This window comes from Siphateles boraxobius, unplaced genomic scaffold, assembly GCF_051911475.1.
Source record: "Siphateles boraxobius isolate OS27281-9 unplaced genomic scaffold, OSU_SipBor_1 77, whole genome shotgun sequence".
In the NCBI taxonomy this organism is placed as follows: domain Eukaryota; kingdom Metazoa; phylum Chordata; class Actinopteri; order Cypriniformes; family Leuciscidae; genus Siphateles; species Siphateles boraxobius.
In genome coordinates this window covers 9,551,403-9,764,278 of record NW_027509205.1, presented here as the reverse complement: position 1 = coordinate 9,764,278, position 212,876 = coordinate 9,551,403, and the positions used below count along the sequence as shown (strand labels likewise).

The 212,876-nt window shown below is 37.7% G+C and overlaps 6 protein-coding genes across 8 annotated transcripts; 4 read left to right on the top strand and 2 right to left on the bottom strand.

Annotated features, from left to right (window-relative positions):
• Window positions 1-22,569: 22,569 nt before the first annotated feature.
• fitm2 (fat storage inducing transmembrane protein 2) lies at window positions 22,570-23,718 on the top strand. The gene is made up of 2 exons (XM_077218842.1): window positions 22,570-22,764; window positions 22,996-23,718. The coding sequence occupies exons 1-2, from the start codon at window positions 22,592-22,594 to the stop codon at window positions 23,573-23,575; spliced, it is 753 nt and encodes a 250-aa protein (XP_077074957.1). The 5' UTR covers window positions 22,570-22,591; the 3' UTR covers window positions 23,576-23,718.
• Window positions 23,091-29,955, top strand: LOC143725944 (protein lifeguard 2-like). Of its 2 annotated transcripts, none has more exons than XM_077218822.1 (12): window positions 23,091-23,590; window positions 26,313-26,397; window positions 26,615-26,715; window positions 26,795-26,859; window positions 26,942-26,995; window positions 27,164-27,214; window positions 27,345-27,384; window positions 27,555-27,592; window positions 27,805-27,892; window positions 28,003-28,098; window positions 28,190-28,243; window positions 28,448-29,955. In XM_077218822.1, exons 1-12 carry the CDS (start codon window positions 23,588-23,590, stop codon window positions 28,598-28,600), a joined length of 828 nt encoding a protein of 275 aa, XP_077074937.1. In that variant the 5' UTR covers window positions 23,091-23,587; the 3' UTR covers window positions 28,601-29,955. The 2 variants fall into 2 exon arrangements, with proteins under 2 accessions (XP_077074937.1, XP_077074936.1); XM_077218821.1 differs by lacking the exon at window positions 23,091-23,590 and adding an exon at window positions 25,230-25,430.
• Window positions 29,956-30,365: 410 nt separating this feature from the next.
• On the top strand, window positions 30,366-41,036 carry senp1 (SUMO specific peptidase 1). The gene is made up of 18 exons (XM_077218789.1): window positions 30,366-30,947; window positions 31,449-31,507; window positions 31,598-31,797; window positions 31,945-32,041; window positions 32,143-32,329; window positions 32,536-32,683; window positions 32,886-33,004; window positions 33,751-34,034; window positions 34,119-34,182; window positions 34,259-34,297; window positions 34,402-34,486; window positions 34,561-34,704; window positions 37,634-37,765; window positions 37,943-38,146; window positions 39,254-39,333; window positions 39,481-39,565; window positions 39,668-39,763; window positions 39,861-41,036. Exons 1-18 carry the CDS (start codon window positions 30,811-30,813, stop codon window positions 39,921-39,923), a joined length of 2,223 nt encoding a protein of 740 aa, XP_077074904.1. The 5' UTR covers window positions 30,366-30,810; the 3' UTR covers window positions 39,924-41,036.
• A 16,004-nt stretch (window positions 41,037-57,040) lies between these two features.
• Window positions 57,041-84,501, bottom strand: rbms2b (RNA binding motif, single stranded interacting protein 2b). Of its 2 annotated transcripts, none has more exons than XM_077218813.1 (14): window positions 81,373-84,501; window positions 72,625-72,791; window positions 67,482-67,540; window positions 66,661-66,752; window positions 61,320-61,477; window positions 61,155-61,234; window positions 60,967-61,076; window positions 60,831-60,865; window positions 60,621-60,714; window positions 60,151-60,201; window positions 59,959-60,069; window positions 58,484-58,564; window positions 58,302-58,389; window positions 57,041-58,074 (listed from the first exon to the last, which is right to left on the bottom strand). In XM_077218813.1, the coding sequence occupies exons 1-13, from the start codon at window positions 81,523-81,525 to the stop codon at window positions 58,309-58,311; spliced, it is 1,272 nt and encodes a 423-aa protein (XP_077074928.1). In that variant the 5' UTR covers window positions 81,526-84,501; the 3' UTR covers window positions 57,041-58,074; window positions 58,302-58,308. The 2 variants fall into 2 exon arrangements, with proteins under 2 accessions (XP_077074928.1, XP_077074929.1); XM_077218814.1 differs by having other exon boundaries at window positions 60,967-61,067; window positions 81,373-81,561.
• A 4,752-nt stretch (window positions 84,502-89,253) lies between these two features.
• Window positions 89,254-212,659, top strand: lrp1ab (low density lipoprotein receptor-related protein 1Ab). Its single transcript, XM_077218756.1, has 89 exons — window positions 89,254-89,826; window positions 114,899-115,021; window positions 127,553-127,690; window positions 139,568-139,687; window positions 139,817-139,945; window positions 140,067-140,321; window positions 150,526-150,688; window positions 151,433-151,655; window positions 152,558-152,747; window positions 152,934-153,077; window positions 153,204-153,440; window positions 153,562-153,742; window positions 154,036-154,258; window positions 155,007-155,196; window positions 155,420-155,548; window positions 155,691-155,831; window positions 156,586-156,711; window positions 156,831-156,947; window positions 157,047-157,127; window positions 157,217-157,384; window positions 159,495-159,677; window positions 161,887-162,084; window positions 162,707-162,952; window positions 163,644-163,841; window positions 165,922-166,126; window positions 166,231-166,395; window positions 166,481-166,725; window positions 167,089-167,220; window positions 170,569-170,796; window positions 171,559-171,733; window positions 172,739-172,833; window positions 172,933-173,082; window positions 173,211-173,351; window positions 174,249-174,374; window positions 174,470-174,601; window positions 174,696-174,830; window positions 174,912-175,041; window positions 175,156-175,282; window positions 175,474-175,625; window positions 175,778-175,902; window positions 176,552-176,926; window positions 182,335-182,524; window positions 183,255-183,459; window positions 183,707-183,896; window positions 184,785-184,910; window positions 185,021-185,149; window positions 185,261-185,380; window positions 185,511-185,624; window positions 186,827-186,976; window positions 187,098-187,220; window positions 187,699-187,815; window positions 188,328-188,456; window positions 188,553-188,675; window positions 188,778-188,918; window positions 189,422-189,609; window positions 189,703-189,886; window positions 191,410-191,495; window positions 191,592-191,711; window positions 191,869-192,056; window positions 192,472-192,677; window positions 194,366-194,554; window positions 194,650-194,798; window positions 195,595-195,688; window positions 195,782-195,898; window positions 195,994-196,113; window positions 196,210-196,332; window positions 197,078-197,203; window positions 197,342-197,458; window positions 198,423-198,529; window positions 199,991-200,123; window positions 200,230-200,352; window positions 200,699-200,821; window positions 200,917-201,048; window positions 201,586-201,723; window positions 201,835-201,954; window positions 202,584-202,861; window positions 202,943-203,121; window positions 203,216-203,322; window positions 203,424-203,543; window positions 204,481-204,657; window positions 204,763-204,903; window positions 205,156-205,320; window positions 205,413-205,574; window positions 205,726-205,894; window positions 206,057-206,158; window positions 206,535-206,605; window positions 206,713-206,806; window positions 208,186-208,330; window positions 211,013-212,659. The coding sequence occupies exons 1-89, from the start codon at window positions 89,730-89,732 to the stop codon at window positions 211,148-211,150; spliced, it is 13,626 nt and encodes a 4,541-aa protein (XP_077074871.1). The 5' UTR covers window positions 89,254-89,729; the 3' UTR covers window positions 211,151-212,659.
• On the bottom strand, window positions 179,303-180,380 carry LOC143725941 (somatostatin receptor type 4). Its single transcript, XM_077218819.1, has one exon. It carries the CDS (start codon window positions 180,378-180,380, stop codon window positions 179,382-179,384), a length of 999 nt encoding a protein of 332 aa, XP_077074934.1. The 3' UTR covers window positions 179,303-179,381.
• Window positions 212,660-212,876: the final 217 nt, after the last annotated feature.

The following is a 212,876-nucleotide window of genomic DNA, read 5'->3' as shown; positions in this document are numbered from 1 at the left end:
AGATCAGCTGAAAAGATCTCTTCAACTCTGGCCTTTGCAAACAACGTCTTTGACATGTGTGGCAGCGAACTTTAACTGGGCCAACTCTCTAAGGCCATTTGACGTAAAAGAAAAGCCCTTGTCTCTTTTTCTTCCCCCACAGGGATGTTCCCAAAGTTCAGGAAACAATTTAATGGAAGTCTTTGCTTTTTCAGCACACACTTCCAAACAGCCATGCTCTCCAACAGGATTTTAAGATTCATGACTTTTCAACAGTCATAGCTCTTCTTTCCATTATACCTTTGTGATTTTCACAAAAAAAATTACAGCTTTTTGGGCAACTTTCACCTCTGATTTCACATCCTGTCTTACCAGTATAGCATCCTTTGATTTGCAAATACTATAGGTTATATAGTAACTACAAAATAGCATACAGCACATGGACACTAATATTCAAAGACAAATGGGTTTTTACAATGCTTGGCTACATTGTTCCTTTAAATCATCTGTTTCTGTTCCTCGCTTATATCGGACATGCGTGATTTTTTGTGAGCTTTGTTTGGAGCTGCACTCAGCCGTCTTGGCAAAATGTTTCAATAAAATAAGTTGAATAAGCACATAGGCAATGACTTTATAAAAGTCGTTCTATGAATTAAAGTCCAACTTTTAAAGTCATAGCCAAGTCAGCACATTGTTCCAGCTGTCTATTCAAGAAGGACATGCCATATAATATTTCTGGCCAGTGCCAATATACACTGCACAACTTTGACTGTCGCAACTGAACAGGGTCATCTAGCATCAAGTAGATTCTGACTTATTAATACTATGTGGCAATTACTCTATGCAGAATATTCACCATACTGAGCAGAAACTAAATGTCAATGCAATATCAATAATATGGATACTATAGGATAATTGTTTAATTACAGTATGTGTCCACTGGTCCTATCATTTGCACTTATCTGCTTTTTGGGATTTTCAATCCATCCCAATCCATTGTGTGCATGTGGTTGACATTCTTCAAAAGTCATAAGTAAAAGACATTAATACTTTAAATTACTAGACTTCCAGTTTGTTTTTTGGGGCTAACCACTAATGTAAGTATTGAATTCAATTTAGTACAGCATTATAAAAAAAATATATAGTGAAAATCGAAATATAATAAAGAAATAAAGCCTTTTTATTCAGCATGTATAGTTAAGGCTTAGAGACTTCAAAGGAAACTTTTAAAGTTAGCAGTCATCCTCAAACTGCCATGGTCGGCAAGGTTCAACTTGAGGCCTATTTTTGAAGACTTTCTGTTGGCTTACTATATAGGCAAGAGAGCTGTAACTTGTTCTCTAGACAAACATATTATATCACTATACTTAACATTCACAATGTTGCAACCTTATAGTTTTGACTTTGTAGACAAAATGCACAAGTTTAGTCATTCCATAGACGAGATGCATAAACGTTCTTCCCCGGGTCAAATGTTTGACAGCTTTATGTGCCAATATGATGTAAACATAACTCTAAGCTACAATGAGCCCTTGTTGAGTGTAACGTTTAAAAATAGCCACAGACATGTCTCTGTCAATTCTCTCACATACTTAATAGTGTTGTCATCACACATCAAAGAAGGTGATAAATGTTGAGCAGAAATATAAAATGAATCACTCAGTGCATGTACAAGGTGTAGCTATAGCTTTTATTAAAGGTCCCATATTGTACACCTTTCTGAAGTTTTATTTTAGGTGTTGATGTCCTTAAGAATATATATTTGCAGTATAAGTACCAAAAATCATCTCAATATATTTTTACAGCTCCTTTCTCAGGAGCTCTGCTAAGAACAGGTCGATTTTAACACCAATTAATATTCGTGAGTCTTTCTTCTGATTGGCCTGCTGTTTTCTGAGTGACGCACGGCCAGGCCAACCACAGGTCCGTTTACAAACTATAATTTCAAATTAAGCTGGCTCCATAATCAATGTAGGGACTGCAGCATCTTTGAGGAGTAGCTTTTTTGAAAAAGATTGAACTGTGCCTGATTGACGAAGCAGTCACTTGTGACATGTGCAGAAAAGACGGTTAAGGTCGAACTAAATTGCTGTGGTATTTCAGAATAAATAAACATTAGCCACTGGTCTCTTATATTAATGTTGTTGCCTGCAATGATGTAGTTTCCTGACATCCATCGACTGAACAGCGTTTTCTTGACATGTGTCCGTGTTGTTGTTGCTCAGCAACGATGTTGTTTGTTGAGTAAAGGGAGGGAGGGACGGTAGGCTGAGCTCGGCGTTGTGACTGAGTAGTTCTGACGTCACATTTATCCGGAAGTCACAACAGCTTGTGAAAAGGCACAGCTGCTTTATGCAGGTCTGTGGATCGACTGTTTTGAAACGTATATGGTAGTTCCATGGCCCCTAGTGAGACATCTGTTATCATGAAAAACCCCAGGAAATGTCAGTTTTGACAATACGGGACCTTTAAGCTTAATTCATTCGGATAATGTTACCTTGACTGCACCTCATTCATGCTTCCGATCTTCTTAATGCTGAAGGATCCTTGTGCATTGTGGGAAGGAAAGAGAGAGAATGGTGACTTTAAAAGGTGCACAGCTGTGCCATTATCTCCTCCACAGCAATGAAAAGGACAGTCGAGTCTTTCTGTCTGAATCACGTCATTTAGCATAAATCCAGGACTTCCCATTCCCTGCTGCTGCTCCATTTGTCATTTCAGCAGTCTAAACTTTGTTTTGGCAGCCCTGAAAACAAATTTGCTAAGTGATGTAGCTGTTCATGGTGATGGATAGTTTTTAAGGGAACAGGGACAATGGGTCTGTTCTGACCACCGGTTACTGGAATTAAAGGAATCACACACATATTCTCATTACACATTGATTTAGCAGTTACACTTATACAGCATTGGAACTAACTATTCATAAGTAGATACAAAGTTATAATTGATACAATTTGGCTGACACTTTTATCCAAAAGTAGATTGAAATCTTATTTTTTCAGTATTCCCATACAAAGCCTGCATTTAATTAAAAATGTATTAACAATCATAGCAGAAAAATATTACCAATGTAATATCTGTGAACAAATAACATTGATAAAAGGAAAATATAATCACTACATTAACACCGATAAGCAAATTATTCAACTGATTGAATATTACCAAGAACTGTAATTTTGTTAATCAATCAAGTTATTTTGTCCTCAAATCATTAAAAAAAGATAGTTCACCTAAACATAAGAATTCTGTCATCATTCACTTTTAGTTCTTCTATGGAACACAAATGAAAATATTTTGAAGAATGTTTTGAAGAAAAAAACAAGACCCTGGTGCTATAGCACAATTTGCTGCAGTTTAGCTGGAAAGTCTGCATTTAATTAATAAAATCATAGAAGTAAAATATTATAACGTGGGCCTACAACATGTGGAATAACATTGATAAAATTTAATCTCAAAATGAACATGAATAATTCATTTTAACTGAATATTACCAAAAAACATTTTTCAGTTTGTTATAGATCGAATCATTTTGTCCTCAAATAAAAGTCACAAAAATGAAAATTCTGTCATCATTTTCTTTATTTCTTTGTGGAACACAAAAGAAGTTATTGTGAAGAATTTCTTTCCATACAATGAAAATCAAAGGGGTCCAAAACAACATCACTGACGTCACTGATTTCCATTGTATGGACACACACACACACACACACACACACACACACACACACACACACACACACACACACACACACACACACACACACACACACACACACACACACACACACACACACACACACACACACACACACACACACAAGAAGCACTCATAATGTACTCATGATGTCAAGCTTTAACATTTCAGATTTACTGTCAGGAATGCTCTGAGGAAGACAGAAAGTCATAACTCATTGAGGCCCTCTTCTGTGAGACAGTATGAAGTGGTTCAAGCTTGGGTGAAACACCTATAGACAATCAGGCCAAAAACAATCCCACTTCCACTAATTTGACATCCTCTTGTCTAGACACTTACAAAAGTGTGGTGTATAAAGGGTTTTATCGGTGGCCATGGGTAACACATATAAAAAATTATGAAATGTAGGCTACTGTATGTGATGTAAATAAATTAAATCTAGTGAAAATATTTGTATTACTTCTAATTTAGAGTATTTACATTTTTTTATGTTTAAATCAGAGCTATTCAGCAGGCTGGTTTGTTATGTTTATGTAAAAATACACCTAAAATGAATAAAAAAACAAAGCGAATTTGGTGTCGATTCGATGTCAGTTTTGGATGTTAAACGTTTTAGGTCCATTCAGCTAACAGATGTTTCTAAGATGACCTCATTCTTTTGATGATTCATGACTGCATCCAGGTAGTGTACAAACTGGATTTAGTTATTCAAATAAGGGTCCAAATGGACTTGTACAACTTCCAATTGTAACTGTTGTAATAGAGATTTACAGATGATTTTTAAATCCATGGAAATCACTTTTAAAACACCAGTATTTAACATCCTGTCAGACTGTTCTGCCTGGCACAATGTGTGGAGGGAGGCAGAATGGAGAGACAACGTAGCAAAATGGCACAGATGCTTGGAAACTCTGCCCCTGAATAAATACAGTCTTGCCAATAAAAAAGGCAAGCCTGTGGAACTTTCCACGGTGCCTAAATGTATAAATCATACCAAAAATCATGTTTAAATTATTAATATTTTAGCTAATTAATAAGTGCACATTGAACCGTATTGGTTAATGCAGTGGTTCTCAAACTTTTTCGGTCATTCCCCACTTTGGACAAGGGGGAATTTTCAAGCCCACAATGCTAATGAAATACGCAACAAGCTTAAAATGTTCCAATTTATTGAAGTAACAAGTAGAATCAGTATAGTAACAAGTTGTCTAAATACAAACTAACAATCTACATCAAATAACAGCAAGTTCAAAAATAAAGAAAATAAAAGTGCAGCTGTGTCATTCATAACTTGCATGAAATTCAAAAATAGAGAAAATAAAACTGCAGTTGTGTCAAAATTTGTATCAAGTTCAAAAATAGAAAATAAATAAAAGTTCCACTCGTCATAGCATCAGCACCCCCTGGTTGGGGGCTATGGACTAACATAATCCCACACAACAACATAGTGTCGGCCCAGATCCGGCCCACATCTGGTACACGTGAATTCCACACGTACCAGATGTGGGCCGGATCTGGGCCGACACTATGTTGCTGTCTGGGATATTATAGGCTACTTAAAAACGTGAAATAAAAAAAAAAATATAGGCCTATTACACATATTAAAATAGACATAACATACTGTGTTTGATAAGGGATTAAAATGATGGGCAGTGTATAAGATATATATTGATTCATTATTTTAATATTCCTTTGTTCCGATCAGAGCATGAGCGGAGAGTGCATTTCTGAATATTCCTCCACTCTCTCATTCCGCTCAGGCGCGCTCAACCCAGAATGGCCTGCTGGTTCGAAAATATGTGGAATAAGGGCTGTCTCCGACTAAAGTTTTTTTCTAGTCGACTAGTAGTTAGCCATTAGTGGACAAATCGCCTCTTTATATTGATTTAATTACTTAGGCTATACAGGATAATGAGCGTTATATTGCCGCACTCAAGCGCACGAGCGCACACATAAAGCTTGCCACAAAGAACCGGCAAAAGTAATTGTTATGAATGTGTAAAAAATACCAAGGAGACATTTAATTGTTTATTAATAAACTGGTGTTTTCTGTGTCAGATAATTATTTAAAAAAAATATTAAACATTTTTTTTTGTCTAAACGGCCCATAACACTCGTACTTCGGCGGCCCATTCGTTTAGTTTTGCTTACATGTGGTGTTCAAAACCCTATAACACCTGTGGTCTTCCCGGGTCAAAATGACCGGCCTATAAAAAATAGCTTATAAATCACTCATTATACCATATTTTCACCCAATCTTGGATTCAATCTTTTTGTCAACATGTTCTCTTTCAATTAGGACTGGTTTTGTATTTAATTTTCAAACGGTTTAATTGATAATTTTGGCAATATTGAGTAAAATATGAAAAAAATTTGCACTGTTGATCACACTTGTCTACTTTAATATTTAATGACACCGTTTGTTTTGAAATGTGTGGGGTTTTTTTGCACAAAATGACACAGAGTCACACTTATGGTGTTCCCGGTCATTGAAAGTGAATGGGGGAGACTAAAAATTAGAGAAAAATGTAGATGTCAGGAGCATGTTCATGTTCACATATGTACATGTGTGCTTGAAGACATAGAGCCCTGGGACATGTGCATGCGTGGATACACACACACACACACACGCACGCACGCACGCACGCACGCACGCACGCACGCACGCACGCACGCACGCACGCACACACACACACACACACACACACACACACACACACACACACACACACACACACACAAACTGGCTGTGACTGCAGTGACCCTGCTTCAAAAGAATCTTTCTTTCATGTTCTTGTTTCATCACAGCTTCCAGACAAAATATTATGACATTTTGTTTTGGGACTGTGATGTTCTCACACAGAACCAAACGATATTTACAAATATACATGTGATAGCACAGGCATATATAAATGCCTCACAGCACCTTGCTTGTCATTCATTTGTGGCAGCACAATGGCAAAGCGACTCTGCACTTGATTTTATTCATCAGATTTTTGATTCAGAAAGTAGTGAGGAGGAGGCAACGAAGGATGCATCTTGCAGTGAAGATGTTTTAGAAGAAGATGTTTCAGAAGAGGGAGGCACAACTGAATCGGCTACGGAGCTTGAACAAACTGATGAGGAGCAGTCTTCCGGTGATGGGGGCCCAGCTGAGGTTACCGTTTCATTCTTGTCAAAAGATGGAACTTTGTCCTGGGCTTCGTCCCCACCAATGAGGCAAGGCAGGTTTTCTTCTGAAAATGTCATGAAGATGACGCCAGGGCTAACAAAATATGCTATATCGAATTGATGACATAAAATCATGCTTCAACTTGTTTGTGACGGAGCCAATTGAAAACATAGTCATATCCATGAATAATTTGGAGGGGAGAAGAGTCTTCAAAGACAACTGGAAGACGGTTGATTCAACAGAAATCCAGGCATATATGGGTCTCTTGATTCTGGCTGGGGTCTACAGATCCCGAATTGAATCCACCGACAGTTTATGGGAGGCAGACACAGGTCGGGCAGTTTTCCGTGCCACAATGTAACAAAAGACATTACACATGTTGTCACGGGTGATCCGATTTGACAACAGAGAGACAAGATCTCAACGTCAAAACGACAAGCTTGCTCCAATTCGAGAGCTCTGGGACAAGTGGGTGGAGAGGCTGCCACTCATCTACAACCCTGGTCCAGTAGTCACAGTTGGTGAGCGCTTAGTTGCTTTCAGAGGCAGATGCGGATTCAAACAATATATTCCCGACAAACCTGCCAAATACGGGATAAAGCTCTGGACAGCGTGTGACTCCAAATGCAGCTACGCATGGAATATGCAGGTCTATGTAGGGAAACCGTCAAGTGGTGTTCCAGAAAAGAACCAGGGCCAGAGAGTTTTCCTTGAAATGACAGAAGGTCTGCAAGGACATAAAGTGGTATGTGATAATTTTTTCACTTCCTATAATTTCGGCAAAGAGCTACTGAAAAAGAAAAAAACCATGGTGGGGACAATCAGAAGGAATAAGACTGAGCTTCCTCCTGCACTAGTGACCAACATGAACAGGGATCTTTTTTCCACCAAGTTCGCCTTCACTGACACACATGCACTTGTGTCATACTGCCCGAAGAAAAAGAAAAATGTCCTACTGATGTCAACTCTGCACAAAGATGCCCTTGTGAGTACCAGGGAGGACAAGAAACCAGAAGTCATCCTGTACTACAACGAAAACAAAGGGAGAGTTAATAACCTTGATAAGGTATGCTATTTTTTTATTTATTATAGCAAACAAGATTGGGGGAAAATATGGTATAATGGTTTATTTATAAGTATTTTTTATAGGCCGGTCATTTTGACCCGGGAAGACCACAAGTGTGACTATGTACCATTTTTTACAAAATGAAGGTTTTTCAAAACAAAATCCCCAAGTGAAACATTAAAGTAGACTAGTGTGATGAACAGTACTAATTTTCTAAAAATAAAAATAAAAAAATTCCAAAATTATTGAAAAAAAAATTCACAAGATTGGGTGAAAATATGGTATAATGAGTGATTTATAAGCTATTTTTTATAGGCCGGTCAATTTGACCCGGGAAGACCACAAGTGTAACAAGGTAACAAACCCCCCCTAAAAAAGTACGAAAATTTTCAAAAAACATTTGAGAAGTAGTTATACCCTTTGGGAATAAAGTCACTAAGTTTCAGTCCAATGCGGTAACATTAACTAGTATTTTTGGGAAAAAGAAAATCTTCTCCGGGTCAAAATGACCCGAAGACAACATTTAATTGGCGGCGGTGGATCTTTGTGAAAAAAAGTCAGCGTGGGATTTTTTTTTTTACTGACTGGTCCATGAAACACGTAGATCAGCGGCCCATTGGTTATTTTCGTGATTGGCACTGGGCTGGTCCAATCACATCTTTAAACTCCTCCCCTTTTGGGCTCTGAGCGAGCGTGCAGTGTCAGTGTGTATCTGTCAAAATAGTCAGAGATGGAGAAGAAACGAATGTAGGAATGTGCAGAGAAATAGCGTTAAAAAGAATAAACGGGCCCTTCAAGTGTCTGATGAGGATATTCCCCGAACCCCCCTAAAGGGACAGAGGTCCATCCACCAGAGATTTACCAAAAATCCTGTGTCAAACACTGCTATTGCTATGCCAATGCATCTTATAGCTTGTTTTAGGATTCATCATTGTGGAGTAGTTCGATTGTATTTTACAATTAGTAGTTATTTCATCTTTTAACTCTTACTCATTCCTACTCACTCATTCGGCTACATGGCATAGTGGTTTTAATAGGAGTTAGTATACATATTCAGGGGCGGGAAAAGATCAGTTGTGTTTATGATTATATGTAGTGGGCCAGTCTGGGCCAAAATGCCCGGGCCGATTTTTAGTCCCAGTCCAGCCCTGTGTATATGTATACCTTCAGGTTTGGGTCTCATTCAGGTAACAGTGGTCTTCAACAAATGCGTACCAACTCTACAAAGTTTGATACAAATGAAGCAGATAGGATGAGTTGATTCTTTGGTGATGACCATTTTTAAGAGTCTCGAGGTTTTTCGTCTCTTTATTATAGTGCCACCTATTGGCCAATGTTGAAAAAAACCCTGCAAAACTCCTCTTGAAAGATACATTATATTAAAAAGGTGAAACAACTAGTGATAAAGATTTTAGAATTATGTAATAGGCCTATATTTTGTCATGCTTTACAATTTATATTAGTTTAAACTTTTGAACTCACATTTAAACTGTTGTTGTGGTGTTGTCTCATATGATAAAAAAATACACTCCCCTAAATGATTATTAGGAACACCTGTTCAATTTCTTATTAATGCAATTATCTAATCAACCAATCACATGGCAGTTGCTTTAATGCATTTAGGGGTGTGGTCCTGGTCAAGACAATCTCCTGAATGCGATGGATTAACCGCATCTGCTGGACTGGAGTTGATTGTGGGAAGTGGTGGATGGATGAATCATGGGTTTGGAGAGGAAGGTAGGCCAAAACGCAAGAAAAAGAATTTTAATAATAAACCAGATGATGAGGATATGGATATGTCTGTAAGGAAGGAAACATATAAGGTATTTATTTCCATAGTAAAGAAGGGAGCATCTTTTTCTGATTGGGGTCCTATCCAGCTAACGAAATGTGTACATAAGGAGATAGGGGAAGTAATGAGTTTGAAAAAATTGAGGAATGGGTTACTGTTGGTAGAATGAATTGATGAGGAACAACAGAAGAAAGCAGTTAAGATAAGAAAGATGAATGGACAGGGAGTGAGAGGTGTAATAACTTGTGACAAGGAAGTGATCAGGGAGTTATAACTGGGATCCCAGTTAAAGATTCAATTGAAGAGCTGATGGGAAACATAAAAAATTTGAAAATAAAAGAAGCCAAGCGTCTGAAAATGAAAAGAGATGGTGTTTTGAGTGAAAGTTTGTCAATATTGCTAACGTTTGATGAAAACCGACTCCCTGAGAAGGTATTTATTGGATTGATGAGCTATAATGTCAGGGTATACATTCCTCCTCCATTGAGGTGTTTCAATTGCCAAAGGTATGGGCATGTGGCTGCTGTGTGCAAAGGGAAGATTAGGTGTAGTAAGTGCAGAGGAGAACATAAGTATGGTGAATGCGAAGAATAACTCAATGTTGCAATTGTGGTGGCGACCACAGTGCTGCATATGGAGGATGTGAGGTTTATAAACGCATGAGAGAAGTTCAGAAGATGAAACCGAGCAAGGAATGTCCTATGCAGAAGCAATGAAGCAAATCCCTAAACTAATCCCTGAGGCAAAGAAGGTTAAAAGCAAAAATGGAAGGAGAGTGTACAGTATGTAAAAAAATTCAAGAAGACACACTGATTGTAAAGAAACCGGATTTTGTGCTTTTTATGGCAGATGTTATTAATGGAGCTGCACAAATAAAAAGTAGAACAGATAGGATCAGGATCATAGTTAAACCAGCCTAAAAGTTATTGAATGTGCAAGGGTTGGAATGGGGGAATGTTGTAGATTATCTTAATGAATCACAAGATAATACTGTCGAGGAGTCATCTCAAGATCAGTCATGTTAAGGATAATTTTAATGGTTTTAAATATCATCCAATGGAATGCAATGAGTTTGATTTCTAATGGACAAGAATTTAAGAAATATGTTGAAGATCTTGAGGTAAAACCAAATGTTATATGTATTCAAGAATCTTGGCTGATCCCAAGGTTAGACTTTGGTATAAAGGGATATATGGCAGTAAGAAGGGACAGGGAATCTGGTAAAGGTGGAGGGGTAGTTACATTCATTCAGAGGGGGCTCCAGTTCAGGGAAGTAAGGAAAGGAGATGATTTGGATTATATTATTGTTGAAGTTTGGTCTAAAAATGGTAAAATATTGATTATTAATATGTATAATATTATAGTAAATGGTTATGGTAAAGATAAAGCAGAAGTGATTGCAAAAACATTAGCTAGAGTGCATAGTTCTGATAACCTAAGTCTGGAGGAAAAGAAAGGAAGGGAAGAGACAATTTTAAGATATTCTAATTCAGATGAGAGTGTGAATGAGGAAGGAGGCAGGATTAATGATTTTTTTACTAGATCAGAACTAAACATTGCGCTAAAGAAGTTAAGAAAATCCGCTCCAGGGAGGGATTATATTTTTTATGATATGTTTGATAACTTGAGTGATAGGGAAAGATAAGTTGTTGCTGCTATTTAATAAGATATGGATGGAGGGAATGGTTCCCAAGGAATGGAAAGAATCCATAATTGTTCCAATTAGCAAGCCTGGTATAGATCCTCACAATCTAAGTAGCTATAGGCCAATAGCCTTAACTTCTCATGTGGGAAAGACTATGGAGAAAATGGTAAATGATAGGTTGAATTACTAGGTGGAGTCTAAGGGACTTGTGATGGCCACAGCCATGGCCTCACAACCGGTCTAAAAGCAGTAACCTCATGCACTTATATTTTTCCTGAGTTTATGCTGTTTTATTTAGGTTATATACTTTTTTTCATACACATTATACATTTGTTGCAAATATTTATTTAGTTACAAATAACTCACAGAACACTTCATTTCACTTTATTTGTTCCTTAGATATTTTGGGGTTTAGATTTATATTATAATATTTTTTGTTGTTGAGTTAAGGTTAAGTAAAAGTACATTTCATTTTGGAACAAGTTTTTATGTAGGTTTTGCTGTTATTTCAACGCATTCTCACCCCAAGGCGTCACTAAAATGACAATTTTGACCATGCTTCAATATTCGACGCTTTAGGCACCCTTTAGCGTCAGTTACATGACGCGATCCTAGGGCGTCATCTTACTGACGCTTTACCTAAGCGTCAGTTAGATGACGCGGGTAGGTTTAGGTCTGGGGTAGGGTTAGGATTAGATAGCGTCATCTAACTGACGTTAAAGGTAAAGCGTCAGTAAGATGACGCCCTAGGATCGCGTCATGTAACTGACGCTAAAGGGTGCCTAAAGCGTCGAATATTGAAGCATGGTCAAAATGATTCCTAAGGCGTCAGTTTCATGACGCCTAGGGATGAGAATGGGCTGGTTATTTGTAGTTTATGTAGTAGTGTTGTTGTTAGTCTTCCCTTGTGTGTCAAAATCGGTTTGATCAGCCAATATATAAGTCCCCTTTGTTTCTTTTGTTGGAGGTCAGTTGTATTTTTGAGTTTCTTATGTTCAGAGCTTTAGTCACTGTCTGTTTATTTTGACCTCTTTTATGGGCCCAAAACTTTATTTTTATTTTGTTGTAATACTTTTTTGGAAATAAAAGCCCTTACTTTTGAACTTCCCTTGTGACTCCTCTTGCTTAACTGCTTGGTCCCTCACATATGGTGGCAGCGGTGTGACTAGCCAGTTGAGGAGTACAAGGTTTTTTTCTTTTTTTCCCTCTCCGCCATCTTAGTTTTTTTTTCTTTTCCTCCATTTTGGGGAAGTATGCGAGGAGGGAGAGCGACAAGAGGCGGCCGGACAGAGAATAAGCAGACTGAATCAACCCATATAAAGAGAGGGCACCGGGCGGAAGGTGAGGACGCAATGGAAGGTGAAGCACTAAATGGAGCACCAAGTGGGGAGGATGATGGCAGAGAGCCAACGCTGAGTGACCTGGCTGGGATCATGCGGTCATTTATGGGTCAACAGGAGACAAGGGAGGCAAAATTGAGAGAGGAAGCTAACTGCCTAGAGTATCAGTTCAAAGCACTACAGCATCAGTTTCGCCTTCTGCAGCAGGAGGTGGAGGTTCGCACATCTCCAGTACCAGAGCCTGCTTCCACAGTGCCAGATCCCTCTGAGGACTATGATTTGAATGTGAATCATCCAAAGGCCCAAGCCTCACCCTCTATAGAGTCGATCCACTCCACCATGTCTGCACCAGGTCAGTCTCGATCTCGATCAGTCTCTTTTCATGAGCCTAGACTAGAAAAATTAACAGAAAATGATGATGTGGAACATTTTCTAATAACCTTTGACAGAATTGCAGTAGCATGTCGGTGGCCAAAGGTGGACTGGGTTTTTCGTCTACCCCCATTGCTGACGGGTAAGGCCAGAGGAGCCTATGTGCATATGGATAGAGACGATGCTCATGAATATGATAAAGTGAAAACAACAATTCGGAAAAAATATGATATTAACCTTGAGACCTACAGGCAGAGGTTCAGATCCCTCTATGTGGAACCTGAGGAAAGCCTCAAGGAGCTGTATGTGAGGCTTAAAGAGCTGTATGTAAAGTGGATCCAACCGCAAGGTAAAACACTTCATGAAATTAGTGAAATCCTGATCATGGAACAATACTTGAGAATGCTGTCCCCTGAGCTTCAGGTTTGGGTAAAGGAGCATGGGCCGAAATCTGCTACTGAAGCTGCCACACTTGCTGATGTGTTTGTTGCTGCCCGGAAAAAAGGCCAGCCGTGGAGTAGTATGGGTGGGAAGGCTGGTAAGGATGGCCAACGGCTCATACCCCTCTCAGTACCAACAGAGGGCGGCGCCAGGAGTGGGTAAGCCTCCAATGAGGGAGAACCAATATGCACCACCTAGAGCTCCTAACAGAACACCCATTTGCTACTTGTGTGGACAGGAAGATCATGTTAAACCAATGTGCCCGAAGAATCCAGCCAGGCTGACCCAGATGTGTTTTGCTCCACGCCAGAGTGCTAATCCTGAACCCAAAGGTAACCACACCATGAAAATGGATTGGGTTAAAATCAATGGAGAAAACCACAGAGCCCTGATTGACACTGGCAGCACTCAGACCCTTGTACAGAGAGAATATGTACCAGCTAATGCTATCTGTACCTTTGAGACGGTCCCTATTTTCTGTGTACATGGCGATGAACCATAGCCCTCAGTGCCTTGCCCTTTTATAATGAAGAGTTTGAGTCATGTCCTCTCCCACAGACCAGGGAGCAGCTAAGATCTTTCCTGGGGATGGCTGGCTTCTACCACCGGTTCATCCCCAACTTCTCAGCCAGGGCTGCTCTACTAACGGATAAGACGGGCTCAAGATGTCCCAAACAGGTCCAGTGAACGGGGGAGGCAGTGGCAGCTTACAAGGACATTCAAAAATCTCTGAGTAAAAGCCCTGTTTTACATAGTCCGAACTTTGAAAAACTGTTCATATTAAAGACTGATGCCTCTGAGAGGGGTGTGGGGGCGGTGCTTCTACAGGGACCTAATGAGGAACGACATCCCTGGCATATATCAGTCGGAAACCTCTACCCAGGGAGGTCCGCTATTCAACAGTGGAAAAGGAGGCCTTGGCAATTACAGTTTTTTTCAGTCGCTAACAAGCGTTTGTCCAACCAGCTGTCACATTTTCAAAACTCTAAACACAATTAGCACAGCATCGGTCTTTTGTGGCCATACCATTCACACATTTCATGTCGTTTTCACACAATATGCAGTCAGTGAACACATTTCCACAATGCTTACATTTTCTTAACAGACAAGCTATACCTCCCAACAAAATTATGGATTGTTTTTGTAGTATTTACAAATGTTAACACACACCATCCCACAATAGCAAAAACAATATTCCAAACCTTAGATACAGTATAAAAACATCTGCTTCTGCAATTATATCAGTTCAAAAACAATATATCTCAGCTGATTATAAACATACAATTAAATAATTGACACACTGTAGCTGATTTATGTTGGGTAAATTGGGCCAACCATAGCTGATTCCAGTCTGGCTTAGACTCAGTAGCAGGGGTTATTTTTTTCTATTACATTGACACGTATACAGTAAACGGAGGACTTTGAGGAGTTATGTTTTTGGACACAGAAACAGAAAAAGACAAACACTGTAATGTCTGGACGAGAAAGAGTAAGAGCAAGGGGCCCAGGGAGAAGAGCAGGCCCAGTGAGAGATGCAGTGAGAGGTGCAGGTGCAGTAAAAAGTGCAGGTGCAGTGAGAAGTGCAGGTGCAGTGAGAGGTGCAGTGAGAGGTGCAGGTGCAGTGAGAGATGCAGTGAGAGGTGCAGGTGCAGTGAGAGGTGCAGGTGCAGTGAGAGGTGCAGTGAGAGGTGCAGGTGCAGTGAGAGGTGCAGTGAGAGGTGCAGTGCAGTGAGAGGTGCAGTGAGAGGTGCAGTGAGAGGTGCAGTGAGAGGTGCAGTGAGAGGTGCAGTGAGAGGTGCAGTGAGAGGTGCAGGTGCAGTGAGAGGTGCAGTGAGAGGTGCAGTCAGAGGTCCAGTGAGAGATATGCAGTGAGAGGTGCAGTGAGAGGTGCAGTGACTGTTACAAAAGAAGCCGTGCACACAGCCAAGCGAAATGGGGTCTTGCCGGTCTTGCGCACCCAACGCGTCATTTTTGCTGCGCGCACCTTCGCGCTCGTGAGGACGCGTCGAGTTTAAACAAGGCGCGTCCGCTGACACGGAGTACTTGACTTACTCCGTGTCAGCACGCGCTCAGATCGGTAAAGGGGCACACATACAGACCATTCCTGAATCATCTCCAACAGTAGCAGCCTCCGAAGCAGGGGCGTTTCTAGGTTTTAAAAACATCAGGGGCTGAGCCCGAAACATCAGGGGCTGGGGTGGATAATAAGATAACATGATTCGATACAGAGAATAATGTATATTGTAGGCCTATTTGCAGGGGGCAGATTGGTAAAAAAAATTCAGCCCTGGCACTGTAGCCACAACAGCTCACATTACACATGCACATTCAAATGTGAGGTAGCTAGGGTGGTTAGGGCGGTGAATTGATTCCCATTGATTCAAACGGTGAAAAGGCTGATACTGGTGAAATATTCGAACACATTCGAGGAGGACCATACAAATAAATATATATATTTATACTTATACATTTTATAAATATATATATATATATATATATATATATATATACTTATAAATTTTATAAATAAATCTATTTATACTTATGAATTTTGCTTATAGTTTCTATAATTAGCCAAGCACATCTGTGTTAAATAGGAATACATTGTAGGAATAATGTTAATCAAAATGACTAAATCACACGACTGCGCAGCCTTCACACTCACAATAAAAAAATACAATATAATTTATAACAAAGACCACCTCATTATACACAGGAAATAATATTACAGATCTAGACAAATTGGGTTGCTATAGTTAAAAGAATGCCATGAACGATAATTTAGGCTAGATGTATTTTTCAAATTTTTGGTCACAAAATATATATTTTTTAATGACCCAAGTCAGTTTTGATGATTTTCCAATATTGATAAAATGTTAAAATAATAATAATGAAAAATTAGTAGGGCTACGCCAAAATGTGTAACATTTATGTAGCCTACAAAGGAATACAAAAGGGGGGGGGGGGGGGGGGAGCTTTATTTGTTCCTTAGATATTTGGGGATTTAGAATTATATTATAATATTAGTTAAGGTTAAGTAAAAGTACATTTCTTTTTGGAATAAGTTTTTAGGTAGGTTTTGCTGTTATTTGTAGTTTATGTAGTAGTGTTGTTGTTAGTCTTCCCTTGTGTGTCAAAATCGGTTTGATCAGCCAATATATAAGTCCCCTTTGTTTCTTTTGTTGGAGGTCAGTTGTATTTTTGAGTTTCTTATGTTCAGAGCTTTAGTCACTGTCTGTTTATTTTGACCTCTTTTATGGGCCCAAAACTTTATTTTTATTTTGTTGTAATACTTTTTTGGAAATAAAAGCCCTTACTTTTGAACTTCCCTTGTGACTCCTCTTGCTTAACTGCTTGGTCCCTTACAGGGCTTCTAAATAGCTACCAGAGTGGTTTTAGAAGAGGTAGAGGTACAATGGACCCTCTAGTATGCTTGGAAAATGTTTTTTTCAAGTAAAACAGAGCTCAAGTAAACAAGTAAACAGAGAATCAGTGGTGGTAGTATTATTTGATGTTGAAAAAGCGTACGATATAATGTGGACAAATGGCCTGTTAATCAGGATGCAGCAAATGGGGATTGGGGGCAGAATGCTCCAGTGGATAAAAGCCTTTTTGTCTGAAAGAAGTTTAAGGGTTAAAATAAATAGGGAATTAAGTGCTGAATATATAACTGAGAATGGTACTCCTCAGGGGAGTATTGTTAGCCCTATATTTTTTGCTATAATGATAGATCAGATATTTAAAAATGTGCAGGGGCATGAAGGAGTAGCTTTGTTTGAGATGCTTGTGCTTGTGTGGGGTTGAGTGGGGTGCATCTGGTTCAGCATTGAGAACAATTTATGTTTTAAACTTTCCTTTTTATGGGTTCCAGCCCATATAGCGGTGGAGGGGAATGAGCTGGCTGATATATATATGCCAAGAAAGCAGCAGGGAAAGACAACATTGATGTTGACATAAAATACAGCAAAGCAGAGGTTAAGAGTATTATTAAAACAAGAACTTGTGAAAAATGGCAATTCTGTTGGGATAATGAATCCTTTGGGAGACATCTTTTTAGTATACAGCCTAAAGTAAAAAAGTTTGCAGATTCGATCAGAACTAGACATGAGGAAGTGGTATTGTCCAGGCTGAGAATTGGGCATACCAGACTTAATAGTACCTTATTTCTAATGAAAAAGCATGTTGATGGTAATTGTGGGTATTGTATCAGGCGTAGCCCTGAAACAGTAGAGCATATTGATTCATTGTCAAAAATATTATCAAGATAGGCAGAGGCTTATTGCTCAAGTAGAAGCCAATGAAATTATCTTTGAATACAAGAATATTTTACAAAGAAATGCTGGAAAGATTTTTCATTTTTGTTTTTAAAGAATACAGGGCTTTTAAAAAGAATTTAATTTTATAGAAAATATGTAACAACTTTTATACACTCCAGTCCAGCGGTGGCGGTAATGCAACAAATAGTTGTCACCAAGTTGTCAAGAAGAAGAAGACAACAAAGCCCGCTGAAGACAATATCCTGAACTCCAAACTGAATGTCAGAATGGGAAAGAAAGGTGATTTAAGCAATTTTGAGCGTGGCATGGTTGTTGGTGCCAGACGGGCCGGTCTGAGTATTTCACAATCTGCTCAGTTACTGGGATTTTCACGCACAACCATTTCTAGGGTTTACAAAGAATGGTGTGAAAAGGGAAAAACATCCAGTATGCGGCAGTCCTGTGGGCGAAAATGCCTTGTTGATGCTAGAGGTCAGAGGAGAATGGACCGACTGATTCAAGCTGATAGAAGAGCAACTTTGACTCAAATAACCACTCGTTACAACCGATGTATGCAGCAAAGCATTTGTGAAGCCACAACACGCACAACCTTGAGGCGGATGGGCTACAACAGCAGAAGACCCCACTTACGGTAACTTACCACTCATCTCCACTACAAATAGGAAAAAGAGGCTACAATTTGCAAGAGCTCACCAAAATTGGATAGTTGAAGACTGGAAAATGTTCGGTTTTGTTGACACGGGGGGGGGGGGGGGGGGGGGGGGGGGGATTTGTTGTTGGGGGGGGGGGGGGGGGATTTGTTGTTGGGGGGGGGGGGGGGGGATTTGTTGTTGGGGGGATTTGCATGCGCTTCATGAGGCCGGTCACATACCGACACACCCAAGGTCTCTCGCTCTCTCAGTGTCTGCCGAGCGCGCACTACACGGTTTGGAGCTCGCGAGCTCGAGATTCCGGGAGATTTGAACTAATTTGCGGGCATCAGGGAGGCGCTATCAATATGCGAGAGACTCCGGCAACTTCCGGGAGACTTGGGATGTCTGCAGATAATAGTACTAGAGATTTACAGATGATTTTTAAATCCATGGCAATCACTTCTAAAACACCAGTATTTAACATCCTGTCAGACTGTTCTGCCTGGCACAATGTGTGGAGGGAGGCAGAATGGAGAGACAACATAGCCAAATGGCACACATGCTTGGAAACTCTGCCCCTGAATAAATACAGTCTTGCCAATAAAAAGGGCAAGCATGTGGAACTTTCCACGGGTCCTAAATTTATAAATCATACCAAAAATATTATTTTAATTATTATTTTAGCTAATTACAGTTTTTTTCGATTGCTAAACGACAGTGAGCACAACTGGAGCTACATGTGCAAAACTCTAACTACACTCTGCACAGCAGCAGTTCATGTGGAACATACTCTAGTTCGTTTTTCATTGCTTGAACACAGTTTTCAAAACTCTACACACTTATCCCATGACTTTAACCACAACCTGCACAACACTGTTGATTTACAGCACCTTGTTCAAATGCTAACACACTGCTGTCAAAACTGTGAACCACTTATTCAAAACAGAATAGATTTCAGCCTAGTGCCTTTCAAACACTGCTGATTGCCATTTCAGCTGAAAGGCTAAGCTGGTGTCTTGTTTGTTATTTGTTCGACTTACAGTAGGCCTATGTACTTTTAGTTTCTACCTTTTTTTTCTCATTACTGTAATTCCGTAAATTACTACAGACTATTGAAGCAAACTGCCAATTTTCATTTACCTTAAAGAATTATGTTCTAAAAATTTTAATAAATCATGTGAAACAATGTCACTCTTTTCTTTGAAGTAAATATTATTTTGTATGAGAGTCAATGAAATTGTTCAAACTGTAAAGATGAAAAGTTTGTATTTTCTGTATTGGTGTTTGATGCTAGTGTTGTTACTCTCAGTGTGTTCTTAGTGACAGTGTGTGTTATCTCAGTGAGGGTTGTGCATGTGTTTGGCTGCACTGAGCCTGTTTTGAGCCATGTGTTAAAAGTTGTGTTGCTTGGAATGAGTTTTGCAGGTGATGTGAACTGTTTAGCTCAGATGACTGTTGATAGTGCAGACTGTAGTTACAGTTTTGCACATGTAGCTCCAGTTGTGCTCACTGTCATTTAGCAATCGAAAAAAACTGTAATAAGTGCACATTGAACAGTATTGGTTAATTTATCTGTATACCTTCAGGTTTGGGTCTCATTCAGGTGAAAACAGTGGTCTTCAACAAATGCTCTACAATGTTTGATAAAAATGAAGCAGATGAGTTGATTCTTTGGTGGTGACCATTTTTAAGAGTCTCGAGGTTTTTCCAGGGTTTTTCGTCACTTTATTATAGTGCCACCTATTGGACAGTAAAAGCCAATGTTGAAAAAAACCCTGCAAAACTCCTCTTGAAAGATACATTATATTAAAAAGGTGAAACAACTATGCAAGGTGATAGAGATTTTAGAATTATGTAATAGGCCTATCATTTGTCATGCTTTAAAATATATATTAGTTTAAACAACAGGTTTTATCATAGTTTTTGGAAGAATGTCCGGTTGTGAGGCGTTGGAAAAATAGGTCCACAGTTTTACAACGAATGGTAAAACACCTGTTGGAAAGCATCTTTTGCAGCGATTTCTGCGTGAGCATATCAGTGAACACCCCAGACCACTCGGTGAGTTTCACGTCTTTGTAAACTAAAGTTTAATGCGTTTATATGAATGATTGTTCCAATGCACCTATGAAACCATTGTGTAGGTGGGGGGGTGCTAACACAAAAAACTAAAATTCTCGGGACAGCAGCATTTGTCCAAATTTTAATCTTAACCGTTTGATTTCATCAGAAACGATCTTAAAACAGTACTTTACTTGTAAAACGCCGAACTTATCCTTTAACCAAATAAATATTTGCGTTCCCTGCTTAATGCATGTGCCAGAAAAACTCAGTGTTCTCTGACTAACAAATTACCCAGTAGTTATTTTTTGATCGTGGGTGTAATTGAAAGACAATTACTGATGGAACTAAGGGATACAATTACAGATTGAACTATCTTCTGAAAAATATTATGTGATATTATATTGCAACAATGTTTTTTTTTATTCAAATTCCAATTTTTCTTTCAGTTCAACCTATAATGGTCTAATTAACATTATACCATGCTAACATTACAGAACCTGTTTTTTGATATTTTGAATGCGAAGCAAAACTCAAATAAGAATAGACAAAACATCAATAATAAACAATTCTGTACTTTATTTAACGATCATAAACCTCTAAACATCATCTTGCTGTAAACAGGACAAAGCCAAGAAAAAAGGAAGAAAGAATTGTGTTAGTATCTTTACTTTTCGTCTTCAATTGCATTAAAAAAATCCTAATTTATATGTCGCTTTGGATAAAAGTGTCTGCTAAATGAATAAATGTAAAATGTAATGTAAATGCATAAGGTAAAATAATTACTTTCTGTTAGGCGAATGTTCCTTCTTTTTGCATTCTTTTTGCATTCGCTCTGTCAAATTCTTTGACTTCACTGAATGCCATTGTCAAAATATTGTGTAATAATAAATAATGATTTTTTTTTTGTTGTAAATGCAAATTACAAGCATACATATGACACATTCTAGCTCACATGTTAATACCATAGACTGGTTAATACATAGTGAAGGCATAGTAAATTTGATTATTAGGCAATTGTATGAGTTGTAAATGGCTGGCAACAACTTCATATCACTGTTAAATTAATATTGATTCATTTTAATACTTACGTTTTATAAGAACTAATTTAAGTAGGCTACTCTACATAAATTATAAAAAAGTAAAACAATTACTCCAGCATTAACTAATTCAATTTATAGTTTTAGGAGAAAAGGTCCGGTAATTAAAAAAAGGTCAAACTGTAACTCTGATTAAATAATTAATGATGACATTCTTTGATATTAACACACTTAATGTATTTAATTGGTCTACTTTAATGTCAACTAATTTTAATCAAATTTTTACAATGGCTTGTCTACAAAAAGTCATAGGTTAAAGGCTAACGTTAGCTATCAAAATATTTTCGGGGAAAAAAGGCGAAAAAACATACAATAACGGCTCAAATTTTGTTACAAACTATCTTTACAAATATTAAATGGACTGTTCATATGTTGGTGTATCAATGAGCTATAAAGTAAGTTAGCTTGATTTAAAAAAGAAATCGAATGAGTATGATTCGCTAAATAAAATTGAGATACTCACGTTTTGGTCTGAGTTCTTCACGTTTATCCGATCCAATTTGATAGGAGGCGCTGTCTCGAAGAATGCGGGACTCTGGGTGGGGGACTGTAACTGCAGGCTCCGAGACGGTAGGCTTGTTCGACTTGAACCGGCGCTGCGCAGACCGATCGGTTGATGACATCAAAGTACCGCGAGAGCGATTCAAAAGCATAAGGAGCCGTCTGCTCTCTAATCGCTCTCGCGGTACTTTGATGTCATCAACCGATCGGTCTGTGCAGCGCCGGTTCAAGTCGAACAAGCCTTGCATCTTCATACTACTCGCAACTACTTGAACGACCGTTTCACTAATGTATATTAATCAATAACGCTGAAGTGTTTGGTAACCTTCCAATGGCGGACCTCTGATACTTGAATAATAATTAAGTTATGGTGACGTTGCTTAGTAGTTCTCCAATGGTGAACGCTTGCTCATGAATTTTAATCAGCCACCGTAACCATAGTAGGATTCGTAGAAGTGTGGTTTCTGTTTCCGCATTCAAACCTATGATTCAAACACACGCACACACAGCACATAGAACAACATGGCTGCAGTAGGCAGCTTAGTGAACAGTTTGGCTTGTTTCTGGAGACAGCCATGTACCCGTGCTTATTTACCGCACTTGTTCTTTTGTATCTCGTTTACAGGATCAGTTTTGAAAATGATGGACCTCGTGCCGGAGAGCTACTTCAGTAGCAGTAGGAATGTTTTAAATCTGTGAGTACAAGTCTACGGTACTAGCTCCCTTACCCAGCTAGAACTCATTGAAACATTGTAAAAAGAAATAATTTTATTAGAAACGTGTTCGTTTTTTGAAAATATTACTAATATGCCATATAAAGCAATATGCAATAATAAAAGCAACGCATGTCATTGAGCCAAACATCAATGTCATATTAAGTTGTCAAAGTCATTTAATATTTTTTACTTAATTTTTTTTACTTTCAGATATTTTGTGAAAGTTTCTTGGGGTTGGACCATTGTTTTGCTTCTGCCATTCATCCTTTACTCCAACTCTTACAACAAAAGCCACAGATTTGTTTTGAGGCGGCTTACATCACTACTAGTAGCAACTCTCATTTGGTACACCTGCACTGAGACATTTTTCTACATTGAAGACGTTACAGGTTCATGTTATGATGAGTCAGACAACATGCAAGTCATCCTTGGTGACATTACCACAAAGGCGGCATGCAGGAAGGCTGGATTCATCTGGGATGGATTTGACATATCTGGACACTCCTTCATCTTGACTTACTCTTCTCTTGTGATTGTGGAGGAAATGGTGCCCATGTTACACATAAGTGATAGCAGAAACGCTCCTCTTGATTGTCTTTATATAGCACTTAATGCTATTGTAGCCATCTGGATATGGATGTTCGGATGCACTTCTGTGTATTTCCATGATATTATCGACAAGATACTAGGGACCTCGTGTGGGATATTAGGATGGTACGTGACCTATGTTGTTTGGTACCCATTTCTCTTTTCTCCAGGTCTCCCTCCACAGCAGAAACAACATGCTTAGTGTGAGAAATAAATGGTAAGGGCACTACAACAAGCTTCACATATCTGCTCTGTTTATGTTATGTGAGATCTATGATGGGTTAGCCATCCATGTGGAGCAGAAGGCAGCTGGTGTTCCTAAAATGACAATCTGTAATCTGAGAAGTCACATCTGAACCTTATTGTTGCCTTCAAAAGTTGTGTGGCTTTATACAGAGCTGGAATGGAACACCAGACAGTAAATTTAGCTTATACATTAGTCTGCTGCTAACATTACCTCCTGTAAGCAACCTGCAATCTTCAGCTGAGCTGCCTTTTTAATAGTAAATATTTAGACTTTGTCCCTTGAAACTAATATTTAAAAAAAAAAATAGTTTTGTTCATTGATTTTTTTTTGGTTTCGTTTTTGGAAGTCGGAGAATTGCAGCAGAATGCATTTGTTATATACTTGCCTTGTGTTTTCATAGGACCATTTTATGTGTTCAAACTGTTCATTCGTGTGCCACTGTTAGATTCGTTATTCGCAATTGTCATTCATCAAAACAAGTCTGATCAGTTTATTACAGGATGACAGACCTGTTATACGTTATACGAGTGGGTAGCTCGGGATTTGCCACGAGCTTTACCAGTTGGGGGCGTGTCAGTGAGAAACGTGGTTAAATACCATGTTTGTTTTTTTAGTTATATTGTCAGGCGTATATATTTACAACAAAATAAGCTAACCGTCTGCACAAAATATAATCGCATTGTAATATAACAATAATGCCTGATAACGAGTTACAGTGGCTTCATAAATTAATTAAAAACATTGAAAAGCAAAACACACATGATGCACATTCTTAGTTTTTATTTTATTTTAGAAGAAGAGTTTAAAAACCTTGCTGAATTTTGTGTAGGCCTATTTAATTAAAAGAATGCACACTGCCATCTTGCTCCAACGAAAGTGACTTTAACACCACGTCATCAACACGACTTCCCTACTCGTAAAAATAGGCCTACGAAAAAAAAAAAATACGCCTACGAACTTCCCAGGAAGACTTGAACGCACTAATATTTATCTGGTTAGAATGATCTTTTGCAGGTTTGAGGAACAATGAAAATTAAATGTTAATTAATTCTAACATACAAATGATGGAACATGCTGGTTATTATGGGCACGTCCATTTGTCATTTCACATGTCAATTAAAATATTTTGGTGATTATCATTGTAATAATGTTTGTTGTAATAGGCTACATCAGTATTTCAAAGAAAGCAAGCACAGACATCTCATTGAACTGTACCCATTTCAACTGATGTGATGACATGGAAATCATATTAGTTTAACAACACATCACTGAGGTGTATTTTTATTTAATTCATATGCTGTTTGAATGAATAAATATCTTTGAGTTGAGGACTTGGTAAACGTTTTGGTTTTGTCGTGCATTTTATTTCTTATTGTCTCAAGGTAAGACTCTGTAAACTCACTGAAATATCTTGTTCATGGTCCTACATTCCTCTTACACTTCTCTCTGTTTTGGGTGGTGAGGAAAAATTCTAGATTTCTCTTGACAAATGTTGCGGGATTGATGCGCACACAGTTTAGTGCCCGTCATGGGGGAAATGATGCCCCCTTTTCTGCCTGCATGATTGGTACAGTCCAAGTCTCAGGCAATGGTGCTTTATAACCTGGATAGTGCTAGAATGTGCCTTTTAGAGAGAGGGAGGGGGGTTGTGCTCATAGAAATGCGGTTTATTAGTTACAGCATCGTCACTATCTGCGTGCAGCATCCCAGACAGGTGCAGAGAATACAGGCTAAAGCTCTAAAGAGACACTAAGACTTTTTTTAAGTAAGTCAAATTAGATTCAAAGCTGTGACCATGACCCAGGGAAAGGTAAGCATTTTATTCTTCACCATTTTTAAAGATTTTATCATTATATATGTATGTTATTGCTGGCCATTAACCAAAAGCAAGGAATTCAATTTTTTCTTTTTTTGTGGTCTGCGAATTCGCAGTGGTCTCGATGACTGACATTTCTTTCATGTGCTAGTTTTTCTGCCCTGTTCTGGTTTTGTCTCAGTTTAAATGATGGTCCAGTGACGCTGAAAGAAGCTTTGTCATGTTTTGGATTTGTGCCTTATACTTTTAAACTGATTTATGCCCATCAATTGTGCTACATTTTTATGTTTGCTTCAGGAACGCTTTTTAATTTCTTTAAACCTGCTGTTTTATCATCTATCACAGTGTTTTACAACTGCGCATGAGCAAGATACAAAGGTAGAATTAGAAAATAATGTTTGCAAGACATTTATTTTCATGTCGTCTTTTCCTGATTGAACAGATGTAACTGATTATGATTGAATTTCTATAGTTTGAACTATCTTTTTATTTTCTGTGAACAAGGTTTTTCCTCAGTTTCCATTGAGGAAAGCGTCTTTTTAAGGTGGCTTGTGATGTCATTTATCAGTAGTAAACTCTCCTATTACAGTGAATCAGTCATTGAAAAGTAATGGCTGAATACATTTCTCAGTCTCTCCATTCTCAGTTACTATAGCGCATACTATTGGATGGCATTATGTACAATGATTTACCAATGTATGCAGTGTAGCCATATGATTAAAATATTGTCCTGACTGATGAGTAATTTAATACATGGATGAATACCAAGTTCTGTAACAATACCTACTTACCTATCTATAATGTTTTAATGGAAAACTAATGTATTGCCGTTGAATGCATATACAGAATAACAAATAAAGTTTAATATGTTTACAGCTTTCGGTAACAAACAAGTCAGACAATGGCGCTGATGCTCAGCCGATGGCCTCCGCTCCTCCAAGTTACCATGAGGCAACTACTGGTAATATTACTTTTCTTCCTTTAGTAAATTTCTTGTTTAAACTGATCTGCACTGATAATTATATAAATTCAGTCAATGCAATTGCATTTTTGTAACTATACACTACTATACTTTGGGGACATGGGTACCACTTCAACACCCTTGACAGTCTTTGTGGATGTTTTCAAGAATACCTGTGAGAAACAAGATGTTTAATATATCCTCTTGTTGTTGAAAGGTGGCAGTCCTTGTTATAGTGGAGCTTATCCTGAAGATGGTGAGATGCTCACAGAATTCAGCTGGGATGACCGAAAGATCAGGAGGATATTTATCCGCAAGGTAACATTGTCTTCCGTTTAGTGATTCAGATCAGCTGTGGATGATATGAAGTGAATTAATGTAACAATATTTCCTGTAGGTGTACACCATCCTGATGCTCCAGCTTTCTGTCACATTTTCCTTTGTGGCTCTTTTTGTTTTCTGGTGAGTGTGTGTGCTAAAACTTTCATTATGCATTGTTCTTTTTTCAAGCTTGATTCACAAATATGTCTTGTCTATCTTGTAGTAAACCCGTGAAAGATTACATTCAGACCAACCCTGGCTGGTACTGGGCATCATAGTAAGTCAAAATCATTACTTTTAAAGTTGATGTTTTAAAATGTAAATATTAAAATTCTGTTGGAATTTAGCCTTAATTACAGTAATTCAGTGCTAGTGTAAGTTACTATTTAAATGTGCGCTTTGTGTTGACATGTATAATGGCTTAATTGTCTTTTTTTCTCAATAGTGCAGTGTTTTTTGTCACATATCTGACTCTGTCCTGCTGCCGTGGACCTAGGTGAGTGTATTTGTAGTATATAGATAGATGGATATCAAGAATGCAAAATATAATATAATTTCATATTTAATAATTAATGTCCATTCAACATTCTCATGTATTTCTACTCTTATCTTTTTTTCATTTACAGGAGGCAGTTCCCATGGAATCTGATTCTGCTCATGATCTTTGTGAGTATTAAAACAAGTCTTTGGTCATCTAAGAAACATCAAACTATCACGTATCTACTAGTCAGCGCTGGTGCTGGACTAGAAGTCCTTGTATTGCTCAAGAACAAGCCTGTTGTCACATTTAAAAGAAAGTCTTCCTCTATTTAAACATCTCTTCTCTCCTACTCTAGACTCTGTCTCTTTCTTACATGACAGGAATGCTGTCCAGGTACAGTCTCAAGTTATATCTATATCATGTCTTTTTTTTTGTGGCCTGCATTCATGGTTGCATATTCATATTTCCCTTCATCCTACTTGTACAATATGTGGTTACTGCATGTATGTCATAAGAGTAATGAAGGTGAACTCTTTTTGCATGCATCATATCTTTTATAGGTCTATTTATGATTGAAATCTTCCCCTCTCGCTCTCTCACTCTAGCTACTACAATACTAAATCTGTCATCATCTGCCTGGGTATTACTATCTTGGTCTGTCTTGCTATTACCATCTTTAGCTTCCAAACCAAGGTTAGTATTTTTGAAGCATCTAATATTTCCATTTTTCTTGACCGCAATAATTTTCAAATGTAATCTGCAATATATTTATTTAGATCATACAAATGTTTGTCATTTTACAGATTGATATTACTTCATACCAAGGTGTGCTGGTAGTCTTCTGTACAGTTGTGTTTATTTGTGGAATTGTCCTGGCATTCATCCTGCCCTTTGGATATGTAAGTACCGATGATTGATTAATTGATTGGTAGACTTTTAATATTCACAGAAACGAGAATGTACTTTGACAAAGCCTTCTCTCTCCTTCAGGTTCCATGGTTGCACGCTGTGTATGCTGTCTTGGGAGCAATACTGTTTTGCATGGTACATAATTATAAAATTATTTCAACTCCGATCAATATTAAATGTTAATGCATTTATTTATTGGTGAGTAGCCATGCAAGAAGCACGATAATGTACAAGTCAGCATAACATTATTGCAAAATAAACCAGACTGCATGCAGCATTATCTCTATTGTTTGTTGCTAATTATTGTCATTTAATCATTTTCATCCTTTTGTCTTTTAGTTCCTGGCATTTGACACACAGATGCTGATGGGAAGCAAGCGATACACCATAAGTCCTGAGGAATACATCTTTGCCACCCTCAGCATATACCTGGACATTGTTTACATCTTCTCTTTCTTTCTCCAGTTGTTTGGTACTCCTGAACGCCATTGAAAGTGCTCTTATGGCTCTGAGTGTCTTTTGTCCCTCTGGCCTGAGTGATCCTGTCCTCTCAAGCATGATGTGGATCTTCAGTGCACGCTGTTGTGTTTCCGGTAACACTTTACAATAAGGTTCATTAGGTAAAATTTGATAACTACCTTATTTAACATGAACTAAGAATGAACAATACTTCTACAGCATTTATTAATCTAACTTAATATTCATTTCAACATTTACTAATACATTATTAAAATCAAAGGTTGTATGTGTTAACACTAGTTAATGCACTGTGAACACTGTGTGTATTTTTATTAACTAACATTAACAAAGATTAACAAATACTGTAACAAATGTATTGCTCATTGTTAGTTCATGTTAGTTAATAAATTAATTAATGTTAACTAATGAACCTTTTTGTAGTGTTGCCGTGTGTCCTCTACTCAGCTTTTACAATGCGCCATGTGTTTATCCTGTAGCAGAAAGGATATACATAACATATGTACACTGGTGAAACTTTAACAACATCCATTTAGTTTTACACATGGTGCCATAGAAAACAAAACACAACATATTAAATCCATTGGTGTCAACATTTGTGAAACCTATATGACGTCATTAGCAGTGAAAGTGCATGAAATATTCAGATATGAGCACAAGCAACATCACTTTGAGGTTAAACTGTGTATTTATCCATCTATTCCCTCTTTGTGTCTGAATCAAAAATTTCATAATGTGATATCACAGCATGAGAACATTTCAACAAATCATTCTGAGAAACTATATGGAGGTGAATATTTAACAAGGTTTTTGAATGGCCGGCTGGATCCCCGTACACGTGAACGTACGAATCGAATGAATATTTCTGATTTTGTAAAAAATAAATAATCAGTGTTTCTATTTAAATTCACTATCATATTTTCATATGTCTGGGATTTTCCATTGGGAAATTTTCACTGCCATTTTAAAGTCAATGACTTGACTCAGATATGCTTTGTTGAGCATTATTTATTTAGTTTAGACCTATATGTATTAATTATTAATGCATGTATTATTAATTCATCATTAAACAGAATTTTAATGTATTATCATAGTAAAGATCTATTTTTGAAGAAAATGTGTTATTTTGGATGTGTACATAGCTTCACAGTGTTCACAAAAAGAGTGCAAAATCACTGTTGCTGGGTTCAACAGAATGCAGTTCTACATATTATTTTTCCTGTTTGTGGTCTTTACAGTAGAGACAGTGACTTATAGATTTTTATCAAATAATTTGAATATGAAGCCAATAAATGACAATGTGTGTTTCAGTTGCAAATTGCAAAAAGAAAAGGTTTATCAGAGTGAATAAAAATTCCAAAGCCCTCCTATTTGTGTGTTGTTATTAGTAATATTATAGATAAACACAATGTTCTCTTGTTATAAAAATGAACAAGCTTTAATATCTTATATTGGGGTCTTGAAATCTCATTCACATCACATTTTAATTTTAATATAAAAATACTCAGCTCAGTGAATGATTCAATGACCCGCTCATAAAACATAAAAAACGACTCATTTATCGCCACCTATTGTTATAACGATGTAACCTGAAGAAAGAGTCACTGAATGAATAATTAAATAACTCAAAAGATTCGAGTCACTGAGAAAAAAATAACACTACAAAAGGTATTTGAAGTAAAAGTGTGTGTGAGACACTTTGCACTTGATCCAACCATTCCTCTTTCAAAACACTGCGCACTGATGACGCTCTTCCGCTCCGCTGATCCAATGGGAAAGCGCGGTTTTAACATGTGAGCTTCGGCCATGTTCTTCTTTTAAATAAGGAAGAAGCGGGAGGCGTTAATGCAAGTTTGTGTACTCAATATCTCATTCACAGTATCTCTTACGGTTTCTGAGAAATTCGAGTCAGTTAGGAAAAAATACCCACAGCAGATACTAACACGCGGGCAACTCGTTGGAGCTCGTTTAACCATTGATATAATTATTGCTGGGCTGGAGTCTCACGCGTTAGCAGTTGGTTAGCTGGTTTGGCTAACGATCAGCGGTGTGGGTTTATCTGGGCTGGTTCAGTCGTGTTCAAGTGAAGGATTCAGCTACTTTTAATCTAACAAAGCTGGTTAGCAGTGGCATACGGATGAAGGGCAGGGGGACCCCGCGTTTGGGACTGCGCTGACAGCCCCGAGGTTTTATTCCGCTAAAATAAAGGCTTTCACACTTTCATTATGTTTAATAAGTTCTACGAATGGATCGGAACCGGAATCGCAAGTCTGCGAAACGAAGCTCCAGCTGGTGCTGTTCATGCCGGTCCCGTGGGATTGGATCAGGATGGGACATTACGGAGAAAAAGACCCATAGACAGGTAAATGGTGTTCGAAGAATAGTAAGATATTTGCTTACGTGTGCAAGAAGAATTGTGCTTTTAATTATCTTTTGGTCTTACACTAAAAGTATAGGTTTTAAATGTTTGTTTTTTAGTCATAAGTTAGATTGTTTTGATTCGGTCATTAAAGCGCCAACTGTTCTGAAAGAATGACGTCAGAAACGCGTGCGCTTCTCGAGCACCTGATAAACTATTTGTTTTCTTTTTTCCTTCCTCTTTTGTAATGTACAGATTTTCGATATGTAAGTTATTCATATACTCAAACAAACGACGTTTGCTACTTCAATAAAATTCGCAACTTTATAATGAAGTTAATATTACGAGTAGAATTTTGTAGGCTATTTTTATTTTATTAAATTATTAACGTTTATAATTTATTTTTGTATAAATATTTATAATTACATATATGTTTAATATGCATTACATATTTATTATATTAAAAAACATTCAGTTACTTGTGTCTCAATTATTTCTATATAGTTTGGATGATGGAGATGCAGTTGATCAGGAGGAGAGGGTGGTGAAGAAATTCAAAATGGGTAACTAAAGTAACACTATTCTGAGTACATGATAAAAACTGAGTTATGTCAATTCCAATAACTTTTTTTAATTTTTTGTTTTGTTTTTAGGAGACTTCATGGATACGGTGAAAAATGCAGCCGAAGGAGTGAAGACCCATGGTTCGAGTGTTGCGATTTGGGTGAAGAACAGTGTCAGACCTAACCCTAGGAACATGCTGCCGGCATCACCGGGTCCACCTCAAACAGGAATACCATCAGGATCAGCAGCCAATTCTGCTGCATCAGCATCTTTGTGGGTGGAAAACAAGGTACTCGTTTGCTCAAGATCGGTTTTGTTTGCATTTGCGATTATCCTTGAGAACAGGTATAACAGAAAAGCAACAGCAGTTGTGCTGTCTAATGTATTTTATCTATACTATATATTTTAATGTTTTTACTTCTGTTTTTCCTTAAAGTTTGGGGATCGCTCATGTGATATACTTGAGGCTCCATCATCCAACACATTTGTGGCTCCATCTAGTTCAGTTGAGTGGAAGACTGTCACAAAATCTGGTGAGAATTAAACATTTTCTCTTTGTTTCTGCATTTAGGTAGTTATTTTTCTTTCTGCATATTACATATACTGATGTATACAATCTTTTTTGTTTTGACAGACTCCTTAAGGACGGAACAGTCAGTAACCATATCAAAAATAAGCAGAAGACCATCCATTTGTATGGACCATCCACCCCACGAGACACACAAAGCTAACGGTCACTCGGTTAATTTACCTGCTGCCTCCTTGCCAAAACCATCCCCCTCTCCCCGCTTGGGCAGGTCCCTGTACCATCGACCACACAGGTCACCTTAAATAAAAAATCGATATAAAATGTTTGGGTTAAAAATAGTCACCTGAAATAAATAATACATTTTTGTTAGAAATTATCATAATTAAATAACACTGTTGTTTGTTTAATGTTTTGTTGTGATAAAATATTATTGTTCTGTTTTGAAAGTGTAATAAATGCAAGGTTATGAAGCTGAAAGAAAGTTTGTTTTTGTTGTAGCTTGCTGTCATCTACGGAGAGCAGTTCAGGAAAAGCCACTTATACCAGCCTGTATGAGAAGACCTTTCCCATTCGTGTGGTTCAGAGTCCTTCACATGGCAGCTCAAACCGTCTCCTCCGGACCAGAGTCCGCTGTACAGCACAGGAGGTTAGAAAATCATTGTACTGGTTTGTTTAATAAATTAAATATTTCATAAGCATAAAATATTGCTAGAATTACTTCATTAGCCTTAGGGCTGCACAGTTGATCAGAATAAAACAAAAATTGTGATATGATTTTTTTTTATTTGCGGTTTTTCCTTCCAAATTGGCTGCCATATTAATTAGACTTTGCTTTCACTGTTTTTTAGTCTGTGCGTGAGGAGGAAAAGGAAGTTTACAGGCAGCTCTTAGCCATGGTGTCCAGTGGCCAGTCGACCTTCCTTCACGATGGAAGTTCTCACTCCAGCATTCGCTCGCATCGAGATTTGTAAGTATCTGTGTCAAATTACTGTACAAAGTGTTTTCTTTGTCAGTGTCTAAACCTCATCTGCTTAAAGGGTTAGTTCACCCAAAAATACAAATTCTACTCGCCTTTAGAACACAAATGAAGATTTTTAATTTCCTCTCATTCTTTTTGTCCATCCATTGAAAGTCCATTCAACTGAATCTATCACTCATTAAAAAGTTTGACAGCGTAAACGAAATCCAAATGAATAGAGCTAATCCTTAAGTCTTTTGAGGAGTCGTTTTATATCATAAACAGATTTAATTTAGGCTTTTTTTACATATAAACATTGCTCAATGCACAAAGAAAGAGCTCATCAAATTTGGTAAACACTGAAGTTCAATCGTGCGTGCTTGCTTGATGTTTAAGAACAAACCTCAATGGTTCTTTTGGAAGCTCAAACATGCTTGCTTAATGTGAGAATAAAACCTAATTAGTTGTCACTCATCAAGCAAGCATGTTTGATCTTCCGTTTTACCATATAAACTGCACGATTCATGTGGATAAAGTTTACAGTGTCTTTATGAACATTTTAAAGCTTCAAAGTTTTGGTGGATTTTAAATGGAGGGACAGATATTTTCAAAGATAAATGAAACCCTTACGGGTTTGGAATGACATGAGGGTGAGTAATTGATGACAGGATTTTCATTTTTGGATGAACTATTCCTTCAATATTAGTTTTAAATGGGTTCTCTCGCTTATTGTGAAACAATTGGTGTTGTTTCAGCTCAAGCTTCCTGTCGTCCAGTCGAAGTTTTCTTCAATGTGCCTCTCCAGCAGGCTCCGGCACTGGTGTTTCGTCCTACGGGTTATCCAGTCTGCCTCCCAGCCCCCAGCCTGGGTCCAGTCAGGCTTCCAGTGCGCTGCCCAGTCCGGGTGCAGCCTCCAGCATTCCAGAGCCTCAGCTATGGGCCCATGACCTTGAGCCCAGCACAAAAAGACCAGCTGTTCCCTCAGCTCCATCACCAACTGCCCTTCAGGATACCTCCTCTCAGGACACACAGTCATCAGGTGAGTCCCATTTCATTCTTTTACAGGTTTGTAATGTAATCCTGGCTTAAAGGTTAGCTTAATGTGTTGTTTCACTTTCTTTAGCTCACGATGGAGATTCAGTCATTTTTGTAAAGGAGCAACAGGGCAAGAAGCCTGAGAGCTCGTAGTAAGAGAACATTTTGAGTTTACCTTTGATCTCCATTTCTTGTTTTCTTTACATAACCCCTTCTTACTCTTTCTAGTGTGCCATGCTTTCAGGCTGAACTGTGGATCAAAGAACTGTGAGTACTTGTTATCTTTTATCTAATATGTACAAGTCTCTTTGCTTTAGATTGTGAAAGTAAATTAGCTTCTGATATTTGCCATCTTTGTGTTTTATTTTCAGGACTAGCCTCTATGACTCTCGAGCTCGGGAGCGAAGGAGGTTGATTGAAGAGCAAGAGGCTCTGGCCTCTCAGCTCCTGCGCCAGGTGAGTCCGTTTCCCCTCATTTTACACCTGCATTTTATATGACAAGCCCACTCATGCTTTATTTGTATAATCAGCGTCTCTCTGGAGAGGGTCGAGCCATCCCAGCGAGTATTGAGTTGAAGGTTCGAGTTCCTCTAGAGAAGGAGGTTCCTGTTGCAGCAGTTATCAAAGAGCCTCAGCCTATTAAAGAGGAGCGAGAATTCCCAGAGTTAACAGAGGTAAGTGCTCCTAAAGCGATAGTTGAAAATTTACTCATCCTCATATCATTTAAAACCTGTATAATAGGGCTGCACGATTTGGGGAAAAAGTCAAAAAGGTCAAGGTCAATATTGCGATTGCAATATAATAAACAAATGGTTTCATGAGTCAACTTGCTTGGTTCTCAAGGAAAATGCACACACAGCTTAGTGATAATTCTGAAATGTGTATTTCTCAACTCAAACTAGCAACAACAACAACTAAATGATTGATAACACCTATAATGATCAGTAAGCCAATGATGTCTGGAAAAAATACCCCCCCCCACAATTTTGAACATTATTTATAGCCATCCAACATTACAGTGATTTCGTCATTACAATTGAAAGCTATCAATATTTTTCAAAAACATTTTTTAGGCTTCAAAAAATATTACTTCCTGTCTAACAGGTAGGACATATACAGAAATTGAATAAAGTTGTCAAACAGTCTGCGCTGCATACATTTTAAATTATATATAGACTAATCCTTATTAAAGTTACAAAAGTTCTTTAGTCAAGGGCAGTGAGTGTTTTCTCTGTTCCCTTTGTTCTTTGATTAACTTAAACGACAGAAATAATTAGTGGCTACTGTGTACGGTCCCTTTAAGACCAGCTGCTGCTGACAGAGATCTCACACGTGCCTCATTTCCTCACGAGTCACAATTCTTCACTTTCATAAGACTGCTCTTATGTTATGAAGATACTCGACAAAAAGACATTTTTGCATAATTGTGTTATTGTTCGTTCAAGCGCGAAAGAGAACCGTATTCTGGCGTGCTGTCTTGTGCGCATGCATGATACTGCCGCGCGTTTTGCTGTGAGTCACAGTCAGGACAATTCACAGGCAGCGCGCTCGTTTTTGTCTTGTCGCGCATGAATGGTTTAAAAGCATTTGCATGAATAAGAGTGGTATCATGTAACACTAGCCAAATGATAACATATGCTGCGTTAATTGCATTAATAGCCCTAATTTGTTTAGGCTATTTCATATAAAATCGCAGCATTTTACGTCATACAATCGCATAGGTTTGACATCGCGATTGCGATATGATATCAATCGTGCAACACTACTGTATAACTTAGGGGGTTTTCACACTGGCCACTCAAATACATGCGTCATTGATAATCTATCAGCGTTATTTTTCTAGTCATATTTCCATATTTTGAATTCCATATGAAGACATTTGCATGTAATATTTTTATTTGTTTTTGAGATCTATCAGTACTCGAAATGAATCCCTACCCATCCCTACTTTATTCTATTGAACTATTTCTATTTGTGATTTTACGTAATCACTAACATGCATGGTGCATGATAGGAAACCAATCTCGGGTCAATATATATTGTGACTTTTTTAGTAATTTGGTGCTATTATACGCAGCAGTGTGAACGACATTTGCATCTAATGTATGTGCATCACATGAAGGTGGCTTTCTGCTGTTTGCAAACTGGCTCTTTTGAGGAGAAAGCTGACTGTGAACCATTCATTTGCTGCTCTGATTGCACTCACTCACTCTGCACGATTACATTGCATGCTCACTCGCTCGTATCCCAGGTTAATCATCACCATTGTCGTCTCCTACATGTTTTGTTGATGAGTTCGGCGGCGGCTAAATTATGTTTTACTTCCTGAAAATGTGCTCACTCGAGTCAGTTGCTTTCACGTGAATCGCGCCATAGTTCCAGTGCAACCAAACTCACACCACCTACTACAGGTAGTCTCGGGTTCGGTACCATGGTGCACGCCCATGTCCGCATGACCGCTTCCACATTAGCAATTTTTCATGCAAACCATGCTCTGGTTTGAACTAAACTGCCAGTGTGAAAGGCCCTTACTATATACTGCAGAACACAAAAGTAGATATTGTGAAGAATGTCTGTAACCAAACCGTTTTGGTTATCATTGACTTCCATTGTATGGGCAAAAAACAAATTTTGCATTTTTCAGAATCTCTTTCATGTTCTACAGAAGTCCTACAGGTTTTAAATGACAGCATTATCAATGTTTGGGGGAACTTTCCCTTCAAGTTTATCAAAATGTTTGGTTTTTGTCATTTGTCTTTCTCCAAAATATTATTTAGCATGATTTAAATGTTCCAAAGATAAACTTGTTTTGTTATTTGAGCACGGTCTTGATCTTGTGCACAATGTTCACATTGTCAGCATTACAACATTTGCATGCAATTTAGTTAGTGCTGTTGAAATATTACAAAGAGTTTAAATATGGCTTTATTTTATCTCAATTTTTTTTTAAAACTGGCTATCTATAGTTATAGGAACTTTATAATCTCAATAACGTTTTTTGAGTCTAAACTTATTTTTTCTTTATTATTGTGTTATTTGTCATTATGCAATAATAATAGGAATATAAAATTTTTCATAATTCTAAAACTTTGTCAAAATGAGTGGGGGAAAAAATTGACTCTTGGTGTGATTAATCTCAGATGACAATTTATTGTCAAGTTTTATAACTGACTAATAATCATCATAAAGTTTGAGGCTGTAATGTGATGTAAATTTTTATCTGACTTGAAATCCATTAGAGCAGAGATTCCCAAACTTTTTTATTTACAAAAATATTTAGTACGGTACTCAATGAGATTGATATTTAATAGTTAATATTTCAATGATTTAACATCACATTCTCATGATTACAGTTCTCTGATGTCAGGTAATGGTCAAATGAAATTAAACAAATAAAATGGTTCATCTTTCTTATGTGTATTTGGTTTGATTTTTTTTAGTATGTTCTATTCATATTTATTTTTATTTTAAAAATGTAAAATTTTTACTTTCAACTCACAACTCAACTTACTGCTTTTCATCAACTCACAAACCCTAGTTTGGGAAAGTGTGCAGTGCAGGAATGTTCTTGAGAGGTGTGTTTCCTGTTTGTGATGTTCACAGGACATGGAGGAGGAGGTGAGCAGAGCTCTGAGAGGCGGCAGTCAAGATGAGGTTCTCAGCGACGGCTTCCGCCTCACCATCACCAGGAAGGACCTGCAGACCCTCAACCACCTTAACTGGCTCAATGATGAGGTCAGAGCTTTTCTACATCATTCAGGTTTCTGTACAAGCCTGTCAGTAAATTCCAGTAGTATTTTAAAATGGATTCTGAAAAGTTATTTTACGTAATTATCAAAACCTATGAGTTTTCCAGTGGCTGAAGATGTCTCAAGATTTGAGTGCCTAACTGATATATTTTCTCCATTTCAGGTTATTAATTTCTACATGAACCTGCTTGTGGAGCGCAGTAAACAGCCCAACCTGCCCTCTGCTTACACCTTCAACACCTTTTTTTATCCCAAGCTGCGTAGCTCCGGTTACTCTGCTGTCCGCCGCTGGACTAAGAAAGTGGACATCTTTTCTGTAGACATCATTCTGGTGCCTGTCCACCTGGGGGTGCACTGGTGCTTGTCTGTAAGTAGCTAACCAGCACCAAGGTCACACTGAGGACTTGTGCATGGAAGATGCATTGCATTTGGACTGCTTTCTTTCCTGGCATTGCATTTGGACTGCTTTCTTTCCTGACATTGACAAGTTATTCAGAATAGTTTCAATTAGTTTAAAGCGGTCCTATTATGCCCTTTTATGTCTTGATTTTGTTTGTGGGGTGTACTAGAATATGCTTTCATGCTTGATTGTTCAACAAACACATTATTTTTCACATCTTTTACATTATTATAGCACCTCTGTCCCCAGTCTGGGCCGAACGTAACATTTATTTCCGGTTTCGTAAACAGCCTTACAACAGCGAGATATTTCAAAAGTTACAGTAAACACAACATGTTTGCTAGCAGGCGAGCGGAGGCAAAGCTTTGCCTTTTGTTTACATCGTAGCAACAACATAAAACTTATAATTGGAATGGTTAACAGAAAACGCAACTACAAATAATAAGACATACTTATAATTTATGCTACACAAACAACAGATTGTCCCGATAAAGTGGGCACTGCTCCATTTCTGGAGAAGCTTTTGTGCGTAGCCTGCATTGCACTCTTAGGTTCTGGAAGCTGTTCTCCGTAAAATGTGCCGCACACAGATAAATGTTGGGATTATAATGTTCAGAAACAGTGTTTAAAATAAATTCAAACCACTAAGTTCGTCAGCCTCAAGAAGGTCAAACAAATGAGTTTTGCAAACAAGGTGTAAAAACATTGTCTCTGACATATTCTTCTCTAATGCAGCTCAGCCAGGCCTCGTCCTCTTTTGCCTATTCTGTGGGTGGAGATTATTTAAATGAGTAACATTGTGACTTCATAAAATCCGGAAAAAAACACATTGTTGTCCAAACGAGTCGTTCGTTGTAGTTCTTGGAAAGTGGATTCTGTTAAATAATATATCTCCCTTTGGAGTGGACTTGAGCTTTGTAACCATACAGATCTTTTTTATGCTCAGACAGCAACATTACACAATAACTAAAGTTGATAAAGCATAGTAGGACCCCTTTATAATGCATGAACTGACTTTACTGTGAAGTCTTTTGGGATTGTTTTTAATTGTTCTCATTGCTTCCTTTTTGATAGGTGGTGGATTTTCGTAAGAAGAGCATCACTTACTTTGATTCCATGGGAGGAAACAATGACGAAGCCTGCAGGATTTTATTGTGAGTGCTGCCTGAGGATTAGATGATGAAACGGGACTGCAAGAAGTGCCATTTCTAAATAAATTCCATGACAACCCTTTAAGAAATAAACAAATTATACATGACTAAACATTTTCAAAAGTGTCTAACTGTGCCTCTGTATTTCAGAAAATATCTCAAACAAGAAAGTGAAGACAAGAAAGGGCAGAACTTGGATACCTCAGAATGGACTCTAAAGAGTAAAAGGCGCAATGTGAGTTTCTGAACATAAACATCATTTAAAGGCTCGTATTGTTTCAAATTGACACAAAAAACTCTAGGATCATCTGAAAGATTTATTTCCCTGAATGCTCAGGAGATCCCTCAGCAAATGAATGGAAGTGACTGCGGAATGTTCACATGCAAATACGCTGAATACATCACCAAAGACCGACCAATCACATTCACACAGGTGAGCATAATTTGCATAGAGTTCTAAATATGTTATTGGTCACACTTGTGTATGGACATTTAATTGACATTTCATTCTTTTCTTTTTTTTTAAACAGAAGCACATGCCCTATTTCAGAAGACGAATGGTATGGGAGATCCTGAAACAGAAACTCTTGTGATTGGACACTATTTGTGTGTGTATACAGAACATTATTTTTATGTGTCGTATGGATATGAGGGCTCCTGTGCACTTCAGGAACCCCGAGACAAATATGGGATGCCCTCAATCACTGCTCATTTCTATGCTGTTTAAATGAAACAAGGGAAATCCTCATACACCTAAAGGACACAGTCTCAGCCTTTAAGAGTCAGGGCAGTGGATATTTGCCCTTTTATAGTTCCCTATAACTTGACATACTTTTGCTTAGCCAGCTAATGTTGTTTGACTAATGGAAGGGTGTTATTTTCATATTTTCTTGTGCTACTATTCATATGCAGTTACTGTCAATAATAAGGCCTGTCTTTAGATGAATTCAAATGATTCGTTTAAGTTATTTGGCAGAGTGTTCTTGATCTCAAATCATCTGAAGTCATAAATGTTATAGTAATATGATTGAGTTGTAAGCTGATATATTTTCACTCTATTACTAGTAAAACAGCTGGAAATGACAATCACAGACTCACTCAGTGGTTTTGTAATAATGAAAAACAGCAGTTTACTTAAAATTTGTGACATTTGATACCTGTTTTATACAGAAACTTGAGGTATTTAACTGGTTCATTTTCTTTATGGAACTAAGACTCAATTAGAGCTCTTAAGGTTGTCTGTTTTTGGAAAGACACATTTTTTTAAAGATTTAAGTCGGATTTGTGGTTCTTTTTTCTAGGGGTGATGAAATGCTCTTGTGCCGCAATGCTTCTGACTTTAGTATGGTTTGAGATGGAGTTCTGTCGTCACAGGCATAAGTTTATTTGTATCAGTATTTGCTTTTGATTATTTGAGGAGTCTTGACATTTTTTGGTCATCTCATAGACAGACTGCGCTTAACCCAGCAGTGTCTTCTTTTTTCTGTTCTTTCTTGACATTACTCTGTTCTTTTGTGTAAGAGAAAACTATTTTTTGCAACTTTCTAAAAAAAATTCTGCAGGATATTGACAAATATTGTATATACAGTGACTATACGGTAAATTTGAAGACATATTTAATACTCATTTTGTACCTTTATTATCTTTTTTTGTACGTGGAACAGATCTTAAGAGAAATAAATTCCTGAGGTTATGTGTGTATCAAATGACAATTGAAATTATTTCAAATGAATTCTTGATTTTGTGAATCATCTAAGAAACTCCTGTTTTATGTGCTTTAGACATGAAATTTTACTTGACTACCAAAAAAGCAAAAAATATTAAAGATGTCAAGACAGGGTTGGGTATCTACAAATGTCCTGTTTAGTTTCTGATTCATTCGCTGGTGTATTTCAGTTATTTTTTCCTCAATGTATGGCTCTGGACTGACCCGGGTGAGGAGTGAAACAAACAAAAAAAACACAACATACAAATCCAAGGCGACACGCGATTGACGATTTGATCATTCAGATTTAAGGGAAAACTTGCACATTTTAAACTTTTTGTCCACCGTTGAATATCTATGAATTGTGTTTTACATTTGCGAAATGTATTTTAGGAATATATAATTTTATTTTTAGCACATGAATTGCTTTTTGTTAAAATGCTTTTTGTTCTGTTTTTTCGCGCACGGCTACGCATGTGTGGCAGCTGGCAGCGTCATATTTTTATTGCGTGAAATATTGAGACTGATCTGGCTCCATAGAAAAACGAGTAGGAAACACCATAAGCTTGTTACTTGGCCTATATTGTAAAAATATCAAAAAACATGGCTGAGTTGGGGGACCTTCGCATATCATTAAATGCTGAAAAGCAGGGAAGTCGCAAGAGAGCCAGGTTATCCTGGTATATTTTTTTTCTGCTGATATAATCTTGTATAATCGTGTAGCTACATTTAACAATATACCGGGTGAGTTATGTACATGATTTGATATGAAAACTATAATTTGCATATTCATGGATCCACTTATACTAAATGAAGTAAGGGTATAGTTAAATAAGCTATTTTAAAGTCACCATGAAATCAAAATGTACAAATCTTACTTTTTTATTTAATATTGTGTTTATTATAAATTATTTATCTGTGCACTTCATTCTTTTTTTCAAATTCACGTGTTCTCAAAATCATTTATCGAAAAAATTAAAGTTCCCTCCCCCCCTCAAAACGACGACTTCTCTTCCTGTCATTTGCTATGGCGTGGCTATCGTTTCTGCCCTTCCTCTCCAGAAACCTGTCAGTGAATCGGCAATATGGTGGTTGCATTTTTGGCTGCGCTCCTCTGCAAGTCCTTTTCCCTATCCCCAAATAACCCAGCCTGCGTGCTCGCTGGCTCGAATTCCTAAATAATATATAATTAATACATTTATATAATAAATTACCGTGGAATAACGGTGATCTCGCGTCTGTGTGCAAGATACTTTACGAAAGTAGGCTGTGTTTGGGGGAAAAAATGCATGCAGTCTTATTAATATATCTCAGTACTATATAGCTCCTCAAAAATAAATAATTAAAATGAATGAAATGGTACAAATCAAGTCTTGGAATCATTTATTTAAAAACAAATAAAAAATTTGATCACTATATTATTAAGCATGTAGGTGAGGCAGTTGGAATCCTTTGTATTGTTCAGAAGGAAACAGTGTGAAGGTATCGTCTGAAAGTGGAAACTTGTCAACCAGTTATGATTATCAAAAGGATTTTAAAAACAATAAAATTGAGATGTGAAGCCTACTTTACAGCATAGAACACTGACTTATGCAGGATAATAGTTGTAGCTCAGGTATTTATATTACTTACTCTGTAAATTCATCTTGGCCATAATCATCATAATGCATGGATGCACACTCGACTTAACATGGATTGAGACACACTGCTTCAAACCCAGGCTGTTGAGTCATGCATTCAGGTTGGGGGTGAGATTCAGAACATTTGTCCATAACCTTTAAAAAGGTGTGTGTGTGTGTGTGTCTGTGTGTGTGTGTGTGTGTGTGTGTGTGTGTGTGTGTGTGTGTGTGTGTGTGTGTGTGTGTGTGTGTGTGTGTGTGTGTGTGTGCATTATACAGGTCCTTCTAAAAAAATTAGCATATTGTGATAAAGTTCATTATTTTCCATAATGTAATGATAAAAATTAAACTTTCATATATTTTTGATTCATTGCACACCAACTGAAATATTTCAGGTCTTTTATTGTTTTAAATAATACTGATGATTTTGGCATACAGCTCATGAAAACCCAAAATTCCTATCTCAAAACATTAGCAGATCATGAAAAGGGTCTCTAAACGAGCTATTAACATAATCATCTGAATCAACTAATTAACTCTAAATACCTGCAAAAGATTCCTGAGGCTTTTAAAAACTCCCAGCCTGTTTCATTACTCAAAACCGCAATCATGGGTAAGACTGCCGACCTGACTGCTGTCCAGAAGGCCATCATTGACACCCTCAAGCAAGAGGGTAAGACACAGAAAGAAATTTCTCAAGAAATAGGCTGTTCCCAGAGTGCTGTATCAAGGCACCTCAGTGGGAAGTCTGTGGGAAGGAAAAAGTGTGGCAAAAAACGCTGCACAACGAGAAGAGGTGACCGGACCCTGAGGAAGATTGTGGAGAAGGACCGATTCCAGACCTTGGGGGACCTGCGGAAGCAGTGGACTGAGTCTGGAGTAGAAACATCCAGAGCCACCGTGCACAGGCGTGTGCAGGAAATGGGCTACAGGTGCCACATTCCCCAGGTCAAGCCTCCTTTGAACCAGAAACAGCGGCAGAAGCGCCTGACCTGGGCTACAGAGAAGCAGCACTGGACTGTTGCTCAGTGGTCCAAAGTACTTTTTTCGGATGAAAGCAAATTTTGCATGTCACTCGGAAATCAATGTGCCAGAGTCTGGAGGAAGACTGGGGAGAAGGAAATGCCAAAATGCCTGAAGTCCAGTGTCAAGTACCCACAGTCAGTGATGGTCTGGGGTGGCATGTCAGCTGCTGGTGATATGTCCACTGTGTTTTATCAAGGGCAGCAATGCAGCTAGCTATCAGGAGATTTTGGAGCACTTCATGCTTCCATCTGAAGAAAAGCTTTATGGAGATGAAGATTTCATTTTTGAGCACGACCTGGCACCTGCTTACAGTGCCAAAACCACTGGTAAATGGTTTACTGACCATGGTATTACTGTGCTCAATTGGCCTGCCAACTCTCCTGACCTGAACCCCATAGAGAATCTGTAGGATATTGTGAAGGGAAAGTTGAGAGACGCAAGACCCAACACTCTGGATGAGCTTAAGGCCGCTATCGAAGCATCCTGGGCCTCCATAACACCTCAGCAGTGCCACAGGCTGATTGCCTCCATGCCACGCCGCATGGAAGCAGTCATTTCTGCAAAAGGATTCCCGACCAAGTATTGAGTGCATAACTGAACATAATTATTTGAAGGTTGACTTTTTTTTGTGTTAAAAATACTTCTTTTATTTGTCGGATGAAATATGCTAATTTTTGAGATAGGAATTTTGGTTTTTCATGAGCTGTATACCAAAATCATCAGTATTAAAACAATAAAAGAACTGAAATATTTCAGTTGGTGTGCAATGAATCTAAAATATATGAAAGTTTAATTTTTATCATTACATTATGGAAAATAATTAACTTTATCGCAATATGCTAATTTTTTGAGAAGGACCTGTATATATATAACTTCTATAACAAATATGGATAACCTCCCTACAACACCGTTTTTCTGGACCAGTGGCCATATTCTTGCAGAAACCACAGGAACACCTGAAGGACAGGTATTAAAACTGTCATTCAACAATATTGCGAACAAATTAGAATAGTAAATTTTGTGGTGACGATGAATGCCGGTTATTGTCATGACAGTTTTCGGCAGGTCAACAACATTTAGAAAATTTGTTTTACCAATCCGACACGTCTACCCCTTTTCCACCAAAGCATTTTGAGAGCCGGTTCGGAGCCGGTGCCTGCTCGCGAACCAGTTCTTTGTGTTTCGACAGCCAAAGAACCGGTTCTCGGCCAGGAAAACTGGTCCCAAAGCGGCACCAACTCTTTACTGGACTAGAACCGTTCTTTTACCAAGTCATGCTTACGTCGGGGGCTGGGGGCGGGTTTAGATGTGTTCTAAACATCTTTTCTGACCATAATATTGGATCGCAAAGCCAGGAGAAACATTTGCAGAAACACAATGTAGTACGAGTTGGCGCAAGCGTTTCTAGTTTTTTTAATTTATTTTTTTATTGAAAACATTATGTAAGCAAAGAAGAAAACAGTCACAATATAGAACAAATAAATGGAAAGAAAAAAAAGACACAAGACGGGGTACATAACCAATCAGAAGAGATTACATATCAAAGGAAAAGATTAAAAGACTTACATATTTCAATTGTTTTTAAAGCCTTATTGGTACACGAGTTAGAGATAATCCCAAAGTAATGTTGTACTTGCAAGCGTTTCTAGCTAAGACGTATGGTGACGTAAACAGTGACGTAACGACGTCGTTCGCTAGGCGCTCTAGTCAGTGGAAAAACAAACAGGTTCTGAGAAGGTTCGCAAGTTGAACCAACTCCGAACCAACTTTGAACCAGCACCAGTTCCGAACGAGTTTTTTTTTGGTGGAAAAGGGGTAGTCGAGATGCTCTCGAGGGTGAACTTGACCATTAGCCACCTCGTCTTTGGTCCCTCTCTCGGCTCACAGGAAGCAGTGGTTTGAATAAATATGGGCTGATTGATTCCGTCCGTAAGATTAAACTGCAGTTGATTGTCCTCGTTGTCGTCGGGCTCCTTTAAAAAATCCTACATGGGAGGGTGCAGGCGGTGAGTCGGGTGGAGTGTAATCATCCACAACTGAGTGCAAACTGTTATGCATAGTTCCTACATGACGTCACAACATACGGGCATTTGCAGACCCGGCGCCATTTCTGTGGGCAAGCTGTGGGCAGAACATTAGAAGAAGAAGCTGAAACGAGTTAATTTCGTTTTAAAAAGTGAAAATGGTCATCTCCTGCTGGGTCAATGGATGTTCAAATGATCCAAGATGATCCAAGATGGTGCCACAGACGGCTGCCTCGGTGTGGGGCTCTCCAGCTATTGTGTTGTTTTTGTTCGTTTGTTCTGCGTTTAGTCATTCTTTTCCTATCATTTTCACCAAAGAATAACTACTGGACATTAGGAAACGCACACCAGATAACTTTTCTACAGTTTTTGATTATTCGGACGTCTCGCATGACATTCTCGTCGGAGGGGCAGCGTTGTTGTTCAAACGCGTGGTCAGACGCAAACGCGGGAAGCGAACCGGGGCATTGGTTAAACTCCGCGAGCGCGGCCTGCGCACTGCACTCCCCAGTATTCATCTCGCGAATCTCCGATCCCTTCCTAACAAAACGGACAAACTTCTTCTCCTAACCCGCACTAACAAGGATTTTTTAAACTCTGCTGCTCTGTGCTTCACTGAAACCTGGCCGCATCGCGGAGCTAACGGGGAAAACAAGAGGTGGTGGATTGTGTTTCTACATTAACGGAAGTTGGTGTTCAGATGTAACAACACTGAAGAAGATGTGCTCTCCTAATTTAGAGGCACATTTCATAAACTGTAAACCTTTCTACTCGCCTCGGGAGTTTTCCTCTTTCATTCTCGTGAATGTATACATCCCTCCAGACGCGTGCGTGAGCGTGGTGCTACAACAGCTGGCTGAACAAATAGCTGAAACAGAACAAAGGTATCCTGACTCTCTTTTAATCATTCTTGGAGATTTTAACAAAGCAAATCTTTCCCGTGAACTACCAAAATACAGACAGCACGTTACATGTCCGACCAGAGACAGTAATATGCTGGACCACTGTTACACTACAATAAAAAATGCGTATCACTCCGTCTCACGAGCAGCTTTGGCGCTCTCTGATCACTGTTTGGTTCATCTCATACCGACCTACAGGCAGAAACTGAAATCAGCTAAACCTGTAATAAGGACTGTAAAAAGATGGACTAATGAATCAGAGCAGAATGTACAGGCCTGCTTTGATTGCACTGATTGGACTGTTTTTGAAGCTGCTACCAACGATCTGGATGAGCTCACAGATACTGTTACATCATATATAAGTTTCTGTGAGGATACATGCATTCCTACCAGGACATTCTTATCATTTACTAATGATAAACCATGGTTTACTGGGAAACTCAAACACCTTCGTCATGCCAAAGAGGATGCCTACAGAAGTGGGGATAAAATCTTGTATAACCAGCCCAGAAACAGACTGACAAAGGAGATCAGAGTTGCTTAAAGAAGCTACTCTGATAAACTGAAAAAACAGTTTTCATCCAACGACCCATCATCAGTCTGGAATGGCCTGAGGAACATCACCAACTACAAGTCACCATCCCCCCGATCTGTGGACAATCAACACCTGGCTGATGATTTAAACTCATTTTATGGCAGGTTTGAAAAGCCCTCACTCACACCACACACCGGCTATGACCTGCACTTCACACATTCACCATCACCTCCTGCACTCCCATTACTCCCCCCTCCTGCCATCCAACCTGAGCTTAAGGTCTGTGTGGAGGACGTGAGCAGAGTCTTCAAAAAACAGAAGACTAGGAAAGCCTCAGGCCCAGACGGCATCTCATCTGCTTGTTTAAAAGCCTTCGCTGACCAACTGGCCCCGGTCTTCACGCAGATCTTCAATAGATCATTGGAGCAGTGTGAAGTTCCCTGCTGCTTCAAACGCTCCACTATCATTCCTGTCCCCAAAAACCCAAATTCACTGGATGGATCCTTATGCAAGGATCCTCTTTGTGGACTTCAGTTCGGCCTTCAATACCATCATGCCTGGTCTTCTCACAGCCAAACTGACCCAGCTCTCCATACCATCCTCGATCTGTCAGTGGATCACCAGCTTCCTGACGGACCGGCAGCAGCGAGTGAGACTGGGGAAACTCACATCCAGGACTCTCACCACCAGCACTGGTGCCCCCCAAGGGTGCGTTCTCTCCCCACTGCTCTTCTCCCTGTACACTAATGCCTGCACTTCTAAAGACCCCACTGTGAAGCTCCTGAAATTTGCCGACGACACCACTGTCATCGGTCTCATCCGAAACGGTGACGAGTCTGCTTACAGACTGGAGGTTGAACAGCTGGCTGTCTGGTGCAGTTATAACAACCTTGAACTGAACAAGCTCAAAACAGTGGAGATGATCGTGGACTTCAGGAGGAACAGCCCAGCACTCCCCCCACTCACCATCATGAACAGCACTGTGGAAGCAGTGGAGTCATTCAGGTTCCTGGGCACTTCCATCTCTCAGGACCTGAAGTGAGACAATCACATTGACTCCATTGTGAAAAAGGCCCAGCAGAGACTGTACTTCCTTCGCCAGCTGAGGAAGTTCAAATTGCTACAGGAGCGGCTGATTCAGTTCTACTCAGCCGTCATTGAGTCTGTCTTATGCACTTCCATCACTGTCTGGTTTGGTTCAGCTACCAAATCAGACATCAGGAGACTACAACGGACAGTCCGGACTGCGGAGAGGACTATTGGTGCCCCCCTGCCAAACCTCCAGGACCTGTACTCTTCCAGAGTGAGGAAGAGAGCAGGTTAAATCATCACAGACTCCACTCACCCTGGACACCACCTGTTTGAACTGTTACCGTCAAGACGGCGACTTAGATCACTGGCCACAAGAACATCTCGGCACAGGAACAGTTTCTTCCCACAGGCCATTTCCCTCCTGAACAGTTAACACTCCTCCCAAGGCAAATGCCTTAAGTGCAATACTCCCACTGTTTAGTCCAATACCCTACAACTCAGGTGATACTTATATGTAGATTTATTTATTTATAATATTCAAAACACTGTAAATATGTTCATAATCTGTAAATCTGAAAATGTCTATTCTGACTAAACCCAACTGTGATACTTTTATTCTCATATATTTTTATTTTTATTTTTTATTCTTATAATTTGTAGTATTATGTTTCTTGTTGTATTTGTATTTGTATATGTCCACTGGAAGCCTCAGTACCAAAACAAATTCCTTGTGTGTGCAAGCACACTTGCCAATAAAGCTCTTTCTGATTCTGATTCAAATCATGCCGGAGGTTCAGTTAAATTTGGATTTTACAGTATACCCGTCATTAGACTTCATGAATGTGAGAAGACTAAGCTTTTGTCAGAACAATGACGGAGGTTATGGCTGGCGAGGATAAACAGGAAAGAAACTCCCTCAAAACAAATATAAGTTAACACTTTGCAATTTGAATGATGTCCTGTATGAACAAAATGACGAGGTATTAAAAACATACAAAAACAACATTGTTTCCACTGTTCGATCGCGTCCGCACCTCTCACTCACTCACTCACACACACACACACACACACATTCGAGCATTGCAATCTCAGATTATGTCCCTAAGAACCCGCGTATAAAGTAGTTCCGCATTACATTAATTAATTTGCACGCGAGTTTTATTTATTTTTATATTCATGCACCGAACCATGACGCCCGTACCGTTTCGGCTCAATACGAATACATGTACCGTTCCACCCCTATTCTTCAGTGTAAAAATAAGTAACGTTACATGCAAGTTACAGAAAGCACAGATGACTATTTTAAGGGGAACATGGGAATTAAGTTGAGGAGGCTATGGCTTTTTAATAGACAGATAGTCTAGCATCATGCTACATTTGCTATGATGACTAATTTTCCATTGATTGCACTTGAGCAAACGTCACCAACCCAACCCACGGCAAACTGATTGTACGCCTCCAGTGATCTCCAGGCTCGGAATTGCCCACATGTGTCAAAACTCCTAGCCAATACCAGATAATGGTACACATGAAAATACTGTATCTGAGGCAAAGCTGCATAATCAGTGCTCAGTGGTTCCTTCGTTAGCGCATACGGATCCACACCATTTATGACTGAAATTTTCGCATTGTACCTCTCTCTGTCTTGTGTTAATAGAGTCTCTGTATAATCTCTGTCATTTTGTCTCTTCATGATTTGCGTAACATTATAAACAGAAAGAAATATTCAAAATTTGCTTGTAAAACTTTGTACACAACCCCAGCTTATGCCATCAAAGATGGCTTCTCCGGGGAGGTCACGTGACATTAATTGGCCTGTTGGAACTAGATCTGCCTCCATTTTGTTAGCAACGCCTAACTTCCAACGATCCAATCAATTACCGATGGACGAAATCAAGCCCCGCCCTACATACATTTTGGAGGAACTAATTTAGCTCCATTACTGTCTACGTATAATAGTTCTATCTAATAACATATTAGACAGGACTGACAGATCGTAAACTAATGACCACGAAGAATGCGAGCACTGTGAGTTCAGTCTCTGGCCTTCTCTGTGCCATATAAAGGTCCGCCGAGCCGTCAAAATAAAAGTCACAACAACAAGCTTGGCTTACGTCACTTCAGAGTTCCTTCTGGTGTTGCGAATGCAACCAGAAAACGTTCCTAGGGGAACCATTAGTTCTCGGGGCATGAAAGGGATATTTTCTGCCATATTGAGACGTCTATCCGCACATTCAAGATACAAAATGTTCACACCCGCACTTACGTTAAAAAATATGCCTTTTCTTTTATGCTAATATATTCTGATTTATAGTATTATATTTGATTTCATACATCACTGAACTATTGCCATGGTCAGCAAATTTAAATATACATTTCAGTATCTTGGATTTATGTATTCACACAGAGCAAAACGTACTCGGTTACTAACGTAACCTCGGTTCTCTCTAGAGAGGGAACGGGTACTGCGTAATATCTTACGTTATGGGGAAAACCCCTTTTCCACGAGATATTGAAGCCAAAAATTATCCTTAATTTTGAATTAATGTTAAACGCTGTGCAGCAGCATGCAGACATAGGCAAGACGGCTCGCGCGCCTATTGGCTGCCCCGCGGCAACAGCAGCAGCCTATCGAGAGAGGCCCTGCGTGACGTGACACCCAATGGGGGCGCTTCGCGCCCATTTTGTCATGTCCCGCCAGAATAGGCGTGGCCTTGGCCTATAAATACGCTCGACAGGGTGATACAAACTGGTTTTCATCACTGAAGCGAACCAGCGCTGTTGTATGCACGGCAAGATACGCAGTACTCGTTCCCTCTCTAGAGAGAACCGAGGTTACGTTAGTAACCGAGTACGTTCTCTTACGTGAGTATCTCTCGTACTGCGTAATATCTTACGCTATGGGGAACACAATGCAACACGCCGTGCGTACTGGGATCCGACACCGAAGTCCCAAGGGCAGTAGCCCGGGGCTCATATAGTGCATAATCACCGTAGACTCACAGAGAGTCGGAGAAGGGAGGCTACAAGCATCATTCCCCATGAAATAGCATCCCACAGGAGCTAGTTATGTTAACAGTGTTTCACGCAGACAGGGTGAACGTGTTCAGCCTGAACGGGGTATAAGTACTGGTTATTCAACACCCATGGAGCTGTTCTATCGATCAGTGAGCGATGCACAAGCAAAACTCAGCATTCTGCGCCGGCGCAGGGGGGCAGATAGTACTGAATTCTAGACCGACAGCAGCTTGGCCTGTAAGGCGGGAACCTCTAGGTTATAGAACCTTATAGAACCCAGCCCGCCGCCATACAGATATCATGCAAGGAAATCCCGCTAGACCACGCCCACGACGAGGCCACGCCTCTCGTGGAGTGCGCTTTGACACCCAAAGGACACTGCAGGCCCTTAGAAGTGTAAGCCATCTTGATAGGCTCTGTTTTGATGCGGCCAGTCCCTTGGAGCGTCCGCTAAACAAAACAAAGAGCTGCTTAGTCTGTCTGAAGACCGACGAGCGGGACACATAAGCTCTTAGCACCCTGACGGGCAAAGGAGATTAGCATCCGCCTCCTCATTATTCACCGGGAGGGCTCACAGGGAAATAAACTGGGCCCTGAACGGTGTGTTGAGGGATTTGGGCACGTACCCGTGCCTTGGTTTGAGTATGAGTTTTGAGTCATTAGACCCAAACTCCATACATGACGCGCTTACTGAAAGCGCTTGTAAGTCCCCTACGCGCTTCATTGAAGCAAGGGCCACAAGAAATACCGTTTTGAAAGACAGGTGTTTCATGTCTGACAAATGGATTGGCTCGAATGGGGCACCTTTCATGGCTTCCAGAACCGTAGAAAGGTCCCACACAGGGACTGAGGGGGGTCTGGGAGAATTAAGCCTCCGAGCTCCCATGAGGAATCGCATGACCAGGTCGTTTTTCCCCAGTGACTGGCCAGACGTCGGTTTTGCAAACGCCGCTAGGGCCGTCACGTATACTTTGAGTGTGGACGGGGTTCTACCCTTATCCAGCAGCTCCTGAATTAAGGAGAGCACTTCCGTAACCCCGCAGGGGTTCCGTAACAGTCTACGGGTGAAAAGCCCTGAGCTTGACACCAGGTAGAGAACACTGACATTTTCGAGGAGTAGAGCCGTCTAGTAGACGGCGCCCTAGCCTGCGTGATCGTGTTTAACTCTCCCTCCGGGAGGTTAGCGGGTACCCGTTGATGGCCCATGCATGTAGGGACCATAAATCTGGGCGAGGATGCCAAATCGAGCCCTTTGCCTGAGAGAGGAGGTCTCTCCTCACCGGTATAGGCCACAGGGCACTGCTGGTCATTCGCATCAGGACTGGGAACCAAATCTGGTTTGTCCAGAGCGGAGCCACGAGCAGCACTGGGCATCCGTTTTCCCTGATTCGTTCCAGAACTTGAGCCAGGAGCGAGACGGGGGGAAAAGCATAGAGGGGGGAGCAGGGCCATACGTGGGCCAGCACATCCCTGCTCTTGGGGAAAAAGTTCGGACAGTGAGCGTTTTCCTGGGACGCGAACAGGTCCACCTGCGCTCTGCCGAATGTCTTCCACAGCAGTTGGATCGTCTGCGGGTGCAGCGACCATTCCCCTGCTGGGACATTGTCTCTGGACAGTCTGTCTGGTCCCAGATTCAGGTGACCAGGCACATGCGCTGCTTTCAGTGAAAGTAGGTTGTGCTGAGCCCAGACAAGGAGGCGTTCCATCAGCCTGTAAAGGTTTCGGTACCTGACGCCACCCTGGCGATTTATGTATGCCACAACTGACATGTTGTGCGACTGGACTAGGACGTGGTGGCCTTTTATCTGGGAACAAAAACGCCGTAGCGCGTTGTCGACTGCCAGCATTTCCAAGCAGTTTATGTGCAGTAAATAAGTTTATGTGCAGAGTTTTTCCCGTTCCGACCACTAGCCAAAGAACGGTCTGCGCTCGAGCAGCGCTCCCCATCCCGAGGTGGAGGCGTTCGTGGACACCACCATCACACTCGAGAGAGTCCCCAGACTCACGCCTGACTGATACCAGTCAGCTATTTTCCAAGGTTCCAGGGCCGAAAAGCATTTCAAGTCGACCCTGAGGCGAAACAGACCAGAGGTCCATGCCCGGGGCGGGACTCGCGCTTTCAGCCATAACTGCAGTGGGCGCATGCGATGCAGGCCCAGCTGAAGTACCGAAGATGCTGAGGCCATGAGACCCAGCATTTTCTGAAACCTTTTGAGCGGGACTATAGAGCCGCGGCGGGAGGATTTCGCGGCGCGCTGAATGTCCAGTCCGCGCTCCGGCAACAGACGTGCTGTCATAGAGACAGCGAGTCCAGCATTGTTCCCAGAAAATACATTTTCTGGCTGGGAAACAGCGAACTCTTCGCCCAATTGACTGTAAGACCCAGATTCTCGAGATGCTTGAATAATGTGGCCCTGTGTTCTATGAGCTCTGAGTGTGATCGAGCTAGAATCAGCCAATCGTCCAAGTAGTTCAAAACTTGCATGCCCTGAAGTCTCAGGGGTGCGAGAGCCGCGTCCATGCACTTCGTAAATGTACGGGGTGCTAGGGACAGGCCGAATGGTAGGACTGTGTATTGATGTGCCTGGCCCTCGAAGGCGAATCTCAAGAATCGCCTGTGACGTGACGCAATCTGTATTTGGAAATAGGCATCTTTCAGATCTATTGACATGAACCAGTCTCCCTGGCAAACTTGCGCGAGGATTTTCCTGGTTGTCAGCATTTTGAACTGGCGCTTCAAAAGCGCTTTGTTCAGCTGCCGTAGATCTAGAATGGGTCTGAGACCCCCGTCTTTTTTCGGTACCAGAAAATATCTGCTGTATAGCCCCCCTTCGCTCAGAGCCTGAGATAAAGTTTCTATGGCCCCTTTGCTGAGTAGTTTCGCTATTTCGGCTCGAAGTAGATGAGATACTTCGTTGTTTACCGTAGTTTCGACACGCGCCGTGTAACGGCGGGGACATCGAGCGAACTGTAGCGAATAGCCTCTTTTTATAGTGTTCAACACCCATTCTGATACCCCGGGAAGCTTTGCCCACGCATTTGGGTGAATAGCTAGAGGTAGAATGAGATCCGGGCTCTGGCCGCGGCACAGCGGCAGCTGCAGAGCTTCGGTGTGCTGAGACATAAACACTTTGTTTAAAGTGTGCGAGGCGGGGGGCGCGCCGATCACGGCGGGCAGCCTGGTCGCGCTCGATTTCTCTATGACAGATTGTGGAGAGAGAGAGAGCGGGACAAACCCCGAAGGGTTCATTGTGTCTGTGAGAGAATGTGGGCGCGGGACAGCGGGCACATTCACTGCACTAGAAAACACCTTCGGCTTGCGCTGACTGAATGTGTGTTGGTTTCGTTTCTACAGAAACCGTGGGACACGCATCGTGTAGTGTTTGTGGGCACTGTGTCGTGGGCACATTCACTACGTTTGCACAATCGACATGAGTCGATTTTATGTGTGCTAGCCCTGAACTGTGACGGGCTGTGTATGTGTGTGGGAATGGGCACTGAGACGTGGGCATTCTTACAACACTAATAACACCATCGGCCTTGGCCGGGACACAAGAAAATACACTTTTTATTGGATTTATCTGGGTAGCCGTAAAAATGGCTTTTTTTTTCTTTTTTCTTTTTTGAAAACCGGCTTGTTGACTGCTAAATACTCTGGAACAGTCACATCGCATGGAACTGGACGAGCGAAATGTTTCGGTGAAAATCCGGTCGCAGCGAGATTTGAACACCGTCGCTTTCCTAGGATGGCTAGGAAGGCTTTGAGACCTCGGGCTTGATCTCGATCCTCGGCCGGGGCCCTCGCTGAGGGGGGCGGCGTCCAGCAGAGCGAGAACGTGGTCTTTGTTCTCGGGCCTGGCGGCGTTGAGAAGAGGCGGTGGGTGGTGCAGGCTGTGGCTGTGAGCTCCGGGCAGAAGGCTGTTTCGAGCAACCTGCTGCGGAGCTAGAGCGCTTCGGGAGGAAGTGCTTCATACCCTGCAATGTCTTTTGAATCTCCTGGAATCTGTCCGCGAAATCTTTGACGGCAGATCCGAAGAGGCCTGCTGACGAAATGGGCGCGTCGAGAAACACAGAGCGCTCCGTATCCGTCATCTCAGACAGCGTTAACCACAGGTGTCTCTCAGCCACGGTGAGAGGGGCCATGTTCCGCCCAATGGCTTGTGCAGCAGATTTAGCGGCGCGTAGAGCCAGGTCTGTAGCGCTCCCTAAATCCGCAAAGCTGATCGATCCCGCGCCTTCCTCGTCCATTTTTCGGAGAAGGTCGGCCTGGAAGATCTGCAGGATGGCCATTGTGTGTAGCGCTGACACAGTTTGCCCGGCGGTGGTGTAAGCGCGACCGTGCATGGCTGACGTCACTCGGCAGGCTTTAGATGTCAACGCGGTCTGTGCTCGCCGTCCAGCAGAGGGCGGGCAGAGATGTGATGCTACCGCTGCTTCCACAAGAGGAAGAGAGAGGTACCCTCTATCTTTCCCACCGTCCACAGTGGAGAATGCAGCAGAGACAGAGGTACGCATCCTGGCCGAGAAGGGGGCGTTCCAAGACCTCGCGACTTCTTCGTGAAGCTCAGGAAGAAAAGGCGCGGGTCTGGACTGTGATGGGGCGTGGTCCTTCTTGAGGAAGCATCCATCCAGCCGGTTGCGCGGGGGCTGCGTGGGCGCCTCCCAGTCGAGGCCGAGGTTGTTCGACGGCTTGAGAGAGCAGACGCATCAACTCTGACTCAATGCCAGCTCTTCTCCCGGAAGGCTCGCGAACAGCTAGGGTGAGGTCCACAGAGCTCGCCCAATCCTCACTGTCCGACGCCAGGATAGAAAAGGCCTCGGCTGTTTCGTCGATCTAAACGGCGGAAGCGGTGGCAGACGGCGGCCGCTGTCCGTCGGTGAGCGACTCGAGCGATGCCGGCGAATCTGGCGGTCGAACCAGCGAGCTTTGGCGGGCAGGAGAAGGCTCGGGAGCGCGCTGAGCAAGGCGCTTTTTACGGTGCGGCGCTACAGCGGCGCTGAAGTGCAGGCTCTGAGAAGGATGCCAGGCAAGTCCTCAGAGTCACCATAGGCATCAGCTCACAGTGAGGGCATCCGCCGTCGACGAGAGCGAGAGCCGCATGATCCTCACCCAGGCAGGAAACGCAGATGACATGACGGTCCCCGTCAATGAGTGTGGCTCGGCACGAGCCGAAGGATCTTTGCATCTTTAAAAAGACGCTAGCTCTTTTAGAATACAGAGACAGAGAGAGAGTGTGAGTCGCAGCGGCGAACAAACACTCTTAGCAGTGAAAAAGGATATTAATGCCGGAAAGCGTAGCAGGTACGGCGGCTGAAGGCGGCGAGGTGAAGGCCAGCGGCTTCAGGCTGGAAGGCTCGTCCCGCAGAAGGCTTACTATCAGACGGCGCGGCTTTTCACTCCGGATCTAGCGATGCAGTAGTGCTTCGCTGAAGAGATGAAAATCAGTTTGTATCAGCCTGTCGAGCGTATTTATAGGCCAAGACCACGCCTATTATGGCGGGACGTGACGAAATGGGCGCGAAGCGCCCCCATTGGGTGTCACGTCACGCAGGGCCTCTCTCGAGAGGCTGCTGCTGTTGCCGCAGGGCAGCCTATAGGCGCGCGAGCCGTCTTGCCTATGTCTGCATGCTGCTGCACAGCGTTTAACATTAATTCAAAATTAAGGATAATTTTTGGCTTCAATATCTCGTGGAAAAGAGGTTTTCCCCATAGCGTAAGATATTACGCAGTACGAGAGATACTCTCGTAAGAGAACACAACCACTATTCCAGTCTCAGAATCTTGTACGTTACTTCATAAGGAAACAAACTGAGGGTGTTATCCACTAATAAGGGAAGAACTCTCTTGGTTTTCATTGTATTGCCATTTTATAGCTCAGGGGACACAGCCCACAGAACACACTCCTCAATCACCAAGGCAAGAAAAACTAATTTACAGGCCTACATTACAGAGTTGGTGGAGCACTCTTTACAATGCGTAAAAGAACAGACATAACCAATATGTATGAAGAGGCAAGACAGAACCATTGACATGAAAACAAAGCCATAAAAAGTTTATCATCCAAATAGCTTCTCTTTTGAAATTTTCTTTAAAAAATGTTTCTTCAAATACAAAAATAAATTTCAACATTTAAACAGAGCATAACCTAACTTACAAGATAAAGCAGCATTTTGGAAGGAAAAAAGGACATAGTTTTTCGTGAGGGGATATGAGGTCTTGGTTTCAGAATTCAGTTTAGTCTCACTGGATGCAAACTTGCTTGAAACAGTGAGTGCATTTACAACACTCTTCGATACAGCACATTTATCTGTAAATCTATTCAAACAACTTAGCTGCTGTTCCTCTGGATTTCCTTAAATCGATATTCAAGAAAAATGCAGCAAGATCTTTGCAAAAAAATGTTTTTTATATATATGTATGTACAAAATCCCCCCTTTTGCAGCAGACAGTTCAATAGCAGTCAACAAAATCTTTGAATAATTTTACAAAAACATAAAAACAAATTAAAATGACACATGGTGCTGTAACATCGTAGTTGTTTCATTCTGGCTTTGCAGAATGTTTTAGAAAATAAAATTGCAGAAAAATATTTCTCAAAGTGTGTTGTAGTGTGTGTGCATTTATGTGAGTCTTTGTGTTAAAAAAAGCTTACTTTGCTTTTATGACATCTTGTGGTCATAGCTTTCTCCACCCAAGTCTTTCACTTACTAAAATAGGTTTAGCTTCATTATCGGTTGGCCTTCTCCAAGAAAAAAAAAATAGTCGAAAAAAATGTCAGCTTTCTTCAATTGGAAAGAGACACGGTTCTCAGTTCCATTTCACAATATCCATTTCTTTTCATGTCAAGAGAGGTGGTTCCGTATCCAAAGTTCTCCATCATTCCTATGAATGTATTAAAAGGAGAGAAAGAAAGATCATACAGTCCGAATAGAAACTTATAAAAAGACAAAACATCTACTCATTACTCATCCATCTAGTCCAGAAGAATTGATTTTATAATTTGTTTGGATACGCCAATATTATTAACAAATTATCTTGTGGATAAACATTGTTTTACTCTCTTTTCATTACAGACAACAGCATTTCCAAAGCAACAGGAAGTAGCCCACCTCCTCTTCACTTGCCATGCTGGTAGGAGTATGTTGTGTGGTCTGTGGGTGTCTCTATGGCAACCTGCTGCTGTTGGACGCTGTTTTCCTGCAGTGGCATAAGGTCAACATTACTGACAATCCATCGCAGTGATTCAAACTTTCAAACACTTAGAATAATTCAGCATGCAAGGGTTTCGTACCTCAGCTGTAATGCTTGAAGGAGGCACTTGGGCGTATTGTGGTATGTAGGTCCCTTGCATAGCTGTGTTTGCAGGCATATACTGAGGACAGATGGACACACATTGACAAATGTGTGATAACCACAGACAGCACACATAAGAGGAATATTTTAAGTAGATGAAAAAGTGGTTCATATGGTTTTGCATAATTCCTGTGATTCTTTATTCTTGGGGTTTACTAGATTTAGATGGTCATGACAGGAGTTGAAAGACTCGATTGTAATATTTTAAATACAATGGGTATTAGAGTAGTGTAAGTGTTACTATTGTTTAGGACAACTAAAATTAACTAAACGAAAAAAAAATTGTTAACAAATAAAAAAGAATTAGGGCTGCACGATACTGGGGGGAAATAAGGTTTGAGTGAGGAAAAGAACTACAATAGCATGAAGCATTGCAAACAGCATAATTAAAAATAAAAGAGAAATAATTAACTACCCGCTCTCTATCTTGATTGTGTACCACTCAAACGCACACATTCAGTACAGACACGCACTCGCACAGAAATGTGTTGTCAGCGCTGCTCTGACAATTTAATCAGTTAAATAGTTTGACAACTTAAAAGCAACGTGAATTTCTCACTAGTGAGGTAATAACGGCGCTGTTCTTGGAGCAGATACACTTACAGTTATTAGTATTAGTGCTATTAGTATTAGTGCTGCTGAACACTGTTGAGAGACACACAGACTCAGGTAATTCACATATGCTTAATTTCTCTCTCTTTCTCTCTCTCTAATAACTGTGTTAATAACTGAATTATTATGCTATCAGTGGCTCAAACCTCCCTTATAAACTCTAAAATTAACTCTGGAATTAACAGCGGAGGCTTGGGATTAGATGGGTAAGAAATTAGTCCTACACACAAAAGCGTACAAGGACAAAAACCTGACAAACGTCTTGAAATACATCATATGAACAATGTTTTGAGGTGTGGTAACCGTAGTATAAGCAGAATAATTGACTCAGGGCTGTTGAATTATTAAAAAACAATGCACACTCCACTTAGCGCCGTGGCCGCATCACCACCACGGGTATTTTTCTAATAATTCAACGGTATTTTTCTAATTATTCAACGGCCATCATCAATTATACCTTACGAAGACAATATATTTTCAGTTCATTGCAAAATATGCATATAGATATATATGTAGAAACATTTCAGTATTATCAAGGGAGTGGGCGGAGCTAACATTATGGGCTAACATTATACTGTCAAACTTTTTTGGGTGAATTGCAGCCAAATTTATATATGCACTTTGTATTTTGCAATATCGATTTTTTAAATTTATAGTTATATATATATATATATAGAGAGAGAGAGAGAGAGAGAGAGTAGCTCTAAAACTAACAAACTATGACTACTTAACTTAAAATAAAATTTAAATACATTTTTTTTACATCAGCAATATCTCTGTGTGCATCTGTGGGGGACGTACCGTGCCTGTGCTGCCCAGGGTTAGATGGCTGAGCTGCTGTGTGAGAGGCCCTAATATGGCAGTTGGCTGGATGGTCATGGTGTGGTCCACTGAAGGCGTGAGGACGGTGCCCTGTGCACAGGAGAGAAAAGAAGTTAGACAGGTACGGAAAGGTGCTTTAGGAAATGGATCAGCAGTTTAACTGCAACTTACTGTGGGCTGCATGAGGTAAGACTGGTGATGTATCCAGGAGGGATTGTGTACCTGCAATTAAAAGAATATAATTTAGATTAGGGTTCTTATTCTATATAATTCAGATCTTTAATGATTTATACCTAATAAGCTAGGGTTGATATCAAGATTTTCAGTTAATAACAACTTAAATGTCTTAAATCAATTATTTTTCGTATCGGCAAAAGACCTTGAATAGAGCATGAGTTGTATGCACTATTTTTCTGGTGTGGTTTTTTTTTACTTTACAGCTGTTTTATTTAGTAACTGTTCTTTCAAAAATGTCTATTTTTGCACTTGATTGAATAAAAAAAAATACGGGTTTGGAATTACATGAATGTGAGAAAATGATGACAGAGGTTTCATTTTTGGTTGAACTATTCCTTTAAACAATACTACAAATATACATATTAAGCGAATCAGTAATTTAGCTCCTGCAAACGAAACAGTACCTGGTAGGTGGACAGAGGTGAGTGCATGTAGGGAGAGATAGAAGTCTGAGCAATAATTCTGTTAGGAGCGATGCTGTAGGAAGGGGAATAAAACCTGCAGGGGGCGACAAACACATTTTTTTCTTTTTCTAAAGAAAGAGCTTTTACTTAGGTGTGTCATAATGAAAGCACAAAGTACAACATTTCTTGAGTAATAGTTTCAGAACCCACCCAGGAGTAGGATCATATGTTAGCGTCATCCCGCCCTGTATGTGTGAAAGAACAAGAGAGAGACAGTCGATTTAAGACTTGGACTACAGAATGATTAATATCAACATGAAAAAGCCGAGAAAATCATCTCTCTCACAGTCTCGCCCTCTCTTGGCCACTGCCGCCCATTTAGGTGATATTTCCCTTGATTCTGACGTTTCTTCTGTCCCCCGTCCGCAAATTTACACAGCAAGGGTTCTACAGGCACTTAGTCAAAACATGAATCATTATTTATCTGTCGTAACCATACAATCCTCAATATGAAAACTACAAGTAACGCAGTACCTGCTACTCCAGGAGGAGTCTTGATGTATTTGCCATTAAAATGTTGAATAATGGCCTCACATTTTTCAGTCGATTCCATCCTAACAGAGTAATTGCAAATGTATTATTAATGGAATATTAATGATGATTATGTTGGGTATATGCGTGAGAACTGGTCAGGTGTACCTGGCGAAACCCACTCCTCGGCTGGTGCCGTTTGCATCTCGTAAGATGCGTGTGGAGATGACCTGGCTGAAGGGCTTGAGCATGCTCTCTAACTCTTGCTCATCCATAGACAGAGGCAGATTGGAGATGTACAGGTTGGTGGGGTCCTGCTCCTGTTGCTGCAGAGGTAATGAAGAAGAGAGAAACAAATGTGGGCATGACTAGGTTAAATGAATATTCTGGGTTGTTTTCAACTTAAAGAAAAAGTTTGTCCAAAAAAGGAAATTATGTCCGTATTTCTGTGAAATAATGTAGTTCACCCAGAAATGAAAATTCTCTTATTATTTAAATCACCTTCATGTTTTTCCAAACCCATAAGATTTTCGTTCATCTCCGGAACACAAATCAAGATTTTTTAATGAAATCTAGGAGCTTTCTGTCCCTAAATTGACAGTCTATGCACCTTTTTGATGCTTCAAAAAGTTCATAAAGAGATCATAAAGTTGTTTAGTTTGAGCTAAACTGGTTTGAACACGTTTGAGCTTCCGCAAGAACCTGTGAGGTTTTTTCTTGCGTGTCAAAGCAAGTACGGTTGAGCTTCTGTTTATGTTCGGTGATCAAAGTTTATAAATGAATAAAAGCCTAAATTCAATCTGTTCATCTTATAAAGAGATTGTGTCTCTTCAGAAAATTTGGACTAAACCACTCAATTCAAATGGATTAATTTTAAAATCCCCCATGAACTTTTCGAAGCGTCAAAGTGGTAATTGCGTGGACTGTCAATGGAGGGACAGAAACATCTCAGATTTCATTAAAAATATCTTAATTTGTGTTTCGAAGATGAACGAAAATCTTACGGGTTCGGAACGACATGAGGTTGAGTAAATGATGACAGAATTTAAATTTTTGGGGTGAACTAACCCTTTAAATTTCAGCCTATTTTTTTCACTTACGATAAATACAGTGGTCAATAAAGCACTTGGAATATAGCGCATTGGTCATCTTGACTACTTTTAGGAGCCAGTCTCACAGGGCACTGTCTCACTTTAATTACTAGATGAATAACTAACTTGAGCGTCATATTTTAGAATGCCGTGTTATGTGCGAGCCCTTCTCCGTCTGGCTCATGTTTATAATGGAAAACGGAATAGCAGTGCTGAGGAACGCAAAAACGTGCTTTGTGTGAACGACCCCTTATGGTGCTTTTTTCTTTTTGGAACTTGATCCTCATCACTTTTTCTAGGTCTAGAAACTTCTGGTTATGTGTTACTGACGTAATTCCTGTAGGTGGATGTACGCAAAGTGCCCTACTTTGTTCCTGAAGGACTGATCAGTCTTACAGGCTCAGTAAGGTTAGGATTAAGGGTAAGTGAGGTAAGGACCTCATCAGCCTGTCAGACACAAAGCAGAGCACCATCAAACACTGGGCCTTTTTTTTAGGATAGTTATGTCACATCCTTTCCATGTCCCTTCCCAGTATGCTCACATAGATAACTAACTGGGTAAACTTTCCAGAGACAAATCTATTGTTATTATTTGTTGTGATATTCAACAACAACTTAAGCACTTCATACAGACATTAAGTTGGGAATGACCTGAATATTCCAATAATGACTTATTTGTCCTTTAAAATGTATTGGAAATCAAAGAAGGAAGGTAGTAAAGACTGTGAAAGAGTTTAGAAGTTTACAGGTACTGACCTCATAACTTCTTCACAGTCTTTCCTATCTTTCTTTTGATTTCTGTTGACTCGGCAGCCTTGTGCATTGATGTAGTGTGTGTGTGTGTGTGTGTGTGTGTGTGTGTGTGTGTGTGTGTGTGTGTGTGTGTGTGTGTGTGTGTGTGTGTGTGTGTGTGTGTGTGTGTGTGTGTGTGTGTGTGTGTGTGTGTGTGTGTGTGTGTGTGTGTGTGTATGTGTGATTGGATGGCGCTTATTTTGTTGAAAGTCAACTATACATATCACTTTAGCCTTGGATGTTTACCAAAAAAATAGAACAAATTCATAGAAAAATATAAATGAAATAGAAAGAGTGTATTTCACATAGCTATTTTGTGCCATATTTGTCCTTTATCTTTGCATAATTATATGCAGGAGTTTTAGACATCAATATGTTTTTGGGAAAAAGTGTCAAAATGACCGTTTTCAAGGCCAGTACTGAGTCAGCTCATTACCATATTAACACCTAATTAGCTTCATTTGAAGCTGCGGGCATGACAGCAAATATGCATACAATACAAAGTGACACCTTTCTAACCTCAAATTAAGAGATACACAAAACTGGTGCTTGCATGTCTTCTACAGATTACCCAGTTCCTGCATGAGGCGCGAGTAGGAGGTTTTACTTTAGGATCTCAAAACTCCTCAATCATATTATGCGTCTCAAATAAATTTTCTTCATTATCATTGAAGCATGATCTGTGTGTTACTTGTCTAAACAAATCAGAAAAACAGTATAGATAGCTGCAAGACAGCAAACCTCCAAATCACCCCGCTGCTGATTTGCATATTCATTGCTTTGGTGTGCAGATGAGATTAAAATGTGAGCTGTAAATGTATTACCAGATCATCTCGCCACCATGAATAATGAATATCTAATTGCAGTGACCTGTGATGAAGGTGATTTTTGCACTGATCTAATCACGCCGCGAGACAGTGGCTTTTTGCACAGAGTGAATGGGAGGACGAAAATCCACGGAAATTGCCTCAACAGACTCTTAAATAGGTCAGGTCATTAAAAGACTCTAAAATGGCTGTAATTAAGACGGGTGCTTAGCGATGTTCTTGTGTGAAGAGGTTGCACTTTCACGCTAATCTACAGATTAAATGGGTGAATCTCACAAATCTTTCTAGAATATGTTCAGTTCACATTTTACCCCAAAACTGATTGCTTAAAGAAAATCAACCTTGTTTTTTTGTTGCATTTATGTATTGACACATATTTTCCAGCACAATTATGCACATCCCTCCCACATCTCTACATTGCAGAAACGAAAAAGAAGAAAAAGAAAACAATGTTTTTACTGTAATTCAAAGATAAATAAAGTAACATACTCACATATGTTGTACTCCCTTTAATTTGATGATTTACATTAAAAAAATATGGTAACACTTTAGTTCAGCGTTCAATTCTCCCTATTAACTAGTTGCTTATTATAATGCATATTACTAGGATATTGGCTGTTTATTAGTACTTATAAAGCTCATATTAATGCCTTATTCTGCATGACCATAATCAACATCCCTTAATCCTACCCAATACTTAAACTTAACTACCACGTTACTAACTATTAATAAGCCGTAATTTATTAATTGAATAAGTCATAGTTAATATTAGTTAATAGTGAGATTTTGGACCCTAATCTAAATTGTGACCAAAAATACTAGTAAAAATACTGAATGGCAGTAATGACAAATGTGTAGTGACTGTGACATACATAATTCACCTTTGTGTTAAATGTAGTTCTAAACAAAAGTTACTGCAATTTCCACAAATTAATGATAATTACCATTTAGAAAAAAAAAGTGCAACCGTGATTCTGGATGTAAAGTTTTAGTTAATCATTATATTTTGCATTACAGTAATGACTTTTTTTTATTTTGATAATGATAGTCATTTTAATAATATAATAAAATCTATAAATATTAATTGTCATTAAAATAATATTACAATAAAAAAATCTTAATAAAAATAATTATACAGTGAACTTTTGGGAAGTGGAAGAAAATGTCATAGAAAAGATCTTAGAATTATTTGTTCATCAACAATTATTGCATTAAAATATTTCCCCAAATATCTTAACAATATTAAAATGGTCTTCTATTATATTCTTTATGGAAAATGTAATGTAACTTTTTTTTTTTGCTGTCAAAAATGATCTGGAAATGTTTTTGTGAGATTTACCTTGAACCTCATTAAAAGGGTGTGAAATCAGTAGGAGGGTCTGCGTGAGTGGTTGGCCAGGGCAGGAGCAGTGCTGGCCTGCAGGGCCACAGTCCTCTACGGAGGGCGTGCAGAACTACCAGCCAAGCTGCTCAGACAGTGACTCAGCCATGGGTGAAAGCGAGAACACACAAACTCTTTGTAGAGCTGGAGCACCACGCAGGAGCAGAAACGGGACATATACTCCTCAGGCACTTACTTTGAACTGCTCTCAATGGCGGACCTGCATGAGCCTAATGGGGACACCAGCTCTGTTTTCATGGCTCAACACCCACAGACAAGCCAAGTGTGGTAAAATAATCAGCCGTCCTACACTAAAGTGATTGCTGCCATTTACTTTCAACATTAATAATTAGCTTTCCCTTGAATCAGATATGCAATATTTTGTTACAGGCGATAACTTAACCAAGAAATGTATTAAAGCTATACATGTGAGTGTGCCTGTCAGTAGGGCTTGATACTTCATGATTATGACAAAAATCATAATTGTTATGATTGATAAAGCTGTCTACCATTCAAAAGTTTGGGGTCAGTAAGATTTTTTTTGGACTTTTATTCAGCAAGGATGCATTAAGGATTTCTGAAGGATCATGTGACACTGAAGACTTGACTTGAGTAATGATGCTGAAAATTCAGTTTTGCATCACAGGACTAAATTACATTTTAAAATATATTAAAATAGAAGTTATATCAAATTGCAATAATATATTTCACAATTCAATGTTTTACTCTTTTTTTTTACTGTATTTCTGCATGTTTAAATGTATTTGTTTTATTTCTTTCAAAAACATAAAATCTTACCGACCCCAAGCGTTTGATCAGCAGTTTATATCGTTTTTGCATCTTATTGGTTATAATCAGACTATATGTTTGAGTGCAGAACTCAGTAAATTCAGGCAAAACAAAACAAAACAAAAACGTTTTTAGCGTTCCTGAGTAGATTTTTTTTTTTACGCCAGTTACTTATTTAAATGCTTCTGACCTGTCATTGTATTCATGTGCTCAACAGACCAGTCTGTGATTGGTAACAGTGCTCAACGCTGCAAAAATATGTCCTAAAATAAAAATCTTTGATGCAACAGGATCTCCTCCAAGTCCCTCCTTCAGTGTAAATCCATGAAATGTTTCACCCATTTTATCATCTACCATCCAAAAATCTTGAGTTTGTTAAGAAAAGAAATAGCACGTTTCCTCATCAATCCGCATGATTTGAAGCATCATTCATGTCCATAGCACAAATATGCGCCAAAGTTGAATACTTTGGCTTAGCGTATTGTTCAAATCCCAAACCTGAGTATGAGCAATAATAATACTGATGCTTGTGTTTGGAATTCGTTTGAAGCTGTTTCAAAGTGCCTCAGAAGGTTTACAGCAAGTATGAGCAGTTAAGGAACAGGGCGTTCAGTGTCACTGACTCTTACCTTTGCCATCTGAGCCTGAACTCCACTGGCCTTTAGCGCTGTAACCGCTTTCTGTGCAGAGGCCGGGCTGTCGAAATCCACAAAGCCATAGCCTGAACACACACACACACATAGAGGATCAGTGATCACTACTTAAAGTTTAGTTAAGCCAATAGCGTTCCCTATCACTCCTCTACACCTTAGTTCACACTGGTAATCTCTCTGTGAGAAAAGAGCTATCAGACCAAGTTAACCATACACACTCTCTTTCTCACACACTCACACACACACTCACACTAACACTCACACTCATATGTAATAGCATTGGTCCACTTGACAGATGTAGAGTTATGCAATACTAATCTCATAGCTGTTACATCAGCACACATTTGCTAGAGATAAAATAGATGATGAAGTATATTTAAAGAGCACTCACGAGTTAAAAGGAACAGTTTATCCAAAAATGAACATTCATTTTCAAAACCTGTATAACATTCTTTCTTCTGTGGAACACAAAAGGGTGTTTAGAAGAATGTCCAAGCTGCTCTTTTCCGTGCAATAAAGGTGAATGGTGGCCACAGCTTTCAAGCAAGTTTTTATGTGAATATCAACTTAAGTTTTAGCCTGTTTCTCAGACAAAACTAGCAAATGGCTTCAGAAGACTTTGAATATAGACTATAAATCATATCGACCACTTTTATTGTGTTTGTTGTCCTTTTTTGAGTTTGATGGCTTTCACAGTAAGCAACATTATGTGACTTTTTTTGTGAAAGAATGTTTTTTTGTGTGTCAGAGTAGTTCTACTTATCCCTTGAAATATGACATTTTGCTACACATCTTACCTTTACACTTGTTGGTGGTCTTGTCAAGGATGGCCTTAGTAGACACTATTTTTCCATAGCTGTGCATTACAAAACAAGAACAAAAAGTAACATTTGGTTTAGATGAACAGATAAACAGCTTAAACAGATTTTTAAGAGCTTAAAAATTATAAATAAAACCAAACTCATAAGACTTACTGATATGTATCGGATATTTAATAAGGTCAAACGCAATTTGGAAAAGCCAGAGTAATGTAAGCCGAAAACAGCCAAGCAGCGGGGGCACAAAAACTCATAAACTGAGGGCACCAGCACCACTCCATGCACAATGCGCCGCTCAACGGGCCCCCATATTCAGAAATCATGTACATGAAATCTTCATGAGGGTGCCGGTGCCGTGGAGAAACCCTGATCTAATGGAAATGCTATTTGAATAATGGATACCATACCATGTTCATGCTGCTTTGCATTTCTGAGGCATTGCCGCAGCATGATACAGGTATATAGCTGTAGGATAGCATATGCTTCCATGGATTACTGGAGGCATGCGGGTGTTTGAGGGACGGGGAGGGGGGTAGGATGTTCTCTCTCCAGGCATGTGCTTGCAGTGTAACCTGAGAGTTCTCCTTGTCTGCCCTGCACAGCTCTGGCTGGGATCCACAACAATCAACTAACAATGCCCTCCGCCAGGCTCCTCATGGGTCCTACTGCCAGCGCACAGCACCTCTCACACTGATGTTCATGACTGAACTAAATCTATATAGTGTAACTGTAGTATAGATGGAAGCAATATACTAACCCTGTGGTGAAAATCAAGCTTTTAATGTTGTTTAATGTGTCTATGTGATGTTTTTAATATGCTTTAAGAAAAACCATGTACAAATTCATGTCAACACCATTGCAGAGTATTTTCTCCTTTAAAACTGCAGTGATCCAAAGATCTCAAAAACACGGTTTGAAATCGCTGGTGTTTCTGACGTCACAAACTACATTGTAACCAATCAGGTGTTTTAAGGGATACAATTATTGAATACAGGGAGACTATAAGGGTCGTTCATGCAGGACATAGAATAGAAAAAATGCAAGTGTTCCGAGACAGTTTTGAATTTCCCAAGACATCTTCAATTATCAAATCAAATACGTCTGTCTAGCGTATGTTTTAATTGAAAATAAAAGATGAAAAACAGCACAGATGCATGCAAGTGTCAACCAAATGCACTGCCACTTTTTTATTGTACAAATGTTAGAAATGTGTAAAATGATCAACATGACATAGATGAGGAGGAATCTGCAATTTAATAATTTAGTGCTGCACAGAAATCAGCAACTAAAATCATTTGGGCAAGACAGTCATTGACTGAAACAGTTAGCGGTTCGCCAATGACTGTTTTGATTATGTCAGTGTCTATTGCATGCACACAACAGGTAATCATGCCAACAGTATGAATGCACTTCAACTGTGACCAAAAATTATGCTAGAGTAGCAATATGTAGCATTATTTTTCAAAAGAAATATTAAGAGGCGGCTTGTTACCGAAGAATGTTTCTATTACTGGTTTATTGTAAACACGACATAAAACAGTCTAAATTAAAACTTTAATTTGGGGTTTGATGTATTTAGGGACATAACTATTAATAAACCAGTCTAAAACATGGAACAAACACTTGTTAGCCACATACAAGTGACAAATGAAATACTGTTTACAAAACAAGGTTTAGTTTGATTGGACACCCTGCCATTGACATAAAAAAATATAGGGAAGCTTTTTCTCCTCCACTTCAAAAGCTAATAAGCCTATTTATTTTGCGATCTTAAATATGAATGACTGTACGGTTAGCTGCATTTTATTTTGTGCATTTACTATTGTTTTTCCCTGATTTCCATATGCTGGAGGGATAGTTAGTCATGTGTGAGATGATCCAACCAAGAGTCATGGTCAAGCAAACACTATGTGAGATGACTACCAGAGCACATATTGACAATGTTGCAGCATTGTTGAGGCAATTAGCAAGAAGTTTTTTTTACTTCTGTTATACTTTGGTGACTCTAATTAATTTAAATGAACAACGAATCATTTACTCTACTTATTCATTCAAAACACTGATTCATTCAGAAATAAAACAAGTGACTCTTTATGAGTGAGTCAACAAGTCATTCACTCAACTGATTTGGTCAAAAATCACTAATCATTAAAGGGGCTATGTGTAGGTTTTTACTTAAGAAAATCTTTAAGATAGAGTTTTCAAGTGTAAATTCATGAGCCAACCATAATGTAATAAAAAGAATGACACCTTGACTGTCCACCACGGTTGCCTCTATCAGCCTGTAGGCTCAATTGTGTTTGGAGGAGTCGGGTCCGAATTGTCGCGAAAATTCACGAAATGTGACGTCATGCGCGTTCTCATCTACTCAGGCTTACATCCGTACGGCAGCCATTAGTAAACAGTGGCAATCGCTAGCAGTAGTTTTTCAAATGGACTCTGCGGACGGAAAGAAGCGACCAGCTTCCAGCACAATCCAGACACCCACGGAAACTCCTCGTAAGTAAAAAAAAAAAAAAAAGCCTCATCTAGTGTGGCCAACGAGCGTGTGCACCAAGAACGAGCATGAGACTGGCTGCAGTTTCTCTAACGGCCACTTGTGTCAGTAACGGTTAGAAATTTCAGAACTTCCGCAATGCTCCTTTAAAAGGCAACATTTAATTAGCCTTTGTTCCATTTGGAACTAATTTTGTTTGTAGATGAAAAATAGACATTTTTAGACAGATAGGTATTGTGTTTAAAATGTAAGTGAAGCCATATCTCATGGAATTGTGCTGTTGGTCTGAACCACTGATATTCAGAAAAACGGCACTCTTGCACTTGTGATATTGATTATGTGAGATAAATACACGTGGTTGTCCTTCTGCCATTCTTCTTGCATGTGATATCCATAGCATTTGCTTCTGAAACCATTCGGCTTGTGTTTTGCTCTTTCGCATTCTATAAAGGTAACAGGAATTACTTGACCAAACATCCCCCTCCGCCAACAGCTTCTTTGCTAAGAAACACCTGATATATTTGACTAGCCTAACTCTCTCACTCTCTCTCACTCTCACTCTCACTCTCTCTCTCTCTCTCTCTCTCTCTCTCTCTCTCTCTCTCTCTCTCTCACTCTCACTCTCACTCTCACTCTCACTCTCACTCTCACTCTCACTCTCACTCTCACTCTCTCTCTCTCTCTCACTCTCACTCTCACTCTCACAAATCTCTCTTTCAGCTCCTCCCCACCCCCATCACTAACAACTTTTGGTGTCCTCTCCCTCCCAGCTGTTGCCCTTGTTTGTCTTTCCCTTTCCCCCTGGGCTCAGAGTTTCCTGTAGGGCTGGGCAGCCTCATCTCAGCTGTTTCTTAGAATCTCCAGCACTACTTATCAAATCTGTGCACTTTCTTTCTACGCCAACTTAAATATATGAGCACTTTGTTCTAAAATGGAATATATACTTCAATAAAGCTTAAGAAGTTGCATCATATTTGTATTGTCCAATAGAAATCACATCAAATTGGGCATCAAAGATACTGAGTTGCTTACTTTTGCTCTGGCAATAGGATACAAAAAAAAAGAGGGATTAATATTATATATAAAAAATTATATTAATATTTTTGAATGACTTATTACATTTTAAGTTTTTATTTCAATTTTAGTTTCAGTAATTTTGTTATTGACTTTTGTCATTTTTAGATGTTTTATATATTTCTATTAAGCTTCATTTCACTTAAGTTTTAGTCATTTCAGTTTAAACATATTTCAGTTAGTTTCCAAGCCAACAATTCAAATTTTAAAGTTTGATCATATTTATATTTATCAATATTTATATTTTATTTTACCAAAAATCCTTTTTCAATAGTTTTAGTTAACAATTATTACACTGCATTGCACTTTACACCATACAGTATGAGCTGTAATGCACCAACATATTTACAAATACATTATACAAATATAACAAAAAAGCCTTTTTTTAATTGCTGTCTTAACTTTATAAGTAAAAACAAACCATTTTAATTGTACTTACTGATTGATTATGAAAATCAAACCCCTAAAACACAAAATTAGTAGTAATGACAGAAAGTACTGTGTTATTAAATGGATGAAAACAATTTTTTTTATTAATTCATTTTCACAGGCAATGATCTCTCTTCAAAGCCTTCCTTACTTGTATCAACCCTAATAGGAAGTGAGGCGCAGGCAGGGAAAGAGGCGAGGGAACCGTCATGCCTAGCTGTTGGAAACACTGCAGTCGGTCAACAGAAAAAGAGCTTTGTTTGAAACCCCAACCTCTTTTGAGTTTGTGTCATTACATTCCACCAAAATGACTTCTAACATGAAAGCATGGATCTAATGTGAAAAAAGTGACATGAGATTTATTTCAAAAGATTAATTCCCTATCAAAACACATGGAATGAGAACCAATCCCAAGATGAAAAACGAGCACCCCTCAGGCGTTGCACCAAATTGTTATAAAAATATCAAAAACGTTTCATGAATAGAAATGTGTGATTTACACATTATCTACTAAATCAAGATGCTGCATAAGGCTATCCAAAAACACTTTAAGTAATTCGAATTCATTTCAACATGATCTGCCAGCATTGCATTTCTAACCTTCTCGTGAAGGGTCAAATCAGGACACTCAAACTCTCCCACACACCCTGTTTTTCAATGCATTTTCTGGACTTATTATACACACTGAGCTCCTCTTCAACTGCTGATTATGAACCTGACCTTACTTGCCTTCACCATACCTAATCCTGAATTAATTTCCACATGAAACAAGGGTTTCACTTTAGTTTGATGGTCCCTTTAACACATTCTGTTGAATATAAGTAAAGTTGCACCCACATGTCTACTAACTCTCATTAGAGTGTTAGTTGAGTATTAGTAGACTGGTAGGGTTAGGATTAGAATAAGATGACATGTAGTTGCAAGATTACTTATAGTCAGTAGAGTGTTTGTTGGAGGACCATCCCAATAAAGTGTTATCAGATATTAAGCAGAAAGTCTACTTATACTCTAATGAGAGTTAGTTAACATACAGTTGCAAAGTTACTTATAGTCAACAGCACGTTCAAAAGGGACCATCAAAATAAAGTGTTACCGAAACAAGGATCGCTAAAGGACACTCACGGTTGACAGAGTTTGACCAAGTCCTGGTCTGTGGTTCCTGGATGGAGACCACGGATGTACAGGTTGGTTTTACTCAGCTGGTCTCCAGCACTGCTGCTTCCATTACTGCTGGTGGTGGTGTTGGGACTGGGTGGTGCCATCTGCTGGGTGGAGGATGCATACGCCTGCTGTGAAAACAGAGATAAGATACAATACAACGCTATTAGATTACAATTCCAAAGAGCTTTCCTTTAGTTTTAAAATTAAAGTGTTATAATTTCCCCTGGGACTTTTAAGGAAGTAGTGAATCATTTTCATATTCTTCTTCTAATCATTAGTGACTCAGTCTTGCCATGCAAAGCAAAACACTGCAATATCAAAATGGCGCTATAGATTAACAGGAATATTCCCCACATACTTGACCTTTAAAGAATTAAAAGAAAAATTCTGTCATTATTACTCACCCGGGTGTCATTTCAAATCCATATGCTTTCTATGCAACACAAAATTAAAGATCTAATGCTTTTCCATGCAACAAAATTGTGGTTAACAAAAATACATAGTAACAAAAAGGATCCATAAAAATAGTCCATTCGATATATGGGCCTTCTTGAAGCTTTGTGTGAAAAACTGACCAAAATTTAATTCATTATCTGTTAATTCCCCTCCAGTGAACTTAAAAAATCATTTTATCTGGAGCATTGAATCAGTGAGCTAAACTAGACCGGATCAGTCTGATTCACAAAGTGATTCAATTAGTTCTTTAAAGTTAACCGACTGTATCCGAAATCACATACTTCCCTACTATAAGTAGGTGAAAAACATTCTGTGACCAATTAAGTATGTCTGAATTCAGGGTCCTCATAAAAGAGTAGGCAAAAAGTACCCCGATGAGCTACTACTTCCTGAGAGATTCTGAAGTGTGCATACTATGGACATTTTACTATCTAATGAGGCCGTGGGAGAGGATTTGTGAATGGCAGTGAAGCGACGCAACTGATGCTGACAGATCACATGATCATGACAAAATGGCGAATGTAGTATGTCCAGATTACATTCATACTAGAACATACTTTTTTGGCAGTTCAAAATTCAAAATAAATACTTACTTTAGAGAGTATGCGATTTCGGCCGCAGCCAAGTCAATGATTCGGTTCTCAAGTTAAAGCTATCGTAAGGCTCCAGAAGACTAGGAATGGTGTACAGGTTTGTAACGACATGAGGATGAGTAAATAATGACAGGATGTTCCTTTTTAGGTGCACTATCCCTTTAAAAATTTAATTATGTTTACAAAAACAAGCAGATTCTGAAAAAGAACATGCCTCCGATTGTTGTTGTGTCCAAAGCCCGGGGCTTTCCCTTTCCTGAGAGGTTCTGTTAGTTTTCTAATTAACTCCTCATCAGTCAGAGGGGCAGGCAAGGATGAAGTATTTCATTAGTCAAGCCTGTGAAATCAAATCTCAGGCAGGGAACAATGGCCCAGTTTAACAAGTTCACTGGTTTGGCTGAGATTGTTGGAAAAAAGGGAGAGGGGCACATTCAGAAGTGCCCGCACAAACACTATGTCGTATATAGGACTCTTGTCTTTTGCTCTCCTCTTGAGCCGGTTGAACTTAGTTATAGAAGCCTGTCTAATTGAGATCTGAGCTTGTTAGCGTTGAGCGCTAATCCCTCTCATGTGCTGTGTGCAGTCAGAAAGCACTGTCTCATTAGGACCGCTCTACTCAGCTAACTCTGCCTCTGCCTGGGAAAACAGATGACTGAACCACGGCCCCCCACTAAGCCCATCTGCCCTGCAACGGTGGTCAAGGTTGAGCAGTGCCGCACACCTAACAACACCCGTCTTCCCCACACAAACACTAAACTACATGCTAAAAATAACATGCCTCCCCCCCACTAAATCCAGCTAGTGGTTCAAATCAAGCCATATTACTTCGAATTTTCAGATTTTCGCTTTTCTTACCTAATATATATATATATATATATATATATATATAATTTATATATAATAACCCTACCCCTCAAAGGAAACTTTAATAGTTTTTTTTCCGTTTTAGCATTTTTAGATGTAAAAATCACTCTCACACACACATGCTGAAGATTCAGATTTGCCCTCATAGGAATAAATTCTATTTTAAAGTATATTCAAATAGCAAATAGTTATTTTAAATTGTAATAATATTTTGTAATAATGTTTTTACTGTAAATGCAGAATAAGATACTTCTTTCAAAAACATTAAAAAATTAGATCCCAAACTGGTAGTGTTTATAATACTGAGCTCGAACTATAGCCCATTAAAATGTACTTTCATTGACAACAATTAATAAGTAACGTTACAAAAATATGTGTAATTGTATCATGGGTCATTTTATGCTTGCATTCCGAGAAGGAAAGCAAGCTATGCATTTTAAAAGGGCTTGTTTAACTCTATTTGCATGCCTTGTATACCTCTTAAGACTTCTCATGACCCATATGGACTCTACAAAAACAGCTCCCATTCAACTACATCTGTTAAACCTACATCTTTAATTCTTGTTCATGCAAAGCATGTGATATATTAGGTGAATACATTCCTCCGAGTCAACAACCGTGCTGACAGTGATTCATGCATCACGACCATCCTCACATGCTCCATCTGCTGCGACTGCTCCGTTTGCTTCAGATTGTACCTGAATGCAGAACAAATCCTTGTCAACAACTAATCAATACCAGCAAACCTGCCCTTGAACATCTCAGTTGCACTATAATGAAACCCGAGAGTTTTTCCTTATTTGCACTTGAAGACAGCACTGCAGTGGAAGCACCTCTTCATTTCCATAGATATGCGCAGTGTGGAAATGAGAGCGTGGCGGGGTTTGCACCTCTCTTGATTACTCCATTGCAGTGCCACTAGGGCAGACTCTTGGGAAGGCTTGCAGAAATAGAGGTCACAGGAGGCAGTGAGCAGCTCGGAAGGGTTAGCAGGGGATCTGGCTCTAAAGGGCTGGTACCAGGTGTGACTGTGAATGGAAATAAATGGTCTGTCTACCACTCCAACCTGTATAGCTTACAGTATTGTGATGTGGTTTTGCTAGTGAATATGGACATTTAAAGACCTACCAACACACTTTGCAGCATAATGCCGTCTGCAGTAGCATGAGTAAATAATTTTATTTTATATGCGGTTATTGTTTGAAATGAGGTGATACAATGGCAGTCTAATGATTGTACTTTTTCTTAATACTTTTGAGATTAATAAAACAAAATAAAAGATACATTTATTTTTTTTGGTTTTCAATTAAAAAAAATTGCAATTAATAATATTATATATACAGTTAGTGGTCAAAAGTGTTAAAAAAAAAAGTAAAAAATTTTGTAAACATATTGCTGTTGTTCTTGAAGTCAATTGTTTTATTTATGATAAAGCTGTGAAACAAAGAAATAATGAATACATGTAATGGCAAGAGAGAACCAAAAAAGCCTCTTCTTCTTTTTTTTTTTTTTTTTTTGCATGGTAAAACAAAACCTGTAGCTTACCCATTTTTTTGCCAAATAATTTAACAAGTTTAGTGTTTTTTTGTTCTTCCCTCAAATTTAAAATATTTAAAAATGTAATATAATTTCCTTATAATATAATAACTTTTGGACACTACTGTAGATATTAGTGTAGTGCAAAATGTCATTTTTTATTTTTGGTGTATAGTAAATCAAACTACTCTGTAGTCAGGGAAATTACATATTAGAGTCTGGATTATGATTGAATAGAAATATTCAAAAGTGTGTTGGCCTAATGATACAGTACATAATGTTTTTAAAAAACTAAACTAAAAATAAAAGTAATTAAAAATACTATCTAATACAAATATTATTGATCTATTGATTATTGGCATAAGAATATTGATACAGTATTGTGAGGTAAAATATACTTTGAAATACATTTTTGTCCTTCAATCCCATTTCCATAGAGATATGAAGAGAGACATGGTTTCCAAATATATTTTGATTTGTGTAAAATATGGAATTCTTCACCCAAACATGCTTCAAAAATCCCTCAGTTCTCCACCCTTTTCAAGCTACACTCACAAATCAGGATTACATCTTGTATATACAATTTTCTCACCCTCTCTGTCTGCATATCTTTTTCGCTGATCAAAAATGTCAGAATATCACCTTTGGTAAGAAAGAAATGTAACAGATAACTTGGAGATGGGAATTCTAGGTCATTTATCTGAGCAATCTGCATCCCTGCCAAGAGTGTGGGAAGGAGGGGAATGACTCTCTGTCTAGGCTGCTTGGTTTTCAAAACTGTGTCTTTCAGCAGCGATCCATCCCGTGAAGGAGAATTTCTAAGTGCGTGTGTGAACACACATTTCTGAGGCGTTACCAAGAGAAACAGACTCTGTCCCAGGGAATCTACATGTACTACTGAGTGATTCAAATATCTTTGTAGAATCACACCAAAATTTTTACAATTTATAACTTTACTAAGGTTAAAATTCAGTTCCCAATTTAGTATTTATTATTAGTACTTTAAATTACTCTTGATATAGTTTTGCAATGTGTGCCTTAATTTCCCAGCGTAAAGTGTTGACATTTTTTCATAAATCATTACTATTGGTCATCTTTTACATCTGTCTTTTGGTTTTGCTAATATTTACCCAATAAAAAGTATATAAAAGGGCTAGTGACTAAAACTTGTAATTCCATTGGACCCTCAAACTGTCTGTAAAACCTCATAACTCCGCCCCTCGCCTCTATCGTGAATGCAGTGCTGCACGAATATTGGACCGTCTCTGCTTGTTTGCAATGCAAGGGTAAATTAAGAACTGGTTCTTTGAACAAGTGCAGCTTTTTCTCTACTCAAGAAACAATATGTATAAGAAGCCGAGTGCCCAAGTCTTGCACTTGTCATCAATTTATATACAGAACTGTCTTAAATAGCCTGTAGCACTTTATATTTAATAACATGAGATTTTGGCCAAATGGCAGAAAAAACTGAGTGCCCAGCTAACCACAGTAAACTTAACAACCTGTAAGTTGTTGAAAACGTAATGCGATGCACTTATTGCCCCAAATACGGCCGTTCTAATGACGGACAAATCATGCATGTCTGACATTTGCTTGTCAAAAACCTACATTTGAGCTTGATTCAGGTAAAATGATAATAATATAATGAGTGTCTGACCATATATGAAGCCACAATATCAACTTTGACAACACAGTGTTTCATCTTTATTTAAAAAAATACAGTGTTTTTTTCCATTTCCTGAAAAGTAGCGTTTTTGGATATACAAGGTTTCCACCCAACAGCAAAGAAAAGAAGTTCTTTATGCATCCAGAATCTGTTCTCATTGTTCCTCACTAGATGTTCAATAAAAATCTCAAAGCTCTTAACTTAACATTCAAAACTGAGTGGTTCGCCTAAAAGCCTTTGTCATTACCTGAAAGGTCACAGAGTATTCGGAAGACTCTAATGAGCTTCATATATTCATATTGTATAAAATTATTTTTTGCAACATTTTGCCGTCCCACAGAGTGTCATTTTCCGGTGGATTTTCTTCCACCAGAGCTGACAGCAATTCTTTGAGTCAGTGCAGCAGTACTTAGCAGACCTTCAGGGCTTAGGAAGCCTATCTAAGTTTGGGGCACTTAAGGAGGAAATTAGAGACCAGTGGCTGCACACTCGCACTATCCAAAAATTCTGGAAAAATGAATGTCCCTTGATAACTCATAGGGACTCAGACTGTAGAAACAGTGATTTTTTGTAGAGCTTATTGACACCAAGCACAAAAATTCCCATTGAACACGAGTGAAGTTTGTATTATTAAATATGTATCTTGTATTAAAGTAGGTGAAGTTGCATTGCCAAAATTATTAACTTGCACTTAACTCTTGCATTAGGTTTAAAATCCAGGTACAATTGTTATACTCAGGGTCAAACTGACCCTAATTGAATTCACCAAAAATCACACTATATCAAAAAATGTAAAAAAATATCCATAAACTGTGAATATTATTAATAGTATTGTAACTGTTTTTTGTAACATTTTAAACAGAAGAAGTGTGGCAAAGCGCTTCTTCTACTTTCCTGAAGATCAAACAGAGCATGGCACTAGATTAGATAGACGTTTGATTAGCTTTTTCGTTCCGTTCGTGATATGAACAGACCTCTCAATGACCACACTGCAGTATCACTGCAGAGATCCTGTTTGGTAGTTTTACCCACACATGACATTCTCCCTCTGCTTTTTTACATAGCTACAGCAAAAATCAATATAGAGGGCTCCCTCAGCTTCACAATACATTATGGCCAGGACTCTTCCAACACATTTCAAGTGGGACCTCACAGGTCTGAAATTGTTGTCCAAACTGAACTTGTCTTCCTCCTTTTTGGCTCACATTGGCAGCAACAACAGCCTTCCGAAGTCAACTGATAGGGCTGCCTCTAGGCTTTTGGCCAATAGCCCCAACTCAAACCCAATACTGTTTCATCCAGTCCGTTCCAGCACGTGAAGAGGAATCTGATTCTGACATCACCAGGTTATTTTTCCATAGCAAGCCCTGAATTAAATTCTGCCTAAAACTGCTTCCAAAAACACTGTCTACCATCTTCACCAGCATTCCTGGGGTGATACATGGCATAATATCTATATGTTCGATGCCAACATATAACCTTTCAGTGATGCCTCTTTATGGCCGAGGGACATGGAGCTCACCTGCCCAACACAGCTTCTTTCTTTCTAGCTACTACCTACACTTCCTCCCCCAGCACTGTGTAACCACGACCTGCTGTGCGAGTTATTGAGAAGAGATGTACCATGGGCTCGGACACCTGCCTGCTCAGCGGCTGGGCTGGTGGCAGTCAGTCAGTTCATGGTTTTCTAAAGCAACATTTATGAGTGTTTATTTTGAAAAAATGAGTCCACGGTTAGCTCTAATAACAAAATGACAATGGGGTCAAAGTCTTTGGTTAAATATGTACAGTGAATCTCCATTGTTGTGGTCTTCTATTTCTTCATAAACTGCAAGGTAATATAAAATCAGTGAGCCGGGTCGGACAACTGCTTGCATCTATGCGTTGCGTTGTTCTTGGAATCTGTCGTGATCACGGGCGTGAAGCTGAAATAACATTTAGAGAGCCAAGCTGGATCAGATCACAGGGTGTATGCTTATGAAACTGTTAATGAGTAGATAGACCATCATACTCAATATCACCTTCAAAAGAACTGCTTCATCTACTCTCCCCGGTAAAAAGTTATCAGGCAATAATAATTCATAAAATTATCAACACGTTAATAGTCTTTCTTTCTTTTGTGCTGTCCTTTTATTGCAATGTTAATTTTCTATCATAATGACCTTGTAAAAGCATTAAATATTGCAGAAGATAAAGATGGAGTCCTTTGAATAAAGCTGAAAGCAAGCACACTTGATTTACTCATTATGTTAGAAATATATGGTAGTCATAGACAACTATAAATGCATATCTATACATTAACTGGCTTGCAGAGAATCATCGCCATGTGTCGGGTAGAGATTGACTGGTTTAACCAAAATTTCTTACAGATACAGTTATGTATCAGTTATCAGTTCTTCAGAATCAGTCTTATAACACGCCAAGTGTCACAATTTGGTGGGTCTTAAAAGAATAGTAGTAGTGTACACAATGGCATTGCTTCACTGTGGGTTCAGCAGAAAAAACAACAGTGTTCAAAGGTAAAGTAACTTACTTTGTGTATATTTGCATAAATATGCATACTCAAGCTCAACTGCAATTCATTCTTAAGTGATACATACGTAGCATTTTGAGCTTAAGAAAAAACATGTTTTACTAAAATAGATTAAAAACTTAAGTACAATAGTATTTAAAAATATTATTATTAATAAATATATTCATAATGCATGTTGTTTTTATTGATTAGAAGAATTATTTGTGTCTGAAATAAAATTATAGGCTAATTAAAAATTGTTTCTGAATTTGACAATCATAAAACACTTAACACTTAATAATAAAAACAATCAATAGGCCTATCATATCGGTCATAACATTTTTTTATCTGTGGTTAATAATATTCGTTTTACTAATAATTCACTGCACGTAACGTAAGTTAACCACTATCAAAGCCCACCTTATGTCTAACATGCGTTCATTTTGACAAACAAACTGCGTCATTAACATGTTAAAAAAGCTTTTCTTCCCCTCCTTATTCTAACCTTTGTCTCTCCGAAAATAAATAGCCGATAATTCAAAGGCATCCTATGTCGGGTTCATTGACTTTGTGTCTCTGCACAGTCAATCCGAAACCTAAATGTTTCCCGTCATAGTAGTGGGATTTATAGGGGTGGGGCGAATGACTCAACGTAAAACTTAAGTTAAACTAATGTTCTTTCCCCACCGTCAAACCATTTTCCTCGAGAATCCCAAATAATTGTCCTCTATAGGCTACTGAACGAATCCACAATCATCGTGTCCCTATAAATAAGTAGCTATCCGTGAACATTTCGGACCGCAAGTTCAGTCTGTGACTTCTCAGCCAGCCAATAGAGTAGATCAATCTACATTAAGATGCCCGCTTTTAATACACGCTCACTTTAGTATCTTGCTCAACAGCGGTATATTATCTGGCACGATCGCGCGATGATACACTTCAATATTTCCACGGTTCCACTTTCAAGGACACTGCAGTTCACACTCATGCAATTACACACACAACATAGAGATAAGCGACATAAATGAGCGTTTTCCACCGGCCTGAACGTCTGACGCCAACGAATTTGAACGAGGATTTACCTTTTTACTGGTTCTGCTTGTATAGCCGTTATATGGGTTGATTCCTGTCCTTGGCGGCACAGAGAGCAGCATTTTTACAGCAGCAGCAGCAGCAGCGCTGTGTCCGGAGCGCCTAGTGCAGCCAAAACACTCCGCTGACGTCACCGGGGACATTCAGCCTGCTGGAGTCTGTGGAAGAGATCGAGTCACACAAGCGCGCGCACACACACACACACACGCACACACACACACACACACAAAGGAAGAAAAAACAGCAATACGCTTTTCAGTTTTAAATGGTATTGAAAGCTAGGCTACTCCCTTATGATTAATTAGAGTTCTGGTTTCATATTAACTTTTTTTTTATACAAGGATCTAATGGGGGAAATCAACTGAATTACCTCTTCTTAAAATTGCTTGGGAATCTATCCTGAATTTTCCCAGCTGCACAAATAGCATTAAATATATTTACTGGTTATATAGCCTACAGGTAATGTAAATTCACATGTATTCTTGTGACTCTCTCAGTAAAGGCAATAGTAAGTGTAAGCGACTGGTGCCTCACATCTAGGGGGCAGTACACTAAAAATTAAAAATTAACCTACATTATAGGCTTAATGGAATAATATATAATTTTCATATAATACTGTAAAAAATATAATTTGTGGAAGGTTAAATCCCATGGCAAAACTATTTTACGTTTTGGCAAATTGGTGACTAATTCATATTAATTTGTAAAATCTCTTTCATGTTTTCGTATGGTCTGCTTACGCACCAGTGATGGAGATGTTTAGGAGTGGACCTTCATGCATAGTTTTTTCTATTAATCATTCATTATGTATGATTCACCATGTACAAATTGGTGTACGAATTGTCATATCTAGTTAGTTTATCTGTGAGAACAGGGCAGTTAAATTATGTTTAAAATAATTATCTTTTAATTTCGTGAAAACAGTACAAGGGTGTTCCCAGAAGTCTGCATAAATCTCATAATTAATTATGTTTTTTTTAATCACTTGTGCATTATTATGGTTAGGTTTGTACATAAGCATATTTATTTATGATATAAGTTATGAGTTTGATCAAATGCATCGAAATGCATCCTATAATCCCTGTAATACTGTCATTTTTGGGGGGAATATTTTACAACCACATCTGCCATTTAACCACTTTACAGTGTAGGCAGAGGAACACCATGTTGCCAGCAAAGCCCAAAAGACACTTAGGATCACGAATCAGCCCACAGCAGAACCCAGTCATACACCGCCAAGTCATCTCCTCCAGCATCACAGAACAGCAGAGCAGCCGACAGTGTTTATCTGAAGTCAGATGAGTGGCTAATGTGGGAGGATAGTTGTTTAAAAGTCTGATTTCTTTGTTTGGCCACTGCAGATGAAATCTCTTTGCTTGTAATCTTCTGTACCGGTCTCTGTCATGTTGCTTGTTTATGTTTAGATAAGAGCTACATGCAGCATTCTTACGGTGTTACTGTGTTTAATATGTAGAGACATATTTATACGTTCTGAATGTAATGATTAGAGCCTTGTTGGGCATTCTCAAAGAATTTCTAGAATCAAAACAGGACTGGGAATGTACATATCCATATTCGGAAATGATTTATGGCTTGCCAAGTTTTCGGTTTAGTCTTGCAATTAATTTCAGCGTGGGTAATATCAGAAAATACGATTTTAAACATAAGAGTTTGTTTCCAAGCCTGTAAGCTTTCCTGGACAAATGAAGGTCACTGAGTTATTGACTGGTATATACATGTATGTACACAAGAAGATAAACAGTTTGGCCTTCCACAGAGCAAATCTAACATCAGAGATACTTACAAACACCTTATGAAAAAATTATGGCTATATTTGTTAAAATGTAATTTAGTCTAGTCATGGCACCAGTCTTACTCCAGTTTAATGATCCTTTAAAAATCAATATGCTCAATTTGGTGCTCAAGAAACATTATTATCAATGTAAGATATTATTATCAATGTTGAAAACATTATTTTTGTGGAAAACGTGATTCTTTTTTCTGGATTCCTTGTTAAATAGAAAGCTTTCATATGAAATACAAATCTTTTGTAACATTATAAATTTCTTTTCTGTCTTGTACTGAGATCAACATTTGAACTGCATATGTATTAATTTAATATTTTCTCAGGTTGCCTCATACATATTTTTCCGGGCAGCACATATTCACTGTTTCTGACATATATTTAAAATAAAAAAGATAACAACGTAATTAATGATGGCGAAGTAATATATCAAGTAATCGACATCTTTTTCTCAAGTCTGAAGCAAAATCTTGTTCATATACCGAGAGAGGGACTGTGGCTTGCAGCAGGAGGTGGAGGATGAAGTCTTGATGGGGGTTGTGAATATCTTTGGTGTTTGCGCATACCTTGAATTCTTCAGGTGCTGTCAGCATGGCCTTTACCGTAATTATCCCCCTGTGGAAGCCTGGCTCACTTCCTTACCTGCTATTTAGGACGTCTTCCTTTGAAGGAAATGGACAAAAAGATCATGCATTGTTTTTCAGGTCGCATTCGTTCAAGCGTTTTAGGATTTCCATATTTTGTTGCAAATATTTAGTTTACCACAAACAGGACACCGCAGCGATATCTTTCCAGTGTCACCATTGGCAAATGCAATCACATTCTGAGTGAGGTGACATCTGCAGTTCAGGGCTGGGAGATTCACAGGCCTGATTTATGCAACTATGTCTCTTCACTCGAGGCTGTGGGCCAGAGAAGTAATGTTGGCCTAGCAGACATCCCACAGTCCAAGATGTGTGATGTAATTTACCCAATGTTCACACGCATACACAAACACGAAGGCACACTAGAGAAAAGGTCTCAATTGCTGCCAATTATTCATAGCGCTCTCACACATTTGGGCGACGCTCAAAGGTAACGGAAAGCAAGGCTCACAGCCATGCAATATGAGCTATTACTGAGCCGTAACGTTTTCAGGTCCATTTTCTAGCTAGAAACTCATTTCATATACACAAAGATGCATGCACGCAAAAAACACCAGAACCAAATCATCAGGGACTGAGTGATTCAAATCAATAAATCATTACTTTTGTAATTTCGTCTCTCGCACTCCCGACTGTCTGCAGCAGGTTGGTGGAGTCTGGGAACGCAGTGCATTCCCCCAACCAACTCCACCCACCCACACCCAATGTAACCAGCTCAGTCTCCAGCACTGTAGATGGTGAAGGCAAGGGATTGTGTGCAGATGTGCTTGGAGAGTGGCCAAGCGCTTTGCCCTGAGAGAACATGTGGTCTGGGACTGTTTACGCTGGCACTGTCTCAAATCAACCCCCACAGAACATGCTAGGCCTCACAGTACACCACACACACACACACACACACAGATCTCTTTCCCCCACTGCTAGTTAGGAGCGGTTCTGCTAACTGATCCGCATCAATCTTCATGTCAATTGTTGAGTGTGAGGTGCATCCATTGCCTGAAATAAAGCAAATGTATTTTAAGTAGGCTAATGACTTAATTTAGTTGAAGTTGGCAAGAAATTATAATTCACCCTATTTTCTAAATGCATGTTATAGATTTTATTGTGAATGATTCATCCATGCACGTGTTTTATTGTTTTAAATTGCTTTTGAGCTGGTAATTTTTAATCAAAATGTCCTAACTGGATCTTCCCAGGGAAAACGATAGACTTCTCTCTGGTGATGTATACAGGACTCCTCCAATCATTTAGTCCGCTGAAAACCCGCCCCTACAAGCTGGCATCATTTTTGCACAACGCCCACATCTCACAATCTAGTCAACAACCGATGGATAGGAACAAGTCCCAGCCCTACACATTTTGCTATTTGATGGGATGTCCGTTAAAAAAAGATCAGTCGCTACTTCCATTTCATCCTGAAATGCCATATTTGAAGTTTGACGTTTGATTGACGTTATTGATTCATGACTCTCTTTGTTTTCTGCATTTTGCTCATAAATCTGATTCATGGTTTTCAAATACAGCATGTCAAAATGTGTTATACCAGATTTGACATCAGAGATACCATATATTTTATTGATTCTAGCATAATTTAATTACACTATGCCACATTTTAATATGTGTATATTCAAATCTCACAAATAAGATTTCAGAGCTATAACGGAGAGAAAGGTTTTCTGTGCATAATGACTTCAATATCTGTCATGAGAAGAATATGAAGCTGTATTACGATATTTTGTGGGTATTTGTTTATGGATTTGTGTAAGTTTTCCTTCACTAGCATTTATGGAGAAAGCAGCATGGACATCCTGCTTAATATTTCTTCGTATGGGAAAAAAAATCAGGTTTGGAAAACAAGAGGTTGAATAAATGAAGACAGAATTTTGTGTGAACTTTCCCTTTAATGATGGTCTCTTGGATGAGTCCACATGTTTTGATAGGAAGGCATAATAAACCACAGATTCATAGTGGCTCAAGATGACAAATCTAATGGCTCACTTGAAAAAAAGAGGTTGCTTTACCCAAATTGGCAGGCAAATCTTGCACTGGGTGAGTTTCAGAGACAGTTGAATGCACAGATTGTCACAGATGCCTAGGGGGGAGGAGGTCATTAAGCATGCATGGTTGTCATGCTGTGTCAGAGGAAGAGCTTGTTGGATTTATACCCCAATGTACAATGAGCTTTATCACCACCCCCAAGCCTTTCTTCCAGTGAGGCATGGCGAATGAGGGTAGATACATGTTGAGGCACGTGGACAGACAAACATCCCGACTATGCTACTCCCAGATGCTCCACATAGCCGGAATGCTGTTCTTTTTCCACAACATCTGCCGGCTGCACATCTTCCCAAAAGACTCGACTGGAATGGACGTCCCACATCAGAGACTCGGTCTGTTGTCGTGATCTCTCTATGAGTTGCAGATGTCATTCGGATGAAGAATTATTTAAAAAAAAAATTTTTTTAGGATTCCCATAACTGTTTGGCTTCTCAGATGTTAAAAGACATGAATGTTATTCAACCAAGATTTAAAACTGGTATAAAATAATAAAATTAATTGAAAGTACAGTGTTCCAAACAATACAAGGAAACTATCAGGGTGGATACAAACTGAATTTATCAGTGATTCACAGGCTGTATGTTACATGACATCATTTGATCTATATCTATTGGACCTTCCTTAAAAATAAGCGGTATTCCATGCATCATTCTTGGTCATGATTCATGTTTGGCAAGGAGGTATAGCTACTTTTCTTTTGACAGGATTTTTCTTAAAGTCAGCAACAGCCGGGCACACTTAATAGTAGTAGGCTACGCTTCAGTGGGAGCTGTAAAATCTTTAAGAGCTGTGTATCTTGTTCAATGTACAAGTTCAACAGTGGGATTTATTAGAGGGTGAAACAAAAAGCGCTAAAATAAAATGTAGAAAATGTGCAGAAGAGTAAGACGAATATAGGCTGGTGTGTAGTGCCACCCAGTGGCCAAGACACTTTGATGGAATAAATTAGATATTTTATGTTTTGTGTCTCTGGAAAATAGTGATCTATGATACTGTATTATGTTGGATATTAATATTTTTGTCTATTTGTTAATGAGGCAAGTGGCATATTGTTAGTAGTGTTATTATATTTGAATGTAATAATCATTGTATGTAATGGGGTCATTATTCAGTATTTCCATGAATTAGATGTAGCCTACATTTTAGACATCCTTGTTTCATTAAAACTTTTGTCATTTATCATTTATTGTTTTTTTATTTTATTTTAATTTAATTTAATTTATACCTATTACAGTTTTAGTTTAGTTTACTTCAGCTAAGCTTATTTTAAGGTTGAATTATTTCTAATTTTCATTTACATTTTTTTTAAGTTTAAGTTTTTCTATCTAATATTTACAGTGGATAACAAACACCTCTGTTAAAACAGCTCGTTTTTTATGTCATATCAGAACTTTTATATGTTTAATGTAGAATTTACAACCTACGCCACTTAAAACCAAAGTGACACATTTCAGAGAGAATTTAAAACAACAACAACAACAACAACAATAACAACAACAACAACAACAACAACAACAACAACAACAACTTGGAACAACTAACTGCACAAGGAGTCACATAACTGTTTGGATAGGAGTCTATCAGCTTGCCACACAAAAAACAGCTGTTTTAACAGACTTTTTTATATAGGCCTACACTGTATTTTATTGTATATCAGATTTATTTATAACAAGAATGAGTTTTGTTGTGAGGAACGTGGAAAAAGTGTAAATTGTTTTATTTACATTTTTAAAGCACATCTCTGATATTTCAGAAAAAGATCACCACCCTCCAAATGTTGAGAGAGAACTAAGATTTTTAAAAGTATTTAATAATTATTCAATTTGTCATTTTTTATTTTTATACTTTCGACATGTAAGTGCCTTAAATGCTTTAACATGCTGAAATATTGTAAAGCCCAGGCCACTTCTTACACATTATTATATATAACATATTTTAATTTATATAATATATTATAATAGGTACAAGCATAGTTAAGGCCTATTTACAATACAGCAGCCTATGTCTGTCTGTTTCTGGTTGGTGCTCAAAGTGTACATGCATAAATGAGTGCAAGATATACACAAAATAAGAAAATGGCACATTCAGAGACATAGGCCTATTACCTTAGCTGTTTTTCTGGGATGTATGGAACAAAAGTTCAGGACTCCTTTTCCTGCTGTTAGTGAGGCGGATTTTCCAAGCTTCAGATAATCCCAGAGATGTGTTTGTCTGTTCCTTGGACTGTGACATTAAACTTCCTCCTGGATAAAAGACATGTGAATTTAAGAAGGCACAAAAAGACCCACAAAAGGAAACTCCCCTCTTTCAATCACGATTAGTGTTGTTTGAACTGATTTTACAAATGTATTTTCCCCCCATATAATTAGAAAAACTGTTTTATTTCACTCATTAAGTCTTTACTAGTTTAAATTAATGAAGAGTTGAGAACAGTACCGTTGGCAACTACCAACATGCAATGCGATAATTTATATTGACCACTAGATGGACCCATGTCATCTTTGTAAGAAAAGAGACAAAAGAACCCGAAGATGAACAAAGAAATAGAGAAAAAGAAACAGCGAAACTTAATTACACAGCTACTCTATGTAAATTACATATCAGTCTTAACATGATCAATAACTGTACAGCTCCTTCCTGATCTGTTTGTTTGGGCTGTATGAAACAAAAGTTCAGGACTCTTTTTCCTGCCGTTAGTGAGGTGGATTTTCCGAGCTTTAGATAATTCCAGAAATTACGTGTTTCTGTTCATTGGACTGTGATATTAAACTTCAACTTCTAAACTTCATTAAAAATGAAACTCCCCTCTTGTCATGTATCAGCTTGTTAAAAAAAAAGGTGCATTCATTTCAAAATTACAAAAAGGCACATTTTTAGCCAACTAAACGTACTTCACAGGTGTCAATAACTAACTAACTACAATAATTTTGGTTTTAATGTTGTTTATTGTTATTTTTATTACTATATATATAAGTAGCCTAGTAGGTTTTACTCTTTGTTGTGTTCTTCATCCATCATATCATTCATCCATCCATCATGTTTATCATTGATGCTAAAGAAAAACATACAATACAAACTAAAGCAATAGATGTATTACCACATGTGAATTTTAAAACTTCATTATTTCATTGCAACAAGTATTCAGCGAAAAACAATTCTTCATATAGGCTAGTCAATTAATAGGCATACAAATGAATTACTATGAGCCATGAAGTAAGAGCCAAGATGGCTGAGTGGCGGGATCAGTTTCCACCGAATGAGGGGAAAAATGGTAATCTGTAAACTGAGCCGCGCATGCGCATGCCCCCAGTGCCGCGTAGGGCTTTGAGTTTTTTGGACTCCTGTCGAGGTGGGTGACGTCATGCAGCAGTCCAGTAGAGGCTCCACTTTCCCCCCTCACTTAAATTGTAACCACCAGCATCAGAAGCGGTGGGGCACAGAAGAGAGGAGCATTTTTATTTTATTTTTGCAGCGAGGACCGCTAACTGACGATCTTGTATTTTTATTATCCTGATTTTGCAAAAGGAATAATTTTATCACAGAGAAGACCGCTTTGATTTTAAGGCTTTTAAAAAAAGGCACCATAAGCCTCTATTTGCATGCTGTTAATCAGTAAGCAACATACATGACCGTGCCATTGTACAACACCTCGCCTTTTTAGGCTGGAAAAGCCTTTATATATATTTTAATGATACATTCTCTACCGTGCATATTGTCTGCTCAGCTACATTTTCTAGCGTGTCGGAGGGCGCAAGAAACAACAGACCACGGCGGACAATTGTGAGGTTTGGATGAGGTGTTCGAATCCAGCTTTACGTGAACAATTGTGATATTTTCATAGGCAATGCCATCTTACAATGCAAACATGCTGGCTGTTGGATTGCTCTACCTGGGAGTAGTTTTTGCAATAGAGGTTGTAGATCCCACCAGAGCCATTGAAGGTGAGTAACCACGTTTAAACGTGTTATTTTGTCCCTGCATGCATCTGGAAGACAGTCTCTAAAGTTTTCAGACATGGCCTGGTAATAGTGACCAAGCTACAGTACGTGCAGGCTGCTGCTTTCGACACCCACTATGTGGGCAGCAGTATGTGATCATTTCAGGTTAGGGGATTGATTTTGAATAAATAAATAAATAAATAGCCTTGCCGTGTAAAGTATTTGCACAGTTTTGTTATCACCTGTGCTGTGATTGCTACATATGTCCTTGTTATCATCATCCAGACTCGCGCTTTTTCATTATGAAACATTCGCATTATCAGCATTTGTGCACACAATCTACAAATCGACCGGTTTTTAACGCGTTTGTGCCATTGGGGACATATCGGAGATGTTGGAGTTGAGTTATATTGCAAAAAGCTTCAATAGGCCTGTGCATTCGCTGTAGTCGTTTAAGAATTCAAACGCCTGTCAAATGTTATTCTCGTGCTTGCTTGAATTGTTACAGTATGAGTGAAAGCGGGGCTCGTCACAGGTCTATTTGCATGCAGTGGACAGGCTCCATATTCCCGCATTCTTAGCGGTCTATTCAAGTGCACGGATAGGCACCAGTGCTTCGTTATCGCCAACAAAAGATTCTTTTGCGTTTGTTTTGCGTGACGCGAACACCATAATCTGAGACAGATATATACCATCAGGAATCTAAAATCAGTTCATGTTTTTGCACTCCTATATTTAGCCCAGGTTTGTAACCTACAATTAGTTTATTTAGGTAATTTGAATCCGAGTATACACTTAAATAGTTTTGCTTCAGGACCCAGATTTTGACATTGACACTTTTATTTATTATACAAAATAAAACAAAATATTGTTATTGTCAAAAATTAAAAAAATTTGTTGTTGCTATTATTAAATAATAAATGGTACAAACTATGTTTATACTGCAAATTAACCTGTATTTAATGTTTTTCCATTGAATATTTCTTAGTAATTTTTATTGAATAGTATTTTTTTTTCAAGAATTAAAGCATGCCACAAAACAAATCTGTGTTAAATGTTTTGCACCATAAAACATGATTGGACACTGATTTTGATATCAACTACAAAAGATTTGAGTAGCGTTTGTCCTCCCTTTTTAATGTTGACAAGCCTATTGACTGTGCACTTTTATTTGGTTTGTTACATTTTAATATTTGCATCTAGCATTCTGTTTTCCCTTCTGTCAGACCACTGACCCTTTGAGTTGTAACCCACCAGTTGAGAACCACCAAGGTAAATTATAGTATGGTTGTCTTTGTCTGATACATCTGATTGTTCCAAGGCAGTTTTATGTGTTTTAAGTGGGCTAAATGTTTTTAAAATACCAAAGAGCTTGACCTAGTTATTCCTTTTTATAGCTTTTGTTTTATAGTTTGTGATGTTAACAATAACGTCCCACATAAATGCGGTGTCTACAAAGCACACCGGATGCCTTTTGAATAAATACTCCAGATAGTTTTCTGTGACATCTGTATAAATTATGCAACAATCCTTTTTAGTAGGGCGCAGAAAGATGGCCTACAAATGGCCCACGTTTTGAATTATGCAGATCTAAATGCAATGCTCATGGCAGAAAAATAAGTGCATATGTAGGCCTGATCAGAAATCATTTAGGTAGTACATCGCATTTTAACTGCAAAAAATTATTTTGATTTGTATTAAAGTGATAGTTCACCCAAAATTTTTATATTTATATTAATTCTCATGTCATTCCAAGCCTATTTGACTTTATTATCTTTGTGTAATATTCTCATTAAATATTTACAATATGAAAGCCAGTGATGTTCAGTGTTGTTTTTGGAGTGCATTGATTTTATTGTATGGACAAAAAAATGACACCCGTAACACCAAAAAGAACATATTTAGTTATTATGATTATCTCTTTAAATCATTACATTAATCTGTAATCTTCAGTTACTTAAGGAAACATTCATGTAATTTATATGACTGTTGAATCAATGAGATATTAATAATTGTGTCGCAAGTCATGTGATGTAGTCGTTCAACTTGTCTATTCTGCACATTTGACCCACGTGCAGCCACCTCAGACAGCCTGTCAGATGATTTTACTGTTGCAGATGAGTCGCCTCTGCTGATCTCTGATAATAGATTTAGTTGCGACCACAAAAAATGAACCAAATGAACCTCAGGAGACCTCAGATGAACCGTTATCTTGTCTAGACAGGATTTGATGCCCGAGGTATATGGGTATTTTTATTATACGGGAATTTAAAGATTACTCTCATAAACAAATATTCTATATTTGAACACTCCTCATTCATGAAACTAATGAGATGAGATTTTCTTGGCATGGAATGAGAGTAGTATGTTGGTTTTATGCTATGTGAATGACCTGGGAATTTGTCTGCTCTGTGAAAAATGAGGAGGAAGTGATCTGGTGGACAGAGGCAGGGTGGAGGTTCTTGTATTGTATTATCTTGCTCCACCTCCACCCTCTCTGGAACATCTGGATAGAGCAGAGCCATTAGTCTAGACCACCTCATAACTAACTTCAAGGGAGGAATAGGAAAGCACCGCAGACCATTAGTGATCAGCCTTGCAGTGCAGGTTTGGGAGTATGTATCTGCAGAGGCATTGCCTCACTGTTAGATCACATTTTGGCATGTAATGCTAGCACTGATTTAATGTACATGTTAGCATTTGGCTTCATGGAATGCAGAGTGACCCTTGCAGTGGTTCAGGGCAGGCGTAGGTGGTGAGTGGGCCCGAGCTGGAATCAGTCTACTGTCAATGACTACAGCAGGAACTCGTGGCTTTGTGTGGATCACTGTTGAAACAGGAGAACTGATGCTTTTTCAGTGTTGGAGTAGACCAGTTTTTTTGCTTTAGAAGTGGGCGATATGACGAAAATCTTATATCAAGATATGAGTAATTTTATTTCACAATAGAACAAAAACTCAAATGAATAGATGCACATGAAACACTTTGAACTTCAAACACTAGAAATAAGAAATACTACATACGTTGTATAAAGTAATCAAATGTATATAAAAACACTGCATAGTCTTCTTCACTGTGTAAATTATACATTTATTTTGATCAAAGTTACAAAAGTGATTCAATTAAGAGTAGTGAGAGATTTTCTTTTTTTTGTTGTTTGATTACAAGGGCTGAGTATTGACACAAATGTAACAATTCGATTTTGATTCACAAGCTTGCAATTCGATTCGATTTCGATTCAATATTGATTATTTTGGATATCAGATGTACGATACATGGCAAATTTTCTCAAGGAAAACAAATTTCTTAACTAATGCTGTAAACTATGTTAGTCAGTTGTAGCCTACTAGGCTTCGTTAGCCTACTATAATATTGAAGGTAAAAATTAACTGATTTGTATACAAACACTTAAATTACACTTTTATTTTTATAATAATAAAGTTATATGAAATATAAACATTTAAATGGTGGCTATCATAAAAAACTTGCTTGATTTATTCAAACAGGCATTAAATATTGAAGAACATTAAAAATTATAATGAATATGTAATGGTGCATATATTTAGCAAAATGCTAGAGTTCATTTTTCTAGTTGACTAACAAGTTTATGGTCACTTGATATGTTTTTTCTGAGGTAAATGTCACGTTACATGACAATGTTTACAAGTTGTTTTACTGACGTCTTTCCACGGTTGAAACACTGATTGAGCGATTCCATGTGACATGATACGGATTTCAATAAGTTGTACTCTATCTTTTAACACATTCAGATGCTCATTCATGTTTATTTCGCACTGTAACTGATATTATTAAGGCAGAAGAGAAGATCATGTTCGCTCCGCACTGCTGCTTTTCTTGAGCTGAGCTGCGCCAGAGCGATCTCACGTCACAGCGATATTATTAATCGGTATCAAACGTGAATTTCGTAAGAAAATGTATGTAATTTGAAATCTGAGACTTTGTTTCATTTCAATAGTAACAAAGCACAAATATTTATGCGATTTATGGTATACACGCTACAATGTTCCATTCATTCATCCATCAACTGAAAACAGGATGACTAGCCTAATCGATATCGGTTCGTAAAAATGAGAATCGATTAAAATCGAGAAATCAATACTTTTTACCCAGCCCTATTGATTACCGTTAATAATGGCAGCAGGTAAATTTGGATGCTGTCACTTTAAGAGCGACTGTATCGATCCAATATGCTTGTGTATTTTCTTTCTCAAAATTTTACGTTCACTTACGACATAAATGACTGTGTTGACTTGCAAAGACATGGTTACTTTAACACATAGGTATATGTTTTTAACCGTTCGAGCCCAATTGACCCTTCGCAAAGACCCTCCCCCCTTAGTTACTGTCGCCATGTCCGACAAGCTACGCCGCTCTAGCGCACACACCATGTTCTCACACAGTGAAAAATACATTGAGGATCAGAGAGAAGACTGACAATACGCTGACAGACAGGACAGACCAGGTTACTTTTCGGTTACTTTTGATATGAAACATATTAAACAAAGTCTCACCTTTCAAATTTGGTCATTTTTAAAAAGAAATTTAAACAATAAATACCGTTTTGTAGCTCTTTAATGTGTCGCGACAGATCGCTGTAGAGCCTCAGTTAAATCTGCTCATGAACCGATCATCTCTTCCTTCTAGTTCATTTATAGCATCAAATAAACATGAATGAACATAAGAAGGAATGTTTTAACCGCTGAAAGGCGTCAGTATATTCAGTTTTTCAAGTTCAAATCCTCCCATGTTAATCTACTAACTCTCCTGACTGCTTTGTCGGACAAAATGGCGGATGGCGAAGTATGATTGGTTAGATCACCTGTCAATCAAGCTCCCTGCGAAGGGTCAATTAGTTAGCAAAAACACTCAGTTCAGTTCTATAGTTTACTTAAAAACGTTTTAAAACAATAAGCTTTCGTGACTGTGTAGCACAGCAACATCACGTGAGCGATAGTCCAAAATCTCAAATTTCTTCTGGTTAATCATGTCTACTGGTATATTGCCCACCCCTATTTAGGACGTGTCTGTAAATACAGGAATTGAAAAAAATATTATTATTATTTTTTTTTTTTTACTTCTCAATTTTGTTTTTGTTGGTATTGGCAAATTTTTCATTCATAGTTTAAATTTTATTTTATTAAGTTAATTTTATTTTTAGTATTTTTTTGGAACTGTTATTATAATATTTATTACTATTATAGTATTTATTAATATTTTGAATTAGCTTTTATTTACAGTTTTCATTTTAAAGGGGCATTTGGCAACTCTAGCTATTGCTTCGCTGATTTTCACTTTTGTTGTCGTATGTTTTCTCAGCGAGCTCCCCCTACAGCTTTGAGGCGTATATTTCACAACAATGTCGTAAAAAAACTCACTTGCGGCCCCTCCTCCCCCTTTCTACCGCTGCTCATGTGCGTTTGTTATTATTGCCAACTTTATCGTGTGGAGCTATGTCTACCGAGGCGGGTAATACATCATACACATTGAGGGCGGCATGTGTGTTTATGTCGAATTGCCGTAAAGCAGTTTGTGTTTCTCGCTCGTTCTCGCTTCTCACGGGGACTCACCGGGACGTTAGTCCTCATGTTGCAAGGTTGGTTTTCCGCCTAGGAATGCTGGGGGGGGCGGGGAAAGTCACCATTCTCACCAGAACAGGTTATTAAACCATCCAAATGATTTCTAAATGGTTTTATTAAGTTTAAATAGTTGCCGGCCTTTAATTTCAATGTAAGTTTTAGTAATTGTATGTATTTATTTTTTTAGGTTTTTAAAAATATTTCTCTTTAGATTTTATTTGTTTTTAAGTTTTAGTCATGGTAGTACTAACAAACTTATTTTATTTCATTTAGTTGGATAAGTTTTTTATGTAATATTTGTTATTTTTTTCAAGCTTTATTTCAATTATCAAAAACTATTTGCAATAGGTTTAGTTGAGAATAACAATACTGATTTTAGGGCTGCCAAAGTTAATGAGCAAACTGGTATAATAAAAAAAAAACGTTTACCGCTTAAATTTCTCAGCACTGTCTTAGTGTTATTAGTTGTTGTTTTTTTAGAACATGTTAGTTTAGTTTCAGTTTTTTCTGGTTGTTTAATTTTTACTTAGATGTTTTCATTTAGTTTTCTTCAACAATATTAACACTGATCGTAACAAACCAATCTTTTTGTCCTCTGCTTTGATCAGTGCATTATCTTATGTACACACCTGTCTTTGTGGCTCAGATACTCAGGAGGTTTCTACAATCCTCTTATAGTCTGAGATAAATCCATGAATCCGCCCACATTCATACATTAATACATCTACTCATACATTCAGTTTTCATTCAACCATTCGTTTCTCCCACACCATCTTTGCCCCATTTGATGAATGAATAGAGCTACATAATAAACCTCGTGGTAACATTCTCATTCAGGCTTGGATTTCTTTTTTTGTCGTTAGTAGCAAAGTCTGTTATGTAACCTTTATTTGAAGTGAACACTGCACAGCAGATTTTCAAATATAAGGAATATTCCAGGTTCTATGCATCTGTTATGTACTGTCAGTGCTGTTTGATGTGCTGGTTTTTGAGGTCGCAAAATGGCGAATTCTTATAGCTTGTGAATATTATTTAGGTTATGCATGAATATTTTAACATTTAACATATTACTGTTTCTATATAAATTAGTGTATAATGTGTATAAATCCAGAGATCAGGCTTGTAGCTGGGTATTTGCTCATTTCCAGGTCAAAACTGATATTTAAAATGTCAGCCTTATGATTAGGAATGCATTTTTTTACTTAAAGAAACAGTGGATATACGGAACTACGGAAAAGTAGGTTTGAATTACTCAAAAAAATAAGCTTTTGCTTCCGGACATTTGTCTTTTTCATTTTTAAAAAAAATAATTTTGCCTGTGTTAATGCCAACTGCATACATTTAGGCAGAAGTGTGTATTTTTATTTGAACACATCTATTAATATCAATCTATTATCTAATATTCTATAAATCTATTTTACACTAGGAATGCAAAATAGTTACACTTAGGGCCTTAAGCACAAAAATGTCCCCATTAAAAGTTAAAACTGCCATTTTGGCAATTTAATTATAAAATGCAGTCTTTGTAACAGGCTTTCATTCTGTTGGCAAAGCTTAAAATAAAAATGTATTTATATATATTTTTTTTACAAGATTTTACCGTACAATTTTCTCAGGTTTGGCCTATAAAGCAAATACATAATTTTTTCCTATTTTCTGCTTCTGCTTTATTATAGAGCTGCATACATTATGCAGTTAAAGTTTTGGGGATGTGTTGGTTTGTATGTGTGTGTTCTAGGGGTGTAACGTTTCGAATTACTCGCACTTTTGTTTTTGTCACGGCTTTAGAGTTAGGTTTTGGTACAGTTCGGTATGCGCTATGTTTAGGGAAAAAAGGACTACTGTCAAATAAATATAAAGAAAATAAGAACAAATAATCAAAACTACCAGCAACAGCGTGAATTAATAAAGTAGAGCAAAGGCACAAATAAAATAAACAGTGCTTTTCAAATTTTTTAGGTATCTACAGTAATTTTCAGGTACAGAAAAATGTATAAAGTAATCAAATATAAAACAACATTGCATATAATCTGTATAATTTTTTTTAAAGATTAATCATTATTAAAGTTACAAAAGCTATTTAGTCAAGAGCAGTGAGTGATTTCCTTGTCTTTTGTTGTTTGATTTAACCTTACGCAGGAATATTTGTCTGCTGTCACTTTAAGACACAATGCACAGATTCAGTACACTGATACTGATACAAATGCATTGTCTTTATCGACTGTTTACATTCACTTAAAGGGTTAGTTCACCCAAAAATGAAAATTCTGTCAGTATTTACTCACCCTCATGATGTTCCTACCCCGTAAGACCTTTGTTCATCTTCGGAACACGAATTAACATATTTTTGATGAAATCTGAGAGCTGGATCACTCCTCCATAGGCTTCTTCAGGGATTGAAACTTGCCAGCCCCGAAAAGTTATTAAAGACATCGTTAAAATAGTCCAAGTGACTACAGTGGCTCAATCTTAAGTTTATCAAGCGACGAGAATACTTTTTGTGCGGATAAACAAACAAAAATAACGACCTTATTTCAACTATTTATTTCCTTCTCTGTGGGCCTTGAGTCAGTTCAAAGTGTAATACCGTAGAGCTACGTCACACGTAGGCTCACTATTGGCAGATGTATAACAACAGAAGCTTACGCTATTACACTAGTGAACTGACTCGAGGCCCACAGAGAAGGAAACTAATAGTTGAAATAAAGTCGTTATTTTAGTTTTTTTTGCACACAAAAAGTATTCTCGTCGCTTGATAAACTTAAGATTGAGCCACTGTAGTCACTTGGACTATTTTAACGATGTCTGTAATAACTTTTCGCGGCTGGCAAGTGGAGGAGTGATCCAGCTCTCAGATTTAATCAAAAATATCCTGAACGAAGGTCTTTCGGGGTTGGAACAACATGAGGGTGAGTAATTACTGAAAGAATTTTCATTTTTGGGTGAACTATCCCTTTAAGACATAAACTACTATGTTTGCTAGGTTACTTGCCAAGTTTGGCAAGTTGACATGAATTTTTCCGTTCAAGTGCAAGACTTGAAGCGGACTCAACATTTGCCCGCTGTCTGAGATGTGGTTTTACGTGTGCTTGCGAGTTTTCATTAGCATTTTCTTGCGCTTGAAAGTTTAAATTGTAAAGGCTTAAATGAGTTTAGTTTAAACACAGATAGCATCGTGTGCTGTGCAGGTCTCACCTGCTCTAGAGTGCTATCAACAACCGGGTGATGACGGCGTAAATGACTGGTCATATTAGAGCATATGCCATTCGCATTGAACAAGGTTAAGGTGAAGCCAGAATGCGTAACTATCGACAGAAACATATATTAGCTGAACTCTGTCTGTCTGTCTGTTTTATGCGTTGTTATTTTTAATAAACCATATTATAGAAATGCATCGCCATATTTTAGATGAATCGTGGTGAAAGTGCGTACCGTGTGTGGAGAATGGTGTGGTCCGATTTTTTAATTTTTTTAATTTTTTTACTGTAAGTGTGTAGGCCTACTTAAAAAAAATTGTGTGCGTGCAATTTTTGAGAGAAAGATTACTGTCCGTATAGCCTAACTTGAAATTAACCAGGAACCTTCCTTTTTAGCTTATTCCCGGCGTTGACCGAAAATCTGATTCTCAACAGTTTATTTTTGTCGGAAAAGCACAATGTAATAGCATTAGATTGCTCAGCTGGATTCTTACCACCCAGGGCCTGAGGAGGCTCTAATCTCCCTCTTTTAACCTCCCCTCATCCTAGGAAACACGGGAGACTCCTCTGGGACTGAGGGCTAAACCTGGATTTGCATAACGGACTAGATATCGCATGGTTCCTCCTTGTGTGAGAGGTTTGGAGCTGTGGATGAAAGGATTTTGTTGATGGTATTGAGTTAAATATGCTGTAATTGGTGTTTTTGGCTTGCGGTATTAATGTTTACCGTATTTAACTGCTACACCCAGGAGGACATGGCTGCATGTAGCAAAACACAAGTAGGTGGGTGCTGTTGATGTGTCAGTGACAGGAAACATAAGCGAGTGGTTAGCAAGTGCTTCTGTCAACTACTAGGTTATTTTTGGTGGGATGTCATGATTATCGCAAACATGGGATGTTGTGTGAAGTGTTTGGCTGTTTCTTTAGAGTCTGAGTATGAAGATCTGATGATGTTGAAGGTTCTAAATGGATTGCCTTATTTCTTCCTCACATGAGGCGCAAACAAGGCTGCTCAAATGTTGAGGCCAATTGTCATGTTGTCTAAACATCCCACACTCACGCACTAGAATTCTTATATCTTTCTCTATTTTTACCTTTTTAATGTCTCTCATTCACTCTTTTGTATATTCTACCAGTCAAAAGTTTGGGATCTGTATGATTTTTTTGTTTTTGAAAGAAGTCTCTTATGCTCACCAAGACTTTGTTTATTTGATTAATTACAGTAAAAGCAATAATAGTTACAAGTTCAAGTTATTTTCTTTTTTAGTATATTTTAAAATGTAATTTATCCCTGTGATGTCAAAGCTGTCTTCAGTGTCACATGATCATTCTAATATGCTGATTTATTCCTCAAGTAAAATTTCTGATTATTATCAATGCTGAAAACAGTTGTGCTGCTTAATATTTTTAAAATTTCTGATTATTATCAATGCTGAAAACAGTTGTGCTGCTTAATATTTTTAAAATTTCTGATTATTATCAATGCTGAAAACAGTTGTGCTGCTTAATATTTTTGTGGAAACCTTGATGCATTTAGTCAGGATTCTTTGATGAATAGAAAGTTCAAAGAACTGCATTTATTTAAAATAGACCTAATTTTTAATTAATCCAAATGAAGAACGCATTTAATTAATTTTAATGATTATATTTCAGCCCTAATTTAATGCCCTAATTCCTTTCCAAAAAAAAAAATTTGTTAAACGCATACATCATTTTTTTTGTTGTGCTGCACTTTTCTGCACAGTGAAAGTGAATAGGAACCAAACTATATATATGTATGAGTATGTATAAAGCACCATAAAGTTATATTAAAAGTAGTACATATCACTTGTGTGCTATATTTTCCAGGCTTATGAAGCCAATCAAATATACAATCTTTATTCCTTTTTTTGTAATTTTAGGAGCACAAAAACCCTCTCCCTTTGTTTTCAGCGGTTACAATAAAATCACATGGCTTTGGAAGGTGTAGGGCTTTAGTAAATCATGATTCATGAAAGAACTTTTATTTAGTCAGCTTTTGTCTTGTTTTAACGCTCCTCATCGTCACTCTCATCTGGCTGTCAGAGAACTGCTCATGTATGAATGCATTTAAATTACAAATAATCTTTGGTGCTGTGACTAAAGTCTGTCTGCAACACACCTAGAGCCGTATCTATGCATCTTTTCAGAATATTTCAAGTTACTCATCCTGGAGATGGACAACAGTTACTGGAAATGTACAATTGGCGGTCATGAATGACTGGGGCCTTCATTGTGCCCTTAGCACTGAGTTGCAATCAGTCATTGTGTTGTTTATATGAAATGACCGGTATTAGGAAAGAAACAGGTGTTCTGTGGACATCAAACCTGCCCTTTAATAGTTTCATGGGTAGTTCACACCTGGGAACTTGCCTGGGCAGCTCCTACAATCTCAGCAAATCCTGTTCACTGATCCATGTGTCAGATATAAAATATTTTATTAAGGCTAGAAATCCATTGTGATAGCTTAATGAATACAGTGGGCATGCATGTTTAACTGAAAGGAAGACTAAACAAATAATAGCTACTTATGTTAAAAGAGAATCAGTTGATCAATATGAGGAGCAGGGTGAGACCTTTCATGAATAGATTATTTATGAGGGCAGAGGGTAGCCACAATGTAGCACTTTAATTATTATTTTAGTGAAAAGGTTTTGTTTTCCGATTATATTTATTGTTTTTTCCATTTCAAATTACAGGTAAAAGAATCCAAACCAAATCTCACAGAGTAAAGGAAGATATAAACCATTAATCTGTGATTTAACAATAACAATAATACGTGGGCATTAAAATCTTTTTTTATTGAAACAAAATATAAATATTTGATTTAAAACTTAAAAAATGTAAATAAACTGCTGAAAGGACAAAAACTTGAAATGAAAAATGAAAGCTAATAATAAATAATGAAACTGAAAATATGAAAAAATATAAAATAATAAAATCAAAACATTAATAAATACTATAATAGTATATATAATGCTAAAATAACACTGCCTGTAGCCATTGAGTATATACTCAGTTCTCATTAGCCATAAGAAACTAGATTTTCTATAATATCAGACATCAATTTTGGTCATAATGAGGGAACATCAAAAGCAGAAAAACAGCTGCCAAGTGGTTACAGGGTTGGCAAAGAATACATTTCCAGTTTCAGATCACTGATACATAACTGATCAATGTTTGGCTAGTCTAGACCACCTGTACAACCTGGTATCTGGAAGCCATCTTTAAGATTTTGGGGTGTTCACTCCTTATACATTTTTTAAAAAATTAACTGGCCATTCAAACCTTTCATTTCCTCATTAGAAAATATAACTTATCGGGTTTAGATATGGCAGCCGTAATATAGAAGTTTAGCCATGTACTGTATATACGTCCTGGAAAGGGACCTTACCTTCTCAAATATGGGTACAAATTTTGCTTTGGTGTTTGTTTAAATTAGGGGGTAATAATGAATCCACATTTTCAAGGTATCATCATAAAACATACCGAAGCAAGATCTTTATGAAAACCATGCAGGCAGAAAATGAGCAGAAATGTGTTCATATCATGTGCACGTCTGGCGGTCACTTACAGTCAGAATGACCACATCATGTGTGAGTAGCAGGCCAGTACCCTGTTATTCACAAAGCTCTCTTGTTTGACAGTATTGTCCTGTTGTGTGTGTCTGCACGCTTCAGTGTGTAAGTACACTCAATGTGTTTTTGAGGCCCTTTTCTACATTTCGAAGAAGATGGACCCCCGACCTGCTCAGTATGGTGTTCCTCAAACGGGTCACTGGACTGTGTTTGACACTGGCGTTCAACATAAAAATAGAGCTCAATGAACAGAGGATGTAGCCTAATTGCTCTTCCCTTTACCCTCATGTTAACACATATCCCTTCCAAGGGGTACTGCAGTGTTGTGCTGAAAAGCTGGCAAAATGCAGTGGTAAGAACTATCTTGTCCCTGTAGGTTTCTTCGACTCTCTCTTTTGGAAGCCTCGTTCCTAGTGGCGGTGACTCAATTGGTGGATGTTGCTTAGTTTATGTATAGTGGCTTGTAGTCAGTGTTCAATTTTATATACACACAGTACCATTCAGAAGAAATACATGATGAATACATATGATTTGATTTGAATTTTATTACAATTTAAAATAACTGTTTTCTGTTTTAGTATGTTTTAAAATGTAATTTATTCCTGTGATGGCAAAGCTGGATTTTGAGCATTATTACTCCAGTCATCAGTGTCACATGATCCTTCAGAAATCATTCTAATATGCATATTTGGTGCTCAAGAAACGTTTATTAATTATTAATGTTGAATACACTGCATTTAGCTTCCACTGTCACCTGCAGGTCTGTGAGGCAGATGGAAAGTTCCTAAAGGGAGGAGAGCAGTGCAAGCTGATGAGAACCAGTCTTGCAACTGATCTCTCATTTTCTTTCTGTCATCCCCCCCCCCCCCCCCTCTCTTTGCCTGTTTTATCTGTATTTTATGTTACAACTTCTAATTACAAACAGGATTTTCAGGAATTTCCCTGACACTGCATGACAGAGAATTAAAAGATTATGTAGCAGCGTTTGGTGAAACATCCAGAAATGTTCTGCACTGTAATAAGAGCCAGCCTGATATAATTGTCATTTTGAGCAAAAATCTCGACTTAGTTCCAGAATTATATTGTGGGCTCCAAAGACCCGAGGTAAACCCGAGAACTCGCCTTTTACAAGCCCATATCCTCCTCACAGAGGACGAGTCTGCAGATGAAATCAATTAAAAGGTGCTGGAATGTGTGGCCAAGGTCTGGAGCTGATTTGGAGGGGCGTTGCGCTGTGCGGGGGGAAGTTGAGACTGAGGGGCTGAAACTGGGTCACAATTCTTACTATGGCTGCCTGGGTATCGATACAGTTGTCCCGATTAAATTCCGAATTGATTCTCGATTAATTCAATTCTTGATTTTCGATTTGATTAAATGGATTCAATGATTCAATTTTCACTGTAAAAGTAATAAATTAATAAAATAGTTATTGTTTTTGACCCATGTATCTTCCTTGTATTGTAATAAATAAGGTTATGACACCCAAAATTTTAGATGCCAGTTAAATTGAACAATTCTCGATTCTAATTTCACTACCAAAGGTATTAGGGGTGGCACGGTACATGAGAAAACATCCGAATCGTTCGGTTCGCTTGTCTCGGTTCGGTGCGTGTGTGCGTTGCACGGTTCGACGCATGCGCAATGTAACCTCGTGCCTGTGACCTCAGACAGTGTGTTTACTTTTCGCGCGAAATAAGAGATGTGTGGACAATAGACTTACATATGAGGCTTGTGAATTGGAGGAATTGATGAATAAAATCAAAGTACTGGCTAAGCAACGGCTCCGTATACTTTTCAATCACTCTTGCGGTACTTTGATGCCATAAACCGATCGGTCTGTGCAGCGCCGGTTCAAGTCGAACAAGCCTATATACAGTCAAAGTGAAGTATTGAGTGCTGCAGGTCTCGTCACGTATAGAAATGGCAAGTTGGAGAGATAAGGAAGGCTAACCGGAGTTGGAGAATGCGCCAGCGTCGTGTAAGTCCGGTGTGTGGGAACATTTTGGATTTCATGTTACCTATGATATTTAAATATATACAGTGACACTAAGTTTAGATACGAACTCCAGTCATATGTTTCCAAATACTGCACTTTAATTTCAAGTGAAAAAAATGTATCATTGTTGATACTGTTATTGTGTTGAGGTTGAACTTATGCTTCACTTTATGGTTATGGCCTTTGCTATTGTTATAGCCTCATTATTGGCAATTATGTGTAACATATTTTGACTTATTTAAAAGATAGTGCTTTAAGAGTTCTTCTCTTTTTCTTTTAAAAGATAAACATTTAGTAAGAACTACACCGAAGTTAACAGTTTGATAAATGCAAGTTAATTTTAATCTTTGTGTGCTAAAAATGCACATAAGTCCCTGTAGAGATAGCTATACACATTCTCCTTTTTTGCCAAATAAACAAAAGCATTTCATCAATGTCTTCTCTCTTGCTGTATCAAAATGTCGCCTAGCTTTCCTCAGAGATGATGTCAATAATGTGCTTAAAGTCAGGTCAAATTCAAGTCAAGTTTGTGCATGATTACATGATATAATTTTTTTTAAATACTGTATCCTAAATTGTGGATAATTAAGCTACAGTATAGCCTATATCATATGGTGAAGTACATTTCTGGAGTGTTAAAGATTAAAAGAAAAAATAACAACAAGAACCGTACATAACCGAAAACCGTGACTCTAAAACCGTGATACGAACCGAACCGTGGGTTTTGTGAACCATGCCACCCCTAAAAGGTATATATATACATGCACATTTCAAAGATTATTAAAGACAAGTAAACAGTCATTAATAAAAAAAGAACAAATAATTATACAAGTAATATCATATAATAAATACAATAGAACAAAGATACAAATTAAATAATCAGTGCTTTAGTTTTAAGGTTTTTCAGATAGGTCTAACAGTAGTTTTCAGGTACAGAAAATTAAGTAATCAAATGTAAAAAAGCACTGCAAATAATCTTCACTGTACACATTAGATAAAGGTTAAACCTTATTAAAGTTACAGAAATGTTATTCAGTGAAGAACGAGTCTTTTGTCCTTTGGATGAGATGTTAAACTGAGGTCCTGACTCTCTGTGGTCTTTAAAAATCTTAGGATGTCCTTTGAAAAAGAGTAGGGGTGTTACCCTGGCATCCTGGCTAAATTTGCCCATGTGCCTCTGTCCATCATGACCTCCCAATCATCCCCATATACTGATTGGCTTCATCACTGTCTCCTCTCCACCAGTAAACTGGTGTGTGGTGGGCGTTCTGACGCAATATGGCTGCCGTCACATCATCCAGGTGGATGCTGCACATTGTTGGTGGATAAGGAGATTGCCCCTTCCATGTAAAGGGTTTTGAGTACCCAGAAAAGAACTATATAAATGTAACGAATTAATTATTTTGTACATAGACAGCAGCAAGAATATTAGGCTGCTATCACTTTGACTAATGCACGTATCCAATATAATGATACACATGTTTTCTCTACTGTTTACTTAAGCCATAACCAACTGTTTACTTGGATTCTTGCAGAAGCGTGCATTTTGAGGTAAATTTGTATGAATTTGCCTGTTTAAGCGCAAGGAAAGGTAAAAATTGAATTAATTTGATTATTTGCACGCTGATCTGAGGCGCGCAGCTTCTCACACAGCGAGCGCGAGTTCTGTTTTGCTTGAATGCTTAAATTGACAAGGCTTGAAAACGTGTAAATGATAAACATTCGTGACCATACAGCATTGTGACAGTTCCTTCAACTGTCTGAGTGTCTGGAATGTCTTTTATGCTGAAAGCCGCACCTGCATCCGCCGATGTTAAGCACTGAATTGAGTTATCTCATCTTTTATGAGAAAAAGCTTCACTGCCATTGACAAGTTTTTTCTGCTTTCTGTGTTTTCACTGTTACACGGTAGGGGGCGCTATTATGCATTTGCTGAACGAGTGCATTATCTCCAGATCAAAACACAGGCAAAGAAGAAGCAGAAACGAACGATCTCATGTAAGCAGATGCATATGAAAGCTAATGTGATCATCAACAAAAAAACGCATATAAATCAAAACGGCCTAATGTTACCGAGTGAAATGTCGACCCAGGAAGTGGTTTGAACTATGCAAGCTTTGGGGGTGGTGATGGACTCGTTCTACACCATCTATGTTTTGATCATCGTACTGAATCTGATCCGGACCTAGTGTTAGACAAATATGCGATTTTCTAAGCTTTTTGCAATATTTTGAATATTGCATATTCAGATTGATATTCATACAAGAAAATATTCTGTGGGCCATGAGGTGTTAAAGTGTTCCAATTTTTTGCCCAGCCTTACTTCTTACAGTTGGCACGACATGGAAATGTAACAGCAGCTGGCTCTTCGATCTTCTGTCTGCCTCAACTGTGGTTTCCCTCCCTTTTTAACACTCGCCAACTCAATATTGTCTTTTTTCATTTCAGCTAAGATTAGCTTTGAGGTGACTTCTGATTAGAATTGTGCAAAATGTTTTATAACCAACTGGTCGATGGGTTTCCTGAAAGATTACTTGACTATTTATCTATAAAGGATTTAAATTAACATTCTGTCCTCATTTACACAACATCATGTCAATTCAAACCTCCGTGATTTTCTTTCCTCTCTCAAACATAAAAAGATTTTTTTAGGAATGTCTCAGTATTTTTTTTTGTCCATACAATGGAAGTCAGTGGGCTCAAAAGGCTTCTTTTGTTCCACAGAAGAAAGTAAGTGCAAATTGGCATGTTTTGTTGAACTATGCCGTTGTTTTTGGGTTTATATGACCAAAATGGCTGAATTTCTTTGTGGCATTTAAATAAAAAAAACATTCCTGCTTTCAAAAATATGTAGACATGTCGGCGTCAGGCGTAAAGGCCAAAGCCCATATTCGGGATTCGGTGGCTCTGAATTGTCAAAACACCATTCAAACACCATTCAAACTGCTTGCTACGGATGCGAAAAACGCAGAAAATCGAACCCGATTCGATTTTTTTTATGACTGACAAAATTTTCGGAGGCAGTGTGCAAACGTGATTGACATAACGTGAGGTCGAATTTTTTTTTTTATCGTGTGAAAATTGAAAATTCGGATGCAAATTTCAGACTCCTTGTATGTCCATATTTCGTCATTTTGATTTTTTCATAAATCATTTGGATTGGTCATTCTTTACATCTGTCTTTGGGGCTTGCAAATATTTAACCAATGGAAAGTATTAAAAAAGAGCTTTTTATTACACCTCGTAACTCCATTGGATCCTTAAACTGTAGGTAAAACCTCAACTTCACCTCACCTCTATTACAGGCCCAAAGCAGCTATACACGTGCACATGTCTGCACATTGCTGTTTGCTAACGCATGCTGGTTCCTTTTTTTGCTTCCATCCAGCGTTTTCCCCACCATCTGTAAAGCGGATACTTCCTTTAGTGAAAAAACGATAGTGTGCCTTCCATTCCGCTGTCAGCCCGGAGGGTACGGTTGAACATTGAACGACAGTGATGTGTGAATGATTGTTTTTTAACCTCATTTCTTTGGAATTTCATCTCATTAGAAACTGGCCCCATTTTTCAGCGCCCAGCACAACTAAGGGTTGTCCTAGAAAATTAACATCAGAGGACAAACTTATAAATTGGTTAAACTCCCTCGGCCAGAATTTAGAGAAAATATCAATGTTTTTAACCTGCGAAGGTGCCTGGATGTTAAACACTCCTGTCATTTTTAAATGCCCGTGACAAAGCACAAATGAATGAAACGGAAGTTTCTCCCGCATTGGCTGGTCTTCTGGCCAGCTCCCAGCCCTTGTGTGGAAACAGCTTTTGTTATATCAGGACTGTGGTATTTCGAATGACTGCAGTGTGATGTTGGGTCGTTTAGCTCAAGGAGTCCTGGCCGGTGCACCTTTTTGGGATGCTCCTGATGTTTGCAGTTGGGTGCAGGCCCAGAGGAACAAATAAAGGCCTTCTTCATTCCCCACCATAGACTCCAATGCTCTGAAATGATTAACAGTCCCCCTTGATTTGCACCTTCAAAAACTTGTCAGTAGTTTGGCTGCGCGTTTGGAAAAAAACAGGGGTCTGAATTAACAATCCACATCTCTGTCTGAAATATTTGTGTGCTTTGAATGAAGGCAAGCTCTGTGGGAAAAGTTGCCTGTGTACTCGGTTCCCCCCAATGACCCCAAAACCTCCAATTAGAGTCACAGACTCCTCCTCGCGGTCGCTCACTGCTGCTTTGTGATCGTGCGTTAAATTTAGATGCTGAGTGTTTTTAGTGTTGCTTTTTATGTACAGTCACTGGCATGAGTGTTGAGAATGCCCTAGTCTGGTTGAAAGATTTAGACCTTAGGAACGCAGTCAATAACAGTGTCAAACATGTCCTCCAATGCTTCATGCTTAATGCTGTTGATGGTGATATGAGCTCTGTGTTATGAGCAAAAGTACTTATAGAATATCTCTCTCAATATTTGCCAATTTGAGTTATTATTGTTTAGAATTATTATTGTTTAGAATTTTTACCTTATATTTTATTTTCAATAAGTTTTTTTTCCATTGTTCAGTTTTTGTTAGTTTTCACTCTGTTCAATTTAGTTTAGTTTTATTATTAGTTTTTTTTTAAAGGTTAGTTTCAGTATATTTGTTTTTGACTTAAGTATTTTAGGGCCGCCAAAGTTAAAGGTTTAATGATGTTAAATTTCTCACAGTATAGTGTTATAGTTGTTGTCTATTGACATTTTCAGGTGTAATACTGTAAAGGTGTAATTTTTTTAATCCAATCTAAATTCATTTTATATAGTTTTTTAGGTTTCAGTATTTCCAAGTTTTTAATTATTTACTTAACAAATGTTTTCATTTAAATTTCACTAACAATAATAACACTTTTTGGAGATAATTGCAAGTCATGGGTATAGATCGGCATATCTCAATGTTTGAGAAGCTTATACAGTCTCTTATATAGTCGTCCTCCTCCTCCTGTACTGCTATTCAGGGCTTGTAAAGTTTTATATGCGCTTTCCACTTTGTATATATCATCCTCCTAATGCTGTTGACCGGATCTCTGAGAGCTTAACTGGTGCACTGGAACAAAGCGTAGTTCTACAAGCTTGTTTGGGAACGGATAAAAAGTCCTGGATGTTGACATGCCTTGTGTTTATTGGATCCTGTGAGCGGTCCTGAAGGAGAACTCACAGCAAGGTTTTAAGTACTTTCTTATGTGTGGTATAGGTAGTTGCTTTGAAGATCCCCTTTTGGCCAAATTGAATGGGGTTATTCGCAGAACTCGTTCTTGTGTCCTTTTGTGCTTTTTTTTGCAATTGTTTTTGTATGTTGTTAATATGAGCTAGACTTTTGGTGCTGGGGTGCTGTTGTTAAGAGTAATAAAATGTAAAGTAAAATAACATTAAGTGACTTATGTTTATGCATAATTAAGGCAGTAATTGCTTTAATTATACAAATGATGCACAAATTATGTGATAAAATCACAAGTCTGATTTGATTTAATGGTCTATAGCCTATAAAAAATAAAAAAAACATGACACTTTATGATGTTTAAAATGATCAAATGAATTGGATAACAGAATCTATTTCCCACTCACAGATGACAGATGGCTGCACAGCACTGAGAAACCAGGTCATTCTGACTACTTTCCCAAATTAAAGAGATGTGTCTTTAATCTAGATTGAAACTGGGAGACGAAGCCTGAGCCCCGAACATTATCAGGAAGGCAATTCCAGAGTTTAGGAGACAAATGTGAAAACGCTCTGCCTCCTTTTAGTGGACTTGGATATCCTAGGTACTACCAGAAGCCCTGAGTTTTGTGATCTTAAAGAACGTGATGGATTGTAGGGTGAAAGAAGATCAGTTGAATACACAGAAGCTAAACCGTTTAGGGCCTCAAAGGTCAGTAGCAATACTTTGTAATTGATATGGAACTTATCCAGTGTAGAGATTATAAAATTGGTGTTATATGATCATATTTTCGAGAGAGAGAGAGAGAGAATACCCAAAATGTCTAATCATAACATTAGCAGCTGCATTTTGGACTAATTGTAGCTTGTTTATTGAGGATGCAGGACAACCAGCTAGTAATGCATTAGAGTAATCTAGTCTAGAGGTCATGAATGCATGAACTAACTTTTCTGCACCGGAAATGGATAGCATGTTCCGGAGCTTAGTGATGTTTCTGAGATGTAAGAAGGCTGTTTTTGTAACATATATGAAATATGATTTTCGACAGACAAGTTGCCCAGGTCTTTAACTGTAGAGGATGACGTAACAGTACATCCTTCTAAATGCAAATTATCTTCTAAGAGATTCTGTGTAGTGTACAGGTTTTTGGTCCAATAAGTGTTACCTCAAGTCTTATCTGATTTTAATAGAAGAAATTTATCCAATATTTTATATCTTTAAATCACTCTGTCAACTTGGATAATTGAGAGTATCCATCTGGTCGTGATGAAATATAACTAAATAGCCTAACTAAATTTATTATAAAAATAAATATAATTGACATAACAGTAGAAACTAATTCCATGTTTTCTTATAATATTACCAAATGACAGCATATATTTTGAAAATAGCAGATGGCTTAAAACAGATCTTTGTGGTACTCCATAATTTATTGAAGTTAACTTAGATTTTTCCCTGTTTAAAAAGACAAAATGGAAACGCTCTGATAGATACGATCTAAACCACCTTAATGCCTGTCCTTGAATTCCAGTGTATTTTTGTTGTCGATCTAAGAGTATTTTATGATCTATAGTATCAAACGCTGCAATAAGATCAAGTAAAACTATTGAGAGACAGCCTTGGTCAGAAGCTAGAAGTGTAAGTCATTTAAGTCACAATAAGTAAGCACAGTTTCTGTGGTATGATGGGGCCTGAATCCATTCCAGACTGGAATTTTTCATAGATAAAAATATTTTTTGCAAAAAAACACAATTGAGCGGACACAACTTTTTTTATTTTTTTTATTTTAGACATAAATGGAAGATTTTAAATGTGTCTGTAATTTGCTACTTAATTTGGATTTAATTGTGATTTTTTTAATGAAAGGCTTAATAACTTCCTGAACGGTCTTGGGACATGACCTATAGATAAAGACGAGTTAATGATATTGAGAAGAGGCTCTTCTGCTACAGGTAACAATTCTTTCAGTAGTTTAGTGGGTATTGGATCTACTAAACATGTTGTAAGTTTAGATGCAATGATTTAGCTATTCCCGTCCTGTAGTTGTAAAGCACTGCTATTGTTCTTGAGTGGCGATAATTGAGGCTGAATCATAAAACACTGTCAAAGGTTGTACATTTACAATTGCATTTCTAATGCTAGAAATTCATCTAGTCATTACTACTAAACTGTGGTGAAATATTTTGTTCAGATGATGTCTGTTTATTTGTTATTCTAGCCACTGTACTAAATAGCCTAAAAATGTTGGTTATTTATTTGTGTGTTTGGGTACTCTGAGCAGGTGAGACAGATCAGGCAAGAATCTATCTATAGTATTTGGGAGAATTGTTTTACCTGGCCGATAACGTGGCAGATATGGAACATTTCAGCAGTATGCAAGTTACAAGGTAGTGATCAGTGACATCATCACTTTGCGGTAGAGTATCTATATCAGTAGGATTGTTTCCATGATTGTTTCCTAGATTTAATTCCAATATAATTAAATCTAGTGTATGATTAAAATTATGACTGGGTCTACGTTTTGCTTGACTCCAAAGGAGTTTAATATATCTGTAAACACTGCCCCTAACACATCATTTGTATTATCAACGTGAATGGGAAATCACAGACAATCAATTCCTTATCACAGAAGAACTGGGATAAAAGTTTATAGTTCAGATATAAAATTGATGTTTATGGTACCAGTCAAAATCTTGTTGCCATTAGGTTGCGACAAGTGACTGTTATATATTTTTATTTCTCATTGAATAATTTTTTCAAGAAATTTGTTCAAAAACTCTGATTCATCCAGTAATGAAACAAGTGAAGTATTTATGAGTGAGTCATTGAATCATTTGTCCAAACAGATGAAAAAAATAATAATAATCATTCAGTTAATTAAATATTTTAATTTAGACTTTAGTAAATAATATTTTGTTTGGACCTCTAGTAAATTACATGTTATTTTGTTTGTTAGTCTGTTCAGAATCGTGGGATAATCGTAATCTCTATTTAACCAAAAAATCTCTATTTAAACCAAAATTGTGATTCTTAATTTATCCTGGAATCGTGCAGCTCTACTTACGAGTGGACATTTCTCTAAGCCCACCGCAAATCTCCCACATCAGGCTATTTTACCTTATATTTGTGTTGTTGCGCATATTACTGTAACTTTGTTAGCTGAGCAACATGTTAACTTCAAACTCAAATGGAGCCATTTAGGAATAGAGTATCCATTGCATTTCATGTGGCGTGCTAAAAGGTTGCTGCCATGTGGAACCTTCTGAATGAGTAATTTCCATTTGAATTAGGAAACCGCTTTAGAAGGCAGATAAGCTCAGTATGTTGCAAAACAAATCTAAAGATGGTCAGAAATACCCATTTCACTAGATAGCTTAATTCTCTTCAGAATTTCACCCACTTTGTCTCTATCCTCTTTTGTCCATGGGGATATCGTCTTACACGAAGTAACTAAACTGTTGACAGATAGTTTGAGAAGTGATGGACTGAGAATGGAGGCAATGGTCCAGCTTCCTCAGCACTTTCAAAAATGTATAGAAACGTGACTGATATTATGCACATCCCTCTTCTCTCTTGTGATTGCAGTCACATCTTCTCCCCCTTGGAGCTTTTCCCCTGGTTCCCTTTCCCAAAACACCTCTCCTCCTGCCAAGTGTGCAGAGAAGTACTGTATGTGTTAGAGAGGGAAGGTCCTACAGAGAATCACAATCGGATAGTTACTACTGTTCTACTTCTGTACTCAACTGCTACTTGAGATACAGTGTACAACGCTACAGTAATTGTAGTCCGACTGTTTTAGTAAAACATTGACCAATTAAAATCAAAAAGTATGCCTTGATGTCCATATTAATGGCTATTTTTGCAGATTTGTGTTTGGAGCTCTGTGCTTAAAATAGGTCTTGCTGATATAGTGCATTCAAATTTCGAAATGATTTTGTTGTTGATTTAAAAATTGCGCTGCATTGTGAATGCCGCTGTCATTTGATTAGTAAAAAACTGCCACAAGTCTGAGTTTCTGTCTTTTTCAATAAATCGATAGGTTTCAGTGATTTGGTTCCTTGATTACATAAAAATGTTTTCTTAGTCCCTCGTGTGTTAAAATGATTTAGTAATAAACACTGATTGTTGCTTACTTATACGTGTTGATATATTGGTGCATATAAATGAAAATTATTTGAAGATATTAAGGTTACTCTGACTGAATCCGAGATTTTCAGAGAAAATACATAAGTCTTATTACATTACATTATAGATATCGAGCAATGTTAAAAGATTGAAAAATATTCAGCTTAATGATTAGCTTAAACAATTTAAAGTGCAAGGCTTGTAAAGATGATTGTCCTAAAATGTTTCCATTTAGCAGTTTTGTCTGAATATTGTTTTTGGAAAAGGCCTGTGGTCAGTTGTATATCCAAGTGGGCCGCACCCACTGGAGGTATTGAAGCTGCAGTGTTTTACTAGGGGACTGACAGACTGAGAATGGTTTAAATACAGCAGCGGTTTTGCTGAGGATCTCTGACTTCTAGCTGAGTGGACTAGTGTCAGCAGTGGGGCAGGGCCAGATTACCCACAGTCCTGAGGCGGTTCTGCGGTTTACCTCAACAATCTCATCAGACTCACTGAGCAAAAATACTCTTATTGTCGGGCTTTCTCCGGGGTTAGACAGAACTGACGCATACTTCACCCTACCAACGGCAATAAAAAGACCTCTGTCCACACGTCGAGACAAAACATCTCTCAGGTTATAAAGATCAAAAGTAAACCACTGTTTGTGGGCAGCACTTGGGAAATAAACAAACATAAAGCAGCTTTGCTGAAATAAGTGGTTTAATATTACAGCAGAATGTGTTTTCTTCGACTATAAAGCACAGTTGTGATCTTGGCATGACCTTGCTGTGTTTCTGTATTGAAACCAGCTATCTTTGGCATGAGGAATGGTAGTTTTTCAGGAAAGCCTGCGACCACATCCACAAGTTTTTCTTCTAAAGTTTTTTCCTGTCACATTTGCTCATTTCATAAGTGGTACATCTAGATGTTCTCCTCAACAAAAAATGGACTACTTATTGCAGAAGCATTTAGTGGTTGACCATATGGGTTGTATATTGGCTGATATCTAGACAAGATGCTGGATGATGACTGATTTCTGCTAATTTTTAAACATAAGATCCAAAAGTCTGAGACCACTTTGATTTTGCAATTTTCATACATTATAACTAAATAACTAAGATTATTTATACATTTGCTTTGATTGTTTGAAATTTTCATACATTTGCTTTGATTGTTTGAAATAATATTTAGGGTAGCCTATTGCTTATTCATTTACTATTATTATTTTTATGATTTTATTGTCATTGTAGATTAAAAAGACATATTTTACATAGTATTTATTTAATTTACTCAAGTCCCATAACCGAGTCAAGTGAGATATTAAAATGATCAAATATTGTTAGAATTATTGGTCTGAAAGATGTATTTCATGCTTGCAATGTATTTCTCTGTTCCAGCTCCAAAGACATGCAGTCCGAAGCAGTTTGTGTGTAAAGACCAGGTAACCTGCATCTCCAAAGGCTGGCGCTGTGATGGAGAGAAAGACTGTCCCGACGGCTCTGATGAAGCCGCAGATATCTGTGAGTAAACTGGTTTGTCTTCCTCAGTCCAGACATGAATCGGATGATATCATGACATAAAGATATGATATGACAAGCGTTATCATGGCAGAGCTGAAATATTTTGGTTAGGGCATGTTTTGGCCACGTTATAAACTGAAACCAGTCCTAGATAAATTCTCAGGTAATTGTTTTTTTGCGTGTCAAGTTAAAAGTAGTTTTAAAAACTCATATCAAAACCTGTATGATCTGTTGCTCTTTGCCAAGTTGTTTTTGAAAGGAACAACATGTCTTGCTAGGGGTGGGCAATATGACACATAATGTATCTCACAATATGAAAAATGTTATATCACGATAATAATATAGATAACGATACAGTTATTTTTATCATTTTGTTTTGTTTTTGTTATTAAAAATAAGAACAAAGTTAATTACAAACACAATAAATAAATATAATAAGGACCAATACAATAAAACAAAAAATAATAAGTTTTTCAGGTACAATAGGTTTATTTAACATGTAGTTAGAAATAGTACAGATATTTAATAATCAAATGTAAAGCTAAAATACTACATGGTCTTCACTGTATGAATCAAATATAAATGTTTTCTTTTTAAAGCTACAATAGTGATTGTCAAAAGCAGTACGTTTATTAGGCTGACCGAATGCACGGATACACATCCGGTTTACTCTCATCTGTTTACTTTTAATTAAGACATAACCAGTTGTGTTTACATTAATACTAAATGTGTGTACATTCGACTGTTCACGTGCAATACAGAATTCGCAATCGCATGCTTGTCTGAGAGACGTGGCTTTCTGAGCATGCGCTTCAGCAGTGTGTCAGTTAGCAATAGCACCGCATTGAGTTCTTTTTCACTGCTTATTGTGCTTAATAACTTTTTAACATCAAGCACGGAAATGGCTCTCTGATGAATTGGACAGAAAGGTAGAGCTCAAAATGATGGTGCAAGGCTAGCAATCACTAAATTAACAATTATTTAGGGTTACTGCATTTTGATTAGGGATGCACTGATATTAAAATTCTACCCAATATTGATAAGCCAATAATTATGACCAATTAAAAAAATTATTGATATTAAAATTATATACGTTGTGTATACGTTTATGTTCGTTTTAGTCAGAATACCAAAAAAGATTTTTTTAGGTGCTACAAGCTAAATTTAGGCATCACAACATTATAATGTCTAGAATGGATATTCATTTTGAGATTTGCCAAATATTACCTTTAACCTTGTTGTTAAAGTTAATTAATGAAATTAATGAATAAAATATTAATTATAAAATGAAATTTGTGTTTTTAAAGACTAAATTGACTGCATATATTAAATATCCAATATCTGATAAAGATCTGATAAATTATAAAATCTGTGATATCGACGGATGACTGATATGGTACCAGTATCATGCAGTTGTGATTTTGATCATTATGAAATGTTTTTAAGTGTTTTTATGATTGACCATCTCTTCTGAATAGTGTGACCATTTATTGAGATATATATATATTGATCATCATGTATGCATAGTGTTATGTAGGTGACCAAATGGGGTAAACCGCAAACACAGACTACAAAGTGTGTTTGAAGGATGTTCTATTTGTCTCTTCTGAGCGATGGCACTTATTAAACTGCTCTGTTTAGTTTGGCTGACTGCACACAGTCCTGTGATGTGAGCTCTTCTCAAACGCAAAAACAGCACTCTTTATATTTAGCACTGACCGGCTCCTGAACGTTTGCACACATGCAGGCCTAATGAAGCCGGTTGTACCGCACCTTACTTTACATCTGTCACACGAGCCAGACACCTCACAGCAGGCAGCCATGATGGTTCCACCATCAGCATTTGGGTAGTGCTTTACTGTCCAGCAGGAGAACAGACTGAGCTAGTTAAGTGTTTATGTATGACCTTCTGTGCTGTAATTGCAACTGCCTTTTCATCCTCACAGGCTGACAAACAAACTGCAAACATGCTCTCTTTGTAATGTTCACTAGTCCGTGTTTATACCTAATGGATTTTATTTATTTAGCCTCTCTTTATTATACTAATTTCCTGTAAATTGTGGGCTGCTTTTTCTTGATTTTAACATATATTTTGAGCGTTGATTGTTTCTCTTAAGTTTTTTTTTTTTTTTTACCCACTCTCCTTTCAAACAAAAAGTACTGGGAGATACCATGTTGTCTTATGGTAAAACTAGTGATAGACTGAATTTTTTTTAAACCTAAATGACAGTTTTCATTTAGGAGTAAACAAAAGTTTCAGCACCTTAATTAGGTTGTTTGGACTCTGTATGCTGTTCGTGGCGATCTCTAATGTCTTCTCAGGTCATAAAAATAAACCAATTGCAGTAAAGTTGTTCAGCAATGAGCCGCATCTTCATATTTCGGTCAATGATTTTGTTTGAAACGGAAATGTTTTTTTTCTTTCTTTTTTTCTCAATACCATAGTATTCTTAGGTACTTCAGAAAAAAAAACCAATGGTATTACCATTGTTCATATTCAAGAAACTACATTTACAGAAACATACTTTAAAAGTATTATATCAACTAACTTTTTGCGCATGGTGCAACGTACTAGTATTTTGGATGTATACTATTGTAGAACCATATAGGAAATAATCCCATATAGTACCATGTATATAAATACTATTGTATATGAATTTTAGTGCCATTGTACTTTTACATACAGTACACACTCACAGTTACATCTAATACTAGTAATGTACCATGGTACCGTCACGTGTTTGAATTGATAGAAAAAAACCCAAAAGTACTGTGGGGTCCCATGGTACAGTATGGTGTTAATACCATGGTACTTTAATATACCAGTATAGTGTACTATGAGACTAAATGTTTACGATATTCATATACCATTTTACTGACATGGTACTCTAATACCTCTTAAATATTTTTTTTCATGAAGTTTCATCAAGCCTCTTACAAGAGAAGAAAATTATACAAGATGTCCATCTGTGGTTTAAAGGCTGTGTTGAGAAATTCACACAGGACATCTCCAAATGTGTGGCCCATCGTTTGGACATCTAACAGAGAGTAGCTCCTGGGCGTTTGTGAACGAGGTCCTCAAAGCACGTTAACATCAAAGAATTTTCCACCCTCAAATAAACTTTGTGCTGCGATCCCACCATCTGCCGCTCAAAAAGCGCCACTAATATAATTTCAAGGGTGCTAATGCAGTTTGGCTAAACACACAAAGGGGGCTTTTTATTAGACTGAAGCTCTGACCTTTTGATTTATCATGATCTGTTTCTGCCAATTACACACGTTACACATTTAATCCTCTTTGTTAAAGCCATTTCCAACACTTAAAATTCAAGAGAAAGGCCTGTACCGGCTGTCAGCATTTCAAATGAGAATGTACTGTATGTACATTTTTGAGTTAGTGTCACATCTAATCCTGGTCTTAACTGTCATTTTGTTATTAAAGCCTTTGTGAAGTCACTAGGCGGTGTCTGCCGGATGTAACGCCACATATATTTGACTCGAGAGGATTGAAGGGATAAAATAAGATGGGTTGCTGAAACTTGTTTATCAATTGTTCTGTTTTTGAAACATACATACTCGTACTCGATCGGACCAAGTCTGGTGGCTGTAGCTCAGGGTTCAGTTGAGACTTGTCTTGTGCTCATAAGGTGTGTGTTTGAAGGCTTTTCTTGTGTTCTACTCTCTCTAGTTCAGGTTAATTTGTAACTAACCGACTGAGTTCCCACCAGTGTCATGCTGCCAAAGCACATAAATCTCTCCCTCTTTTTCCTTCTCTCTCTTTTGTTTCTCTTTCACTTTCTCTCAGGGTGTAAATCAGTTTTTTCAACAAGCCTGGCGCCCAATGTAGGTCTTGTTTATATCTTTAAGTAGGTCAGTATATCATTATAAAAGCACTGAGATAAGAGACAAGAGCACTGAGGAACTCCTGTTCTCTCTCTCTGTCTCTCTCTCTCTCTCTCTCCTTCAAAAACAGAAAAAAGATTGGGAAGGGTAGGTGATTGTTATCTGTCACAATTTATGAGGCACCTGTAGTAAAAGTCAACTGTTACATCATGTCTAAATGTGAAGGTAGCGCTCTATGCGTGTGGAATTGAAGTTTTAAAGATTTGTGTTCAGCATGGTCATTTTGTTCATTTTATCAATTACTTGAGTTGAAATAACTATTTATATTAATTAATAATAATTTAAAACCCTAACATTCAAAAAATATTTGAGGTACCTTTTTGGCATGTTTGTGTTTAGTTGTTTTGTTTTCATTGATTAGTGTGAAATGAAACATTATTGGATTTTCTTATTTGATAATTGCTGCCTCTTCCCTACATGGGTAATTTTTCCCATCCTTAGTATGTGTAAGCGCTAGCCTTAGAATTATGACATAGTGAGTCATGCCGCTTTTTCATTTTGTCTTGTGTCTTAATTGCACGACTGTTCCCAGGTGTCTTACCTAAGCTGCAATTACCCTCCAGAGGTAAAGACAGACTCTCACAGTCTGGCTGTTTCAGGGCATCACTGCACGCCCGTGGAGCTCATCTGACTCATCTTTCCCAGGCAGACTCAAAAAAGCTAAATGAGATATCAAATTCCCTTTGTGACATTTTTCCAGTTTTGTTCTTCTCTCCTCTCTCATTTGCGGCTTCTCTATGAATTAGTTTCGGTGTCTTTGCCTTTAATTTTACTCTTCAGCTATGTTCCAAACCCTTGTAAGCCACCTACCTAGAAGGCATGTTTAGAAATGTATATTGTTTTACTGGGTAGTTAATACATTGTCATATTTATATAGACTGTAAAAAATGTGTGAAATCTACAGTAAAAAATGTGTGAAATCTACAGTAAAAAATTGCAGCTGTGGTTGCCAGAAATGTACAGATTTAACTTAGTTTTAAGGTAATTCGCATATTTAGCTGAAATAATATTAATATGCTGATATTACTTCATATATACTTTATATTATTATAATATACTGACAACCCCCTTTAAAACAGATGGTATAAAGAAAAAAAACTCTTGATGAATTAAAGTTCATCACTCACATAGATTTCCCACAAGCTGAGGTAAATACAAATATAGGTGCATAGTTTCAGTAACGCACAAATACGAAAATAATGCCATAAACATACGTTTAACAACATAAGATGTACATAACTTATAAAAAAAAAAATATATATATATATATATATAAAATGAAAAAATAACTGGATTTATTTATAAAAAATAAATTCTTTCACTGTAAATTTATAAGATAAATTCTTCTTTTTCAATTCTGGAAACTGTACATTTAACCATATTTTACTTTAAAATTGCATGAAATGTACTATTAGATTTATTAATTTTTTTTCACCATAGTAAAGGAACTTGCAATTAACCAAGTAATAGGTTTATCGTAAAAATTAAGAACATTTTTGCACAACATCACAAAAAATGTAGGATTTTTAATCAGGCACCAAATAGACTACATTACATTCTTTCAGCTAAAAGAATAATTTTACAAGGGGGCTGGGGGGGGTATGGTTTCGATTAGGAATATCTGTTCTATTTATTTATTTATTTAACTCCATTTACAACAAGATTTTTATTTTTGTGTGTGTGTAGAATATCACAGAATGATTTTATGGCCAGTATGACTGTGGTCAGGGCAGAGGCTTTAGTGAAGAATGAACTTTCATCGGTGTGGGTCACTTTTGGGCCATGGAAGGAATGTAATTTTAAAAAAGAGACACTAACTGCACAAAATGTATTGATAAATCAGCAGTCTTGTTCCAGAAAGCTCTGGGGAAAGGAGAGTGCTCAGCGTGGGGCCACATGCATTTGAGTGTGTATGTAAATGCTGCCTTTTCACATTCAGATGCTGTTTTAGACTCTTTGATTGAATGGGTGAGGAGGAGTGATTATTCCGTTTAATTTGCACTTGTGTAAGGCTGTTGCCACCCACAGCCGCCCCTGAGGAGACTGATATCTATCCGTGTCATTACAGCCATTACGTGGATTGAGAGAAGGTCATCAGACATGTGACCTGCAGGAAAAAGTGAAAGATGGATAAACTAGTTTTATCTCCTACATGATTTTTTCACGAATTGGTAGAGGTCAACCAATAATAGATTTGAGGGAAAAAATTATTTGATTTACTCTACAATTTAAAAAAAAGAAATCTGCATATTTAAATGACAATCCATCCATCCAAATTTTATTAATTAGGTATGGAAAAATGAACATGTTAAAATTATTAACAAATTGAACGCACACACCCCAGACCTACCTAGGTTATCTTGCGTTTCATACAGTGTGATGAACATGATGCAGGGCAACAGCTCACTGCATGATGTAGCCTATAGAATACAGTTATAAAATACACATACTTTGTGTCAAAATGCCCATGTATTTGGAAGTCAACAAAGTAATTTATGTCTTGAGTGAACATAAACAGTTGAGAAAGAAAACACTCAAGTATATTGGATCTGTGCAGTCACATTTTTCTCAATGCATGTAGACATGGTCAAGACAATCGACTGAAGTTCAAACTGAGCTTCAGAATGAGGGAAAAGATGATTTAAGCTACTTGGTATGGTTTTTGGTGCAAGATGGGGCAGTCTGAGTATTTTAGGAACCGAAGATCTACTGGGATTTTAATACACAACCATCTCTAGGGTTTATAGTGAATGTCTGAAAAAGAGAAAATAACCAGTGAGCAGCAGTTCTGTGGGTGAAAATGCCTTGTTAACGTCAGAGGAGAATTGCTGGACTGGTTCCAGCTGATAGGAAGGCAACAGTAACTCAAATAACCAGTGGTTACAACCGAGGTCTGCAGAAGAGCAGTTCTGAATGAACAACATGTTCTGCTGCATCATTAAGGAGGATCAGGATTTGGTGTAAACAACATGAAAGTATGGGTCCATCCTGCCTTGTATGTACAGTTCAGGCTGCTGCTGCTGCTGGTGGTGTAATGTTGTGAGGGAAATGTTCTTGGCACACTTTGGGCCCCTTATTACCAATTGAGCTTTATTTAAACACAACAGTCTACCTGAGGGTACCAATAGAGCACCTTTGGGGTGTGGTGGAACAGGAGATTCACATCATGGATGAGCAGCCGACAAATCTGCAGCCAAAAACTAAAGTAAACTAGCCAGAAAATATGACATATAAACTTTCTTTTAGCTTATTATGTAATACACAGACAGGTAGCCTAGGCTCTAGTACTAGCCAAATCAAACCTGAGTGTGCGTTTTCTTTTAATTCGCAGAGTTTGCTGTCTTGTAAACATATCGAAGTATGACTGAAACAACATGATCTGATCCGTTTTCTTGGTTGTGTTTGTTGTTCGCCATTTACCTTCCCATGTTAACAAAGAGTTGTTTTTGCAAGACCCTCTGTTAGTCTGACTATGAAGTGATTAACAGTTTGGATTTTCAGGATGTCAATAATCAGTTTGCATTGCAATATGTCCTTTTTTTTAATTTTTCAGATTTAGTTATATTTTTTTAAATAATATTTTGCAGCATGCTTTGTTTAAATGTATATCTTATCTTGAAGTGAATGAGATGGTTATTATATTATTCCTCAAACAGTTGCGTTCACTAGTTCTAAAATGTCTCATTTTGCTGCAGACTTGCAGCAGGTTATATCTATGACAGTTGGGTTCGCAAGTTATATTATATCAGAGTACATTGTAAAAAGTGGTAAATTGATTTTATTAGAATTTTTTCTACTTTAGCTAACATTGGTGTAACCTTCTGTTATCAGATACGTTTATTAATATAAATGACTGTTGAGTCAGTAGTATTTTAAACTAATCAAGGTCTAGTCAGATAATTGTGTTTCAGTTGCCATATGCATTATATTTATTAGTTTTGTTTTGTTTTTTTGTCAAAATGTTAAACATTACTTTGAATATGTCTGTCAATGTTTTTAAGAATTCAATGATTCATTTTTTTTGTTTAAAGCAACCTATAATTTCAAGAGGGAGATTGAGAGAAGGGAGGTGAAATTCATGAATGAGGAAAAGAGCAAAGGTGTAATAGAATATGTAAATGATTGGAAGTTTAGGTATGAACTATTCTCTGTTTTTGAGGAATGACCTTGGTTGCAGTGAGTATTCTGGATAGCATAAACCAAGATCAGAGGTGCGTTTCAACGCCTGACCCGATTCATCTGTTATTGGGAACAGGAACAGAAGGTTTGCAAGGACATTGCGTTAATGGGATGTCATCGCTGACCCTGGATCAGCTGGACAAAGACAGCATAAAATTAAGTGTCAAAAAAGAGACTCCACTGTGGCGGTGAAGATAATGGAAGGTCAAGGACAATTTTTTTAAAAACCAATTTGTTCTGCTCTCAAGCTTTTTGGTGGAGAAGCTCACGGAGAAAAGAGGTGACGGCCATTAGAGGAATAAATAATTCAGATAGTTTCTAAGACACCTCAAATATTGTAGCATTTATTTTACATGACGTGTGAAAAATGCTTGTAATATGCACAGGGCAAATGTTACCGCTGGGGCCAGTGCAGGCAGACATTATTATGGGCCTGTCAGTATGCTGTGTGTGTTCATCAGAGCTGAAAGTAGGATGAATGAGACGGAGAGACAGAAACAGACCCCTTAAGTGGGGGGAGGAAACTGTGCATCTTACACAAACACACAATTAACAAAAGCACAACAGGGAAGCCAATGGGAGATCATCATGTAACTAGAGGTAAGGAAAGGGTAAGCTGAGTTTAGACACACATACTGACTGCTTACATAGTATTTAGACTCCCCGTGGCTCTGCTCAAATGCTTAAGTACAGCTCATCTTGACAGCATTTGCCCAGTTTTTCTCAGTCATCTTTTCCAGCCATGGGAAAGCAAACTTCATAATGAATGACCATTATAATTTTTTGCATTTATTTATTTTCATGTCTATATTATATTATATATTTCCTTTAAAAAACTAAAAAAGAAAATGCCGATTTTTTTCATTTACATAATTTTTTGCCGTTAAGAAAGCATATTTAAACATTTAAATTATTTTGAGTTTATTTGCAATTAATATTACTGTGATAAAGCACTATAATGATATTATAAGCATAAATTAAAGATGGGACAAAGTAGTTCATTTCCAATGATATTTTTAAATTATCTGTAATGAAAATGACAGACTACTTAATTTTGAGTCAACACTGTAAAAAAACATCCTAAATATAGTCTTACTTTTCTTTCTTACTATTTTTTTTGTGGGTGAAATATGACTCGGATGTATTCATGAAGGTTCATGAGGTTCATCCATTTGTCGTGTTCTTTTGACATGTTAGATGGTTCGATTATTTAAAGCATTTGTTTTCTTTACCAATAGCCTTATATCGGTTAATCTGTAGATGTCCACATCCCCTCTTCCTTTCTCTCTTTAGTCCCCCTCTCTCTCTCTCTGTTGTGTTTAGTGCATGTGCTTCAGGCTCAGGAAGGAAGCAGTCGTCGCCTGTTTGAAAGGGCTTCTGTTAGCAAACGGCCAACGACTTCCCAGTTCACTCTAAGATCACAGAGATTTGTGAACATCCATCTGTCTGCTCCCCCTGTTTGTTTTCCTCTTTTGCAAAACTGCTTTAACATCGCCCTTTATTGTTCTCTTTTTCATTTCTTTAAATCTTCTTTTGGGCGCAACTTGAGATTTAGTAGTTAGTAATTCTATTTGAGCAAAATTCCTATTAGTTGGTGAGTTTTGTTCAGATCGGCCTCTTCTTTTCCACACTAGTCACAGAATGTTTTGGCCTGGTGCTTCAGAAGGGTAACGGTGGCTGATGAGACGTTTGAACTTGAAGAGCTGGATTTAGGCTGTGCTTGAACTGTTATCCTGCCAGCAATCCCTGAGAAGGAAAGATCTCGATGCACAGAGAGGTGGAGAGAGGGTCAGAGAAAGAGCCCATAGTTATTTTCAATAGATACTTGCCATCTATGTAGTGAGTTCTAGCATGCATCAAATTGCTGCTTGTTATTTACAGTTTTTAGCTGTTGAAGGCATTATTTGCTCTGGTATTTTTTTTAGTTATGTGTCGTGATTACCTAGAGAAGTATCATTATAGGAAGGTAGTGTATCTTGATTCATTATTACACTTTGAAACAGATTAGCACTGTTGCTCATGGTAAGATTTATACAAAAGATAAAAAAGAAGACAGAATTTCATCAAAAGTATGTGTACTAGTGTTGTTGCGTGGTTGTGTAGATTTTAGCTAGATAGAGAGTGTCTGGCTTCAATTCACTTTATAACTGAATAAAATGGGCAATGTGACCACGAGGAAGGATTAGATGAAGTTTGACATGCAGATGCAAGTGACTGACCTTTCTACAATAAAAAATATTTAATATTAATTTATATATGTTTTCCAAGTGTCCGACCCCTGGTCTGTTTAAAACTCTCTGGGATTTGTCATACTGGTTTCGCTTATCTCATAACAGCTGATAGATGGACGCCGTCATGTGATATGAGTCAGAACCATTAAAAATATGAGACTGGAGTGTTAGTAAAAGAGGAAGGTAAACAATGTTCCTTCCGGAATCTAGTGGAACAGCTGAAATTAAACAGAGCCCAGTTTTTGAAAGATGATGGCTGTTCAGGTCCCATCTTCAGATGTACTGAAGCATTTCAGCAACACCAACAATACTGTTGTTGCTGAAAAGCTTCAGTACAGAAATAGAAGTATTCATTGTGATCTTTGAAGTTACAGAAACAAAATCATTGTACAGGTTTGGGATGATATTCCTATCTCAAGGTTTAAAAATGTTAGTTATAATCTTTATTCAAAATGTACAAGCCTTTTTTCCTCGTATGAAGACTGTGTGGGTGGAGAAAAATACCCTCATTCGCCCACTTTTCACAAATCCAGTCAAATCCCAATGGAGCATATCCCACACTACATTATCTCACTCTACATTATCTCACAATGAACATCTTTCCATATGAAAATGTTACATTACATGAGTTTACTTTTTTTTTCTTCAAATGTTGTCTTTGACGGTTCAATCAGAATATTTTCATTCAGCTTTTATTCCGTTTCTTGAGAATAGAATTTGAGCTCAAATGGAAGCTATTTTATGGTTAAAAGCAGACATTCTATGTAGGTAGCATTATGAGGCCTTAAACAGCTTCCTACATAGACAGCTCACTAGCTTTTGGAATAGAGCTATAATGTTGCCCTTGGTATAAAAATTAAAGCTCTGTCGGGGCCTCCCACAGAAATAACATTTCTAGTCTGTTTTTGCCAAGCTTTAATGAACCAAATAAGCATGTTGGCCCCTTAATTTCCGTCCCAGAAGATACTCATACATGTGGTATTAAGAGAGCAGAGAAACCTAATGGACCTTCGGAAGGAGCTGTTTGGTGCAGTGTTAACCCAGCTATATGGGAGGTGAATTCCCCCTCCTTTTCTTGTGTTTTTCTAAAATGGGTCAGCAGATGTTATGAGTAGAAGTGGAGGGGAAAAGAGAAAGAGGAGGTGGAAGAAAGAAAAATATCCAAGATAAACAATTTGCTTTGCAGTGTAGGCTGCACAGAGAGAGAACGACTCCGGACAAAAGTGATGCAATGAACGGTTTGTTTTCTTTTTGTTTTGTTTTCTGGATGGAGAGAGCAAGTTATAGTCTTACCAATAACTTTTTTTTAAACACAAGCCAATAGTTCTTTGTTGTAGTCTCAATTATAACTTGTGGTTATGTGTTTTATTTAACCATTTTGGAGACAATGTTTGAAGTGTCTTAGTTTTTTGTTTGGTCCTTTTAGTGACATTTGCTCTCCAACCATCTGGAAGATGTTACTGATGCTGGAAATGTGCAAGCAGATTAAGACATGTTAAACTAATAAAAAACTTATTGGACTTTCATTGAGCATTAGGAACAGTCTTGATATAGCCAAATTAAACGAAAAAACGAAAAATTTATTAAAAATATAATATTAAATGTAAAAACTTAAATGATAAATAGAAATGTTGCCTTGATAGGTTGGCCTAACTGAAATATTTTTTTTAAAGTTAAAGTAGGTTTCTAAAATCGCTAAACCTAAAACTGATATAAATATAAATTAAAGGTAAATAGAAATATTAAAAGTAATAAAAATAACAAGCATATAATAGTGACTAAAAGTAAAAATAAAACTATTTCAATATAATCATAAATACTACAAAAGTATATAAATAATACGAAAATAATCTGATAACACCGATTCAGAACCAGCTGCACCAATGAAAAACATAACATTTTACAAGTAAGTGTCCTTTTTGACTACACTTTACTGTCTCTGCCCTGTAAGTTACATCTCATAGGTTTGACAAATAGTGAAAAAACCATAAGGATGATTTCAAACAGTGATTTGAAGCTCAAATACACGTACTCTCACATTATGAGCCTGTTGTCAATGAAGTGTGCAAGTTACCATGAGTGGCATCACTCAGGTGCTAGCTTTGTTAACTCTTTAAAAGAAATAGACATGACTTGTTAAACTGCAGATGAACGGAGCTGCAACTCTTTGTATCGTTGAAGCGTGTTGACTTGTTTGTTTGTTGTGTACCTTTTGCAGGCCATCACACCCAGGTGTCACAGTGCCCTCCCAACGAGTTTGAGTGTCGAGGAACAGATGTGTGCATTCACCTGAGCAAGCTGTGTGACGGTGTCCCAGACTGCACAGATGGGCGTGACGAAGGGGCGTACTGTCGAGGTAACACATGTAGACAAATCACAGTCTGATCATGAACCTGAGACTGATCTTTTTTAAATAAAATTCATCAAAATGTTTTTTTGTCAAGTTGAAGTTAGGGATGGGGATTGATGGGTTCTTTACAAGTTGGTTTCCACTTAATCAGTGCCATGTTAGTATATCAGTGTCAGTATATTAGAGAATTTGGGGCCAGCTGATATAACCATCATTAGCCCAATACGGACCCATACGTATTTTCTTACATTCCAACAATCTTTATTACTTGCATTCTTAATGATTTAGTTTTGTGTGGTGTTTTCTGAATTTTTCTGAATATTGCTGTTATCTAGCTGAATGACACTTGAGTTTGTCAAAATCATGAGTGACTTAATTCATTTTAGAAGCATTATTTACAATATGATGATTTAATATATATATTGGTGAAATAATATATTGTCTTACATATTATTATTTTCTATTTTAATGTATTTTAAAATGTATTTATTCCTATGATGGCAAAGCTTACTTTTCAGTATCATTACTCCAGTCTTTAGTGTCACGTGATACTTCAAAACTTCAAAATTTTAATATTGCTCATTTTGGGCTCAAGAAACATTTCTTGTTGATGCTGTTTTGCTGATATATAATATAACTTTGGCTGTTGATAATATATAATATTGATATAATATAATCAAGTGTTTATTTATTTATTTATTTAAAGCGGCTAAATTGGTGGGACAAGTTTTGGCAAGTAAAATATGGTCTAGCACAAGAAATCCATATGTGAGCCCTTTTAACAGTCTTTTAGGCAGAGATATCATAACTAGTCACCGTCATGCCAAGATCTGGGTTTGAAACCCCTGTGTCCACAAAGATTTGGCTTCTGAGTATGGTTGGTATCAACCTCTCATGAGTTATCATGCACTCATCTTGTTTGTGTCCAAAGTCCAGAGATACTCTGCCTGATTCGGCTGACCTATATTTTTAAAGTAATGATCTGGCCACTTAGCAAGTAATTGATAGAAATCAGACTGACAGTTAGATCTCATTTTAATAGGAAGGCTTGGATAGTCAGGTCAAATAAATCCCTGTAATGTTAGTCCTGTCCTATCCACCGCCATCATTCCATACTGATGGAATGTTAGAATGACAGACTGGGCCTGAGGTTTTAAAGGCCAAATGATAAATAATGTACCTTCCTGACCTGGCCCTTGGCCAGCGCTTTGAGCCTAGACACACACACTTCACTTGTCTTCTAGCTTAAATGCCGACCCTTTGAACCCTGAGGTAAACACTCACCCACTCTTCCACACAAACCCCTTGCACTCAGATGCACAGAACACACACAAACATACGCCTTTCATATGCCTTTCCTGTTGGATGTTTGTTTGTTCCTGCTTTCACAGAAAGGTTTAGCATTTCACAAACATTGCGCTGTTTCTCTGGAACAGACATGGAGATTGTGCAAGAAACGTTGCTGCAGTTTTCAAAACATGCTTTGTCAGTCTATATTTCTAAGTAATTATCACAGAGTTGTTGACAAGTGGGGTGAGAGGGAGGCAGGCATGAATTTATGACTGTGTAATACTTCTAGCTGCTATGTTAACAAAGTAGTGGGTCAGGATCAAGAAATCAGTGATGGGAACGCTAACAACTCAGCCAACCTCTGAAATGAGCCATGCTTATGCTGGTCTGATTCATCTTATACTGTGTTTTGTAAATTCAACCCCTCACTGAGCTGGGAACCTTCTAAATGCTGGTTTGATTGTGTCTTCCCTCCTGGCAGATTTAATTGGCTCCCCGCAGTCTTGATTTAATCTTTCTACGCTAAAGCCTCTCGGAGATGTTTCAAGGTCTGTCCAGTTCCTCCCTCTATGAAAACACGTGCCAAAATCTGTAGGTTGCTCGGAACAGTTGTAAAAAAAAAAAAAGAAGCTCAGCTCTCATTGCAGCCTGTGCGCATTTCCTACATTTCTTAGACTCCTCAAAATGGATTATTTCACAACAGAAGGGAGGAACATCTTTATTGTAGAGCGTTAGCCATTTCCCAACTTTTGACCTTATTTTACTGGCAGTGGCATTAGAGAAAAGAAATCTAGTGATGTTTATAGCTGTTGAAGGAAGGCAGAACATTTCAGACTAATTACTTTTATTGCTTTTGTTGGAGTATGTGTTTGTGCACAACTGCATGCTAATAGCAGAATTCAAGGTGCTAACAATGAGTTAAGTTAGCTGTTGATAGTGGAAGTAGCTAACTACACTACATGTTTTAGTAACTAGTTTAGTTTTTTCCAGCAGTCAGCTATTTCAATTAACAGTAAAAATGTCTTCTCATTTGGGTCATTCCGTGGGTCAAATCAACCAAATTTCAGAAACTTCCCAGGGTCAAATGTTTTATTTTGGTCATTTTTTTTTCTGAAAAACATTTTAACGAACTGAAACGCAAGTATCAAACGCGAAACGCAAGTAACTTTGTGGGCGAATCTTGCAAATCTAAAATGGGTTGGTCTGAAGCAGCTACATTACTCATAGGTGTTGTTTGGGCGTAACGTGAAATAAACCAATCAGAGCGTCATCTCACGTTCCCTTTAAAAGCAGGCGCGCTTGTTCCATGGCGGATTTCTATTATGATGGCGGATTTGCCAGGCGCACGCCAGGAGCGGTTCACAGCCGAGGAGACGGACGTTCTCGTCAGAGCTGTAAAAGACAGAGAAGTGATATTGTATGGGGATGGGAGAAACCCACCCAAATTAGCTTCGGTTAAACAGGCGTATAATAATTTGGGTAAATGTGAAAGGTAGATTTATGCCTATTTTTTCACATCTTCATGGACACTACAATGATAATTATGGTAATTATGTATGGTTTGCAAAAATGGGAACTGCTGTGTCTTTGTAAATGAGAGAAGCAAAGTGTATGCGCGCTATATTATGGCCAACCATGCGCCCTTAAAATAGCATCTGAATAACGCGCCAATGACTTTAGACTAGGTTTTTCCTGGTCTGTGGCAGAATTGTTTTCTGAAACTGCAAAATAGCACCAGGGAACGTTTGCGCCGGAACACGCCGCCTCTTTTCGCTGAACCGCCCCCGGCATTCCCTAATTTACCAACGTGCGTCTGTGGAGGGAAAAGTCCGCTGTGCGTCGGGTGCAAAATAGGAATGATACATGTGTCGGGGTACAAAGTCAAATGCATTGGGTGCAAGATAGGGCCCAAATAGTGATAACGCCAAAATTTTAAATGTCATGGATGTACTGTATATTTACTGAGTAATACACAATTTTTTAGAGGGTGGGTCAAAATGACAATTTCACCTGAAATAAGGAGCCAAAATACAGGTTACACATATATTATTTGTTGAGTTTAGAAATCTTTGTTTAGCAATCCAATTTTGTTTTTGTTTTATTAGTTTCAGTCATTTGCATTTATTAAGGCCCGAATTCCAATCTGTCTCGCACACAGTCGTGTCTGGACAGCTTTCAAAGTATACTCAACCACGGATTAGCTTGGATGGACAACTTCCGCACGATCTGAGTGGACAAAGAAAATGGGCTGCACGCGGACGGGGTCCACAAACCCATCCCGGTGACAAAGAAATTATCTTGCGGAACGCGGACAGCGTGCTTTGGGCTTTAGCATCATCAATTTACATTATTACCTCCTTAAGTAACTTAAATGTACAAAACCGTTCAAATGTTTAGGGGCAGTTTCAAAAGTGACCAGTCAAGACATTTAAACGTTTATGTGTAAATGCTACCTTGACTATGACTTATATACTTTGAAGCTGTAGATTGTCACGCTACTCAGTAATTCAGTAATAAGTCAACCCAAAATCAAAATGAACCGATTTACTTTCTTCCTGCATGTGCACAAATAATCACTCTATCCATGTTTTGTTTGTCTTCATAATCTTTCATCCAAATGCAATAGCTTGTTCTGCCTCTAAAATGCCTTCTTATATTTCAGCCCCTCCAAACTGACTACTTTTCTCACCTTTTTTCTTTGTCCCATTTTTTTCTGTCATTTAACATCCTTTTTTTTAAATACATCCCATTACTGGCTAAATGGTTTAAGAATGCAGTTTTGTTGACTTTGTCTGCTAATGTGGCCATGGTGCCTGTGTTTATCCTGTGTTACTGCTCTGTTAGCTTCACATTAGCTGACCGTTTCTCTGTTCTGCTCATGTTTAGCTTACCTATTCACACAAGAGGCTGTGCACACACGCAGGCACATACACAGCACTCAGCAAGAATGATTAGCCCTTTAAAGTAGAACTTTGCACTGCTATTGGCAAACACCACTGTGCCTTTAAACTTAATTATAATAACTGCGTATTGTTGTGACAGAACAGGGAGGGCGATCAGGAGTATGGATTGGACCATGTACTGCTCAGATAAATAGGATACTTAATGTCAACATTTTTTTTTGTTTCTAACATTTGTTTGAGTTCATCTTGAGGACACAACAAGAAAGTTTTGATCCCGTTAGTAGTCAATGAACTTCAACATTGGTGTGTTTGTGTGTCCTCAAACTGCTTTTCAAACTAAGGTTTGCTTATCTTTCCCAGTCATTCCTGAACAAACACACCACACAGACCAAAGATGAAGTTCATCAACTGCCTGACTTGACGTCTTGTTGTCAAAAAAGACTTTCCCCACATTCTCAATTATTACCAAACACAAACACACTCTCATATACACACACACACACACAAGCATGCGGGGACCTACCAACAGTCAGACAGCGATATTTCAGACATAAGAAATATTACACACAAACATGCCACAAAGTGTATTACAAAGTGTATTTATAAACTTAACTTTATAAAACTGAACGTAACTTTATAAAACTGAACGTAACTTTTCCAGAAACTATCAAAAATGTGCCATTACAAAAGAAGAAAAACACAATGAAAATGAAAGAAATTAACTCAGTCGCACAAATTTAACAGGCTCTTCAAATATGCTTCATTCTTTGTTAATGTTTTTCAAAGATTCATTTTTGCAAATCGTGGATTCTGAATGCATTGCCACAGATATCACTTGCGCTTCAAGTTTTTCGTTTGCTGTTTTGAGACAAACCTCTGGTGGGGGTGGGCTTAACAGTGATCTACTCTGATTGGATAGTGAGCTTTTGATGGACAGGTGCTCTCTGACTTGGAAGTACAGACGTCACTCAGTGGCGCGCATATTGGAAAGTTCTTGCGCTGATTTGTATGCAATACGTCGTGCTTTGTATTACTAAATCACGGCATCATCTTCCTCCTCCGCTTGTCCTTCAAGGCAGCTTGAAGTAAGTTTGTGTTAATGAAGTAACCAATAACATCGATAAAAGTTTTATTCATGTAGGCAACAGTTCTGGCTGTATTTTACACTGTGCATTGCAAACTTGTGAATGACAATAATAACTCGCAACAAACTGTTGCACACTGTAGGCCTACATGAATAAACCTTTTATCGATGTTATTGGTTACTTCAGTAACACGAACTTACTTCAAGCTGCCTAGAAGGACAAGCGGAGGAGGAAGATGATGCCGCTCTGTGTCTCTCCTGAGAACTCATCTTTACAGACTGAGATGATCGAAGGTCAAATATTATTTACATATTTAGTCATACAAAGCACGATGTATTGCATACAAATCACCGTGAGAGCTTTTTTTTATTATTATTATTTTTTATTAAACATTTACTTTGCCTACAGAATACTAAAATGAAGATCCATAAGCCAGAAAAGAAAGCCAGAGGTTCAGGTACTGATAGATATTACATCACATTTGAATTCAGAGAAAGAAAGAAAAACAAATAAATCCTTGGAAAACATCCTTGAAATAAAGCTCAAAGTCTTTATATATATAGTGTACAATGAACTGGCAAATGTCTTTCCAAAGTTTTCTTGTATGATCACAATTCCAAAAAAGATGTAAGATAGTCTCTGGTTGTGAATCACAAAAACTACAATTTGTATCTATACTTAATTTAAATTTTGATACCATGAACGTTTTAACAGAATAATATCGATGAATAAGCTTAAAAGAAATCTCTTTGACCTTATTTACCAATAGATACTTGCTAGGGAGAGTCCTAACCTTCTTCAATGAAATATCACAATCATTGAGAAAGAGAAAACGAATATCTCTATTATTTATTAATGTAGATTTAAAACATATCGTGCCTACATACGTGTCAGCCGGGTCTGGGAGAGGCATTTCAGAACTTGTCAAAAAACTATTATGGCCCTTAAATAGCATAATGACACCATTAGGGATAGCACCAAATACAGGGGCAAACTGTTTTGGAGTAACAGGAATATTATAATGAGAGAGAAATTCTTGATAAGTAAATAAGTAACCATCCTGATTAAATATTGGCTAACCCGATTGATCCCAATCACCGCGAGAGATTTCCAATATGCGCGCCACTGAGTGACGTCTGTACTTCCTGGTCAGTGAGCACCTGTCCATCAAAAGCTCACTATCCAATCAGAGTAGATCACTGTTAAGCCCCACCCCCACGAGAGGTTTGTCTCAAAACAGCAAGCGAAATCTGTGGCAATGCATTCAGAACCCACGATTTGCGAAAACGAATCTTTGAAAAACATTAACAAAGAATGAAGCATATTTGAAGAGCCTGTTAAATTTGTGATATGATTGTATCATATTTTTGATAGTTTCTGAAAAAGTTACGTTCAGTTCTATAAAGTTATGTTCAGTTTTATAAAGTTACGTTAATTTTTTTAGAAACAAATATAATTCCATAACATTCAAATGATCTCAGGTCAGTAAGATTTCTTTTTAAGGAAATTAATACTTTTTATTAATCAAGGATGCATTTATTAAAAGTGACAGTAAAGACATTTATAATGACATTTATAATGTGGTGTAAGTCTCTTTGGATAAAAGCATCTGCCTAAATAATTAAATGTAATGTAATGATATTACTATGCTGATTTGCTGCTCAAGAAACATTCAAAAGATTTTTATTTTGAAAAAAGCTGTTCTTTTCTTTTCAGGATTTCTTGGGGAAAAAAGAACAGCATTTATTTAAAATAGAAATCTTTTGAATGATTCTTGAGCAGCAATTCAGCATAGTAATATCATTACATAACATTTAATTATTTAGGCAGATGCTTTTATCCAAAGATTTGTTTGCTCAAGAATTTACAGGAAAACAAGTGAGGAAGTTTTCAAATGAATCATTTTAACCAGTATTGAAATGAAGTGGACAGAATAGACTGACTCACTGACATGAATAAATTGACATTGTAAAGCTGATTTTAGGAAAGTGTTTGCTGACTGCTGCAGTTTGCTCTGTTGTAAGGCTGTGTGAGTAAATGTGGCAAATACAGCGTTTTGTCATGCTTCACAGCTACTTGTTGAAATAACTAGCTTTTCCTGGAACAGATGGTCAGTAAGTCAGTAGCATCTCTTCTTTTAGTTAGTTATTCACCAACCCTGGCCTGATCTCCCACTCATCAACTGAAATATTAATAGAAATCACCAAGTGCCAAAATAGGAAGCATGAAATTTTCAGCATTTCTTGTTCTCCTAATGAAGCATGCAGGATGCGTGTCCTGATTCTTTGCATGTGTTAGGTCAGGCTTGAGAACGAGAGTGCTGGATGGATGTTCTGTAACACGACTCATTTCTGAAGAGGTTTAGTAGTGCTGAAACGGGTTGAGTGGTTTGCATTTGGTGCGGTTGAAGACTGATTTTAGGTCTGGCTGCCAGTGTTTTTGTAGCTGTCGTTTTTGAGAATTCTGTGGTGTGGTATTAAACCTTCCAAACTTCTCTATCTCTCTTCATCTCTTTATTTATTTTCAGCCTTATTTGTTCATTATAATGGAATGTTGGCCGCACTCGTACTGTTCTAAAATCATTTTCGTTGCACCGATAAACCACAAACACGTCGCTTGCATACCAATCTAAATACCCACAAGGCAATGCTGTGGAAATTGGAGACTGCATTGCCGGGAGGTAAATTCTGTCTTACAGGATTATTCCCAGAGTCTCAATGAGTATAAAAATCTGTGTCAGGGAATTTTAAAATTGTGCTTTAGAAAAATAATAATAATAAAAACCAAATTCTATTCCTATCTTCTGCAATCTTTTAAAATGAATTGTGATTATCTAGTGATCACGAATGATTGTAAAATTAAGGGATTTCATTGGTCTAAAGCAGTGGATATCAACCTTTTTGACTCCAAGGCCCCACATTGTCTACAACAATATTCAAAGGACAATGACTTTTCCAGTTTGTCATGATTTACTGGATAAGGATTAAGGATAAGGAATTGTTCACAATTTTTTTTCATAATTTCTAGGGGTGCGCCGATCCGATACTCAGTATCGGTATTGCTCCGATACTAGCAATATTTGCCAGATCGGGTATCGCCAGACGAGACCATCCAAATCCGATCCGATATGGTATAGCCTACGTATGTTATTGTTATACAACACAAAAGGCACAAAAACATTATAAAGCACTATAATGTTTTCGTGTACTGTATTCCAAGATGTCTGAAGCCATTACATATAGTTTAATGTGAGGTACAGATTTAAATCGTTAAATTAAAATTCACCTAAGTGCTTCCCTCCGCTGCGGCTGTCAGTCATTCTCAGCACTCAAACAGCGCATCGCACTCGGGTAAAACAGTCAACACGATGAAACTCTCTCCAAGATGAGTCAATGTTCCTATTGTTATACTGTAGATATGTAGATAAAGGTCTATGGTTTGCGATGCACGTTGCACGCAGCAGCCAGACTTTCTTTACGGTGAACAGCTGCGATGATTAATAAAAAAAAGTTTTTTCACTGAGCGGAAAAGATTAAGCCCGAGGTCCGACCCGACCCGAGTCATTTGCTTATATTTTCGACCCGAATCCGGCCCGAACCCTCGGGTCCCGTCGGGTTTGTCAGGCCGACCCAGTCCGTTGAGAACTCTAGGCTACCGTACACAGTGGAAATTTTGGTTCTTTAAAGAAAAAGGGGTGAATTAAAATAAGAAATATCTTGATTTTAGTTATTTTGGCTCATTTTAAGGGCTTGACATTATAATATCTCTGGTCCCCTTGGAAGTTTGGTGAGGCCCGGCCCTCTGGTTGAGAAACACTGCTGTGTTCCATTATATTCAAATGAATGTCTATTGACCACTTTTGTGGCATACCTCAGTTCGTAAAATAAACAAAAGAAGCTCGGTGTTGATAGAAATTGACTTACAATAGACGTCATTGGGTGAACCGTTGCACATTGCTCCATAAATTTCCTTTCTAAGTCTTTAACTGTCAATGCATTTTCAGTTTGTTTTTACAAACTCTGCTATTGAACTTGTATTTAACCCGCAACATTCCTTTAATGAGAATCTGTGCCTGCAGAAAGTCCTGTATCATTCCGCAGGATCGCTTTTTATGTCTCACACTTTGCATGTTCATAAATATCCAACTTTTAAATTCCATAATGCTTTCAGCTTCTCAGAAGATTGTACTACACATTTGACCATACTCAAATTCATTCTGCAGAATTCCACAGATTTCCCCTAAAATCAATCCAGAAAATACAGGAAAAGTCCACAGACTCCGTCTTGACCTGCTCCTGACTGACAGCTGTTCGGGTAGCCAGCGTTATGCCTTGAACTCCCTTGTCTCTGTTTGGAGTAGTTTGTGGGTGTGAGGTCAGTGTATGACCTGGGGTTGGATAGTATGGGGGAACTGATTCGATACAGGCCGCAGTGTTTTGCCTGCACATCTTCCTCTCTACACATTCCACAAAAAGACCCATTGTACCCCTCAGTGCCACAGCTTTTTGTGTGATGAGGACTCTCATTGTCCCTGTGTGTACATTTGTGTGTTTGAGACTCTGTCTCCTCCTCTCTGTCCTCTCTTTCTCCTACAGTGTTGCAGTGCATTGTGGGCTGATTGGACTTGAACATTGTGGTCTCCAAATCATAACTGAATGATCAAATGCTTAATAGTGACAATCATGACATCTAGTTTTCCGTCATTTATACAGCATTGCTAATATAAAATGAATTTATATTAATTCATTAATAATTAATACTGTTATTCTGATAGGTTGCTTTAAATTTAACAAAAGTTTCAGTAAAGACTTTTAGATCCTTACAAAAAAAAACTTAAAAAATGCTGCTCTTTTGAACTTTCCATTTATCAAAGAACCTAGTTTCCACAAAAAATGTTAAGCAGCATAACTGTTTTCAACACAGTTGTAGACTGGAGTAATTGTCGTTTTTACTGTATTTTTGATCAAATAAGTTCAGCCTTGGGTTAACATATGGGACTTCTTTCAGAAACATTTTAATCTTAGTGTACTCATGTTGTAAACATTTCTCAAATGCATCTCCATTGACCGTTTATGATCAGAATTTAAGATGTTCTTACGATTAAAACACTTTTTTTATATATAATCACTGCTCTCGATTAGCGTTTATACTGAAAATGCAATTTTGCAATCAGACTGGGTTTGCACCTGTATTTAGCGTTGCCGTCTTGTGATCAGATCAACTGAGACGGATGTACCCGGTATATAAATCCTGTAGGATTTTACAGGAGTTCCTTCAATAAATATTATCATTGTGATTTTGTACTTCCTTGAACCGTTCCCACATTAACATATCAAACAAAAGCATGTTTTGATGGATATGGCTTTCTCAGACCTGTGTGTATCCGTTGGGCACGTAGAGACTTGTTTTTTTTTGTCTGAGTGAAGCCGCAGTCTGAGTTCACACAGAGTTTGGTGGACAGTGATACAGTGTTTGGCAGCACAGCAATACCCACAGTATAAAACCAAGAGCACTCATCTGTGTCCACCCAAACCTTTTAATCATATGCTCTGTGTGTATGTGTTTTTGGTTGGTTGAGCAGTGAAGCCCCTGTTGCGCTTTCATATTGTGCCAAGATGTCCTAAAGGCTTCTATAAGAGCATTAAAGGCTTTTCACTGTACACAGCACACATGGAAATCACATACGATTTCTCTGATAACTCTAAGATAAGTGTCACATTTCACACATTTTTGAGAGGACACTTGTAACAGATCTACCTAATGAAGGTAGATGAAGGTCTGGTTTATCTGTGTTCTAGAAAAAACAGCTTGAAACAGTTAGATGACTTGCTCAACCAATTTTGAGCTAACTAATATGACCTGGTATTGGTGGAAGTAAGGCAGACAGTATTTTGACTGTTTACAATATTTATAATATTCTGCTGGTGATATAAAATTGACATTGTGAATATCACAATAATTGTAACTCTCCTTTTATCAGTCTAGTTTCCTGAAGACAGTAGCCAATAGATCTTTAGAATGGTTCAAATCAATGATTCATATACTTTGAAAAAATATATATTTTATTGCACATAATTAAGTAAATGTTGTTTTGTTGTTTATTGTTATACTTGTGTACACAGAGATGATTAAATGTCATCGTTGCCTGTTTTCATTTAATTTTAATAATTTTAATTTTATTTTAAAATATATTATATTATAGCTTGATACTATTTGATTCTGGTCAATTTTTACTTTCATTTGAATGAATTTTTAATTGAGAATATGATTTAAGAAGTCTCTTAAGACTCTTTTTAAATCTGCTTGTTTGTTTTTGCTTGTTTGTTTTGTATAATCTTGTTCTTTAATTGTATTTCAGTTTTTATTATTATTACTCTGTTGTGGCGCTTTGGGTTTAAGAAAAGCGGCATATAAATAAAATGTATTATTATTATTATTATATTGTGATTTATTTATTTTTATTTTTTTTGGCTATATTGTCCTGTACTACTTACATTAATCTGTTCTGTCTAATATTTCATTCATATTTCTTCATTATATCCAGTGTAGTTTTCAGTGGATGATTATCTGCTAACAATCTGTTCTCACTATTTCTTGTGCTTTAGAGTTCGCACATAACTGCACCATCATGGGCTGCCAGTACAACTGTTCGGTGACAGCGTCGGGTCCTAAGTGCTACTGCATGAACGGCTATGAGGTGGGAGAAGATGGAAAGACATGCAAAGGTGAGCTTTGAATCCTTCACCTGTATTTAATGACAATGTCTTTTGTGTTTTTATAATATTGTGATGACTGTAGAAGTATTTAACAGAAGCATGTGACTTTTTCCAACCATGTGGTTTACTCTGCGTCAGATTTCAACGAGTGTGCAGTGTATGGGACTTGCAGTCAGACATGCACAAACACAGATGGCTCCTACACCTGCAGCTGTGTGGAGGGCTACTTGCCTCAACCAGACAACCGCTCTTGCAAGGCCAAGAATGGTAGGGAATGAACACAATTTTTGCTGTTCCTTTGTGCTCATTTGTCTTGCTCTCTGTGTGGTCATATTCTTTGTTTTTTTTAGTGATAAGGCCTCACCATGTTTTCTCATCTCTGTTTAAGACCCCGTGGATCGGCACCCATACCTCCTCATAGCCAACTCCCAGAACATCCAAGCCACATCTCTAAGCGGAGCCAACCCAATCTCCATCAACACTAAGCAGACCACTGCTATGGACTTCATCTACGCACAGGAGACTGTGTGCTGGATCCACATGGGTGACTCTCCTGCTGCCACCCAACTCAAGTGTGCCAAGTTCCCCAATGCCAAGAGCTTCACAGAGGAGAAGACCATCAACATCTCCCTCAGCCTGCACCGTCAGTACCGTGTTCTTAATTGTGTGTTTTATGTCTGGTGTCCATTCGGGCAAGATGATCCAAAAAACACGTACTGAACAAATTTAATTTCATTAAATTTTAATTAATAATCATTTTTGTTGTAACTGTAATTACAGATTTGTGCTGCCAAAGGAATAGTTCAACTATAAATGAAAGTTCATGAAAGTTCTGGCATAATTTACTAACCCTCATTTCGTTTCAAACCCGTAGGACTTATACTACTGTTCAAAAGTTTGGGGTGTGTAAGATACGATTTCAAAATATTTTCTCTTATACTCACCATGGCTACATTTATTTGATCAAAAATACAATACAAACATAAATATAAAAATGATTATAATCATGATTGTTACAACTTACAAATTTTCTATTTTAATGTATTTTAAAATGTAATATATTCCTGTTCTGGCAAAGCTGAGTTTTAAGCATCATTACTTCTGTGTCTTCAGTGTCACATGATCCTTCAGAAATCAGTCTAATATGCAGATTCACTGCTGAAAAAACATTTCTTATTGTTAACAGTGTTGAAAACAGTTGTGCTGCTTATTATCTTGGTGAAACTACAATGCAATCTTTTCATGATTCTTTGGTAAATGCAAAGTGTAGCAATGTTCAGGGAAGAAGGAGGCGGGAACCGGCGAACAATTAAAATATACTTTATTTAAAATAAAATAAACAAACCAAAATACCGCCAGCAGCCCCTCGCGGACGACTGCTGGCTAAAATAAAATACATATACAAATACATATACACAAGGCCAGCCTTTGTAGCCCAAGACTGGTTGCCCACTGAAGCTATGCATGGTTGAGCCAGGTCAGTACTTGGATGGGAGACCTCCTGGGAAAACCAGGTTGCTGCTAGTGAGGCCAGCAGGGGGTGCTCACCCCCGGTGGTCTGTGTGGTTCTTAACGTCCCAGTATAGGGATGGGGGCACAATACTGTCAAAAAGCACCGTCCTTCGGATGAGACGTTAAAATGAGTTCCTGGTTTTCTGTGGTCATTAAAAAATCCCAGGATCTCATTCGAAAAAAGAGTAGGGGTGTAACCCCGGCATTCTTGCCAAATTTGCCCATTGGCCTCTGTCCATCATCATGGCCTCCTAATCATCCTCATATATACTGATTGGCGACATCACTCGGTCTCCTCTCCACCAATAAGCTGGTGTGCGGTGTGCGTTCTGGCACAATATGGCTGCCACCGCATCATCCATGTGGGTGGTGGTTGAGGAGATTCCCGCATTCTATATAAAAGCGCTTTGAGTGCAGAGAAAAGCGCTATATAAATTTAACAAATGATTAATTTTTACTATCTTTTTAATGCATCCTTGCTTAAAAGTATTAATGTCGTTAAAAAAAAATGTACTGATCCCAAGCTTTTGAATAATAGTGTACTTTCTGCGAAAGGAGAAATTTTGAATAATGTACTGGTTGCTTTTACAAGAAATGGAAACCAAACTTCAAACTTCCAAAACAATTTAAAAGATCCATGAACGCATCACAAAAGTGGTCCATATGACTCATGTGCTATGTACTGTACCAAGGGTTTGTGTGAGGAGCCGACTAAGCTGGAGAAACAAACAGACCAGTCTGATTATTGAATGAATCATTCAAACCGGTTTTGTTACTTGGATTAAGCGATTTATTGAAATTATCTGACTCAAAAGAACATTTAGTTTGTGAATCGGACATTGTTACTTCTCTCATGAACTGTAAGGAACTCTAAAGGCCCCGATATACTCACGCTTAGGGGTAAAAAGAAGTTTTAAATGCATGATAAACTGTTAGCGAACATCCATAGCGGCGTTTAGATTATGTAAATATTTCCTGCACACTTTCCTTTCAACAACAAAATAAACACAACAAAAAAGACAGCTGTGAGTAAACCGCAGTTGAGAAAGCATCTCATCTTAGCAATGTAGATATGTTTTCACCAGCTCTGCAATTCAGTACTCCATTAAAGTCACGTCATGTCTATTTATACTGTATAGCACATTATACGATCGCTTTAAAGCAAGCAGCTTAACAGAATTAAACATCAAATCTCTTTCAACTGGAATTACAACTTCAATTTCTACTGTAAAACGACTCTCCAGTGTATTCATGTTTTTACTTGCGGACGCCTGACCTCGATGAACTGAACAGAAGAAGATTTTTCCAGTTCAAAGAAAGAGGAGTCTCAGAGCAACACCTAACTATTACATCATCGTCATGGACCAATGGTATTTTGATGGTGTTTACCAACCAGAGCAAACTTTATCAGAAAGTTGGCTTTAGCAAGCTGTTTTAAACTCCCGAAATGAACACGAAAAACACTTCGCTTTGGCCTGATTTCTTTGTAAAGACGTCACACCAGTTCGCTCTTCGATTTCGCTTGAAGTATATCAGGGCCTTAAGGAGAGAGAGTTAGGGATGGATGTCAAGATTTACAGTTATATTTAAATTTCACTTATGTCATTCATATTTTAAAAAGTCTTAAAATAATTATTTTTAGAAATCCGTTACAATTTACATTTTTGACTGACATATTGAGCATAAGTCATATTTGACTACTTTTATGGTGCTATTTTGTTATTTTGGACCTAATTCTCATTTATTATCTTCAAGAGTTTTCTTCAGAAATTTAACTTTGACGTTCCATTGAAGAAAAAGTCCCAAGGTTTTGGCACAAAGGTGAATTAATAATAATTTTGAGGTGAACTATTCCTTTAGGGTGTGTTCACACTTGGCCGTTTGGCTTGATTAAAACAAACTGGTATAATTGCTCTGTTAGTGCGGTTGATTTGAATAAGTGTGAACGCTGCCATCCGAACCCTGATGCATGTTGACTCCTCTACACATTTTATAAGCTCTTTGTGAGATCTCAGCTGGTAAAAATAACATAAAATGTTCGCATGATGGATGTTTGGCAAGTTCTCTCACAAAATATACGTCATAATAGCTTTTATTTAAAAAAATTTTTTTATAACGTTCGGGGTTCAAATTAAAAGCAAACCAGGACTAAAAAGATAATTTTCTCTTATGATCTGGACCAAGAGAACCGAATAACAAGTGTGATGTGATGTGTCTTTTGTCCCGTTTTCCGTCTACAGTGAAAGGGAAAGGACTGTCTGCATCAGTATTTATTACTTTTGATACAGCTTGCTTAGTATATGATTAGCCTTGATTATTGTCTGGGAATCATATAATTCATTTTGCGGTGACATACTGACAGTGACATGTTTGTTCTAGACACAATAACTGTGATTTAGGATGTCAAGGATACACGGTTTACTGCCCAAATCATTGCAGCAATTGTTGCGACACCTTTCATAACATATTGAACATCAGCCGTTACATCACCTGGACATTCCTGCCCTGTAGGGAGTTTCTGCATTATTAGGTCTGTCTTTTTTGCCACCCTGGTCTGGTTTTGTTCTTACTGTAGCTGTGTTCAGGCAAGAAGGTTTTCTAAAAGAACATGTCTCTTGCGTGTTTCCTTAGATGTTTCAACAGTTTTGAGACAGAAGACAGCAGGGCTTAAATGAGTTCAACTACAAAGTGCGTCATTAACACAAGTGTTGGGAAAAAATAGGGCAGGAATAAACTATGCTTCCCCATATAACTTCCTTGTAACTGAATTGCATGCTGACATTGGACTAAATAATGCTGGCATGCATTTTCCTTGTTATCAGCACCCAGATACAATAATGACTTATTCATGTAGGCATGCATGCAAATATAAACATGGAAGGTAATCCATTACATGACCATATAATTTTCAAAATTTTTGGTAAAAATGTATTTATGTATAATAACAATTATATATTTTTGGTCTTATAACTGTTTAAACATTTTCACCATATAATATACAAACACTGTCCACCTGCTTAATATGCTGTTGGTCATCCGGGTGCTGACAAAACGGCATTGTCACGCCGAGACATAGACTCCTAAAGGTTTCCTGTGGTATCTGGCACCAAGGCATTAGCAGCAGATCCTTTAAATCCTGTAGGTTGCGAGGTGTAGCCTTGGATTAAACTTGTTGGTCCAGCACATCCCACGGATGCTTTATTGGATTGAGATCTATTGGGATTTGGAGGCCTGTGCAACACCTTGAACTTTTCATCATGTTCCACAAACCATTCCTGAACAATGTGTGCAGTGTGGCAGAGTGTCACTTCCACCAGAGATCACCATTGTCATGAAGGGGTGTACCGAGTCTGCAACAATGTTTAGGTCGGTTGCATTTGTCACATTTATGTTCACATGAATAACCAGATCCAGGGTTTCCCAGCAGAACATTGCCCAGAACATTGTCTTCATCCCACCATGCATTCTGGTGTCATCACTTCCCGAGGTAAACGGCACACATGTGCATGGCTGTCCATGTGATGTAAAAGAAAATGCGACTTATCGGACCAGCCGACCTTCTTCCACTGCTCCAAGGTCCAGTTGCGACACTTGTGTTCCCACTGTTGGTGCTTTCGGCGGTGGACAGGGGTCATCATAGGCACTCTGATTGGACTGTGGTTATGCAGCCCCATACGCAGCATACGCAGTGTTGTGACCCATCATTAAAATTTACTTTGACTTGTTCCACAGTAGACCTTCTGTTGGCTCTGTGCATCGATGAGTATGGGTAGTATAGAATTAGATAATTTTCTTATTTTTGATGTTTAGCAGCGGTGCTTCAGTTATTATGCTGACAGTGTGTTGTGCTTTAGCTTTTACTTTGTGAAGTTAAACATTCTATAATTTTTTAAAATTCGTCCTGCAGTTCATCCGTCAATGCAAATTCAATGTCTTCAGATGTTGTCACACTTCATGCGTTTTATTTATTTTAAGCATCCCACCATCATTGTTGTTTTTAAGTCTTAAGAAGTGAATCAAGTTAAAAATACCTCTTTACAATCTGAACTCATATTCTTGGCTTCAAACACAGCTTGATGGATTGCAACATAATGGAACAAAAAACTAAATGTCTCACTCATAATATGTCAAGGTGAACCTGACATTGTCAAGGTGAACCTGAAACTAGCCAAATTATTTAAGGCTTCCTTAAGATTAGGCGACTAGTCATTCATTGCACATCCCCCCAAAAAAGCTGATTTAATGCATGATTCATATAAAAATAAAATTGACAAATGTTTTTTTTTATTTTTTTATATAAAAGCTTGATTGTCACTCTGCAGGACAGCTTCCCAGAAGCATTTCGTGTCACATGTCTTCTTCATTTGTACAGAACTTTATTCCATTAATGGTATACTATAACCTTTAGACAATGATTCACAGGATACTAAATACTGTGCTGATGTGCTTGTTGAAAAGTGGTGATCGTTTCCTGTAATCGATGTGTCTTGAAAGCCAGCTCAGACTAAATATTGGCTGCTCTCTGATGAAGATGCTGCCAAATGTGGTTGTGTGTACCAACAAAGAGGGATAACGGGTGCAGAGACACAGAGGTCTGATATTCAACACTTTCTTCTCTTTGTGTGTGTGTGTGATGTTGGAGTGCCAGGGAAAGCCACTCGCCAGCACACCAAGAAAGCAGTTTCACAGGAAGGGTGCGCAGGGTGGGACGAGTTAGCGCACAGTAGTTTATTGTTGCTTGAAATAATCACACCCTGTTTACTCTTTAGGACTGATGTAGCACACAGCTGACAGTTTCACATATCCCATAGTATAAAACTGTGGCATGTAAGTTCACGTGCATAGCGCTTTTTGCATGATTTAAGTATCTTCCCATGTAGAGCATTCCAACACTTACAAGGTAATAATAACAAAAATGATGATGATGTTGATAATGATAATAATAATAATTACAGCAACTTTACATGTATATAAATAAAAATTAAATGCATTTAAATTAGTTCAAATATTATATACGCAATTTCCTACTAATAATAGTAATTTAACAAATTAGTTATTTTAATATAATTGCAATATAAAATATATTGCCATTATTATAGCAACATATGAAAATAAATGTTAATTAAACAAATTTACAGAAAATATTATAAAAATGTATTATTTAATAGTTTTTACAATAGTAATCTGTCAAATTAATAATAATGAGGATGATTCATCATCTAACAAATTAATATCGACAGTAAGGCCGCTTACAAGGTTTTAGAACAGAGCTTCGTTGTCTCAGAGTAGTCTGTAAAAAATCAGGAAGTCTGGACCCTGTGCATTGCCGTCCCTCTTATTTCAGACCTATCTGCATCCTAGACAGACAAGGGGAAACAGTGAGCCACAATCTCTTTCGGTTCTCTTTCTCTTTTCTTTTTGATTTGAGACGTGGTTGTGTCCGTCTGAGTAATCCAGAAGCATGGATCCTGGCTCAATCTCCCATCCAGCCCAAGCTTCAGTTGTCTACCAGAGCACACAAGAATGTGTCCCAATGACTAAGTTCAAGTCCAGGAGCAGCATGTTGGGTACACAATATTCAAATGGATAGTTTATTCAGAAATTATTTATAATCAAGCCTGTATGAACTCCCCAGCCTTGTGTCTTTTTCATATAAAAAGCAAACATATGGCTTCAAAAAATGGATGCTGAACAGTAAACATTTGGATACAGAAGTCTTAAAGATACAATAGCAAAGAAATAAACTCTCAGAATGCTTTGTCCCTCTCCTTTGACATTGATCCCTGATGTCCTCAAAGAGAGCTGAGCTCGTCTTCTGTTCTGCTTCACTGTAGTTTTAGTGCAGTGAGCACCTACGCCACCAATTATGTAGCTTCCCTGGCCTTTTACAAAACCAGCCACCAAACTTCCTCAAAGAGGTTATAAATCAGAGCAACCTTGTTCAATTACGCTGTGTCCAGAGGCGCTACGCCACCAGGGCTGAGATAATTGTATGTTATCAAACTTCTGATCTCTCTCTAACTGGACCTATAAATCAACAGCCTCTGCTCTTCAGTGTGAATAGGACAACTGCTATTACAGCCACATCCCTAATGACTCTGTGAGGGCGTTTTGCAGGAAAGGCAGGAGAAATGTAAGGACAGTCGATGGATGAGTTTTTTTAATGAGCACAATTGCAGCAGATAGTCATGTGAGAAGGTTCATTTGATGCGATGTAGAAGGTTCATTTGGCGACGCAGCATTGACTTGTATAACTCAGTTTTACACAGGGAGTAGTGATTTGTAACTGTTCCATGCTGGGCAGATGAGCACTCCAGATGTGCCCTGTGTCCGCTTTCCCCGTAAAAAGCCTGAAAGCAGACCAGGACGCGCACAAACTCCTCTTCTGTGTTTGGAGGGGTGGTGGGTGAGTGGGTGGCCCCACTGTGGCTGATGAACCTGGGTAGTGCATATCAGTTCTCTCTTGGTCATGCTTGAGGGTGTCTCAACACGTCATCAGCTCAAGACGTCCTTGCCAGTGGTTGTGTAATAGCTGTCTTGCAGTTTTAAAAATGGTCCACATCTGAGCTCTAGAGTCTGCTGGTGTCTTCTTTCATTCATAAAGCTTTGCCATCACCGGAATAAAGGCCATTTTTAAATATATTAAAACACAAAACAGCTGTTTTAAATTGTAATATTTCACAATATTACTGGTTTAACAGCATTTTTATCAAATAAATGCAGCATTATTGAGCATAAGAGACTTCTTTCAAAAGCATTTTTCTTTATTACTTTTGAACGGTAGTGCATATAAACTATTCAGTTTGTATATAGTATATCTGTATAATGTATAATAGTATAGTTTAACAGTATTAGCAGTGCTTCTGTGTTGTACGTCAGAATGTAGGCTCACTATTGGCCGACGCTGGTCATGTGTGTGATGCGTGTGGCATACAACACAGAAGCGCTGCGCTGTTACACTATGTGAATTCACTGAGGCCCACAGAGAAGAAAATTAATAGTTGAATAGTCGTTATTTTTGTTGTTCTTTTGCGCACAAAAAGTATTCTCATCGCTTGATAAATTTATGGGTGACTTGGACTATTTCAACAATGTTTTTACTAACTTTTCTGGGCCGGCAAGTTTCAATTACATAGAAGCCTATGGAGGAGTGATCCAGCTCTCAGATTTAATCAAAAATATCAGTGTTCCGAAGATGAACGAAAGTCTTACAGGGTTGGAACAACATGAGGGTGAGTAATTACTGACAGAATTTTCATTTTTGGGTGAACTATCCCTTTAAGCAAACCACCATAACAGGATCGTTATTATCCAGTTATTTGATGCATCAGTGTTTTATATTCCATACATCTGAGAACTTCTAACTGTTGCCTTGTTAAAAGGGTCTTCCATTCATGAAAATCCCAGAAGCGTGTCCCAGGCCAGTACACTCACTGCTTTGTTTCCCTTACTCTTCTTAAATCTCTTGTGTTTCTGTCACTGATATAGTTAAGCTTCACTTTACTGGTAGCTGTAACCTTTGTCTTTTCTACCAGTTACACTTGATATATTCATAGTCACATGTCTGTATCAGTTTTCACTTAGAGTAATGTAGATCTTGTGAGTAATTAGAAACCTAAGCAATCTTTACTTTCCCTTCTCTTTTTTTCTTTGCGTTACTTTCAAAATCACTTGCAGCATTTGCAATTTACACAACTAATTCCAGTTCATAACCATATGTGGTACCTTTGTCTGCACTTTTTTTTAGCTTTCTGATTAGTAACAGATGTTCCTGGCACATATTGTTTTATTCTTTCCTATGAAGGAACGAGGGGGTGAAGAAAGAGGAGTAACTTGGTTTGATTTAGCAGAATTGTAGAGGAAGAGGGTATCAGGATGACGTGCCCTCTGGAATAACGTGTCTTTTAGAGTTTTGCGCAACAGGTACGGTGGATGTTTGTTTTGCAGGCTCAGGGACGAGGGGGGAAGGTTTAGTGTGGCCTGGAGGTAGTTCTGCATTTCCTGGCAGGGCTGCTGTTTACTGGACTTTTTAGAAAAGTGTGAGAACTGTTTGTGTCTGGTTTTCACAAGTTCGTCTCACTGAGTTGCACAACAAGGACATGTCCCTATGCCTGAGGATCATTAGTGGATGCCTGCAAAAAAAAAAAATCAGTAACAGGAAGTATAGTGGCAGCTGTTGTAACACCAAACTTCATGGGAGGCACTGCAGGCCGGCCCGCACAGCTGGAGCTCTAGACGGCACGCACAGAAAGAGTCTTATTGTCAGAGAAGAGAAAGAGAAACTCAGTATCCACTGAATTCCTATTTCAAACTCTTTTCCCAGAATTGAGGATAACTGTATGGCCAAGTCCAGCCTTCCTGTGCAGGGAAAGGTGCTGTAATGGAGAGCGGGTGTCTGTGTCAGGTTTTTAAACTGAAGGTTTAGTAAAAACACTTTAGCATGGAATCTCACCTAGCGTGATATTTACATCTTTTTTTTTAGTTTTTGCTATCAGGATTTTTTTTTTTTCTTGCTGTTTTTTAATTGCTGTAAAAGTTCAGAGAAACACTCTGAGTGAATAATCGTCTTGTCAATCGACAGTGAGTCAGAGTTGGGCTGATACGCACACACATACAGTATATGCATATGCAGAGACATGTATTAAAATCCATCGGGCCTTATTCATAAAACACAAGCAGAATAAGTTTCTGCGAAAATAATTATTATGTAACTGTTTTACGTCAGAATGGATTAACAAATGAGTTGGATACATTTGTTCTGCTTGTATTTAGTGAATGGCGCAAATTATAATTTGTAAAAAACACTGGTTTATTCACTTTTTTTTAATATTTTTTTCTTAAATTAAATTTGCAATTTGGATAGAAACCAATTATTATTATTATTTATTTTTTTGGCCACACAAAGTGAAAATCCAATTAGATATTTGTTTATGTTTAATATTAAAACTAAACTATGAGATGCAGAAATGTGTACCAGTGAGAATTCAAAGAAAGTTGAACAGTCTGGCAGCAATATGGTTATTCAGAGTTGATGTGTTTGACCATTGTCCAGGTTTATTCGTTCTCCTCTGATAGTAAATCTAATAATGGGACTGTTTCGAGCCAGCTACACTGATAGACAGATACAAACACTTGTAGCTCTTCTAAAGTTACATCACTTCTTTCCTGTTATCCAGTCCTCCAAGTTTTGCATTCCAACACGGTGCAGCATCTATCTGATAAGTCAGAGAGAAGCTGCAGTTATGACTGACTAACAATAAAGCGAACACTGAAAACTTCTCCCTCTATTCCACCTCACTCTCTCTTCCTGTCTTCATTCTCTCTCACAAACTCAGATGTGGAGCAGATAGCCATTGATTGGCTGACGGGAAACTTCTACTTTGTGGATGATGTGGACGACCGGATATTTGTGTGCAGTAAAGACGGTCTCACCTGTGTCATCCTACTGGACCTGGAGCTCTATAACCCTAAAGGAATCGCACTGGACCCTACCATGGGGTGAAAACCTAAGACCATTACTCCTTATTCCATGTCTAGACCAACAATGTCACTCATGTCACTTTTAGTTCTCTTCAGACAGATGTCTAAACCCAGAATTCTAGTGGCCAACCCATGTTTTTGCACCATACCACAGTTTGAGTTCCTACAAGGGTCCATGATGATTTTTTCCCATGAGGATAGCATTTCACTTTCTCAACTTTCTGTAGCTATAAGGATACAATAAAATAAACCTTTTCAACTCAAAAAACAAAAAAAGCATTATATATTTACTTACTTAACTTTATTTTAATATCAGTTAAGCATATTTATCCGCTAAATTCGTAATACTATAATGTGGAAAACAATATTCATATTACTGCAAATGAAGCATGCTTAAATGCAAATAAATAAATATATATTTAATTGTGAAGTGACAAACTGTGTGTAAAAAAGTGTAAACTTCAAGTGTAAACATGTCTTATGTTTTTTATTTTAATTATCAAATATTATTAATATTAATAATATTATATATTATTATTATTATTATTGGTTCTGGGTAGGATGAATCTAAATGGAATCATAATATATAAAGAACAGTATGTCACATTGCAAAAACTCTTACTTGCCCTAAAAAAAAGAAATCCTTTTGATTTGATTCATTTGTATTTTTGTGATATTCCTCAATTTATACTATTTATGCATTCTTTGCAGCTGATTGCTGTACATCATAAAGTTCTCCTTTTCCGTCTTTTCTTCTTCCAGGAAAGTGTTCTTTACAGACTATGGCCAGATCCCCAAGGTGGAGCGCTGCGATATGGATGGCCAAAACCGCACCAAACTTGTAGACAGTAAAATAGTCTTCCCTCATGGCATCACTCTGGATCTGGTCAGCAAGCTGGTTTACTGGGCCGATGCTTACCTGGATTACATTGAGGTGGTGGACTACGAAGGCAAGAACCGGCACACCATCATTCAAGGTTTACTGGTACGTTTGAGGTGTCACGTTTATGTGCTTTTGTGGAAGCTAAACACATGTGTGCTGTACGAGAGTTGTTTGTTTGGAGTCATGACCTCGATCTCAGAATGTCACTTCCATTGACGTCATCACACATTAGTTTTTGTAACATCACATGATCGGTAGGACTGAAAGATCAGCATTGGCTCATCTGAAACCTGCTGCAACAGTGAAAACTGAGCGTTGTGCAAGTGCAGTCAGTGTCACTCCTTTTTTAAAAGACTTTTAATAGATTTCAGATTTTTAGTTTACATTCACTGTATGATCACTGTATGTGATGTTCACATAGTCCTAATAGAAATTAATAACTTGTGCCCTTTGCTGTGATGTCATGTTTTGAACATGTTTTTATTTACAAGACTTATCGTAGGGATGCACTATATGTAATAGTACCATATCAGTTAAGGTGATCTTTAATAGTATTAATAATGTAATAATACTGTTAAATGTAATCTTAAACATATCTCAAAATGAATATCCATTTTTCATACTGTACATTATAGTGTTGTGATGCCTAAAATCACGTGTAGCATATTTTATATTTTAAAACACTAATAAAGTTCAGTGATTCCCAACCAACAAACTTCCAAGGGGGCCTAAAGATAACTTAAATGATTTAGAAACAGATGAAACAAGCTTTCAAATAAGCTAAAACTATTAAAAATCAAGATATTTCTTATTTTAATTAACTGACTGACTAAAACAACTGCTTGGTCCCCTTTGGATTCACACAGTCTTGGAAATCTAGAATATATGAGGAAGCCTTATTAGTGTAATCTTTTAGACTTGGAAAAATCATGTAAACTTATACGAATCTTAAAACTCAGAAGGCATTTTTATAATGAATATACATTTTGTGTTTGTTTTGGCAGATTGAACATCTCTATGGTCTAACTGTGTTTGAAAACTATCTGTATGCCACCAACTCTGACAACGCCAACATGCAGCCCAAAACCAGTGTGATCAGAGTCAACCGATTCAACAGCTCTGACTTCCAGGTGGTGACACGCGTGGATAAAGGTGGCGCCCTTCACGTTTACCACCAGAGACGTCAGCCTGCAGGTATGACTGCGGATTTTGTTTGACATTTCAAACTGTTTCTATGGGTTCAGCAAGTGCATTTTAATGGGTAGCTTCATTTTACTATTCTGTAAGAGGTACATTTTTCAATCTATGACTCAATTTACTATTCAAAGTGGTTTCCCCAATGGTTCTTAGTTAAAATTATGCATTTGTGTCCAACCTTAGTTCGCAGTCATGCGTGTGCTCCGGATCAGTTTGGGAAGGCAGGCGGATGCTCTGATATCTGCTTGCTGGGTAACAGTCACAAGAGCCGAACCTGCCGCTGCCGCTCTGGCTTCAGCCTTGGCAGTGACGGAAAGTCCTGCAAGAGTGAGTAAAACTCAACCCAGCCTGCTCAAACCAACCCAAACCAGTTCCACACAGCATTACATAACAGCATTCCACATTGCAGTTCTTTTTTTGCATATAATGATAATTTTCCCTGTGTTTCCTCAGAACCAGAGCACGAGCTCTTCCTGGTGTATGGTAAAGGCCGGCCTGGAGTTATCCGCGGTATGGACATGCACGCTAGAGTGTATGACGAGCACATCATTCCTATTGAGAACCTGAATAACCCAAGAGCACTGGACTTCCACGCTGAGACCGAATTCATCTATTTTGCTGATGCCACCAGCTACATCATCGGCCGCCAGAAGATCGATGGCACTGAGAGAGACATCATAGTGAAGGATGGTGAGTGCAGAATGATGCTGGGTTGGTTTTTGTTGGAGTGGTATTGAAGTTAGTTGAATTAGATGAACTACTCCTTCATGTATCAGTCTCTTCTTCATCCCATTTATTGTTTCTCACACAGGTATTCACACAGTAGAAGGTATTGCTGTGGACTGGATGGGGCAAAACCTGTATTGGACTGATGATGGACCCAAAAAGACCATCAGTGTGGCCAAATTGGAGAAAGCCTCTCAGACCCGCAAAACTCTTATTGAGGGCAAGATGACCCATCCCAGGGCCATAGTAGTAGACCCTTCTCATGGGTATATCAATTATTTGCTCAATTACACATTCAAGAGCCCTAAAAGAGAAAAGCAATCACCGGCAAATCATCTACTATAATGTGATGAAATATTAGTGATTTTAGATATTTTATTTTGTCACCTGACAAATCTGTGTGGCATGCTAACATTCCAAACCTACCAAAAAACCTTCAAAGCTATCAAACCAGATGTAAACACTATGCCACACCACTTCCTACATACAGATACCCCAGTTAGAGTTACATCTACAGCTGTGAATGTATAAATCCATATCGTCCTGTTTATGTTTGCAGAATGATGTACTGGAGTGACTGGGAGGAGGAGCCTAAAGAGACCAATCGTGGCAGTATAAAGAAAGCCTGGATGGATGGCTCAAACACTGGTATCCTGCTTACGTCTAAAACTGTGCTCTGGCCCAATGGCCTCAGCCTGGACATCCAGCAGGGCATTCTCTACTGGGTGGATGCATACTATGACCGCATCGAGATGGTGCTTCTCAACACCACAGAACGCAGGGTGAGATAACGCATACAGATTCAAGGCTTGACTTTTGGTTGATTAGGGCATAAGTGATGCCAGTTTATTCAGGAGATAAATAAAGGTGCATTTGCACTTGCACTATGGATGGGAAACTCATGTTAGCATCTAATTCACCCAAAATGTTAAATTCTGTCATTAATTACTCAGCCTCATGTCGTTCCAAACCCATAAGACATTCGTTCATCTTCGGAAACACAAATGAAAAGCTTTCTGTCCCTCCATTGAAAGTCTATGTAACTTCCATTTTTACGCTTCAAAAAGTTAATAGAGTGGTTTAGTCCAAATTTTCTGAAGAGACACAATCGCTTTATTTGATGAACAGATTGAATTTAGGCCTTTATTCACATATGAACATTGATCAACAAACATAAACAGAAGCGCTGTTTTCTCACCATTGTCATTTTTGTTGTTTATGTTGTTATTTCCCTGTGTGCATTCTTTATTCATCATTTTGAACAATTGGTAAAATCATTTAATATTGTTAAAAAAAATTTCTGTATTTTTTATATAAAAGGTACTTTGCCATCTTGCTGTGACAAAAGTAATTTGAACACACCTAACGTCATAATAATTACAACGTGCCAACTCGTAAATATGTACTTCCCAGAGGACTTTAACGCATCATATTTATCAGCTGTAATTTTGATGTATCATTCCTAATCTTAACCTTTTTTCAGAATTTGCATTAAAAGGTCATAAGAAGTATACTTTTCTCTTCATCCAGACGGTATATGAAGGACAGGAGCTTAATCATCCCTTTGGCCTGTGCCATTATAAGAACTTCCTGTTCTGGAATGAGTACCGAGGTGGAGGAATCTACAAGCTGGACCAGAATACCAAGAAGGCCACGTTGCTACGCAATGAACGACCACCAATCTACGAGATTCGCACCTACGATGCACAACAACAGCAAAGTACTGAACACCCTGAGCTTTTTTTGAAAAATTTGTCATATATGAGTCATATGCAAAGCATGAGCTGACAGATCAAACAAAGTCTTAATTATGTTTTGTATGGTAACATGTCTCAACAGCCTCATTATTTATATAATGTTAGACGTTACAAACTAATGAGATCAGAGTTTCAGGGATTTTCTTGTGTTTAATTGGGATCTGCTAAGGATGTTTTTGTGTGTAGTCATAGGCTCCAATGTGTGCCGTGCCAATAATGGTGGCTGCAGCAGTCTGTGTCTGCTGACGCCCACGGGACGCTCCTGCGCCTGTGCCGACGACCAGATACTAGACACTGACAACAAGACCTGTAAAGGTGGGTATGCTGGGCTTTAAGTGGCCTGACGTAAAAAAGTTACTACAAATAACCTGAAATGATTTGAAAATGACCTGTTTGAGATTTTGACATTTTTATTTAGAAAATATTGTTATTTTTCTTTATTATTTTTTTTTGCCAGCAAACCCTTCCTATGTACCGCCTCCTCAGTGCCAGCCTGGAGAATTTGCCTGCAAAAATAACCGCTGTATTCAAGACCGTTGGAAGTGCGACGGGGACAATGACTGCCTGGACAACAGCGATGAGGCCCCCGAGTTGTGCCGTTAGTTTTCTTTTGTCTCAGATGCGCAATGTTCAACTACTGATACACTACCGTTCAAAAGTTTTTTTTCTAAAAGAATTCTCTTATTCTAACCAAGACTGCATTTATTTGCCCAAAAATACAGTTAAAACAGTAATATTGTGAGATATTTTCTATTGTAATATATTTTAAAATATTCCTGTGATGGCAAAGTTGAATTTTTAGCAGCCATTATTCCAGTCTTCAGTGTCACATGATCCTTCAAAAATCATTCTAATATACTGATTTCATGCTCAAGAAACATTTCTTGTTAATATCAATGTTCAAAACAGTTGTGCTGCTTATTGTTTTTGTGGAAACAATGATACATTTTTTCAGGATTTATTAAAGAATAGAAAGTTCAAAAGAACAGCAATTATTCGAAATAGAAATCTTTACAGTCACATCTGCTCGATTAAATGTGTCCTTGTTAAATAAAGGTATACATTTCTTTTACAAAAACCCCTACAAATCTTGCTGACCCAAAACTTTTAAACCATTTAATATACAATATTATATAATAACATGCATGTATTAACATTTTATATATATAATCCCAGTCAGCCATGATTAGCATTCTACAATACCATTAGTAACTGCAAAAATGTTCTTTAGTGTGATTCTGCATCCATACCACTAGGTGTGAGTATAAGTCGGGCTTTTATATTGGCCATTGCAACAAACAAAACATTACTGAGTGCACCTTTAAAATTGTCCTCTATTTGTCCTGTTTCAGACCAGCACACCTGTCCTGCAGACCGCTTTAAGTGCCAGAATAACCGCTGTATCCCCCTGCGCTGGCTTTGTGATGGAGACAATGACTGTGGGAATGATGAAGATGAATCTAACAGCACTTGCTTGGGTATTGTGAACTCATTCATTACATGTTAATATGATTTTTAAGGATTTTTTTAAATTCAGGTGCAAATATTTCCTGGTGTACAGCTTTGTGAATTAATCAGGTTTTATTTTCTCTCCCAGCACGCACTTGTCCTTCTAATCAGTACCCATGTGCCAGTGGCCGTTGTATCCCTGTGTCCTGGACATGTGACCTGGATGATGATTGTGGAGATCGCTCAGATGAACCAGCATCTTGTGGTATCTAAATTTAAGCCTCTTTTCCTTTTGTCATCATGCCATACTGACATTTTAAGAATGGTAACCATTTTCTTGTTCTCCTCACTGTTTTCTCTCTAGCATATCCTACCTGTTTCCCACTCACTCAGTTCACTTGTGCCAATGGACGTTGCATCAATGTCAACTGGCGTTGTGATAATGGTGAGTTTCTAATGCCATCCACAAAATTGCCAGCGTCATACATTGGTTCACTATGTCCAATAACCACCTTAATGTGTTTGTTCCCTCAGATAATGATTGTGGGGATAACAGTGATGAAGCCGGTTGCAGTCACTCGTGCTCTAGTGTGCAGTTTAAATGCAACAGTGGCCGCTGTATTCCAGAGTACTGGACCTGCGACGGAGACAACGACTGTGGAGATTACAGCGATGAGACTCATGCCAATTGTACCAATCAGGGTGAGTTTGGACAAATATAATTTTGTGCATGAAGAATGAAGACTTCTGAATGAAGTCTAATTCCAAACATATAGTTTGCTTCAGTTTTTGGAAAATGCGACAAACCGAAATCTGATCCTAAACTAGCTCACATCTGCTGAATCCCCCAATTTTTTATTTTGTCGTATTTATTGATTTCATTTTAGTTTTTTTTTTTTTTTTAAATAGTGTTAAAATGTGAATGTGTGTGTATGTATGTATGTGTGTGTGTGTATATATATATATATATATATATATATATATATATATACAAACTGATTTTATTTGCTTATTTAATTTTTATAAATTGTTTAAATAAAGTGGTCACTTTTTATTTTATGTTGTAAACCCCATTGAAAAAAAAGGAAAATAATTGTTCATTGTTTAGTTTTCTGAGGTGGTTGATCAATATTTTCTTAAGATTAAACAATTTGTTTCACTGATCATTTGTTTAAAAGAAAAATATATATTTTTAGCAGTGTTAACTGTCACAGTTTATTCTCTGAAGCTATTTTAGGTGTGTAGACCTTCTGAAGTGTCCCTAGATTTTGAGCGAAACCACTATGACTAATGCAGCTGAGCTCTTCATTAACTGGAGTAAATCACAATTTCATAAACTGGACTGTTATCTTTTTTTCTTTTTTTGTGCCGTGTGGTGAAACGCGTAAACCACAAATTCTTGAGGAATGTCTGAGAGGAGTGCAGGAAGTCCCTCTGGAGAGCAGTGTTAATGACTGCTCTGAGAGCTGCTGTCTTGTGGGATTACACAAGCACAGATGTGCCAGGAGGCTTGACGCATGAGCTGCTGGACTATCCACTCACATGTGCATTTTTGTACATCCCTCTCTCCTTCTCTATCCCTCTTCACATGTTCCACTCATGTGTCTTCATAGCTGTTAATTGTCAATGTTTGGCTGGGCCCTGAATGGAACAGGAATAGAGGGTAATGTTCTGTTTTTGGGGTCTAGGCTCTGTCCTTCGCTTCTCTAATCCCTGTGGCTTTTTGCTTAATAGACTCTCAGAATCAATGCAGCAGAACCAAGCCAGAGGCCTAATGAGAGTACTGGGCCTTGTGGGATCCAAGCAGTGTGTTTGTGCCTGTGTAAAGATTTAGAACTGTAAGAGGGCATGCTAGGAGGTTGTTGGGGAGAGTTGTGTATAAAATGTCTTTGAGTTTGCTACATTTTGGAGTAGGTACATTAAAAGTAACGCTACTTCAGTACCAAGTCAATGCAAAAGTAGGAAATATATTGTAGTAGTTTTTCTTAATTCAAGGTTCAAGTATGGTAACATTAAAAAAATAGAGCATTGTGTTAAGTAGTTTTTTTTAGAATTTTTTAATTTTCTTATTACTACATAAAATGCACTTTTAGCACTATGTAACTTGAGTATTTTGAATTTGTCAAAAATTAGTTATGTAATTTATTTTAAATTATTTGAAGGTTACATGCCTTTATTTTAGTTGGTCAAATTATATTTATAACTTTTTTAAACAGAGGAGTGTGTTTACTTATACATTTTTGCTAAATTATTGAAATTGACATTGAGAATTGTAATATTATGTCAGATTTCAGTATTGACTAGTGAGTGTGTGTGCGTGTGCTTGTGTGAGTGTGTTTGTGTGAGTGTGTTGGTTTGAGTGTGTTTGTGTGTGTGTGTGTGTGTGTGTGTGTGTGTGTGTGTGTGTGTGTGTGGTACTCGAGCATTATGATGTCATTCGGGTCAGTTCACCCCAGCAGATCCCTGTTCTAGGACACACTTCTCTCTGTTTACAGACAAGGTCTGGTTTTCCGCTTCCTCCTCTTCGAACTCTGCCAGACGCTAACCTTTGTCACGAGGGAAAGCCATTATGTCCGATGCCTAATGGTGGCCGTCACAGTGCCAGGCCTGGACCGCTGTTCGTGAGAAAGTTTGCTTTCTCACGTGGTTGTCCCTCACGCTGGTTACAGTCTCCATGCCTGGGAACTGATTTTTGACGTCAGAAAGCAGAGCTCTCATTACGTCAAATAATAGGATCTGTATCCGTGCCTTTGTATGAATATTCTCACGGCTGCGTTATAATTGCATGTTCATTTTCTGTCTTCCTCTACAGCCACGCGGCCGCCCGGCGGTTGCCACACAGATGAGTTCCAGTGCAGAATGGACAGCCTGTGTATTCCCATGCGATGGCGCTGTGATGGAGACACGGACTGCATGGACCTCAGCGATGAGAAGAACTGCGAGGGCGTCACACATATGTGTGACCCTGCCGTCAAGTTCGCCTGCAAGGACTCAGGTTAGTACGGGCTTGGTCATTCTGAATGTATCATACATATTTCGGTAACTGTAACAGCGGATTGAGTCATGATAAATCAAAACTCACTCCTTAAAGACCCAAAATCAAAGGTTTTGTCACTTTAGTCTATCTGTGTTAGCTTGAACGCCATTTATATGCTATTGTACTCCATTTAGCAGATTGCACATTTACAGTTTTCTCTTATAGGAAATAAACCATATTTATTGCTGGCACATCTTGCACTTTTGCATTTGTGTCCAATAAAATTAGACTTCCCTTCCCCTCAAGTTATAAATACCTGACCAGCAATATTGCCAGTGTTGGGCAAAGTTACTTTTAATAGTAATGCGTTTCAATATTGCTTTACTCCCTAAAAAACTAGTTGCATTACTTAGTTACTTTTTATGGAAAGTAATGTATTACTTTACTTTTGTTACTTTTTCTCATTTGGGCTGGGCTTGCTTTTTTTTTTTTAATAAATAAAAAAAAAGCAAAAGTTTTATTTTTGGCAAATGTGAAGGCCTTTTCAAACCAAATGTGAAATTAATAATGCATCAATGGTGAATGCAAATGGAAAGTCTGGACACAGGAGAAGAAAGTTCAACACAAAAACAACAACAAGAAAAGAAACACAAATGTGCTGTTTATCTAAAGTCATTATTGCTTATTAGTATGGTTGAATTAGATCATCGAAGGTCAGCAGCAAAGTAGAGGCTGACATTTTTTCGGGAATCCCACGGGTCACGGGATTCCCGTGGGATTCCTGCAGGATGGGAGTCATCTTTGCTATTAATCACGGGATTTGGACGGTACAGGATAAATGGTTAACGGGAGCAGACGGGAGCGGGAATCAACCAATAGCAAAGACGACAAAAAAGAAAAAAGTAAATGCACCACTTTGTAGTTTCCTTTTAATACGCCTACAATGTAACGCAATTAAAAAAAAAACTACACGACCCAGCCGTCCCAGAAGCCATCAGTGCTTTTTGTCACGGCTTAGCGCCGGAATTCAAAGAGCAGTGATGGAGGGAGCTAACAGCCGCGGAGAAGTCGATGTGGCAAAAAATGATTTACAGCGCAAAGTACTCCTTCTGAGCGTAGCTTCAGTGTTTAGGGAAGACTGATAAAGGAGAGGCGTTCTACCCTCAATCCAGAAAATGTAGATGCACTTTTGTTCCTACACAGCAACATATAACTAAGATGGACTCATTATGCAAGAATATAATTGATGAAAATCGTTAACATGTAACTAAAAAAAACTATAAATGTAAACTATGAATGTATTGTTTACTCAACAAGAAATAAGTAAAATGCAGCTTTATGTGCTGTTTGGGTTTATTAAACTATTGTAGACATGGTGTAAACTATGTACTGTTTTTCTTTTATTTGCTGTCTTCCATTTTCTGGAGAAAATCTAGAAACAGGGGCTCAGCAGCTGGTCTAAAACAGGATGGAGAGCAGATTAAATCAAATTCTATGTATTAACCAAACACTAATTGAAGAAAAAAATATATGGGAGCGGTACAGGAGCGGGAGTCAGTTTAAACAGGAGCGGGATGGGAGTGGGAGTCAATTTACCAGGAGCGGGATGGGATGGGATTATTTTTTAAACTTTGGTCTGGGAGTGGGACGGGACAAGATTTCTTTCTATGGGAGTGGGACGGGACAGGAGTGAAAATCCACTCCCGTGTCATCCTCTACAGCAAAGACACTGGTTAATAAAGTGAGATTAAATACAAGTATATGTGTTATATTTAACATATTCAAGTTTGCATTTCACTGTTATTATTCATTTTGACGAATTAATAAAATCTGAATCTGTTTTTGTGCCAGTGAGATGAGTAAATGCATGCTCACATTTAGCCTGGAACTACAGTATCCATCACCTTCACACAGCGCACAGAACGTCTCTGCACTTACTCACGATTTCTCTCAACATGGGGACATGAGATGTGGCAATCAATAAATAGGAAAGCAAAGTCATTTGCGTTACTTATTTAAAAAAAGTCTTATTTGACAAACGTGATCTAATTATGTAATTAACAATACTTGTCATGCGTTACCATCAACATGGATGCTATGATGATAATATACTTTGTGAATACATTTTTTTTATTACATTTGAAATAAATAAAATGCTAAATAGAAGCATTTTTGCAATTGATCTCTGACTTTTGGGCTTCTTTCCTGTTTCTTTGTGTGTTTTTAGCCCGCTGTATTAGTAAGGCCTGGGTGTGCGACAGGGACAATGATTGCGAGGATAACTCGGATGAAGAAAACTGTGAGGTTCTTGAGTGCAAGCTCTCCCACCATGTTTGTGCCAGCAATGACTCTATCTGCCTACCTCCTGAGAAACTGTGCGACGGCAAGGACGACTGCCCTGATGGCTCGGACGAGAAGCTTTGCAGTAATGCACATGCACACAAACACAAATACACTCAAGTTAAAGGGATACTTCATTTTTAGGAGCAATTTTAGCTCAACCTCATGTCATTTTAGACTTTTTTTCTGTGGAATACTGAACACTTTTAAAAGAAATTAATATTTCTTTTGAGCAAGGATGCATTAAGTTGTTCAAAAGTGACATTATAAAGTTAGGGGGTAGATTTCTATAGTTTCTACAGATATCTACAGTGATATTCTATAGTGACCAAATTTCCGGCTGTCAAATTCCAAAAAGGACAAAAAAGCACTATAAAAGAAGTCCATATGACTTGTTTGCTATATTGTATATCATATAGCTCCAAAAGAACTACTTTTTTGTGAAGCATTTAATTATTTTTGTCTGTGTGTGTTTGATAGTCAGTGGATCCACATTCCTTTAAATGTTTCACAGTTTGCACAGAGCATGCCAATTCTGCTTGTGTTTTCCATTAGCATATGATAGAAATTTCAGGATTGATTTCGAATCAAATAAGCACGTTCTCTTTGACTAATTGTTTATGTTTTGACAGACTTGAGTTACTCACAAACAAACACCCTTTCAATCTCACCCACTTCTTTCTCCTTCTCACCTCTATTTGTTGTAGATCTTTGTACGATGGATAATGGCGGCTGCAGCCACAACTGTACCATCGCTCCTGGTGAGGGCATCTTGTGCTCCTGCCCAGCTGGCATGGAGCTGGGTACTGACAACAAGACCTGCCAGATCCAGAGCTTCTGCGCCAAGCATCTGAAGTGCAGCCAGCGCTGCGTGCAGGAGAAGGCCACTGTTAAGTGTGCCTGCTACGAGGGCTGGGCGCTCGGTCCAGACAGCGAGAGCTGCAAGAGCACTGGTGAGGGAGAGACAGGATGGAGAAGATGACAAAAAAAGATACCTGGAAAATATTTTACTTGACCTCTAGAAATGACTGAATAAAAGAATGACATCTCTGGATGAGATGTACAATACACTGGTGTATATAATAAATAGGGAATTATGAAATAAACAGGCATTTTAGTGCAGTCACAGTACAGTCATTTTTATATAACTTGTTTTTACTGGAAATTCAGCTCCAACATTTCTTTTTTATTATTATATTTATGTCATTTTAAATATATTATATTAAGTTTTATTACTTTTAAAATAGTATATTTATATAATAAAGAAAGGCGGTAACACTTTTCAATAAGATTCATTATTTAACATTAGTTAATGTATTAACTAACATGAACTAACAATGAGCAATACATTTGTTACAGTATGTATTAATCCTTATTAATATTAGTTAATAAAAATACAGCTGTTAATTGTTCATGTTAACTCACAGTGCATTAACTAATGTTAACAAATACAACCTTTGATTTAAATAACGTATTAGTAAATGTTGAAATTAACATTAACTTAGATTAATAAATGCTGAAGAAGTATTGTTCATTCTTAGTTTATGTTAACTAAGGTTGTTAAATAATGAACCTTTTTGTAGTAAAACCAAAATAAAAGATTAGATGTGTGATGACCTAATGTGCCATGTTCATGTTCTTTAGATCCATTCAAGCCCTACATCATCTTCTCCAACCGGCATGAGATCCGTCGGATTGATTTGTACAAGGGCGAGTTCAGCGTGCTGGTGCCAGGCCTGCGTAACACCATTGCCCTGGACTTTCACCTCAACCAGAGTTCCCTCTACTGGACAGATGTGGTGGAAGACAAGATCTATCGGGGAAAGCTGTCGGAAAGCGGAGGTAAATTAATGTCCTACAAATGTCTTTGAGAAGTGGTTGTTCCTAAGTGTTTTGTTGTTAAGAATTTGTTTATTCATGGTTAAATACAGTTTACACTTGCACGCTGTTGATTATAAGAGGAAATAATAAGAGTGCTACAGATGCTATTAACAGCTTAAACTGTTTGGAATATTTAGTATAGTTATATATTTATTATATGTATATATTATATGTATAATTTATATATATATATATATATATATATATATATATACACATACATGCATACACACACACACACACACACACACACACACACACACATATATAATATATATATATATGTATGTATATGTTTTTGTGTATGTATGTATATGTATTTGTGTGTGTGTGTGTGTGTGTGTGTGTGTGTGTGTGTGTGTGTGTGTGTGTGTGTGTGTGTGTGTGTGTGTGTGTGTGTGTGTGTGTGTGTGTGTGTATGTATATGTATTTGTGTGTGTGTACACAAACATTTATTTTTAGTTGGAGAACTTTATTAATTAATGACTTTAGGGAAAGAGAAAAAGGAACTTCAATCACATTCTCTTGTTTTACACACTTGTTTAAAGTTCTGTGTTGACTTTGTTGTCTTGCTGTGTGTTTTCCCACATTGTCCTGTTCTTTTCAGCATACCAACTAAGTCCGTAATTATTACAACTGTTTTCGTTTCACAAAACCACAGCATCTGCTTGTGATCGAAGCATAGGAATTTGGACGCATGTCTTTACCCATTTGACTCACTCCTACATTGCGTGACTACAGAGTAAAAGTAAAGTGTCAGAAGCACCATGTTGCTTCAAACACACACACACACACACACACACACACACACTCACACTCACACTCACACTCACACTCACACTCACACACACACCTCCCTCCCTCCCTGATCAGCTCTTTCCAGCAATACGATTCACTGTCCAAGCCTTTGGATCCCTGCTGGCGTTTTTGACAGAGTAAAAATATGACGATGATATGTGGCTGCCAATGCTGAAACAAAGGAACAAAGTGTTGTTTCTCAACCCCCACCGGAGAGGCTTCTCTGTCTCCAGCCCAACAGAGAGCTGTTCTAGACCTTTAATTACTGCTCTGTATGAGAGTCTCTCACAGATCAGAGAACGACTTGCCTTGATTGGAAATGTTTTTTGTCTTCCACATGGCTCTAGCTCAAAGTGAGGGAATATTTATTGCAGTGTTGACTTATATAGCTTTCAGGCTGGAAGCAATCAAACGATTTCTCAGCCAATACACAGTCTGAGACCATTGGCAAATGCTTATACTATGCTTTTCCCCCCTCTTTAAATACAAACTTTTCATTATAAAATGTATTGTATGCATAATTTGAGTGAAAAGTTGAACACATGAATGCATTAGTTTTTGGTTTGTCTCCCTTTTGCTTACAACTGCGCTGCATGAAGTTTGTGTAAAACATGATCATGTTCTCCTGCATGATTTGAAATTATCTAAAGAGCATCTTAAGTCACCTGACCAATGTAACATTTTCTTATTTGATTAGTGACCTAGAAGTAGTGCAGGATCTTAAATATTTCTTTAGGGATGCACAGTATAGCAGCACTGTATTGATATTAGCTAGATTACTGTTAGAGTTGTTTATTGGTATTGGTTTATATTTGTTAAGTAATTGTGTATTCTCATTTCCATGTTCTTCCGTGTATTCTAATGTTCCATTATCATCATCTAATGTTAACTTAGTTTCTCTTTAATAACACTGTTAAATGTAATCTTTAACAAATCTCAAAATGAATATCAATGGTTGATACTTTATATTAAAATGTTGTAATAATGACTAATTTCATTTGTAGTATTTAAAAGTATTTATTTAAATTTTAGAGGTTTATAATTTTATCATAATTAAAGAAAATAGTATAGATTTAGAGGTTATCTCATATTATTAAAATTATTAACAGCTTGGTCAGAAATACAATGTCGGTTCCACAATTTCTTTTTCACTTTTCTTTTTTTCATCTTCTCCTTGGTGCGTTTTTCAACAACTTAAACGTTTTATTTCAAGGTTTAACATCTCCATGTCTTTGTGTTTCAGCGCTCACAAGTTTTGAGGTAGTGATCCAGTATGGTTTGGCCACTCCAGAGGGACTGGCTGTGGACTGGATAGCAGGAAACATCTACTGGGTGGAAAGCAACCTGGATCAGATCGAGGTGGCCAAGCTGGATGGTACCATGCGTACAACACTGCTAGCTGGAGAGGTGGAGCATCCGCGTGCGATTGCACTTGATCCAAGAGATGGGTAAAACACGTTATACTTTGACAGTGCTGTTATTTTTCAGTGTTCTGAATGACAGAATAAGGTCGTTTCAAGTGATGTTTCTCTTTTTTTCTTTCCTACCCCAGTATTCTGTTCTGGACTGACTGGGATGCTAGCTCCCCCAGGATAGAGGCTGCGTCTATGAGTGGGGAGGGCCGTCGCACCATCCACAAAGAGACTGGGAATGGTGGCTGGCCCAACGGTCTCACTGTGGACTACCTAGAGCGCCGTATCCTGTGGATTGATGCCAGGTATCTGAAAAGCGAAGTATCAGAAAATGCTAAAGTATCCACAGTTAGTGTCCTTGATCTTTTAAAAATAAAAATGTATCTTTAGATCCGATGCCATCTACTCTGCGGTTTATGACGGTTCTGGCCTGATCGAGGTGCTCCGGGGTCATGAACACTTGTCACACCCCTTCGCAGTCACCATGTATGGAGGAGAGGTCTACTGGACGGATTGGCGGACCAACACTCTGGCTAAGGCCAACAAATGGACAGGACACAATGTGACAGTCGTCCAGAGAACAAACACTCAGCCGTTTGACCTTCAAGTGTTTCATCCATCTAGACAACCTCAGGGTGAGAACCAGCATGATTTGAAAATAATAAACTGAAAAACTTTCCACTTTATTCGCATTTGTTTTGTGTTGCTTTTGTAAGTTCTGAACATCAGTGTTGTTTCTGTTAAGTAACTAAAACGATAAAAAATTATTTGCTTTAACTGAAATATAGCTAAAATGACTAAAACTGACAAATTAAAGCAAAATACAAATATTAAAAAAACTAATTAAAGTTACAAACTAAATGACTAAAACTTAAACTAAAATTAAAATGAAAACTGAAATAAAAAATAAAAGCTTATTCAAACTATCAATGACTACTATAATAGTATATAAAAACAACTAAAATGACACTAGTGAACATTTTCTTTCTCCTTTGCAGCTCCAAACCCGTGTGCGGCAAATGACGGGATGGGGCCGTGTTCTCATCTGTGTCTCATCAACTACAACCAAACCTTCTCCTGTGCCTGTCCACATCTCATGAAGCTCAAGGCAGACAAGCACACCTGCTACGGTAGGCTCCACCTCTCTAAGCCCTTAGATCCAATCAAATCTCATCTTCTAATTATTAGCAAGTTCTGAATGGAATACTGTTTTACTGAATACTGCACAATATGTTACCTTGTCATTGCAGGCAGCGTGCTCTATTGTTTAAGCTACAGGCACTATATAATTAATTAAAATACCCTGTACTATAAAGAATAGTAGGTATTATTCCATGATAAACGTATCAAACAGAAATCATAGGCTGTGTTCATAATCGTCCCCTATACCCTCATTTACTATTCCCTACATTAGTCCACTTATATAGTTCACTTGACAGAGTGAATGAAAATGAGTGAGCGAATTCAGACACTTAGTGTGCCAGAAGGGCTCCCGCTTTTTGTGCTTGCTGTTTAATAATTTGGCAAACTGGCAGCTCTAGTTGTACTTAAAAGATTTATCTTGAACTCTGTCATGGAAACTACAAGCATGTATAACAATTAATAGTCAATTAAAAAGGAATTTATACCTGTATGATATTACTCTGGACCAGCGGTTTGGAAAGTGTATGGATGGATGATTCAGCTGCAGGTGGCATCTTCTGGTCAGACACGGGAATTAATTCGACGCGCGACTCTAACAGTGCATTTTGGGTATTCTCTAGCCATTGAGCGCATAGGTGTGTGTGTGTGTGTATATATATATATATATATATATATATATATATATATATATATATATATATATATATATATATATATATATATATATATATATATATATATATACTGTATATATATACACGCATATAGATTCTATGATATGGTTGAGCGTACATTGGTTGTACGCTCGTTATTGTGGTGCATTTTGGGATTGAATGAGTGCACTCGATAACATCCACTATGGTTTCGCACACGACTACCAATGGCTGTCCCCTCAAATATGCCCTATTTAAGGGTATAGGGAGCGATTTCAAACACGGCCATTGTCACCTCACTACATTTTATCTATCAAATGTTTTAACTATAGCTGTTCAATTTGATACTGATATTATTTCCATTTTAATCCATCTGACTTTTGAATGCATTGCATTGTGTGATACAGTAGTCCATGCAATAATCTAGTGTAGGTCATCCAGGTATTCTACATAGTATATACAAACATGTACTGCTGTAATAGTAATGGTAAGCTATTTGGAACGTAGCCTAAATCTCAATCCAATTTGAGTGAGCTGTAAGCAAAATTGCAACTCCACAAACCTCCTTACCTTGTACTGTTTGTGTTTGCATCCAGCGAAATTCAATAGCATTTCATTATTACTTCCCTTTTAAGTTAATGCATTTAAACTGTTGTGGCAGCTTCAGTCTAATGGAATATCATCTTGTGGAATCTGCATTTTTCTACAATTGAAGAGTTTAAAAAGCTGTGGCTAAAAGCATGCATGTATATACAATTAGAAAACACAGACAGAACAAAATAAATCATACTTTGCTAACTTTTTTTAGTTTGTTGTGATTTTAAATGCATTCATTCTTATCTCACACACTTAAGGGCAAATTGTATACACTCAGAAAAAAATGGTACAAAAGCTGTCACTGTGATGTTAGTACCCTTTTAAAAGGTTCTAATATGTACCATTAAGGTTGCTAATATGCTCTTTAGGTACAGGGTACCGCCCCAGTAACAGCTTTTGTACCTTTTTTTTTTCTGTGAGTGCATGAATTGCGTAACAGCATGAGACCTTTCTTTTAGATTCCATTTGCGTTGGCGCTTGATCCTCAGTGTTAGATTTTTCAGGTCTGGCTCTGAGTATGTCAGTAGTCTTGTGTGGGCTGTAAATCTCGTTTAACAGTCAAGAAAACAGTAGTGCACCGTCGCCCAGATGCAGGATCAGTGTTTAGTATTCAGCAGCACAGCTTCCAATAATGACTCTATGGAGAGCAGAGTGATTGGAGTAGAGGACCTGTAGGTACAGTGATGATTTACTATTGAGATTAGATAGTGGCAAACTCAGGAGCAGGAGCCGCTCTCTCTGTTCAGGCTAATCGCTATGGCGAGTGCACATCAGAAATCCAGAATAAACTAGTCTTTGCTACTACAGTACATTTTTTACTTTAACAGTTTTATGTATGTATGATATATATTATAATATATATATTAATATATATTATAATGTATATAGTGATATATATTATAATATATATATATACGTATATATATATATATATATACGTATATATATATATATATATATATATATATATATACGTGTATATGTATATATATATATATATATATATATATATACTATACATATATTAGTATTACATTTTTCTGTCATTAATCTCGATTAATCGCTTCAGTCCTAACAATAAAGTTTTTAGTATTTTTTATATTTTATAATTAGACATTGTTGTTTTTACATTAATTTGGAGATCTAAAGACAGTAGTCTATATATTTTTTTAAAAATTTTAATGACATCTTTTTATGAAAGAAGGCCAGTATCACAGATACCAATGCTGCTACTGATGTGATGTGACAAAGGTTATTCAGTCTAGAGAAGTGAGTGATTTTCTCTTTTTATTTTGTTCTTTGATTATCCTTAAAGACAAACAGCAGCAGGTTTATTAAGCTGCTGTCACTTTAAAGGGATAGTTCACCCAAAAATGAAAATTCTGTCAGTATTTACTCACCCTCATGTTGTTCCAACCCCGTAACCCCTTCGTTCATCTTCGGAACACGAATTAAGATATTTTTGATGAAATCTGAGAGCTGAATCACTTCTCCATACTAGTCCATAGGCTTCTTGAGGGATTGAACTTGCTGGCCTCGAAAAGTTATTAAAGACATCGTTAAAATAGTCCAAGTGACTACAGTGGCTCAATCTTAAGTTTATCAAACGACGAGAATACTTTGTGTGCAAAAAAAAAAAAAAAGTCATTTCCTTCTCTCTGGGCCTCGAGTCAGGTTACTAGTTTAACAGCGTATGATCTGTTGTTGTACGTCAAACGCATCACACACATGACCAGCGTCGGCCAATAGTAAGCCTACGTGTGACGTAACTCTACACAATTACACTAGTTTAACTGATTAGAGGCCAACAGAGAAGGAAATTAATAGTTGAAATAAAGTTGTTATTTATGTTTGTTTTTGCGCACAAAAAGTATTCTCGTCGCTTGATAAACTTAAGATTGAGCCACTGTAATCACTTGGACTATTTTAACAATGTCTTTAATGACTTTTCGAGGCCGGCAAGTTTCAAGAGTATTTGCATGAATAAGAGCGTGATCATATAATGTAAAGCTACCCAAAGATGGGGGAAAACAAAAATAATATTATATTTCTAGTGACATTGACACTTCTGATTTTACTTTTCAGAGAACCGTCAGTTCCTGTTGTACGCTCGTCAGATTGAAATCAGAGGGGTGGACATTGATAATCCCTATTACAACTACATCATCTCTTTCACTGTGCCCGACATCGACAATGTTACAGTGGTGGATTATGATGCTCTGGAGCTCCGCATCTACTGGTCTGATGTCCGCACTCAAATGATCAAAAGAGCCTTCATTAATGGGACTGGTGTTGAGACTGTTGTGTCAGCTGGTGAGATAATAGTTTCAGCTTTAAGATCTATTAATCGAAGTATACATTGGCCCTAAATAGTATTGAACAAATGGACAAATTTTATTGCATTAGAAAGCAAAAAATCGAACTGATTGACATCTTCAAACAAATAATGCAATAAAAGAGATCCTTTTCCGACAAACTTTACCAATCACATTTAAACATCTGATCTCCTGGTCATTTTTATTCATTTTCTCAGAAGACCGTTTCCCTCAAAGATACTATAACAACTGTTATGTTCTAAATTGTCCAAATACTTTTCGTCTTCATTTTGAGTAGGATATCTATTTGATCTTTTATAACATAATTGAAACATAATAAACAGCGATTATAACCTACTGACATTTTTTGTGAACTACTGTATATATATATATGGAAGTAAAATATATCCCAAATGTTTTTGAAACAAAAAAGCCTGTTGAATTGCACTACTTGAAAAAAAAATGCATTGCATTATCCATACTTGCATTTTAATGCATTGTATTTTTAGGGCTTGCATTTTTATGGGCTGAAATTCAGCATGGTTGAATATTTAAGCTTTGAATATTTCAATTCAAAACATTTTAAACATATTTTCATTATTAAAAATTCAATAATCCATATTCACCTTTCATATTTCACTTCCAAAATATTCAAACTGTTTAAAAATACAACCTATAATATTCAACAGGCAATTTTCGGTCCATTTTATTTCGCTTTGCAAATTCGCTTTCGCAAAATCATGTTCTCTTTTTCCTCTAGATCTCCCTAATGCTCAGGGTCTAGCTGTAGACTGGGTGTCCAGAAACCTCTTCTGGACTAGCTATGATACGAATAAGAAGCAGATCAATGTTGCACGGCTGGACGGGTCCTTCAAGAATGCTGTAATCCATGGGCTGGACAAGCCTCACTCTTTGGTGCTACATCCTATCATGGGGTAAGTAGAAAAACGCACACATGCACAATTTCTAGTGTAGGCTTAGCATTTGAGTTTTACTGTCATTGTAGTCTCTTTCAGGTTGTTAAGTAGGCCACATTTGGAGAGAAGCAGATGCGGTGCCAGTATGCTTCTGGCAGAGATTTTAAAGGCTGTAGATGAGAAATGTAGACGTTGGTCATTAATGAGAGCTTTAGGTCGGACAATACGGCTGCCCTCATGTTGCACTTCTCAATCTGTTGCTGTGTGGCTAATGTGAACCAGATGTGCTTGTTGCAGTGCCAGTTTCCAATAAAAATAATGAGCTTATCCATGCAGACAATACAAGTCACTCAACTGTTTTTTTTTTTTCATTTGGTTGGTATGTTTTTCGCTCTTCAATATTTTTTTGATAAATTACTGTTTATTTCTTCTGTCACTGGCAGTACATCACAGCGTTTTGGAGCATTCTGTTGAAGACACTTCCCTGGCTTTTATTTTTAAACCAATCCAAAGTAAAGTGTCTCAATGCCTTTTTACGTCCAAAATCTCAAATAACAGAACCTCAACAAACATTTTTTGGTGTTTTCAACAAACAACATGGTGCTTTTTGGAAATAAGTATTGTTATTTTTTATCTAAAACCAAAGCTATTGAAAATGTTTTTGGTAATTGAAATAAAGCTGAAATAAAATATAAATATTAATGTAAAACTTACATGCTTTGGCAACTAGCTGAAATGAATAGAAAAACACGAAAACTGTGATAAAATATATTAAAGCTGTATAAAAATATATTTAACAAAAAACTAATACGAATGACAAAAACGCATAACAAAATTATTAAAAAATAAAATTAAAACGAAAGCTGAAAATATAAACAAAAAACTAATTCCAACTACACTATCAAAATAGTACTAAAATAACACTGTTGCAAATCATTTGCAGATATCTACTTGATTGATATCTACTTTATGTCTGGAATCAGCTACCATTCGTCTTATGCTTTGCATATTGTTTCATTACAGAAAGCTCTACTGGCTCGATGGGGACAACATCAGCATGGCCAACATGGACGGCACCAACCACACATTGCTGTTCTCCAATCAGAAAGGCCCAGTGGGTGAGTGACCTGTCTTGATTCTTTACCTTCTGTTTGCCTAAAGCCAAAAGAGGGCCAGTTGTAGATGATGTTTTACACGTTGACTTCTTCCTGTGACAGGTCTGTCCATTGACTTTGACATGCAGCAGTTGTACTGGATCAGCTCGGGGAACAGCACCATTAACCGCTGTAAGCTGGATGGCTCCGGACTGGAGATCATTGAGGGCGTGAAAGGAAAACTTACCAAAGCTACAGCCCTCGCCATCATGGGTGAGAGAGCACCATCATCCTGTTTCTCCACACGGATTCATGATATTCAGGAGCGTATATATAGAGCTCCACACTCTGCATAATTAAACCTTAAATTTGGAATAATAGAATGACCTCTTTATGTGTAGGAAATAAGTTGTGGTGGGCCGATAAGGGCACAGATCAGATCGGTACATGTGACAAGAGCGATGGAGGCAACTGGAAGGTTCTCCGAAATAACACCTCACCCATGATGTATATGAAGATTTACAATGAGTCTGTGCATCAAGGTGTGTGTTTTCATATTTATATTGATTATGTAAACCTAAAATGCATGTGACTTTGTCCTCATAAATGAATATGGAAGTGAAAATGAGAAATTGGTATTTGTAAATGTTATCATTTTTAAAAAGAATAAATAGATTGATTAATTAATTAATTAAAACAATATTTAAATATTTAATGATTCATCATAATTGTGATCATTTTGGTGATTATTATTATTTATTTATTTATTTTTTGCTACTTAATTTATCTAATATTTGATTTGAAGAATATTAAATGTTAAAATAGCACACATAATCAAAGAGGAATTCCTGGATTGTCAGATGGTAAGACAGATTAAATATTAGTATTATCATAGATGTTATTACATTTTAATGAATGCTTAAAATTATATCAATACATAATGTAATTTATATTCATTATTTGACCCTAAAATGCATGTGATTTGTCCCCATAAATGCATATGTAGGTGAAAATGAGACATTCTTCTTTATAAAATTAATACATTTTAAAAGGAAAATGTGGTGTTCTAATTTTTATTAAACAATTAATTGATTAATTAATTGATTGATTAATAAAAATAAATAACAATTAAAAAATAAAAAATATTATTAATAATAATAATAATAATAATACCAATTAAATTATTATTTAATTGACTAAATATTCAGTTTAAAAAATGTCCAATTAAATGTTAAAATAGTTCACATAGGCTAATTAAAGGGGAATTCCTGAAATGGCAGATGACAAGAGAGACAAAATATTAATATAATAGAAAATTATAATAGAGTAATACATTTTAATTAATGGTTAAAATTATTACAAACTATAAATAATATAGATACTGAGATACTTTTAATCACAGACTGATACAGTTTGGATGTGATTGATATCTACTATAGGTACCAACCTCTGCAGTAAGAACAATGGTGACTGTTCTCAGCTTTGCTTGCCAACTTCACCAACTACAAGAGCATGCATGTGTACTGCTGGATATAGTCTGAAGAGTGGCCAACAGTCCTGTGAAGGCAAGATCTCATACAGGCATCACTAATGTACCCAAACCCATTTGTTTTCATATGAGCACATTTTAACATTGTGTGTATTGTACTTTTGTATAAAGGGATGGGTTCGTTTTTGCTCTACTCCGTGCATGAGGGCATCCGTGGCATTCCTCTGGACCCATCAGATAAATCTGATGCCCTGGTACCGGTGTCGGGCACCTCTCTTGCTGTGGGCATTGACTTCCATGCTGGTGAGTATGCAGATTTTTTTGTGTAAATGGATTCAGTCTGAAATTTGCCTTGAATGCAACTAAATTGGTGTTTTGTGCTTCTTGTGCCCTTTAGACAATGACACCATATACTGGGTTGACATGGGCCTGAGCACTATTAGTCGAGCCAAGAGAGACCAGACCTGGAGGGAGGACATAGTGACCAATGGCATCGGACGTGTGGAAGGTATCACCGTTGACTGGATCGCAGGTGTGTAAAAGTGCAAACACACAATTAAAACGCATTATATTTTTAGTGTGACTAACACTTAATGTTGTTTTGTTTAAATAGGCAACATCTATTGGACGGACCAAGGCTTTGATGTAATCGAGGTGGCCAGGCTCAACGGCTCCTTCCGCTATGTGGTCATCTCTCACGGTCTGGACAAACCACGTGCCATTACTGTACATCCAGAGAAAGGGTGAGGAAATGTGTCTGTTTGTTTAGGAAAGATGATGAGAAAATGGTGTATTTGCACTTTCTCCTTTGTGTTGAAGGAAGAAATGGTCTTGGACTCAGGTATTTGTGTGTACAGGTATCTGTTCTGGACAGAGTGGGGTCAGTATCCACGTATCGAAAGGTCTCGTCTGGACGGTTCTGAGAGATTAGTTCTGGTCAATGTCAGCATCAGCTGGCCCAATGGCATCTCCATTGATTACCAGGTTTGTACATAAACAAACTGTGCATCTTTTCCAGAACAAGTTTGTTGTTGGTTCTAGTACCAAATGTAATTACTAATCAGAATGTACTTTTAAAAGACATATTTAGTAATTACTGTTATTAATATTATATAAAAAAGAAAAACCAAAACACTAAGGTGAGTGCTGTATCACTTATGTTGTATAATGTGTAGGAGGGCCTTCTGTATTGGTGTGATGCCCGCACAGACAAAATTGAGCGCATAAATCTGGAGACTGGAGAAAACCGTGAGCTGGTGCTGTCTAGTAACAACATGGACATGTTTGCTGTTTCTGTCTTTGAGGACTACATCTACTGGAGTGACAGGTGCAAACGCAGTATTCCTTTACTATTGTTTGTTATTACCTTTTTTAGTTGACCCCTTTCATTCATATTCATTTGTTCTCAGAGATGATTATGCCTTACTCTTGCAGTTTATTTTACAGATAATGAGCTTTATCTTCTTCTGTTTCCAAAAGGACACATGCCAATGGTTCCATCAAGAGAGGAAACAAAGACAACGCAACAGATATGGTCTATCTGAGAACAGGCATTGGTGTTCAGCTCAAAGACATTAAAGTCTTCAATCGTGCTAGGCAGCAAGGTGGGTATTTTCCTAAACTAGGTATATATATAAATATAAAATAAAGCAGGGGTTTTCAACCATAAGAACCAGGGCTGCACGATATTTGAAAACCTGACATTGTATATTTACAGTATACTGATAATATTTACTTTTTCTGCGATATATTGCAGTATGAAAAAATACAGGAATGTTCATCAGATGACTTCTATAACTATATTTGGAAAGAATTGAACATTCTAGAGTGAGTGGAATGATTTTGTTGGAGAGTGCAACATAAAAATAATTTAAAAGCTGGAATTTTTTATTTATTTATTGCAAACCATTCTTTTAGGGTTGAACAATTTGGGGAACTTTTTTTCTTTGAAGTTTGGTTGTTCACACTTGGGTTTACAACACAATTAGGGTTGGAGGTAAAGTCAGCTGGGCAGTGGCCCTCTTGAACCGGATTTGAGAAACTATGCACTAAGCCATATTGTGATATTGATTTTATTTCTTTAAATTGTGCAGCTATAATAAGGACCCCTTCAAAAAAGCTCTCAGCCAATTCATAGACCCCACTATATAAAAAAGTAGATTTTCTCTGAAAGCTTATACTAACATCTCTCTGTAGCTTATAACAACAGCAACTGTTAATTTAATACATAAATTAACATAATAACCTTTGCAGGTACCAACGTCTGTAAGGTGAATAATGGTGGTTGTGAACAACTGTGTTTGTTCCGTGGTAACGGCAATCGTACCTGTGCCTGCGCACACGGCATGCTGGCAGAGGACGGCCACAGCTGCAGGGACTATGATGGATACCTCCTCTACTCGGAGCGCACAATACTGAAGAGCATCCACTTGTCGGATGAAACAAACCTCAATGCTCCCATTAAACCCTTCGAAGACCCAGAGCACATGAAGAATGTCATAGCTCTTACCTTTGACTACAGAGGCGGTGGAGGGAAGGGAGCCAATCGGATCTTCTTTAGCGACATCCACTTCGGTAACATTCAGCAGATCAGCGATGATGGCTCTGACCGCAAGACCATAGTGGAGAGTAAGTGTCCAATCTTTTCATTCATTTTCATTGTATCTGTATTGTGCAAACCATCTGGATGAGGGTAACAAGAATATACTGTAACGGTGTAAAAAATGATAATGAAACCAAGCACTTGAAGAAAAATAAATGCCAATTATTTTTGTAAATACAGACCTACTCAATGAAAATCTGTTGCTTTAATCGGTTTTCTCTTCAGTTTTGCATCAGCTTCACACACACAACTGTGTCAAATGTCTCTGGTCATTAAATCTTTTTAAAAAAACATTTTTTAAAGAAATTAATACTTTTATTCAGCGAGAATTCATTATTTATTTATTTATATTTTTGAAACAGGAAAAGATTAAGGACAATCGGGCCTGGCTCAGTATAAACTGATTTTCAGCAGGTTCCTGCTCTGCAGAACATAAAACCACATACACAACAAAGCTTCACACACTAGACAGCTAGAGACAACAACAGACACACAAACCAAGATATTGGGCAACAGGAGGGGCTATAAAGCCATCTCAATGGTCACAGATATATCTGTCCACTAAATGGCGAGCAAAAGTTATTTTTAACAGTCTTCTTGATGTGATAGTTCTGATGTGCTGTGGGATCTCATTCCAGATTTTTGTGAGCACATAAAAAAAAAGATCTCTGTCCATAACAGTTTCTAAAAGCCGGTAAAGGCAAAAGTCCATTTATAAATGATCTCGTAGTGCGCTCAGGCCTTGAGCTAAGTTTCGGAACCAATTCGGTTAGAGCAGTTACAGTGTGTCCATTTGAGATTTGATTAAACAGGTTTATCCCATGGCTTATTTTATAGTTGTGAAATGTCAAGGCATTAAACAAAGATAGTGCTGTACAGTGGTGAGTCCGGCCTGGGAGCCTGACATTGATCTTATGAGCTCTATTATAAAGTCTTATTACTGGTTCAATAATCTCCTTTGTTGTTAGTGACCAAACAGGTAAACAATATGACAAAGTGGACAGAATGATGGCATGAAGATAGGTTTTTGAAACAGAAAACAACAAATATGGTCTAATTTTGCTATAAACATATAACTTTTGATTTAAATTTCTGGTTAGAGTTTAAACATATACGGTTAGAGTTTAAACGCACGTATTTGCTCCGTGAGAAGCAGCAAAGCCGACATAGTTGACCGCAAGGGTCGAAAGCCATGCTTTAAATGACAGTTAAGACAGTTATATTTCAAGTAAATGCTGTTCTTTTGGACTTTATATTCATCAAAGAATCCTGAAAAAAATGAATCACTGTTTCCACAAAAGTATTAAGCAGCAAAATAATAATAATAAATGTTTCTTGAGCAGCTGATTAGCGTATTATAATTATTTCTGAAGGATCATGTGCCACTGAATACTGAAGTAATGATGCTGAAAATTCAGCTTTGACCACAGGAATAGATTACATTTTTAAATATTTTAAAATAGAAAACAGGTATATTAAATTGTAATAATATTTCATAATATTTTTGTTTTATTGTATTTTTGATCAAATAAATGCAGCCTTGGTGAGCAGAAACCAAAAATAAATATTTTTTTAATGAGAATATATAAATATAAATAGACACATGGAAATAATTGAGAATGACCAATCAGAAGCAATAATCAAGTAGTCCAGTGTAGTAAATGTACATAAATGTATTTTATTGATTCTTAAAAACTATCTTTGAATGTCTTTTTTTCAATCTATTTCATTTTAGCCTGTTAGACAGGTTGTTGAAAATGTGAAGTAGTAAGAACACAAATTAAAGGAATAGTTCACTTCAACATTCTGTAATAATTTAAGTTGTTTCAAACCTGTATGAATTTCTTTCTTCTGCTGAGCTCAAAAGAAGATATTTTGAAGAATGTAGCTAACCAGACAGTTGATGGACACCATTGACTTCCATAGTAGGAAAAAAATTCTATGAAAGTCAATGGCCCATCAACTGTTGTTTCAAACAATTCATACAGTTTAAAACAACTTGAGGCCGAGTAAATTATGACAGAATTTTCATTTTGAAGTGAACTATCCCTTTAATTTTGGTGCAGTGCAAACATTGAAAAAGTAATGAACCTCTATACAAAGTTTACATTGCTGTTGTTGTAAACTGTTTATTCCATAATACTATTTTATGAATCAGTCAAGAAAGTAAACATGCATGCATTCAGCAATAAATCTATTGAACATCTGGCTTGGATGTTACAGGTCAGCTAAAGTATGTTGCTTAACAAAGAATGATGGTTGTACAGTTTCACATAATGACCCATTATTAGATAATATCATCATTGATGTGTTCCCAGGTAATTCAGGTAGAAGGCTATTTCTGGCATAACAAATCAATGTAGTTCAAACATATACCTGATATTTAGTATCTTTATCTCAGTACATCATTAGTCCCATTACTTATATTGCTTTTATAGCATAAACGCATTTAATGTTTCTGCATAGTCCAGTTCTTTATCCTCAGGGTTGTGGAGGGGGGTCCAACTCTACAGGGTTAAAGGGCTGCACTGTGGCACTTCCTGGACACACAATGCACCCGCAGCCTTTGCAACACACCCGTCCCAGTGACAGCAGCTCTCGCTGAAATTTGTTTGACATGAAAGCATATAGGAGGGGATTGGCTACAACCGAAGAGCTCGCTAGCAGCCGGGCAATAATGGTGAAGTCGTGATGATGTAGTTGTGTATTGCTGCTACTGGTACCGATGAGCGTGAACATGAGGACGTAGGATGGCAACCAGCAGATGGTGAAGACTAAAACCAACAGGACCGACGTCTTTGTCACCCGGTTCTGATAGCGCTCCATTTGCAGTGCACAACCTAGCAGTCTTTTCCTTTGTAAGAAGCCATAGAGTTTGGAGTACATGATAATAATGATGATCAGAGGCAAAGCGAAGCCAATCAGGAACAGAAGAGTACTGTAGACCAACTGGCTGAGGTCTGACAGAAAGGCAAAGCAGACAATAGGCGTCGTTCTCAACTGCCGAAAAGCAAACTGAGGTGCTGCAAGAGCCACAGCCAGAACCCACAGAAGAATCACAGAAACCCACAGCCAGCGGCGCAGTCTGAAACGATACGTCCAGGTAGGGTACACCACAATCAGGTAGCGCGTTACCGCTAATGCAGCTAGAGTGAATACACTCGCCGAGTTACAGGCCACTCCCAAGAAACTGATGACTTTGCACAGGATGCTGCTAAAGGGCCAGTAGCCCAGTGCTATAGCCGCGGTGTGGAAGGGCAGGCAAATGAGCTGCAGCAGATCCGAGGCGCTCAAGGCTAAAAGTAACGTATCTGTCCCTTGAAGAGTTTGGAGCCCATTCTTCCTCCTCCGTCCGGTCAGGACGTAGATGACCAGTGAGTGTCCTACCAGCCCGATCACCATGACTATTGTGTCCAGAATTGGTGCCAAAAACTGTGTCAATTCCCACTTCAGAATCCCAAAATCATGGCTAATATTCATACTGTTGCCTGCTAATCCTCTTGATATACACTTTAACATGAATTGATCACAATGAAGTGCAGAATGGCATACGTTCAAACTGAAGATGAAGATTGCCGTCTGCTTCGGGCTAATAATTAGCTCCTTCAAGGCTTAATAACTTCCTCTCATGGCAAAGCATCATTGGAGTGTTTACTCCAAGAGATAAAGGAAGTCTCCACCGGGGTGGTTGTTAATGTTTAGCATTAGCATTTAGTTCTATATCTTCCTGGGAAGTTGAGAATTCATGTTAATGCTTTTTTCTTGTACATAGGAATTTTACATTTAAATTTTTTTATTATTATAAGGTTTTAATGACACAATGTCTACATCTGAAAGTGCATCTGGCTCAATGCCCTGTCACTCATCATTAAGGATCCATCATTTTATGTTTAATGATGTCGATTTAATTCAAGAGAGATTTAGCAATAACAAAGCAAATATTTAATGACTACAAGGCTAGTTTCTTGAATTGAAAATGGAACATTGACTACAATACAATTTAACTACAATAGTTTGTTTTAATTTACAATACCAACACTGTTTGGAATGTGGCCAAAGGCTTGCAGGATTTCCATAAACATCTTTATTTCATAATTTGTAATATGAAAGGACTTCATCTCACATTATTAAATATTAAACTTATTTTATTTGGGATTATGGAAGGTGCTTACCTTACAGCCATCCATTATTGCTGTTTGCTTGTATTGATTGAGTGAAACCAGGCAACCTTACAAAACCTGATTCCCTGCATCTGTCAAAGGCTGCCAAATTACGAACAGTCGATTCAACTTGAATCTAAGTACCCATTGCGACTTCCTTCTTATGATCAATTAAATGACACTTCAGATTCATTCCAATTCCTTGAGCTTGGCTGTTCCAGGACTTTGACCTTCGTCTGCCTGTAACACAAGATGACAACTCTTCAGTTTGTCCTAATGTAATATCCTCCTGACCTTCAAGTTCAAAGTAGGATGGGTAGTTGTTCAGGTATCCATCATCTAAGATATCGATTGTCAGATTAACTGACCTTTTGTTATTACATCATAATTTCTGTGATGATGACGTCTCACCTGTTAACTTAAGTGGGCGGTGGCTATTGTGTAAGTATCTTGTTATTCTTCCTTTGGTCTAAAGTCTGATATGTTTTACAGTATCGTTATTGTTTTTTTTAGCAAAAGTAAACAGCTTGGTTGAGTGTCCTTCCTGTTTTATGGGGGGAGTAATTGCTGTCATAAAGCAGTCATTGGTGTGATGCAGAAAGATGCTGTGAACCCCTTGTGAGCTCATTAATTCTGTAGAGGGCGACTATTATTCACTGTGACTTTGACTCATTGAGACTCTTTGGACGACGTTGACTGAAGCACATTGCACCACATTGCTTCTCACCCCAGCGTTGTGTCCAAGACTCGTTTTTGTGGAAGAACTAGTCACCGTGGTTAAAGAGATTCACCAAGGGAGGGGTCCTGTATGCACAGGCACCCATCCATGAAATGACCGGATGACACTAAGCCACTAAACACACACAAGCACCAGCAACAAAGGCTGTCTCACAGCCCGCAGAAACCAACATGCACACATATCATGGGATTAAACCGTTCACTGGGACCGGATAAGTAGTTTTAAAAGAGATGTTTTGGACTTGCAATGTGTTAATCATATTCAGTTACTCTTTGAAGGATATATGATACTAAACGTGTTTGAAGGTGTTACCATCCTTTACAAAAAGTTAAAATGCCTCTTTTTTATGTGTTATTTTTAGCTATAGTAGAGCTGCAATGAACAGTTTGTTCAAACTAAATACAGTGTGTCTACAACTGTGCACTGAATTATAATTAAAAGAAACAGATTGAGTTGTTCTTGGATTAGTAACAAGCAGTCAGAGCAGGATTCTCTATATAAATCCAAGTCAATTTTCTTTTTTTTCTTTCAACAGGTGTAGGGTCAGTTGAAGGTTTGGCTTATCACCGGGGTTGGGACACACTTTACTGGACCAGCTACACCACCTCCACCATCACACGGCACACTGTGGACCAGAGTCGCACTGGAGCTTTCGATAGAGATACTGTAGTCACTATGTCTGGAGACGACCACCCCAGAGCGTTTGTTCTGGATGAATGTCAAGAGTACGAACCTTGTATATAAAATTTTCCATGATGCAATGTTTTATAGTTATTCTACTTGGCGATGAATAGCAAGAGTTTGAAGTATACGCAGTATGAACTATTACCCTACCAAATACCAAAAACATTCATATTTGTATTGACTGCCAAAGTGAAGTTCACGTAATCAATAATGGTGAAAGAAATGGTGTAGCGCCAAATGCAGACGCATAGTCCAACGTCACAAAACTTATTGGGTGTGTAAGTCCAAAAAAAAGTAGAAAAAAAGAATCCGCACGCAACGAATAAGGCACAAGTTCTGCAACTGTTTATTTATTACTTCAACAGAGGCCTCAAAAAGACAAAAAAGTGCTGTGAAGTGCAACACGTTTTTGAGATCAACTCTTCATCCATTTAATATAATTGCAGATACACACCTGCGTCCATATTTTGCATGTTATATACTCTTAAATTAATAAATTAACAGTTGGAGAACTGCCTTATTCGTTGTGTCCGGATACATTTCTCTACTTGCGTAATTAATAGAATATTTTTGGTTTGTATAATTATTTAATGCTTTATTTTTATAATATGTTTATGTAATCATTTAATAACTTTACTTTGCCCTGTGACAGCTTATGTTTTTTTTTATCACATAAGTTGAAAACAAATCTTGTTGCTTTTGGTGTGAGAAGACAGGCATATGTCAGTTTCCATCTTTGAATTACATTTCCTCCTCCGCTCTTTCCTTCAGCCTGATGTTTTGGACTAACTGGAATGAACAGTCTCCCAGTATCATGCGAGCATCTCTTTCTGGAGCTAATGTCATTGTGATCATCGGAAATAACATCCGCACCCCGAACGGATTGGCCATCGACCACCGTGCTGAGAAACTGTATTTCTCTGACGCTACTTTTGACAAGATTGAGCGCTGCGAGTATGATGGCAGCCGGCGCTTTGTGAGTTCCTTTGTATTTGTGTCTATTTTATAGTATTTATGCCTATTTTTTTAATGTTTGTTCATGGGACAGTGAGAGATGGTATTTTTGACTTTTACATGGTAGATCATGACATTTACAATGCATGTTCATGTTCATACAATGAGTTCATACGCTTAGTTCATAGAGAACACACACTACTAACATGTTGAATTTGCTTGCAAAATAAATTAATCTAAATTGTACCTGTGTGCATTTGTGTGATTAGGTGGTCCTAAAGAATGAGCCAGTGCATCCTTTCGGTTTGGCTGTGTACGGTGAATATATCTTCTGGACAGACTGGGTGCGCAGAGCTGTTCTCAGGGCTGATAAATACGGCAGAGATATGAAAGTCCTACGTGCTGATATTCCTCAACAGCCAATGGGCATCATCGCTGTGGCTAAAGACACCAATAGCTGTGAGTGACTAATCCGTGTTAAATCTACATTATTAGGATTTTATATATATATATATATATATATATATATATATATATATATAATTTCCAGGAGCTCTAGGTACTTGCTTAAAGATTTAACACAACAGAATTGAGAGAAATAATTAAATATGTTGAATTAAAGAAAAAGAAAAGCAATGTAACATACACCTAGAAAAATTAGGTAGAATTTTAAGGCAAAAAAAGGTAACACTTTACAATAAGGTTCATTGGTTATTAACAATAGTTAATGTATTAAATAATATGAACTATCCATGAACAATACATTTGTTACTCTATTTGTTAAACTTTGTTAATGTTAGAATGTAGAAAAATAAAGCGGTTCATTATTTGTTCATGTTAGTTCACAGTGCATTAACTAAGCTTAACAAAATTTTAATAAAGTATTAGTAAATGTTTAAATTAACAAAGATTAATAAATGCTATATACGTGCAGTTCATTATTAGTTCTTGCTTTAAATAATGTAGTTAACTAATTAACCTTATTGTAAAGTGTTACCAAAAAAATTATATACATTTAGATGGTAAGTAGAAGGCTTATGTACAGATCTACATATTAAGTAGTGTATATACAACTGTATAAATATTTACTTGAGGTATTATTGCAAAATGCCTTGGTTTTATGTATTAGGAAATGTTGTAGTTAAAATTACCTAAGATTAATAAATGCTGTAGAAGTATTGATCTTTCTTAGTCCAGGTTAACAAATGAAACCTAATTGTTAAGTGTACTAATATAACAATTCATAGTAAAAAAAAGGGAAATATGAACTCATAAATATATAACAATGATTGCTTCAGCCCCAATAGCCATTTTAAATGAGTCATTTGTGTTTGTGTATGTCTATAGGTGAGTTTTCTCCATGCCTCACTAATAATGGAGGCTGTCAGGACCTGTGTCTGCTCATGTCAGAGGGACGAGTCAACTGCAGCTGCCGTGGAGAGCGCAAACTACTGGGAGACAACACTTGTGTTGGTGAGAGGGGCAAACAGGAAGCTACTGTCTAAATATAAGCCTGTTCTGAAAATACTCTGTTTCCTGTGAGAATTGCAGTATAATATGAACGTAATCTCTCTCTCTCTCAGCGGAGAACACAACCTGTAACAGAGTGGATGAGTTTGAGTGTGGAAACGGTGACTGTATCGACTACAGCCGGACCTGTGACGGTCAAGCTCACTGCAAAGACAAGTCTGATGAGAAGCAGTCCTACTGCTGTAAGCATGACACTGCGGCTCTATACACTTGTTTGCAATTTTAATAAGCATTTCCTAATCTGTATTTGAAGTATTAATCAGTTATTGATCTCTCTCTTTTTCTGGTTGCAGTGAACCGCATGTGTAAGAAGGGCTACCGGCGCTGCATCAACGGACGCTGTATCAAACACAGCTCCTGGTGCGACGGCACCGATGACTGTGGAGATAGTTCAGACGAGCTGCCATGCAACAGTATGTGATTGTTTGAAATAAATTGCGAGATTATGGGAAATGAGAAATACGCAGTCTTCTTTTGTGTAGTTGACTAAAAAAAAGTGCAGCCATACTAGTTCCTCACTGTTTCCATCTCTGTTTTCTTCAGTGACTCTGTGCAGCGCTGCGGAGTTCCAGTGCAAAGACGGTTCCTGCATCACTAACTCTAGTCGCTGTAATCAGGTGGTGGACTGTGAGGATGCCAGTGATGAGATGAACTGCAGTAAGTATTAATCGAAAAAAAATCTGGGCTGTAAGGTTGCCTGTTTGAACGCCACTAGGTTCAAACATGACTCCAAGGAGACAATCACTCAAAAATCATGTGAAGGCATCAGTGTTCATTTTGAGAGCCATTTTTGATTTGGTCTTAGCCTTCATCTTCAGATGAAAATGCTTATCTGTCTTAGACACATTTTTGTCTTTCATAGTCTTCATACTTTTAGTCAAATTGCAGTTACCAACATTGATTTTGGTAGCTATTTTATATTTAGTCTTATATAATTTATAATTTTTCTCTCTTTAGACCAATTAAATTAAGGTTATGAGAAATTTGAATCAAGGTAACAGGCTGTATTGACATTGCATTCTTAGCAGTAGCACTTCTACATATCTCTTTTCCTTAGTTTGGATATCAGCCTGCACTTTGATTGCAGATTTAGTCGCAGCAAACAGCGCAAGCGGCTCGTGACAGAACACAAAGCGACTGAATGACACTTTAATTTGGTGATCTCCAGTTTACTTGTTTGTCTGTTTTCAGATTAATCCACGCGCTTCTTCAGCAATGTAGAGAATGAAACCGGGTAGAAAACGTGTTCTTTTAACAGAAAAGCTCTGATTGGGGGATTTTAATTCTTGAAATCTGGCAAGCTTAGGCATGAAAGCTCATATAAACAGTTTGTAATGTTTTGTCTCCTCCTTTATTTAAGTGACGAGTGAAGTTTTTATTTTTTTAACCACATTTTAGTCTCTTCTTTTTTCGTCAACGATATTGCATGTTGATATAGTTACAGTTATTGTCTAATGACGTTGGTGTCGTCCTGTCATCGTCTCGTCTTAATCATGGAAAAAAGGTCATCAACGAAAGTTACTAAAAATTAACTTTTTTTAAGTAAAAAGAAATCAAATTGATTCATTTTCAGATTATTGATTTAATTTTAAACAATTTTATTATGAATTCCTAAATTAAAAGACAAAAAACAACAGTACTGTGTCCTTTTAGCATAGTGATGGAAATAAACCTTTTTATAAATACAAATAATATACAAATTTTCAAGGGTATTTTTTTAACAACAATAACTATTAGTAGTAGTGTATTATTATATATTTTTCAAATTGATTTAATTTCATATATATATATAAATCTAAAACAAACATAGCTATACATTTTCTTGCACACATACAATCTCCTGGTACGTTCTCTTTCAGGCCCCACTGACTGCTCTAGTTACTATCTGCTTGGAGTGAAGGGCATGACCTTTGAGAGGTGTGAGTTCACTACACTCTGCTTCGCCCCCTCCTGGCGCTGTGATGGCTCCAATGACTGCGGAGACTTCTCAGATGAAAGAAACTGTCCGGGTTAGACACTTAGTTAGACACACACACACACACATATATATATGTGCCTCCTATTCTCACAGCTAATGAAATATATGTGATATTGCATAATAAGACACATTTTTCACTTTCTTTCCCACAGAGAAAAGGAAGCAGAAATGTCCAGTGAACTTCTTTGCGTGTCCGAGCGGCCGTTGTATTCCCATGAGTTGGACCTGCGACAAAGAGAACGACTGTGAGAATGGAGCAGATGAATCTCACTGTGGTTAGTACAGTAAATATTTACAGATCTCTCTCTCAAGTTTTTTTTCTACATTCTTCTGTTGCAGTTTGTCAAATCTGTTCCAAATGTCACTTAATACTCTATCTTTGCTGTAGTTATTGTTCTCAAGACACTAAAAACAATAGGACCATGTGCTTTCATCATAGCCAATGTAGGATTTTTATTTTTATTATTTTATTTTATAATTTTTATTATATTTTTATTATTGTCTAGTACCGCTTGTACCCCTGTTTTTTATTAAAAAGAAGTTACTGTAAATATTTACTTCTACAATTTAATGTAATAGATTATAATATAATATAATTCAGTTTTATCAAATTTAAATGAGAGGTACTTTATGTATCTGAGGGATTTGTTAATTTGACCACAGCTACATTTGAAATTTAAGTTTATCAAGAAAACAAGTTGATTTTATTTAGATTGTTTGACAGGAACAAGTTCTTTACTTGTGTTTTCTCAGATAAGTTCTGTGCATCGAATCAGTTTGAGTGTGGAAACCATCGCTGTATTTCCAAATCTTGGGTGTGTGACGGCACAGATGACTGTGGAGACGGCACTGATGAGGACAGCAAATGCAGTGAGTCACGTTACAACTTATACAACTTACATCAACAAACAAAGCTCTGAACTCCGATAAACCATGTTTGAACTCAGATAAACCATGTTTATCCTCACTGCAAGTGAAACTTTATTTAATCCGCTGCGGGTCGTATTTTTACCTCTGTTCATGGTTTTTGTTGATGAGAACATGTCACGCGAGGATCAATGGAAGAATTTGTACCACCGTTAAGTTTGTTTGGACGCAGCACGTTTGGCAACAAAAATAATAATTTGGAAGCGTTTTGCCCCATTTTAAAAGCTGCTTTTCTGACCTCACTATACAATATTTTTATGGTTAGTAGCGTTTTTGTATGCATTATCCTCATATATGTGACCTTGTAATAACAAAACAGTTGAGAACTTCTGCTCTATTTAACTTGGCCTTTATTTGAACTCTTTACACTTTATGTCAGCCATGATGAAGCTCAGTGTTAATCTAGTTAAGGTTTGATGATTAAATGTATAAGTAACACTGAATATCTCTTCCAGAGACAAAGACTTGCAGTCCAGAAGCATTCCAGTGTCCCGGCTCCCACATGTGTATTTCTCAGCGCTGGAAGTGTGACGGGGATAAGGACTGTCCTGATGGTGCAGATGAAGGCATTAAGGCTGGCTGTGGTGAGTATCACTTATATCGGAACTTGGTTTATACCCTTAAACTCTAGCATTTTTTCTGTATTTCCCTCTGTTTATCTCTTTATTCTTTCTCTCAAGGATTCAATAAGACCTGTGATGACTCTGAATTCCAATGTCAGAATTATCAGTGTATTCCCAAAAACTTTATGTGTGATCATGACATTGACTGCCGCGATGGCTCTGATGAGTCGCCCGAATGTGGTAAGCATGTCTTTTAGTCTTCCGTTTTTATTATTGGTCACACACACACCAATGAAGTGATCATGCAGTATGTCAAATGTTGTCTTCCCTTTCATAACAAAGAATATCCCACGTGTGGGCCGAATGATTTCCGCTGTGCTAATGGCCAGTGTTTGAAGCAGAAGAACTGGGAATGTGATGGAGAATTTGACTGTAGGGACCAATCGGACGAAGCTCCCAAAAACCCACTTTGCACAGACCCAGGCGAGTATTGAAACCTTGAAAGACAAGGTGAAAAAAGTGCACAATATCCCATTTTGGTTATCCCGTGACAGACCCATAGGCTGAAGATACAGTATGCAGTCTGTATCAGAAACAGAAATGATTAGTTCAAATTTGGCCTTGGCTGCATTTTAGGTTTTTAATGTGAAAAGTTCCGTAAGTTATTGTTTTGGGGAATTTGGCTATTAACACGTAACATTTCAATTATATTCTGCTGAAATGAACAAAATGACTAGAATTTTTTAATTTTCCTGAACGAGACTCAAAGAGTCAGTAAAATGATCCAAACTTCCCATCACTAATACAAACACCATGGGGCATGAATTTGGTAATCTTTCACTTCCACGGTATTTATGAGAGTGCTATAATATTACCATCCAATGTCCGTCAATGAAATTTATTGGACCCAGAACAAAAGTTTTACAGGTGGGGATCCTCTTCCCCAGAGAACCATGTGCTCATTGTTATTTTGTTTTTGTCCGTAGAGAGGCGCTGTAATGACACTTCCTTCCTGTGCACCAATGGCAAGTGTGTGAACGATACATTGATGTGTGATGGTAACAATGACTGTGGTGATGGCTCTGATGAAAACAACTGCTTCATCAATGAGTGTCTCAACAGTAAGCAGAGCGGCTGCTCACAGGTCTGTGATGATCTCAAGATCGGCTTTAAGGTATGTGTTTTTCCTTATACTCAATATTTGTGTGAACTAATTAGTTGGACATAGCAGTGAAGACATGACATGCCTCTTGCCCGGCCCCCATAGTGCCGGTGTAATCCAGGTTTCCGGCTGAAACAAGATGGGAAGACGTGTGTGGATGTGGATGAGTGCACCACCACATACCCCTGCGCTCAGCGTTGCATCAACACACACGGTAGCTTCCACTGCCTCTGTGTTGATGGCTTTGTGCCGCGTCCTGATGACCCCACCAGCTGCAAATCCACATCTGGTGAGCCTCTCCCCATGATCTCTTACACCCTGTTTATTATCAAAACGACTTTAGAAGTGTTTATGTCTAAGAGTAAAAAGTCAGCCACCATATATATATATATATATATACACTCACCTAAATAATTATTAGGAACACCTGTTCATTTTCTCATTAATGCAATTATCTAATCAACCAATCACATGGCAGTTGCTTCAATGCATTTAGGGGTGTGGTCCTGGTCAAGACAATCTCCTGAATTCCAAACGGAATGTCAGAATGGGAAAGAAAGGTGATTTAAGCAATTTTGAGTGTGGCATGGTTGTTGGTGCCAGACGGGCCGGTCTGAGTATTTCACAATCTGCTCAGTTACTGGGATTTTCACGCACAACCATTTCTATGGTTTACAAAGAATGGTGTGAAAAGGGAAAAACATCCAGTTTGCGGCAGTCCTGTGGGCGAAAATGCCTTGTTGATGCTAGAGGTCAGAGGAGAATGGGCCAACTGATTCAAGCTGATACAAGAGCAACTTTGACTGAAATAACCTCTCGTTACAACCGAGGTATGCAGCAAAGCATTTGTGAAGCCACAACACGCACAACCTTGAGGTGGATGGGCTACAACAGCAGAAGACCCCACCGGATACCACTCATCTCCACTACAAATAGGAAAAAGAGGCTACAATTTGCAAGAGCTCACCAAAATTAGACAGTTGAAGACTGGAAAAATGTTGCCTTGTCTGATGAGTCTCGATTTCTGTTGAGACATTCAGATGGTTGAGTCAGAATTTGGCGTAAACAGAATGAGAACATGGACATGCCTTGTTACCACTGTGCAGGCTGGTGGTGATGGTGTAATGGTGTGGGGGATGTTTTCTTGGCACACTTTAGGCCCCTTAGTGCCAACTGGGCATCGTTTAAATGCCACGGCCTACCTGAGCATTGTTTCTGACCATGTCCATCCCTTTATGGCCACCATGTACCACCATATGTACCCATTCTCTGATGGCTACTTCCAGCAGGATAATGCACCATGTCACAAAGCTCGAATTATTTCAAAATGGTTTCTTGAACATGACAATGAGTTCACTGTACTAAAATGGCCCCCGTAGTCACCAGATCTCAACCCAATAGAGCATCTTTGGGATGTGGTGGCACGGGAGCTAAGTGCCCTGGATGTGCATCCCACAAATCTCCATCAACCTCACGATGCTATCCTATCAATTTGGGCCAACATTTCTAAAGAATGATTTCAGCACCTTGTTGAATCAATGCCACGTAGAATTAAGGCAATTCTGAAGGCGAAAGGGGGTCAAACACACTATTAGTTTGGTGTTCCTAATAATCCTTTAGGTGAGTGTGTGTATGTGTATATATATATATATATATGTATATATATATATTATGAGATTCACAGTTACAATTACGAGTAATAGTTTTTAAAAAATCCCCAAGCCAGTCAATGCTCATCAGAATGTTTAAAATTGTTCTGTAATTTCTGTTTCAAAGTCTGCTTGTACGATAAGAGTGTTGCTTAAATTTCAGAGGAGGAACCTTTCCTCATCTTTGCGAACCGGTATTACCTTCGAAAACTCAACTTGGATGGCACTAACTACACGTTGATTAAACAGGTGAGGTGGCTGTCAGTCTGAAAGACCAAGAGATTATTTGTAGACTATTGTAACTTTCTAATGTTGCTGAGCTGTTACTATTTTATGTGTTAACAGGGGCTCAATAACGCAGTGGCTCTGGACTATCATTACGCAGAGCAGATGATCTATTGGACGGACGTGACCACACAAGGCAGCATGATCCGGCGCATGAACATCAACGGCAGTAACGTGCAGGTCTGTGTAGTTTAAGAGGATGTGCATTGATGATTCCTGCATGTGTTTAAAAATCATTTGTGCGAGTTCAACCTATGACAAATTTCTTCATCTGTGTCATCTTGTTCTGATTGGCCGATGGACATGTTTGTGACTCTTTTGATTGGCTGATGAATAGGTGCTGCACAGAACCGCTCTGAGTAACCCTGACGGTCTGGCCGTGGATTGGGTTGGGGGAAACCTGTACTGGTGTGATAAGGGCAGAGACACAATTGAGGTGTCCAAGCTGAACGGGGCTTACAGAAGTGTGCTGGTCAACAGCGGCCTGCGGGAGCCTAGAGCTGTGGCGGTGGATGTGAGGAATGGGTGAGAGTCTAACTCAGTTCCTGATAAGTTCTTACATTATGTATTATATAAGTCTCTGACTATCCCTGTATCCCAGTTTTCAGGGGCTGTAAGTCTATTAAAATTGTGACTAAATTTCATGATGTTCTGATTAGTTAGTCAAATGAATTGCAGTTAATCACATTTCACATTTCCGGAGAAAAGTCTTCAAATGAGTTTTCTTTTTTACAGAATTGTTTTTATGTGTTTAATTGTAAAAAATGAATTGTATCTTAATGGATCTATGTGAATATATATATATATATATATATATATATATATATATATATATATATATACATATACACATACACATACACACACACACACAAATATTTCATTTGCACTTGGTGTGCGTTATGAGCTTGTCTGACTTTGGTGGTTTAATTATTTCCAGGTATCTGTACTGGTCAGACTGGGGTGACGTGCCACATATTGGCCGCATCGGCATGGACGGCACAAATCGTCACATCATTATTCAGGATAAAATCACATGGCCTAACGGCTTGACACTAGATTTTATTAATGACCGCATCTACTGGGCAGACGCTCGTGAAGACTACATTGCTTTTGCCAGCCTGGACGGAACCAACAGACACATTGGTGAATACAAAGACACCCATGCATTGCTTATGATGTAATTTAATCTTCAGGCAATTAGTTTAGACAAAGAAGTGACTCAACCTTCATATTCGCCAATAAATGACATCATAGACACTCTGTGTTATGTAATATTACAGTTGATCTATTGTTTTTGAGACCGCTTTTTGCGATAATGTGGCAGTGAGGAGGGTTTTGTTTCTCACATTCAGAAAGCTTACACAAGAACATGCTAAACCTGTCTTCATTGAAAGGGCTCAAATTTAAAACCTAAAACTGAAATTAATATATTATTATGTCCCTATATAAATATATATGCATCAAGATAAGTTGTGAGCTTTTACACACTTATTTTACACAAGATTTATTCAAGATTTACACAAGCTTCTACCACTGGTTATCAAGAAAGTGTGCATGTTTTTTTGTCCATTGATAATTGGTGAATATTGGAATAATATGAAGTTTTTTAGAGTTATATAAAAATTAATTTTACTTATTTTGTTATTCATTTTTTCTGTGACACTTTACAATAAAGTCTAATTTGTTGACATTAGTTAATGAATTAACTAACAATGAACAATATATTTTTACAGCTTTTATTAATCGTGAATGTTGGTTAAACATGATAATATTAATGTTAGTTCACAGTGCATTAACTATTGTTAACACTTACAACACATTGGTTAATTATGAGATTATCATTAACTAAGATTAATAAATGCTGTAGAAGTATTGGGCATTGTTAGTTTCTTGTTAACTTAATGTTGTTAAATAATGTTAACTAATAAAACCTTATTTTAGAGTGTTACCATTTCTTCATTTTTCATATGGCCTTTAGTGCTGACATGGCTTTAAAATCAATAATGAAAAATAAATATTATTTTTAAGAGGATCTGTTGACAGAAATGCAATATCATATACATAACTATGTTTTCAGTGGTGTATAAAGACCTTACATAATGAACCGTTATGATTTTATTACCTTAGAGTAATGAGCCATTTCTATCTACATACTCCCCTTACATTGAAATAGCCATTTTGTTTCTACAGAAGCCCTAAACGAACAAGCTACTACAGACCGCGTTTCGTCACTATGTTGTTCGTGCAAAGAAGCTAGCTAAAGTCAGTGAATAAAAAACTGACACAATGAAGAACAAGTAACAATATGCAACAATATGAATAAATAAGTAAACGTCATTTCTAAATTTACCTAGGTAAAGAAACATCATTACTTAACTTGCTACTCTCTGCTGTCTCAGACGACGACATCTTTTCCTGTCGGCCACCGTAATTTCTGTTGGGTGCAGTTTGCAACCTCACCACTAGATGAAATTACACAGTGCACCTTTAAGTTTAAAAATGTGTTTATTTTTATGTATACAGTTTTTATCCTAAAAAAATAACCTTCAGTGCTGACATGGTTTTAAAATCAATGATACAAACATTTATATTTGGCAGTACTGTATATTTGGTCTGTCACTCAATCTTCATTTCTGTTGTGATTTTACTTTTCTGCTGATGCCATGAAGGTGGGAGAAATAATATTAACCCACAATATTATAGGCTGGTTTTCCTGATCCGATCAAATCTTATGGATAAAATCAAGTCTCACTCTTATTATTTTACACTGAATATTCTGTTTGTTTCCTCTGAACCTTTTAAATGTGAAGCTTGTGTTCTCTTCCCCACAGTGCTGAATCATGACATCCCTCACATCTTCGCCATGACTCTGTTTGAGGAGTTCATTTACTGGACCGATTGGGAGACCAAGTCCATCAACAGAGCTCACAAAACACTGGGCACTAACAAAACCATGTTGATCAGCACCCTGCACAGACCCATGGACATACACATCTTTCATCCCTCCAGACAACCTGAGGGTGAGAAGATAAACACATTCTGTAAATGGAAATGTTCCTGCAGTATTTGATGTGCTCTCTAAATGTTTTTTTCTCTGATGCTCTTGTGTTTGCAGTGTCGGGTCACCCGTGTCAGGTGGATAATGGTGGCTGCAGCAACCTGTGTTTGCTCTCTCCTGGAGGAAACTACAAGTGTGCCTGTCCCACCAACTTCTATCTGGCTGCTGATGGAAAACAGTGCCTGTCCAACTGTACTGCCAGCCAGGTGATTTCCTTTATTCTCAGGAGTGCTTCTTATTAGATTTTCATTAATCTCAGTGTTTATTGTACTGCCATTAATGATTAAAAATAATAATAATTTAGTAGTATTTCATTCTTCTTTAAAAAAAAGTGCATTCTGTACATTTTAATAGAAAGAAAACTAAATATATGTACCAAGACCAGTAACTTTCATCAATCAGACACATTACCAGACCTAATAAATACTTTTTAAACTATCATTTTATTTTCACATTATAGCAGTATGCTTATCGTTAAGAAAATTAATAGAAATAAAATACAATATAAATATGAGAGAACAACTTGAAACTAAATGGAAATTAGAAATGTTTGCTTTTCAACTAACTGAAATAAAATAAGTATAAGATTAAGTACTAAAATTACTGAAATAATAATGTATAAAAACTAAATAGAAGTATTTATTAACTAAAAAATGGCAAAACACAACAAAATTACTAAACTTAAACTAAAATTAAAACGAAAAAAATAAATAAAATGAATTCAAAGTATTAATAAATACTATAATATTATTTTTATAATAGTAAAATAACACTGACATAATTACTTTTTTTTGCATATAGTAATGATAAGTAGGAGTTAGAAATTGTCTAGTTGAAATTAATATGAAAATGTCAACCTGCAAAAATCTTAATTGTACTAAGAAAGTTAAGCAAAATATGTTTTTCTTTTGATATTGAGTGAAGTATGAGCTGGCCATGTTCTTGTCAGGAATCACACTCTTCTAACTGTTTCTGCTTCTCTTTTATTTCCTCTGACTGTAGTATGTCTGCAAGAATGATAAGTGTATTCCTTTCTGGTGGAAGTGTGATACTGAAGATGACTGCGGAGACCGCTCGGATGAGCCTGCTGAATGTCGTGAGTATCAGCTCTTTAAATGACGAGAGAGTTACCTCATGGCCGCTTTCGGTTGTACATAACATCCTCATGCTCTGTGTTCTTGGGTTTTAGCCGAGTTTAAATGCAGACCAGGCCAGTTCCAGTGCGGCACAGGTCTCTGCACCAACCCAGCTTACATCTGTGATGGAGACAATGACTGCCAGGACAACTCTGATGAAGCCAACTGTGGTATGATGTCCAGTCAATTGTGTAGAATTGAATAATCATGTAATTCAAGTGTTTAGAACATTTGCTTAATGCAAACTCATTGTCTCCACGTTCAGACATCCATGTTTGCCTGCCCAGTCAGTTTAAGTGCACGCACCCTAGTCGCTGTATCCCGGGAATCTTGCGCTGTAATGGTCAGAACAACTGCGGCCAGGGAGAAGATGAGAAGGACTGTCGTACGTCTGCTCTTATATCTCTCATTGATTGAATCGGTGTTTAATCTACACTATGTACGAGGCTGTTTTATGATGAGCTGTCGTGTTCTCTTGTAGCTGAGGTGACCTGTGCTCCTAACCAGTTCCAGTGTGCCATCACTAAACGCTGTATACCACGAGTCTGGGTGTGCGATAGAGACTACGACTGTGTTGATGAGTCAGACGAACCGGCCAACTGCAGTAAGGAAATAAAACCAAAAAAATATAGTTTTTATCTTAAAGGAATAGCTCATCCAAAAATGGAAATTCTGTCGTCATTTACTCAGCATTATGTTGCTGCAAACCCGTAAGACTTATATTTTTAATAATATCTGAGAGATTTCTGTCTCTACTCTAATCTATTCACCTTAAACTGATGCTTCAAAAAGTTAATAAAAAGATTGTGAAGTAAATCCATCTGAATCGAGTGGATGTAATCCAAATCTTCTGAAGAGACATGATCGCTTAATTTAATTAACATTTAATATAAAGCTTTTATCCAGATCAATTTCAAGAATTTTACAGAGAATTCTCATTTTTGGGGGAACTAACCTTTTTAACCTTTTAACTAACTAATTTAACCTTTCATACGGTGGCAAATTTTGATATTGTGAACATGTATTAGTTTTACTATTTTGGTTAATTAATTGCACTTCATGTAAATAATTTTACACCCTTTTTCAAATATACTTCTTTTAATATCATCAGACCATTTTATGAAAGGTCTCTTAAGGATTATTTTAGAAAAGTGTTAACAGGAAAAAGGGAAAAGATTTTTTATCTTTAAGAATGTAAATGATCCTGTTTGACTATCCATGACTATCCATCCATCTTGTTTTGGCATGAAAATATCCTTATATGCTGATATGGCATAAACAACCAAATAAATAAATATAATGAATTATTGACTGACAGTCCTTATTAAAGTCGTTTTTGTTTTCTACAGCTCAAATGAAGTGCGGTGTGGACGAGTTCCGTTGTAAGGACTCGGGCCGCTGTATCCCGTCTCGCTGGACGTGTGATGGAGAGGATGACTGTGGCGACGCCTCAGATGAGCCCAAAGAGGAGTGCGGTATGACTGGCCATCGCTTCATTTGCTCCATTTATACCTTTTATTCATTCACAAATGTTAATTACTCAGGGAAGTGTGTAAAAGTAATTCATTTTATTTTATTTACATAAAAGTGATTATTTTTATTTCTTGAGGTAGATGAGAGAACATGTGAGCCGTACCAATTCCGCTGTAAGAACAACCGCTGTGTGCCGGGCCGCTGGCAGTGTGACTATGACAATGACTGTGGCGATAACTCGGATGAGGAAAAGTGCCGTACGTATTTCAACTGACACACCTGAGACTGCATGTACACGCACAGCCATTTAAAGGATTGAATCTAATGTTTTATTATTATTTGTGAGTCGTGACCATAAAACATGTCTGTGGGAGGCATTGTGGTCATTTTGTCCTGTCATCTCTCACTCACGTTGCTCACTGATGCATCTCACTTCATGTTGTCTCTATTCTTCATTTCACACTGACCCATTGGCTTGACTCAGAGGTAGGTTTCTCCTCCCTCCAAACCAGCTATTCCAGCCTTCCCTTCCTTTTCCTCTCTCTTCTCATCTCCCCATGATTCCATGTGTGTTTGTGACAGAATTGCAGCTTCTGCCCCCTAGTGGAGAAATGGTAGAGTTATTTTTCCTCCTCCAAATGAATAGTGAAGCTTTCAGCAGTAAACATTTGTGTTTATAAGCTCTTATCTTTTGAGGTTTGTGTTTGTTTTGTCTTTATTGTGGTTTTGTTGTCTTCAAAATGAAAGTGTTTATAATGATTCTGAACAAATTAGCAAGGTTATCATGGTCATAAAAACCCCTGGAAAATATCTTACAATTATGCTAATTAAAAAAATCTTAAAGTCATGGAAAATTCTATAAATATATTTACACACACACAATATATTTACACACAGAATTATATTCACAGATGTGGATTATATAATTCATTTATTTATTTTATATAATATTACACCAGCTAGAAATTGCTCTCATTACTGTAGTTTTTTTTCTTCTTCAGTACTCATAAATAACTGGAAAATTCATGTAAATTGATCATCAGGTGTGGGAACCCTAAATATATTTGTGTATTTTCTCACTCTCTAAGCTGACCTGTTGCCCTTGTCTTGAAATGTGTCCCTTTCTTTCCTCCTATGTTTTCCTTATAGTTATTGTAGTGTTTGTTCTCTCTGGCACATATTTTTTTCTTCTATTTTAAGTTGTTTCTCTCTCCCTATCAGAGCCGCGTCAGTGCTCTGAGAGTGAGTTTTCCTGCACTAACGGTCGTTGTATTGCCGGGAGGTGGAAGTGTGATGGAGATCATGACTGCTCAGATGGATCTGATGAGGTTTGATTTTATTTTATTGTAAGGACAGCCCCTTGAGATGTAATGTCTTATTTTCGAGGGGGTTCTAGCACTAATACACAATTTTACAAGACATAAACAAACAATCTTACAAAACAAATACACTGCAAATATACAAATAGAATGCTCGTCCTCTCCCCTACACCCACGAACCACAACTAGTGTACAAAAACATAATTACAGACTCAACAAATAAATCAGTTACATCAACATGAAACCAATTAATACCAGCAAGTCCTCGATAAAATCAAGGACCCTGAGAAAATTACACAAATTAAAAACATAAACGGGTAGTTTTAAGTTGGGAAAATAAAGATAATCTAAAGCAATGAAAAGAGGTTGTAGATCTCCAAAAAATATAAAGGACAGTTAATATAAACTTTTGAAAATGAACACAAGCCAGTGATTGAGTTCGAAATGGACACCTTAAGACAAATCTACAAAGAATTATAAACCACATTATAATTGTTGTGTTATATTGATAAACAATGTCAGCATAATCAACAAGAGGCAATATTAACTGAGAAATTATTATTTTCCTGGCCTTGAATGTTAAAATTAATTGAGTGAACTCAGACAATCACATATTCAGTAAACGACTTAATCAAAATATGAGGAATAAAAGAAAGTTCGGGATCAATCCAAGGTCCGAGATATTTGAATGAATCAACTTTATCAAGGGGTAAACTATCATCAAAATTAGAATGACAATGTCATGTACCAAACACAATACAACAAGACTTATTCTTATTCATTATAAGCATATTGTTATAAAACTAGTTTTGAACCAAGTTAAAATCAGACTGTAAAGAATTCTGCATTTGAAACATATCTGAATTAGTGGTGTAAATAATAGTATCATCATAAAAGCATAAATATGTACAGAACAATTTGAACATGAATTGAGTCATTAATAAAGATAAACAAAACTAGTGGTCCTAAGGTAGAACCTTGTGGATCACCCTTTTCTACAATATAAGCTTTTCCTGAACAATATGGAAAACTTTGCCATTAGTTTGTAAAAATGTTGTTTCTTATGATTTTTAAAAACCGGTAGATCTAGGTTTATGCTTTATTGATTGAAATATGTGTGGTAGATCAATGTAATGCACACATAATAATTCCTTTACAAAGGTGTTTTTTAATTCAAATGTGTTCAGTGTTTTTGAAAAGCATGGAGGGATAGGGAAGTGTACAGCATACATTATAAATCTTTCAGAGGTATTTAAAAGGCATCCCAAGATACTCTTAATGAAGTTGGTTGAGAGAGATGTCTGGAATGTGCAGAGCTGTGGCAATGACATATAAGAAATATAATATAGTTTTGGTTTGTTCAACTTTGTTTTTGTAGTCACTACATGCATCCATAGGTCCATTTTGTATGTTATTCTATATACATTTAGTACATATATTTACTATTATTACTGTTATTGTGTCCCTCAGAATGGCTGTGATCTGAAGTGTGAGGAGGATCAGTTCCAGTGTAAGAACGGTCACTGTATCCCGCTCCGCTGGCACTGTGACGCAGATGCTGACTGCATTGATGGCAGCGATGAAGAGAGTTGTGACATTTCTGGTGAGTATGCATGTCTGTTTCTTTCTTAAATGGGCTTATTTATGTGTCGTGTCCTTTTTAAATGTAAGGATTTATCTCACATTCCTCCTTATCTCTCCTCTCTCAGTGGCACGGCACTGCCCCCATGATGAGTTCCAGTGTAATAACACACTGTGTAAACCACTGTCCTGGAAGTGTGATGGGGAGGATGACTGTGGCGATAACTCGGATGAGAACCCTGAGGAGTGCAGTAAGAACACACACATACTGTTGAATTGTAATAAAAAATGATTAAAGGTACATTATGTAACTTTTTTTTGTTGAAAATTTAAATAAGTCAAAACATCATCGATCCTTCTCGGTTTCCGTGAGAAATTGCCTATATACACCATTAGCCCGTGCGGGGCTCATCATATCCGTAATTAGAAAAGTAGCTCCGCCTGCTTGTGTATGTGGCATAGGTTAGTTGTCACAACGAGTGTGAAAGGTTGAAATCAAGCAGCTAATTTCATTTGCAGTGTTTTTGTTGTCATTAATAGAAAAAAAACATAATTGCACAGTAATCTCAGACTAAAATCTTCCTTTCTGTTATTCAGGAAACTTCCAGTGCCCACCCACTAGAAATTTCCGTTGTCGAAATAATCGTGTCTGTCTCTGGATTGGCAAGCGTTGCGATGGTGTGGACAACTGTGGGGACAATTCAGATGAGACTAACTGTGGTTAGTCTTCTGCTCCGACATGCTTTAAAGATTTTATAATCGGAGTCAGTGAGGGTTTGTTTTCATGACCTGTGACATGGTTCTTGTTCATACAGGACACCACTCGTCCACATGTGATAAAGACCAGTTCAAGTGCAGCAATGGCAAATGCATCAGTGCAAACCTGCGGTGCAACTTCTTCAATGACTGTGAAGACTATGGCTCAGATGAGATCGGCTGCAAGACAGGTGAGGTCATGAAAAATCATATCAAGGAGTTTTGAGATGATAAAATATTTCTAGGCAAAATCTTAAAATGTATTGGAATTTTCTTGAGTGAATGTTTTATTTACTACATATATAATATTTTATATATATATATATATATATATATATATAGTTACACACAAATTAATACATTATTATATTATTACACACACACACACACACACGTGGTTTTTCAAATAATTTACTGTATATTAAATATATTATGAAACCCTTAACCTTCCAGTAACAAATTTCTTTGATACAGACAGAAATGCATTCGTCGCATAGAGTACATTTATATCAAACAGACAGTCATTGAAAATAACTATTTTTAAGTACTTTTAATCAACACATTCACCATCTAATAGTTTGTCATAATCTAAACTGGCATGTCTGTTGATAAAATCAGCTTTAATTTTTATAATTTGATATTGAAAAGGGCTTTTATTTTCAGTGTTATTTTATCCATCATTTTTGAAGTCCTGCTTGAATTGACTTCATGTGTCTGTATTTTTGTAGACACCATGCTGAATGACTGTAAGAGTAACAAATCTCTCTGTGGAGATGGCGATGAGGCTCACTGTGTTTCCAACGGCACGGACACGTTCTGCTCCTGCAAAAATGGTTTCCAGAGTGTTGGACACAACACCTGTGAAGGTACAGAAAACATGGTCTGCCATCTTAAAGAGACTTTCTTCCTCCTCGATTTGTGTCCGAGGTTTTTATTACCAGCTACAATGTGCATATCAACATTTCATCTCTTTTCAGATAAGAATGAGTGCAAGCAGTTTGGTATATGTTCTCACATGTGTAACAACACCAAGGGCTCCTACAAGTGCAGCTGCCACAAATACTTCACCAGGATGAACCACACATGCAAGGCTGACAGTATGTACTGATTTTATTCTTTAAATAATCTTTAAGAGCTTGTATTTAAAGGGATAGTTCACCCAAAAATGATAATTAGCCCATGATTTCCTCAACCTCAAGTCATCCTAGGTGTATATGACATTATGACAAGCTTTATATTGGCAGTGAATGGTTGTTTTTGTTTTGAAGTCCATCAAAGTGCATCTATCCATGATAAAAGTGCTCCACATGTCTCAGGGGGATTAATAAAGGCCTTCTGAAGCAAAGTGATGCAATTGTGTAAGAAAAATATCTATATTTTAAACTTTATAAAGTAAAATAACTAGCTTTCGGGCAAACGAACATACGGATTCCACTTAAGTGTAAAGTGCAACTTATGCGAGTATTGCGACGTACTGCTGATATTTACACTACGCCATGACGCACTACGCTACTTCCGACGTCACAAGTTGCGCTTAAGGTGTAAGTGGAATCCGAATGTGGAGTCTGAAAGAAGAATGAGTTTGAGTAAATCATGGGCTAATTTTCATTTTTGGTTGAACTATCCCTTTAGTTATGTGCCCTCTCCAACAGTTTCAACAGTATCAGTTTCACAAACCCTCTATTTTACCCTCTATTCTACTAAACTATTTTGTGTCCATCTGCAGGTCTGAACATTAATAAACAGGTGCTCTACATTGCTGATGACAATGAGATCCGCAGTCTAAATCCTGGGATGGTTTACGAGCAGACATTCCAGGGCGATGTCAACGTGCGCATCGATGCCATGGACTTGCACGTCAAGACCAATCGCATTTACTGGACAAACTGGCACACCTCTGGTATTTCCTGCTTCCAGCTGCCCGCTCAGTCCTCATCATCAGGTCCTACTTCCAACTCTCACCGAAACACGAGGCAAAGCGAGGGCAGCATCACCAACCTGGATGTGAGTCAAGACCTTCAATGTTCAATGTTGAACTTCAAGCTTTGCGATATCTTTTCTGAATTATTCCTGTCTCCTCTATAGATTTCAGGTTTAAAAATGCCACGTGGAATCGCGGTGGACTGGGTGGCTGGTAACCTCTACTGGACCGATTCAGGACGTGATGTGATCGAGGTTGCTCAACTTACAGGCCAGCACAGAAAGACGCTGATTTCTGGCATGATTGACGAGCCTTACGCTATTGTAGTGGATCCTCAGAGAGGGTAAGAGACATTGCACTGGATGTTTCATTAACTCTAAGGTACAGTCGCTTCAAATACACTAATGCTGTATTGGAATTTTTGTTTCATATCTCAGAACTATGTACTGGACAGACTGGGGTAATCATCCAAAGATTGAGACGGCAGCCATGGATGGCACTCTTAGACAAACCCTGGTCCATGAGAACATCCAGTGGCCTACAGGTCTTACCAGCAGAACTGCTGCTTTTAATCCTCTGTATACATGACGTTTGTTAACTATATTAAGATGAAATCCATGTGTTAATGTTTCTTCTCTAAAACAGGACTTGCAGTGGACTACTTCAATGAGCGTCTGTACTGGGCAGATGTCAAGCTCTCCATGATTGGCAGTGTGCGCCTGGATGGCTCTGACCCTGTTGTAGCTGTATCCAACATCAAAAACAGTTCAGTATTGTTATTAGCATGATAGTACTGGTATTAAAGGCTGTGTATGACTATATCAGCAAAAATGTATCTATAATATAATAAATATAATATAATATCGCATCTAACATTAAAGTTTTTGCTTACTATATGTGTTTGTGTATGTATGTTTATATATATATGTATATGTATGTATTAATATATGAGTGTGTGTATATATTATATATACACACACACAGACATATATAATGTATATAAATATAATAATATATATACACATGCATATTATGTAAACAAAAACTTTTATGTTAGATGCGATTTATCGCGATACATCGATTTGACACCACTAACTATAATATAATACAATACTGTTCAAAAGTTGGGGGTCGGTAAAATGTTTAAGTGTTTTTTTTTTAAAAAACTCTTATGCTCACCAAGGCTGCTCTTATTTCTATCAAAAAATACAGTAAATCTGTAATAAGTAATGCTGTTAGTTGTTACAATTTAAAATAACTGTTTAAAATGTAGTTTATTCCTAAAATGCCAAAGCTGAAATTTCAGCATCATTACTCCAGTCTTCAGTGTCACATGATCCTTCAGAAATCATTCCAATATGCTGATTTGGTGCTTAAGAAACATTTCTTAATATTGTCAGTGTTTAAAAAACAGTTGTGCTGATTATTTTCAGGATTCTATGATGAATAGAAAGTGATAAAGCCTTTATTTGAAATCCACGTCATTTTTTCCACATACATTTTTAATTTGTCCTTGATGAATAGAACTATTAATTTCTTTCAAAACATCTTACTGAACCCAAACTTTTGAATGGTAGTATGTATTTTTCTTTTTTTCTTTTTTCTTTAATATTTATATTATATTTGTTTTATTTAATACTATAATGATAGCAATGCAGTGTCATCTTCAGGGAATTATTCAGCTTCTCTCTCTTTCTTACAGATCTCCTCCACCCCTTCAGCATTGATATCTTTGAGGATTACATTTATGGGGTTACCTACACCAATAATGTTGTCTTCCGGGTTAACAAGTTTGGTATAGGCCAGGCGGAGAATCTGACCACTGGCATCAACCATGCCACTGACATAGCCCTCTATCACCGCTACAAACAGCCTGAGAGTGAGTGTCTGTGTGAACGTGTGTTTTGGATGCATTACAAATACATGATTACAAATATTGGAGTCTTTTCCGACTCTCTAATGTACTTTCTTTTTTTTTTTACAGTGACTAACCCATGTGATAGGAAGAAGTGTGAATGGTTGTGTCTGCTCAGTCCCAGCGGGCCAGTGTGCATCTGTCCTAACGACCACATACCTGACAATGGCACTTGTATGGAGGTGCCCCCCGCCACCCAGTCCCCCATCAGTAAGGCCCTCCAATCAACTGCTTTCACACTAAATATTACTAAATCATTTTATACCACAACCAGAGCTATGCTGAAACCACATGTTATAAACTGGAAAAAAAAGTAATATTTTCAGCCTGATTGAAATCATTTATGATATTTAATAAAGTCTTTTTTCTCATACTTCATGTGCCTAAATTAAATCAGGCATTTCTCAACATGATTCAATTCTAAAGCTTCAGATGATCAACAATAATGTGTTTTTCATTTAGCTCCCACCTGTAACGTTCAGTGTCTGAATGGTGGCAGCTGTTTCCTCACCCCGTGGAACCAGCCCAAATGTCGCTGCCCCACCAGTTACAGTGGAGAACGCTGTGAAATCAACAATTGCAGGGACTACTGTCAGAATGGAGGAACTTGCTCCCCGTCACGCACAGGTACACACACTCGCAGACATTGTGGCCAGGGCTTTGCACATTTATCTCTATAACTACATCTGCAAAATGATCTATCTGTTTCCTCTCTTCAGGTGCTCCTACCTGTCGCTGTCAGACTGGCTTCACTGGGTCCAGATGTGAACAGCAAACCTGTAATAACTACTGCCATAATGAGGGCACCTGCACTGTCAACCAGGGCAACCAGCCAACCTGTCGTTGTCCAAAGGGCTTCCTGGGTGACCAGTGCCAGTACCGTGAGTTTGATTCCTTGTCACTGTCAACAGAGGATTCAGTCTTTTCTAAGATGTTCATTGTCTTTTATTGGCTGTGTGTGTCTACAAAAGCCTTGCTAATGAATGAAACGCATTATATAGTGAAATAACTGCTGGAAATCAATCTGTGCAGGTCATTGTGATGACTTCTGTAAGAATGAAGGTCTTTGTATGGAGATGATGAATGGCACTAAACATTGCCATTGTAATGAGTCTTTCTTTGGTCCACAATGTGAGCTGAACAAGTGTGAATATTGCGGCACGGGCAAGTGTGAAGTGCTTCGATCTGGAATAACATGCAAGTACGTACCAGCATATTCAACTGATTAGGCTTTCATAGACATTTCATAATCCAGCAGCATTAAGCTTTTGCTGCAGGTTTGAGATGCGGTGTATAGAAATGGATTTGAATCAGTTATGTGTTGTTTATGTGGGTGCTAAGACAATTCATGTTTTGTGTGTAGATGTGCTGATAACATCCAGCGTCCCACCTGCTACACCTGTGATGACTTCTGCACTGAGGGCCAATGCTCTGTAGACCCTCATACTATGCTGCCAGAGTGCAGGTAACGTGGTCAAAGCTTTATAAAGGAATTTGCTTTTATGTTCTTGGAAATGTTTTGTTGTTAAAAAGTAAAAATATTAGAAGCACAGCAATAAATATCATCCAAAAAGAATTATAAATTTAAGTGCATATAGAAAATAAAAAAACCCAAAGTGGGCTTAGTACTGAACCTTGTGGTACACCACATAAAACATTGTCTAACTGAATGTCCTGGGTTCTGTACTTACGATATATGACAAAGCAACATATAGCATGATGATAAAAACTTATATTAACAAGCTTCTGTATTAGAATTGCTGCAACAATAGATTAACAACGTTTGAACAAAACACTGTCAGGATTGCCAGTGATTTAAAGTGTGCTTCTGTGTTATGTAGGTGTCACACAGGCTGGTCAGGTTTTCGCTGTGAGCTCAATGTTGGCCCTGTTAAGAACTCAGACTCTGGAAGTAAGTCCGCATCTCTTTTTGTTGCTTTTAGATTCAATTCAAGGTATAAAAAAAGCTTTTCAATGCCAAATATGGGCAGTAATAATGCATTTTTCTCCTTTGTGTAGATACTCCGTCAGTGGTCATCCCAGTGATGTTACTGCTCTTACTTGCGCTCTTAGTAGTTGGTGCCATCTTGTGGTACAAGAAGAGAATGCGTGGGTAAGTAATTACAGCAATTTGATTGTGTACAGAGGAACTTATAGTACTTAGAGTCACTCCAGGGCTCAGTCATTCTCTAGCCAAACTTATTTTGTTTATTGATTAGACCTTTTTTCTGAGCAGGGGTCTTTAAACTTTTTCAGTACAAGGGCCTTGGTAAATAGAGAGTCATGTTTTACAAAGACATTAAAATAATCATTATTTATTTACATTTAAATACATATACGTTGTTTTAATTTTACTTATGTTTTCATCTAGGAGGGAAAATTTAGCTGACTTAGCTGAGCTTTATCTTAACTTGGATTTACATTTATCATAATTTTATGTAATAAAATTAATTTAATATAAAAATTATATTATTTATTAATTATACTTTAATTATTATTTTGGTTAAAAAATATTTGTACATAATTATTTCATATAATAAATATTATGCTTTATTTTAATATTAATTTGAATGACGACAATATGTTTACAAAACTAAAAATAGTAGTTATATACAAAAACAATTTATAATTGTAATTCCATATTAGTTTTTAATATGCATTTTCATTTTTCATAAAAAATTAGTGACCCCCTTTGAAGACCCTTGCTTTAGAGCATTAATTTCTCCACATTCCTCTTTATTTTAACACTAAACTCAATTTCCAGATCTCTCACTTCATCTCTCTCTCTCTCTGTAGTTAAACTAAATATTTCTGTCTCTCAGGTCTGTGAGGCGGGGCAAGCCCAGCTCCAGATGTTCGCGGTAACTCTGACTCTATAACAGCAGGGTCCCAACCTAGTCCATCTTTTCCTCTCTTCCTCCCCCATCATTATACTCTACCTCTCTTTCGCCCTGCTTCTCCTGCCTGATCCTGTGCTGTTACTGTGCTATTCCTGTGGTTTTCACCAGTTTCAACACATGGATCTATTGACCAAAAGCTAAAATAGATCAACTGGTTGGTGCAAGACGCAGCACTGGTCTGTGTCCTGTCCCGCTCTCTCCTCCTTGTGCCATCCTGTAGACGTGTGTCCGTTTATATTTGTCTGTGAGAGCAGTGTCGCTGTGTTTGAAGTGTTTGGCTCCTCATTGATCGTAGTGGACCATATCTTGTGGACATCCAGCTTTCTCTAAGACCCTGCAGAGTTGCTCACTCTGGCTGGTAGTCTCCTCCTGAAAGCACATGGATGGTTCCACAAAGTGGCATTGCTCCTTGCACATGTGTTTATATGGCAGGAGAGACCCTGGTGGATGTAGCTGTGTCTTTGTGTTTGTGAGTTGCTTGATGATAGGCTACTTTGTGTATGCGCGAGTCTAAATTCCTGTGCCTTGGCTCGGCTTGTTGCGAAGAGACATGGACAAAGATGTAACTGCTCACTGGTGTTTGTGTCTGCAGAGCTAAGGGATTCCAGCACCAGAGGATGACCAACGGAGCCATGAACGTTGAGATCGGGAACCCAGCATACAAGATTTATGAAGGAGAGCCCGATGATGATGCGGGGGAGCTGCTGGACTCCGACTTCACCTTGGATCCAGATAAGGTGAGACTAATGATAATTTTCTTAAGCACTTTTGTGTGTGTGTGTGTGTGTATATATATAAAATATTTTTATTTTATCTATTATAATTGTTTTTAAACATAAGTGTGTCAATCATATCAGTTATGTGTAGTTGATTTTGTGGGTGCATATATATATATAAAATTTTGATTTATTCTTTTGATTTTAATTATCTATTATACTTTTAATAATTTTAATAATTTAAACAATTTTAATCTTTTACCATTTTTATTTTGAAAATGTTTACATTGCCTTTGCTGTCTTCTAACGCAAAATATAAGTTGCTTTTTATCCACACTTGTCAAGTCACCTTCATTTATATAGCGTTTTTTAACAATATAGATAGTTTCAAAGCTACTTTACACTACAGTGATAATAGCAAATTACAGTAAAATAGATTGTTTTGGCTTTACAGCAGCTCTAGCATGTTATTGTACAACCAAAGTTAGTTTTGATTGATTGATTGATTCACTTCCGTTGCAAAGATCATTAGTTATTAACTTAGGGGCCGCTAACACGACACCGTTCTAACAGAATACACTCAACGCGCCCCGGCCCACTCATCCACACAAAACAGTGCCTGGTGTCTCGAGAACGCAAACTCTAAAATAGATTCCAAGGTGGAAGCCTTGAAATTTTTTAAAAAAAAATGTTATCTCTGCGCAAATCTCAAAAACCCAAACCTGCGAAAACGCAGACGGCGCGCACATGCGCATCACGTGTTGGTCTATAGGTATGTGTGTTTGAATATATATGTGCGAAGGCGTGTAGTCCTTTACAAACCAAGCCTCAACAAACTACTTGTCTGGCCTAAAAATTTTATAATAAAGAATTATTTATCGCTTCTGCGTAGCCACGTGAACCGGATTTATCCCGACAACGTTTTATCTGTACAGAGGTAAAGGGAAGGAGCCCTTCACAGTGGAGAGACTAGTTGACTTGACACTTCAGGACAGCGTTGTGGCTGTGTCCAGGCGCAGGTCCTTCATCAGATCTGGATCTGGCGGAACGTGATAAACCTCAGGACAAACAGAGAGACTAATATTAACGTAGACGCCATCCTTCTTTTTTTTTTTTTATGGGAATTTAATTCAGGATTTATGGGAAGTGTTCCCAGTTCCGGCTGACCTAATCTATGCAGCCTAACATTGAATTATAGAAGTCTATAATGTGTTATGTGTATGCTAGGTCAAAGAGATGCGTTTTTAGTCTAGATTTGAACTGACAGAGTGTGTCTGCTTCCTGGACAATGTTAGGAATACTGTTGCAAAGTTTTGGTGCTAAAAAGAAGGATCTACCGCCAGCAGTCGATTTTGATATTCTAGGTATTGTCAACTGGCCAGAGTTTTGAGATCGCAATAGACGTGACGGACTGTAATGCGTTGAGAGCTCGCTCAAGTACTGGGGAGCTAAACCATTTAGTGCTTTGTAGGTTATCAGCAATATTTAAAAATGTATACGATGTTTAATAGGGAGCCAATGCAGTTTTCAAGTCTATTTAAAATAATGTTGTGGTCAATAGTATCAAATGCAGAACTAAGATCGAGTAACACTATTAGAGAGATACAACCACGATCGGATGATAAGAGCAAATCATTTGTGACTCTAATGAGAGCTGTCTCAGTACCATGGTATGGTCTAAATCCTGATTGAAAATTCTCCCAGATATCATTTCTTTCTAGAAAGGGACATAGTTGTGAAGACACTGCCTTTTCTAGTATCTTTAACAGAAAAGGTAGACTCGAGATCGGCCTGTAATTGACTAATTCTGTAGGATCAAGTTGCGTTTTTTTAACAAGCGGTTTAATCATAGCCAGCTTAAAAGTCTTTGGTACGTATCATAATGACAAAATATGAATTAATGATATTAAGAAGAGGATATGACCTCTGGAAGCATCTCTTTCAGTAGCTTAGCCGGTATAGGTCTAACATATGTTGTCGACTTAGATGATTTAACGAGTTTAGAAAATTCCTCCCTAAAGCAATGAATCAATAAAAATTTTCCTCAAGGAGACTAGAATGCACTGTCTGATGCAATACTGTAGTAAACTGTTGCATAGTTATAAATTTCTCCCTGATATTATTAATCTTGTAAGTGAAGAAGATCATAAAGTCATTACTGCTGTGCTGCTTGGAAACGTCTGGGCTAGAAGCTTTATTTTTCTCTAGTTTAGCAACTGTTTCAAATAAATACCTAGGGTTTTGTTTATTTTCTTCTAATAGGGTTGAAAAATAAGCAGATCTAACAGTTTTTAAGGCCTCTCTGTATGCAATCGTGCTCTCTTTCCATGAAATGTGGAAAACACTCTAGTTTTGTTTTCTTCCAGTTGCGCTCCATTTTTCTGGCCACTCTCTTAAGGGCCCGAGTGTGCTCGTGTACCATGGCGTTGGACTATTTTTTTTAAAATCTTCTTTAAAGCGCAAAGGAGCAACTGTGTCTGAAGTGCTGGAAAAGAGAGAGTAAAAAGTTGTAAAGTAACTACATGTACATTATAATGCTGTGATTCCCTAAATTCACTATTTTTGGTCTTTCATTTTTAATTTATTTAGTTAAAATAGTATAGAATTGTAATGTCTGCAATTTATCGGTTGTGGGCCATAACAAAAGTAATCATCAGTTTATCTGCATCAGGCAGAAATTTGATATCAGTGTCTCTCTTGCAGCCCACAAACTTCACCAACCCCGTGTACGCCACCCTCTACATGGGCGCCCACAACAGCCGTAACTCTCTTGCCAGTACAGACGAGAAGAAGGAGCTGCTGTCTGCCGGAGACGATGACATGGGAGACCCGCTGGTGTAGAGTCCCGGCCAGACGCCCACCCTCACGCAGACCGTTATGCCTTTACACGTCAGAGAAAAAGCAACAAGAGCAGGAACACTGTACAAAATGTAAAGAAAAAGATAAGAAAAAAATGAAGGACACTTTTGTATGTGATTGCAGTATTATATTTTATTCTTCGAAAAATCCTTCTGGGCAACAAAAGCATTTTCTATACATGAATTTTTTCTTTTCTTTTTTTCATTTCCTATTTTCAAATTTTTGCTTACCCAATTTCTCACACCTCCCCTCCATTTAGCCACTACCTCTGTGCTCAACAAGATGCCAACTACAATATGGGAAATTTTTGTTCTTCTTTTTTTTCTTTTTTTTTGGTTTTAAGTTTATTTTTGTATGAATTGTATAGAGATCAATGTTTGTTCAGGAAAAGCAAAAGTGTTGCTAATGAAATATAAGGGAGGGGGGCATGGCCGACTGAATGATACTGATGCTGACTTCGCCCGTGTGTGATTTCAGATGGCTGAGAACGAATACGCTTGTGTGAGTGTTGCGACGAGTCAGCATCACTTTTATTTCTATACTGTTATCTCAGAGAACAACGCTTACGATGATTGTCATACTCCTTGCACAGATTGATTTTATATATATTTACATATATAATTAACAAAGTGTCTTGACAAATATACCCAGGAATACAAGCAGACACCCGTATGAATAGCAGCATATAACTGTCTTTGTTTTAGCTTGTTTTTTTTTGTTTTTTTTAATGGATGAAAAGATGCAAAATGCGTCACTACAAGGATTGAATGAATGAGTGAATGAATCCAAACAGATAGAAAATGTAAGAACATTCCAGAACTCTTCCAGGGTATCAGTGGCCTTGGTGTGTACGTCCAAAGGATGGATGGGTGAGACTGATTCACGGAGAGCCGGCCTCATTGACGCCATGTCTTCCAGCGCGCCGGAAAAACAGCCAGGAGATGATTGTCGTCTGCTCTCGGTCTGTGTGCTTTTGACAGAACTGTTCCATACCACTTCAGTGGGAGCTTTGTGTCACTTTTACTTCACTAGTTTTGTGTCTTATGGACTTTTTATGATCATTGTAAGTGCATTCCTGTGAGGTGCGTGTGGATCCAGTAATAACTCACTGCCTTGCTGCTACTCTTCCATCATTCTCATCTGCCTGACCTGTAGAGACTCGGCTAGCTCCCCTTGCGGCCGAGCCTCCACTGCTTTTAATGGAGGTAACCCGTGTGCCATAGGCTAATGCATGGATCCAACAGCACGAAAAGACTAGCGTCTGCTCAACAAATACATGTTAACAGTATTCATCCGAGCATATGGACTTAACGTAAAGTGTCTGCTCTGTTTACGATCAAATGTCATTTAGCGTGGCCCTTAGTGGCCTTTTACTGTCACAGATGACTAGTGTCACTACCCTGCAACTGTTTCTGTAGTTTTGTTGGTTCATTTTATTGTTATGGTTTTTTTTTATATACAACATAATTAAACTGCTTTTTATAGTAGAAATGCATGGTGGCTCAGCCCTTCTTTTGGAGAGACAGCGTGATGTTTGTTTCTTTTGTTTCCAGCTAGAGAACTTGAATCACAGACAATAACACATATTGAGAAATAAAAATGTGTACAGAACAAAAATAAGTGGTTTCTGGATTGGTGCTCTGATGTAGCTTGGTAATGGATACAAGTGGTCAGTTTAAAAACAAAAAGCTTTTCTCAAGAGTTCAAA

What these genes read in the sequence shown, in the direction of transcription:
- fitm2 (XM_077218842.1), top strand. Translation starts at nt 22,592, where the DNA reads ATGGCTGCAGTAGGCAGCTTAGTGAACAGTTTGGCTTGTTTCTGGAGA. An exon ending in AGTAGGAATGTTTTAAATCT is followed by an intron (nt 22,765 to 22,995) that starts GTGAGTACAAGT and finishes TTTTACTTTCAG; the next exon opens with ATATTTTGTGAAAGTTTCTT.
- senp1 (XM_077218789.1), top strand. Translation starts at nt 30,811, where the DNA reads ATGTTTAATAAGTTCTACGAATGGATCGGAACCGGAATCGCAAGTCTG. An exon ending in ATTCGCTCGCATCGAGATTT is followed by an intron (nt 33,005 to 33,750) that starts GTAAGTATCTGT and finishes GTGTTGTTTCAG; the next exon opens with CTCAAGCTTCCTGTCGTCCA. An exon ending in GACCAATCACATTCACACAG is followed by an intron (nt 39,764 to 39,860) that starts GTGAGCATAATT and finishes TTTTTTAAACAG; the next exon opens with AAGCACATGCCCTATTTCAG.
- LOC143725941 (XM_077218819.1), bottom strand. Translation starts at nt 180,380, where the DNA reads ATGAATATTAGCCATGATTTTGGGATTCTGAAGTGGGAATTGACACAG.
- LOC143725944 (XM_077218821.1), top strand. An exon ending in TCCTGCTGCCGTGGACCTAG is followed by an intron (nt 27,215 to 27,344) that starts GTGAGTGTATTT and finishes TTTCATTTACAG; the next exon opens with GAGGCAGTTCCCATGGAATC. An exon ending in TCATCCTGCCCTTTGGATAT is followed by an intron (nt 28,099 to 28,189) that starts GTAAGTACCGAT and finishes TCTCTCCTTCAG; the next exon opens with GTTCCATGGTTGCACGCTGT.
- rbms2b (XM_077218813.1), bottom strand. Translation starts at nt 81,525, where the DNA reads ATGTCCCCGGTGACGTCAGCGGAGTGTTTTGGCTGCACTAGGCGCTCC. An exon ending in CAAGCAGAACCAGTAAAAAG is followed by an intron (nt 72,792 to 81,372) that starts GTAAATCCTCGT and finishes CTGTTTTCACAG; the next exon opens with CAGGCGTATGCATCCTCCAC. An exon ending in CCCTGGGCAGCACAGGCACG is followed by an intron (nt 58,565 to 59,958) that starts GTACGTCCCCCA and finishes ATCTGTCCTCAG; the next exon opens with TATATGCCTGCAAACACAGC.
- lrp1ab (XM_077218756.1), top strand. Translation starts at nt 89,730, where the DNA reads ATGCCATCTTACAATGCAAACATGCTGGCTGTTGGATTGCTCTACCTG. An exon ending in TCAACACCACAGAACGCAGG is followed by an intron (nt 154,259 to 155,006) that starts GTGAGATAACGC and finishes CTCTTCATCCAG; the next exon opens with ACGGTATATGAAGGACAGGA. An exon ending in AGATGAACCAGCATCTTGTG is followed by an intron (nt 156,948 to 157,046) that starts GTATCTAAATTT and finishes TTTTCTCTCTAG; the next exon opens with CATATCCTACCTGTTTCCCA.